Source organism: Oncorhynchus kisutch, unplaced genomic scaffold (assembly GCF_002021735.2).
Source record: "Oncorhynchus kisutch isolate 150728-3 unplaced genomic scaffold, Okis_V2 scaffold3219, whole genome shotgun sequence".
Classification (NCBI taxonomy): Eukaryota; Metazoa; Chordata; class Actinopteri; order Salmoniformes; family Salmonidae; genus Oncorhynchus; species Oncorhynchus kisutch.
Window position 1 is genome coordinate 224,801 of NW_022265164.1, and position 241,764 is coordinate 466,564.

Consider the following 241,764-nt stretch of genomic DNA (forward strand, 5'->3'; position numbering starts at 1 on the left):
TTTACTCAAGTAGTTTTTCCACTGGCTGATTTTTACTTGAGTATCTTTCTATTAAAGGCATCTATATACTTTTATTCAAGTATGACAATTCTACCTCAACAACAAATGTGTGAATACCAATGAATTTAAAACCCACTATAGCAGGTAGGACTAAGTAATGTTACATAACCTTGTCTACTCGCTATACTAATGCTCTGCTGTCCAGAAGGTAACAGGAAACAGATCAATGACCCAAGACAGGATGCTAATCAGTTTAACCTCCGAAACCTCTCAAAAAGCCAGACCAGAATAATACAGCTAGCGAGGGTAGCTACCAGAAGGAAGTAGGCTACCTATCCTGCACCCACAAACACAAACATTACCCAGAACTCCTAGCATTCACCATCTACAGTGCCTTCGGAATGAATTCAGACCCCTTCACCTTTCAACCACATTTTGTTACGTTACAGCCGTGTTTTACTAGTCTATACTAGTCTACACACAATACCTCCTAATGACAAAACAGGTTTTTACACTTTTTGCAAATTTATTACAAATACAAAACGGAAAAACCTTCTTTACATTAGTATTCAGACCCTTTTGCTATGAGACTCCAAACTGAGCGCCGGTGCATCCTGTTTCCATTGATCATCGTTGAGATGTTTCTACAACTTGATTGGACTCCACCTGTGGTAAATTCAACTGAATGGACATGATTTGGAAAGAGACACACACCTGTTTATATAGAACCTTCCAGAAGGACAACCTATAAAAAGGTTTACAGTGCACGTAAGAGCAGAAACCAAGCCATGAGGTCGAAAGAATTGTCCGAAGAGCTCCGAGACAGGATTGTGTCGAAGGCACAGATCTGACGATGGGTACCAAAAAATGTCTGCAGCATTGAAGGTTCCCAAGAACCCAGTGGCCTCAAGTGTCAGCTTCCTGGCAATGCCAGGTTTTTGGCTAAAATAAAATGTTGTGGTACTGGGTACAGTTCTGGGTACAGTTCTTTGGCACTTGGATTAGAATCGGTGGCATGGTCAGATGACACGGCCACACTCATGAAAGGTTAAAGTCATAAGAGGTTAAGGAGCATTGGTAAGGCTTTTCTCCTGTGTGTTTCTTCTTATGCTCTTTCAGGTTCTGGGAGCAGTGGACGGTCTTATCCTCACCTGAGTGTGTGTATTCTCTCATGCTTTTTCAGGTTCCCTAATCGGGTAAATGTCTTTTGACACTGAGAGCAGTGGTAGGTCTTTTTTTCTGTGTGTGTCCCCTCGTGATATTTCAGGCCCCCTAACTGGGTAAAAGTCTTTTCACACATGGAGCATTGGTAAGGCTTTTCTCCTGTGTGTTTCTTCTTATGCTCTTTTAGGTTCCCTAACTTGGTAAAATCCTTACCGCACAAGGAGCAATGGTAAGGTTTCTCCCCTGTGTGCGTCCTCTCGTGCTCTTTCAGGTCCCCTAACCACCGAAAACTCTTTCCACAGTGGGAACAGGGGTAAGGCTTTTCTTCAGAGTGTATTTTCTCATGTTTTTTCAAATACCCTAACTGGGTAAAACGCTTTCCACAATGAGAGCAGTGGTAGAGTTTTTCTCCTGTGTGTATTCCTTCATGCCTTTTCAGATTTCCTAAATGTGTAAATCTCTTTCCACACTGGGAACATTGTAAAGGTTTTTCTCCTGTGTGTTTCTTCTTATGCTCTTTTACGTTCCCTAATGTGGTAAAATCCTTTCCACACTGAGCGCAATGGTAAGGCTTCTCCCCTGTATGTGTCCTTTCATGCTGCTTCAGGTTCTCTAACCACCTAAAATTCTTTCCACACTGGGAACAGAGGTAAGCCTTCACTCCAGAGTGAATTCTCTCATGTATTTTTAGGTGTGCTAATCGAGTATAACGCTTTCCACACTGGGAGCAATGGAAAGGCTTCTCTCCTGTGTGTATCCTCTCATGCTCTTTCAGGTGCCTTAACCATGTAAAACCCTTTCCACACTGGGGACATTGGAAAGGCTTTTCTCCTGTGTGTATTTTATCATGCTCTTTCAGAAGTGATGACTGGTTAAATCTCTTTTCACAATGGGAACATTGGAAGAGCTTTTTTCCTGCGTGTGTTCTCTCATGCTCTTTGAGCTTAGATAACCACTTAAAACTCTTTCCACACTGGGAGCAGTTGTGTCGTCTCGCTGGTTTGGGAATCTCTGGGTCTGGATTCTCTGAAGGACTCTTCCCACTGTCAGAGTGAGAGTCTGGTTTCTCTCCTGCCAAAGATAAAACAGATTATTTTGTTAAACAGAGACCTGAATGAATGATTAAACTGTTTTCCTATGAGGTTTAATCCAGACTAGATCCTTCAAAATAAAATCATTATAAAATGCTGATTGGTTGATTATTATTATTATTAATGCTGATTGGTTGATTATTATTATTAATGCTGATTGGTTGATTATTATTATTATTAATGCTGATTGGTTGATTATTATTATTATTAATGCTGATTGGTTGATATTCACGATAATCTCAGGTAATGCCTTTTAAAAGTTCCATCCATCCTATTTTTTTAGGGGAAGATTTAGGCTTTCTGATAATGTATAAACAATAATAAAACAAACCAATGTAAACCCACCCACACTGTGCCATGAGGTCACTGTTCAATCTGCTTTCTGCTGTTAAGGGAGTGGCAAGATCTAAAGAAAAATGTTTTTTAAAAAGCCCACTTTAAATCTGAGATTTTTTAAACTATCTCATCCGTATGTTAAAAAAAAAAAACATGAAGCCCAGATATTTATAGGAACCCGATCGATGGGAAAAGCATCCAGTGAATAAATATATAGTCCATCTGAAACATCCTGGAGAGAACTACAGAACAACATGTATTTAGTCTTGTCCACATTAGAGCAAAAGTTTTAAACCAACCAGGGCGTTCTGTTAGGTAACACGGTCAGATTGAAGGTCTAACATAGGCTGGCCAACAGTTGGGTCAATGGAGAGACCTCCAGTGCCTTCGGAAAATATTCAGACCCCTTGACTTTGTCCACATTTTGTTACGTTACAGACTTATTCTAAACATGGATTAAATGTTTATCCTCATCGATCTACACACAATAACCCATAATGACATCACAATACCCCATAATGACATTACAATACCCCATAATGAAAACACAATACCCCATAGTGACATCACAATACCCCATAGTGACAAAGTGAAAACAGTTTTTTTTTTAAACCCAGAAATACGTTATTTACATAAGTATTCAAACCCTTTGCTATAAGACTCGAAATTGAGTTCCGTTGCATCCCGTTTCCATTGATCATCCTAGAGATGTTTCTACAAGTTGATTGGACTCCACCTGCAGTAAATTCAATTGACTGGACATAATTTGGAAAGGCACACACCTGTCTATATAGAGCCTTCCCGAAGGACAACTATCTCCGCAGCACTCTACCAATCAGGCCTTTATGGTAGAGTGGCCAGACAGAAGCCACTCCTCGGTAAAAGGCACATGACAGCCCGCTTGGACTTTGCCAAAGGGCACCTAAAGGACTGTCCGACCATGAGAAACAAGATTATCTGGTCTGATGAAACCAAAACTTAACTCTTTGGCCTGAATGTTAAATCTGGAGTAAATCTAGCACTAGCCCTACGGTGAAGCATGGTGGTGACAGAATCATAAAATCTGGAGTAAATCTAGCACTAGCCCTACGGTGAAGCATGGTGGTGACAGAATCATTAAATCTGGAGTAAATCTAGCACTAGCCCTACGGTGAAGCATGGTGGTGACAGAATCATTAAATCTGGAGTAAATCTAGCACTAGCCCTACGGTGAAGCATGGTGGTGACAGAATCATTAAATCTGGAGTAAATCTAGCACTAACCCTACGGTGAAGCATGGTGGTGACAGAATCATACCGTGGGAATGTCGTTCAGCGGCAGGGCCAGGGAGACTAGTCTGGATCGAGGGAAAGATGAATGGAGCAAAGTTCAGAGAGATCCTTGATGAAAACCTGATCCAGAGTGCACAGGACCTCAGACTGGGGTCCTCATCTTTCCAACAAGACAACGGCCCTAAGCACACAGCCAAGACAACGCAGGAGTGGCTTCGGAACAAATCTCGGAATGTCCTTGAGTGGTCCAGCCAGAGCCCGGACTGGAACCTGATCGAACACCTCTGGAGAGACCTGAAAATAGCTGTACAGCGACACTCCCCATCCAACCTGACAGAACTTGAGAGGATCTGCAGAGAAGAATGGGAGAAACTCCCCAAATACATGTGTGCCAAGCTTGTAGCGTCATACCCAAGAAAACTTGAGGCTGTAATCGCTGCCAAAAGGTGCTTCAACAAAGTACTGAATACTTATGTAAATGTCATATTTCAGTTTTTATTTTTGTTATAATTAACAAAAAATTATAAACAACCTGTTTTTGATGTGTTATTATGGGACATTGTGTAGATTGATGGGGGGGGGGGAAACTATTTAATCACTTTTAGAATAAGGCTGTAATGTAACAAAATGTGGAAATGCACACAGCAGAGAACATGGAGGAGAGACACACAACAGAGAACCTGGAGGGGAGACACAACAGAGAACATGGAGGAGAGACACAACAGAGAACATGGAGGAGATACACAACAGAGAACATGGAGGAGAGACACACAACAGAGAACATGGAGGAGAGACACACAACAGAGAACATGGAGGAGAGACACAACAGAGAACATGGAGGAGAGACACAACAGAGACCATGGAGGAGAGACACAACAGAGAACATGGAGGAGAGACACAACAGAGAACATGGAGGAGAGACACACAACAGAGACCATGGAGGAGAGACACACAACAGAGAACATGGAGGAGAGACACAACAGAGAACATGGAGGAGAGACACACAACAGAGAACATGGAGGAGAGACACACAACAGAGAACATGGAGGAGAGACACACAACAGAGAACATGGAGGAGAGACACACAACAGAGAACATGGAGGAGAGACACAACAGAGAACATGGAGGAGAGACACAACAGAGACCATGGAGGAGAGACACAACATAGAACATGGAGGAGAGACACACAACAGAGAACATGGAGGAGAGACACAGCAGAGAACATGGAGGAGAGACACAGCAGAGACCATGGAGGAGAGACACACAACAGAGAACATGGAGGAGAGACACAACAGAGAACATGGAGGAGAGACACACAACAGAGAACATGGAGGAGAGACACACAACAGAGAACATGGAGGAGAGACACAACAGAGAACATGGAGGAGAGACACAACAGAGACCATGGAGGAGAGACACAACATAGAACATGGAGGAGAGACACACAACAGAGAACATGGAGGAGAGACACAGCAGAGAACATGGAGGAGAGACACAGCAGAGACCATGGAGGAGAGACACACAACAGAGAACATGGAGGAGAGACAACAGAGAACATGGAGGAGAGACACACAACAGAGAACATGGAGGAGAGACACAACAGAGACCATGGAGGAGAGACACAACAGAGAACATGGAGGAGAGACACACAACAGAGAACATGGAGTAGAGACACAACAGAGAACATGGAGGAGAGACACACAACAGAGAACATGGAGGAGATACACAACAGAGAACATGGAGGAGAGACACACAACAGAGAACATGGAGGAGAGACACAACAGAGAACATGGCATGGAGGAGAGACACAACAGAGGACATGGAGGAGAGACACACAACAGAGAACATGGAGTAGACACAACAGAGAACATGGAGGAGAGACAACAGAGAACATGGAGGAGAGACACAACAGAGAACATGGAGGAGACACACAACAGAGAACATGGAGGAGAGACACACAACAGAGAACATGGAGGAGAGACACACAACAGAGAACATGGAGGAGAGACAACAGAGAACATGGAGGAGATACACAACAGAGAACATGGAGGAGAGACACACAACAGAGAACATGGAGGAGAGACACAACAGAGAACATGGCATGGAGGAGAGACACAACAGAGGACATGGAGGAGAGACACACAACAGAGAACATGGAGTAGACACAACAGAGAACATGGAGGAGAGACAACAGAGAACATGGCGGAGAGACACAACAGAGAACATGGAGGAGAGACACAACAGAGAACATGGAGGAGAGACACACAACAGAGAACATGGAGGAGAGACACACAACAGAGAACATGGAGGAGAGACACAACAGAGACCATGGAGGAGAGACACACAACAGAGAACATGGAGGAGAGACACAACAAGCTTATCTTTTAGGTTCTGAGCTCAGCGGACATTTATTTATAAGTTATATTCTCCCAGAATCAATGGCGAGGCCCAGAGCCAGATATTAAAGTGATACATTAATTCAACAAGGGCAGTTTGTGGCCCTGCTTTTAATAAGGTACTCACTGGTGTTAATCAGATCTTCAGTCTCATCTTCCTCTCCTTCCACCTCCTCTTCATCTCCCAATACGTCTTCCTCCACCTCTTTATGTAAGATAGCCTCCTCTTCCTCTCCAAAAGGTTCTTTCACTATAATATCCTCCTTTTCTTCTTTAAATGTTATGGCCTCCTCTTCCTCATTTTTCATTCTGAAAGCTTCTACCTCCTCTTCTTTCACTGTGACAGCCTCTATCCCCTCTTCATCTTTCACTCTAAAAGGTTCATCCTCTTCTTTCACTATAACATCCTCCTCTTCCTCCTTTTTCATTCCGAAAACGTCTATCTCCTCTTCTTCCACTGTGACAGCCTCTATCCCCTCTTCCTCTTTCCATCTAAAAGATTCCTCTTCCTCCTCTTTCATTCTGAAAGCTTCTTCCTCTCCTTTTACTGTAACATCCTCCTCTTCTTTTACGACAATGTTCAGCCCCAGAGCTTCTTTCTCCGTCCAGCAGACCTCCTCTTCGTTAGCAAGAGAGTAGCTTAGTGAGCTCATGGTTGGTGATGCTAGTTAGCATTAACGAGTAGCCTGGTGCTAAGCTAACTTAGCTAGCTACCTGTCTAACAACGTAAATATGAACTTAAATGGGGCAACTAGCTACACGAAAGAAGTTTAAAACACAGAGGCAAATATACACCGAAAGCGTCTAAAGAGCTCCAATGTTTCGACTATGTTGGATAGCAAGCCACAGAGGTGACTGACTAGACTGTCGTGAAACAGGTAAAAATGAACTAAGTACTTCCGGGTCGCGGATTTTTAGAATCTTTCAGAATAAGAGTCCTGCCCTGTATACTTTCTAAATGAATAATTAGTGAGAAAATGATGCAAAATAATGTGATTTATTTGTTATTGTTATGTATATATATTTTTTATCTAAATGGTCAACATCTATTTTGTGTGTACTCCTATCATGTATTGGGGCGGCAGGTAGCCTGGTGGTTAGAGCGTTGGACTAGTAACCAAAAGATTGGATCAAATCCCAGAGCTGACAAGGTACAAATCTGTCGTTCTGCCCCTGAACAGGCAGTTAACCCACTGTTCCTAGGCCGTCATTGTAAATAAGAATTTGTTCTTAACTGACTTGCCTAGTTAAATAAAGGTAAAAACATATATTGAAAAATTGGAGCGTACATAATCACCTGTAAATTGTGTCAGTAAAAGGGGTCCATTCTCTTTTTCTTTTTTTTCATATCGGCCGTAAAAGTCGCAAAGTCAGAAGGCCCGACTACACGTGTGACGACACTAATACCGCTTACTGCTCTCGGGAAATGACCAATCAGATGAGGGTGTGTGATGACGCGTATGCCGACAGGCTTGCAGGGGCAGACAAAGAGACAAGCATTTATTTTATCTAGCGTTTCATCAATGATGTGGTTATTTATCAGCTATAATAAAACCAACGGTTATAAATGATCCATCAATGATATGGTTATTTATTATCTATAATAACACCAACCGTTATAAATGATCCATCAATGATGTGGTTATTTATTTTCTATAATAACACCAACCGTTATAAATGATCCATCAATGATATGGTTATTTATCAGCTATAATAACACCAACCGTTATAAATGATCCATCAATGATGTGGTTATTTATTATCTATAATAAAACCAACCGTTATAAATACAAAATGGTATTTGGACGTCTTATTCAAACTCAGCTTGCAAACTCATCATGATGTTGGCTACTTACTTATCCTAACCCAAATGATGTTGGCTACTTACTTGTCCTAACCCAAATGATGTTGGCTACTTACTTGTCCTAACCCAAATGATGTTGGCTACTTACTTGTCCTAACCCAAATGATGTTGGCTACTTACTTGTCCTAACCCAAATGATGTTGGCTACTTACTTGTCCTAACCCAAATGATGTTGGCTACTTACTTGTCCTAACCCAAATGATGTTGGCTACTTACTTGTCCTAACCCAAATGATGTTGGCTCTTACTTGTCCTAACTTACAGGTTAACAAGCTTATCATGATGTTGGCTACTTACTTGTCCTAACCCAAATGATGTTGGCTACTTACTTGTCCTAACCCAAATGATGTTGGCTACTTACTTGTCCTAACCCAAATGATGTTGGCTACTTACTTGTCCTAACCCAAATGATGTTGGCTACTTACTTGTCCTAACCCAAATGATGTTGGCTACTTACTTGTCCTAACCCAAATGATGTTGGCTACTTACTTGTCCTAACCCAAATGATGTTGGCTCTTACTTGTCCTAACTTACAGGTTAACAAGCTTATCATGATGTTGTTGGCCCTTAATCAGTTACTTGCCCTAACCCAAAATAGGTTTACTCTAATATCCGCATGTTTTTTTTAAAATATATTTTTATTTAAAATGTGCACAGTTTCACGTTTCACAGCATTGTGCACAACAATTAAAACGTTTGAAATTAGACAGATTTTTTTTGTCTGATATTAAGATGAAATCCTTTTAACTTTATTTGCCACTCTGGCACCTTCTTATAGTCATTTATTTATTTAACATCTGGAGATTTTGACTTAGTAAACAGTAAGTTGATATACTTCCTCATATTTATCTGCAATCCAGGAAAGCAGATAACGTGGGCGCTGTTTAATATTGCCTTGCAGTTCACCTTTTAAGTATTATGTATCTGTCTCTGTACAAAGGAATGATCTTCAAGCTGTGGAAGATGGCAAAACATTTAATAATAATAATAATTGATTGGAATTACATCGCACTTTTCTAGACGCCCAAAGGCTCTTTACAGTGTACAGGGGAACTCAGCTCCCTAACCACACTTACATATTTTTGAAATAAGTGCCATGGGACCACAGCCACAAAGTCAGAAGGCCCGCCTCCACGACCAATCAGATGAGAGAGTGTGTGTGCTGACCGGCTTCATCAGTGCCATGGGATCTTTAGCAACCACAAAGTCAGAAGGCCCGCCTCCTCGACCAATCAGATGACCAGCTTCATCAGTGCCATGGGATCTTTAGTGACCACAGAGTTGGGACACCCTGTTTTAAAGTCCCATCTTCTTCCATTTTTTTGTTGAGGAATATTCCATTGTTAGTTTAGTAATTCGACATGATTCTAATAAAGTGTATGTTGTACACGTTCTAAGGTTCTAAACTACAGTGATTCTAATAAAGTGTATGTTGTACACGTTCTAAGGTTCTAAACTACAGTGATTCTAATAAAGTGTATGTTGTACACGTTCTAAGGTTCTAAACTACAGTGATTCTAATAAAGTGTATGTTGTACACGTTCTAAGGTTCTAAACTACAGTGATTCTAATAAAGTGTATGTTGTACACGTTCTAAGGTTCTAAACTACAGTGATTCTAATAAAGTGTATGTTGTACACGTTCTAAGGTTCTAAACTACAGTGATTCTGTCTTTGAACTTACTGCTTTCTTGTTACATTTCAGCAGCATGTTTCTCTTTGGCTTTTTGATTGTCTGTCTTTCCTCTCGCGGAGTAAAATTCTCTGTTGTTCCTTTTCAAGACGTGGACACTAACAGGTATGAAGGGGAAATGTATGTAATGGACACTAACAGGTATGAATGCCACCAGGGGAACTGTATGTAAGACGTGGACACTAACACATATGAATGCCACCAGGGGAAATGTATGTAAGACGTGGACACTAACACATATGAATGCCACCAGGGGAAATGTATGTAAGTTATGGACACTAACACATGTGAATATAGTGACCGTATGTACATACGTATATATTGGAGACTGTTGGACAACATAAATCTTGGTCGAACAACAGCCTATCGACCAGAACAATCAACTAAATGGGCTCAGCCATAATAGCGATTGATTCTTGAAGAATATAACTTAAAATAGCCTCAAATGTTTAACTGTATTTCCCCATCAGAAACCAAAACATAATCTGGCATGACGCCACTGTTGGTAAACTAACACTGTATAGCCTCGAAATCTAGTTAAGCTATCATTTTGACCTTATGGATGGTCATATCATTATGACATCATGGATGAATTCTAGAATATACTATATATCCTAGAAACCTGGTTAAACTATCATTATGACATCATGGATGAATTCTAGAATATACTATATATCCTAGAAACCTGGTTAAACTATCATTATGACATCATAGATTAATTCTAGAATATACTATACAGCCTAGAAACCTGGTTAAACAATCATTATGACATCATGGATGTATTTGTATTCATAGTGTAGTGAATTCAGGGGGAGGCCCTGAGCTGAACTCAAACCTGGGTCCAGCGACTGTCAACACCTTAACTGTTACACCAAAATGTCTGAAATTCTTGACGAGGTCGCTAGGTTTTGGGTTACGGTTGATATAATAGCTTTCTCTATGAATTTCAGAGTGGTTACATTTCTCCAGCCCCCATCCCCCAGCTGTTTACCAAACCATGTCTCTGGGCAGCCATTTTGTTTCTATTTAAAACCTGTTGTCCCTTTAAAACCTCTTCTGGATGGGACTCTTCATCTCATCTTAATTTCCACCTAAAATGACCGAAATCTAACTGGCTGAAGATCAGAACCTGAAGCAAGGATATTCATATTCCTGATACTATTTGAACATCAGTTTGTGAAAATTAGAAATTAATGTAGAATATAACAATACTTTATTTAACCTTTATTTAACTAGGCAAGTCAGTTAAGAATAAATTCTTACATTGAGACAGGAAGGTGATAGGATCATTTAGCTGTTGGCCACAACATGGCAGCAGTGTGTGTGCACAGTGTCCGACTGATACATTGAAGAATGAGAGCGCTACATCATATTTTAGTATGAAGTTTTCCCAGGTGTCCTTCATGAGTTTGCCCAAAAGTTAATGACTATAGAGAACATACTAAAATGCTATGGCAATAAAATATAAAAATTACGTTAACACACACCCAGGAATGTCATACATGATGGATCATTAGCTTCCCTACGTAAAAGGTACTAACTTGAGACGAGAACGCTGATCCAACGCCTCCCAACACAGAAGTGTGAACTATTTAAGATAAGGGCCAAGTTAGCAGCCAACACTGACCCAATGTCATAAACGCACCACAAAGTGAAAAAAAAAAAAAAGAAAGAAGTTTTTAAAATATTTTTAAACCCACAGTCCTCTACACAAGATTGTGCTGCTGATGCCAAGTCCCATAGCAGTCTCTTTCTGCTGTGAAGCAGAGGGTAACAGCACAAATAGTGCAGGTGACGGGAGATTTCTTGTGGCACAGAACACAACGGCGCCTGCCCGCTTTGCTCTTTTGGCCCTGAGGCACATTCAGGTCTGCAGTGATGTATGTTGGCAGGTGAACACCACTGGTGACAGGAGTAGAGCGGACAGAAGGTGCTGCAGTGGCCTTCGTGCCGCAGTCAGCAAGCTCCCGGATGAGCAGCTCTCTGAAGGCTTGCGGTGTCATGGGGGTCTGTCCACAGCTCTTAGCCATTTCCTCATGAAGGATGAATGCATTCACCACAGCAATGTCGATGAAATGATAGAACAATGTCCTGTACCATTTCATTGTCTTGTGGAGAACATTGTTGTAGCCTAGCAGAGCGTCTGATAGGTACACACCTCCCATGCTCTTGTTGTAATCCTTCACAGCAGCAGGAATGGGGACATCTTTAGTGGTCCATGCATCATTAGCGTCCTTCACACGCCTGTTGACGTGATCGCCACTGAAGGATTTGTGGATACTGGAGCACATGACCACCTCTCTGGCATCCATCCACTTAACAAAGAGCAGGTCATGTTTACGAATCCATCGCATGGTCCCCCGATCAGCCCTCTTAGGCATGTCGTTCACCTTGGTTTTGGGAAAACCTACACTGTTGGGACAAATGGTGCCACAAGCCCACACATCCAGCTTCCTCAGGTCTGTGAACAGGGTAGGGCTTGTGTAAAAGTTGTCCACAAACAGTTTGAAGCCCGTCCCAAGCAGTGGAAAATCCAATAATTCCACAACGGAATCACAACTAACTCCCTTACCGGTGGCTGAGATGGATTTCCCCTCGTAAACAAAAAAATTCCAAGTGTAGGCACACACAGAATCGGCCAAAACAAACAGTTTGTAAGCCCATTTTGTTTGCTTGTTAGGCATATGTTGTTTGAGGCCATTTCTAGCCTTTGAGGCTACCATCCTCTCATCTATGGACAGGTTCTGGCTGGGCTGAAAATGGGTCTTGCAGGCCTCAACGATGCTGGAGTAGAGAGGTTTGATTTTGCAGAGCCTATCAAAGCTTGCTGTGCCTCTCTTCTTGTCATTGACCTCATCAACTTGTGGGTCACTGATATGAAGCGCCCGCGAGATAGTCAGAAACCTGTTAGAAGACATGACAGTGGTGGGGAAAGGCAGTTGGTAGAGTGTTGACGTTCTCCAGTAGTTCTTCAGGGTTTTCAACTTCACCAACCCCATGTAAATAACCAGTGAGATGTAACAGTACAGGTCTTGGATGGAAATGGGCTTCCAGGCCTCTTTCTTGCCTGCTTGTTTCTTAGCCCCATACTTGTTGGTGTTAGAAACCAGCGAATCAAGAACTGACAAGGAGAAAAACATCTGGAAAAGATGAAGGGGGCTGTACTCTGCAGTCATGTCCAGCTGAGGTCCTGGCTGCCTGTTCGGTCTAAATGTTGGTGGAAGTGGCTCCACATCATCTTCTAGCACAGTGTGCCAACGGTCCTCTGCCTCGGTGGTTGTTGCTGCTAGTTCGCTGACCCTCCTCCGCTTCTGGGCTGACTTCTTCACACCTCTAGATGGCCGGGCCAGGGTGGGTGTGGAGCCAGAGACAGCAGGGGTCATACTGGAGGAACCAGTTCCTATGTTTGAATGAGTAGGGGATGGAGCACTGTGGTCTCTTTGGAGTGGCACCCAGAGGTCATCAGAGTCAGAGTCTTTACCACTATTGAGGATAAAAAAAACATTCAGTTAGATCAAGTTGACTGTTATTTTATTTAACCTTTAGTTAAGTAGAGGTGAGCCCCGCATCAATACATTACAGGTGAGAGCCCTGCATCAATACATTACAGGTGAGAGCCCTGCATCAATACATTACAGGTGAGAGCCCTGCATCAATACATTACAGGTGAGAGCCCTGCATCAATACATTACAGGTGAGAGCCCTGCATCAATACATTACAGGTGAGAGCTCTGCATCAATACATTACTGGTGAGAGCCCTGCATCAATACATTACAGGTGAGAGCTCTGCATCAATACATTACTGGTGAGAGCCCTGCATCAATACATTACAGGTGAGCTCTGCATCAATACATTACAGGTGAGCTCTGCATCAATACATTACAGGTGAGAGCCCTGCATCAATACATTACTGGTGAGAGCTCTGCATCAATACATTACAGGTGAGAGCCCTGCATCAATACATTACTGGTGAGAGCCCTGAATCAATACATTACTGGTGAGAGCTCTGCATCAATACATTACAGGTGAGAGCCCTGCATCAATACATTACAGGTGAGAGCCCTGCATCAATACATTACAGGTGAGCCCTGCATCAATACATTACAGGTGAGAGCCCTGCATCAATACATTACAGGTGAGAGCCCTGCATCAATACATTACAGGTGAGAGCCCTGCATCAATACATTACAGGTGAGAGCCCTGCATCAATACATTACAGGTGAGAGCCCTGCATCAATACATTACAGGTGAGAGCCCTGCATCAATACATTACTGGTGAGAGCCCTGCATCAATACATCACAGGTGAGAGCCCTGCATCAATACATTACAGGTGAGAGCCCTGCATCAATACATTACAGGTGAGAGCCCTGCATCAATACATTACAGGTGAGAGCCCTGCATCAATACATCACATACACATATCTGTAAACATATATATTATATAGAGTATAAGGAACACAATCATTATAATGAAATATGTGGATCAATAAGACAGTCAAAATTCCACAGCATGTCATAGCCAACATAACATAGGCTATGCTAATACATTGTATGTTTATACCTCAACAAGGTACACCTGTTAACTGAAATGCATTCCAGATGACCACCCCGTGAAGCTGGTTGAGAGAATGCCAAGAGTGTGCAAAGCTCTCATCAAGGCAAAGGGTGGCTCCTTTGAAGAATCTCAAATATAAAATATATTTTGATTTGTTTAACACTTTTTTTTGGTTACTACATGATTCCATATGTGTTATTTCATAGTTTTGATGTCTTCACTAATATTATACACACACACACATATATATATATATATAAAAATGTCTCAAATGAATAAGCAACCATTTAAACAACTGCATAAGCACCTATTTTACTTACTGATCTAAAAGTGGATCTTTTCCTCCCAAAAACATTTCTTCCGCGCTGGAATCATAACTGTGGTCACTCACAGAGTCCTCATCCATTCCTTCTGTGTCACTCTCAATTTCTGCAATAATATCATCAACATGTTTATACTTGGACTTTGACTTAGCCTTTCCACTCTTAGTAGCCATGTTTAACTTTTTCAGATTTGAGAAGTTTGTAGAAGAGAACGAACCAATGTAAACTACCGTGTGTCCTGTTTCCGTTCACACACTGCTGGAAAGCCCAGCTCATTGGCTATCTAGCTAGCTATGTTTCAAAATGATAGGTGGTCATTGGACCAAGACACTGTCAATCAAGTGAACACAGCTCTTCTCATTGGTGAGTAATGATGGCTGACCTTCATGGTATAATTGATGTGTTGCATAGCCAATATGTAATGTAGAATGATGAAACAAGTTTGGTTGTCTTCTAGAGTGTCTGTGGGATTGCACAGGAACCAAACTTGACCGGGTTAAACAACGTTTTGCCGATTAGATTTCATAAATTGTTTTTTTTGCAAGTTGAAAGAGTCGGAATTCATGCAAAACACTGTATACAACATGGATCGGGAAAACTAAACTACTGGGACCCTCGGGATGACAAATCAGAGCAAGATTACTGAATGGAAGTACATTTATTTACCATCAGAGCAGCAACTGTCCATATTTAGAGATCCTGTAGAAGTAAAAAAAATCATTAAAAAAGCCACAACCAATCTGCAGTTCAACCAATAACAAAGCTGTAATTCCACCACTATTTTGGTAATAAGATGGATGGGGCTGGAGAAATGTAACTACTCTCAAATTCATAGACATACCTATGGATGCAAGGACTGACCATCTATGACAAACATTACAGTTTTAATCATATTGAGGCTATACAGTGTTGGTTTACATTGTTTCTAAACATTGGAGTAAAAAAAAGCTTATTTTGGAGTCTGACAGTTTAACTAAGTTAATGTTATAGGCATGTGTTATATTTAAGCAATAAGGCACGAGGGGGTGTGGTATATGGCCAATATACCACGGCTAAGGGCTGTTCTTAAGCACGACGCACCGCGGACACAGCCCTTAGCCGTGGTATATTGGCCATTTACTACAAACCCTCGAGGTGCCTTATTGCTTTTATAAACTGGTCTCCAGTGTAGTTAGAGCAGTAAATTATGTTTTATCATACCCGTGGCCTCCGCATCTACTTGTTTTTGTATAGTGACATGCTCCTCTTCCTTCTCCTCTTTTACGACAACATTCAGCCACAGACCTTCTTTCTCCGTCCAGCAGACCTCCTCTTCTTTAGCAGGAGGAGAGTAGCTTAGTGAACACATGGTCGGAGATGTTAGCTAGCTAGGCTAATGCTAACTTAACCAGCCAGCTAGATGACCAATAATAACAACACCGTAAATATTAAATTAAATCTGATAGCTAACTAGACGACAGAAGTGTGTTGTGTTTAAAACACAGTGGCTAATATACACTAAAGCGTCTAAAGAGCTTTATTGTTTCGTCTCTGTTGTCTAGCAAGCTACCGAGGTGTCTGACGAACTGTTGCTGCCGTTGAAAGAAGCGTTCCGTCCACTACATTATACGTCACATCAGCAGCATCGGCTTAAAGTCTCAGACCGCCATCTGCTGACTGGAGTGCGTAACGCAGTTGAGTAAAATGTATATTTTAATTATCAGACAAGTTGTCGTTAAGGAAGCATGACATTTTACCCACCAATGTAACAACAGTGTGGTTAAAGACTTAGTAAAGTAGTTTCAGTCACGATCTGGTTACCTATATGTACAAAAGTACTAAATGTTTTTGCGTTATTACATATTTATTAACCTATTTCCGTCTATCTTCTAAATTACCCACAATGCAATATTTTTGCAACGCTATATTGATCTACTCTGTACTACCGAGTTGGTTTGGTCATGTTGGTTCGCAGTTATAATATTGAGAAAGTTCCAGTGAAACTCTGCTTTTCATCGACAGCTTTTCTTTTGCATAATTTTACTCCACACATATATTATATATAAAATAATCGGCACATATTGTATAAAAATACTTAATTTGTTTTGAGAATATTGTTTCCTAATTAATATGCTATTGGTGAGACAACTGGTAAATGCAGAGGGTCTTTTACTTAGTTATAAGGAATGCTGATCACTTCACAAGGTCCTGTAACACCTAAACATGTTGCCATTGTTTTAGATGTCATTCCCTCAGGCGTTGCTTTTTTGTTCAGGAATGTGTCAAGACCGTCAGAACATACCTACAATTAAACCTGTTGACTCATCAGTAGGAAATATGTGTTTTTTTTTATTTTAGTCCATTCAACAACAATAGAGCTATATGTTTCAAAATGATTTTGTATCTATATCTTATGCCTTCAGCCTCGAAACACAAATTTACAGTAGCGTTTCAGCAGGATGTTGTATCTATATCTTATGCCATGCCTTATTGGAATGGTTTTATTGATAATATCTGTTGGGGAAAAAGTTTGAATGTTGCCACACACTTTTTTATTTCTTTAATTTGACCTTTATTTACACAAACCAATTTATTAACAAAATTAAGGAAGTTTATTTTAAAATTATTCATAAATATTATCCTGCCAACCACTATATGAAGTAAAGAGAAAAACATAAATTCAAATTGTACATTTTGTAATGACCACCCAGAAACAGTGTTGTATCTTTTGGGGCATTGTATTCATGTAGGGAATCTGTGGCAAGACACCAGTAGATTCATAATTGACAGTGGTGGGAAAAGTACTCAATTTTCATACGTGAGTAAAAGTAAAGATACCTTAATAGAAAAAGTAAGTGAGGGTTAAAAGTATTTGGTTTAAAATATACTTAAGTATCTAAAGTAAAAGTATAAACCATTTCAAATGTCTTATATTAAGCAAAGCAGACGGCACCATTATTTTAAATGTTTTTCTTTATGGATAGACAAGGGCACACTCAGAAATAACTTTCAAATGAAGCATTTGTGTTTAGTGAGCCCGCCGAGAGATGTACTGCTTGGATTCTTCACTTACGATAGAAATAAGATGATTACAATTTGATGTAATTAATTAAATTATTTTGGCCAAATTTCAAATTCACAAATGTAAATGTCCAAACAAAACACCACATTTTATTACAAAAAATAAATGGAACTACATTTTAAGACAAAGAAATACTTTCCCAACAAAAATACAATTATAACTGTGTGTATGTCCCTTTTAAGGTCCTTGTGTAATGTGATATCGCCCCGCCCGCCCCTATCCCCCCCAGCCTAAATGTCCTTTATATATACTTATATATATATCATATTCATTTGTTGTTAATAAAAAATTTAAATAAAGTTTGTATGCTAGCTCGGTAGCTAGCTCAAGTTGGCTAATGTCAGCCACACCTCATGCCCTTCACAGACTGCGTGGCCAAATATTTGTATAATTGACCCAAGATGGACCAGAGCCTGTCGTTTCCAATGGGAGCAAATGAATCATAGTGGACAGAGCAAGCAAGCAGGTGGGCAGAGCCCAGCACGAGCTAGCGAGATCCTATTGGCGCGTTCTGGTATTATTTGCATATTTCCGTTAGGGAACGCCTACTGTGTGAAGTGCGCGTGTGCAACAACTCAATACGTCCTCGCACTCCTTCTAAACAACGCAATTTCTTTGAAACTTTGGCAAAAGGGTAAAGTCTACAACGTAGTACACTCTTGTTTGTTGCAGATTCTAGTTATGGAAACAGAAAACTGTATTGAGATCAAACGTTTCATCGATGATTTTGGCCGACATTCTGCTAATTTCTCAATCTCGCCATCTTGTAAACCTGGGCTTCCTCTCATCAACATATTTGGTAGTGGGGCTGTAATAAAGGCCATCCTTCTCCTCTACCTAACAGTCCCTTCAATCTCGTTAGTTTGGCTGCTCAGCCTATCTAAATTATCCCTCACCCATCATAGCCCTGCCATTCCCAACCAATCAGAGCGCTTCGAAATGTGCTTCTGGACACTGCCCCTGAACTGTCTAGTGAACTGTCTTGTTCAGGGGCAGAACAACAGACTTTTACCTTGCGAGCTCGGGATTCGATCCAGCAACCCCTTATCCACATCGACGGGATAGTAGTGGAGAAGGTGGAAAGATTTAAGTTCCTCGGCGTACACATCACGGACAAACTGAAATGGTCCACCCACACAGACAGCGTGGTGAAGGAGGCGCAATAGCGCAGAAATTTGACTTGTCACCAAAAACACTCACACATTTTTACAGATGCACAATCGAGAGCATCCTGTCGGGCTGTATCACCGCCTGGTACGGCAACTGCTCCGCCCACAACTGTAAGGCTCTCCAGAGGGTAGTGAGGTCTGCAGGACACCTACACCACCCGATGTCACAGGAAGGCCAAATAGATCATCAAGAACAACAACCACCCAAGCCACTGCCTGTTCACCCCACTGTCATCCAGAAGGCGAGGTCAGTAAATGTGCATCAAAGCTGGGACCGAGAGACTGAAAAACAGCTTCTATCTCAAGGCCATCAGACTGTTAAACAGCCAGTGGCTGCTGCCAACATACTGACTAAAATCTCTAGCCACTTTAATAATTACAAATTGGATGTAATAAATATATCACTAGTCACTTTAAACAATGCCACTTTATATAATGTTTACATACCCTACATTACTCATCTCATATGTATATACTGTACTCTATACCATCTACTGCAAGTTCCTCATCTACTGAGGAACTTAAAACTTACTACCCTCTCCACTACTATCCCTTCGATGTGGATGTGGAGGTGCTCCCTCTGCTGTTTCCTGAAGTCCACGATCATCTCCTTTGTTTTGTTGACGTTGAGTGTGAGGTTATTTTCCTGACACCACACTCCGAGGGCCCTCACCTCCTCCCTGTAGGCCGTCTCGTCGTTGTTGATAACCAAGCCTACCACTGTAGTGTCATCTGCAAACTTGATGATTGAGTTGGAGGCGTGCATGGCCACGCAGTCGTAGGTGAACAGGGAGTACAGGAGAGAGCTCAGAACGCACCCTTGTGGGGCCCCAGTGTTGAGGATCAGCGGGGTGGAGATGTTGTTACCTACCCTCACCACCTGGGGGCTGCCCGTCAGGCCGCCCCCAGGGTCTCAAGCTTGATGACGAGTTTGGAGGGTACTCTGGTGTTAAATGCTGAGCTGTAGTCGATGAACAGCATTCTCACATAGGTATTTCTCTTGTCCAGATGGGTTAGGGCAGTGTGCAGTGTGGTTGCAATTGCGTCGTCTGTGGACCTATTGGGGCGGTAAGCAAATTGGAGTGGGTCTAGGTAGGGTGGAGGTGATATGGTCCTTGACTAGTCTCTCAAAGCACTTCATGATGACAGAAGTGAGTGCTATGGGGCAGTAGTCATTTAGCTCAGTTACCTTATCTTTCTTGGGAACAGGAACAATGGTGGCCCTCTTGAAGCATGTGGGGAAAGCAGACTGGGTTAAGGTTTGATTGAATATGTCCGTAAACACACCAGTCAGCTGGTCTGCGCATGCTGTGAGGACATGGCTGGGGATGCCGTCTGGGACTGCAGCTTTGCGAGGGTTAACACGTTTAAATGTTTTACTCACATCGGCTGCAGTGAAGGAGAGTCAGCAGGTTTTGGTTGTGGGCCGTGTCAGTGGCACTTTATTGTCCTCAAAGCGAGCAAAGAAGTTTTTAGTCTGTCTGGGAGCAAGACATCCTGGTCCGCGACGGGGCTGGTTTTCTTTTTGTAATCCGTGATTGACTGTAGACCCTGCCACATACCTTGTGTCTGAGCCGTTGAATTGAGACTCTACTTTGTCTCTATACTGATGCTTAGCTTTTTTGATTGCCTTGCGGAGGGAATAGCTACACTGTTTGTATTCGGTCATGTTTCCTGTCACCTTGCCCTGATTAAAAGCAGTGGTTGCGCTTTCAGTTTCACACGAATGCTGCCATCAATCCACGGTTTCTGGTTTGGGAATGTTTTAATGGTTTGGGGTTTTTAATAGTTACTGTGGGTACGACATCGCCGATGCACTTTCTAATCAACTCGCTCACCGAATCAGCGTATTCGTCAATGTTGTTGGATGCAATGCGGAACATATCCCAATCCACGTGATCGAAGCAGTCTTGAAGCGTGGAATCAGATTGGTCGGACCAACGTCGAACAGACCTGTGCGCGGGAGCTTCCTGTTTTAGTTTCTGTCTATAGGCTGGAAGCAACTAAATGGAGTCGTGTTAGAGCCGGGGGTGGTGTTTCATTTTTTCAACATAAATGCACTGGATTCTTTAAGGTCGGTCGTTGGGTTAATTTGTTTTACAATATGTTCAAATCAAATCAAGATTTATTTATACAGCACATTTCAGACATGGATGAATAAAAACAATGAAAATAAAAACTGAAATATTTACTACACAACAAAACATAAGACGATGAAAAAAATTAAATAGTGCAACACAACTTTCTTTTTTGTTAATCAAATAAATACTACTCTTTCATTTCAGAGCCTGTATTTTCCCCCTGATGAGGCTAATATCCATATCATGCTGAAATCAATAGATCAGGGGACAAACGTTTAGGCTTCTACATTGTGACATCATTAGAATACTTCTACTACAATGTTAAAGCATTCTACATTGTGACATCATTAGAATACTCATACTACAATGTTAAAACATTCTACATTGTGACATCATTAGAATACTTCTACTACAATGTTAAAGCATTCTACATTGTGACATCATTAAAATACTCTGACTACAATGTTAAAAGCATTCAACTCCTTCATGTATGATGTTTAATCAGATATTTTATCAGAGTATCTTTTGTCATATTGTTTTCGGCTATGAGACTTCTCTCCTGTGTGTCTCGTCTGGTGTGATTATAAAAGTCCTGACAAAACAAAACTCTTTCGACGGTCACAACAATGGTGATACTTCCTCCCCTGTGTGTTTTCTCTGGTGCTTAGTCAGCTGAGTAGATTCAGTAAAACTCTTCCCACATTGATCACAGCTATAAGGTTTCTCTCCTGTGTGTGTTCTCTGGTGTACAATCAGGCTGCTTGAGTGACTAAAACTCTTGTCACATTGATCACAGCTATACGGTTTCTCTCCTGTGTGTATTCTCTGGTGTGATTTTAAATATCCTGATATAACAAAACTCTTTCCACAGTCAGAGCAGTTGTAAGGTTTCTCTCCTGTGTGATTGCTCTGGTGTATAGTCAGCTGGCTCAATGTAGTAAAACTCTTCCCACAATGATCACAGCTATAAGGTTTCTCTCCAGTGTGAATTCTCTGGTGTGCTTTCAGTGAATCTGATCTTGAGTAACTCTTCCCACAGTCTGAGCAGTGAAAAGATTTCTCTCCTGTGTGTTTTCTCTGGTGTATAGTCAGCTTGCTTGATGTAGCAAAACTCTTCCCACATTGATCACAGGTATAAGATTTGTCTCCAGTGTGAATTCTCTGGTGTGCTTTCAGTGAATCTGATCTTGAGTAACTCTTCCCACAGACAGAGCAGTGGTTGGATTTATCCCCTGTGGGTGTCTGCTGGTGTTTATTGAGATGTTCTGATGTGGAGAGTCTCTTCTCTGCTTCATGAGGTTGTTGAGTCTCCCCAGAGGATCCACGATAGTCACGTCTCTCTCCTGTGTGAACAACAAAGTCAGACTGACGGTTAAAAGGCCACAACAGCAGAAATCCACTGGTTATTTCAGCTAAAAGCCCACGGTGATGTGCAATAATTTGTCCTGAATGTTTAAATGCTTTTACAAACGTATTTGACAACAGTCATGTGAGCAACAACAGTCCTATTCTGTCTTATTTCTTTCCTATTAGTAGTAAAGTGGATGATTGTAGGCTAGAAATAAGTTATTACAGTTGCTGAAACTCTAAGCAGACCGTGTCACCAATACAGGCCCCTCCAATACAGGCCCCTCCAATACAGGCCCCTCCAATACAGGCCCCTTCAATACCGGCCCCTTCAATACAGGCCCCTTCAATACCAGCCCCTCCAATATAGGCCCCTCCAATACAGGCCCCTCCAATATAGGCCCCTCCAATACAGGCCCCTCCAATATAGGCCCCTCCAATACAGGCCCCTCCAATACAGGCCCCTCCAATACCGGCCCCTCCAATACAGGCCCCTTCAATACAGGCCCCTCCAATACCGGCCCCTCCAATACAGGCCCCTTCAATACCGGCCCCTCCAATACCGGCCCCTTCAATACAGGCCCCTCCAATACAGGCCCCTCCAATATAGGCCCCTCCAATACCGGCCCCTCCAATATAGGCCCCTCCAATACAGGCCCCTCCAATACCGGCCCCTCCAATACCAGCCCCTTCAATACCGGCCCCTTCAATACAGGCCCCTTCAATACCAGCCCCTCCAATACAGGCCCCTCCAATATAGGCCCCTCCAATACCGGCCCCTTCAATACCGGCCCCTCCAATACCGGCCCCTCCAATACCGGCCCCTCCAATACCAGCCCCTCCAATACAGGCCCCTCGAATACCAGCCCCTCCAATACAGGCCCCTTCAATACCAGCCCCTCCAATACAGGCCCCTTCAATACCAGCCCCTCCAATACCGGCCCCTCCAATACCGGCCCCTCCAATACAGGCCCCTCCAATATTGGCCCCTCCAATACAGGCCCCTTCAATACCGGCCCCTTCAATACCGGCCCCTCCAATACCGGCCCCTCCAATACCGGCCCCTCCAATACAGGCCCCTCCAATACAGGCCCCTCCAATATCTCTGTCTGTGATTGCAAAACATTGCAGCATTAAGATCTGTGTTGCTATTCTTGAACTCACCACCGTGGGAGAAAACTCAGGGGAGTTCTATAATAGCCTCCATTTACAGGTTGGTTATGAGTGTATTTCACACTACTTTTTGAATTGCAAATGTAAGGCTCATTTGAATGTCCCGCTTAATATGTTTGTGTCATCGTCTCAAAACAACTGCTTTAATACTTAAAAAAAATTAAAATAAATGGCTTCAACCAATAAAATGCTCTTTGGCTAGCTTTGCTACCAGCCTTTGTCAATGGGCGTTAGCATTCAAGCTAACAACCGCTGCATCCAAAATACATATTGTGCAACTTACACAACTTCAAAAAAGGCACATCTGAGCTGATCTTTTTGTTGCAGGTCAATGGAATAACATGAGGAAAAAAAGAAGAAGAAACTCCCACACTGCTTTTAGGCCTCAAGGCCTTCGTCAGAGCTTCTACATGGTATCATACACTGTGATTGGAGGAGAACATGAGGAAGTAATGACTCAGAGCTTCTACATGGTATCATACACTGTGATTGGAGGAGAACATGAGGAAGTAATGACTCAGAGCTTCTACATGGTATCATACACTGTGATTGGAGGAGAACATGAGGAAGTAATGACTCAGAGCTTCTACATGGTATCATACACTGTGATTGGAGGAGAACATGAGGAGGTAATGACTCAGAGCTTCTACATGGTATCATACACTGTGATTGGAGGAGAACATGAGGAAGTAATGACTCAGAGCTTCTACATGGTATCATACACTGTGATTGGAGGAGAACATGAGGAGGTAATGACTCAGAGCTTCTACATGGTATCATACACTGTGATTGGAGGAGAACATGAGGAGGTAATGACTCAGAGCTTCTACATGGTATCATACACTGTGATTGGAGGAGAACATGAGGAAGTAATGACTCAGAGCTTCTACATGGTATCATACACTGTGATTGGAGGAGAACATGAGGAAGTAATGACTCAGAGCTTCTACATGGTATCATACACTGTGATTGGAGGAGAACATGAGGAAGTAATGACTCAGAGCTTCTACATGGTATCATACACTGTGATTGGAGGAGAACATGAGGAAGTAATGACTCAGAGCTTCTACATGGTATCATACACTGTGATTGGAGGAGAACATGAGGAAGTAATGACTCAGAGCTTCTACATGGTATCATACACTGTGATTGGAGGAGAACATGAGGAGGTAATGACTCAGAGCTTCTACATGGTATCATACACTGTGATTGGAGGAGAACATGAGGAAGTAATGACTCAGAGCTTCTACATGGTATCATACACTGTGATTGGAGGAGAACATGAGGAGGTAATGACTCAGAGCTTCTACATGGTATCATACACTGTGATTGGAGGAGAACATGAGGAGGTAATGACTCAGAGCTTCTACATGGTATCATACACTGTGATTGGAGGAGAACATGAGGAAGTAATGACTCAGAGCTTCTACATGGTATCATACACTGTGATTGGAGGAGAACATGAGGAAGTAATGACTCAGAGCTTCTACATGGTATCATACACTGTGATTGGAGGAGAACATGAGGAAGTAATGACTCAGAGCTTCTACATGGTATCATACACTGTGATTGGAGGAGAACATGAGGAGGTAATGACTCAGAGCTTCTACATGGTATCATACACTGTGATTGGAGGAAACATGAGGAAGTAATGACTCAGAGCTTCTACATGGTATCATACACTGTGATTGGAGGAGAACATGAGGAAGTAATGACTCAGAGCTTCTACATGGTATCATACACTGTGATTGGAGGAAACATGAGGAAGTAATGACTCAGAGCTTCTACATGGTATCATACACTGTGATTGGAGGAGAACATGAGGAGGTAATGACTCAGAGCTTCTACATGGTATCATACACTGTGATTGGAGGAGAACATGAGGAAGTAATGACTCAGAGCTTCTACATGGTATCATACACTGTGATTGGAGGAGAACATGAGGAAGTAATGACTCAGAGCTTCTACATGGTATCATACACTGTGATTGGAGGAGAACATGAGGAAGTAATGACTCAGAGCTTCTACATGGTATCATACACTGTGATTGGAGGAGAACATGAGGAAGTAATGACTCAGAGCTTCTACATTTTTTATTTTTTTATTTTTTATTACACCTTTATTTAACCAGGTAGGCTAGTTGAGAACACCTTTATTTAACCAGGTAGGCTAGTTGAGAACACCTTTATTTAACCAGGTAGGCTAGTTGAGAACACCTTTATTTAACCAGGTAGGCTAGTTGAGAACACCTTTATTTAACCAGGTAGGCTAGTTGAGAACACCTTTATTTAACCAGGTAGGCTAGTTGAGAACACCTTTATTTAACCAGGTAGGCTAGTTGAGAACACCTTTATTTAACCAGGTAGGCTAGTTGAGAACACCTTTATTTAACCAGGTAGGCTAGTTGAGAACACCTTTATTTAACCAGGTAGGCTAGTTGAGAACACCTTTATTTAACCAGGTAGGCTAGTTGAGAACACCTTTATTTAACCAGGTAGGCTAGTTGAGAACACCTTTATTTAACCAGGTAGGCTAGTTGAGAACACCTTTATTTAACCAGGTAGGCTAGTTGAGAACACCTTTATTTAACCAGGTAGGCTAGTTGAGAACACCTTTATTTAACCAGGTAGGCTAGTTGAGAACACCTTTATTTAACCAGGTAGGCTAGTTGAGAACACCTTTATTTAACCAGGTAGGCTAGTTGAGAACACCTTTATTTAACCAGGTAGGCTAGTTGAGAACACCTTTATTTAACCAGGTAGGCTAGTTGAGAACACCTTTATTTAACCAGGTAGGCTAGTTGAGAACACCTTTATTTAACCAGGTAGGCTAGTTGAGAACACCTTTATTTAACCAGGTAGGCTAGTTGAGAACACCTTTATTTAACCAGGTAGGCTAGTTGAGAACACCTTTATTTAACCAGGTAGGCTAGTTGAGAACACCTTTATTTAACCAGGTAGGCTAGTTGAGAACACCTTTATTTAACCAGGTAGGCTAGTTGAGAACACCTTTATTTAACCAGGTAGGCTAGTTGAGAACACCTTTATTTAACCAGGTAGGCTAGTTGAGAACACCTTTATTTAACCAGGTAGGCTAGTTGAGAACACCTTTATTTAACCAGGTAGGCTAGTTGAGAACACCTTTATTTAACCAGGTAGGCTAGTTGAGAACACCTTTATTTAACCAGGTAGGCTAGTTGAGAACACCTTTATTTAACCAGGTAGGCTAGTTGAGAACACCTTTATTTAGGCTACCAGGTAGGCTAGTTGAGAACACCTTTATTTAACCAGGTAGGCTAGTTGAGAACACCTTTATTTAACCAGGTAGGCTAGTTGAGAACACCTTTATTTAACCAGGTAGGCCAGTTGAGAACACCTTTATTTAACCAGGTAGGCTAGTTGAGAACACCTTTATTTAACCAGGTAGGCTAGTTGAGAACACCTTTATTTAACCAGGTAGGCTAGTTGAGAACACCTTTATTTAACCAGGTAGGCTAGTTGAGAACACCTTTATTTAACCAGGTAGGCTAGTTGAGAACACCTTTATTTAACCAGGTAGGCTAGTTGAGAACACCTTTATTTAACCAGGTAGGCTAGTTGAGAACACCTTTATTTAACCAGGTAGGCTAGTTGAGAACACCTTTATTTAACCAGGTAGGCTAGTTGAGAACACCTTTATTTAACCAGGTAGGCTAGTTGAGAACACCTTTATTTAACCAGGTAGGCTAGTTGAGAACAAGTTCTCATTTGCAACTGCGACCTGGCCAAGATAAAGCATAGCAGTGTGAGCAGACAACAAAGAGTTACACATGGAGTAAACAATTAACAAGTCAATAACACAGTAGAAACCAAAGGGGGAGTCTATATACAATGTGTGCAAAAGGCATGAGGAGGTAGGCAAATAATTACAATTTTGCAGATTAACACTGGAGTGATGAATGATCAGATGGTCATGTACAGGTAGAGATATTGGTGTGCAAAAGAGCAGAAAAGTAAATAAATAAAAACAGTATGGGGATGAGGTAGGTGAAAAAGGGTGGGCTATTTACCAATAGACTATGTACAGCTGCAGCGATCGGTTAGCTGCTCAGATAGCTGATGTTTGAAGTTGGTGAGGGAGATAAAAGTCTCCAACTTCAGCGATTTTTGCAATTCGTTCCAGTCACAGGCAGCAGAGTACTGGAACGAAAGGCGGCCAAATGAGGTGTTGGCTTTAGGGATGATCAGTGAGATACACCTGCTGGAGCGCGTGCTACGGATGGGTGTTGCCATCGTGACCAGTGAGCTGACATAAGGCGGAGCTTTACCTAGCATGGACTTGTAGATGACCTGGAGCCAGTGGGCTTGGCGACGAATATGTAGCGAGGGCCAGCCGACTAGAGCATACAAGTCGCAGTGGTGGGTGGTATAAGGTGCTTTAGTGATGAAACGGATGGCACTGTGATAGACTGCATCCAGTTTGCTGAGTAGAGTGTTGGAAGCCATTTTGTAGATGACATCGCCGAAGTCGAGGATCGGTAGGATAGTCAGTTTTACTAGGGTAAGCTTGGCGGCATGAGTGAAGGAGGCTTTGTTGCGGAATAGAAAGCCGACTCTTGATTTGATTTTCGATTGGAGATGTTTGATATGAGTCTGGAAGGAGAGTTTGCAGTCTAGCCAGACACCTAGGTACTTATAGACGTCCACATATTCTAGGTCGGAACCATCCAGGGTGGTGATGCTAGTCGGGCATGCGGGTGCAGGCAGCGACCGGTTGAAAAGCATGCATTTGGTTTTACTAGCGTTTAAGAGCAGTTGGAGGCCACGGAAGGAGTGTTGTATGGCATTGAAGCTTGTTTGGAGGTTAGATAGCACAGTGTCCAAAGACGGGCCGAAGGTATATAGAATGGTGTCGTCTGCGTAGAGGTGGATCAGGGAATCGCCCGCAGCAAGAGCAACATCATTGATATACACAGAGAAAAGAGTCGGCCCGAGAATTGAACCCTGTGGCACCCCCATAGAGACTGCCAGAGGACCAGACAGCATGCCCTCCGATTTGACGCACTGAACTCTGTCTGCAAAGTAATTGGTGAACCAGGCAAGGCAGTCATCCGAAAAACCGAGGCTCCTGAGTCTGCCGATAAGAATATGGTGATTGACAGAGTCGAAAGCCTTGGCAAGGTCGATGAAGACGGCTGCACAGTACTGTCTTTTATTGATGCCGGTTATGATATCGTTGAGTACCTTGAGTGTGGCTGAGGTGCACTCATGACCGGCTCGGAAACCAGATTGCACAGCGGAGAAGGTGCGGTGGGATTCGAGATGGTCAGTGACCTGTTTGTTGACTTGGCTTTCGAAGACCTTAGATAGGCAGGGCAGGATGGATATAGGTCTGTAACAGTTTGGGTCCAGGGTGTCTCCCCCTTTGAAGAGGGGGATGACTGCGGCAGCTTTCCAATCCTTGGGGATCTCAGACGATATGAAAGAGAGGTTGAACAGGCTGGTAATAGGGGTTGCGACAATGGTGGCAGATAGTTTCAGAAATAGAGGGTCCAGATTGTCAAGCCCAGCTAATTTGTACGGGTCCAGGTTTTGCAGCTCTTTCAGAACATCTGCTATCTGGATTTGGTTAAAGGAGAACCTGGAGAGGCTTGGGCGAGGAGCTGCGGGGGGGGGGGTGGAGCTGTTGGCCGAGGTTGAAGTAGCCAGGCGGAAGGCATGGCCAGCCGTTGAGAAATGCTTATTGAAGTTTTCGATAATCATGGATTTATCAGTGGTGACCGTGTTACCTAGCCTCAGTGCAGTGGGCAGCTGGGAGGAGGTGCTCTTGTTCTCCATGGACTTCACGGTGTCCCAGAACTTTTTGGAGTTGGAGCTACAGGATGCAAACTTCTGCCTGAAGAAGCTGGCCTTAGCTTTCCTGACTGACTGCGTGTATTGGTTCCGGACTTCCCTGAACAGTTGCATATCACGGGGACTATTCGATGCTATTGCAGTCCGCCACAGGATGTTTTTGTGCTGGTCGAGGGCAGTCAGGTCTGGGGTGAACCAAGGGCTGTATCTGTTCTTAGTTCTGCATTTTTTGAACGGAGCATGCTTATCTAAAATGGTGAGGAAGTTACTTTTAAAGAATGACCAGGCATCCTCAACTGACGGGATGAGGTCAATGTCCTTCCAGGATACCCGGGCCAGGTCAATTAGAAAGGCCTGCTCACAGAAGTGTTTTAGGGAGCGTTTGACAGTGATGAGGGGTGGTCGTTTGACTGCGGCTCCGTAGCGGATACAGGCAATGAGGCAGTGATCGCTGAGATCCTGGTTGAAGACAGCGGAGGTGTATTTGGAGGGCCAGTTGGTCAGGATGACGTCTATGAGGGTGCCCTTGTTTACAGAGTTAGGGTTGTACCTGGTGGGTTCCTTGATGATTTGTGTGAGATTGAGGGCATCTAGCTTAGATTGTAGGACTGGCGAGGTGTTAAGCATATCCCAGTTTAGGTCACCTAACAGAACAAAATGGTATCATACACTGTGATTGGAGGAGAACATGAGGAAGTAATGACTCAGAGCTTCTACATGGTATCATACACTGTGATTGGAGGAGAACATGAGGAAGTAATGACTCAGAGCTTCTACATGGTATCATACACTGTGATTGGAGGACACATGAGGAAGTAATGACTCAGAGCTTCTACATGGTATCAGACACTGTGATTGGAGGAAACATGAGGAAGTAATGCAGCTTTATTTATTAAATTTTTTTTGACCCCCTTTTTCTCCCCAATTTCGATCTTGTCTCATCGCTGCAACTCCTCGGGAAGTCGAAGGTCGAGTCATGCGTCCTCGAAAACATGACCCGACAAACTGCGCTTCTTAACACCCGCACGCTTAACCAGCCGCACCAACGTGTCGGAGGAAACACTGTTCCCTTTACGACTGAGCTCGGCCTGCAGGCGCCCGGCCCGCCACAAGGAGTCACTAGAGAGCGACAAGCCAAGTAAAGCCCCCCCCCCGGCCAAATCCTCCCCTAACCCGGATGACGCTGGACCAATTGTGCGCCGCCCTATGGGACTTCCAATCACGGACGGTTGTGATACAGCCCGGAATCGAACCCGGGTCTGTAGTGAAGCCTCTAGCAGTACCATAGAGGGCACAGCGGCCTAACGCAGCTTTAAAAAGGTGAAACACCTAGAATCCCATTCAGGACAAAAAGGGGATCAACATTAATCCTTGGGAAACATATTTAGAAAACAAATATTTTCACCAAATTGCATGAGAGCATATTTCTGTCCTGCCCTTTGAACCAGGACATGTTTTTTATTAATAAATCAAAAAAAGTCATTCAAAGCTGTATATCATCAATAACATGAATTGACCCACAAGTCCAAGCAACAAGCTCAGAGTACAAAGATAAAATACCTGAAGTATTACTTGTTCCCCCTCGACCATCTCCTTGTCCTGGTAGACAAATGACAGAAAAATAGGATAAAACATGAATTAATTCATGTCCCATAGCTTGTTATTGTCTGTTGACTGCGGTACTAAAATGCCCTGTTCACACTTAACCTGCGTCCAGCCCAACAATGGAAATGCAGACAAGAAAACTAGCTAGATTTAGCCAACATTTAGCTTAGTAATTACCAACTGGATAGATGTAAAATATATTAATCTAGCTAGCCAGCTAGTTGAACATGCAAATAAACTACCTCAATCTATAACCTAGCATTTAATAATGTCTTAGCTAGCTAGCCAGCCATCTTAGCATGTGTCCCAATCAAAACCAAACATTAACAGCAGAACACAACTGGGCAGCTCAGCTAGCTGTCTTAACGTTGCTTCATCCCGCAAAGAGACATATATATCTATAGCTAATATGAAAATTACTTTTTGATACCGTTGAGACAATAACGTACAGTGGGGCAAAAAACTATTTAGTCAGCCACCAATTGTGCAAGTTCTCCCACTTAAAAAGAGAGAGGCCTGTAATTTTCATCATAGGTACACTTCAACTATGACAGACAAAATGAGAAAAATCACATTGTAGGATTTTTTTATGAATTTATTTGCAAATTATGGTGGAAAATAAGTATTTGGTCAATAACAAAAGTTTATCTCTATACTTTTTTATATACCCTTTGTTGGCAATGACAGAGGTCAAACATTGACTGACATCTCCAGCATAGGTTGGATTCTATCAACCAATCAAATCAATATTCTATCTGTTCAGCCTCAGAGTCCAAAATAAATCCTATTGAACACGTTAAACTGAATCCGATTGGACCGGGCATCTCTCATTGGACCGGGCATCTCTCATTGGACCGGGCATCTCTCATTGGGACGAGCATCTCTCATTGGACCGGGCATCTCTCATTGGACCGGGCATCTCTCATTGGACCGGGCATCTCTCATTGGACCGGGCATCTCTCATTGGACCGGGCATCTCTCATTGGACCGGGCATCTCTCATTGGACCGGGCATCTCTCATTGGACCGGGCATCTCTCATTGGACCGGCATTTGGACCGGCATCTGCTGTACTATTTTGTTCCATTACTCCTCTCCACTACTCCATTACTCCTCTCCACTACTCCTCTCTCCATTACTCCATTACTCCTCTCCACTACTCCATTACTCCTCTCCACTACTCCTCTCTCCATTACTCCATTACTCCTCCCTCCTCCATTACTCCTCTCTCCATTACTCCATTACTCCTCTCCATTACTCCATTAATCCTCTCCATTACTCCTCTCTCCATTACTCCATTAATCCTCTCCATTACTCCATTACTCCTCTCTCCATTACTCCATTAATCCTCTCCATTACTCCATTACTCCATTAATCCTCTCCATTACTCCATTACTCCTCTCTCCATTACTCCATTAATCCTCTCCATTACTCCATTAATCCTCTCCATTACTCCATTAATCCTCTCCATTACTCCATTAATCCTCTACATTACTCCATTAATCCTCTCCATTACTCCTCTCTCCATTACTCCATTAATCCTCTCCATTACTCCATTAATCCTCTCCATTACTCCATTAATCCTCTCCATTACTCCATTAATCCTCTCCATTACTCCATTAATCCTCTCCATTACTCCATTAATCCTCTCCATTACTCCTCTCTCCATTACTCCATTAATCCTCTCCATTACTCCTCTCCACTATTCCTCTCCATTACTCCTCTCCACTATTCCTCTCCATTACTCCTCTCCATTACTCCGTTACTCCTCTCCATTACTCCTCTCCACTACTCCTCTCCATTACTCCTCTCCATTACTCCTCTCCATTACTCCTCTCCATTACTCCTCTCCACTATTCCTCTCCATTACTCCTCTCCATTACTCCTCTCCACTATTCCTCTCCATTACTCCGTTACTCCTCTCCAAAATGTTACCTCCAGGTCTTTTCCCCATAACGGCCTTCAGGCCCTTACAAGCTCCATTAAATCCACCTATAAGATGACTATATAGACTTACAGTATATCAGAATGTACAGGGAATTAGTTGTTTTTCTGTCCCACTTTAAACAAACTAATCTGGAGATCCACGTCGGAAAGTATTCAGACCCCTTGACTTTGTCCACATTTTGTTACGTTACAGCCTCATTCTAAACATGGATTAAATGTTTATCCTCATCGATCTACACACAATACCCCATAATGACATCACAATACCCCATAATGCCCTCCAGTGCCTTCGTAAAGTATTCAGACCCTTGACTTTGTCCACAGTTTGTTACGTTACAGCCTTATTCTAAACATGGATTAAATAAAATCCTAATAAATCTACACACAATACCCCATAATGACAAAACGAAAACAAGTTTATATTTTTGCAAATGTATTCAAAATAAAAAACAGAAATACCTTATTTCCCTAAGTATTCAGACCCTTTTTCTATGAGATTCGGAATTGAGATCAGGTGCATCCTGTTTCCATTGATCATCCTTGAGATGTTTCTACAAGTTGATTGGAGACCACCTGTGGTAAATTCAATTGATTGGACACGATTTCGAACGGCACACACCTGTCTATATAAGGTCCCACAGTTGACAGTGCATGTCAGAGCAAAAAAACGAGCCATGAGGCCGAAGGAATTGTCCGTAGAGCTCCGAGACAGGATTGTGTCAACATACAGATCTGGGGGAAGGATACGAACAAATTTCTGCAGCTTTGAAGTTCCCCAAGAACACAGTGGCCATCATTCTTAAATGGAAGAAGTTTGGAACCACCAAGACTCTTCCTAGAGCTCGCCGCCCGGCCAAACTGACCAATCAGGGGAGAAGAGCCTTGGGCACCTAAAGACTCTCAGACCATGAGAAACAAGATTCTCTGGACTAATGAAACCAAGATTGAACTCATAGGCTTGAACGCCAAGCATCACATCTGGAGGAAACTTGGCACCATCCCTACGGTGAAGCATGGTGGTGGCAGCATCACGTCTGGAGGAAACCTGGAACCATCCCTACGGTGAAGCATGGTGGTGGCAGCATCACGTCAGGAGGAAACTTGGCACCATCCCTGCAGTGAAGCATGGTGGTGGCAGCATCACGTCTGGAGGAAACCTGGAACCATCCCTACGGTGAAGCATGGTGGTGGCAGCATCACGTCAGGAGGAAACTTGGCACCATCCCTGCAGTGAAGCATGGTGGTGGCAGCATCACGTCTGGAGGAAACCTGTACCATCCCTACGGTGAAGCATGGTGGTGGCAGCATCACATCTGGAGGAAACCTGGCACCATCCCTGCAGTGAAGCATGGTGGTGGCAGTATCATGCTGTGGGAATGTTTTTCAGCAGCAGGGATTGGGAATAGCTGCGCAGCAACACTCCCCATCCAACCTGACAGAGCTTGAGAGGATCTGCTGAGAAGAATATGAGGAACTACCCAAATACACGTTGGCCAAGTTGTAGCGTCATACCCAAGAATACTCGATGCTGTAATCGCTGCCAAAGGTGCTTCAACAAAGTGCTGATGAAAGGGTCTGAATACTTATGATAATGTGATATTTCAGTTTTTATTTGATTTTATTATATTATATTTATTATACAAACATTTCTTTAAGAAACTGTTTTTGCTTTGTCATTGTGGGGTATTGTGTGTAGAGGAGGGGGGGAAACATTGAATGCATTTTTAGAATAAGGCTGTGAAAGTGGAAAAAGAAAAAAAGTCCAAGGATATACAGTCATTTAAAATGGTAAAAATCAATAACTAATAAATTAATTATCACAGAAACATCAAACTAGATATGATTGATCCTATAAATGGCTAGCATACTTTTACAGCCTCTTTTGTTTCCTCTGGGGGACAGTTAGCTAGTTGGTGGGGGCATTTAAGGTGGGTCACCCCCGTGCAAAACTAAATATGTACAAGTCCTCAAAAGCTTGGTTCTGGTGAGGTTTTTTTTTTAAGAAAAGAAAACTCAAACAAACCATCTAAAATATAATTTCCACCCCCAGAAATGAGCTCAATAACGTATTGGGGAAATGATTATAGTATACAGGATGCAATTTAAGGTTGAGAACTGCAGCTTTCCAAAGCAACACAACAGAATCCTTCTTTCTGAGGTAAAGTTGGTTTTATATTCACACATTCAGACATTCAACAGACATTGGCCAAAAACCATTTAAAATGGTAAAAAAATCAATAACTAATTAATTAATTATCACAGAAACATCAAACTAGGTATGATTTATTCTATAAATGTCTAGCATACTTTTACAGCCTTTGTTTTGAATCAAAATTCCAGTTTGGGATTTTATTGAAATACATCTATAAAATGCTTCATTTCAATTCAAAGATTCATGCTACTGAAAAAGAAAATAAGTGATTAATAACTAGTTTGTTTTAGTTTATCCTCTCCATCTGGCCTCTCCCTCTCCTCCTGGCCTCTCCCTCTCCTCCTGGCCTCTCCCTCTCCACCTGGCCTCCACCTCTCCTCCTCCTCCCTCTCCACCTGGCCTCTGCCTCTCCTCCTCCTCCCTCTCCACCTGGCCTCCACCTCTCCTCCTCCTCCCTCTCCACCTGGCCTCTGCCTCTCCTCCTCCTCCCTCTCCACCTGGCCTCTGCCTCTCCTCCCTCTCCACCTGGCCTCTCCCTCTCCTCCTCCTCCCTCTCCACCTGGCCTCTCCCTCTCCTCCTCCTCCTCCCTCTCCACCTGGCCTCTCCCTCTCCTCCTCCCTCCCCACCTGGCCTCTCCCTCTCCTCCTCCCTCTCCACCTGGCCTCCTCCCTCTCCACCTGGCCTCTGCCTCTCCTCCTCCTCCTCCCTCTCCCCTCCTCCTCCTCCCTCTCCACCTGGCCTCCTCCCTCTCCACCTGGCCTCTCCCTCTCCTCCTCCTCCCTCTCCACCTGGCCTCTGCCTCTCCTCCTCCTCCCTCTCCACCTGGCCTCTCCCTCTCCTCCTCCTCCCTCTCCACCTGGCCTCTCCCTCTCCTCCTCCTCCCTCTCCACCTGGCCTCTCCCTCTCCTTCTCCTCCCTCTCCACCTGGCCTCTCCCTCTCCTCCTCCCTCTCCACCTGGCCTCTCCCTCTCCTCCTCCCTCTCCACCTGGCCTCTCCCTCTCCACCTCCCTCTCCACCTGGCCTCTCCCTCTCCTCCCTCTCCACCTCCTTGATGTTGAATGGTCCCAGATCCATTGTGTCATCGAGGTCCTGGTAGAGTTGGCTCAGAAATAAACACATAACGCTGTCGACTAGTTCAGACTAAATACAGTGCCTTGCGAAAGTATTCGGCCCCCTTGAACTTTGCAAACTTTTGCCACATTTCAGGCTTCAAACAAAGATATAAAACTGTATTTTTTTTGTGAAGAATCAACAACCAGTGGGACACAATCATGAAGTGGAACGACATTTATTGGATATTTCAAACTTTTTTAACAAATCAAAAACTGAAAAATTGGGCGTGCAAAATTATTCTGCCCCCTTAAGTTAATACTTTGTAGCGCCACCTTTTGCTGCGATTACAGCTGTAAGTCGCTTGGGGTATGTCTCTATTAATTTTGCACATCGAGAGACTGAAATTTTTTCCCATTCCTCCTTGCAAAACAGCTCGAGCTCAGTGAGGTTGGATGGAGAGCATTTGTGAACAGCAGTTCAGTTCTTTCCACAGATTCTCGATTGGATTCAGGTCTGGACTTTGACTTGGCCATTCTAACACCTGGATGTGTTTATTTTTGAACCATTCCATTGTAGATTTTGCTTTATGTTTTGGATCATTGTCTTGTTGGAAGACAAATCTCCGTCCCAGTCTCAGGTCTTCTTCCAGAATGGTCCTGTATTTGGCTCCATCCATCTTCCCCATCTTCCCTGTCCCTGCTGAAGAAAAGCAGGCCCAAACCATGATGCTGCCACCACCATGTTTGACAGTGGGGATGTGTGTTCAGGGTGATGAGCTGTGTTGCTTTTACGCCAAACATAATGTTTTGCATTGTTGCCAAAAAGTTCAATTTTGTTTTCATCTGAGCAGAGCACCTTCTTCCACATGTTTGGTGTGTCTCCCAGGTGGCTTGTGGCAAACTTTAAACGACACTTTTTATGGATATCTTTAAGAAATGGCTTTCTTCTTGCCACTCTTCCATAAAGGCCAGATTTGTGCAATATACGACTGATTGCTGTCCTATGGACAGAGTCTCCCACCTCAGCTGTAGATCTCTGCAGTTCATCCAGAGTGATCATGGGCCTCTTGGCTGCATCTCTGATCAGTCTTCTCCTTGTATGAGCTGAAAGTTTAGAGGGACGGCCAGGTCTTGGTAGATTTGCAGTGGTCTGATACTCCTTCCATTTCAATATTATCGCTTGCACAGTGCTCCTTGGGATGTTTAAAGCTTGGGAAATCTTTTTGTATCCAAATCCGGCTTTAAACTTCTTCACAACAGTATCTCGGACCTGCCTGGTGTGTTCCTTGTTCTTCATGATGCTCTCTGCGCTTTTAACGGACCTCTGAGACTATCACAGTGGAGGTACATTTATACGGAGACTTGATTACACACAGGTGGATTGTATTTATCATCATTAGTCATTTAGGTCAACATTGGATCATTCAGAGATCCTCACTGAACTTCTGGAGAGAGTTTGCTGCACTGAAGTGAAGGGGCTGAATAATTTTGCACGCCCAATTTTTCAGTTTTTGATTTGTTAAAAAGGTTTGAAATATCCAATAAATGTCGTTCCACTTCATGATTGTGTCCCACTTGTTGTTGATTCTTCACAAAATAAATACAGTTTTATATCTTTATGTTTGAAGCCTGAAATGTGGCAAAAGGTCGCAAAGTTCAAGGGGGCTGAATACTTTCGCAAGGCACTGTATGCACCAACATGTTTAACCCTTCGCCTAATTAAAGGAGAGGTGACTCACCATGTGGTGTATTATAAAGCCAAGGCTTCAGTCGGATCAATTTTAAGCCACTTTGGGTTGGCGGTGGTGCTCACTTGGCCTTCCTCCTCTCCTTTTACCTACTCCTCTGTTCCTCTCTCCTCTGTTCCTCTCTCCTCTGTTCCTCTCTCCTCTGTTCCTCTCTCCTCTGTTCCACTCTCCCACTCTCCTCTGTTCCTCCCTCCTCTGTTCCTCTCTCCTCTGTTCCTCTCTCCTCTGTTCCACTCTCCTCTGTTCCACTCTCCTCCACTCTCCTCTGTTCCACTCTCCCACTCTCCTCTGTTCCACTCTCCTCTGTTCCACTCTCCTCTGTTCCACTCTCCTCTGTTCCACTCTCCTCTGTTCCACTCTCCTCTGTTCCACTCTCCTCTGTTCCTCTCTCCCCTGTTCCTCTCTCCTCTGTTCCACTCTCCCCTGTTCCTCTCTCCTCTGTTCCTCTCTCCTCTGTTCCACTCTCCTCTGTTCCACTCTCCTATTCCACTCTCCTCTGTTCCACTCTCCCACTCTCCTCTGTTCCTCTCTCCTCTGTTCCACTCTCCTCTGTTCCATGGAAAAATGCAATAAACTCATCTGACAAAATAAATAATAAATAAATAAATAAATGGAAGACAGATAAATGTAGCTATCTTGCTAGCACTTGATACAGTTCCAAACCAACTAGCTAGCTAACTTGCTAGACTAGTAACGTTAGTTAACCTTGTGTCTATCATCGACATACTGGTGGATATTAGCTAGTTAAAAGTGACAATTTTCATAGATCTGAATTATGTTTGTAGGTTATAGCTAGCTGATGTAGCTAACTAGTTGGCTAGCTAACGTACCTTTATTGGAGCTCTGAGGTTGATTCAAGTGAATTGTGTTTCGCGCCGCAGAGCTTCTGTACTACGAACTGGTCACTGGTGAGTTTCTTGACTCTTGAGGCAGCAGCTCACAGAGCTAAATAACCTTCAGAACTGTGATGAACCCAACAAAGATGATCTATTTACCAAGAAAAAGCGAACGTGAATTTACAGAACTTAATTGAAACTATGTTTGTTAGAAATCGGATGTTTATTTTGGTGTGGCGGCAATGATTCTGACGTGGCGCAGAGACACACTTAAATGAACGCAGAGTAAACACTGACTGTATATTTGCGACTGTTCGACTAACAGCCTGTCGACCAAACAATCGACTTAATGGGGTCAGCCCTTATAGCATCACACATCATTATGACATCATAATAGCCATTGGTTCTTGAAGAATAGAACTTATAAATGCCTCAAATGTTTCAACTTTATTTCCCCCATCAGAAACCAAAACATAAGCTCGTATAACTCCACTGTTCGTAAACTAACACTGTATAGCCTCAATCTGGTTAAAACTATCATTTTGACATCATGGACGGCCAGTCCTTGTATTCATAGTGTAGTGAATTCAAGGGGGAGGCCCTGAGCTGAACTCAAACCTGGGTCCAGAGACTATCAAGCCAACACCTTATAACTGTTATGCCAAGATGTCTGAACTTCTTGACAAGGTGGCTACAATAACTTTCTCTATGAATTTGAGAGAGGGGTCCATTTCCCCATCAGCCCCCATCCGTTTACCAAACCAAGTCTCAGGGCTGACATTTAGTTGCTGTTTAAATCCTAGATTGCCCCATTAAAAAAGCCACAATCAAATCAACCAATCTGCAGTTGAAACAATAAAGCGTCATTCCGCCACTTCATAAACGTTTATGATGTAACAATGATGTGATGATGTAATTCCACATTCCACCACTGTTTAGGTAATACGATGATGGATGGGGCTGGAGAAATGTAACTACTCTCAAATTCATAGACAGACCTATGGATGAAAGGACTGACCATCCATGATATCAACATTATAGGTTCAACCATGTTGAGGCTATTCAGTGTTGATTTACATTTACATTGTTTCTAAACATTGGAGTAAAACAAGCTTATTTGGGGTTCTGATGGGGTACAACAGTTGAACTAAGCTCATGAGGCATGTGTTATAATCTTCAAGAATCAATGGATATAAATTAATAATTTAAAAGTCAAAATATGGATGTAGCAATTGCAGATTTCCCCTTTAACACCAAACATCAGTTCAACAACTGCAGAGTTTGTGCCTCTGTATATAAGACAGTACTTACTAGTGTTAATCAGGGAACCGTTTCTCAAAAGCATCTTAAATTCATCATTAGAATCATTGGATGCCTTAAGTTGCATTTGGGAAACCGGGCCCAGATATCCAGTTTCCTCCTCCTTTTTGGATGTGACAGTCATCTCCCCCTCCTCCCCTGCAGCCTCCTCTTTCTCTTCCTCCTCTTCTTTTACTGTAACATCCTCCTCCTCTTTCACTGAAACGTCTTTCTCTTCTTTCACTGAAACGTCTTTCTCTTCTTCTTTCACGGTAACAGCCTCACCCTCGACTTGTTTTTGTATTGTAACAGCCTCCTCTTCCTCCTCCTCTTTCACGAGATCTTCTTTCTCCGTCCAGCAGACCTCCTCTTCTTTATCAGGAGGAGAGTAGCTCAGTGAACTCATGGTCGGAGATGTTAGCTAGCTAGGCTAATGCTAACTGAACCAGCCCGCTAGTTGACTAATAACAACAACACCGTAAATATGAAATTTAATCGGATAACTAACTAGACGATAGAAGTGCGTTTAAAACACAGTGGCTATGCGAACCCGTCTAAAGAGCTTTATTGGTTCGTCTATTTTGTCTATCAAGCTACCGAGGTGTCTGACGAACTGTTGCTGCTGTTGAAAGAAGCGTTCCGTCCACTACATTATACGTCACACCAGCAGCATCGGCTTAAAGTCTCAGACCGTCATCTGCTGACTGGAGTGGGAAAAATAGTAACTTAGTTCTAGTCACGATCTGGTTACCTACTTACTATTAAGTACAAACAGTTGTGTTTTTGCGTTATTATATATTTATTATCTTCTAAACTACCCACAATGTACGATGTTGCAATGTCAAATTGATATACTCTGTGCTATGCAGGTCTTATACTAGCTGGGTGGTTAACGTCAGTTAGCAACACATCATGCTCTTCACGGACTGTGTGGCCAAAGATTTTTATAACTAACCCAGATAGACCAGAACCTGTCGTTTCCAATGGGAGCAAATGAATCATAGTGGACAGAACAAGACAGGTGGGTAGAGCCAAGCAGGACCTAGCGAGATCCTATTGGCGCGTCTGAGCATATTTCATTAGGGAACGCCTACTCTGTGAAGTTTACCAGTGTGAAATAACTCAATACGTCCTCGCACTCCTTCTAAACAACGCCATTAAAAAAAACTTTTGCAAAAGGGTAAAGTCTACAAAACGTAGTCCACTCTGTTTGTTACAGATTCTAGTTATGGAATCAGAAAACTGTATTGAGCTCAAACATTTGATCAATGAGAAAATCAGCAGAACCCATCCGGCTACTTCTTCTCCCATTGGGCTTCCTCTCATCACCATATGTGGTAGTGAGTGAAAAAGCCAACCGGATGTTTCACATTTATTCCTCAGGTGAAACATCTGCCTCATTGTTCTATCTGTAGTGGTTGTGTTATTAGGTGGTGGGCCGAAGCCGAAAAGAGTGAACTTAATGGGTCCCAGTCGAGGGAGGACCTGATTTTTTGTATATGACAGTAAAACATTGTTATGATGACTATAACATTTGTTGTCACCTTCAATTCTTGCACATTTTCTCATAAAAAGTACATTTCAACACTCTGTCTTCTCAAGCAAATTTGACCAACTCCCAACTCCTAAACTTGGAACCAATCAGAGGTCCCGTACATACCCCCGGTGATATAGGCAGCCACTATGGTATTTATCACTATCTATGTGTATATATTTCTATGATCTATGTATGTGCTGTTTACCGTTACCTAGTTTCTATAGTTGCTCTCCTGTCTGTGTGTGTGTGTGTGTGTCTTTAATGCTCACAATCTATGTGTATGTCGTGTTTGATGTGTATTTCTCCCTTCTGGAAACTTTATCTATAGAGTTGACTGTCGATCGGACATTAGGTCTCACCCGTACAACTATAAGCTATTACCCAGGGGTCGTAAATCCCTAGTTAACCTCCTATCTCATGTTGTGTCCTAGGACTTCTAAAGTACACCAATATCTTGTATCTCAGTCCGCTATATTAGGCTTCCCTCTCCTCCTTTTTGGACTTTATTTCAGTACTGTCTGTTGAATCGGATCGATGGTTAATTCACCCTGAGTTTAATTGACCGTTCAAGTTATCTTGTACGCATAGAATTACCTTCCTATCTCACCAAGCCTCGTTTATATCCTCACTCTCTCTTCTCACACTCTATTTAGGAATTTATTTAGGTATGTCTGGATCTATGGCTGATCTACCCTGTGTTTAATTAGTCCTATGAGTTATCCTATTTATACAAGATCACCGTCCTATCTCCCAGCACCTATTTAATATCCCCTCTTAATATCCCCTCTGGCCACCAAGGCACCCAGATCTATTAAGACTTAATATCCCCTCTGGCCAACCAGATCTATTAAGACTTAATATCCTCTCTGGCCACCCAGATCTATTAAGACTTAATATCCCCCCTGGCCACCAAGGCACCCAGATCTATTAACACTTAATATCCCCTCTGGCCACCAAGGCACCCAGATCTATTAAGACTTAATATCCCCTCTTAATATCCCCTCTGGCCACCAAGATCTATTAAGACTTAATATCCCCCCTGGCCACCAAGATCTATTAAGACTTAATATCCCCCCTGGCCACCAATATCTATTAAGACTTAATATCCCCCCTGGCCACCAATATCTATTAAGCCTTAATATCCCCTCTTAATATCCCCTCTGGCCACCAAGGCACCCAGATCTATTAAGACTTAATATCCTCTTTGGCCACCAAGGCACCTGGATCTATTAAGACTTAATATCCCCCCTGGCCACCAAGGCACCCAGATCTTTTAAGACTTAATATCCCCTCTGGCCACCCAGATCTATTAAGACTTAATATCCCCTCTGGCCACCAAGATCTATTAAGACTTAATATCCCCTCTGGCCACCAAGGCACCCGGATCTATTAAGCTAATTTTATTTATGGTAGTGCACCTTACCTCAGGTCATTTCGGACCTGCCCAGTTATCGATATATGTATATTGGTCAAAACCCAGAGAATCTGTTTGGAATAGAGCATCTCCTATTATGGATCAATTCTAAACATTTTAGAACGTCAAATCAAAGATATCTTAATTAATTCCCCCCAAATTCGAGAATAAAGACTACTGAGCTGGTCTCGCAGACTGGGAAAAGCAATGCCGGTTGGATCTAGTCACCGTTCCTGTCAACCTGGGGTGTATACCGGCCTGTTATAGAGCCCGAATTTCAGGGGACTTTGTTTTACCCGTGCACGGTTCTCGGCTTGTTACCTTCAGATGACAGGAACAGATATTTAGATCCGTCTTCGAAGGACCAAATGTTAAATGAATTTAGTTATTATGTGTTCCTTAACCAATTCAATTAAAACACTCTGTCCGTTTCTAAGAATTTGTAAGGTTCTTATTTGCATGAAATGGACAGAGACCAGCCACCGAAATTAATCAATACCATTTCAAAATGTTCAACAAAAATGTACTGGATTGGTTGTTCTGCCTGCGGCTATGGAACCTTGACCTGTTCACCGGACGTGCTACCTGTCCCAGACCTGCTGTTTTCAACTCTCTAGAGACAGCAGGAGCGGTAGAGATACTCTGAATGTGGTGCTACAGGTCCCAGACCTGCTGTTTTCAACTCTCTAGAGACAGCAGGAGTGGTAGAGATACTCTTAATGATCGGCTATAGAAAAGCCAACTGACATTTACTCCTAAGGTGCTGACTTGTTGCACCCTCGACAACTACTGTGATTATTATTATTTGACCATGCTGGTCATTTATGAACATTTTAACATCTTGGCCATGTTCTGTTATAATCTCCACCCGGCAGAGCCAGAAGAGGACTGGTCACCCCTCATAGCCTAGTTCCTCTCTAGGTTTCTTCCTAGGTTTTGGCCTTTCTAGGGAGTTTTTCCTAGCCACCGTGCTTCTACACCTGCATTGCTTGCCTGTTTCTGGTTTTTGGCTGGGTTTCTGCACTTTGAGATATCAGCTAATGTAAGAAGGGCTATATAAATACATTTGATTTGAAAAGTGATAAAATGTACATAGTATGCAGTATTTAGACATAGTGGAAGATATACTGAATATATACAGATTTTCATTTATTTATTTATTTTACATTTCATTTTTTTCAATTGAACCTTTATTTAATTGGGCAAGTCAGTTAAAAACACCTTCTTATTTACAATGAAGGTGGGAAACAGTGGGTTAACTGTCTACCGGGGAACAGTGGGTTAACTGCCTACCGGGGAACAGTGGGTTAACTGCCTACTGGGGAACAGTGGGTTAACTGCCTTGTTCAGAACGACAGATTTTTAACTTGTCAGCTCAGAGATTTGATCCAGAAACCTTTTGGTTACTGGCCCAACGCTCTAACCACTAGGCTACCTGCCACCTTATACTGAAGTTATAGTTTATCATACTAAGATCAACCAAGATGTGTGTTGCTTTTGCACATATTTGTTCATTGGTTTAGCAAGAGTATGTTGATTGGTCGGTCACTGGGTTAATTTGTTTTGATTGGTCGGTCACTGGGTTAATTTGTTTTGATTGGTCGGTCACTGGGTTAATTTGTTTTGATTGGTCAGTCACTGGGTTAATTTGTGTTGATTGGTCAGTCACTGGGTTAATTTGTTTTGATTGGTCGGTCATTGGGTTAATTTGTTTTGATTGGTCGGTCATTGGGTTAATTTGTTTTGATTGGTCAGTCATTGCGTTAATTTGTTTTGATTGGTCGGTCATTGCGTTAATTTGTTTTGATTGGTCGGTCATTGCGTTAATTTGTTTTGATTGGTCGGTCATTGGGTTAATTTGTTTTGATTGGTCGGTCATTGCGTTAATTTGTTTTGATTGGTCGGTCATTGGGTTAATTTGTTTTGATTGGTCAGTCATTGCGTTAATTTGTTTTGATTGGTCGGTCATTGGGTTAATTTGTTTTGATTGGTCGGTCATTGCGTTAATTTGTTTTGATTGGTCAGTCATTGCGTTAATTTGTTTTGATTGGTCGGTCATTGCGTTAATTTGTTTTGATTGGTCGGTCATTGCGTTAATTTGTTTTGATTGGTCGGTCATTGCGTTAATTTGTTTTGATTGGTCGGTCATTGCGTTAATTTGTTTTGATTGGTCGGTCATTGCGTTAATTTGTTTTGATTGGTCGGTCATTGCGTTAATTTGTTTTGATTGGTCGGTCATTGCGTTAATTTGTTTTGATTGGTCAGTCACTGGGTTAATTTGTGTTGATTGGTCGGTCACTGGGTTAATTTGTTTTGATTGGTCAGTCACTGGGTTAATTTGTTTTGATTGGTCAGTCACTGGGTTAATTTGTGTTGATTGGTCAGTCACTGGGTTAATTTGTGTTGATTGGTCAGTCACTGGGTTAATTTGTGTTGATTGGTCGGTCACTGGGTTAATTTGTTTTGATTGGTCAGTCACTGGGTTAATTTGTTTTGATTGGTCAGTCACTGGGTTAATTTGTGTTGATTGGTCAGTCACTGGGTTAATTTGTGTTGATTGGTCAGTCACTGGGTTAATTTGTTTTGATTGGTCAGTCACTGGGTTCATTTGTTTTGATTGGTCAGCCACTGGGTTAATTTGTGTTGATTGGTCAGTCACTGGGTTCATTTGTTTTGATTGGTCAGTCACTGGGTTCATTTGTTTTGATTGGTCAGCCACTGGGTTAATTTGTGTTGATTGGTCAGTCACTGGGTTAATTTGTTTTGATTGGTCAGTCACTGGGTTCATTTGTTGAAATCAAATCAAGCTTTATTTATACAGCACATTTCAGACACAATGCAACACAATGGATTCACAGGAATTTAATATATATATTTTTTAAATAAAAAAATAACTGATATATTTAGTACACAACAATCATAAAGATAACAAACTAAAGAATAACAATAAAAAACTGAAAGACTAATGATCATTCTAAGGAAATTACATTAAAATAGTAAGAATTGGATGTAATATCCAACACAAATATAAACTTGTTTTACTACATTGTTTTATAAACATTTATACAAACTGTAAGTTGGTTGCAAATGTTACATGAATTGAAAATGTTATGAAATATTCTATATCAAAACCAAATGTACACCCCTTTGTTAATGGGTATTAGCAACAATTCACTTCATGGTGAGGCATGGAATAATAAAACATGTATCTGTTGTCAGGCTGAATGTTTGAAATAGGAGGTGATTTGAGTCGTGCTTCTTCAGTAGTGGAATAACGACAACTAGCAGAAGACAGTCATCTACATTTTTGGAGTGATGCATTTAAATGTAGGGGTCCCCAAAACGAAGAGAAATGCAACACCTATTTGTCATCACTCATATCGATATCACTTGGAAATAAAGGTTGCACGTCTTGTTAAAACTAACAGCTCAAAAACCACACAGAATCTGTGAATAATGTGTACATCCCTGGTTAGAGGATAACTTGAAGAAAACAAACAGCTAGCTACATTTTGAAGTGTTACATTTTGATTCAAGTGGGCCACCAACGAGGTAAATGTAACGCAACACTTTGTATGTTTAACTCTTTCAATTCAGAACCTGGATTTTTCGACTACAATGTTAAGACATTCTACATTGTGACATCATTAGAACACTCCTACTACAATGTTAAGACATTCTACATTGTGACATCATTAGAACACTCCTACTACAATGTTAAGACATTCTACATTGTGACATCATTAGAACACTCCTACTACAATGTTAAAACAATTCTACATTGTGACATCATTTCATTGATATCATGGAACAACTCCTTCATGTATTTTCTGATGTTTAATCAGAGATCTTTTATCAGAGTATCTCTTGTCACATTGTTCACAGCTATGAGATTTCTCGCTAAGAGAGTTCTCACATGTGTGTGTTCGCTGGTGTCTTCTTAGTGAATCTGATCTGTGGAAACTCTTCCCGCAGTCAGAGCAATGGTAAGGCTTCTCTCCTGTATGCGTTCTCTGGTGTGATATCAGGTTCTTTGACTGAGTAAACCTCTTCCCACATTGATCACAGCTATAAGGTTTCTCTCCTGTGTGGATTCTCTGATGTATTTTGAGGTCTGATAAAGTGGTGCATCTCTTCCCACAGTCAGAGCAGCGGTGATATTTCTCTCCAGTGTGTATTCTCTGGTGTGATATCAGGTTGCACGACTGAGTAAAACTCTTCCCACATTGATCACAGCTATAAGGTTTCTCTCCTGTATGTATTCTCTGGTGCGCTTTTAAATGTCCTGACAAAAGAAACCTCTTCCCACAGTCAGAGCAGCTATAAGGTTTCTCTCCTGTATGGCTTCTCTGGTGTACTTTTAGGTTCTCTGCTCTTGAGAACCTCTTTCCGCAGTCAGAGCAGTGGTAAGGCTTCTCTCCGGTGTGTGTTCTCTGGTGTGATATCAGGTTGCTTGGCTTAGTAAAACTCTTCCCACATTCATCACAGCTAAAAGGTTTCTCTCCTGTGTGTGTTCTCTGGTGTAATTGTGATTTTTTCTCTGCCACATCAGCTTCATGATGTTGTTGAGGCTCCCCAGAGGATCCACAATAGTCACATCCTTCTCCTGTGTGAACAACAAAGTCAGACAGATGGTTTAAAGGCCCACAACAGCAGAAATCCACTGTTTATTTTAGCTAAAAGGTGATGCCCAGGATGTTATACAACAATTTACATCCTTAATGAATGTTTAAATGCTTTTACAAACGTATTTGACAATTATCTTAAAAAGACAGTCAAGTGAGCAACAACAGACTTATTTTGTATTATTGTTTCCACAGTAGTATAGTGGATGATTCCAGGCTATAAATACATTATTACAGTTGCTGAAACCAGAAGCAGTGTATCAGATATCTTTTATTCCGGCTCCCAGATTGCAATTCCTATGGCTTCCACTAGATGTCAACGGTCTTTGTTCATTGTTTCAGGCTTGTTTCTTCAAAAACGAGCAAGAATTTTTTCGAGTCCCGGTACAATATCAGTCTGTCGTCGCGCGATGAAGAGGACGCGTTTCACTGCTTTCTGTATGAAACATTATAGTTTATTTACATTTTAGGGTACCCGAGGATTAAATAGAAATGTAGTTGCGAAATATTATATTATTATAATATAAATAACAATGTTTAGCGGTAGCTTTTTGGATTCCTTTGTTTGCATGTTGAACGAGTGGATTACTGAAATCGATGGTGCCAACTAAACTGACTCCTTGGGATATAAAGAAGGATTTTATCGAACAAAACAAACATTCATGTTGTAGCTGGGACCCTTGGGATTGCAAACAGGGGAGGATTTTCAAAAGTGATTTATTTAAATCGCTATTTGTGATTTTGCGACTGGCACCGTCCTCAGACAATCGCATGGTATGCTTCCGCTGTAAAGCCTATTGTAAATTGGACAACGCAGTTAGATTAACAAGAATTGAGGCTTTTAAATGATATAAGATACTTGTATGTTCATGAATGTTTAATATTACAATTATTTATTTGAATTGCGCTCCCTCCAATTTCACTGGATGTTGTCGACTGGTGTCCCACTAGCGCCTAGCCTTATCATTATGACATCATAATAGCCATTGATTCTTGAAGAATAGAACTTATAAATGCCTCAAATGATTCAACAGTATTTCCCCATCAGAAACCAAAACATAAGCTTGTTAAACGCCATTGTTCATAAACAAACACTGTATAGCCTCAAAATCTGGTTAAAACGATAAGAAGTTGTTTGAGGATGTTATTAGGAAATGCATTGGAAAGCGGCCATCTTATGGGATCCTAACCAACTGTTCCCTTTGGCTTGTTTTCTTCTTCTTCCCTGATCATAACTTTGTAGATAAATATGTTCACGTCACCAAATAATGTATTAAAAGACTGTGTTTCAATGAAGGTCTACAGTAGCCACAACAGCACTCTGTTGGGTTGCACCAGTAGCCACAACAGCACTCTGTTGGGTTGCACCAGTGGCCACAACAGCACTCTGTTGGGTTGCACCAGTAGCCACAACAGCACTCTGTTGGGTTGCACCAGTAGCCACAACAGCACTCTGTTGGGTTGCACCAGTAGCCACAACAGCACTCTGTTGGGTTGCACCAGTAGCCACAACAGCACTCTGTTGGGTTGCACCAGTAGCCACAACAGCACTCTGTTGGGTTGCACCAGTGGCCACAACAGCACTCTGTTGGGTTGCACCAGTGGCCACAACAGCACTCTGTTGGGTTGCACCAGTGGCCACAACAGCACTCTGTTGGGTTGCACCAGTGGCCACAACAGCACTCTGTTGGGTTGCACCAGTAGCCACAACAGAACTCTGTTGGGTTGCACCAGTAGCCACAACAGCACTCTGTTGGGTTGCACCAGTAGCCACAACAGCACTCTGTTGGGTTGCACCAGTGGCCACAACAGCACTCTGTTGGGTTGCACCAGTGGCCACAACAGCACTCTGTTGGGTTGCACCAGTGGCCACAACAGCACTCTGTTGGGTTGCACCAGTGGCCACAACAGCACTCTGTTTAGATGGGTACAGTGAAAATGTGAGTATCATCTACTGGGTGAATGAAATATGACAAGTCATCCAATATGCTCTTGGTTTCACGCGCCAGTGAGATCCACATAGACAGTAATCTGGTCTATTTTCTGATGTCTCCAAATGAATCAGAGGACGACTTATATATTTTTGCAGAGTGGTTATCTAAAAGGGAACCACCTAAATCTGCCACGTTGAGGAACGATTGTCATTCTCAATGTAAAAACAGACTTTGTTTACTTGCTGTTTGAGGTGAAGAAAATATATACTTTTTGATTGACAGGAGCACTACAAACAAAAGACAATTAAAATAAATTGACAAAACTAATAAATGGAATGAAATAAACCAACATGTTTCTCACCAGTGTAGCATAGGTTATAAGCTCTGTAAACATACTGGTTATAAGCTCTGTAAACATAGGTTATAAGCTCTGTAAACATACTGGTTATAAGCTCTGTAAACATACTGGTTATAAGCTCTGTAAACATACTGGTTATAAGCTCTGTAAACATACTGGTTATAAGCTCTGTAAACATACTGGTTATAAGCTCTGTAAACATACTGGTTATAAGCTCTGTAAACATACTGGTTATAAGCTCTGTAAACATACTGGTTATAAGCTCTGTAAACATAGGTTATAAGCTCTGTAAACATAGGTTATAAGCTCTGTAAACATACTGGTTATAAGCTCTGTAAACATACTGGTTATAAGCTCTGTAAACATACAGGTTATAAGCTCTGTAAACATACTGGTTATAAGCTCTGTAAACATACTGGTTATAAGCTCTGTAAACATACTGGTTATAAGCTCTGTAAACATAGGTTATAAGCTCTGTAAACATACTGGTTATAAGCTCTGTAAACATACTGGTTATAAGCTCTGTAAACATACTGGTTATAAGCTCTGTAAACATACTGGTTATAAGCTCTGTAAACATACTGGTTATAAGCTCTGTAAACATACTGGTTATAAGCTCTGTAAACAACGTGTCCACTCTCACCATGGTAAGACTGTAATAATATTACATGAGGTGCATTAACAGAAGTTACCGTCACCAAACACACACTGTAGTTGACAAATGATGGTAATTAATGGTACATCTCTCCTGCTGGAGTACAACTACTAGTAGTATTAGTAGTATTAGTAGTAGTACTTGTAGTAGTAGTATTAGTACTCATCTCTCCTACTGGAGTAGTAGTATTAGTAGTATAAGTATTAGTAGTAGTATTAGTAGTAGTAGTAGTACTAGTAGTACTTGTAGTAGTAGTATTCGTAGAACTAGTAGTATTAGTAGAACTAGTAGTATTAGTAGTAGTACTAGTAGTAGTCATCTCTCCTACTGGAGTAGTAGTTTTAGTAGTATAAGTATTAGTAGTAGTAGTAGTAGTATTAGTACTAGTTGTAGTAGTATCAGTAGTAGTAGTATTAGTAATAGTACTAGTACTAGTAGTAGTCTATACAATGTTATCATCTCCATGGCTTCTTCTCTTGTGAGCTCTCATTGGCTCTTTCTGATCACCGTTCTCAAAACGTGTCGTTCCACATCTCACCACTACAAAAGCATTGTAGATTAGGGCCGGAAAAATCAAACATGTTTTGCAATGATTGGGACATGTGGGACTGTTCAAAGACATGATTGTCTCTCTGACCAGCTGGCATTAAATGAGTGTTGGTGACGGCCGCACACCCCGAGCAGGCAACGACATGGGGACTTTGTCCTGATCACAAAAACTTGTCTAACGCAGCTAAATCAGGGACAGAAATCGTGTCGTCTGCACCTGACATGTAGTATACACACCACTTCTTGTATTGTGCCACCCCCCACAGCCTCCACAATGGATTAGTCCACGGAGACAAGAGCGAATCAGACAAATGGATTAGTCCACTGAGACAGGAGCGAATCAGACAAGTGGATTAGTCCATGGAGACAGGAGCGAATCAGACAAATGGATTAGTCCACTGAGACAGGAGCGAATCAGACAAATGGATTAGTCCATGGAGACAGGAGCGAATCAGACAAGTGGATTAGTCCACGGAGACAGGAGCAAATCAGACAAATGGATTAGTCCACGGAGACAGGAGCGAATCAGACAAGAGTCTCTTGTGCCATAAAAGAGATCTATATTTGCGACTGCTCAACAAAAACATATTGGTCGACCAACAGCCTATCGATCAAACAATGGACCAGTCGACTAAATGGGGTCAGACATTATATCATTATGACATCATAATAGCCATTGATTCTTGAAGAATATAACTTATAAATGCCTCAAATGATTCAACTGTATTTTCCCTCAAAAACCAAAACATGAGCTTGTTAAACGCCATTGTTCATAAACAAACACTGTATAGCCTCAATCTGGTTAAAACTATCATTTTGACCTTCTGGATGTCCAGTCCTTGTATACGTAGTGAGTTCAGTGAATGTCAAGCCTTATAATCGTTATGCCAAGATGTCTGAACTTCTTCACGAGGTCGCTAGGTTTTGGGTTAAGGTTGCTACAATAACTTTCTCTATGAATGTGAGAGTGGTTACATTTCTCCAGCCCCCATCCCTCAGCTGTTTACCAAACCAAGTCTCAGGGCAGCCATTTTGTTACTGTTTAAATCCTAGGTTGCCCCTTCAAAAAACACATCAATCAACCAATATGCAGTTTAAACAATAACAAATCTGTCATTCCACCACTGTTTAGGTAATAAGATGATGGATGGGGCTGGAAAAATGTAACTACTCTCAAATTCATAGACAGATCTATGGATGCAAGGACTGACCATCCATGATATCAACATTATAGTTTTAACCATGTTGAGGCGATACAGTGTTGATTTACATTGTTTCTAAACATTGGAGTAAAAAAAGCTTATTTGGGGTTCTGATGGGGTACAACAGTTGAACTAAGCTCATGAGGCATGTGTTATATTCTTCAAGAATCAATGACTATAAATTAATAATTTAAAAGTCCTAAAAATGGATGTAGCAATTGCCGATTTCCCCTTTAACACCACACATCAGTTCAACAACTGCAGAGTTTGTGCCTCTGTATTTAAAACAGTACTTACTAGTGTTAATCAGGGAACGGTTTCTCAAAACCATCTTACAGCTAAGTTCATCATTAGATGCCTTAAGGTGCTTTGGGGAAACCGAGCCCAGATATCCAGTTTCTTCCTCTTCTTCCTCCTCCCTTTTCACTCCAAAAACTGCATCCTCTTCCTCTCTGAACGCGTCTTCCTCTTCTTTCACTGAAACGTCTTTCTCTTCTTTCACGGTAACAGCCTCATCCTCTACTTGTTTTTGTATTGTAACAGCCTCCTCTTCCACCTCCTCTTTGACGATAACTTCTTTCTCCGTCCAGCAGACTTCCTCTTCTTTAGCAGGAGGAGAGTAGCTTGGTAAACTCATGGTCGGGGATGTTAGCTAGCTAGGCTAATGCTAACTTAACCAAAACCGCTAGCTGACTAATAACTACAACAACGTAAATAAGAAATTAAGTCGGATAACTAACTAGACGACAGGAGTGGGATAAACCACATTGGCTAATATACACTAAAAAGCTTTATTGGTTCGGCTATTTTGTCTAGCAAGCTACCGAGGTGTCTCACTAACTGTTGCTGCTGTTGAAAGAAGCGTTCCGTCCACTAGATTATACGTCACACCAGCAGCATCGCCTTAAATTCCCAGACCTTAAATTCCCAGACCGCCATCTACTGACTGGAGTGGGTACAACTGAATGCTTTTATTTACTTTTATTTACAACTGAATGCTTTTATGCTTTTTTAAAAACAAATGCCTGCTTTTATCTACGATGTAACTACAGCCTCTTGTGAAAACGTGAGCTGCTGTCTGATGAAGAGAAACAGACGTATCTAGCTCCCAAAGGCTGAAATGATATAATAATGTGTTTTAGAGTGCACTTAAAAATATTCAGCTGCAATAAGAATTATCTTGATAGTATGAAGAGGTAACTCCATGGACCATTTATCCAATGTATTGTAAAGCTAGCCAATGTTACAGTTTGAATAGCCTAGCCAGCTACTGTAAATGTCCATTGGTGTTTCATTAGCTACCTATCCATGTCAGTTAATAGTATTTTTGAATCATGTCATGATTATATGTCTCATTTCAAGTAACTAGCTGCTGGCAAAACAAAACATTCCAATCATACACAGTACCAGTCAAACGTTTGGACACACAAGGGTTTTTCTTTATTTTTTACTATTTTCTACATTGTAGAATAGTAGTGAAACAATACAAAATATGTTTTATATTTCAGATTCTTCGAAGTAGCCAAACTTGACTGAAAAATACATCCCTACAGTATGATGCTGCCACCACCATGCTTCACCGTAGGGATGGTGCCAGATTTCCTCCAGACGTGACGCAATCGGGGGAGAAGGGCCTTGGTCAGGGAGGTGACCAAGAACCCGAGGGTCACTCTGACAGAGCTCCAGAGTTCCTGTGTGGAGATAGGATAAACTTCCAGAAGGACAACCATCTCTGCAGCACTCCACCAATCAGGCCTGTATGGTAGAGTGGCCAGACAGAAGCCACTCCTCAGTAAATGGCACATGACAGCTCTCTTGGAGTTTCCCAAAAGGCATCTAAAGGACTGTCATGGAAATTCAACAAAGGGACACTCAAAGTCAATAGTTAATTCATCTTTATTGTCAGCTTGCTGGAGAGGTTCCAACCAACTCAATGCACCATAGTACACATCTGTCAGGAGCTGTACCGGGGCAGTCCCGTTAGTTCTCTTATGTACTGCAGACAAGCTCTCTTGGAGTTTCCCAAAAGGCATCTAAAGGACTGTCATGGAAATTCAACATAGGGACACTCAAAGTCAATAGTTAATTCATCTTTATTGTCAGCTTGCTGGAGAGGTTCCAACCAACTCAATGCACCATAGTACACATCTGTCAGGAGCTGTACCGGGGCAGTCCCGTTAGTTCTCTTATGTACTGCAGACAAGTTATATTTGCACTCAAAGTCAATAGTTAATTCATCTTTATTGTCAGCTTGCTGGAGATGTTCCAACCAACTCAATGCACCATAGTACACATCTGTCAGGAGCTGTACAGGGGCAGTCCCGTTAGTTCTCTTATGTACTGCAGACAAGTTATATTTGCACTCAAAGTCAATAGTTAATTCATCTTTATTGTCAGCTTGCTGGAGAGGTTCCAACCAACTCAATGCACCATAGTACACATCTGTCAGGAGCTGTACAGGGGCAGTCCCGTTAGTTCTCTTATGTACTGCAGACAAGTTATATTTGCACTCAAAGTCAATAGTTAATTCATCTTTATTGTCAGCTTGCTGGAGAGGTTCCAACCAACTCAATGCACCATAGTACACATCTGTCAGGAGCTGTACAGGGGCAGTCCCGTTAGTTCTCTTATGTACTGCAGACAAGTTATATTTGCACTCAAAGTCAATAGTTAATTCATCTTTATTGTCAGCTTGCTGGAGAGGTTCCAACCAACTCAATGCACCATAGTACACATCTGTCAGGAGCTGTACCGGGGCAGTCCCGTTAGTTCTCTTATGTACTGCAGACAAGTTATATTTGCACTCAAAGTCAATAGTTAATTCATCTTTATTGTCAGCTTGCTGGAGATGTTCCAACCAACTCAATGCACCATAGTACACATCTGTCAGGAGCTGTACAGGGGCAGTCCCGTTAGTTCTCTTATGTACTGCAGACAAGTTATATCTGTCAGGAGCTGTACCGGGGCAGTCCCGTTAGTTCTCTTATGTACTGCAGACAAGTTATATCTGTCAGGAGCTGTACAGGGGCAGTCCCGTTAGTTCTCTTATGTACTGCAGACAAGTTATATCTGTCAGGAGCTGTACAGGGGCAGTCCCGTTAGTTCTCTTATGTACTGCAGACAAGTTATATCTGTCAGGAGCTGTACAGGGGCAGTCCCGTTAGTTCTCTTATGTACTGCAGACAAGTTATATCTGTCAGGAGCTGTACAGGGGCAGTCCCGGTAGTTCTCTTATGTACTGCAGACAAGTTATATCTGTCAGGAGCTGTACCGGGGCAGTCCCGTTAGTTCTCTTATGTACTGCAGACAAGTTATATCTGTCAGGAGCTGTACAGGGGCAGTCCCGTTAGTTCTCTTATGTACTGCAGACAAGTTATATCTGTCAGGAGCTGTACCGGGGCAGTCCCGTTAGTTCTCTTATGTACTGCAGACAAGTTATATCTGTCAGGAGCTGTACAGGGGCAGTCCCATTAGTTCTCTTATGTACTGCAGACAAGTTATATCTGTCAGGAGCTGTACAGGGGCAGTCCCGGTAGTTCTCTTATGTACTGCAGACAAGTTATATCTGTCAGGAGCTGTACCGGGGCAGTCCCGTTAGTTCTCTCATGTACTGCAGACAAGTTGTATTTGTATGATTTAGCTTATTAATTATTCATAATTAATTAACATTTGCATAATTCATGTGACCGACCAATAGTGGTTCATAACATGTGACAGACCAATAGTGGTTCATAACATGTGACAGACCAATAGTGGTTCATAACATGTGACAGACTAATATCTCACAAGGCTTCTTCTCTCTAATCTGAGACCTTGAAACTGAGATATCTTTCGTTCTCAAAACAAGGGTCTGGACGTACTGCCAAATTGCATATCCTGACAGTGAGGATTTGTTCAATCAGTCACTTGCATGAACACAGAAATTTGTTTAATTGGTCACCAGAAATTGGTTAATTGGTCACCTCTGGTGTGCCACAATATCTGTTTCTCCTTCACATGTCCACCCGAAAAGTTGTTTTCAGTGACACTCTGGACACTGGGTATGCAGACGACGTCAGGCTGTTCCGAGCCGTACCATTAACCAGCATCAAAGAGGACATTTCCATGGGCTGGGAGGTAAAGCAGCTGGAAGAGTGGGCCACATCCAACGACATGCTCCTGAATGGGAAAAAGTCTGTGGAAATTCAGATGTGTTTTTTTTTTAGAGACCATCCAAAACCTGCACCACTAATTCTAGGAGGACAGGAAGTACCAGTGGTAACAACAACCTGCACCACTAATCCTAGGAGGACAGGAAGTACCAGGGGTAACAACAACCTTCACCACTAATCCTAGGAGGACAGGAAGTACCAGGGGTAACAACAACGAAGTATCTTGGTTTTCATCTAGACTCTAACCTCATCATTCACACATCAACCTGCACCACTAATCCTAGGAGGACAGGAAGTACCAGTGGTAACAACAACCTGCACCACTTATCCTAGGAGGACAGGAAGTATCAGTGGTAACAACTACCTGCACCACTAATCCTAGGAGGACAGGAAGTTCCAGTGGTAACAACAACTAAGTATCTTGGTTTTCATCTAGACTCTAACCTCAGTGGTGACACACATGTGGACCAGTCAGTCAGAAAGGCCTCAAAACACAGGCACTTTTTCACTATTCTTGCCAGAAAATGACCTGAAGATCTGGTCCCAGTCTATACTACACTGGTCAGGCCTTGTCTGGAATACGGTGGAATTCTGTTAGTTGGATGCAGTGAAAAGCAGTAGGCCCAACTAGACAGGCTGCAGAGGACGGCCTTGAGGATCTCATCTCCAGGGGTGGAGCAGTCCAACCACAGCTCCCGACACTGCAGAGCAGGTTTGAGCCGGCTGCAGTGCACCTGGTGAAGGACACTCTTGACCATCCATTGAATGACCTGCTCCCTCAAAAAAGAGGTAACTGCACCACCAGGCTCCTGAGAAACAGCCACCAGCTGTCCTGTATAACTGCCCATACTAACCACCTGTAAAACTCCACTCTACCCACTGCTATCAGACTGTATAGTAACGAGCTCTTAAATGGTTCTCCCCAAAATTATATTATTTTTAAATCCCATTTTAATATTTAAATTTCCAGCATGAAAAATGTCCTGTAATGTTTACAATTGTTCAATACTATATTTATGTCATGTATTATGTGTTATGTATTTTAAATGAGTGTTTTCTACATTGTGACATCATTAAAATACTCCTACTACAATGTTAAAACAATCTACATTGTGACATCATTAAAATACTCCTACTACAATGTTAAAACATTCTACATTGTGACATCATTAAAATACTCCTACTACAATGTTAAAACATTCTACATTGTGACATCATTAAAATACTTCTACTACAATGTTAAAACATTCTACACTGTGACATCATTAAAACACTCCTACTACAATGTTAAAACATTCTACACTGTGACATCATTAAAATACTTCTACTACAATGTTAAAACATTCTACACTGTGACATCATTAAAATTCTCTTGCTGTGTTATATGTTTTTTCAATTATTAGCATATTCTGCATTTCTTCAGATTCATCTGTGAGCAAGAATAAATAAACTCAAACTTTACAGAAAAGCATATAAATATAATTTAAATAGCACACAGGTTAATAGAAAAACACAAATATAATTTAAATAGCACACAGGTTAATAGAAAAACACAAACATAATTTCCATCACATGAAACAAAACTCTCTCTGGTCTGATGAAACCAAGATTGAACTCTTTTGGCCTGAATGACAAGGCTGCAAGAAAAACACATATTTTCAACTTTGAATTTCAACCAAAACAAACGCAGATTGTACGTCGGGCATAGTCTGATTTTTAACATCTTTTCAACAACATTTTGCTTGGTGGGAGGAGCCCAATGTCAAAACACAGTTTTAACGTGTCCAAATCAATAACCAATATGCAGAAAACTTCAACATAAAATGTACTAAAATGACAAATTGAAATGACAAAACGACAAAACATGCCACAACAGTAATCATATAATTTTTTTGTATTTGCAGAAGACTGTAGGCTACATTGGGTCCCCAAAACTAAGAGAAACGCAACACTTTTTTGTCATCACTCGTTGAAATTAATTTGCTCGAGATAAGGTTGCACGTCCTGTCAAAACTAACAGCTAAAAAAAACACACAGAATCTGGGTATATCACTGGTTAGAAGACGATTTGTAGAAAACAGCTAGCTGTATTTAGAAGTGTTCCATTTTGATTCAAGTGGGTCACCGACAAGGTAAGTCTAACATAACACTTTGTTAATCACTTTTTTGTTTATCAAATAAATAGTACTCTTCCATTTCAAAACCTGGATTTTCCCCCTGAGGCTAATATTCATATAATGTTGAAATCAATAGAACAGGGGACAAACGTTTAGGGTTCTACATTGTGACATCATTAAAATACTTCTACTACAATGCTAAAACATTCTACATTGTGACATCATTAAAATACTTCTACTACAATGTTAAAACATTCTACATTATGACATCATTAAAATACTTCTACTACAATGTTAAAATATTCTACATTGTGACATCATTTCATTGATATCATGGAACAACTCCTTCATGTACTTTCTGATGTTTAATCAAGAGATCTTTTATCAGAGTATCTCTTGTCACGTTGATCACAGCTATGAGATTTCTCACCTGTGTGTGTTCTCTGGTGTAATTTTAAATGTCCTGATGAAACAAAACTCTTTCCCACATTGAGAACAGCTAAAAGGTTTCTCTCCGGTGTGAATTCTCTGGTGTACTTTTAGTGAATCTGATCTTGAGTAACTCTTCCCACAGTCAGAGCAGTGGTGAGTTCTCTTTCCCTGTGGGTCTCTGCTGGTGTTTATTAAGGTGTTCTGATTTGGAAAAACTCTCCTCTGCCTCTTCAGCTTCATGATGTTGTTGAGGCTGCCCAGAGGATCCACGATAGTCACGTCTCTCTCCTGTGTGAACAACAAAGTCAGACAGATGGTTAAAGGCCCACAATAGAAATACACTGAATATTTTAGCTGAAAGGTGATGCCCAGGATGTTATACAACAATTGACGTCTGTTGTATGTTGAATGTTTAAATGCTTTTACAAACTTAATGGACAATTATCTTAAAAAGACAGTCAAGTGAGCAACAATAGACATGTTTTCTATTATTGTTTCCACAGCTGAAACCCTAAGCAGTGTGTCAGATTACTTTTGGTCACCAATATAGGCCCCTTTCTGTGATTGCACACAAATTGCAGCATCAAGATCTGTGTTGCTATTCACAAACTCACCAGTGGGAAACGAACTGTTGCTGCTGTTGAAAGAAGCGTTCCGTCCACTAGATTATACGTCACACCAGCAGCATAACCTTAAAGTCTCAGACCGCCATCTGCTGACTGGAGGGGGAAACGCAGTTGAGTAAAATGTATCTATTTACAAGTTGAAGGGTAGGAAGCATGATGTTTTTTTACACACAAATGAAACAACCCAGTGTGGTTAAAGACTTAGTAAGCTAGTTGTAATCACTTTATGGTTACCTATAAGAACAAACAGTTATGTTTTTGAGTTATTACATATTGATTAACTTATTTCCGGATATCTTCTAAACTACCCACAATGCACAATTCTGCAATGTCAAATTGATATACTCTGTGCTACCGAGTTCATATGGCCAGAATCCATCTCATATCTTCTCCCACTGCGTAAAGTGTGGTCGTGCAATAACTCAATTCGCCCTTGCACTACTTTTAACGCCATTTTAACACAAAACGTAGTACACTCGGTTTGTTACAGATTCTAGTTATGGAAACAGAAAACTGTATTGAGATCAAACGTTTCATCGATGAGAAAATGTGCAGAATGTCGGACAAAATCCATTTCACTCTATCATCTCCCACTCATCTTTCACTGGGCTTCCTCTCATCGCCATATTTGGTAGTGAGTAAAAAGTACATCCTGCTCCTCTCCTCTCTACCTAACATCCCCTCACAGTCCCTTCAATTTCCCCTAACGTCCCCTCACAGTCCCTTCAGTTTCCCCTAAATTCCGTTAGATTGGCTGCTCAGCCTACCTAAATTATCCCTCACCCATCTTAGCCCTGCAAATTCCCAACCAATCAGAGCGCTTCGAAATGCGCATCTGGACACTACACCCGCCCACTCAGGTCAGAGTGTTGTCGTTGTCCGAAGGGAGAAGACGCCTGTTTCTGAGGACTTTTTATTGTCGACAGTAACACAAATGTCTGAATGTTGTGAGTGCATCGAAATATAAACATTTCACTGTTGTATTCGGCGCATGTGACAAATAAACGTAATAAAATGAGATTTGATAGTTCAGACATACAGTACCAGTCAAACGTTGGACACACTCACTACTCATTCAAGGGCTTCTCTTAATTTTAACTATTTTCTACATTGTAGAATAATAATTAAGACATCACAACTATGAAATAACACATATGGAATGTAGTAACCCAAAAAAGTAGTAACCAACAAAATGAGAAACAGCCAACAAAGTGTGAAACAAATCTTTTTTTTTATTTTAAACGAGCTCCTTATAAGCACCAAAAACGTTGTTTTGACAACTGGCAATAAATCTATCGGGGGAGAAATCAGGTTGAAACTGCTGTCGAAACTAACAACTAAAATACCACATGGAAATGGGAGATATCTTTTGGAATTTTTAAAATCTTTTATCTCACTGGTTAGATAATCTGCAGAAGACAGTCAGCTACATTTCGGAGTGATGCATTTAAATGTAGAGGTCCCCAGAACGAAGAGAAATGCAACACTTATTTGTCATCACTCATATCGAAATCACTTTGAAATCAATTGCGCGAGAGGGAGGAGATGAGGTTGCACATCCTGATTAAACGAACAGCTCTAAAACCACATGGAATCTGGGTTTAATGTGTACATCACTGGTTAGAGGACAACTTGTGGTAAACAGCTCGCTACATTTTGAAGTGTTGCATTTTGATTCAAGTGGATCACCGATGAGATAAGTGTAACGCAACACTTTTTGTTAATCACATAAATAGTACTCTTTCATTTCAGAACCTGGATTTTTCCCCTGATGAGGCTAATATCCATATCATGATGAAATCAATAGATCAGGGGGCAAACGTTTAGGGTTCTACATTGTGACATTTTATTGATATCATGGAACAACTCCTTCGTGTATTTTCTGATGTCTAATCAGAGATCTTTTACCAGAGTATCTCTTCCCACATTGATCACAGCTATACAATTTCTCTCCTGTGTGTGTTTTCTGGTGTGCAGTCAGCTTGCTAGATGAAACAAAACTCTTCCCACATTGATCACAGCTATAACATTTCTCTCCTGTGTGTGGTCTCTGGTGTACAGTCAGCTGGCTAGATGAAACAAAACTCTTCCCACATTGATCACAGCTATAAGGTTTCTCTCCAGTGTGAATTCTTTGATGTGTTTTCAGGCTGCTTGGTACATTAAAACTCTTCCCACAGTCAGTGCAGCTATAAGGTTTCTCTCCCGTGTGAATTCTTTGGTGTGTTTTCAGGCTGCTTGGAACATTAAAACTCTTCCCACAGTCAGTGCAGCTATAAGGTTTCTCTCCCGTGTGAATTCTCTGGTGTCTTTTCAGGCTGCTTAGATCAGTAAATCTCTTCCCACAGTCAGTGCAGCTATAAGGTTTCTCTCCTGTATGGATTCTCTGATGTCTTTTGAGGTCTGCTGAAGAGGTGAATCTCTTCCCACAGTCAGAGCAGCGGTGAGGTTTCTTCCCTGTGCGTTTCCGCTTCTGTTTCTTGAGGTGTTCTGATGTGAAGAGACTCTCCTCTGCCTCTTCCGCTTCATGATGTTGTTGAGGCTCCCCAGAGGATCCACGATCGTCATGTCGCTCTCCTGTGTGAACAACAAAAACAAAGTCAGACAGAAGGTTAAAAGGCCCACAACAGAAATTCACCGTTTATTTTAGCTGAAAGGACAGGCCTCATGCCCATGATGTTGTGTACAAACTTGTTTGACAATTGTCTTAAAAAGACCAGTCAAGCAACAATAGCCATATTTAGTCTTATTTTTTCCACCTTAGTAGTAAAGTGGATGATTGTAGGCTAGAAATACGTTTTTAAAGTTGCTGAAATCCTAAGCAGTGTGCCAGACGACTTTTGATCACCAATATAGGCCCCTTCCTGTGTTTGCTAAAATTGCGCCACGAGGGCGATGCACACACAATTTGGTTGCAGAAACTCCTCCCTGCTAATGAGGAAACCACTAGTGATGGACGTAGTATATCTGGTAACGAGGAAACCAAAATGGTGAGCGAAGATTTTGTTTTTTCATAATGTATTTTGAATATTACCACACATTATCATCGCAGATCAGGACGCTACTGAAGGAAACTCACATTAAGCTCTGTGCTCTCTCTCACTAATTCACCACCGTGGGGGAAAACCCAGGGGAGTTCTCATAGGCTGACAGCATAGCCTCCATTTACAGGTTGAATATGAGTGCATTTCACATTACTTTTGGATTATAATTGTAATATAATGTGTTATTGTCACAAATCAACTGCTTTATACTTTAAAAAAAAAAAACAACAACCAGTAAAATGCTCATTGGCTAGCTTTGCTACCAGTCTGTCAATGAGCGTTAGCATTCAAGCTAACAACTTCTGCATCCAAAATAGGTATTTTGCAACTTTCACAACCAAATATGTGACCCGCCGTCTCTATTCAGTCTTATGTAGCAACCTTTTAAATGGTGTTTATTTTTTTACATTGGATAAAAGTAGACTGAGCTTCCACATGGTGTCATACACTGTGATTGGAGGAGAACACGAGGAAGTAATGACTCAGAGCTTCTACATGGTATCATACACTGTGATTGGAGGAGAACATGAGGAAGTAATGCAGCTTTATTTAATTACATTTTTTTACCCTCTTTTTCTCCATGACTAAGCCAGTAATTGCAGCTTATCCGCCAGAACAGCTAAAAGTAACTATATCCCCTCTTCCTTCCTCCTTTTCTTTCTCTCTTATCCTCCTCTCCTCACTTCCCCTCCTTCTCTCCTCTGCTTTACTTCCTTCCCTCTTCTCTTCCTGCTCTCCATCTTTCCTCTGTTCTGCTCTCTTTGCCTTCTTCTCTGCACCTCCCTTGTCCTTCTTCTCTTCCATGGTATGAGAGGTTAGAACTGTTTATTATGTTTGTTAAGTCACCGTTATGACAGGGATATGTAGACCATAACATAGTTGAGATGAGCTACAAAACAACCCAGTTTAACTGATAAATGTGTATGCAGACATCCCAGTTTAACTGATAAATGTGTATGCAGACATCCCAGTTTAACTGATAAATGTGTATGCAGACATCCCTGTTTAACTGATAAATGTGTATGCAGACATCCCTGTTTAACTGATAAATGTGTATGCAGACATCCCAGTTTAACCGATAAATGTGTATGTAGACATCCCAGTTTAACTGATAAATGTGTATGTAGACATCCCAGTTTAACTGATAAATGTGTATGCAGACATCCCAGTTTAACTGATAAATGTGTATGCAGACATCCCTGTTTAACTGATAAATGTGTATGCAGACATCCCAGTTTAACTGATAAATGTGTATGCAGACATCCCAGTTTAACTGATAAATGTGTATGTAGACATCCCAGTTTAACTGATAAATGTGTATGTAGACATCCCAGTTTAACTGATAAATGTGTATGCAGACATCCCAGTTTAACTGATAAATGTGTATGTAGACATCCCAGTTTAACTGATAAATGTGTATGTAGACATCCCAGTTTAACTGATAAATGTGTATGTAGACATCCCAGTTTAACTGATAAGTGTGTATGTAGACATCCCAGTTTAACTGATAAATGTGTATGCAGACATCCCTGTTTAACTGATAAATGTGTATGTAGACATCCCAGTTTAACTGATAAATGTGTATGCAGACATCCCAGTTTAACTGATAAATGTGTATGTAGACATCCCAGTTTAACTGATAAATGTGTATGTAGACATCCCAGTTTAACTGATAAATGTGTATGTAGACATCCCAGTTTAACTGATAAGTGTGTATGTAGACATCCCAGTTTAACTGATAAATGTGTATGCAGACATCCCTGTTTAACTGATAAATGTGTATGTAGACATCCCAGTTTAACTGATAAATGTGTATGTAGACATCCCTGTTTAACTGAAGGAAGTAATGTAGATTTTTTTAAAATTACATTTAGAATCCCATTCAGGACAAAAAGGCATTCAAACATTTTGCTGTGGTTTTCACACTTGTGCTACATTAAATCATTGGGAAACATATTATTTAGAAAAGGTATACTTTCACCAAATTGACAGTATTTATCTCACCAGGTTCCCCCAAACCATTAACATTATTTATCTCACCAGGTTCCCCCATTAGGCAAACCATTAACAGTATTTATCTCACCAGGTTCCCCCATTAGGCAAACCATTAACAGTATATATCTCACCAGGTTCCCACCATTAGGCAAACCATTAACAGTATTTATCTCACCTGGTTCCCCATTAGGCAAACCATTAACAGTATTTATCTCACTAGGTTCCCCCAAACCATTAACATTATTTATCTCACCAGGTTCCCCCATTAGGCAAACCATTAACAGTATTTATCTCACCAGGTTCACCCCATTAGGCAAACCATTAACAGTATTTATCTCACTAGGTTCCCCCAAACCATTAACAGTATTTATCTCACCAGGTTCCCCCATTAGGCAAACCATTAACAGTATTTATCTCACCAGGTTCCCCCATTAGGCAAACCATTAACAGTATTTATCTCACCAAGTTCCCCCAAACCATTAACAGTATTTATCTCACCAGGTTCCCCCATTAGGCAAACCATTAACAGTATTTATCTCACCAGGTTCCCCCAAACCATTAACAGTATGTATCTCACCAGGTTCCCCCATTAGGCAAACCATTAACAGTATTTATCTCACCAGGTTCCCCCAAACCATTAACAGTATTTATATCACCAAGTTCCCCCATTAGGCAAACCATTAACAGTATTTATCTCACCAGGTTCCCCCATTAGGCAAACCATTAACAGTATTTATCTCACCAGGTTCCCCCATTAGGCAAACCATTAACAGTATTTATCTCACCTGGTTCCCCATTAGGCAAACCATTAACAGTATTTATCTCACTAGGTTCCCCCAAACCATTAACAGTATTTATATCACCAAGTTCCCCCATTAGGCAAACCATTAACAGTATTTATCTCACCAGGTTCCCCCATTAGGCAAACCATTAACAGTATTTATCTCACCAAGTTCCCCCATTAGGCAAACCATTAACAGTATTTATCTCACCCAGTTCCCCCATTAGGCAAACCATTAACAGTATATCACCACGGTTACGTTTCACTATATTGAATCGAAGGTTCCTACATATGTAACCACGGTTACGTTTCACTATATTGAACCGAAGGTTACTACATATGTAACCACGGTTACGTTTCACTATATTGGATTGAAGGTTACTACGTATGTAACCACGGTTACGTTTCACTATATTGAATCGAAGGTTACTATGTATGTAACCACGGTTACGTTTCACTATATTGGATTGAAGGTTACTACGTATGTAACCACGGTTACGTTTCACTATATTGGATTGAAGGTTACTACGTATGTCACCACGGTTATGTGAGCAATATTGGTATCACTCCTAGGTGGAGGGATAATTACGAGGTGAGTATTTACAGATTCACTCCGGTGTACAACTGTGTCACGGCTGGGGTCCGACCCTATATATAAACCACATGGCCGCGACACACATTCTCTTTCAAGCTTGCTTGGTAAGTCACTGGTAAGCGTAATATCTTACGTGGAAGTCACTCACTGGCTGTTTGCAGCCTGGAGAAGCTGGCCACAACATGGCACTCTTGAGTGCTCCACTCACTGCGTGCGGTTGATCTGTATCTTCCGACCCGTGTGGTTTGTCGTATTGGTGTTTTGTTAGCGTTACACTACGACTCCGTGTGGCTTGTCGTACTGGTGTTTTGTTAGCGTTACACTACGACTCTGTGTGGCTTGTCGTACTGGTGTTTTGTTAGCGTTACACTACGACTCCGTGTGGCTTGTCGTACTGGTGTTTTGTTAGCGGTACACTACGACTCCGTGTGGTTTGTCGTACTGGTGTTTTGTTAGCGTTACACTACGACTCCGTGTGGCTTGTCGTACTGGTGTTTTGTTAGCGTTACACTACGCCTCCGTGTGGCTTGTCGTACTGGTGTTTTGTTAGCGTTAAACTACGACTCCGTGTGGCTTGTCGTACTGGTGTTTTGTTAGCGTTACACTACGACTCCGTGTGTATCCATTAGTATGGTGGCTCTTGCTGCCACAAACTGTATTTCACCTTATACACAACTTGACGACTGGCTTGTTCTATGTGTGTATGTAACCACGGTTACGTTGTGTGTGTTGTGAATTGCTTTATCATGTTTCCCCCGGGTTCTGCTCCGCCGTAGCGTGGGTTCTCTTGTCCATAATTTTCTGGATTTTTTTTCTCATTTTGTCTGTCATAGTTGACGTGTACCTATGATGAAAATTACAGGCCTCTCATCTTTTTAAGTGGGAGAACTTGCACAATTGGTGACTTTTTTGCCCCACTGTAACTTATAAACGCCTCAAATGTTTCAACTCTATTTCCCCATCAGAAACCAAAACATGAGCTCCTATAACGCCACTGTTGGTAAATTAACACTGTATAGCCTCGGAATCTTGTTAAACTATCATTATGACATCATGGATGAATTCTAGAATATACTATATAGCCTAGAAATCTGGTTAAAACTATCATTATGACCTCATCCTAAATAATTTATAGGTCCAAATATGGATGAAGCAACTGCCGATTTCCCCTTTAACACCACACATCAGTTCAACAACTGCAGAGTTTGTGCCTCTGTTTTTAAGACAGTACTTACTAGTGTTAATCAGGGAATGGTTTCTCAAAACCATCTTACGGCTAAGTTCATCATTTGAACCATTGGATGCCTTAAGATGGCTTTGGGAAACCGGGCCCAGATATCCAGTGTCCTCTTCTTCCTCCTCCTTTTTCGATGTGACAGTCATCTCCCCCTCCTCCTCTTTCACTCCAAAAACTGCACCCTCCTCTTTCTCCTCTTCTTTTACTGTAACATCCTCCTCCTCTTTCACTCTGAACACATCTTCCTCTTCTTTCACTGAAACGCCTTTCTCTTCTTCTTTCACTGTAACAGCCTCGCCCTCTACTTGTTTTTGTATTGTAACAGCCTCCTCTTCCTTCTCCTCTTTGACGACAATGTTCAGCCCCAGATCCTCTTTCTCCGTCCAGCAGACCTCTTCTTTAGAAGGAGAGTAGTTTAGTGAACTCATTGTCGGGATGTTAGCTAGCTAGGCTAATGCTAACTTAACCAGCCCGCTAGCTGACTAACAACAACACCGTAAATATTAAATTAAACGGGATAACAAACTAGACGACAGAAGTAGTTTTAAAACACAGTATAGTAATATACACTAAAGCGTCTAAAGAGCTTTAATGGTTCGTCTATTTTGTCTATCAAGCTACGGAGGTGTCTGACTAACTGTTGCTGCTGTTGAAAGAAGAGTTCCGTCCACTACATTATTCGTCACACCAGCAGCATCGCCTTAAATTCCACATCACCGTATGCTGACTGGAGTGGGAAAAATATCACAGTAAAATATTGTTATGACTATAACATTTGTTGTCACCTTCAATTATTTCACATTTTCTTATAAAAATTATATTTTAACACTGTCTGATCAGGCAAATTTGCCAAACTCCTAAACTTGGAACATGGAAACAATCAGTCCACATGGTGATGTAGGCAGCCAATGGCCTGCTTTTATCTACGATGTAACTACAGCCTTTTGTGAAGAACGTGAGCTGCTGTCTAATGATAAATATAAGTTTCAGAGTGCATTTGAAATATTCAGCATGCAATAAGAACTATCTTGATTGTAAGATATAAAAAAACATGAACTTTCCTACTAAAAGAAGAAGGGAATTAAAGACCTTGTTATTTCGAGCAGCTTGAAGGCTGGAGGGAGAGAGAGGAGCGAGGGACACGGACAGGGACAGAGGGTATAAGGCTGGAGGGAGAGAGAGGAGCGAGGGACAGAGGGTATAAGGCTGGAGGGAGAGAGAGGAGCGAGGGACACGGACAGGGACAGAGGCTATAAGGCTGGAGGGAGAGAGAGGAGCGAGGGACACGGACAGGGACAGGGACAGAGGGTATAAGGCTGGAGGGAGAGAGAGGAGCGAGGGACAGAGGGTATAAGGCTGGAGGGAGAGAGAGGAGCGAGGGACACGGACAGGGGGTATAAGGCTGGTGGGAGAGAGAGGAGCGAGGGACAGAGGGTATAAGGCTGGAGGGAGAGAGAGGAGCGAGGGACAGAGGGTATAAGGCTGGAGGGAGAGAGAGGAGCGAGGGACATGGACAGGGACAGAGGGTATAAGGCTGGAGGGAGAGAGAGGAGCGAGGGACAGGGGGAATAAGGCTGGTGGGAGAGAGAGAAGCGAGGGACACGGACAGGGACAGAGGCTATAAGGCTGGAGGGAGAGAGAGGAGCGAGGGACAGAGGGTATAAGGCTGGAGGGAGAGAGAGGAGCGAGGGACACGGACAGGGACAGAGGCTATAAGGCTGGAGGGAGAGAGAGGAGCGAGGGACAGGGGGTATAAGGCTGGTGGGAGAGAGAGGAGCGAGGGACACGGACAGGGACAGAGGGTATAAGGCTGGAGGGAGAGAGAGGAGCGAGGGACATGGACAGAGGGTATAAGGCTGGTGGGAGAGAGAGGAGCGAGGGACAGGGACAGAGGGTATAAGGCTGGAGGGAGAGAGAGGAGTGAGGGACATGGACAGAGGGTATAAGGCTGGTGGGAGAGAGAGGAGCGAGGGACATGGACAGAGGGTATAAGGCTGGTGGGAGAGAGAGGAGCGAGGGACAGGGACAGAGGGTATAAGGCTGGAGGGAGAGAGAGGAGTGAGGGACATGGACAGAGGGTATAAGGCTGGTGGGAGAGAGAGGAGCGAGGGACAGGGACAGAGGGCATAAGGCTGGTGGGAGAGAGAGGAGCGAGGGACAGGGACAGAGGGTATAAGGCTGGTGGGAGAGAGAGGAGCGAGGGACAGGGACAGAGGGTATAAGGCTGGAGGGAGAGAGAGGAGCGAGGGACAGAGGCTATAAGGCTGGTGGGAGAGAGAGGAGCGAGGGATAGGGACAGAGGGTATAAGGCTGGAGGGAGAGAGAGGAGCGAGGGACAGGGACAGGGAAAGAGGGTATAAGGCTGGAGGGAGAGAGAGGAGCGAGGGACAGGGACAGAGGGTATAAGGCTGGTGGGAGAGAGAGGAGCGAGGGACAGAGGGTATAAGGCTGGTGGGAGAGAGGAGCGAGGGACAGAGGGTATAAGGCTGGTGGGAGAGAGTGGAGCGAGGGACACGGACAGGGACAGAGGGTATAAGGCTGGAGGGAGAGAGAGGAGCGAGGGACAGGGACAGAGGGTATAAGGCTGGTGGGAGAGAGAGGAGCGAGGGACAGAGGGTATAAGGCTGGTGGGAGAGAGGAGCGAGGGACAGAGGGTATAAGGCTGGTGGGAGAGAGAGGAGCGAGGGACAGGGACAGAGGGTATAAGGCTGGAGGGAGAGAGAGGAGCGAGGGACAGAGGGTATAAGGCTGGTGGGAGAGAGAGGAGCGAGGGACAGGGACAGAGGGTATAAGGCTGGTGGGAGAGAGAGGAGCGAGGGACAGGGACAGAGGCTATAAGACTGGTGGGAGACAAAGGAGCGAGGGACAGGGACAGAGGGTATAAGGCTGGTGGGAGAGAGAGGAGCGAGGGACAGGGACAGAGGCTATAAGACTGGTGGGAGAGAGAGGAGCGAGGGACAGGGACAGAGGCTATAAGGCTGGTGGGAGAGAGAGGATCGAGGGACAGGGACAGAGGGTATAAGGCTGGTGGGAGAGAGAGGAGCGAGGGACAGGGACAGAGGCTATAAGACTGGTGGGAGACAAAGGAGCGAGGGACAGGGACAGAGGGTATAAGGCTGGTGGGAGAGAGAGGAGCGAGGGACAGAGGCTATAAGACTGGTGGGAGAGAGAGGAGCGAGGGACAGAGGCTATAAGGCTGGTGGGAGAGAGAGGAGCGAGGGACAGGGACAGAGGCTATAAGGCTGGTGGGAGAGAGAGGAGCGAGGGACACGGACAGAGGGTATAAGGCTGGTGGGAGAGAGAGGATCGAGGGACAGAGGGTATAAGGCTGGAGGGAGAGAGAGGAGCGAGGGACAGAGGCTATAAGGCTGGTGGGAGAGAGAGGAGCGAGGGACAGGGGCAGAGGCTATAATGCTGGTGGGAGAGAGAGGAGCGAGGGACAGGGACAGAGGCTATAAGGCTGGTGGGAGAGAAAGGAGCGAGGGACAGGGACAGAGGGTATAAGGCTGGTGGGAGAGAGAGGAGCGAGGGACAGAGGGTATAAGGCTGGTGGGAGAGAGAGGAGCGAGGGACAGGGACAGAGGGTATAAGGCTGGTGGGAGAGAGAGGAGCGAGGGACAGAGGGTATAAGGCTGGTGGGAGAGAGAGGAGCGAGGGACAGGGACAGAGGCTATAAGGCTGGTGGGAGAGAGAGGAGCGAGGGACAGGGAGAGAGGCTATAAGGCTGGTGGGAGAGAGAGGAGCGAGGGACAGGGACAGAGGCTATAAGGCTGGTGGGAGAGAGAGGAGCGAGGGACAGGGACAGAGGCTATAAGGCTGGTGGGAGAGAGAGGAGCGAGGGACAGGGACAGAGGGTATAAGGCTGGTGGGAGAGGGAGGAGCGAGGGACAGAGGCTATAAGGCTGGTGGGAGAGAGAGGAGCGAGGGACAGAGGGTATAAGGCTGGAGGGAGAGAGAGGAGCGAGGGACAGAGGCTATAAGGCTGGTGGGAGAGAGAGGAGCGAGGGACAGGGACAGAGGGTATAAGACTGGTGGGAGAGAGAGGAGCGAGGGACAGGGACAGAGGGTATAAGGCTGGTGGGAGAGAGAGGAGCGAGGGACAGAGGCTATAAGACTGGTGGGAGACAAAGGAGCGAGGGACAGGGACAGAGGGTATAAGGCTGGTTTGAGAGAGAGGAGCGAGGGACAGGGACAGAGGCTGGAGGGAGAGAGAGGAGCGAGGGACACGGACAGAGGCTATAAGGCTGGAGGGAGAGAGAGGAGCGAGGGACAGAGGGTATAAGGCTGGAGGGAGAGAGAGGAGCGAGGGACAGGGACAGAGGCTATAAGGCTGGAGGGAGAGAGAGGAGCGAGGGACAGAGGGTATAAGGCTGGTGGGAGAGAGAGGAGCGAGGGACAGGGACAGAGGGTATAAGGCTGGTGGGAGAGAGAGGAGCGAGGTACAGAGGGTATAAGGCTGGTGGGAGAGAGAGGAGCGAGGGACAGGGACAGAGGCTATAAGGCTGGTGGGAGAGAGAGGAGCGAGGGACAGGGGGTATAAGGCTGGTGGGAGAGAGAGGAGCGAGGGACAGGGACAGAGGGTATAAGGCTGGAGGGAGAGAGAGGAGCGAGGGACAGAGGGTATAAGGCTGGAGGGAGAGAGAGGAGCGAGGGACAGGGACAGAGGGTATAAGGCTGGAGGGAGAGAGAGGAGCGAGGGACAGAGGGTATAAGGCTGGTGGGAGAGAGAGGAGCGAGGGATAGGGACAGAGGGTATAAGGCTGGAGGGAGAGAGAGGAGCGAGGGACAGGGACAGAGGGTATAAGGCTGGTGGGAGAGAGAGGAGCGAGGGACAGGGACAGAGGGTATAAGGCTGGTGGGAGAGAGAGGAGCGAGGGACAGGGACAGAGGGTATAAGGCTGGTGGGAGAGAGAGGAGCGAGGGACAGGGACAGAGGGTATAAGGCTGGTGGGAGAGAGAGGAGCGAGGGACAGAGGGTATAAGGCTGGAGGGAGAGAGAGGAGCGAGGGACAGGGGGTATAAGGCTGGTGGGAGAGAGAGGAGCGAGGGACAGAGGGTATAAGGCTGGTGGGAGAGAGAGGAGCGAGGGACAGGGACAGAGGGTATAAGGCTGGTGGGAGAGAGAGGAGTGAGGGACAGAGGGTATAAGGCTGGTGGGAGAGAGAGGAGCGAGGGACAGAGGGTATAAGGCTGGTGGGAGAGAGAGGAGCGAGGGACAGAGGGTATAAGGCTGGTGGGAGAGAGAGGAGCGAGGGACAGAGGGTATAAGACTGGTGGGAGAGAGAGGAGCGAGGGACAGAGGGTATAAGGCTGGTGGGAGAGAGAGGAGCGAGGGACAGAGGGTATAAGACTGGTGGGAGAGAGAGGAGCGAGGGACAGAGGGTATAAGACTGGTGGGAGAGAGAGGAGCGAGGGACAGAGGCTATAAGGCTGGTGGGAGAGAGAGGAGCGAGGGACAGAGGGTATAAGGCTGGTGGGAGAGAGAGGAGCGAGGGACAGAGGGTATAAGGCTGGTGGGAGAGAGAGGAGCGAGGGACAGAGGCTGGAGGGAGAGAGAGGAGCGAGGGACAGAGGCTGGTGGGAGAGAGAGGAGCGAGGGACAGAGGGTATAAGGCTGGTGGGAGAGAGAGGAGCGAGGGACAGAGGGTATAAGGCTGGAGGGAGAGATAGGAGCGAGGGACAGAGGGTATAAGGCTGGTGGGAGAGAGAGGAGCGAGGGACAGAGGCTGGTGGGAGACAGAGGAGCGAGGGACAGAGGGTGGTGGGAGAGAGAGGAGCGAGGGACAGAGGGTGGAGGGAGAGAGAGGAGCGAGGGACAGAGGCTATAATGGTGCTTCTAGAAATAGAACTTGAGGTCTGCTCACAGCGTTTGTTGACCCACCAGGTTCATGGTTTCTCTGTGACTCACTCTGTCTCATTCCCAACCTATGCGACTGCAGACGGGAAGAGGCTGCCTCTAACTGTCAGATGGAAGCCACTCCTCACTAAAAGGCACATGAAAGCCTCACTTGGAGTTTGCCAAACGCCACCGAAAAGACTCTCAGACCATGATAAAAAAAGATTCTCTGGTCTGATGAAACCAAGATTGAACTCTTTGCCCTGAATGCCAAGCGTCACATCTGGAGGAAACCTGGCACCATCCCTACGGTGAAGCATGGTGGTGGCAGCATTATGCTGTGGGGATGTTTTTCAGCGGCAGGGACTGGGAGACTAGTCAGGATCGAGGGTAAGATGAACGGAGAAAAGTCCAGAGAGATCCTTGATGAAATCCTTCTCCAGAGCGCTCGGGGCATCAGACTTGGGCAAATGTTCACTTTTCATCAGAACAACGGCCCTAAGGACACAGCCAAGACAACGCAGGAGTGGCATCGGGACAAGTCTCTGAATGTCCTTGAGTAGCCCAGCCAGAGCCCGGACTTGAACAGAAAATAGCTGTGCAGTGACACTCCCCATCCAACCTGACAGAAGTTGAGAGGATCTGCAGAGTAGAATGGGAGAAACTCCCCAAATACAGATGTGCCAAACTTGTAGTGTCATACCAAAGAAGACTCAAGGCTATAATCTCTGCCAAAGGTGCTTCAACAAAGTACTGAGTAAAGGGTCTGAATAATTATGTAAATGTCATATTTCATTTACATTTATTTTTATTTTTATAAATGAACAAAAAAATATACAAAAAAATCAGTGTTTGCTTTGTCATTATGGGGTATTGTGATGTCATTATGGTGTATTGTGATGTCATTATGGTGTATTGTGATGTCATTATGGTGTACTGTGATGTCATTATGGTGTATTTTGTGTAGATTGATGAGGATTATATATTTTTTATCCATTTTAGAATAATTAGTTGATTAATAAGAATAATAACATAATAATTATAGAATAATATTTTATTTTTATTTCACCTTTATTTAACCAGGTAGGCTAGTTAAGAACAAGTTCTCATTTACAACTGTGACCTGGCCAAGATAAAGCATAGCAGTGTGAACAGACAATAACACAGAGTTACACATGGAGTAAACAATAAACAAGTCAATAACACAGTAGAAAAAAAGAAAAGAAAAGAAGAAAAAATAAATAATAATATCATTATGGTGTATTGTGATGTCATTATGGTGTATTGTGATGTCATTATGGTGTATTGTGATGTCATTACGGGGTATTTTGTGTAGATTGATGAGGATTATTAATATTTTTTAATCCATTTTAGAATAATTAGTTGATTAATAAGACCCATTTAGAATAATAACATAATAATATGTGGGGAAATTATATTTATGTATATATATATTTATGATATTTCAAGAGGTCTGAATACTTTCCAAACGCACTGGACATAGCACAAATGCTCAGTCTCTAACTGTGCATCTCTGAGCTAAGGTTAACCCAATCATTTAATGCTAAGACATCAATATTAGCTCCTTGTTCCTCAGCCTTAATAATAGTTGCATAATGGTAACCCTAGACACTTGCATCTTATAGTATTCTGAGTGGTGACGATAGGCTCACAACCTTGGCTATACCCACTGGATTCTATTACGGGCCCTAAACCTGGACACTGGCATCTTATAGTATTCTGAGTGGTGACGATAGGCTCACAACCTTGGCTATACCCACTGGTTTCTATTACGGGCCCTATAGCGTTCACATGGTAATGGAGTCAGATTGAGGATTGTAGTTTATTATTATTCAACATCATTATTACACTGCAAAATGGAGACCCCTCATCCTCAGTCGATGATTTCCACCAACCTACATAATGGTTGGATCATTTCCACCAACCTACATAATGGTTGGATCATTTCCACCAACCTACATAATGGTTGGATCATTTCCACCAACCTACATAATGGTTGGATCATTTCCACCAACCTACATAATGATTGGATCATTTCCACCAACCTACATAATGGTTGGATAATTTCCACCAACCTACATAATGGTTGGATCACTTCCACCAACCTACATAATGGTTGGATCATTTCCACCAACCTACATAATGGTTGGATCATTTCTACCAACCTACATAACGGTTGGATCATTTCCACCAATCTACATAATGGTTGGATCATTCCCACCAACCTACATAATGGTTGGATCATTTCCTCCAGCCTACACAATGGATCAATGGATCATTTCCAAACTAAACTCTCCAGTCGATGGGGATTTCGATATTACACAACAATTTCAACAAAAAAATGTACTGGATTGGTTGAAAAGTGATAAACATACCATGTACGATTAATACACAATAATTGAACCTTTATTTAACGAGGCATTTCAGTTGAGAAGAAATTCTTATTTACAACGACGGAACCTGGGAACAGATTTTTATCTTGTCAGCTCTGGGATTCGATCCAACCGTTCGGTTACTGGCCCAACGCTCTAACCACTAGGCTACCTGCTCGATCCAACCGTTCGGTTACTGGCCCAACGCTCTAACTACTAGGCTACCTGCTCGATTCAACCGTTCGGTTACTGGCCCAACGCTCTAACTACTAGGCTACCTGCTCGATCCAACCGTTCGGTTACTGGCCCAACGCTCTAACTACTAGGCTACCTGCTCGATCCAACCGTTCGGTTACTGGCCCAACGCTCTAACCACTAGGCTACCTGCTCGATCCAACCGTTCGGTTACTGGCCCAACGCTCTAACCACTAGGCTACCTGCTCGATCCAACCGTTCGGTTACTGGCCCAACGCTCTAACCACTAGGCTACCTGCTCGATCCAACCGTTCGGTTACTGGCCCAACGCTCTAACTACTAGGCTACCTGCCAACTTATACTGAATTGATAGTTTTTCATTCTAAGATCGACCAAGATATGTGTCTCTCTTACACATATTTGTTCATTTGTTTTGATTGGTTGGTCATTGAGTTAATTTGTTTTGATTGGTCAGTCATTGAGTTAATTTGTTTTGATTGGTCAGTCATTGCGTTAATTTGTGTTGATTGGTCAGCCATTGGGTTAATTTGTGTTGATTGGTCAGTCATTGCGTTAATTTGTGTTGATTGGTCAGTCATTGCGTTAATTTGTTTTGATTGGTCAGTCATTGCGTTAATTGGTTTTGATTGGTCAGTCATTGCGTTAATTTGTTTTGATTGGTCAGTCATTGGGTTAATTTGTGTTGATTGGTCAGCCATTGGGTTAATTTGTTTTGATTGGTCAGTCATTGCGTTAATTTGTTTTGCAATATGTTCAAATCAAGTCAAGCTTTATTTATACAGAACATTTCAACAGCTTCACAGGAAATAACTAATGGAAAACAATGGAAATAAAAACTAATATGAGGATAAAAAACTAAAGTATAACAATAAAACCTGAAAAGACTAAAGACTAAAGAATATAATATATGTAATACCCAACCAGAAATATAATCTAGTTTTATTACATTGTTCCATAAACATTTATACAAATTGTAAGTTGGTTGCAAATGTTACATGAATTGAAAATGTTATGAAAATATTCAATATCAAAACCAAATGTACACCCCTTTGTTAATGGGTATTAGCAACAATTCACTTCATGGTGAGGCATGGAATAATAAAACATGTATCTGTTGTCAGGCTGAATGTTTGAAATATGAGGTGATTTGAGTCATGCTTCTTCAGTAGTGGAATAACGACAACTAGCAGAAGACAGTCATCTACATTTTTGGAGTGATGCATTTAAATGTAGGGGTCCCCAAAACGAAGAGAAATGCAACACTTATTTGTCATCACTCATATCGATATCACCTGGAAATAAATTGCGCGAGAGGGGGGGGGGGGTGACGTCATATCCTGTTCAAACTAGCAGATCAAAAACCACATGGAATCTGGGAATAATATGTACATCACCAGTTACACAACAATTAGTAGCAAACAGCTACATTTTGATGTGTTGCATTTTAATTCAAGTAGGTCACCGATGCGGTAAGTGTAAACGCAACACTTTTTTAGTTAAATAGTAATCTTTCAATTCAGAACCTGGATTTTTCCCCTGATGAGGCTATCAGGCTATATAATATCCATGTTACACTGAAATCAATAGAACATCATTAAAATACTCATTATTATTTCATTGATATCATATATGTCATATCTAAAACATTCTACATTGTGACATCATTAGAACACTCCTACTACAATGTTAAAACATTCTATATTGTGACATTTCATTGATATCATGAAACAACTCTTTCATGTATGTATTTTCTGATGTTTAATCAGAGATCTTTTATCAGAGTATCTCTTGTCACATTGTTCACAGCTATGAGATTTCTCACCTGTGTGTGTTCTCTGGTGTCTTTTTAGAGAATCTGATCTGGAAAAACTCTTCCCGCAGTCAGAACAGTGGTAAGGCTTCTCCCCTGTATGTGTTCTCTGGTGTGATATCAGGTTGTTTGACTGAGTAAAACTCTTCCCACATTGATCACAGCTATAACATTTCGCTCCTGTATGGATTCTCTCATGTATTTTAAGGGTTACTAAAGAGGTACATCTCTTCCCACAATCAGAGCAGCTGTGATATTTCTCTCTTGTGTGTGTTCTCCGGTGTGCTATCAGGTTGCTTGACTGAGTAAAAGTCTTCCCACATTGATCACAGCTATAAGGCTTCTCTCCAGTGTGTCTTCTCTGGTGTGATTTTAAATGTCCTGACCAAAAAAATCTCCTCCCACAGTCAGAGCAGCTATAACGTTTCTCTCCTGTATGGATTCTCTGGTGTACTTTAAGTGTATCTGTTCTGGAGAAACTCTTCCCGCAGTCAGAGCAGTGGTAAGGCTTCTCGCCTGTGTGTGTTCTCTGGTGTGATATCAGGTTGTTTGACTGAGTAAAAGTCTTCCCACATTGGTCACAGCTATAAGGTTTCTCTCCCGTGTGTATTCTCTGGTGTGATTTTAAATGTCCTGACCAAAAAAAACTCTTCCCACAGTCAGAGCAGCTATACGGTTTCTCTCCTGTATGGATTCTCTGGTGTATTTTAAGGGATGCTGAAGAGGTGCATCTCTTCCCACAATCAGAGCAGCTGTGACATTTCTCCCCAGTGTGTATTCTCTGGTGTAATATCAGTGTTTTTAAGTGAGCAAACCTCTTTCCACATTGATTACAGCGATATGTTCTCTCTCCTGTGTGAATTCTCTGGTGTACTTTTTGTGAATATGATCTTGAGTAACTCTTTCTAAAGTCAGAGCAGTGGTGAGGTTTCTTCCCTGTGGGTCTCTGCTGGTGTTTCTTGGTTTGTTCTGATGTGGAGAGACTTTTCTCTGCCTCGTCAGCTTCATGATGTTGTTGAGGCTCCCCAGAGGATCCACAAGAGTCACGTCTCTCTCCTGTGTGAACAACAAAGTCAGACAGATGGTTAAAGGCCCACAACAGCAGAAGTCTTTTAGTCGTCGTACTTTACATCCTTAATGAATGTTTAAATGCTTTTAGAAACTTATTTGACAATTATCTTAAAAAGACAATATACATGTTTTGTATTATTGTTTCCACAGTAGTATAGTGGATGATTCTAGGCTATAAATACATTATTGAAGTTATTTATTTACCAAGAGAATTTATCTGTATTTGTAATTGTCCCAAAAGTGTTTTTATTTACAAGTATTAACCTGGTAAGTTTATTTAGTAATAAGTTATAAATTAATAAAAGTTAAGTTAAGTTAATAAATTAGTAAATCTAGGTTGCTGAATGGTCCCAGATGGTGAACAGTTTATTTAGTAATAACCTGGTAAATCTAGGTTGCTGAATGGTCCCAGATGGTGAACAGTTTATTTAGTAATAACCTGGTAAATCTAGGTTGCTGAATGGTCCCAGATGGTGAACAGTTTATTTAGTAATAACCTGGTAAATCTAGACTGTTGAATGGTCCCAGATGGTGAACAGTTTATTTACTAATAACCTGGTAAATCTAGACTGTTGAATGGTCCCAGATGGTGAACAGTTTATTTAGTAATAACCTGGTAAATCTAGACTGTTGAATGGTCCCAGATGGTGAACAGTTTATTTAGTAATAACCTGGTAAATCTAGACTGTTGAATGGTCCCAGATGGTGAACAGATTATTTAGTAATAACCTGGTAAATCTAGACTGTTGAATGGTCCCAGATGGTGAACAGATTATTTAGTAATAACCTGGTAAATCTAGACTGTTGAATGGTCCCAGATGGTGAACAGTTTATTTAGTAATAACCTGGTAAATCTAGACTGTTGAATGGTCCCAGATGGTGAACAGTTTATTTAGTAATAACCTGGTAAATCTAGACTGTTGAATGGTCCCAGATGGTGAACAGTTTATTTAGTAATAACCTGGTAAATCTAGACTGTTGAATGGTCCCAGATGGTGAACAGTTTATTTAGTAATAACCTGGTAAATCTAGACTGCTGAATGGTCCCAGATGGTGAACAGTTTATTTAGTAATAACCTGGTAAATCTAGACTGCTGAATGGTTCCAGATGGTGAACAGTTTATTTAGTAATAACCTGGTAAATCTAGACTGTTGAATGGTCCCAGATGGTGAACAGTTTATTTAGTAATAACCTGGTAAATCTAGACTGCTGAATGGTTCCAGATGGTGAACAGTTTATTTAGTAATAACCTGGTAAATCTAGACTGTTGAATGGTCCCAGATGGTGAACAGTTTATTTAGTAATAACCTGGTAAATCTAGACTGCTGAATGGTCCCAGATGGTGAACAGTTTTTAGTAATAACCTGGTAAATCTAGACTGCTGAATGGTTCCAGATGGTGAACAGTTTATTTAGTAATAACCTGGTAAATCTAGACTGTTGAATGGTCCCAGATGGTGAACAGTTTATTTAGTAATAACCTGGTAAATCTAGACTGTTGAATGGTCCCAGATGGTGAACAGTTTATTTAGTAATAACCTGGTAAATCTAGACTGTTGAATGGTCCCAGATGGTGAACAGTTTATTTAGTAATAACCTGGTAAATCTAGACTGTTGAATGGTCCCAGATGGTGAACAGTTTATTTAGTAATAACCTGGTAAATCTAGACTGTTGAATGGTCCCAGATGGTGAACAGTTTATTTAGTAATAACCTGGTAAATCTAGACTGTTGAATGGTCCCAGATGGTGAACAGTTTATTTAGTATTAACCTGGTAAATCTAGACTGTTGAATGGTCCCAGATGGTGAACAGTTTATTTAGAAGTAATAACCTGGTAAATCTAGACTGTTGAATGGTCCCAGATGGTGAACAGTTTATTTAGAAGTAATAACCTGGTAAATCTAGACTGTTGAATGGTCCCAGATGGTGAACAGTTTATTTAGTAATAACCTGGTAAATCTAGACTGTTGAATGGTCCCAGATGGTGAAACAGTTTATTTAGTAATAACCTGGTAAATCTAGACTGTTGAATGGTCCCAGATGGTGAACAGTTTATTTAGTAATAACCTGGTAAATCTAGACTGTTGAATGGTCCCAGATGGTGAACAGTTTATTTAGTAATAACCTGGTAAATCTAGACTGTTGAATGGTCCCAGATGGTGAACAGTTTATTTAGTAATAACCTGGTAAATCTAGACTGCTGAATGGTCCCAGATGGTGAACAGTTTATTTAGTAATAACCTGGTAAATCTAGACTGTTGAATGGTCCCAGATGGTGAACAGATTATTTAGTAATAACCTGGTAAATCTAGACTGTTGAATGGTCCCAGATGGTGAACAGTTTATTTAGTAATAACCTGGTAAATCTAGACTGTTGAATGGTCCCAGATGGTGAACAGTTCATTTAGTAATAACCTGGTAAATCTAGACTGTTGAATGGTCCCTGATGGTGAACAGTTTATTTAGTAATAACCTGGTAAATCTAGACTGTTGAATGGTCCCAGATGGTGAACAGTTTATTTAGTAATAACCTGGTAAATCTAGACTGTTGAATGGTCCCAGATGGTGAACAGTTTATTTAGTAATAACCTGGTAAATCTAGACTGTTGAATGGTCCCAGATGGTGAACAGATTATTTAGTAATAACCTGGTAAATCTAGACTGCTGAATGGTCCCAGATGGTGAACAGATTATTTAGTAATAACCTGGTAAATCTAGACTGTTGAATGGTCCCAGATGGTGAACAGTTTATTTAGTAATAACCTGGTAAATCTAGACTGTTGAATGGTCCCAGATGGTGAACAGTTTATTTAGTAATAACCTGGTAAATCTAGACTGTTGAATGGTCCCAGATGGTGAACAGTTTATTTAGTAATAACCTGGTAAATCTAGACTGTTGAATGGTCCCAGATGGTGAACAGTTTATTTAGTAATAACCTGGTAAATCTAGACTGTTGAATGGTCCCTGATGGTGAACAGTTTATTTAGTAATAACCTGGTAAATCTAGACTGCTGAATGGTCCCAGATGGTGAACAGTTTATTTAGTAATAACCTGGTAAATCTAGACTGCTGAATGGTCCCAGATGGTGAACAGTTTATTTAGTAATAACCTGGTAAATCTAGACTGTTGAATGGTCCCAGATGGTGAACAGTTTATTTAGTAATAACCTGGTAAATCTAGACTGTTGAATGGTCCCAGATGGTGAACAGTTTATTTAGTAATAACCTGGTAAATCTAGACTGTTGAATGGTCCCAGATGGTGAACAGTTTATTTAGTAATAACCTGGTAAATCTAGACTGTTGAATGGTCCCAGATGGTGAACAGTTTATTTAGTAATAACCTGGTAAATCTAGACTGTTGAATGGTCCCAGATGGTGAACAGTTTATTTAGTAATAACCTGGTAAATCTAGACTGTTGAATGGTCCCAGATGGTGAACAGTTTATTTAGTAATAACCTGGTAAATCTAGACTGTTGAATGGTCCCTGATGGTGAACAGTTTATTTAGTAATAACCTGGTAAATCTAGACTGTTGAATGGTCCCAGATGGTGAACAGTTTATTTAGTAATAACCTGGTAAATCTAGACTGTTGAATGGTCCCAGATGGTGAACAGTTTATTTAGTAATAACCTGGTAAATCTAGACTGTTGAATGGTCCCAGATGGTGAACAGTTTATTTAGTAATAACCTGGTAAATCTAGACTGTTGAATGGTCCCAGATGGTGAACAGTTTATTTAGTAATAACCTGGTAAATCTAGACTGCTGAATGGTCCCAGATGGCGACAGTTTATTTAGTAATAACCTGGTAAATCTAGACTGTTGAATGGTCCCAGATGGTGAACAGTTTATTTAGTAATAACCTGGTAAATCTAGACTGCTGAATGGTCCCAGATGGTGAACAGTTTATTTAGTAATAACCTGGTAAATCTAGACTGTTGAATGGTCCCAGATGGTGAACAGTTTATTTAGTAATAACCTGGTAAATCTAGACTGTTGAATGGTTCCAGATGGTGAACAGTTTATTTAGTAATAACCTGGTAAATCTAGACTGCTGAATGGTCCCAGATGGTGAACAGTTTATTTAGTAATAACCTGGTAAATCTAGACTGTTGAATGGTCCCAGATGGTGAACAGTTTATTTAGTAATAACCTGGTAAATCTAGACTGTTGAATGGTCCCAGATGGTGAACAGTTTATTTAGTAATAACCTGGTAAATCTAGACTGTTGAATGGTCCCTGATGGTGAACAGTTTATTTAGTAATAACCTGGTAAATCTAGACTGTTGAATGGTCCCTGATGGTGAACAGTTTATTTAGTAATAACCTGGTAAATCTAGACTGTTGAATGGTCCCAGATGGTGAACAGTTTATTTAGTAATAACCTGGTAAATCTAGACTGTTGAATGGTCCCAGATGGTGAATATCAGTTATTTTCTCCCACGGTGGTCATTCTACTTGTTTATGACGTGACTCTGGGTCATCAGGTTGCCGTGGGCTACATTGGGTGTTTTGGTTTCACTCTGGCTTGAGTAAACAAACAGAGAGGGGGACAAAGCCTCTCCTATTTCAGTGGCTGATAATACAGGGGGCGATCCAGGATTGGTCCATTTTAGTTTTAAACTAATAGTATACTGTATATGAGTTTCTATTAATAAAGAGGACAATGTGGGACTTTGGGATCACATTCCTTAATGACTGGAAACTAAAACACATTTAATGCAGATCCACATGTGAACTTACAGGGGCAGAAGACTTTATACACTGAGTGAACAAAACATTAAGAACACCTGCTCTCACCATGACAGACTGACCAGGTGAATCCAGGTTAAAGACATGATCCTTATAGATGTTACTTGTTAAATCCACTCCAATCAGTGTAGATGAGGGGGAGACAGGTTAACCCCCTAGAGTTGATGTCTGCACCCCCCCTGAAAACGAATTAGCATAATACAACCCCCCCCATAAAAATGTGTCTGTTTAAGCTGGGGTGAAAGAGCTACAGAAATGTTTGTCAAACAGTGAGACATCTAACAATCGAAAGGCAAACAATTCACACATTGAAACGAGGAAACAATGAATGCGCACTAATTGGGGGAGAGAGAGAGCGATTGTGTCTCTGACCAGCTCACATTTAACGACCATCAGTGATGGCCTTCTGGATAGAGACATGCCTTGAACATCTTATACCGGATGGACACTACAAAACATCTCCGAGCCTCACATTAAACAACCATCTTCCCTCTAGTTAAGTGAGCACACTGACCATCTGTCACATACTATTCACTTGGGTCAAGAAGAAAATGGCAGCCGTTTTACAGGGGTGCCTAACCAATTGTGCTATTATGTGGGTTTTTCACATTATTTGTAACTTATTTTGTACATAATGTTCCGTACGGCAGAAAAAAAGCTTCTGGATATCAGGATCAGCGATCGCTCACCTCGGATTAGACAAAGAGCTTCTGGATATCAGGATCAGCGATCGCTCACCTCGGACTAGACAAAGAGCTTCTGGATATCAGGATCAGCGATCGCTCACCTCGGATTAGACAAAGAGCTTCTGGATATCAGGATCAGCGATCGCTCACCTCGGACTAGACAAAGAGCTTCTGGATATCAGGATCAGCGATCGCTCACCATGGATTAGACAAAGAGCTTCTGGATATCAGGATCAGCGATCGCTCACCTCGGATTAGACAAAGAGCTTCTGGATATCAGGATCAGCGATCGCTCACCTCGGATTAGACAAAGAGCTTCTGGATATCAGGATCAGCGATCGCTCACCTCGGATTAGACAAAGAGCTTCTGGATATCAGGATCAGCGATCGCTCACCTCGGATTAGACAAAGAGCTTCTGGATATCAGGATCAGCGATCGCTCACCTCGGATTAGACAAAGAGCTTCTGGATATCAGGATCAGCGATCGCTCACCTCGGATTAGACAAAGAGCTTCTGGATATCAGGATCAGCGATCGCTCACCTCGGATTAGACAAAGAGCTTCTGGATATCAGGATCAGCGATCGCTCACCTCGGATTAGACAAAGAGCTTCTGGATATCAGGATCAGCGATCGCTCACCTCGGATTAGACAAAGAGCTTCTGGATATCAGGATCAGCGATCGCTCACCTCGGATTAGACAAAGAGCTTCTGGATATCAGGATCAGCGATCGCTCACCTCGGACTAGACAAAGAGCTTCTGGATATCAGGATCAGCGATCGCTCACCATGGATTAGACAAAGAGCTTCTGGATATCAGGATCAGCGATCGCTCACCTCGGATTAGACAAAGAGCTTCTGGATATCAGGATCAGCGATCGCTCACCTCGGATTAGACAAAGAGCTTCTGGATATCAGGATCAGCGATCGCTCACCTCGGATTAGACAAAGAGCTTCTGGATATCAGGATCAGCGATCGCTCACCTCGGATTAGACAAAGAGCTTCTGGATATCAGGATCAGCGATCGCTCACCTCGGATTAGACAAAGAGCTTCTGGATATCAGGATCAGCGATCGCTCACCTCGGATTAGACAAAGAGCTTCTGGATATCAGGATCAGCGATCGCTCACCTCGGATTAGACAAAGAGCTTCTGGATATCAGGATCAGCGATCGCTCACCTCGGATTAGACAAAGAGCTTCTGGATATCAGGATCAGCGATCGCTCACCTCGGATTAGACAAAGAGCTTCTGGATATCAGGATCAGCGATCGCTCACCTCGGATTAGACAAAGAGCTTCTGGATATCAGGATCAGCGATCGCTCACCTCGGATTAGACAAAGAGCTTCTGGATATCAGGATCAGCGATCGCTCACCTCGGATTAGACAAAGAGCTTCTGGATATCAGGATCAGCGATCGCTCACCTCGGATTAGACAAAGAGCTTCTGGATATCAGGATCAGCGATCGCTCACCTCGGATTAGACAAAGAGCTTCTGGATATCAGGATCAGCGATCGCTCACCTCGGATTAGACAAAGAGCTTCTGGATATCAGGATCAGCGATCGCTCACCTCGGATTAGACAAAGAGCTTCTGGATATCAGGATCAGCGATCGCTCACCTCGGATTAGACAAAGAGCTTCTGGATATCAGGATCAGCGATCGCTCACCTCGGATTAGACAAAGAGCTTCTGGATATCAGGATCAGCGATCGCTCACCTCGGATTAGACAAAGAGCTTCTGGATATCAGGATCAGCGATCGCTCACCTCGTATTAGACAAAGAGCTTCTGGATATCAGGATCAGCGATCGCTCACCTCGGATTAGACAAAGAGCTTCTGGATATCAGGATCAGCGATCGCTCACCTCAGATTAGACAAAGAGCTTCTGGATATCAGGATCAGCGATCGCTCACCTCGGATTAGACAAAGAGCTTCTGGATATCAGGATCAGCGATCGCTCACCTCGGATTAGACAAAGAGCTTCTGGATATCAGGATCAGCGATCGCTCACCTCGGATTAGACAAAGAGCTTCTGGATATCAGGATCAGCGATCGCTCACCTCCGATTAGACAAAGAGCTTCTGGATATCAGGATCAGCGATCGCTCACCTCGGATTAGACAAAGAGCTTCTGGATATCAGGATCAGCGATCGCTCACCTCGGATTAGACAAAGAGCTTCTGGATATCAGGATCAGCGATCGCTCACCTCGGATTAGACAAAGAGCATCTGGATATCAGGATCAGCGATCGCTCACCTCGGATTAGACAAAGAGCTTCTGGATATCAGGATCAGCGATCGCTCACCTCGGATTAGACAAAGAGCTTCTGGATATCAGGATCAGCGATCGCTCACCTCGGATTAGACAAAGAGCTTCTGGATATCAGGATCAGCGATCGCTCACCTCGGATTAGACAAAGAGCTTCTGGATATCAGGATCAGCGATCGCTCACCTCGGATTAGACAAAGAGCTTCTGGATATCAGGATCAGCGATCGCTCACCTCGGATTAGACAAAGAGCTTCTGGATATCAGGATCAGCGATCGCTCACCTCGGATTAGACAAAGAGCTTCTGGATATCAGGATCAGCGATCGCTCACCTCGGATTAGACAAAGAGCTTCTGGATATCAGGATCAGCGATCGCTCACCTCGGATTAGACAAAGAGCTTCTGGATATCAGGATCAGCGATCGCTCACCTCGGATTAGTCAAAGAGCTTCTGCATATCAGGATCAGCGATCACTCACCTCTGATTTTTTTTCTCCAATGAGCAGGAAGCACAGGATGTACTTCAGACATCGGACAAGGCCAACATCCCCGGCAAGCGAAAGAGACGCAGGTGTAGAGGAGGGATCCACCGACGGCGGGAAATCTGCCCTTACCATCAACATCACTTGCCAACATCGAACAATAAATTAGACTACGATCACGAATATCCTCCCAACGGGACATCAAAAACTGTAATATCTTCTGTTTCACCGAATCGTGGCTGATTGACGACATGGAAAACATTCTGCTGGTGGGAAATATGCTGCACCGGCTAGACAGAACAGGGGAGTGGTCTGTGAGTATTTGTAAACAACTGCTGGTGCACGAAATATAAGGTAGTCTCAAGATATTTCTCGCCTGAAGTAGAGTATCTCATGATAAGCTGTAGACCACACGATTTCCCAAGAGAGTTTTCATAAACATTGTCTCTTTATTTACCACCACAGACAGAGGCTGGCAGTAAGACCGCACTCAGTCAGCTGTATAAGGAAATAAGCAAACAGGAAACTGCTCACCGAGAGGCGGCGCTCCTAGTGGCCGGAGACTTTAATGCAGGGAAACTGAAATCAGCTTTACCTCATTTCTATCAGCATGTTCAATGCGCAACCAGAGGGGGAAAATAAATTCTAGATCACCTTTACTCCACACACAGAGACGCGTACAAAGCTCTCCCTCGACCAACATTTGGCAAATCTGACCATAATTCTATCCTGCTCACAAGCAAATATTAAAGCAGGAAGCACCAGTGACTCGGTCTATAAGTGGTCGAATGAAGCAGATGCTAAGTACAGGACTGTTTTGCTAGCACATACTGGAATATGTTCCGGGATTCTTCCGATGGCATTGAGGAGTACACCACATCAGTTACTGGCTTTATCAATAAGTGCATCGAGGACGTCGTCCCCACAGTGACTGTACGTACATTCCCCAACCAGAAGCCATGGATTACAGGCAACATCTGCACTGAGTTAAAGGGTAGAGCTGCCGCTTTCAAGGTGTGGGACTCTAACCCGGAAGCTTATAAGAAAACCTGCTATGCCCTCAGACGAACCATCAAAACAGGCAATGTGCCAATACAGTACTAAGATTGAATCGTACTGCACCGTGGCAGGGCCTGCAAACTATTACAGACTACAAAGGGAAGCACAGCTGCAAGCTGCCCAGTGACATGAGCCTACCAGATGAGCTAAATCACTTTTATGCTCGCTTCGAGGCAAGCAACTCTGAGACATACATGAGAGCATCAGCTGTTCCGGACGACTGTGTCTTCACGCTCTCTGCAGCCAATGTGAGTAAGACCTTTAAACAGGTCGACATTCACAAGAACGTTGGGCCAGACGGATTACCAGGATGTGTGCTCTGGGCATGTGCTGATCAACTGGCAAGTGTCTTCACTGACATTTTCAACATGTCCCTGATTGACTCTGTAATACCAACATGCTTCAAGCAGACCACCATAGTCCCTGTGCCCAAGAGCACTAAGGTAACCTGCCTAAATGACTACAGACCCGTAGCACTCATGTCCGTAGCCATGAAGTGCTTTGAAAGGCTGGTAATGGCTCACATTAACACCATTATCCCAAAAACCCTAGACCAACACCAATTTGCATACCGCCCAAACAGATCCACAGATGATGCAATCTCTATTGCACTCCACACTGCCCTTTCCCACCTGGACAAAAGGAACACCTATGTGAGAATGCTATTCAGCTCAGCGTTCAACACCATTGTGCCCTCAAAGCTCATCACTAAGCTTAGGATCCTGGGACTAAACACCTCCCTCTGCAACTGGATCCTGGACTTCCTGACGGGCCACTCCCATGTGGTGAGGGTAGGTAGCAACACATCTGCCACATTGATCCTCAACACTGGAGTCCCTCAGGGGTGCGTACTCAGTCCTCTCCTGTACTCCCTATTCACCCACGACTGCATGGCCAGGCACGACTCGAACACAATCATTAAGTTTGTGCCAGAATAACAACCTATCCTGCAGCGTAATCAAGACAAAGGAGATTGTGGACTACATGAAAAGGAGTACAGAGGACGCCCCCATTCTCATCGACAGGGCTGTCGTGGAGCAGGTTGAGAGCTTCAAGTTCCTTGGTGTCCACATCATCAACAAACTAGAATGGTCAAAACACATCAAGACAGTCGTGAGGAGGGCACAACAAAACCTATTCCCCCTCAGGAGACTGATAATATTTGGCATGGGTCCTCAGATCCTCAAAAGGTTCTACAGCTGCACCAGAGAGCATGGCTGGTTGCATCACTGCCTGGTACGGCAACTGCTCGGCCTCCGACTGCAAGGCACTGCAGAGGGTAGTGCGTACGGCCCAGTACATCACTGGGGCTAAGCTGCCTGCCATCCACGACCTCTACACCAGGCAGTGTCAGAGGAAGACCCTAAAAATGGTCGAAGACCCCAGCCACTCCAGTCATAGACTGTTCTCTCTACCAAGGCATGGCAAGCGGTACCAGAGCGCCAAGTCTAGGCTTCTCAACAGATTTTACCCCCATGCCATAAGACCCCTGAACAGGTAATCAAATGGCTACCCGGACTATTTGCATTGTGCCCGCCACCCCCTCCCCCAACCCCTCTTTTACGGCGCTGCTACTCTCTGTTTATCATCTATGCATAGTCACTTTAACTATACATTCATGTACATATTACCTCAATTAGCACGACTAGCCGGTGCCCCCGCACATCGACTCTGTACCAGTACCACCCTCGCAACTGTTATTTTCACTATCATTTAACTGTTTTTTAAATTTATTTCTTTACTTGTCTATTTTTTTTAACTTAAGAATTGGTAAATATTTCTTCTTGACCTGCACTGTTGGTTAGGGCCTGTATGTAAGCATTTCACTGTAAGGTGAACTTGACAAATAAACTTTGATTTGATTTACAACCTCTCTAAAACAATGATGTGATGATGTAATACACAATGACGTGATGATGTAATACACAATGACGTGATGATGTAATACACAATGATGTGATGATGTAATACACAATGATGTGATGATGTAATACACAATGACGTGATGACAATGATGTGATGATGTAATACACAATGACGGGATGATATAATTACACAATGACGGGATGATGTAATTAGATTGTTAACGTAGCTAGAACAAGCTGTGTCTGAAAGCAGAAGCAGAAACCTTTTCAGTCAGATATTCACCCTCACACTACAGAGTTGAAATATCCACCAAACACTTTGAATTGAATAACATTGTAGATTATGTTGCTCGTGAACATCAAAGCTGTAACGATTTCACACAGGCTTTGGTTAAAAGGTAAATACAAACACATACTAGTAGTCATCTCTCCTACTAGTCTACACAATGTTATCATCTCCACGGCTTCTTCTCTGGTGAGCTCTCATTGGCTATTTCTGATCACCGTTCTCAAAACATGTCATTGCACATCTCACCACTAAAAATACGTTGTAGATTATGTTCCGTTAAAATCAAACATGTTTTAAAATATTGGGACGTCTGGGACTGCTCAAAGACGTGATCAGTAGCCCTCAGATTGTGTCTCTGACCAACTCACATTAAACGAGTGTTGGTGACTGCCGCACACCCTGAGTAGGCAACGACACAGTGACTTTGTCCTGATCACAAAAACTTGTCAAAGACAGCTAAATCGGGGCCAAAATCATGTAGGGTACACGCCCCTTCTTGGACTGTGCCATCCCCACAGCCTCCGCAATGGATTAGTCCGCTTAAAATATATATATTCAAATGTATATAATTTGCAACTGCTCGACTAAAAAGATGTTGGTCGACTAAATGGGGTCAGACATTATATCATTATGACATCATAATAGCCATTGGTTCATCTGTATTTCCCCCATCAGAAACCAAAACATAAGCTTGTTAAACGCCATTGTTCATAAACAAACACTGTATAGCCTCAAAATCTGGTTAAAACGATAATTTTGACCTTATGGATGGCCAGTCCTTGTATTCATAGTGTAGTGAATTCAGGGGGAGGCCCTGAGCTGAACTCAAACCTGGGTCCAGTGACTGTCTAATCAACACCTTATAACTGTTACGCCAAGATGTCTGAACTTCTTGATGAGGTGTTGGGTGTTAGGTTAAGGTTCCTACAATAGCTTTTTCTATGAATGTGAGAGTGGTTACATTTCTCCATCCCCCATCTGTTTACAAAACCAAGTCTCTGGGCAGGCATTTAGTTGCTGTTTAAATCCTAGTTTGCCCCATTTAAAAAAGCCACACATCAATCAACCAATATGCAGTTTAAACAATAACAAAGCTGTCATTCCACCACTGTTTAGGTAATAAGATGATGATGGGGCTGGAGAAATGTAACTACTCTCAAATTCATAGACAGACCTATGGATGCAAGGACTGACCATCCATGATATCAACATTATAATTTTAACCATGTTGAGGCGATACAGTGCTGATTTACATTGTTTCTAAACATTGGAGTAAAAAAATAAGCTTATCAGTCCAACAACTGCAGAGTTTGTGCCTCTGTTTTTAAGACGGTACTTACTAGTGTTAATCGGGGAATGGTTTTTCAAACACATCTTACGGTTGAGTTCATCGTTAGAACCATTGGATGCCTTAAGATGACTTTGGGAAACCGGGCCCAGATATCCAGTTTCCTCCTCCTTTTTCGATGTGACAGTCATCTCCTCCTCCTCCTCTTTCACCCCAAAAACTGCATCCTCCTCTCTCTCTTCCTCCTCTTCTTTTACTGTAACATCCTCCTCCTCTTTCACTCTGAACGCGTCTTCCTCTTCTTTCACTGAAACGTCTTTCTCTTCTTCTTTCACTGTAACAGCCTCACCCTCTACTTGTTTTTGAATTGTAACATCTTTCTCTTCCTCCTCCTCTTTCACGACAATGTTCAGCCCCAGAGTTTCTTTCTCCGTCCAGCAGACCTCCTCTTCTTCAGCAGGAGGAGAGTAGCTTAGTGAACTCATGGTCGCGGATGTTAGCTAGCTAGGCTAATGATAACTTAACCAGCCAGCTAGCTGACTAATAACAACACCGTAAATATGAAATAAAATCGGATAACTAACTAGACGACAGTAAAGGGTTTAAAATACACTGGCTCTATGAACCCGTCTAAAGATCTTTATTGGTTCGTTTATGTTGTCTAGCAAGCTACCGAGGTGTCTGACTAAATGTTGCTGCTGTTGAAAGAAGAGTTCCGTCCACTACATTATACGTCACACCAACAGCATCGCCTTAAAGTCGCAGACCGCCATATGCTGACTGGGGTGGGCAAGATATCACAGTACAAAATTGTTATGACTATAACTTTTGTTGTCACCTTCAATTCTTGCACATTTTCTCATGAAAAGTATATTTTAACACTCTGTCTGTCTGCTCAGGCAAATTTGCCAAACTCCTAAACTTGGAACCAATCAGAAGTCCAGTACAGACCCCTTGTGATCGAGGCAACCAATGACCCTCTTTTATCTACGATGTAACTACAGCCTCGAAACACAAATTGACATTTACAGTAGCGTTTCAGCAGGATGTTGTATCTATACCTTATGTCATGCCTTATTGGAATGGATTTATTGATAATATCTGTTGGAAAAAAGTTTGGATGTTGCCACACACATACCTACTTCTTAACAAAATTAAGGAAGTTTCCTTTAAAATTATTCATAAATATTATCCTGCCATCCACTATATGAAGAAGTTTAAGGAAAACATCAACTCAAATTGCTCCTTTTGTAATGACCACCTAGAAACAGTTTTGCATCTTTTTTGACATTGTATGCATGTAAGAAAACTGTGGCAAGACATCAGTAGGTTTATAATTGAACACATTTATGAAGATTTTACACTATTGTGGAGATATGTACTGTTTGGATTCTTTTACATACAATAGAAATAAACGGAATCCTTTTTATGTAATTAATTTCATTATTCTTTTGGCCAAATTTCATATACACAAATGTAAATTTACAAACAGAAAACCACATTTTCGTACCCTACAAAAAGAAATTGAACTGTATTTGAAGACGGTTAAATGCTCTACTAACAAAAAAGCTGTTAGAATTGTCAGTATATGCATGTCCCTTAAGGTCCTTGGGTAATTGCAATGTGATATTGTAGCCCCTAGCCCCGCCTCTAGCCCCGCCCCGAGCCCCGCCCCTAGCCCCCAGCCCCGCCCCTAGCTCGATTGTCTATTGTTTGTAATCTATGTATGCTTGTGTTCCCTCATGTGCTTTATTTTTGTTTTGTAAAAAAAACATAAATAAAAAAATTAATACAAAAGACATTTACAGTAGCTGGCTAGGCTATTCAAACAGTAACATTGGCTAGCTTTACAATACATTGGATAAATGGTCCATGGAGTTACCTCTTCATACTATCAAGATAATTCTTATTGCAGCTGGATATTTCAAATGCACTCTAAAAAATATATGTATCTTATTTCAGTATTTGGAGGCTAGATATATATGTTTCTCTTCATCAGACAGCAGCTCACATTTTCACAAGAGGCTGAAGTTATGTACATTTTACTCAACTGCGTTACCCACTCCAGTCAGCAGGTGGGGATGTGCGACTTTAAGGCGATGCTGCTGGTGTGACGTATAATCTAGTGGACGGCAGCAACAGTAAGTCAGACACCTCGGTAGCTTGCTAGGCAAAATATACGAACCAATAAAGCTCTTTAGACGGGTTAGTGTATATTAGCCACTGTGTTTTAAACCCCCTTCTGTCGTCTAGTTTGTTATCCGATTTAATTTCATATTTATGCTGTTGTTATTAGTCAGCTATAGTAGCGGGCTGGTTAAGTTAACATTAGCCTAGCTAGCTAACATCTCCGACCATGAGTTCACTAAACTACTCACCTCCTGATAAAGAAGAGGAGGTCTGCTGGACGGAGGAAGAGGGTCTCGTGAAAGAGGAAGAGGAGGCTGTTACAATACAAAAACGAGTAGATGGTGAGGCTGTTTCAGTGAAAGAAGAGGAAGACACGTTCAGAGTGAAAGAGGAGGATGTTACAGTAAAAGAAGAGGAGGAAGAGAAAGAGGAGGATACAGTTTTTGGAGTGAAAGAGGAGGAGGGGGAGATGACTGTTACATCGAAAAAGGAGGAGGAAGAAGAGGAGGACACTGGATATCTGGGCCCAGTTCCCCAAAGCCATCTTAAGGCATCCAGTATTGATGATGAAGTTAGCCGTGAAATGGTTTTGAAAATCCGTTCCCTGATTAACACTAGTAAGTACTGTCTTAAAAACAGAGCCACAAACTCTGCAGTTGTTGAACTGATGTGTGGTGTTAAAGGGGAAATTTGCATTTGCTACATCCATATTTTGACTTTTCAATTATTTATTTATAGCCATTGATTCTTGAAGATTATAACATGTCTCATGAGCTTAGTTCAACTGTTGTACCCCATCAGAACCCCAAATAAGCTTGTTTTACTCTAATGTTTAGAAACAATGTAAACCAACACTGTATAGCCTCCACATGGTTAAAACTATAATGTTGATCTCATGGATGGTCAGTCCTTGCATCCATAGGTCTGTCAATGAATTTGAGAGTAGTTACATTTCTCCATCCATCATTTCTCCATCCATCATCTTATTACCTAAACAGTGGTGTAATGTGGAATTACATCATCACATCATTGTTACATCATAAACGTTTATAAGTGGCAGAGTGACGCTTTATTGTTTCAACTGCAGATTGGTTGATTTGATTGTGGCTTTTTTAATGGGGCAATCTAGGATTTAAACAGCAACAAAATGGCTGCCCAGGGACTTGGTTTTTTGTTAACAGCTGAGGGATGGGGGGCTGGAGAAATGTTACCACTCTTAAATTCATAGAGAAAGCTATTGTTAGCAACCTTAACCCAACACCTAGCAACCTCATCAAGAAGTTCAGACATCTTGGCATAACAGGTATAAGGTGTTGGCTTGACAGTCGCTGGACCCAGGTTTGAGTCCCGCTCAGGGCCTCGCTCTGAATTCACTACACTATGAATACAACGACTGGCCGTCCATGAGGTCAAAATTATAGTTTTAATCAGATTGAGGCTATACAGTGTTAATTTACCAACAGTGGTGTTATATGAGCTCATGTTTTGGTTTCTGATGGGAAATACAGTTGAAACATTTGAGGCATTTATAAGTTCTATTCTTCAAGAACCAATGGCTATTATGATGTCATAATGATATAATGTCTGACCCCATTTAGTCGACCAACATCTTTTTAGTCGAGCAGTTGCAAATTATATACATTTGAATATATATATTTTAAGCGGACTAATCCATTGCTGAGGCTGTGGGGATGGCACAGTACAGGAAGGGGCCTGTACACTACATGATTTTGGCCCTGATTTAGCTGTCTTTGACACATTTTTGTGATCGGGATAAAGTCACTGTGTCGCTGCCTACTCGGGGTGTGCGGCCGTCACCGACACTCATTTAATGTGAGCTGGTCAGAGACACAATCTGAGGGCTACTGATCACGTCTTTGAGCAGTCCCAGACGTCCTGATATTTTCAAACAGGTTTGAGAGCTGTCATCCTCCATGAAGCTGTCATCCTCCATGAAGCTGTCATCCTTCATGTAGCTGTAATCCTGCATGTAGCTGTCATCCTCCATGTAGCTGGCATCCTCCATGTAGCTGTCATCCTTTATGTAGTTGTCATCCTGTATGTAGCTGTCATCCTCCATGTAGCTGTCATCCTCCATGTAGCTGTCATCCTCCATGTAGCTGTCATCCTCCATGTAGCTGGCATCCTCCATGTAGCTGTCATCCTCCATGTAGCTGTCATCCATGTATGTAGCTGTCATCCTTTATATAGCTGTCATCCTGTATGTAGCTGTCATCCTGTATGTAGCTGTCATCCTCCATGTAGCTGTCATCCTCCATGTAGCTGTCATCCTCCATGTAGCTGTCATCCTGCATGTAGCTGTCATCCTGCATGTAGCTGTCATCCAGCATGTAGCTGTCATCCAGCATGTAGCTGTCATCCTGTATGTAGCTGTCATCCTCCATGTAGCTGTCATCCTGCATGTAGCTGTCATCCTCCATGTAGCTGTCATCCTGTATGAAGCTGTCATCCTGCATGGAGCTGTCATCCTGCATGTAGCTGTCATCCTCCATGTAGCTGTCATCCTGTATGTAGCTGTCATCCTGTATGTAGCTGTCATCCTCTATGAAGCTGTTATCCTGCATGTAGCTGTCATCCTGCATGTAGCTGTCATCCTGCATGTAGCTGTCATCCTGTATGTAGCTGTCATCCTGTATGTAGCTGTCATCCTCCATGTAGCTGTCATCCTGTATGTAGCTGTCATCCTGCATGTAGCTGTCATCCTCCATGCAGCTGTCATCCATGTATGTAGCTGTGATCCTCCATGTAGCTGTCATCCTCCATGTAGCTGTCATCTTCTATGTAGCTGTTATCCTGTATGTAGCTATCATCCTCCATGTAGCTGTCATCCTGTATGTAGCTGTCATCCTGTATGTAGCTGTCATCCTGTATGTAGCTGTCATCCTCCATGTAGCTGTCATCCTGTATGAAGCTGTTATCCTGCATGTAGCTGTCATCCTGCATGTAGCTGTCATCCTGCATGTAGCTGTCATCCTGCATGTAGCTGTCATCCTGTATGTAGCTGTCATCCTGTATGTAGCTGTCATCCTCCATGTAGCTGTCATCCTGTATGTAGCTGTCATCCTGCATGTAGCTGTCATCCTCCATGCAGCTGTCATCCATGTATGTAGCTGTGATCCTCCATGTAGCTGTGATCCTCCATGTAGCTGTGATCCTCCATGTAGCTGTGATCCTCCATGTAGCTGTCATCCTGCATGTAGCTGTGATCCTCCATGTAGCTGTGATCCTCCATGTAGCTGTCATCCTACATGTAGCTGTCATCCTCCATGTAGCTGTCATCCATGTATGTAGCTGTCATCCTTTATATAGCTGTCATCCTCCATGTAGCTGTCATCCTGCATGTAGCTGTCATCCTGCATGTAGCTGCCATCCTCCATGTAGCTGTCATCCTGCATGTAGCTGTCATCCTGCATGTAGCTGCCATCCTCCATGTAGCTTTCATCCTCCATGTAGCTTTGATCCTCCATGTAGCTTTGATCCTCCATGTAGCTGTGATCCTCCATGTAGCTGTGATCCTCCATGTAGCTGTGATCCTCCATGTAGCTGTCATCCTCCATGTAGCTGTCATCTTCTATGTAGCTGTCATCCTGCATGTAGCTATCATCCTCCATGTAGCTGTCATCCTGCATGTAGCTGTCATCCATGTGTGTAGCTGTCATCCTCCATGTAGCTGTCATCCATGCATGTAGCTGTCATCCTGCATGTAGCTGTCATCCTGCATGTAGCTGTCATCCTTTATGTAGCTGTCATCCTTTATGTAGCTGTCATCCTCCATGTAGCTGTCACCCTCCGTGGCTGTCATCCTGCATGTAGCTGTCATCCTGCATGTAGCTGTCATCCTGCATGTAGCTTTCATCCTTTATGTAGCTGTCATCCTCCATATAGCTTTCATCCTGCATGTAGCTATCATCCTCCATGTAGCTGTCATCATCCATGTAGCTGTCATCCATAAATGTTGCTGTCATCCTTTATATAGCTGTCATCCTTTATATAGCTGTCATCCTCCATGTAGCTGTCATCCTGTATGAAGCTGTCATCCTGCATGTAGCTGCCATCCTCCATGTAGCTGTCATCCTGTATGTAGCTGTCATCCTCCATGCAGCTGTCATCCATGTATGTAGCTGTCATCCTGTATGAAGCTGTCATCCTGCATGTAGCTGCCATCCTCCATGTAGCTGTCATCCTGTATGTAGCTGTCATCCTCCATGTAGCTGTCATCCTCCATGTAGCTGTCATCCTGTATGTAGCTGTCATCCTGTATGTAGCTGTCATCCTGTATGTAGCTGTCATCCTGTATGTAGCTGTCATCCTGTATGTAGCTGTCATCCTGTATTCAGCTGTCATCCTCCATATAGCTGTCATCCATGTATGTAGCTGTCATCCTGTATGTAGCTGTCATCCTGTATTCAGCTGTCATCCTCCATATAGCTGTCATCCATGTATGTAGCTGTCATCCATGTATGTAGCTGTCATCCATGTATGTACCTGTCATCCTCCATGTAGCTGTCATTCTGTATGTAGCTGTCATCCTGTATGTAGCTGTCATCCATGTATGTAGCGTAATCATGAGTTTCTCTTTTCCATTTTAATCACTCACTTAATTTGTTTTACTCTAAAACCTGACCAACACTCATTTCATTATTTTGTCACATCGTATCAATGATTGATATTGATGTGGGCATGTTGGATTGTGCAATTAATTTAATCAATGTAATCTAAATTTGTGATATGTCTTCATTCATGCATGCATTTATTTATTTTATTTATTCATTCAACTTATTTCTGTGCCTCTGCAAAAGCCGTAGCCCTGCAGCTCCCCCCATCGCTCCCTCGGTCTCCAACTGACCAAGTCCCGACCCTGGTTCCTGCCCTGGTTTCTGCCCCGGTTCCTGCCCCACAGGGGTGGAGCGAAGAGGAGGATTTGCCCCGGCAGTCCTTCCTGCCTCCAAGGCCCGCCTCCGAAAGTGCTGAGGTAAATTCATCGACTGTACTGACACCACACAGTTAAGATAGTAAACAGTATGCCATAGTATGCCATTCTGCACAGTTGTCTTGTCTCCTGCGTCCTCTCTCCCTGTCCGTTTCTCTGAAACATCACCATCCCTTCTCCCCCGTCACTCTCTCCTCTCACTCAGCTGCTGCTTCCAGAGAGTTGGCGTTCATCTCTCACCAAGGAGCAGCAGCGGTGGATCGGCCGCACACTGTTGACCAGGAACAGCTTTAGGAGGTCGACACTCGCCACTGACCTGGTCACGTGGTGGACGCCTCCCCAACCGCGGCCGATCTACAATCATCCGCCCGCATCCCCCGACCCCTTCTTCGCATGTCAGCTGTCATAACCCTCCCCAACCACAGCCGATCTACAATCATCCGCCCGCATCCCCCGAGCCCTTCTTCACATGTCAGCTGTCATAACCCTCCCCAACCACAGCCGATCTACAATCATCCGCCCGCATCCCCCGAGCCCTTCTTCACGTCAGCTGTCATAACCCTCCCCAACCACAGCCGATCTACAATCATCCGCCCGCATCCCCCGAGCCCTTCTTCACATGTCAGCTATCATAACACTCCCCAACCACAGCCGATCTACAATCAGCCACCCGCATCCCCCGAGCCCTTCTTCGCATGTCAGCTGTCATAACCCTCCCCAACCACAGCCGATCTACAATCATCCGCCTGCATCCCCCGAGCCCTTGTTCACATGTCAGCTGTCATAACCCTCCCCAACCACAGCCGATCTACAATCATCCGCCCGCATCCCCCGAGCCCTTCTTCATGTCAGCTATCATAACCCTCCCCAACCACAGCCGATCTACAATCAGCCACCCGCATCCCCCGACCCCTTCTTCGCATGTCAGCTGTCATAACCCTCCCCAACCATAGCCGATCTACAATCAGCCACCTGCATCCCCCGAGCCCTTCTTCGCATGTCAGCTGTCATAACCCTCCCCAACCACAGCCGATCTACAATCAGCCACCTGCATCCCCCGAGCCCTTCTGCACATGTCAGCTGTCATAACCCTCCCCAACCACAGCCGATCTACAATCAGCCACCTGCATCCCCCGAGCCCTTCTTCACATGTCAGCTGTTCCTTTGGATGCCTGTACGTATATGGGCATACAGGCTGGCATGCCCCCAGTCTGGGTGCAGAGGCACACTCTGTGAGGCTGGGCTCTACAAGACCATCCGGAGGGTCTTGGACATCGACCGCTGGTATCTCATGGCCACTGAGTACCTGGAATGCGGTCGGTGTAAGAAGAAGATCGCGAGGTGGTCACGGGACCTTGTCAGTCAGCTGGACGCTCGGCATCGCTGCCAGTTTCCAGCAATATTGACATACAAGTAAGTTCACAAGAATTTTGTGAGTTAGTAATGAAGTCAAATGAATTGCATGTCATTCATATGATTTATCTCTCTCTTTCTCTCTCCTCTTAGGCTGTCCTGTGACCTGCGGGTCGTGAGGATGCTGAGGACGCACCCTTTGGGGAACAGTGTGTCACAGACCTACAGAAAGCTGTGCGAAAGTCACAGCGAGTCCTGGATGCGGAGTTGTATACGGTACCTCGGGGAGTGCGAGCAGTTTCTGGCCTTGGGCACTGGGCGGCAGTTCACCGATCCGCCGGAGATGTGATGGTCGGATGTTTTTATTGTAAATAGTTCCCTGTTCCCCTCTACCTGGACCGAGACCTTGAACGCGCGGTGTAGAGGCTTGTGTGTGTTGAGGACCCTCAGAGCTATATTGTCTGTAGTTTATAAGACCTACTGGTAGGGTAACCCATGGTAGGCAGGTCTGAGGCGAGACACCAGACTAACGTCGGTCCGTTCCCAAGCAACATGCACATTTTATGAGTACTCTGTCATAACCGGCCACGACCTGGAGGTCCGTGGGGCGATGCACAATTGGCCTAGCGTCGTCCGGGTTAGGGAGGGTTTGGCCGGTAGGATTGTCTCATCGCTCACCAGCGACTCCTGTGGCGGGCCGGACACAGTGCGCGCTAACCAAGGTTGCCAGGTGCACGGTGTTTCCCCCGACACATTGGTGCGGCTGGCTTCCAGGTTGGATGCGCGCTGTGTTAAAGAAGCAGTGCGGCTTGGTTGGGTTGTGTATCGGAGGACGCATGACTTTCAACCTTCGTCTCTCCCGAGCCCTTACGGGAGTTGTAGCGATGAGACAAGATAGTAGCAACTAAACAATTGGATACAACGAAAAAGGAGTCAAATTTAAAAAATAAAATTTATAATAATAATAATAATAATAATAATAATACATAAATAACTGTTTTTATTTTTGTTATTTTATATATTTATATATATTTTTATATTTTTGAACAGGTCCACAGGTCAGTGGCCCAGATGCACTTTCTTCAAACTGCTCTTGATGGTGTAACGTAAATCAATCAATGCTCCAGGCGCCCTATCACCGCACATGTTATACATCCACCTGACGGTTAGAAAAAATAGAGCCTGTGTGCATGCTAATGTCCCGTGTACTAAGGTCGTACACACACATACACAATACATTAGAGCAACGATGGTGTGTTATTTTGTGTATAGAGATGGCTGACATTATAATTACATTTTTATTGGATTTACATTGCTATAATTACCTTCCATTTTCATCCTGTTTCCCTATGTATACTCTGGTTCATCATTAAAACTCCTAGACTGGGCTTCTGTTGTCTGTCATCACTGTTTTTGACCTGATGCTCAAAGAGATCCTTTCACGCATTCCTCTCTATTCCCGATTGTTCCAATTGTCCAAATTGTTCCATTACTCCTCTCCTCCAATCAGATGCTTAAGCTTGTTCCAATTCAGAGCAAGAGAGCAACAAAAAAAACGCCAATGAAGAGCCTAGCTCGTTCCAATTGGTTTTAAGCCAATCATGTACCTGCCGAAATTTTCGTAACGTCACTTCATCACAATTTTTTGGGGGGGGGGGCAGCCATTGATAATACCCGGTAAGTGTATGAGGGGAAATGTGCTTGCTTAATTTGCAAAGAATGTAACGTCGACGACTAAATGTGATGAAATATGACAATATTAAAACGACATTAAAAAAAGCCCTTGCACGAAAACCCCCACCGACCGAAACCGACACACTATAAACATGCTGCGCGGCTGCATTCACAACAACGTCATTAAGGCTTAGCAGGGAATGCTGGGTAGCCTACGTAATAAAAAATACTGTAACGTTGTGATTTAAAAGAAAATCTTGAATCCTATGGGAAAATGTATAATTTGTTTTAATGTTAGGGAACAGCTGTGAAAAGCTTTTTATTTGTGACATTTAAACTGTAGATGTAGAACTGACCTAGACAATATTCTACCCTATCACTGACCTGGACATATATCATATCCCATATCACCTCTGATTCAATATTCTACCCTATCACTGACCTACACAGGACATATATCATATCCCATATCACCTCTGATTCAATATTCTACCCTATCACTGACCTGGACAATATTCTACCCTATCACTGACCTGGACATATATCATATCCCATATCACCTCTGATTCAATATTCTACCCTATCACTGACCTGGACATATATCATATCCCATATCACCTCTGATTCAATATTCTACCCTATCACTGACCTGGACATATATCATATCCCATATCACCTCCCAATATTCTACCCTATCACTGACCTGGACAGGACATATATCATATCCCATATCACCTCTGATTCAATATTCTACCCTATCACCGACCTGGACAGGACATATATCATATCCCATATCACCTCTGATTCAATATTCTACCCTATCACCGACCTAGACAGGACATATATCATATCCCATATCACCTCTGATTCAATATTCTACCCTATCACCGACCTAGACAGGACATATATCATATCCCATATCACCTCTGATTCAATGTTCTACCCTATCACCGACCTAGACAGGACATATATCATATCCCATATCACCTCTGATTCAATATTCTACCCTATCACTGACATAGACAGGACATATATCATATCCCATATCACCTCTGATTCAATATTCTACCCTATCACTGACCTGGACAGGACATATATCATATTCCATATCACCTCTGATTCAATATTCTACCCTATCACTGACCTGGACAGGACATATATCATATCACCTCTGATTCAATATTCTACCCTATCACCGACCTGGACAGGACATATATCATATCCCATATCACCTCTGATTCAATATTCTACCCTATCACCGACCTAGACAGGACATATATCATATCCCATATCACCTCTGATTCAATATTCTACCCTATCACCGACCTAGACAGGACATATATCATATCCCATATCACCTCTGATTCAATGTTCTACCCTATCACCGACCTAGACAGGACATATATCATATCCCATATCACCTCTGATTCAATATTCTACCCTATCACTGACCTAGACAGGACATATATCATATCACCTCTGATTCAATATTCTACCCTATCACCGACCTAGACAGGACATATATCATATCCCATATCACCTCTGATTCAATATTCTACCCTATCACTGACCTAGACAGGACATATATCATATCACCTCTGATTCAATATTCTACCCTATCACTGACCTGGACAGGACATATACCATATCCCATATCACCTCTGATTCAATATTCTACCCTATCACCGATCTAGACAGGACATATATCATATCCCATATCACCTCTGATTCAATATTCTACCCTATCACTGACCTAGACAGGACATATATCATATCCCATATTACCTCTGATTCAATATTCTACCCTATCACTGACCTAGACAGGACATATATCATATCACCTCTGATTCAATATTCTACCCTATCACCGACCTAGACAGGACATATATCATATCCCATATTACCCCTGATTCAGATGCTAGAACAGTAAGACAGAAAAGGTTCATTAAAAAAGGCAATATTCTCCCTACCAGCCTTCTGTGTGAATATTCTAGTGGTGGTTTCTGAAGGTCAGTTGGAACCCAACCATGATCCGAACCATCATTAGGGTTAGTAGTATGGTTAGGGTTATTTAAGCTTAGGGTTAGCAGTATGGTTAAGGTTAGGCATTAGGGTTAGCAGTATGGTTAGGGTTAGGCATTAGGGTTAGCAGTATGTTTAAGGTTAGGCATTAGGGTTAGGCATTAGGGTTAGCAGTATGGTTAAGGTTAGGGTTAGCAGTATGGTTAAGGTTAGGTTTAGGCATTAGGGTTAGCAGTATGGTTAAGGTTAGGGTTAACAGTATGGTTAAGGTTAGGGTTAACAGTATGGTTAATGGAAGGGTTAGGTATTAGCAGTATGGTTAAGGTTAGGGTTAGGCATTAGGGTTAGCAGTATGGTTAAGGTTAGGGTTAGGCATTAGGGTTAGCAGTGTGGTTAAGGTTAGAGTTAACAGTATGGTTAAAGTAAGGGTTAGGTATTAGCAGTGTGGTTAAGGTTAGGGTTAGGCATTAGGGTTAGCAGTGTGGTTAAGGTTAGGGTTAACAGTATGGTTAAAGTAAGGGTTAGGTATTAGCAGTGTGGTTAGCCATTAGGGTTAGCAGTATGGTTAAGGTTAAGGTTATTTAAGGTAAGGGTTAGTTAGCCATTAGGGTTAGCAGTGTGGTAAAGGTTATAGATTTTATGACTGTGGTACTAAGTTGAACCTCTTGAGGAGAAAGGAATCTAAAAGTAATCAGATTACATTAGTGAGTTTGGGGAATCCAGCAGTTACGTTACTGATGACACTTTTAGACAGGTAACTAGTAACTAACAGATTACTGATGACACTTTTAGACAGGTAACTAGTAACTAGCGGATTACATTTAGAAAGTAACCTACCCAACCCTGGATACAGTATAAAGGTCTCTCCATGGGTGGGAGATGGACGTTTATGATGATCAACACTCTCTTTATATTAAGGACTTGTTGACTGATTGATCCATTCATCCTTCCATCCCTCCTCAGCCTTCCTCTCCTCTGAAGACCCAGTGAGGGTGGAGCTCAGTCAGAGAGCTGTTGAGGGACTGGTTAGGAAGAACACTTCTACAGCCAGAGAGGTGAGAGGTCACACAATTCTCCTGTGTTATCTGGTGTCCTGTGTGAACTTAAGTATGCTCCCTCTAATTCTTCCATCTCTCTTTCGGAGGACCTGAGCCCTAGGACCATATGTTGGGACTATCTGGCCTGATGACTCCTGGCTGTCCCCAGTCCACCTTGATGTGCTGCTGATCCAGTTTCAACTGTTCTTCCTGCGGCTATGGAACCCTGACCTGTTCACAGGACATGCTACCCTGTCCAGGACCTGCTGTTTGATCCATTTGTTTGTTTCAGTTTTCAGCAGTAGAATCCTTTGACGTATTGTACAAAATGTACTGGTTGAAATGTGATAATAAACGTACATAACATGTACAATTTTGACATCGTGGTAGTTATACTGAGCTTATACTGTCTTTCATAGTAAGATACACCAAGATATGTGTTGCTTTCGCAAATATTTTGTTCATTGGTTTTGCAAAAGTCTGTTGATTGGTCAGTCACTGGGTTAATTTGTTTTGATTGGTCAGTCATTGGGTTCATTGTTTTACAATATGTTCAAATCAAACTGTATTTATATAGAACATTTCAGACATGGATTCAACACAATGCGCTTCACAGGAAACTGATAAAGCAATGAAAATAAAAGACGGAAATATTTACTACACAACAAACAAAGAATAACCAAACAATGAAAGACTAATGATCATTCTAAGGAAACTACATTGATTAAAATAGTAAGGACAGGATGTAATGACTCCTGGCACAAACTGTAAGCTTGATTTACGACATTGTTAGTAAACAATATAATTATACAAAAAATAAATTGTAAGTTCGTTGCATAAATAATTATGATTACTAAATGTTACATTATGTATTATTATCAAAACCGAATCCTTTTGGAAATATGTTTTGGTAATAATTAATAAAGACAATTAGCAATTGAATGTTGTAAAGAAATACTGTGTAAATACTAGGAGTGATGTAGGATTGTTCATAAACTTCAAGAACGTTAAAATTAGGTTCAGTGGAATTGTTGAAACCATTCGAAAAAAAACGTTTTTTTCAACGTTCAACCAAAACCGAACGTAGATTGGACGTCGGGCATAGTCTTCTTTTCAATGACACTAGGTGGGATAGCCCCAATGTCAAAACAGTTGTAACATTTTATCAACACAAATATATTACCTGTATTTTTTTTTTAAACACCTTATTAACTGCACAAACACCAAAAACACTTTTGTTTTGTCAATTAACAATAAATCACTTATATAGATTAGGGGGGAAATCAGATTGTTTCTTGCTGTTGAAACTAACGCAACTAAACATGGAAATGGGAGATATCTTTTACCTCACTGGTTAGATGATCTGCAGAAGACAGTCAGCTACATGTTGGAGTGACGCATTTAAATGTAGGCGTCCCCAAAACGAAGAGAAATGCAACACTTATTCTTCATCACTCATATCGATATCACTTGGAAATAAATTGCACGGGAGGGGGGAGAAGAGGTTGCACGTCCTGTTAAAACTAACAGCTCAAACACCACACGGAATCTGGGAATAATGTGTACATCAGGACAATTTGTAGAAAACAGCACGCTACATTTTGAAGTGTTGCATTTTGATTCAAGTGGGTCGCTAATGCAAAACTTTGTTTTGTTAAATCACATAAATAGGTCTCTTTCAAAACCTGTATTTTCCCCCTTATGAGGCTCATATCCATGCCATGCTGAAATCAATAGATCAGGGGACAAACGTTTAGGCTTCTACATTGTGACATCATTAGAATTCTCCTACTACAATGTTAAAACATTCTACATTATGACATCATTAGAATACTTCTACTACAATGTTAAAGCATTCTACATTGTGACATCACTAGAATTCTCCTACTACAATGTTAAAACATTCTACATTGTGACATCACTAGAATTCTCCTACTACAATGTTAAAACATTCTACATTGTGACATCATTTCATTGATATCATGGAACAACTCCTTCATGTATGTACTTTCTGATGTTTAATCAGAGCTCTTTTATCAGAGTATCTCTTCCCACATTGATCACAGCTATAAGGTTTCTCTCCTGTGTGTGTTCTCTGGTGTATAGTCAGATGGCTAGACGTAACAAAACTCTTTCCACATTGATCACAGCTGTAAGGTTTCTCTCCTGTGTGTATTCTCTGGTGTGATTGCAATGTATATAATTTTGAAAAGGTCTTCCCACAGTCAGAGCAGCTATAAGGTTTCTCTCCAGTGTGAATTCTCTGGTGTGATTGCAATGTAGATGATTTTGAAAAGCTCTTCCCACAGTCAGAGCAGCTATAAGGTTTATCTCCAGTGTGAATTCTCTGGTGTGTTTTCAGGCTGCTTGTATCAGTAAAACCCTTCCCACACTGATCACAGTTATAAGGTTTTTCTCCAGTGTGAATTCTCTGGTGTGTTTTCAGGCTGTTTGTGTTATTACAACTCTTCCCACATTGAAAACAGCTATAAGGTTTTTCCCCAGTGTGAATTCTCTGGTGCACTTTCAGTGAATCTGATCTTGAGTAACTCTTTCCACAGTCAAAGCAGTGATGAGGTTTCTCTCCTGTGTGTGTTCTCTGGTGTGTAGTCAGATGGCTAGACGAAGAAAAACTCTTCCCACATTGATCACAGCTATGGGGTTTCTCTGCGGTGTGTATTCTCTGGTGTGCTTTCAGATTACTTGATCTAGTAAAACTCTTCCCACATTGATCACAGCCATAAGGTTTCTCTCCTGTGTGGATTCTCAAATGTTTTTTAAGATCTGCTGAAGAGGTGAATCTCTTCCCACAGTCAGAGCAGCAGTGAGAATTCTCTCCAGTGTGAATTCTCAGGTGAAGTTGTAGTGAATCTGATCTTGAGTAACTCTTCCCACAATCAGAGCAGCGGTGAAGTTTCTTCCCTGTGGGTCTCTGCCGGTTTTTTATCAGACGTTCTGATGTGGAGAGACTCTTCTCTTCCTTGTCAGCATCATGATGTTGTTCTCCTGTGTGAACCACAAAGTCAGACAGATGGTTAAAGGCTCACAATAGTAGAAGTCAACTGTTTATTTTAGCAAAACAAATGTGATGCCCAGGATGTTGAACAACAATTAACGTTCTTAATGAATGTTTAAATGCTTTTACAAACTTATCTGACAATTGGCTTAATATGAGTCAGTGATCAACAACAGTCGTATTTAGTCTTATTTTTTCACTTTTGTATTAAAATTGATGATTCTAGACACTGTGTTTGCTAAAACTGCCCGCATGTGCTTGCAGAAAGTCGTCCCTGCCAATCCAGAAACCGTTAGTTAAGGATGAAGTAAATCTGCATGGAGCACAAATTTTTTGCCATCGTCTCAAATCAAAACATTTTTAAAAAACGCTTCAGCCTGTAAAATGCTCTTTGGCTCTTTGCTACTAGCTTGTCAAGGAGCGTTAGCATTCATAAGTTATTACAGTTGCTGAAACCCTAAGCAGACTTTTAGTCAGCAATATAGGCCGCTCCCTGCTAATGAGGAAACTGCAAGTTATGAATATAATAAGCACTGCGTGGAGCAAAAATGGTGAGTGAAGATTTTATACTGAACAGAAACTATAAACGCAACATGCAACAATTTCAAATATTTTTTCCTGAGTTAGAGTTCGTATAAGGAAATCATTAGGCCCTAATCTATGGATTTCACATGACTGGGAATACAGATATCCATCTGTTGGTCACAGATTCCCTAAAAAAAAGTTATGGGTGTGGATCAGAAAGCCAGTCCGTATCTGGTGTGACCACCATTTGTCTCATGCAGCAGGACACATCTCCTTCACATAGAGTTGATCAGGCTGTTGATTGCGGCTTGTGGAATGTTGTCCCACTCCTCTTCAATGGCTGTGCGAATTTGCTAGATATTGGTGCGAACTAGAACACGATGTCGTACACAATCCAGAGCATCCCAAACATGCTCAATGGGTGACATGTCTGGTGAGTATGCTAGGCCATGGAAGAACTGGGTCATTTTCAGCTTCCAGGAATAGTGGTGATGGCAAGGGATGAATGGCACGACTAAAGGACTCAGGATCTCGTCTCGGTATCTCTGTGCATTCAAACTGCCATCAATAAAATGCAATTGTGTTTAATTTCTGTAGCTTATGCCTGCCCATACTATAACCCCACAGCCACCATAGGGCACTCTGTTCACAACGTTGACATCAGCAAACCGCTTACTCACACGATACACGTGGTCTGCAGTGTGAGGCCGGTTGGACGTACTGACAAATTCTATACAAAAAATTGAAGGGGGCTTATGGTAGAGAAATTAACATTCAATTATCTGGCAACAGCACAGGTGGACATTCCTGTAGTCAGCATGCCAATTGCATGCTCCTTCAAAACTTCAGACATCTGTGGCATTGTGTTGTGTGACAAAATGGCACATTTTAGAGTGGCCATTTATTGTCCCCAGCACAAGGTGCACCTGTGTAAGGATCATGTTGTTTAATCAGCTTTTTGATAAGCCACACCTGGATGGATTATCTTTGCAAAGGAGAAATGCTCACTAACAGGGATGTAAACTAGGAAATTCAGTTAAGAACAACTTCAGAACAGTGGGTTAACCGTGTTCAGGGGCAGAACAACAGATTTTTACCTTGTTCGCTCAGGGATTCGATCTAGCAACCTTTCGGTTACTGGCCCAATGCTCTAACCACTAGGCTACCGGCCGCTTGTGAGTGCATTTAACACTACTTTCTGATTATAATTGTAAGGCTCGTTTAAATGTCCTGCTTAATCTAATGTTTGCGTCATCGTCGCAAATCAACTGCTTTATAATTTTAAAAAACAATTCAACCAGTAAAATTATCGTTGGCTAGCTTTTGCTACCAGCCTGTCAATGAGCGTTATCATTCAAGCTAACAAATGTTGCATCCAAAATAGGTATTTTGCAACTATCACAACCAAATATCTTAGCGACTGTTCAAGCAACAATCAAAACAATTGTAAAGCCTATGAAAACACCAACAAGTGTTTTGGTTTAGAAGTAATAACCTGGTAAATCTAGACTGCTGAATGGTCCCAGATGGTGAACAGTTTATTTAGTATTAACCTGGTAAATCTAGACTGCTGAATGGTCCCAGATGGTGAACAGTTTATTTAGTATTAACCTGGTAAATCTAGACTGTTGAATGGTCCCAGATGGTGAACAGTTTATTTAGTAATAACCTGGTAAATCTAGACTGCTGAATGGTCCCAGATGGTGAACAGTTTATTTAGTAATAACCTGGTAAATCTAGACTGTTGAATGGTCCCAGATGGTGAACAGTTTATTTAGTAATAACCTGGTAAATCTAGACTGTTGAATGGTCCCAGATGGTGAACAGTTTATTTAGTAATAACCTGGTAAATCTAGACTGCTGAATGGTTCCAGATGGTGAACAGTTTATTTAGTAATAACCTGGTAAATCTAGACTGTTGAATGGTCCCAGATGGTGAACAGTTTATTTAGTAATAACCTGGTAAATCTAGGCTGTTGAATGGTCCCAGATGGTGAACAGTTTATTTAGTAATAACCTGGTAAATCTAGACTGTTGAATGGTCCCAGATGGTGAACAGTTTATTTAGAAGTAATAACCTGGTAAATCTAGACTGTTGAATGGTCCCAGATGGTGAATATCAGTTGTTTTCCCCCACGGTGGTCATTCTACTTGTTTATGACGTGACTCTGAGTCATCAGGTTGCCATGGGCTACACGGGGTGTTTTGGTTTCACTCTGGGTTGAGTAGACAAACAGAAAGGGTACAAAGCCTCTCCTATTTCAGTGGCTGATAATACAAGGGGCGATCCAGGATTGGTCCATTTTAGTTTTAAACTAATAGTATACTGTATATGAGGTTATATTAATGAAGAGGACAATGTGGGACATTGGGATCACATTTCTTAATGATTGAAAAAACATTTCATGCAGTTCCACGTGTGAACGTACAGGGACAAATGTTATAATCTCCACCCGGCACAGCCAGAAGAGGACTGGCCACCCCTCATAGCCTGGTTCTTCTCTAGGTTTCTAATCTCCACCCGGCACAGCCAGAAGAGGACTGGCCATCCCTCATAGCCTGGTTCCTCTCTAGGTTTTGGCCTTTCTAGGGAGTTTTTCCTAGCCACTGTGCTTCTACACCTGCATTGCTTGCTGTTTGGGGTTTTAGGCTGGGTTTCTGTACAGCACTTTGAGATATCAGCTGATGTAAGGGCTTTATAAATACATTCGATTTGATATATACACTGAGTGTACAAAACATTATGAACAGCTGCTCTTTCCATGACAGACTGACCAGGTGAATCCAGGTTAAAGATCCTTATTGATGTTATTTGTTAAACCCAGTCCAATCAGTGTAGATGAAGGGGGAGGAGACAGGTTAAAGATATGATCCTTATTGATGTTATTTGTTAAACCCAGTCCAATCAGTGTAGATGAAGGGGGAGGAGACAGGTTAAAGATATGATCCTTATTGATGTTATTTGTTAAATCCAGTCCAATCAGATGAAAGGGAGGAGACAGGTTAACCACCTAGAGCTGAAAACGAATTAGCATAATACAAAACCCACCATTTAAAAGTAGGCCGTCATTGTAAATAAGAAAAGTTTTAAATAAACTTTTAAATAAATATATTTAAAAAATGTGTCTGTTTAAACTGCAGTGAAAAGTGATAGAGATACATCAGGGTTTGTCAGACCATGAGACATCCTGAAAATCAGTCTTCTCACAAAAAACATCGGAACAGTTTTTAGCTACACAATAATATGATCCCTCTGTAGAAAGGTAAGTCTCTCACCAACACTTACATGTGGACACACAGAAGCCTGACAAGACTGGTCTGAAGGTAAAAGGTGAAATAAAACATGTCAGCCGACCAAGTCTCAGGGCTGACACTTTGTTGCTGATTAAATCCCACATCAAATCTGCAGTTGTGACAATAACAAAGCTGTCATTCCACCACTATTTTGGTAATAAGATGGATGGGGCTGGAGAAATGTAACTACTCTCAAATTCATAGACAGACCTATGGATACAAGGACTGACCATCCATGATATCAACATTATAGTTTAACCATGTTGAGGTGATACAGTGGTGGTTTACATTGTTTCTAAACATTGGAGTAAAAAAAGCTTATTTGGGGTTCTGATGGGGTACAACAGTTGAACTAAGCTCATGAGGCATGTGTTATATTCTTCAAGAATCAGTGGCTATAAATAAATAATTTTAAAGTCACAATATGGATGTTGTAATTACAGATTTCCGCGTTAACACCAAACATCAGTTCAACAACTGCAGAGTTTTCGCCTCTGTTTTTAAGACAGTACTTACTAGTGTTAATCAGGGCCCAGTTTTCCAAAAGCATCTTATGACTAAGTTCATCATTAGAACTATTGGATGCCTTAAGATGGCTTTGGGAAACCGGGCCCAGATATCCAGTTTCCTCCTCTTCTTCCTCCTCCTTTTTCAGTGTGACAGCCATCTCCTCCTCCTCCTCTTTCACTCCAAAAACTGCATCCTCCTCTTCTTTTACTGTAACATCCTCCTCCTCTTTCACTCTGAACGAGTCTTCCTCTTCTTTAACTGAGACGTCTTTCTCTTCTTCTTTCACGGTGACAGTCTCACCATCTACTTGTTTTTGTATTGTAACAGCCTCCTCTTCCTCCTCCTCTTTCACGAGCGTATCTTTCTCCGTCCAGCAGACCTCCTCTTCTTTAGCAGGAGGAGAGTAGCTTAGTGAACTCATGGTCGGAGATGTTAGATAGCTAGGCTAATGCTAACTTAACCAGTCAGCTAGCTGACTAATAACAACGTAAATGTGACAGTAAATGGTATAACTAACGTTAGACGACAGAAATGTGTTTACAACACAGTGGCTAATATACCACAAAACGTCTGAAGAGTTTTATTGGTTCGTCTATGTTGTCTAGCAAGCTACCGAGGTGTCTCACTAACCGTTGCTGCTGTTGAAAGAACAGTTCCGTCCACTACATTATACGTCACACCAGCAGTATCGTCTTAAAGTCGCAGACCGCCATCTGCTGACTGGAGGGGGTAACGCAGATGAGTAAAACGTATATTTAATTTTCAGACAAGTTACAAGTACAACTGAATGCATTCAACTGAAATATGTTTTCCGCATTTAACCCTGAATCAGAGAGGTCGGGGGGTAGGAATCATGAGTTTTTACTCACCAATGTAACAACACAGTGTGGCTAAAGATGTAGTAAATTCATTGTTGTCACGATCTGGTTAACTATAAGTACAAACGGTTATTTTTGCGTTATTACATATTTATGAACTTATTTCCGGATATCGTCCCACAATGCATTATTTCTCAAGTTCACCTGGTTAAATAAAGGTGAAATACGTTTTAAAAAATAAACTAAAATATGGATCTAGTCTGTGCTACCGAGTTCATACGCCAGAAGAGACGCTGTTTATAGCTGGAAGGGCCAAGATGGCTGCGTACCATAATTATATTTATTTATTATTGAAGTAGTTTCCAGTCATTCCTATCATTGGTTTTATTTGCTGAATATATGAAGAACTTCCCTGTGACTGGAATGATAAATGGATAATTTATTTCCGCGAAGTCGTGACAGAAAGAGAAAGGCCGTTCTATTGCTAAGCAACAAGAGAGGAACGTGCTTATTAAAGACAACTGCTGTGCTCGCCCCATATGCATCAAATCTCACACTTTCGACAACTGTTGAAGATTATGAATTCCCCTGAATTACAATTACTGCTAGGGTCCTCAGCCTCGGTGGTCGGGCCTGTAGGCTGGTCGGTGAGCTTGGTATCGCTCTCGACATGGTGTTCCTCCGTTTTTGCCCAGCCATTTCTCCGTTATCCATGCTGACCAAAGCTTAGCCAACTAGCTATAATTATTCAGCGCGCCGCTTCCAAAAACATATCGAAGCTAGTAGCTACTAGCTAGCCTACTGTTAGCTGTAGCTGTCTGAAAAAGTGATCAACCTTTTCCCCTTTCTATGAGAAAAAAAAACCCTCCCCGGGATCCAATGAGCTTCCTAAACAAGATAATGAATGCGGTACCTTATGACATTGCATGGCTAGGTGCCCAATCAAAATGCATTTTGGGATTTTAAGTACTGAATATTACATTATTACATCCCCCTACTTCACCGCTCCTTAGATTATGAGTTCTCACCTGGCATATAACATCTCTGTCCTGGTCTGCTCTACTGACGGGACCGCCAGCGCTACATTGGCAGAACCAGACAGGGTTATTCACATTCCATCTGTTATGTTTATGGGAAACAAAACTGGGGGAGGAGGGGGAGCACAAATATACAAATTCTATCTGGGGAATCCATGCCACCCCCTAGAGCCGGCCCCAGACTCAGACTAATGAAGCAAAAGAACACAGGTTGAAAAGGAGTTTGATTGATACTGTCTGGTGTGTAAAGGTGGGGAAAAAACATTTGATTTAATGTAGTTTTAATGAAATCACATCTAAATAACATTTATTCAACCACTGTGTGCCCAGTGGGAAGAGTGACCTCTCTATTTTTGAGGTTCGCTGCATGACTGTCTGTTTATGTCACAAGAGAGCTCTTTTGGCACCTTTTGGGTGGAATACAGTCACGGTTACTGAGGTGAATGATTAAGTTGAAGCCTTAGTCGAAGGAAACTCCATCAGGGTTACTGAGGTGAAGGATTAAGTTGAAGCCTTAGTCGAAGGAAACTCCATCAGGGTTACTGAGGTGAAGGATTAAGTTGAAGCCTTAGTCGAAGGAAACTCCATCAGGGTTACTAAGGTGAAGGATTAAGTTGAAGCCTTAGTCAAAGGAAACTCCATCAGGGTTACTGAGGTGAGGGATTAAGTTGAAGGCTTAGTGGAAGGAAACTCCATCAGGGTTACTGAGGTGAAGGATTAAGTTGAAGCCTTAGTCGAAGGAAACTATCAGGGTTACTGATTCATTCCAACCAATAAGGGCTCTTGGACACACTCCGGGGCTCTGCACCTGCACACTTTAAGTTAGAGCGTGTTTTGCCATCTAGAGAAAATAAGTGTTTGATGCTGATGGACCATTCGCATGCTGTTTCCTTACTAAAGGGTTGTATAATATAAAACCAACACATGCAGACACAGCTGCTTCAGCAGTTCTTACTGTTCATTTCTTAACAGGAGCAACAATTGATCAGAATCATTTTACAAATACATCCAGTGCCGCTTCTGGATTCACTTCCTGGTACACATCAGACCAACACACATGTTGAACTTCCACTTCCTGATACACATCAGACCAACATACATGTTTAACATCCACTTCCTGATACACATCAGACCAACATACATGTTTTACATCTTCAACAACAACAAAAAGTCCTGAGAAAACATTTTGTAAGATCTCTTATAAATGATTTTATTACCACAATGTTATGGTCACTACAGCCAATGGGAACTTATATTGCTGTGGAGCAAAGCTAAAATAGCTAGCTGGTAAATGAGTCTTTTCCCCCAAAGCCCATTGGCAAGACCGCTAATACATCCTCCCCTCACACGAAGACCGCTAATACATCCTCCCCTCACACGAAGACCGCTAATACATCCTCCCCTCACACGAAGACCGCTAATACATCCTCCCCTCACACGAAGACCGCTATAATACATCCTCCCCTCACACGAAGGCTCAAAATGCTTAGAGTTGCTCCTATTTGAATCCCTGGTCATTACGATGTGTCAGTTTCGTTTCTCCTTTTCAGAAAGCTCCATCACAGACCTTTTCTTGACGAGGAAGTGTGTGGGCGTTACACATGCAAATAGCGCGCATATTAGAACGAATCAAAAAGGAGCTCAAAGTCAATAAGAATTGTGTGTGTGTGTGTGTGTGTGTGTGTGTGGTGGGGCTGAAGCTATTGACCAGGAAGTTGATGGGAATTTTTTTAAATTTCTAGACAAAATTTAAAAAATGTTTAAATGTTTATTTAACTAAATAGCTAACAATATTGTATTGAGACGTACAAAGGGAAGCAAGTGTTAATTGATTAGTGAAGATTTTTAATGAGTGAGAAAAAAATAAAATGTAACATCTACTACAGATCTGTATTTAAATGTCTTATTCAGCCATTTAAACAAACAGATAGTATGCTCCTACATGTAACAGACTAGGTCTATACTGCTGCTACATGTAACAGACTAGGTCTATACTGCTCCTACATGTAACAGACTAGGTCTATACTGCTGCTACATGGTGTAACAATACATCATGTAGATGTATATAATGACCAGATTAGGTCTATACTGCTCCTACATGGTGTAACAATACATCATGTAGATGTATATAATGAACAGACGAGGTCTATACTGCTCCTACATGGTGTAACAATACATCATGTAGATGTATATAATGAACAGACTAGGTCTATACTGCTCCTACATGGTGTAACAATACATCATGTAGATGTATATAATGAACAGACTAGGTCTATACTGCTCCTACATGTAACAGTACATAGATGTATATAATGAATGTTCACTAATGGCGTTACACATTTTAATTATATCAAGAAAAAACATTTGCATTTATCAAAAGTGTTTTACAATCAGCACCTGTGTTCTCTCTAACATGGTGGAATAATACTGATGGGAACATTGATGAGGTCACCACATGGTCAAATGTATGTGGACACCACTTCAAATGATTGGATTTAGCTATTTCAGTAAGACCCTTTTGCTCACAGGTGTATAAAATAAGAGTAGACATTATTTGGGTATGATTTTAACAGAATAAGAACTTTGAAAAGTTGGATTTCCACAATTACTTTAAAATAACATTAACCGGTTCCCAAGCTTTTCAAAAATAATAGTAGAGATCACTTTCGTTATCGGTTCTGTTTCTGTTCCTCAAATGTTTTGCTCTTTTCCGGGTTTAGGTTCTGTTCCCTGAACCGGTTCCAAGTCCTGCTCCTCACTGGGCGCGTTGGAAAGAGCGCGTGTATTCTCTCATGCCTTTTCAGGTTCCCTAACCGTGTAAAATCCTTTCCACACAGAGAGCAATGGTAAGATGTCTCCCCTGTATGTGTCTTTTCATGCTCCTTCAGGTTCCCTAACTGTGTAAAGCTCTTTCCACACTGGGAGCATTGGTAAGGCTTTTCTCCTGTGTGTGTTTTTTCGTGCATATTCAGGTTCCCTAACAAGGTAAAACCCTTTCCACACTGGGAGCATTGGAAAGGTTTCTCTCCTGTGTGTATTCTTTTATGTTCCTTCAGATGCCCTAACCGTGTAAAACCTTTTCCACACTGAGAACACTGGAAAGGTTTCTCTCCCGTGTGTATTCTTTTATGTACTTTTAGGCTCCCTAACTTGGTAAAATCCTTTCCACACAGAGAGCAACGGTAAGAGTTCTCCCCTGTGTGTGTCCTTTCATGCTCCTTCAGGTTCCCTAACTTGGTAAAACGTTTTCCACACTGAGAGCATTGTAAGGGGTTCTCTCCTGTGTGTGTTCCCTCATGCTTTTTCAGGTTCCCTAATCGTGTAAAACCCTTTCCACACTGGGAGCATTGGTAAGGCTTCTCTCCTGTGTGTATTCTCTCATGCCTTTTCAGGGTCCCTAACTGGGTAAAACTCTTTCCACACTGGGAGCATTGGAAAGGTTTCTCCCCTGTGTGTATTTTCTCATGCTTTTTCAGCTTACATAACCACTTAAAACTCTTATTACACTGGGAGCAGTGGTGTGGTCTCGCTGGTTTGGGCGTCTCTGGGTCTCGTTCCCCTGAAGGACCCTTTCCACGGTCAGAGTGAGAGTCTGGTCTCTCGCCTGCCAAAGACAAACATAATATTTGGTTAAAAACAGAGAGACGTAAATTAAATCTCCACATGATAAAACAGTCTTCCTATGACGTAACTGCAAAATACACAGGCAATGAATATATTGATCGGGGAACTAGTTGCTGAGGAAAGTGGCTGTTGTAAAAACTACCAATGAATATATTAATCGGGGAACTAGTTGCTGAGGAAAGTGGCTGTTGTAAAAACTACCAATGAATATATTAATCGGGGAACTAGTTGCTGAGGAAAGTGGCTGTTGTAAAAACTACCAATGAATATATTGATCGGGGAACTAGTTGCTGAGGAAAGTGGCTGTTGTAAAAACTACCAATTAATATATTGATCGGGGAACTAGTTGCTGAGGAAAGTGGCTGTTGTAAAAACTACCAATGAATATATTGATCGGGGAACTAGTTGCTGAGGAAAGTGGCTGTTGTAAAAACTACCAATTAATATATTGATCGGGGAACTAGTTGCTGAGGAAAGTGGCTGTTGTAAAAACTACCAATGAATGTATTGAACGGGGAACTAGTTGCTGAGGAAAGTGGCTGTTGTAAAAACTACCAATGAATATATTGATCGGGGAACTAGTTGCTGAGGAAAGTGGCTGTTGTAAAAACTACCAATTAATATATTGATCGGGGAACTAGTTGCTGAGGAAAGTGGCTGTTGTAAAAACTACCAATGAATGTATTGAACGGGGAACTAGTTGCTGAGGAAAGTGGCTGTTGTAAAAACTACCAATGAATGTATTGATCGGGGAACTAGTTGCTGAGGAAAGTGGCTGTTGTAAAAACTACCAATGAATATATTGATCGGGGAACTAGTTGCTGAGGAAAGTGGCTGTTGTAAAAACTACCAATGGGCTTGTCGAGTAACCCCCCCCCCTCCTCTAATGGTGATGAATCACACAGGTTCAGGAGGGGATAAAAGATGGGCTTGTCCCCCCCCCCCCCCCCTCCTCCTCTCCCCTAACAGATTCAGCAGTGTGGACAAACAAACAAAAACTAGACGGATAAAGGAATAGAGCATCTAAACAGAGTCAAGCTACTGAGGGTGTAAAACATTAACTAATAACCAGGGGTCAGAGTTTATAGAACATTAACTAATAACCAGTGGTCAGAGTTTATAGAACATTAACTAATAACCAGTGGTCAGAGTTTATAGAACATTAACTAATAACCAGTGGTCAGAGTTTATAGAACATTAACTAATAACCAGTGGTCAGAGTTTATAGAACATTAACTAATAACCAGTGGTCAGAGTTTATAGAACATTAACTAATAACCAGTGGTCAGAGTTTATAGAACATTAACTAATAACCAGTGGTCAGAGTATATAGAACATTAACTAATAGAACTAATAACCAGTGGTCAGAGTTTATAGAAAATTAACTAATAGAGCTAATAACCAGTGGTCAGAGTTTATACATTAACTAATAACCAGTGGTCAGAGTATATAGAACATTAACTAATAACCAGTGGTCAGAGTTTATAGAACATTAACTAATAACCAGTGGTCAGAGTTTATAGAACATTAACTAATAACCAGTGGTCAGAGTTTATAGAACATTAACTAATAACCAGTGGTCAGAGTTTATAGAACATTAACTAATAACCAGTGGTCAGAGTTTATAGAACATTAACTAATAACCAGTGGTCAGAGTTTATAGAACATTAACTAATAACCAGTGGTCAGAGTTTATAGAACATTAACTAATAACTAGTGGTCAGAGTTTATAGAACATTAACTAATAACCAGTGGTCAGAGTTTATAGAACATTAACTAATAGAACTAATAACCAGTGGTCAGAGTTTATACATTAACTAATAGAGCTAATAACCAGTGGTCAGAGTTTATAGAACATTAACTAATAACCAGTGGTCAGAGTTTATAGAACATTAACTAATAACCAGTGGTCAGAGTTTATAGAACATTAACTAATAACCAGTGGTCAGAGTTTATAGAACATTAACTAATAACCAGTGGTCAGAGTTTATAGAACATTAACTAATAACCAGTGGTCAGAGTTTATAGAACATTAACTAATAACCAGTGGTCAGAGTTTATAGAACATTAACTAATAACCAGTGGTCAGAGTTTATAGAACATTAACTAATAACCAGTGGTCAGAGTTTATAGAACATTAACTAATAGAACTAATAACCAGTGGTCAGAGTTTATACATTAACTAATAGAGCTAATAACTAGTGGTCAGAGTTTATAGAACATTAACTAATAGAACTAATAACCAGTGGTCAGAGTTTATACATTAACTAATAGAGCTAATAACCAGTGGTCAGAGTTTATAGAACATTAACTAATAACCAGTGGTCAGAGTTTATAGAACATTAACTAATAACCAGTGGTCAGAGTTTATAGAACATTAACTAATAACCAGTGGTCAGAGTTTATAGAACATTAACTAATAACCAGTGGTCAGAGTTTATAGAACATTAACTAATAACCAGTGGTCAGAGTTTATACATTAACTAATAACCAGTGGTCAGAGTTTATAGAACATTAACTAATAACTAGTGGTCAGAGTTTATAGAACATTAACTAATAACCAGTGGTCAGAGATTATAGAACATTAACTAATAACCAGTGGTCAGAGTATATAGAACATTAACTAATAACCAGTGGTCAGAGTTTATAGAACATTAACTAATAACCAGTGGTCAGAGATTATAGAACATTAACTAATAACCAGTGGTCAGAGATTATAGAACATTAACTAATAACTAGTGGTCAGAGTTTATAGAACATTAACTAATAACCAGTGGTCAGAGTTTATAGAACATTAACTAATAACTAGTGGTCAGAGATTATAGAACATTAACTAATAACCAGTGGTCAGAGATTATAGAACATTAACTAATAACCAGTGGTCAGAGATTATAGAACATTAACTAATAACTAGTGGTCAGAGTTTATAGAACATTAACTAATACCGATGGCCACAGTTTACAGATGTTATATATTTTTTATTTATTTCACCTTTATTTAACCAGGTAGGCTAGTTGAGAACACCTTTATTTAACCAGGTAGGCCAGTTGAGAACAAGTTCTCATTTACAACTGCGACCTGGCCAAGATAAAGCAAAGCAGTGCGACAAAAAACAACACAGAGTTACACATAGGATAAACAAAAGTACAGTCGATAACACAATAGAAAAATCTATATACAGTATCATCTACACAAACATATCAGTCCGTCTCATCTAAAAACTATATAATATAGTATATATATGTATCATATACACAATCATATCAGTTCGTAACATAATATAATACATAATATAATACATAACATAATATACACTACCGGTCAAAAGTTGACACACCTTCTCATTCCAGGGTTTCTCTTTATTTGTCCTCTTTACTACATTGTAGAATAGTAGTGAAGACATCAGAGCTTTATTTGTACTCATATATATATATATATATAGTAGTGAAGACATCAACACCATGAAATAACACGTATGAAATCATGTAGTAACCAAAAAAAGTGTTAAACTAATCAAAATATATTTCATATTTGAGTTTCTTCAAATAGCCACCCTTTGCCTTGATGACAGCTTTGCACACTCTTGGCATTCTCTCAACCAGTTTCATGAGATAGTCACCTGGAATACATTTCAATTAAATGGTGTGCCGTCCATGTTTCCATATGTGTAATTTCATAGTTGATGTCTTCACTATTATTCTACAATGTAGAAAACAGTACAAATAAAGAAAAACCCTGGAATGAGTAGGTGTTCTAAAACCCTGGAATGAGTAGGTGTTCTAAAACTCTGGAATGAGTAGGTGTTCTAAAACTCTGGAATGAGTAGGTGTTCTAAAACCCTGGAATGAGTAGGTGTTCTAAAACTCTGGAATGAGTAGGTGTTCTAAAACTCTGGAATGAGTAGGTGTTCTAAAACCCTGGAATGAGTAGGTGTTCTAAAACCCTGGAATGAGTAGGTGTTCTAAAACCCTGGAATGAGTAGGTGTTCTAAAACCCTGGAATGAGTAGGTGTTCTAAAACCCTGGAATGAGTAGGTGTTCTAAAACCCTGGAATGAGTAGGTGTTCTAAAACCCTGGAATGAGTAGGTGTTCTAAAACCCTGGAATGAGTAGTTGTTCTAAAACCCTGGAATGAGTAGGTGTTCTAAAACCCTGGAATGAGTAGGTGTTCTAAAACCCTGGAATGAGTAGGTGTTCTAAAACCCTGGAATGAGTAGGTGTTCTAAAACCCTGGAATGAGTAGGTGTTCTAAAACTTTTGATCAGCAGTGTATATGCATCATATATACAATCATATCAGTCTGTCTTACCTTAAACCATATAACATAACACAACAATATACACTGCTCAAAAAAATAAAGGGAACACTTAAACAACACAATGTAACTCCCAAGTCAATCACACTTCTGTGAAATCAAACTGTCCACTTAGGAAGCAACACTGATTGACAATAAATGTCATATGCTGTTGTGCAAATGGAATAGACAACAGGTGGAAATTATAGGCAATTAGCAAGACAACCTCAATAAAGAAGTGGTTCTGCAGGTGGTGACCACAGACCACTTCTCAGTTCCTATGCTTCCTGGCTGATGTTTTGGTCACTTTTGAATGCTGGCGGTGCTTTCACTCTAGTGGTAGCAGGAGATGGAGTCTACAACCCACACAAGTGGCTCAGGTAGGATGGCTCATCCAGGATGGCACATCAATGCAAGCTGTGGCAAGAAGGTTTGCTGTGTCTGTCAGCGTAGTGTCCAGAGCATGGAGGCGCTACCAGGAGACAGGCCAGTACATCAGGAAACGTGGAGGAGGCCGTAGGAGGGCAACAACCCAGCAGCAGGACCGCTACCTCTGCCTTTGTGCAAGGAGGAGCAAGAGGAGCACTGCCAGAGCCCTGCAAAATGACCTCCAGCAGGCCACAAATGTGCATGTGTCTGCTCAAACGGTCAGAAACAGACTCCATGAGGGTGGTAGGAGGGCCCGACGTCCACAGGTGGGGGTTGTGCTTACAGCCCAACACCGTGCAGGACGTTTGGCATTTGCCAGAGAACACCAAGATTGGCAAATTCGCCACTGGCGCCCTGTGCTCTTCACAGATGAAAGCAGATTCACACGGAGCACATGTGACAGACGTGACAGAGTCTGGAGACGCAGTGGAGAATGTTCTGCTGCCTGCAACATCCTCCAGCATGACCGGTTTGGCAGTGGGTCAGTCATGGTGTGGGGTGGCATTTCTTTGGGGGGCCGCACAGCCCTCCATGTGCTCGCCAGAGGTAGCCTGAATGCCATTAGGTACCGAGATGAGATGCTCAGACCCCTTGTGAGACCATATGCTGGTGCGGTTGGCCCTGGGTTCCTCCTAATGACAATGCTAGACCTCATGTGGCTGGAGTGTGTCAGCAGTTCCTGCAAGAGGAAGGCATTGATGCTATGGACTGGCCCGCCCATTCCCCAGACCTGAATCCAATTGAGCACATCTGGGACATCATGTCTCGCTCCATCCACCACCAGACTGTCCAGGAGTTGGCGGATGCTTTAGTCCAGGTCTGGGAGGAAATCCCTCAGGAGACCCTCCGCCACCTCACCAGGAGCATGCCCAGGCGTTGTAGGGAGGTGATACAGGCACATGAAGGCCACACACACTACTGAGCCTCATTTTGACTTGTTTTAAGGACATTACATCAAAGTTGGATCAGCCTGTAGTGTGGTTTTCCACTTTAATTTTGGGTGTGACTCCAAATCCAGACCTCCATGGGTTGATAAATTTGATTTCCATTGATAATTTTTGTGTGATTTTGTTGTCAGCACATTCAACTATGTAAAGAAAAAAGTATTTAATAATAATATTTCATTCATTCAGATCTAGGATGTTATTTTAGTGTTCCCTTTATTCTTTTGAGCAGTGTTATTTCATTCATTCAGATCTAGTGTTATTTTAGTGTTCCCTTTATTCTTTTGAGCAGTGTTTCTGTATTATAAATACCATCATGGACTCTTACTGACAGTTGTGACTGCTTCGCCTGACATATTGTTGTCTCTACCTTCTTGCCCTTTGTGCTGTTGTCTGTGTCCAATAATGTTTGTACCATGTTTTGTGCTGCTACCATGTTGTTGTCATGTGGTGTTGCTGCCATGCTGTGTTGTCATCTTAGGTCTCTCTTTATGTAGTGTTGTCTCTCTTGTCGTGATGTGTGTTTACTCCTATATTTTTATTTAATTTATTTTTAATCCCAGGCCCCCTGTCCCCGCAGGAGACCTTTTGCCTTTTGGTAGGCCTTTAAGAATTTGTTCTTAACTGACTTGCCTAGTTACATACAGATTGAAATATATTCATATATTTTGTATTTAATCATGTCAGTCTGTCTTACCTTAACTAAAAACCATATAACAACTATACATGTAAAGCTTCTAATCATGTTTTGTTTTTTTATATTACTTTTCATGGGATGTTGAAGTGTAGAGATCAAAGCACTACAGAAAAATATATATATATTTGGTCATATTTAAGGGAGATTATGTTACGTCTAGTCTGTGAGACCAGGCTGTAAACCAAGGTAGTTGATTTATTTTTTACTATGTTACGTCTAGTCTGTGAGACCAGGCTGTAAACCGAGGTAGTTGATTTATTTTTTACTATGTTACGTCTAGTCTGTGAGACCAGGCTGTAAACCAAGGTAGTTGATTTATTTTTTACTATGTTACGTCTAGTCTGTGAGACCAGGCTGTAAACCGAGGTAGTTGATTTATTTTTTACTATGTTACGTCTAGTCTGTGAGACCAGGCTGTAAACAGAGGTATTTGTGATCAATATGATGAACCCATTTTCACAACATTTAAGAACCTGGTGATAGAAAACAGTGTGAATGTAATAATGACAATGGACTTAGGAGTAATTTAGTGAACTGGTAGTGTTTTCATTTGACTTAGAAAGAGTAGGACCAATAAGGACAATGGACTGACTCAGGAGTAATTTAGCGAACTGGTAGCGTTTTCATTTGATTTAGAAAGAGTTGGACCACATCAATTTCAATTGATTGTAGCAATATACCTGAGAACACAGTGTTTAAGTCAGTCAGTACAGAGACATTCACTTGACGTCCGGGCAATCCATTCTTCTTTCCATCAATAAATGCAAAAGGACAGCTGAAAGATGCCCTTTTCCCTAAACTTGATTTATTGTTTGGAGAGACGGGGTTCCATCCTCCCAGGTAGTGGGATGGTGTAGGATCCTTTAGGGTTAAAGTAGTGGGATGGTGTAGGATCCTTTAGGGTTAAAGTAGTGGGATGGTGTAGGATCCTTTAGGGTTAAAGTAGTGGGCTGGTGTAGGATCCTTTAGGGTTAAAGTAGTGGGCTGGTGTAGGATCCTTTAGGGTTAAAGTAGTGGGCTGGTGTAGGATCCTATAGGGTTAAAGTAGTGGGCTGGTGTAGGATCCTATAGGGTTAAAGTAGTGGGATGGTGTAGGATCCTTTAGGGTTAAAGTAGTGGGCTGGTGTAGGATCCTATAGGGTTAAAGTAGTGGGATGGTGTAGGATCCTTTAGGGTTAAAGTAGTGGGATGGTATAGGATCCTTTAGGGTTAAAGTAGTGGGATGGTGTAGGATCCTTTAGGGTTAAGTAGTGGGATGGTGTAGGATCCTTTAGGGTTAAAGTAGTGGGATGGTGTAGGATCCTATAGGGTTAAAGTAGTGGGCTGGTGTAGGATCCTATAGGGTTAAAGTAGTGGGATGGAGTAGGATCCTTTAGGGTTCAAGTAGTGGGATGGGATGGTGTTGGATCCTTTAGGGTTAAAGTAGTGGGATGGGATAGGATCCTTTAGGGTTAAAGTAGTGGGATGGTGTAGGATCCTTTAGGGTTAAAGTAGTGGGATGGGATGGTGTAGGATCCTTTAGGGTTAAAGTAGTGGGATGGGATAGGATCCTTTAGGGTTAAAGTAGTGGGCTGGTGTAGGATCCTTTAGGGTTAAAGTAGTGGGATGGGATGGTGTTGGATCCTTTAGGGTTAAAGTAGTGGGATGGTGTAGGATCCTTTAGGGTTAAAGTAGTGGGATGGTGTAGGATCCTTTAGGGTTAAAGTAGGGGGATGGGATGGTGTAAGATCCTTTAGGGTTAAAGTAGTGGGATGGGATGGTGTAAGATCCTTTAGGGTTAAAGTAGTGGGATGGTGTAGGATCCTTTAGGATTAAAGTAGTGAGCTGGGATGGTGTAGGATCCTTTAGGGTTAAAGTAGTGGGCTGGGATGGTGTAGGATCCTTTAGGGTTAAAGTAGTGGGCTGGGATGGTGTAGGATCCTATAGGGTTAAAGTAGTGGGATGGTGTAGGATCCTTTAGGGTTAAAGTAGTGGGCTGGTGTAGGATCCTTTAGGGTTAAAGTAGTGGGATGGGATGGTGTAGGATCCTATAGGGTTAAAGTAGTGGGATGGTGTAGGATCCTATAGGGTTAAAGTAGTGGGCTGGTGTAGGATCCTTTAGGGTTAAAGTAGTGGGATGGTGTAGGATCCTTTAGGGTTAAAGTAGTGGGATGGTGTAGGATCCTTTAGGGTTAAAGTAGTGGGCTGGTGTAGGATCCTATAGGGTTAAAGTAGTGGGATGGTGTAGGATCCTTTAGGGTTAAAGTAGTGGGCTGGTGTAGGAACCTATAGGGTTAAAGTAGTGGGATGGTGTAGGATCCTTTAGGGTTAAAGTAGTGGGATGGTGTAGGATCCTATAGGGTTAAAGTAGTGGGGTGGGATGGGATGGTGTAGGATCCTTTAGGGTTAAAGTAGTGGGATGGGATGGTGTAGGATCCTTTAGGGTTAAAGTAGTGGGATGGGATAGGATCCTATAGGGTTAAAGTAGTGGGATGGGATGGTGTAGGATCCTTTAGGGTTAAAGTAGTGGGATGGTGTAGGATCCTTTAGGGTTAAAGTAGTGGGATGGGATGGTGTTGGATCCTTTAGGGTTAAAGTAGTGGGATGGTGTAGGATCCTTTAGGGTTAAAGTAATGAGCTGGGATGGTGTAGGATCCTTTAGGGTTAAAGTAGTGGGATGGGATGGTGTGGGATCCTTTAGGGTTAAAGTAGTGGGCTGGGATGGTGTAGGATCCTTTAGGGTTAAAGTAGTGGGCTGGGATGGTGTAGGATCCTATAGGGTTAAAGTAGTGGGATGGTGTAGGATCCTTTAGGGTTAAAGTAGTGGGCTGGTATAGGATCCTTTAGGGTTAAAGTAGTGGGATGGGATGGTGTAGGATCCTATAGGGTTAAAGTAGTGGGATGGGATGGTGTAGGATCCTTTAGGGTTAAAGTAGTGGAATGGTGTAGGATCCTATAGGGTTGAAGTAGTGGGATGGTGTAGGATCCTTTAGGGTTGAAGTAGTGGGATGGTGTAGGATCCTTTAGGGCCAAAGTAGTGGCCTGGTGTAGGATCCTATAGGGCCAAAGTAGTGGGATGGCCTGGTGTAGGATCCTATAGGGCCAAAGTAGTGGGATGGCCTGGTGTAGGATCCTATAGGGCCAAAGTAGTGGTATGGGTTGGTGTAGGATCCTATATGGCCAAAGTAGTGGGATGGGCTGGTGTAGGATCCTATAGGGCCAAAGTAGTGGGATGGGATGGTGTAGGATCCTATAGGGCCAAAGTAGTGGGATGGGCTGGTGTAGGATCCTTCAGGGCCAAAGTAGTGGGATGGGCTGGTGTAGGATCCTATAGGGCCAAAGTTGTGGGATGGGCTGGTGTAGGATCCTATATGGCCAAAGTAGTGGGATGGGCTGGTGTAGGATCCTATAGGGTTAAAGTAGTGGGATGGTGTAGGATCCTTTAGGGTTAAAGTAGTGGGATGGTGTAGGATCCTTTAGGGTTAAAGTAGTGGGATGGTGTAGGATCCTATAGGGCCAAAGTTGTGGGATGGGATGGTGTAGGATCCTATAGGGTTAAAGTAGTGGGATGGTGTAGGATCCTATAGGGTTAAAGTAGTGGGCTGGTGTAGGATCCTTTAGGGTTAAAGTAGTGGGATGGTGTAGGATCCTTTAGGGTTAAAGTAGTGGGCTGGTGTAGGATCCTATAGGGTTAAAGTAGTGGGATGGTGTAGGATCCTTTAGGGTTAAAGTAGTGGGCTGGTGTAGGATCCTATAGGGTTAAAGTAGTGGGATGGTGTAGGATCCTTTAGGGTTAAAGTAGTGGGCTGGTGTAGGATCCTTTAGGGTTAAAGTAGTGGGCTGGTGTAGGATCCTTTAGGGTTAAAGTAGTGGGATGGTGTAGGATCCTTTAGGGTTAAAGTAGTGGGCTGGTGTAGGATCCTATAGGGTTAAAGTAGTGGGCTGGTGTAGGATCCTATAGGGGGGAGTGACCAAAATGTGCAAAATCACACCCTGACCTGCGAAAGGCAGCGATACAGCTTCTTGTGAAAAGTCACATGAAGAAGAAGGGTTGACAAGAGCAAGACTTGGCTCTGATTATAAAAAGAAGATATGGGTGTTTTTATAATCCCAAAGTCTAGGACCAAGAAACATGGAGAGGCAGCCTTGAGTTACTATGCCCCCAGACTCTGGACTAGCCTGCTAGAGAACCTGAGGGGGACCAAGAGGCATGGAGAGGCAGCCTTGAGTTACTATATAGGGCAGCAGGGTAGCCTAGTGGTTAGAGCGGTGGACTAGTAACCGGAAGGTAACCGGAAGGTTGCAAGGTACAAATCTGTCGTTCTGCCCCTGAACAGGCAGTTAACCCACTGTTCCTAAGCCATCATTGAAAATAAGAATTTGTTCTTAACTGACTTGCCTAGTTAAATAAAGGTAAAATAAAAATTTCAAAAACTATACCCCCAGACTCTGAACTAGCCTGCATGAGGGGGGCCGAAACTGTGGATAGATTTTAATAACACACCTTTTCAGCTTTGCTTTTCCTTCAAAGTAGTTACGTTTTTATTGTCACTCGTTGGCTTTCTGATCCTCTGTTTGTTGTGCAGTAAATATTTTTATTTTTTTTAAATTCGTTTTAATTTCCTGTAATGCTCATTCTGTTGCATTCCATGTCTGAAATGTGCTGCATAATAAATATTGATTTGATAGTGGGAGTGTGACTCTGTTACCGCGCGACTTTTCCCTTTAGTTCAACAACTGCAGTGGCTGTTTCTGTTGTAAAGACAGTAAGTAACTTACTGGGGTTAATCAGATGTCCAGTATCCCCCTCTTCTTCTTCCAATACGACAGTTATCTCTCCCTCCTCCTTCACTCCAAAAACGGGATCCTCCTCTTTCTCTTCCTTCACTGCAACATCCTCATCTTCTACTTTTGTTACTGTGACATCCTCCTCTTCCTTCTCCTCTTTTACGACAACGTTCAGCCACAGACCCTCTTTCTCCGTCCAGCAGACCTCCTCTTCTTTAGCTGGAGGAGAGTAGCTCAGTGAACTCATGGTCGGGGATGTTAGCTAACAGTTAGCTATCTAGGCTAGCGAACTAAACCAGCCAGCTAGCTGACTAATAACAACAATGTACATATGAAATTAAATGGGATAACTAGCTAGACGACAGAAGTGAATTTAAAACACAGTGGATAATATACATGAACGAGTCTAAAGAGCTGCAATGTTTCAGCTAGCAAGCTACCGAGGTGGCTGACCATTATCATTTAACTATAAAAGAACATGGCTGACTAGTTGGCTTATCAGTAGTTACTACAGCCACAAAGTCAACATTGGCTATCGTAAAAACAATATATGAAAACAAACATTACATTTTTTGTTGTCTTCATTTAAGGTTAGGCATTATGTTAGGTTTAAAAATCTGGTTTTAATAAGAGAAGTTGTAGAATTGGGCGAGGTTTAGCCATAATTATTACTTTGTGACTGGGGTAACTAGTGACCACCGACTGGCTGTTGTTGTTTAAAGAAGAGTCCAGTTCACCACCACGTCACATTCTGGCAGACTGGCCTGAAAGACTCACAGCGCCCTCTGCTGACTGGAGGGGGAAACGCAGTTGAGGGAATGTTTTTTTTTCTGACTACAAGTGAAAACAATTTCAACGGTTGGTTTTATTTTATTTCCAATAATAATGTTGTATCACATTATATGAAAGGAACCTCAAAGTTCGTATGAATCATTTAGGCTGTATCTGCTAAATATCATCCTATATTCCTCTCTGACCCTCTCTCTCCGTCTCCCTCTCTCTGCCCCTTGGCATATTGTCGGCCACAATCCATCTCTTCCCACTGCCATCCACTGGGCTTTCAATTCAAATCAAGGGGCTTTATTGGCATGGGAAACATATTGTAATGAAACGGCAGGGAGCAGGTCTCGAACCCTCGACCTTTTAGCCCGAAGTCCAGGGCTCCAGCGGCAGAGTCGATATCCCCGCTTATAAACCCAGGGTCGTTTCAATATGTTAACATTGCCAATGCAAGTGAAGTAGATTATATACATAGATTATATACACAAGTGAAATAAACAATAAAAATGAACAGTAAACATTACACGCACAGAATTTCTAAAATAATAAAAAACATTACACTATTTTGTGGTGAGTGGAAACGCCAAGCGGATGCTTCATATTTATACATCCGGTGAATGATCTGTCTCATTGTTCTGTGGTGATAGTGGAAGGACCGCTTCTTACCACAGTCATAAAGTCTTAACTATGGCAAAACCCCATCCATTTATACAACTTCTCTTCTTAAAATCTGATTTTTAAACCTAACCTTAACCACACTGCTAAGATTATGCCTAACCCTAATCTCAAATGAAGAACAAAAAGTAGATTTCTGTTTTAATAAATGTTTTGCCAATGTTGACATTGTGGCTGTGATAACTAGTGATAAGCCAACTAGTCAGCCATGTTCTTTTATAGTTAAATGATAATGGTCAGCCACCTCGGTAGCTTGCTAGCTGAAACATTGAAGCTCTTTAGACTCGTTCATGTATATTATCCACTGTGTTTTAAACTCACTTCTGTCGTCTAGCTAGTTATCCCATTTAATTTCATATGTACTTTGTTGTTATTAGTCAGCTAACGTAGCTGGCTGGTTAAGTTAGCATTAGCCTAGCTAGCTAACATCTCCGACCATGAGTTCACTGAGCTACTCTCCTCCTGATAAACAAGAGGAGGTCTGCTGGACGGAGAAAGAGGGTCTGTGGCTGAACGTTGTCGTAAAAGAGGAGAAGGAAGAGGAGGATGTCACAGTAACAAAAGTAGAGGATGAGGATGTTGCAGTGAAAGAAGAAGAGAAAGAGGAGGATCCCGTTTTTGGAGTGAAGGAGGAGGGAGAGATTACTGTCATATTGGAAGAGGAAGATACTGGACATCTGATTAACCCCAGTAAGTAACTTACTGTCTTTACAACAGAAACACCCACTGCAGTTGTTGAACTAAAGGGCAAAGTCGCGCCGTAACAGAGTCACACTCCCACTATCAAAACGGCCATATCTTTGAACTCTTATTCAAGTTCATGTGACTTTTCGTCAGACTAGATGTTGTTTTGCTGTCTGACGCAGGTCAGAGGGCAGTTTTGTGTATTTTGGTCACCAAAAATAAAAGGGGAATGACAATTTAAATTTGCACCACTATCTAACCCTGTACCTATACACTATCTAACCCTGTACCTAAACACCATCTAACCCTGTACCTATACACTATCTAACCCTGTACCTATACACTATCTAACCCTGTACCTATACACTATCTAACCCTGTACCTATACACTATCTAACCCTGTACCTAAACACCATCTAACCCTGTACCTAAACACCATCTAACCCTGTACCTATACACTATCTAACCCTGTACCTATACACTATCTAACCCTGTACCTATACACTATCTAACCCTGTACCTATACACTATCTAACCCTGTACCTATACACTATCTAACCCTGTACCTATACACTATCTAACCCTGTACCTATACACTATCTAACCCTGTACCTATACACTATCTAACCCTGTACCTATACACTATCTAACCCTGTACCTATACACTATCTAACCCTGTACCTATACACTATCTAACCCTGTACCTATACACTATCTAACCCTGCACCTATACACTATCTAACCCTGTACCTATACACTATCTACCATCTAACCCTGTACCTATACACTCTACCATCTAACCCTGTACCTACACACTATCCCCCAAAACCCACCAGTCCATCCCACTACTCTGGCCCTATAAGGAACCTACACCAGGCCGTTGACCTGGGAGATGTAACGTAGTAAATGTAAATCCGGAACACTCTAAAATATATATAAACGCAACATTCTACAATGACCTTTGATATATATTCAATGAGCTGGTACTTGGGATCAGAGAGCTCCCATGGTGTTCTTACTACTTTTCATAACATTACATAGAGATGCCGCAAGTTGTTGGTAATGGAAATGACGTTAAAAGTCATGGAGATGTCATGAAATTCCACCTGCCAAAATGTGTATGAAACCTGACAATTTGACTACAGGTATTTCCTATAAAAAAAAGTTGCAAAAAAGATTCACATTTATTAAAAATACTGAAAATACATAGTTTAAACGGTATTGGGGAGGCAGGTAGCCTAGTGGTTAGAGCTGGCTCGTAACCGAAAGGTTGCTGGATCGAATCCCCCGAGCTCACAAGGTAAAAATCTGTCGTTCTGCCCCTGAACAAGGAAGTTAACCCACTGTTCCCTGGTAGGCCGACATTGTAAATAAGAATTTGTTCTTAACTGACTTGCCTGTCGAGATTTGTATGAAACCTGACAATTTGACTACAGGTATTTACTAAAAAAGTAGCTAAAAATATTCACATTTATTAAAATACTTCAAATAAATAGTTTAAATGGGTATTGGGGTGGCAGGTAGCCTAGTTTAAATCCTTCTCCCAAAATGTTTTACATTTATTCAAAAGCTCTTCTTCTATAAAAAATGTTGCTTCTTTCTTTTGTTTCTGTCCCCCTGCGTGTAGTAACCCCATCTGAATGGCATTAGATCCTGTTCCCCTGCGTGTAGTAACCCCATCTGAATGGCATTAGATCCTGTCCCCCCTGCGTGTAGTAACCCCATCTTAATGGCATTAGATCCTGTTCCCCTGCGTGTAGTAACCCCATCTTAATGGCATTAGATCCTGTTCCCCTGCGTGTAGTAACCCCATCTTAATGGCATTAGATCCTGTTCCCCTGCGTGTAGTAACCCCATCTTAATGGCATTAGATCCTGTTCCCCTGCGTGTAGTAACCCCATCTTAATGGCATTAGATCCTGTTCCCCTGCGTGTAGTAACCCCATCTGAATGGCATTAGATCCTGTTCCCCTGCGTGTAGTAACCCCATCTTAATGGCATTAGATCCTGTCCCCCTGCGTGTAGTAACCCCATCTGAATGGCATTAGATCCTGTTCCCCTGCGTGTAGTAACCCCATCTTAATGGCATTAGATCCTGTTCCCCTGCGTGTAGTAACCCCATCTGAATGGCATTAGATCCTGTTCCCCTGCCTGTAGTAACCCCATCTTAATGTCATTAGATCCTGTCCCCCTGCGTGTAGTAACCCCATCTGAATGGCATTAGATCCTGTCCCCCTGCGTGTAGTAACCCCATCTTAATGGCATTAGATCCTGTCCCCCTGCGTGTAGTAACCCCATCTTAATGGCATTAGATCCTGTCCACCCTGCCTGTAGTAACCCCATCTGAATGGCATTAGATCCTGTCCCCCCTGCGTGTAGTAACCCCATCTGAATGGCATTAGATCCTGTCCCCCCTGCGTGTAGTAACCCCGTCTTAATGGCATTAGATCTTTTACATCCTGTCCCCCTGCGTGTAGTAACCCCATCTTAATGGCATTAGTTCTTTTACATCCTGTCCCCCTGCGTGTAGTAACCCCATCTTAATGGCATTAGATCTTTTACATCCTGTCCCCCTGCGTGTAGTAACCCCATCTTAATGCATTAGATCTTCTACATCCTGTCCCCCCTGCGTGTAGTAACACAATCTTAATGGCATTAGATCTTTTACATCCTGTCCCCCTGCGTGTAGTAACCCCATCTTAATGCATTAGATCTTCTACATCCTGTCCCCCTGCGTGTAGTAACCCCATCTTAATGGCATTAGATCCTGTCCCCCTGCGTGTAGTAACCCCATCTTAATGGCATTAGATCCTGTCCCCCTGCGTGTAGTAACCCCATCTTAATGGCATTAGATCCTGTTCCCCTGCGTGTAGTAACCCCATCTGAATGGCATTAGATCCTGTCCCCCTGCGTGTAGTAACCCCATCTTAATGGCATTAGATCCTGTTCCCCTGCGTGTAGTAACCCCATCTTAATGGCATTAGATCTTCTACATCCTGTCCCCCCTGCGTGTAGTAACCCCATCTTAATGCATTAGATCTTTTACATCCTGTCCCCCCTGCGTGTAGTAACCCCATCTTAATGGCATTAGATATTTTACATCCTGTCCCCCTGCGTGTAGTAACCCCATCTTAATGCATTAGATCTTCTACATCCTGTCCCCCCTGCGTGTAGTAACCCCATCTTAATGGCATTAGATCTTCTACATCCTGTCCCCCTGCGTGTAGTAACCCCATCTTAATGGCATTAGATCCTGTCCCCCCTGCGTGTAGTAACCCCATCTTAATGGCATTAGATCTTTTACATCCTGTCCCCCTGCGTGTAGTAACCCCATCTTAATGCATTAGATCTTTTACATCCTGTCCCCCCTGCATGTAGTAACCCCATCTTAATGGCATTAGATCCTGTCCCCCTGCGTGTAGTAACCCCATCTTAATGGCATTAGATCCTGTCCCCCTGCGTGTAGTAACCCCATCTGAATGGCATTAGATCCTGTCCCCCCTGCGTGTAGTAACCCCATCTGAATGGCATTAGATCTTTTACATCCTGTCCCCCCTGCGTGTAGTAACCCCATCTTAATGGGATTAGATCTTTTACTTCCTGTCCCCCTGCGTGTAGTAACCCCATCTTAATGGCATTAGATCTTTTACATCCTGTCCCCCTGCGTGTAGTAACCCCATCTTAATGGCATTAGATCTTCTACATCCTGTCCCCCTGCGTGTAGTAACCCCATCTGAATGGCATTAGATCCTGTCCCCCCTGCGTGTAGTAACCCCATCTTAATGGCATTAGATCTTTTACATCCTATCCCCCCTGCGTGTAGTAACCCCATCTTAATGTCATTAGATCCTGTCCCCCTGTGTGTAGTAACCCCATCTTAATGGCATTAAATCTTCTACATCCTGTCCCCCCTGCCTGTAGTAACCCCATCTTAATGGCATTAGATCTTCTACATCCTGTCCCCCCTGCCTGTAGTAACCCCATCTTAATGTCATTAGATCCTGTCCCCCTGCGTGTAGTAACCCCATCTTAATGGCATTAGATCTTTTACATCCTGTCCCCCTGCGTGTAGTAACCCCATCTTAATGGCATTAGATCCTGTCCCCCTGCGTGTAGTAACCCCATCTGAATGGCATTAGATCCTGTCCCCCTGCGTGTAGTAACCCCATCTTAATGGCATTAGATCCTGTCCCCCTGCGTGTAGTAACCCCATCTGAATGGCATTAGATCTTTTACATCCTGTCCCCCCTGCGTGTAGTAACCCCATCTTAATGGCATTAGATCCTGTCCCCCTGCGTGTAGTAACCCCATCTGAATGGCTATAGATCCTGTCCCCCCTGCGTGTAGTAACCCCATCTTAATGGCATTAGATCTTTTACATCCTGTCCCCCTGCGTGTAGTAACCCCATCTTAATGGCATTAGATCTTCTACATCCTGTCCCCCCTGCGTGTAGTAACCCCATCTTAATGGCATTAGATCTTTTACATTCTGTAAAAGGGGGAGACATGAGAAACACATCATTTCTGGATCTGACAATAAAAAGGCCACTCTCAAATTTGCACAATGCCACAGATGTATCTAGTTTTGAGGGAGCGTGCAATTGGCACGCTGACTGCAGGAATTTCCACCACAGCTGTTGCCCGAGAATTGAATGTTAATTTCTCTACAATAAGCCGCCTCCAACATCAGTTTAGAGAATTTGGTGTTGAATATTTATGACTGTCATTAAGCCCTTTTCTCTGGGAAAAACTCAATGGGATTGGCTGGGCATGGCTCCCCCAGTGGGTTGACCTTTGCCCTCCCAGGCCCACCCATTTTTGCGGCCCTGCCCAGTCATATAATATCCATAGATTAGGGCCTAATTTATTTATTTCAATTGACTGATTTCCTTATTGCACGTTGCGTTTTATATTTTGTTCAGTAAATGTAGTAGCTATCTAGCTAAGTGGTTAGCTTCTTCCAAGATCAAGCGTTGCTTGGTAACAGCATAGAAACATCTGCTGGATCAACAGCCCTGCTGTCTAATATTTGTTTTGTGCAGCAAACTGTGAGTAGCATTTTTTTAGTTGCTTATATAACTCTATGAGCTGGGATATCTGGCCTCCAAATAGTTTAGTTGCTTATATAACTCTATGAGCTGGGATATCTGGCCTCCAAATAGTTTAGTTGCTTATATAACTCTATGAGCTGGGATATCTGGCCTCCAAATAGTTTCACTGTTCACCATCTGGGACCATTCAACAGTCTAGATTTACCAGGTTATTACTCCTAAATAAACTGTTCACCATCTGGGACCATTCAACAGTCTAGATTTACCAGGTTATTACTAAATAAACTGTTCACCATCTGGGACCATTCAACAGTCTAGATTTGCCAGGTTATTACTTCTAAATAAACTGTTCACCATCTGGGACCATTCAACAGTCTAGATTTGCCAGGTTATTACTTCTAAATAAACTGTTCACCATCTGGGACCATTCAACAGTCTAGATTTACCAGGTTATTACTAAATAAACTGTTCACCATCTGGGACCATTCAACAGTCTAGATTTACCAGGTTATTACTAAATAAACTGTTCACCATCAATGACCATTCAACAGTCTAGATTTACCAGGTTATTACTAAATAAACTGTTCACCATCTGGGACCATTCAACAGTCTAGATTTGCCAGGTTATTACTTCTAAATAAACTGTTCACCATCTGGGACCATTCAACAGTCTAGATTTACCAGGTTATTACTAAATAAACTGTTCACCATCTGGGACCATTCAACAGTCTAGATTTACCAGGTTATTTCTAAATAAACTGTTCACCATCTGGGACCATTCAACAGTCTAGATTTGCCAGGTTATTACTTCTAAATAAACTGTTCACCATCTGGGACCATTCAACAGTCTAGATTTACCAGGTTATTACTAAATAAACTGTTCACCATCTGGGACCATTCAACAGTCTAGATTTACCAGGTTATTACTAAATAAACTGTTCACCATCTGGGACCATTCAACAGTCTAGATTTACCAGGTTATTACTAAATAAACTGTTCACCATCTGGGACCATTCAACAGTCTAGATTTACCAGGTTATTACTAAATAAACTGTTCACCATCTGGGACCATTCAACAGTCTAGATTTACCAGGTTATTACTAAATAAACTGTTCACCATCTGGGACCATTCAACAGTCTAGATTTGCCAGGTTATTACTTCTAAATAAACTGTTCACCATCTGGGACCATTCAACAGTCTAGATTTACCAGGTTATTACTTGTTGTGGTTTTCATAGGCTTACAAATGTTGTTTTGAATATTGCTTGAACAGCCGCTAAGATAATATTTTGTTTCGGATAGTTGCAAAATACCTATTTTGAATGCAGCCATTGTAAGCTTGAATGCTAAACACGACAGGCTTGTAGCAAAGCCACATAGCATTTTACTGGTTGACGTTGTTAGTGTTTTATTTATACACTGGGTCATACAGCTACAAAGACCATATGTTTACAGAAGCTCTCTATATTATTATTATTATTTATTTATATTTATTCCCTCCAACTACGGACTCCTTGCTAGTCAGGACAGCCAATACATCTCTGTTGCTATGCAGGAACTTCATTGCCTCCTCTCACCGGTGTAGTCATGGCCACACCTCCTGCTAGAACCTTTGTGTGCATGTAAGTATATATGTGTTGTGACAGGACTGTTCCTTCTCACGTCACCTGACCTGACCTCGGGCTGAATCCCTACTCCGCGGCTGTCAGTGACTGAAACCAGGACTGTTCCTTCTCACGTCACCTGACCTCCACGGCTGTCAGTGACTGAAACCAGGACTGTTCCTTCTCACGCCACCTGACCTGACCTCGGGCTGAATCCCTACTCCACGGCTGTCAGTGACTGAAACCAGGACTGTTCCTTCTCACGTCACCTGACCTGACCTCGGGCTGAATCCCTACTCCACGGCTGTCAGTGACTGAAACCAGGACTGTTCCTTCTCACGCCACCTGACCTGACCTCGGGCTGAATCCCTACTCCACGGCTGTCAGTGACTGAAACCAGGACTGTTCCTTCTCACGTCACCTGACCTGACCTCGGGCTGAATCCCTACTCCACGGCTGTCAGTGACTGAAACCAGGACTGTTCCTTCTCACGCCACCTGACCTGACCTCGGGCTGAATCCCTACTCCACGGCTGTCAGTGACTGAAACCAGGACTGTTCCTTCTCACGTCACCTGACCTGACCTCGGGCTGAATCCCTACTCCACGGCTGTCAGTGACTGAAACCAGGACTGTTCCTTCTCACGCCACCTGACCTGACCTCGGGCTGAATCCCTACTCCACGGCTGTCAGTGACTGAAACCAGGACTGTTCCTTCTCACGTCACCTGACCTGACCTCGGGCTGAATCCCTACTCCACGGCTGTCAGTGACTGAAACCAGGACTGTTCCTTCTCACGTCACCTGACCTGACCTCGGGCTGAATCCCTACTCCACGGCTGTCAGTGACTGAAACCATGACTGTTCCTTCTCACGTCACCTGACCTGACCTCGGGCTGAATCCCTACTCCACGGCTGTCAGTGACTGAAACCAGGACTGTTCCTTCTCACGTCACCTGACCTGACCTCGGGCTGAATCCCTACTCCACGGCTGTCAGTGACTGAAACCAGGACTGTTCCTTCTCACGTCACCTGACCTGACCTCGGGCTGAATCCCTACTCCACGGCTGTCAGTGACTGAAACCAGGACTGTTACCCTACTTTGGAGCAATGAGATTTAACAATAGCGTGTTTTGATTTTTTTGCACTCCCCCCTTATCTCACTCAGTAACTTTCCATCTGCCTCGTTCTCATCCTCCATTGACCAACACATACATTCATTATACATGTAAAGTAATCAATAAGTTCTGGTAACACGAATAGTTACATTCACGCTAGAATCCAACAGTATAAAGCAATTGATTTGAGACGGCTTTACAATTGGTTGTTTTTATTATTGCTTGAACAGTCGCTAAGATAATATTTTGTTTCTGAAAGATAAATAAAATATCTATTTTTGGATGCAGCAGTTGTTAGCTTGAATGGTAAGCTAGGCTGGCTAGGCTAATGTTCATTGACAGGCGGGTAGCAAAGCCTCAGAGCATTTTACTGGTGTTTTTAAGTATGAAGCAGTTGAATTGTGAGGATGACACAAACATTTATATTAAGCAGAACATTCAAATGATCCTTACAATTATAATCCAAAAATAGTGTGAAATTACACTCATATTCAACCTGTAAATGGAGGCTATTTTTGCTGTCAGCCTATGAGAACTCCCCTGAGTTTTCCCCCCACGGTGGTGAATTAGTGAATAGACACAGAGCTTAATGTGAGTTTCCTTCAGTAGCATCCTGATCTTGCACTGTAATATTCAGAATACATTTTGAAACTAAAAAACTACAAATTTCCCCCACAATTTATGCTCCAGGCAGATATACTACACCCATAACTAGTGGTTTCCTCATTAGCAGATATACTACATCCATAACTAGTGGTTTCCTAATTAGCAGGGAGGAGTTTCTGCAACCAAATTGCATGTGCATCGCCCTCGTGCAGTAATTTTAGCTAACACAGAATGGGGCCTACAGTGGAGAGAACAAGTATTTGATACACTGCTGATTTTGCAGGTTTTCCTACTTACAAAGCATGTAGAGGTCTGTAATTTTTTATCATAGGTACACTTCAACTGTGAGAGACAGATTGAACTATTTGGGTTCAGGTCTGGAGACTGGCTAGGCCACTCCAGGACCTTGAGATGCTTCTTACGGAGCCACTACTTAGTTGCCCTGGCTGTGTGTTTCGGGTCATTGTCATGCTGGAAGACCCAGCCACGACACATCTTCAATGCTCTTACTGAGGGAAGGAGGTTGTTGGCCAAGATCTCGCGATACATGGCCCCATCCATCCTCCCCTCAATACGGTGCAGTCGTCCTGTGCCCTTTGCAGAAAAGCATCCCCAAGGAATGATGTTTCCACCTCCATGCTTCACGGTTGGGATGGTGTTCTTGGGGTTGTACTCATTCTTCTTCTTCCTCCATACACAGCGAGTATTTTTGTCTCATCAGATCACATGACCTTCTCCCATTCCTCCTCTGGATCATCCAGATGGTCATTGGCAAACTTCAGATGGGCCTGGACATGCGCTGGCTTGAGCATGGGGACCTTGTGTGCGCTGCAGGATTTGAATCCATGACGGTGTGTTACTAATGGTTTTCTTTGAGACCGTGGTCCCAGCTCTCTTAATTTCATTGACCAGGTCCTGCCGTGTAGTTCTGGGCTGATCCCTCACCTTCCTCATGATCATTGATGCCCCACGAGGTGAGATCTTGCATGGAGCCCCAGACCAAGGGTGATTGACCGTCATCTTGAACTTCTTCCATTTTCTAATAATTGCGCCAACAGTTGTTGCCTTCTCACCAAGCTGCTTGCCTATTGTCCTGTAGCCCATCCCAGCCTTGTGTAGGTCTACAATTTTATCCCTGATGTCCTTACACAGCTCTCTGGTCTTGGCCATTGTGGAGAGGTTGGAGTCTGTTTGATTGAGTGTGTGGACAGGTGTCTTTTATACAGGTAACGAGTTCAAACAGGTGCCGTTAATACAGGTAATGAGTGGAGAACAGGAGGGCTTCTTAAAGAAAAACCAACAGGTCTGTGAGAGCCGGAATTCTTACTGGTTGGTAGGTGATCAAATACTTATATCATGCAATAAAATGCAAATTAATTACTTAATGTGATTTTCTGGATTGTTGTTTTAGATTCCGTCTCTCACAGTTGGAGTGTACCTATGATAAAAAATTACAGGCCTCTACATGCTTTATAAGTAGGAAAACCTGCAAAATCGGTCTCTAAAAGTAGTCAAGCCTAAGGTTTCTGCAACTGTAATAGTATATTTCTAGCCTAGAATCATCCAATATACTTCCGTGGAAAAAACAAGACTAAATATGGCTATTGTTGCTTAAGACAAATTAATTTGTTAAATTAATTTATTTGTACACAACATCCTGGGCATCACCTGTCAGCTAAAAATAAACAGTGGATTTCTGCTGTTTGTGGGCCTTTAACCATCTGTCTGACTTTGTTGTTCACACAGGAGAGAGACGTAACTATTGTGGATCCTCTGGGGAGCCTCAACAACATCATGAAGCAGAGAAGAGACTCTCTACATCAGAACACCTCAAGAATCCCCAACGGAAACCCACAGGGAAGAAACTTCATCGCTGCTCTGACTGTGGGAAGAGTTACTCAAGATCAGATTCACTTAAAGTACACCAGAAAATTCACACTGGCGATAAATCTCACCGCTGCTCTGACTGTGGGAAGAGTTACTCCAGATCAGATTCACTCAAAGTACACCAGAGAATACACACTGCAGAGAAAACGTATAGCTGTGATCAATGTGGGAAGAGTTTTACTTCACCTAGCCAGCTGACTATACACCAGAGAACACACACAGGAGAGAAACCTTTCCGCTGCTCTGACTGTGGAAAGAGTTTTGTTATAGCAGGAAATTTAAAATCACACCAGAGAACACACACAGGAGAGAAACCTTATAGCTGTAATCAATGTGGGAAGAATTTTGCTTACTCGAGCAGCCTGATAGCACATTTAAAAACACACACATGAGAGAATCTACTGCGTTGACTGTGGGGAGACCTTTTCAAAATCATCTACATTACAATCACACCAGAGAATTCACACAGGACAGAAATCTTATATTATTTTAATGATGTCACAATGTAGAATCCTAAATGTTTGCCCCCTGTTCTATTGATATTAGGGGAAAAAATCCAGGCTCTGAATTGAAAGAGTATTATTTATGTGATTTAACAAAAAGTGACTAACAAAAGAAAGTGTTGTGTTACACTTACCACGTCAGTGACCCACTTGAATCAAAATGCAACACTTTAAAATGTAGCGAGCTGTTTTCTACAAATTGTCTTCTAACTAATGATGTACACATTATTCCCAGATTCTGTGTGATATCGATTTGAGTGATGTAAGTGTTGCATTTCTCTTCGTTCTGGGGACTCCTAAATTTAAATGCATCACTCCAAAATGTAGCTGACTGTCTTCTGCAGGTTGCCCTCTAACCAGTGAGGTGAAATATATCTCCCATTTCCATGTGTTTTTTTTTTAGTTGTGTTAGTTTCAACAGCACCTACAACCTGATTTTTATCCGATCGATGTCTGTAATTTATTGCCACTTTGTTAAAACAACAGTGTTTTTGGTGCTCGTTTAAAAAATAATTCCAGGAATATGATTATTATTGTGTTTGTGTACAGTGCCTTGCGAAGGTATTCGGCCCCCTTGAACTTTGCGACCTTTTGCCACATTTCAGGCTTCAAACATAAAGATATAAAACTGTATTTTGTTGTGAAGAATCAACAACAAGTGGGACACAATCATGAAGTGGAACGACATTTATTGGATATTTCAAACTTTTTTAACAAATCAAAAACTGAAAAATTGGGCATGCAAAATTATTCAGCCCCCTTAAGTTAATACTTTGTAGCGCCACCTTTTGCCGCGATTACAGCTGTAAGTCGCTTGGGGTATGTCTCTATCAGTTTTGCACATTGAGAGACTGAATTTTTTTTCCCATTCCTCCTTGCAAAACAGCTCAAGCTCAGTGAGGTTGGATGGAGAGCATTTGTGAACAGCAGTTTTCAGTTCTTTCCACAGATTCTCGATTGGATTCAGGTCTGGACTTTGACTTGGCCATTCTAACACCTGGATATGTTTATTTTTGAACCATTCCATTGTAGATTTAGCTTTATGTTTTGGATCATTGTCTTGTTGGAAGACAAATCTCCGTCCCAGTCTCAGGTCTTTTGCAGACTCCAACAGGTTTTCTTCCAGAATGGTCCTGTATTTGGCTCCATCCATCTTCCCATCAATTTTAACCATCTACTCTGTCCATGCTGAAGAAAAGCAGGCCCAAACCATGATGCTGCCACCACCATGTTTGACAGTGGGGATGGTGTGTTCTAGGTGATGAGCTGTGTTGCTTTTACGCCAAACATAACAATTTGCATTGTTGCCAAAAAGTTCAATTTTGGTTTCATCTGACCAGAGCACCTTCTTCCACATGTTTGGTGTCTCCCAGGTGGCTTGTGGCAAACTTTAAACAACACTTTTTATGGATATCTTTAAGAAATGGCTTTCTTCTTGCCACTCTTCCATAAAGGCCAGATTTGTGCAATATACGACTGATTGTTTTCCTATGGACAGAGTCTCCCACCTCAGCTGTAGATCTCTGCAGTTCATCCAGAGTGATCATGGGCCTCTTGGCTGCATCTCTGATCAGTCTTCTCCTTGTATGAGCTGAAAGTTTAGAGGGACGGCCAGGTCTTGGTAGATTTGCAGTGGTCTGATACTCCTTCCATTTGAATATTATCGCTTGCACAGTGCTCCTTGGGATGTTTAAAGCTTGGGAAATCTTTTTGTATCCAAATCTGGCTTTAAACTTCTTCACAACAGTATCTCGGACCTGCCTGGTGTGTTCCTTGTTCTTCATGATGCTCTCTGCGCTTTTAACGGACCTCTGAGACTATCACAGTGCAGGTGCATTTATACGGAGACTTGATTACACACAGGTGGATTGTATTTATCATCATTAGTCATTTAGGTCAACATTGGATCATTCAGAGATCCTCACTGAACTTCTGGAGAGAGTTTGCTGCACTGAAAGTAAAGGGGCTGAATAATTTTGCACGCCCAATTTTTCAGTTTTTGATTTGTGGGAGGAGGGGGCCGAATACATATAGAGCACATTTTATTTTATGTTTAGGTTTTGAATATATCACAAACTGTTTCTGCATATTGGTGATTGATTTTCACTTTGGGGATGTTTTCCCCCCTAGCGAGCGACGTAGAACGAAAGACCGAAGTTCAATCTACGTTTTTGTTTAAAAAAAAATGTTTTAAGTTTTAAAGCCTTTTTTTTTTTTCAATGTTTTTAACTTTAAGTTAATTATTATTTCATCCTATTTACATTTCATGTAACATTTTAGTAATCATAATTATTTACGCAACCAACTGACAATTTGTTTTACTATCGTATTGTTTACTAAAATAAAACTAGATTTATATTTCTGGTTGGATATTTGGTTTTGATATTTCACATTACATTTATGTAATATAACATTTAGTAATCATAATTATTTATGCAACTAACTTACAATTTATTTTTGTATAATTATATTGTTTACTAACAATGTCATAAATCAAGCTTATAGTTTGTACCAGGAGTCATGACATCCTATTCTAACTATTTTAATCAATGTAGTTTCCTTAGAATGATCATTAGTCTTTCAGTTTTTATTGTTATACTTTATTTATCCTCATGATTGTTGTAAATATTTCAGTTTTTATTTTAATTTTTTATATTTTTTTTATTTTGAAGCGCATTGATTTGCTTCCATGTCTAAAATGTGCATAAATATGTGTAAATAAAGCTTTATTTGATTTGAATCAACAGACTTTTTGCCAAAACCAATGAACAAATATGTGTAAAAGCAACACATCTTGGTCCATCTTAGTATGTAAACAGCATCTAATTCTGTTTTTATGTGAAAATTTATGCATGGTATGTAAGTTTATCACTTTCAATCAATCCAGTGCATTTTTGTTTGGATTCAACTACTGAAACAAACAAATGGATCAAACAGATCAATTCCACTTTTCCAGCCTGCTGAAGGCGTGGTGGAGAGGTAAACACCACCCCCGACTCTACCAGGGGCTTCAGGTGGTCTCCCACAGCTCTGCTTATGTCATGTTCTGTGAACTTGCCGTTCCATTTCTTGACTGCCCCTGCAACACAGAAAGAAACACATTTAGTCATATTATATAAAACATTAAAAGTAATGGATATGGAGCATCTATGGCCTCAGTTACACCTGGCACCTAAATGTGACTTCTGTCATCTGATCACTCCAAACTGCATTAGGTTCAGCACAGAAAGAAACACATTTAGTCATATTGTACTGAACAAATATAAACGCAACATGTAAAGTGTTGGTCCCATGTTTCATGAGCTGAAATAAAAAGATCCCAGAAACTTTCCATACGAACAAAAAAGCTTCTCACAAATGTGTTTACATTCCTGTTGGTGAGCATTTCCTCCTTTACAAAGACCATCCATCCACCTGACGGGTGTGGCATATCAAGAAGCTGATTAAACAGCATGATTGTTACAAAGGTGCACCTTGTGCTGGGGAAAAAATAAAAGGACACTATGCCACAGATGTCTCAAGTTTTGAGGGGTTGTACAATTGGCATGCTGACTGTAGGAATGTCCACCAGAGCTGTTGTCAGAGAATTTAATGTTCATGTCTCTACCATAAGCCTCCTCCAACTTCGTTTTAGAGAATTTGGCAGTACGTCCAACTGGCCTCACAACCACAGACCATCCTAGGATATATGGTATATTCTAGAATTCATCCATGATGTCATAATGACAGTTTAACCAGGTTTCTAGGATATATGGTATATTCTAGAATTCATCCATGATGTCATAATGACAGTTTAACCAGGTTTATAGGATATATGGTATATTCTAGAATTCATCCATGACGTCATAATGACAGTGCGTCGTGTGGGCAAGCGGTTGTGAACAGAGTGCCCCATGGTGGCGGTGGGGTTATGGTATGTGCAGGCCTAAGCTAAGGACAACGAACACAATTGCATTTTATCGATGGCAATTTGAATGCACAGAGATACCGTGACTAGATCCTGAGGCCCATTGTCATGCCATTCATCTGCCGCCATCACCTCATGTTTCAGCATGATAATGCACGGCCCCATGTTGCAAGGATCTGTACACAATTCCTGGAAGCTGAAGAGGTCCCAATTCTTCCAAGGCCTGCATAATCACCCGACATGTCACCCATTGAGCATGTTTGGGATGCTCTGGATGGACGTGTGCAACAGTGTGTTCCAGTTCCCACCAATATTCAGCAACTTCGCACAGCTATTGAAGAGGAGTGGGACAACATTCCAAAGGCCACAATCAACAACCTGATCAACCCAGTCATGTGATATCCATAGATTAGGGCCTAATGTGAATGAATGAATTTATTTCAATGGACTGATTTCCTTCAATGAACTGTAACTCAGTAAAATCTTTGAAATTGTTGCATGTTGTATTTTCTAGTTTTGTTCAGATGTTATCTTTTGTTTGTTTGACCTGTTTTTGTATTGATATTTATTTGTACATCTATTGCAGGATAATTAAATCCATGTGTACAGTGCTTATGTTATTCTGTGTGTGTACAGTGCTTATGTTATTCTGTGTGTGTACAGTGCTTATGTTATTCTGTGTGTGTACAGTGCTTATGTTATTCTGTGTGTGTACACTGCTTATGTTATTCTGTGTGTGTACAGTGCTTATGTTATTCTGTGTGTGTACAGTGCTTATGTTATTCTGTGCGTGTACAGTGCTTATGTTATTCTGTGCGTGTACAGTGCTTATGTTATTCTGTGCGTGTACAGTGCCTATGTTATTCTGTGCGTGTACAGTGCTATGTTATTCTGTGCGTGTACAGTGCTTATGTTATTCTGTGCGTGTACAGTGCTTATGTTATTCTGTGCGTGTACAGTGCTTATGTTATTCTGTGCGTGTACAGTGCTTATGTTATTCTGTGCGTGTACAGTGCTTATGTTATTCTGTGTGTGTACAGTGCTTATGTTATTCTGTGTGTGTACAGTGCTTATGTTATTCTGTGTGTGTACAGTGCTTATGTTATTCTGTGTGTGTACAGTGCTTATGTTATTCTGTGTGTGTACAGTGCTTATGTTATTCTGTGTGTGTACAGTGCTTATGTTATTCTGTGTGTGTACAGTGCTTATGTTATTCTGTGTGTGTACAGTGCTTATGTTATTCTGTGTGTGTACAGTGCTTATGTTATTCTGTGTGTGTACAGTGCTTATGTTATTCTGTGTGTGTACAGTGCTTATGTTATTCTTGGGCTTTGTTTCTGTGTGCTCTGTGTACAGTGCTTATGTTATTCTGTGTGTGTACAGTGCTTATGTTATTCTGTGTGTGTACAGTGCTTATGTTATTCTGTGTGTGTACAGTGCTTATGTTATTCTGTGTGTGTACAGTGCTTATGTTATTCTGTGTGTGTACAGTGCTTATGTTATTCTGTGTGTGTACAGTGCTTATGTTATTCTGTGTGTGTACAGTGCTTATGTTATTCTGTGTGTGTACAGTGCTTATGTTATTCTGTGTGTGTACAGTGCTTATGTTATTCTGTGTGTGTACAGTGCTTATGTTATTCTGTGTGTGTACAGTGCTTATGTTATTCTGTGTGTGTACAGTGCTTATGTTATTCTGTGTGTGTACAGTGCTTATGTTATTCTGTGCGTGTACAGTGCTTATGTTATTCTGTGCGTGTACAGTGCTTATGTTATTCTGTGCGTGTACAGTGCTTATGTTATTCTGTGCGTGTACAGTGCTTATGTTATTCTGTGCGTGTACAGTGCTTATGTTATTCTGTGCGTGTACAGTGCTTATGTTATTCTGTGCGTGTACAGTGCTTATGTTATTCTGTGCGTGTACAGTGCTTATGTTATTCTGTGCGTGTACAGTGCTTATGTTATTCTGTGCGTGTACAGTGCTTATGTTATTCTGTGCGTGTACAGTGCTTATGTTATTCTGTGCGTGTACAGTGCTTATGTTATTCTGTGCGTGTACAGTGCTTATGTTATTCTGTGCGTGTACAGTGCTTATGTTATTCTGTGCGTGTACAGTGTTATGTTATTCTGTGCGTGTACAGTGCTTATGTTATTCTGTGTGTGTACAGTGCTTATGTTATTCTGTGTGTGTACAGTGCTTATGTTATTCTGTGTGTGTACAGTGCTTATGTTATTCTGTGTGTGTACAGTGCTTATGTTATTCTGTGTGTGTACAGTGCTTATGTTATTCTGTGTGTGTACAGTGCTTATGTTATTCTGTGTGTGTACAGTGCTTATGTTATGTTATTCTGTGTGTGTACAGTGCTTATGTTATTCTGTGTGTGTACAGTGCTTATGTTATTCTGTGTGTGTACAGTGCTTATGTTATTCTGTGTGTGTACAGTGCTTATGTTATTCTGTGTGTGTACAGTGCTTATGTTATTCTGTGTGTGTACAGTGCTTATGTTATTCTGTGTGTGTACAGTGCTTATGTTATTCTGTGTGTGTACAGTGCTTATGTTATTCTGTGTGTGTACAGTGCTTATGTTATTCTGTGTGTGTACAGTGCTTATGTTATTCTGTGTGTGTACAGTGCTTATGTTATTCTGTGTGTGTACAGTGCTTATGTTATTCTGTGTGTGTACAGTGCTTATGTTATTCTGTGCGTGTACAGTGCTTATGTTATTCTGTGCGTGTACAGTGCTTATGTTATTCTGTGCGTGTACAGTGCTTATGTTATTCTGTGCGTGTACAGTGCTTATGTTATTCTGTGCGTGTACAGTGCTTATGTTATTCTGTGCGTGTACAGTGCTTATGTTATTCTGTGCGTGTACAGTGCTTATGTTATTCTGTGCGTGTACAGTGCTTATGTTATTCTGTGTGTGTACAGTGCTTATGTTATTCTGTGTGTGTACAGTGCTTATGTTATTCTGTGTGTGTACAGTGCTTATGTTATTCTGTGTGTGTATGCATGTGTCTTGTGATTGTGTTGCTTCACAGCCCCTGCTGTTCCATAATATGTATTTGTATCTGCTTTTTAAATCTGATTCTACTGATTGCGTCAGTTAGATGTGGAATAGAGTTCCATGTAGTCATGGCTCTATGTAGTACTGTGGAATAGAGTTCCATGTAGTCATGGCTCTATGTAGTACTGTGGAATAGAGTTCCATGTAGTCATGGCTCTATGTAGTACTGTGGAATAGAGTTCCATGTAGTCATGGCTCTATGTAGTACTGTGGAATAGAGTTCCATGTAGTCATGGCTCTATGTAGTACTGTGGAATAGAGTTCCATCTAGTCATGGCTCTATGTAGTACTGTGGAATAGAGTTCCATCTAGTCATGGCTCTATGTAGTACTGTGGAATAGAGTTCCATCTAGTCATGGCTCTATGTAGTACTGTGGAATAGAGTTCCATGTAGTCATGGCTCTATGTAGTACTGTGCGCCTCCCATTGTTCTGTTCTGGACTTGGGGACTGTGAAGAGACCTCTGGTGGGCATGTCTTGTGGGGTATGCATGGATGTCTAAGCTGTGTGCCAGTAGTTCAAACAGACATCATGGTGCTTTAAATGTCAATAGCAAATACACAAATACAAGTAGTGATTAAAGTTGTCACTTTAATTAACTCTACCGACATGTACATACTACCTAAATTAACCGGTGCCCCCACACATTGACTCTGTACCGGTACCCCCTGTATATAGCCTCCACATTGACTCTGTCCCGGTACCCCCTGTATATAGCCTCCACATGGACTCTGTCCCGGTACCCCCTGTATATAGCCTCCACATGGACTCTGTCCCGGTACCCCCTGTATATAGTCTCCACATTGACTCTGTACCGGTACCCCCTGTATATAGTCTCCACATTGACTCTGTACCGGTACCCCATGTATATAGCCTCCACATTGACTCTGTACCGGAACTCCCTGTATATAGCATCCACATTGACTCTGTACTGGTACCTCCTGTATATATATATATTGGTTAGGTCAGGGTGTCACTAGGGTGGGTATGCTCGTTTTTGTATTGTCTAGGGCTTTTGTATGTCTAGGGGTTTTGTAGATCGAGGTCATACTTCTACTTCCACAAACTTCTACAGATGCACAATCGAGAGCATCCTGGCGGGCTGTATCACCGCCTGGTATGGCAACTGCACCGCCCTCAACCGTAAGGCTCTCCAGAGGGTAGTGAGGTCTGCACAACGCATCACCGGGGGCAAACGACCTGCCCTCCAGGACACCTACACCACCCGATGCTACAGGAAGGCCATAAAGATCATCAAGGACATCAACCACCCGAGCCACTGCCTGTTCACCCCGCTGTCATCCAGAAGGCGAGGTCAGTACAGGTGCATCAAAGCTGGGACCGAGAGACTGAAAAACAGCTTCTATCTCAAGGCCATCAGACTGTTAAACAGCCACCACTAACATTGAGTGGCTACTGCCAACACACTGTCAATGACACTGACTCTACTCCAGCCACTTTAATCATGGGAATTGATGGGAAATGATGTAAATATATCACTAGCCACTTTAAACAATGCTACCTTATATAATGTTACTTACCCTACATTATTCATCTCATATGCATACGTAGATACTGTACTCTATATCATCGACTGCATCCTTATGTAATACATGTATCACTAGCCACTTTAACTACGCCACTTGGTTTACATACTCATCTCATATGTATATACTGTACTCGATATCATCTACTGTATCTTGCCTATGCTGCTCTGTACCATCACTCATTCATATATCCTTATGTACATATTCTTTATCCCCTTACACTGTGTATAAGACAGTAGTTTTTTGGGGGAATTGTTAGTTAGATTACTTGTTCGTTATTACTGCATTGTCGGAACTAGAAGCACAAGCATTTCGCTACACTCGCATTAACATCTGCTAACCATGTGTATGTGACAAATAAAATTTGATTTGATTTATAGTCTCCACATTGACTCTGTACCGGTACCCCCTGTATATAGCCTCCACATTGACTCTGTCCCGGTACCACCTGTATATAGCCTCCACATTGACTCTGTACTGGTACCTCCTGTATATAGCCTCCACATTGACTCTGTACTGGTACCCCCTGTATATAGTCTCCACATTGACTCTGTACCGGAACCCCCTGTATATAGCCTCCACATTGACTCTGTACTGGTACCTCCTGTATATAGCCTCCACATTGACTCTGTACTGGTACCTCCTGTATATAGCCTCCACATTGACTCTGTACTGGTACCCCCTGTATATAGCCTCCACATTGACTCTGTACCAGTACCCCCTGTATATAGCCTCCACATTGACTCTGTACCAGTACCCCCTGTATATAGCCTCCACATTGACTCTGTACCAGTACCCCCTGTATATAGCCTCCACATTGACTCTGTACTGGAACCCCCTGTATATAGCCTCCACATTGACTCTGTACCGTAATACCCTGTATATAGCCTCCACATTGACTCTGTACTGGTACCCCCTGTATATAGCCTCCACATTGACTCTGTACCGTAATACCCTGTATATAGCCTCCACATTGACTCTGTACTGGAACCCCTTGTATATAGCCTCCACATTGACTCTGTACTGGTACTCCCTGTATATAGCCTCCACATTGACTCTGTACCGGTACCCCCTGTATATATATTTTTTATTTTTTTTTATTTTACCTTTATTTAACCAGGTAGGCAAGTTGAGAACAAGTTCTCATTTACAATTGCGACCTGGCCAAGATAAAGCAAAGCAGTTCGACAGATAAAACGACACAGAGTTACACATGGAGTAAAAACAAACATACAGTCAATAATGCAGTATAAACAAGTCTATATACAATGTGAGCAAATGAGGTGAGAAGGGAGGTAAAGGCAAAAAAAGGCCATGATGGCAAAGTAAATACAATATAGCAAGTAAAATACTGGAATGGTAGTTTTGCAATGGAAGAATGTGCAAAGTAGAAATAAAAAAATAATGGGGTGCAAAGGAGCAAAATAAATAAATAAATAAAAATTAAATACAGTTGGGAAAGAGGTAGTTGTTTGGGCTAAATTATAGGTGGGCTATGTACAGGTGCAGTAATCTGTGAGCTGCTCTGACAGTTGGTGCTTAAAGCTAGTGAGGGAGATAAGTGTTTCCAGTTTCAGAGATTTTTGTAGTTCGTTCCAGTCATTGGCAGCAGAGAACTGGAAGGAGAGGCGGCCAAAGAAAGAATTGGTCTTGGGGGTGACTAGAGAGATATACCTGCTGGAGCGTGTGCTACAGGTGGGAGATGCTATGGTGACCAGCGAGCTGAGATAAGGGGGGACTTTACCTAGCAGGGTCTTGTAGATGACATGGAGCCAGTGGGTTTGGCGACGAGTATGAAGCGAGGGCCAGCCAACGAGAGCGTACAGGTCGCAATGGTGGGTAGTATATGGGGCTTTGGTGATAAAACGGATTGCACTGTGATAGACGTATAGCCTCCACATTGACTCTGTACTGGTACCCCCTGTATATAGCCTCCACATTGACTCTGTACTGGTACCTCCTGTATATAGCCTCCACATTGACTCTGTACTGGTACCCCCTGTATATAGCCTCCACATTGACTCTGTACTGGAACCCCCTGTATATAGCCTCCACATTGACTCTGTACTGGTACCTCCTGTATATAGCCTCCACATTGACTCTGTACTGGTACCCCCTGTATATAGCCTCCACATTGACTCTGTACCGTAATACCCTGTATATAGCCTCCACATCGACTCTGTACCGTAATACCCTGTATATAGCCTCCACATTGACTCTGTACCGGTACCCCCTGTATATAGCCTCCACATTGACTCTGTACCGTAATACCCTGTATATAGCCTCCACATTGACTCTGTACTGGTACCCCCTGTATATAGCCTCCACATTGACTCTGTACTGGAACCCCTTGTATATAGCCTCCACATTGACTCTGTCCCGGTACCACCTGTATATAGCCTCCACATTGACTCTGTACTGGTACCTCCTGTATATAGCCTCCACATTGACTCTGTACTGGTACCCCCTGTATATAGTCTCCACATTGACTCTGTACCGGAACCCCCTGTATATAGCCTCCACATTGACTCTGTACTGGTACCTCCTGTATATAGCCTCCACATTGACTCTGTACTGGTACCTCCTGTATATAGCCTCCACATTGACTCTGTACTGGTACCCCCTGTATATAGCCTCCACATTGACTCTGTACCAGTACCCCCTGTATATAGCCTCCACATTGACTCTGTACCAGTACCCCCTGTATATAGCCTCCACATTGACTCTGTACCAGTACCCCCTGTATATAGCCTCCACATTGACTCTGTACTGGAACCCCCTGTATATAGCCTCCACATTGACTCTGTACCGTAATACCCTGTATATAGCCTCCACATTGACTCTGTACTGGTACCCCCTGTATATAGCCTCCACATTGACTCTGTACCGTAATACCCTGTATATAGCCTCCACATTGACTCTGTACTGGAACCCCTTGTATATAGCCTCCACATTGACTCTGTACTGGTACTCCCTGTATATAGCCTCCACATTGACTCTGTACCGGTACCCCCTGTATATAGCCTCCACATTGACTCTGTACCGGTACCTCCTGTATATAGCCTCCACATTGACTCTGTACTGGTACCTCCTGTATATAGCCTCCACATTGACTCTGTACTGGTACCCCCTGTATATAGCCTCCACATTGACTCTGTACCAGTACCCCCTGTATATAGCCTCCACATTGACTCTGTACCAGTACCCCCTGTATATAGCCTCCACATTGACTCTGTACTGGAACCCCCTGTATATAGCCTCCACATTGACTCTGTACTGGAACCCCCTGTATATAGCCTCCACATTGACTCTGTACCGTAATACCCCGTATATAGCCTCCACATTGACTCTGTACTGGTACCTCCTGTATACAGCCTCCACATTGACTCTGTATATAGCCTCCACATTGACTCTGTACCATAATACCCTGTATATAGCCTCCACATTGACTCTGTACTGGAACCCCCTGTATATAGCCTCCACATTGACTCTGTACTGGAACCCCCTGTATATAGCCTCCACATTGACTCTGTACTGGTACCCCCTGTATATAGCCTCCACATTGACTCTGTACCGGTACCCCCTGTATATAGCCTCCACATTGACTCTGTACTGGAACCCCCTGTATACAGCCTCCACATTGACTCTGTACCGGTACCCCCTGTATATAGCCTCCACATTGACTCTGTACCAGTACCCCCTGTATATAGCCTCCACATTGACTCTGTACTGGTACCCCCTGTATATAGCCTCCACATTGACTCTGTACTGGTACCTCCTGTATATAGCCTCCACATTGATTCTGTACTGGTACCCCCTGTATATAGCCTCCACATTGACTCTGTACTGGAACCCCCTGTATATAGCCTCCACATTGACTCTGTACTGGTACCTCCTGTATATAGCCTCCACATTGACTCTGTACTGGTACCCCCTGTATATAGCCTCCACATTGACTCTGTACCGTAATACCCTGTATATAGCCTCCACATCGACTCTGTACCGTAATACCCTGTATATAGCCTCCACATTGACTCTGTACCGTAATACCCTGTATATAGCCTCCACATTGACTCTGTACCGTAATACCCTGTATATAGCCTCCACATTGACTCTGTACTGGTACCTCCTGTATATAGCCTCCACATTGACTCTGTACTGGTACAGTGACTCTGTACTGGTACCTCCTGTATATAGCCTCCACATTGACTCTGTACTGGTACCCCCTGTATATAGCCTCCACATTGGCTCTGTACCGGTACCCCCTGTATATAGCCTCCACATTGACTCTGTACCGGTACCCCCTGTATATAGCCTCCACATTGACTCTGTACCGGTACCTCCTGTATATAGCCTCCACATTGACTCTGTACTGGTACCCCCTGTATATAGCCTCCACATTGACTCTGTACCGGTACCCCCTGTATATAGCCTCCACATTGACTCTGTACCGGTACCCCCTGTATATAGCCTCCACATTGACTCTGTACCGGAACCCCCTGTATATAGCCTCCACATTGACTCTGTACCGGTACACCCTGTATATAGCCTCCACATTGACTCTGTACCGGAACCCCCTGTATATAGCCTCCACATTGACTCTGTACCAGTACCCCCTGTATATAGCCTCCACATTGACTCTGTACCGTAATACCCTGTATATAGCCTCCACATCGACTCTGTACCGTAATACCCTGTATATAGCCTCCACATTGACTCTGTACCAGTACCCCCTGTATATAGCCTCCACATTGACTCTGTACTGGTACCCCCTGTATATAGCCTCCACATTGACTCTGTACCGTAATACCCTGTATATAGCCTCCACATTGACTCTGTACCGTAATACCCTGTATATAGCCTCCACATTGACTCTGTACCGGTACCCCCTGTATATAGCCTCCACATTGACTCTGTACTGGAACCCCCTGTATATAGCCTCCACATTGACTCTGTACTGGTACCCCCTGTATATAGCCTCCACATTGACTCTGTACTGGTACCTCCTGTATATAGCCTCCACATTGACTCTGTACTGGTACCCCCTGTATATAGCCTCCACATTGACTCTGTACTGGAACCCCCTGTATATAGCCTCCACATTGACTCTGTACTGGTACCTCCTGTATATAGCCTCCACATTGACTCTGTACTGGTACCCCCTGTATATAGCCTCCACATTGACTCTGTACCGTAATACCCTGTATATAGCCTCCACATCGACTCTGTACCGTAATACCCTGTATATAGCCTCCACATTGACTCTGTACCGGTACCCCCTGTATATAGCCTCCACATTGACTCTGTACTGGAACCCCCTGTATATAGCCTCCACATTGACTCTGTACTGGTACCCCCTGTATATAGCCTCCACATTGACTCTGTACCGTAATACCCTGTATATAGCCTCCACATTGACTCTGTACCGTAATACCCTGTATATAGCCTCCACATTGACTCTGTACTGGTACCACACTCAGTTCACAAGACGGTGTTTTCCCTTTGTATCCCCTACTGAGGATCACCCCGCCCAGGCTGATGTCCCTTTGGTTAGGTCAGGGTGTGACTAGGGTGGGTATGCTCGTTTTTGTATTGTCTAGGGTTTTTGTATGTCTAGGGGTTTTGTAGATCGAGGTCATATGTATTTCTATGGTGGCCTGATATGGTTCCCAATCAGAGGCACCTGTTTGTCATTGTCTCTGATTGTGGATCATATTTAGGTAGCCATTTTCCCTTTTGTGTTTGTGGGTTCTTGTCTATGTGTAGTTGCCTGTCAGCACTAATTTGTATAGCGTAACGGTTTGTTATTTTGTTTCAGTGTTCATTCGTTAAATAAATAAGAATGTACGCTTACCACGCTGCGCCTTGGTCCAATCATTATGACAAACTTTTGTAATTACAGGTGTTCGTATGGGACTCCCAATCACAGCCGGTTGTGATGCAGCCTGTACTCTTAAGTGCCAGCTGTGCTGCCCTGTTCTGAGCCTGTACTTAGCCAAGTCCCTCTTCATGGCACCTGACCACAAGACTGAACAGTAGTCTAGGTGGGACAAACCTAGGGCCCTGTAGGACCTGCCTTGTTGATAGTGCTGTTAAGAAGGTAGAAACTAGGACCTGTTCATTACAAGATTTACCTGAGGTTTAGGGTTTAGTGAATGATATGTCCCAAATACAATGCTTTTAGTTTTTGAAACATTTAGGAGTATAAATTGGCCAAATGATTTTAGCTAAGTTTTTACCTAAGTCAAATGGTTTTACCTAAGGTTTTACCTAAGGTTTTTCCTAAGTCAAATGGTTTTACCTAAGGTTTTACCTAAGGTTTTTCCTAAGTCAAATGGTTTTACCTAAGGTTTTACCTAAGTCAAATGGTTTTACCTAAGGTTTTACCTAAGTCAAATGGTTTTATCTAAGGTTTTACCTAAGTCAAATGGTTTAACCTAAGTCAAATGGTTTTACCTAAGTCAAATGGTTTTACCTAAGGTTTTACCTAAGTCAAATGGTTTTACCTAAGGTTTTACCTAAGTCAAATGGTTTTACCTAAGGTTTTACCTAAGTCAAAAATGAAGGCTGTTTTAGCACGTCATGTAAATACATGTTACCGTGGAAACGATATCAACTCCTGCAGGTTGAATGCTCTGTCTTCAGACAGCTCAGCTGTCCTACAACACAATATTCTATAACGGGCTAGTTTTGTCTTTTCGCTTCACCAGAGAGATGGAAGAGGAAGTGAGACATCCCACTCCCTCATTTCTTCTCTGTTTCAATGAAAAGTCAATGAACTATGTAGACCATACCCAGCTGCTATCGCATTGGTGTCTATGGGAGAGCCGCTCCCTTAAGTAGACAATGGTAAACGGCCTGAGTGAGCTGTCTTCATTTATCCACTAGTTTTATGTTGAAATATGTGGATCAATAGGCTGTAAGGCACATAGACTATACTTATATGCCACAGGACTATATAGTATATATAGTATATATATATATATATATATATATATATACACAGTACAAGTCAAAAGTTACTCATTCAAGGGTTTTTCTTTATTTTTACTATGTTCTACATTGTAGAATACATCATAACTATGAAATAACACATATGGAATAATGTAGGAAACAAAAAAAAGTGTTAAAAAGTAGCCACCCTTTGCCTTGAGGACAGCTTTGAACACCGATTGTGTATATAAAAATGTTTGTTTTTTATCGAACAAAACTATGCTACATTTTATCTCTGGGACCCTCTGGGTGACAAATCGGAGCAATATTACTGAATGTAAGTACATTATTTACTGTCAGAGGTGAATGTATCAAACCAGTCGCCATGATAAGTGTTTTGTTGTTGTGCCTCAAACAATAGCATGGTATTTCCCCCCCGCTGTAATAGCTACTATACATCGGACACTGCAGTTAGATCAACTAGAATTTAAGCTTTCTGACCATATAAGACATGTCTATGTCCCGGAAAGTTGTTTTTTGTTTACAACGCCATTCTAGACAAATATCACATATTGAGAAGCATCTGTCCCGATTTCGGGACACTGGTCCAGAGACAATGCATGAAGGGCCTTGTATGCCATCAAAAGGAATATAAAATTGGACATACCAATTAGGATCTGACTAAAAACACTTGAATCAGTTATAGAACCCATTGCCCTTTATGGTTGTGAAGTCTGGGGTCCGCTCACCAACCAAGATTTCACAAAATGGGACAAACACCAAATTGAGACTCTGCATTCAGAATTCTGCAAAAATATCCTCCGTGTACAACGTAAAACACCAAATAATGAATGCAGAGCAGAATTAGGCCGATATCCGCAAATTATCAAAATCTAGAAAAGAGATGTTAAATTCTACAACCACCTAAAAGGAAGCGATTCCCAAACCTTCCATAACAAAGCCATCACCTACAGAGAGATGAACCTAGAGAAGATCCCCCTAAGCAAGCTGGTCCTGGGGCTCTGTTCACAAACACAAACAGACCCCACAGAGCACCAGGACAGCAACACAATTAGACCCAACCAAACCATGAGAAAACAAAAAGATAATTACTTGACATATTGGAAAGAATTAACAAAAAACTGAGAAAACTAGAATGCTATTTGGTCCTAAACAGAGAGTACACATTGACAAAATACGTGACCACTGTGACTGACACAAAATTAAGGAAAGCTTTGACTATGTACAGACTCTGAGCATAGCCTTGCTATTCAGAAAGGCCGCCAAAGGCAGACCTGGCTCTCAAGAGAAGACAAGCTATGTGCACACTGCCCAAAAATGAGGTGGAAACTGAGCTGCACTTCCTAACCTCCTGCCAAATGTATGACCATATTAGAGACACATATTTCCCTCAGATTACACAGACCCACAAAGAATTTGAAAACAAATCCAATTTTGAAAAACTCACATATCTACTGGGTGAAATTCCACAGTGTGCCATCACAGCAGCAAGATTTGGGACCTGTTGCCACAAGAAAAGGGCAACCAGTGAAGAACAAACACCGTTGTAAATACAACCTGTTTATGTTAATTTATCTTCCCTTTTGCACTTTAACTATCATTACAACACTGAATATAGACATAATATGACATTTGAAATGTCTTTATTCTTTTGGAACTTTTATGAGTGTAATGTTTACTGTTCATTTGTAATTGTTTATTTCACTTTTGTATATTATCTACTTCACTTGCTTTGGCAATCAGGCTTATAAAGCCCCTTAAATTTAAATTGAGATGGTCAAAGAGAGAGGGTCAAATAGAGAGGGAGAGAGAGGGTTAAATAGAGAGGGAGAGAGAGAGATTAAATAGAGAGGGAGAGAGAGGGTCAAATAGAGAGGGAGAGAGAGGGTTAAATAGAGAGGGAGAGAGAGGGTCAAATAGAGAGGGAGAGAGAGGGTCAAATAGAGAGGGAGAGAGAGGGTTAAATAGAGAGGGCGAGAGAGGGTCAAATAGAGAGGGAGAGAGAGGGTTAAATAGAGAGGGAGAGAGAGGGTTAAATAGAGAGGGAGAGAGAGGGTCAAATAGAGAGGGAGAGAGAGGGTTAAATAGAGAGGGAGAGAGAGGGTTAAATAGAGAGGGAGAGAGAGGGTCAAATAGAGAGGGAGAGAGAGGGTCAAATAGAGAGGGAGAGAGAGGGTTAAATAGAGAGGGAGAGAGAGGGTCAAATAGAGAGGGAGAGAGAGGGTTAAATAGAGAGGGAGAGAGAGGGTCAAATAGAGAGGGAGAGAGAGGGTTAAATAGAGAGGGGAGAGAGAGGTTAAATAGAGAGGGAGAGAGAGGGTCAAATAGAGAGGGAGAGAGAGGGTCAAATAGAGAGGGAGAGAGAGGGTTAAATAGAGAGTGAGAGAGAGGGTCAAATAGAGAGGGAGAGAGAGGGTTAAATAGAGAGGGGAGAGAGAGGGTCAAATAGAGAGGGAGAGAGAGGGTAAATAGAGAGGGAGAGAGAGGGTTAAATAGAGAGGGAGAGAGAGGTTAATAGAGAGAGAGAGGGTCAAATAGAGAGGGAGAGAGAGGGTTAAATAGAGAGGGAGAGAGAGGGTTAAATAGAGAGGGAGAGAGAGGGTCAAATAGAGAGGGAGAGAGAGGGTTAAATAGAGAGGGAGAGAGAGGGTCAAATAGAGAGGGAGAGAGAGGGTTAAATAGAGAGGGAGAGAGAGGGTCAAATAGAGAGGGAGAGAGAGGGTTTAAATAGAGAGGGAGAGAAAAGGTCAAAGAGAGAAGGAGAGAGAAATTAAAATTAAATAAAACCAATCGTTGAAATTGTTTTAACTTGTAGTCAGAAAATAAAAAAAAACATTCCCTCAACTGCGTTTCCCCCTCCAGTCAGCAGAGGGCGCTGTGAGTCTTTCAGGCCAGACTGCCAGAATGTGACGTGGTGGTGAACTGGACTCTTCTTTAAACAACAACAGCTAGTCGGTCGTCACTAGTTACCCCAGTCACAAAGTCATAATTATGGCTAAACCTCGCCCAATTCTCAATTCTACAACTTCTCTTATTAAAACCAGATTTTTAAACCTAACATAATGCCTAACCTTAAATGAAGACAACAAAAAATGTAATGTTTGTTTTCATATATTGTTTTTACGATAGCCAATGTTGACTTTGTGGCTGTAGTAACTACTGATAAGCCAACTAGTCAGCCATGTTCTTTATAGTTAAATGATAATGGTCAGCCACCTCGGTAGCTTGCTAGCTGAAACATTGAAGCTCTTTAGACTCGTTCATGTATATTATCCACTGTGTTTTTAAACTCACTTTTGTCGTCTAGCTAGTTATCCCATTTAATTTCATATTTACATTGTTGTTATTCATCACCGAAGGTAGCTGTCTGGTTTAGTTCACTAGCCTAGATAGCTAACTGTTAGCTAACATCTCCGACCATGAGTTCACTGAGCTACTCTCCTCCAGCTAAAGAAGAGGTCTGCTGGACGGAGAAAGAGGGTCTGTGGCTGAACGTTGTCGTGAAAGAAGAAGAGGAAGAGGAGGATGTCACAGTAACAAAAGTAGAGGATGAGGATGTTGCAGTGAAAGAAGAAGAGGACGAGAAAGAGGATGATTCAGATTTTGGAGAGGAGGGAGAGATGACTGGTATATTGGAAGAAGAAGAAGAAGAGGACGAGGATCTGATTAACCCCAGTAAGTAATTTACTGTCTTAAAACAGAAGCACAGTGCAATTGTTGAACTAAAGGGCAAAGTCACACGGTAAAGGAGTCACACTCCCACTATCAAATCGGCCATTTTTTGTTGTTGTTACAATCAGGGCCAAGTCTTGGTCTTTGGTGTCAGAAGTGATCGGACCTCGCATCCACGACAGTGCGTGTGCTTGGCCAGTGAGCGCGTTCCTGTAAGACGTAGAGCCGCAAGGAGGACGCGCTCTTTGAAAGGAGGGAGTTGTGTAACGTCACATCGACGTTGTATTGCTGCCTTCGGGGGAAGGGACAATTTGCACAATTTGACAACTGAAAAGGGGGGAAGGGAGAAAATGTTAAATTGCACCGCCATCTAACCCTACACCATCCCCCAAAACCCATCTAACCCTACACCATCCCCCAAAACCCATCTAACCCTACACCATCCCCATCACCCATCTAACCCTACACCATCCCCAAAACCCATCTAACCCTACACCATCCCCATCACCCATCTAACCCTACACCATCCCCCACCACCCCATCTAACCCTACACCATCCCCATCCCCATCACCCATCTAACCCTACACCATCCCCAAAACCCATCTAACCCTACACCATCCCATCACCCATCTAACCCTACACCATCCCCCACCACCCCATCTAACCCTACACCATCCCCATCACCCATCTAACCCTACACCATCCCCATCACCCATCTAACCCTACACCATCCCCACCACCCATCTAACCCTACACCATCCCCATCACCCATCTAACCCTACACCATCCCCCACCACCCATCTAAACCTACACCATCCCCCACCACCCATCTAACCCTACACCATCCCCCACCACCCATCTAACCCTACACCATCACCCACCACCCATCTAACCCTACACCATCCCCCAAAACCCATCTAACCCTACACCATCCCCCAAAACCATCTAACCCTACACCATCACCCATCTAACCCTACACCATCCCCCACCACCCATCTAACCCTACACCATCCCCCAAAACCCATCTAACCCTACACCATCACCCATCTAACCCTACACCATCCCCACCACCCATCTAACCCTACACCATCCCCCACCACCCATCTAAACCTACACCATCCCCACCACCCATTTAACCCTACAACCATCACCCACCACCCATCTAACCCTACACCATCCCCACCACCCATCTAACCCTACACCATCACCCATCTAACCCTACACCATCCCACCACCCATCTAACCCTACACCATCCCCCACCACCCATCTAAACCTACACCATCCCCCACCACCCATCTAACCCTACACCATCACCCACCACCCATCTAACCCTACACCATCCCCCAAAACCCATCTAACCCTACACCATCACCCCATCTAACCCTACACCATCCCCCACCACCCATCTAACCCTACACCATCCCCACCACCCATCTAACCCTACACCATCCCCACCACCCATCTAACCCTACACCATCCCCACCACCCATCTAAACCTACACCATCCCCCACCACCCATCTAAACCTACACCATCCCCACCACCCATCTAAACCTACACCATCCCCCACCACCCATCTAAACCTACACCATCCCCCACCACCCATCTAACCCTACACCATCCCCACCACCCATCTAACCCTACACCATCACCCACCACCCATCTAACCCTACACCATCCCCCACCACCCATCTAACCCTACACCATCCCCCACCACCCATCTAACCCTACACCATCCCCCACCACCCATCTAACCCTACACCATCCCCACCACCCATCTAACCCTACACCATCCCCCACCACCCATCTAACCCTACACCATCCCCATCACCCATCTAACCCTACACCACCCACCAACCCATCTAACCCTACACCATCCCCATCACCCATCTAACCCTACACCCTCCCCATCACCCATCTAACCCTACACCATCCCCATCACCCATCTAACCCTACACCCATCCCCACCACCCATCTAACCCTACACCATCCCCACCACCCATCTAACCCTACACCATCCCCACCACCCATCTAACCCTACACCATCCCCCACCACCCATCTACACCTACAACCATCCCCCACCACCCATCTAACCCTACACCATCCCCCACCACCCATCTAACCCTACACCATCACCCACCACCCATCTAACCCTACACCATCCCCCAAAACCCATCTAACCCTACAACCATCACCCATCTAACCCTACACCATCCCCCACCACCCATCTAACCCTACACCATCCCCCAAAACCCATCTAACCCTACACCATCACCCATCTAACCCTACAACCATCCCCCACCACCCATCTAACCCTACACCATCCCCCACCACCCATCTAAACCTACACCATCCCCCACCACCCATCTAAACCTACACCATCCCCCACCACCCATCTAACCCTACACCATCACCCACCACCCATCTAACCCTACACCATCCCCCAAAACCCATCTAACCCTACACCATCACCCATCTAACCCTACACCATCCCCACCACCCATCTAACCCTACACCATCCCCCACCACCCATCTAACCTACACCATCCCCCACCACCCATCTAACCCTACACCATCACCCACCACCCATCTAACCCTACACCATCCCCCAAAACCCATCTAACCCTACACCATCACCCATCTAACCCTACAACCATCCCCCACCACCCATCTAACCCTACACCATCCCCCACCACCCATCTAACCCTACACCATCACCCACCACCCATCTAACCCTACACCATCCCCCACCACCCATCTAACCCTACACCCTCCCCCACCACCCATCTAACCCTACACCATCCTCCACCACCCATCTAACCCTACACCGTCACCCATCTAAACCTACACCATCCCCCACCACCCATCTAACCCTACACCATCCCCACCACCCATCTAACCCTACACCATCCCCACCACCCATCTAAACCTACACCATCCCCACCACCCATCTAAACCTACACCATCCCCCACCACCCATCTAAACCTACACCATCCCCCACCACCCATCTAAACCTACACCATCCCCCCACCCACCCATCTAAACCTACACCATCCCCCACCACCCATCTAACCCTACACCATCCCCCACCACCCATCTAAACCTACACCATCCCCCACCACCCATCTAAACCTACACCATCCCCCCACCACCCATCTAAACCTACACCATCCCCACCAGCCCATCTAACCCGTACACCATCCCCCACACCCATCTAAACCCTACACCATCCCCCACCACCCATCTAACCCTACACCATCCCCCACCACCCAATCTAACCCTACACCATCACCCACCACCCATCTAACCTACACCATCCCCCAAAACCCATCTAACCCTACACCATCACCCATCTAACCCTACACCATCCCCACCACCCATCTAACCCACACATCCCCCAAAACCCATCTAACCCTACACCATCACCCATCTAACCCTACACCATCCCCCACCACCCATCTAACCCTACACATCCCCACCCACCCATCTAAACCTACACCATCCCCCACCACCCATCTAAACCTACACCATCCCCACCACCCATCTAACCCTACACCATCACCCAGCCACCCATCTAAACCTACAACCATCCCCCAAAACCCATCTAACCCTACACCATCACCCATCTAACCCTACACCATCCCCACCACCCATCTAACCCTACACCATCCCCCACCACCCATCTAAACCTACCCAATTCCCCCACCACCCATCTAACCCTACACCATCACCCACCACCCATCTAACCCCTACACCATCCCCCAAAACCCATCTAACCCTACACCATCACCCATCTAACCCTACACCATCCCCACCACCCATCTAACCCGACACCATCCCCCCACCACCCATCTAACCCTACACCATCACCCACCACCCATCTAACCCTACACCATCCCCCACCACCCATCTAACCCTACACCCTCCCCCACCACCCATCTAACCCTACACCATCCTCCACCACCCATCTAACCCTACAACCACTACCCAGTCAAACTACCACCATCCCCACCACCCATCTAACCCTACACCATCCCCACCACCCATCTGAACCCTAACACCATCCCCCACCACCCTCTAAACCTGACACCATCCCTCACCACCCATCTAAACCTACACCATCCCCCACCACCCATCTAAACCTACACCATCCCCACCACCCATCTAAACCTACACCATCCCCCACCACCCATCTAAACCTACACCATCCCCCACCACCCATCTAACCCTACACCATCCCCCACCACCCATCTAACCCTACACCATCCCCCACCACCCATCTAACCTACACCATCCCCCACCACCCATCTAAACCTACACCATCCCCCACCACCCATCTAACCCTACACCATCCCCCACCACCCATCTAAACCTACACCATCCCCCACCACCCATCTAACCCTACACCATCCCCCACCACCCATCTAAACCTACACCATCCCCCACCACCCATCTAACCCTACACCATCACCCACCACCCATCTAACCCTACACCATCCCCCAAAACCCATCTAACCCTACACCATCACCCATCTAACCCTACACCATCCCCCACCACCCATCTAACCCTACACCATCCCCCACCACCCATCTAACCCTACACCATCACCCCCCACCCATCTAACCCTACACCATCCCCCACCACCCATCTAACCCTACACCCTCCCCCACCACCCATCTAACCCTACACCATCCCCCACCACCCATCTAACCCTACACCATCACCCATCACCCATCTAAACCTACACCATCCCCATCACCCATCTAACCCTACACCATCCCCCACCACCCATCTAACCCTACACCATCCCCACCACCCATCTAACCCTACACCATCCCCCACCCATCTAACCCTACACCATCCCCACCACCCATCTAAACCTACACCATCCCCACCACCCATCTAAACCTACACCATCCCCCACCACCCATCTAAACCTACACCATCCCCCACCACCCATCTAACCCTACACCATCACCCACCACCCATCTAACCCTACACCATCCCCCACCACCCATCTAACCCTACACCATCCCCACCACCCATCTAACCCTACACCATCACCCACCACCCATCTAACCCTACACCATCCCCCACCACCCATCTACCCTACCCATCCCCACCACCCATCTAACCCTACACCATCCCCACCACCCATCTACCCTACCCACCATCCCCCACCACCCATCTAACCCTACAGACACCATCCCCACCACCCATCTAACCCTACAACCATCCCCCACCAACCCATCTAACACTACACCCTCCCCCACCACCCATCTAACCCTCACCATCACCCACCACCATATAACCCTACACCATCCCCCACCACCCATCTAACCCTACACCATCCCCCACCACCCATCTAACCCTACACCATCCCCCACCACCCATCTACCCTACACCATCCCCCCACCACCACCATCCCCCACCACCCATCTAACCCTACACCATCCCCCACCACCCATCTAACCCTACACCATCACCCACCACCCATCTAACCCTACACCATCACCCACCACCATCTAACCTGCACCATCCCCCACCACCCATCTAACCCTACACCATCCTCCCCACCCCCATCTAACCCTACACCATCCCCAAAACCATCTAACCCTACACCATCCCCCACCACCCATCTCAACCTGCAACCATTCCCCCCACCCACCCATCTAACCCTACACCATCCCCCACCACCCACTAACCCTACCACCATCCCCACACCCTCTAACCCTACACCCTCCCCATCACCCATCTAACCCAACACCATCCCCCACCACCCATCTAACCCTAACACCATCCCCCACCACCCATCTAACCCTACACATCCCCAAAACCATCCTAACCCTTACACCATCCCCACCACCCATCTAAAGCTGCACCATCCCCCACCACCCATCTAACCCTACACCATCCCCCACCACCCATCTAACCCTACACCATCCCCCACCACCCATCTAACCCTACCACCCTCCCCCCACCCATCTAACCCACACACCCTCCCCACCACCCATCTAACCCTACACCATCCCCCACCACCATCTAACCTACACCATCCCCACCACCCATCTAACCCTACACCATCCCCCACCACCCAATCTAACCATACACCATCCCCCACCACCCATCTAACCCTACACCATCCCCCACCACCCATCTAACCCTACACCATCCCCCACCACCCATCTAACCCTACACCATCACCCACCACCCATCTAACCCTACACCCATCACACACCCATCCTAACCCTACACTCCCCACCACCATCTAACCCTACACCCATCACCCCACCACCCATCTAACCCTACACCATCCCCCCAAAACCCCATCTAACCCTACCACCATCACCCATCTAACCCTACACCATCCCCCACCACCCATCTAACCCTACACCATCCCCCAAAACCCATCTAACCCTACACCATCACCCATCTAACCCTACACCATCCCCACCACCCATCTAACCCTACACCATCCCCCACCACCCATCTAAACCTTACACCATCCCCCACACCCCATCTAACCCTACACCATCACCCACCACCCATCTAACCCTACACAATCCCCCAAAACCCATCTAACCCTACACCATCACCCATCTAACCCTACACCATCCCCCACCACCCATCTAAACCTACACCATCCCCCACCACCCATCTAACCCTACACCATCACCCACCACCCATCTAACCCTACACCATCCCCCAAAACCCATCTAACCCTACACCCATCACCCATCTAACCCTACACCATCCCCCAAAACCCATCTAACCCTACACCATCACCCATCTAACCCTACACATCCCCCACCACCCATCTAACCCTACACATCCCCCACCACCCATCTAAACCCTACACCATCAACCCCACCACCCATCTAACCCTACACCATCCCCAAAACCCATCTAAACCCTACACCATCCCCCACCACCCATCTAACCCTACACCATCCCCCACCACCCATCTAACCCTACAACCATCCCCCACCACCCATCTAACCCTACAACCCTCCCCATCACCCATCTAACCCAACACCATCCCCACCACCCCTCTAACCCTACACCATCCCCCACCACCCATCTAACCCTACACCATCCCCCACCACCCATCTAACCCTACACCCCTCCCCATCACCCATCTAACCCAACACCATCCCCCATCCCCCCACCACCCATCTAACCCTACACACCATCCCCCACCACCCATCTAACCCTACACCATCCCCCACCACCCATCTAACCCTACACCATCCCCCACCCACCACCCATCTAACCCTACACCATCCCCACCACCCATCTAACCCTACACCATCCCCACCACCCATCTAACCCTACACCATCCCCCACCACCCATCTAACCCTACACCATCCCCCACCACCCATCTAACCCTACACCATCCCCACCACCCATCTAACCCTACACCATCCCCACCACCCATCTAACCTACACCATCCCCACCACCCATCTAACCCTACACCATCCCCCACCACCCATCTAACCCTACACCATCCCCACCACCCATCTAACCCTACAACCATCCCCCACCACCCATCTAACCCTACACCATCCCCACCACCCAATCTAACCCTACACCATCCCCCACCACCCATCTAACCCTACACCATCACCCACCACCATCTAACCCTACACCATCCCCCACCACCATCTAACCCTACACCATCCCCCACCCATCTAACCCGACACCCTCCCCATCACCATCTAACCCTACACCATCCCCCACCACCCATCTAACCCTACACCCCTCCCCATCACCCATCTAACCCTACACCCTCCCCATCACCCATCTAACCCTACACCATCCCCCACCACCCATCTAACCCTACACCATCCCCACCACCCATCTAACCCTACACCAGCCCCATCACCCATCTAACCCTACACCCTCCCCATCACCCATCTAACCCTACACCATCCCACACCACCCATCTAACCCTACACCATCCCACACCACCCATCTAACCCTACACCATCCCACACCACCCATCTAACCCTACACCATCCCCACCACCCATCTAACCCTACACCATCCCCATCACCCATCTAAACCCTACACCCTCCCCATCACCATCTAACCCTACACCATCCCCCACCACCCATCTAACCCTACACCCATCCCCCACCACCCATCTAACCCTACACCATCCCCACCACCCATCTAACCCTACACCATCCCCACCACCCATCTAACCCTACACCATCCCCCACCACCCATCTAACCCTACACCATCCCCCACCACCCATCTAACCCTACACCATCCCCCACCACCCATCTAACCCTACACCATCCCCCACCACCCATCTAACCCTACACCATCACCCACCACCCATCTAACCCTACACCATCCCCACCACCCATCTAAACCTGCCAATTGTGCGCCGCCCTATGGTACTCTCGATCACGGCTGGTTGTGATACAGCCTGGAATCGACCCAGGGTCTGTAGGGGACACCTCTAGCACTGAGATGCAGTGTCTTAGACCGCTGCAACCACTTGGGAGCCAACCCATACCACTACTTTGGCCATATAGGATCCTACACCAACCCATACCACTACTTTGGCCCTATAGGATCCTACACCAACCCATACCACTACTTGGCCCTATAGGATCCTACACCAACCCATACCACTACTTGGGCCATATAGGATCCTACACCAGGCCATCCCACTACTTTGGCCCTATAGGATCCTACACCAACCCATACCACTACTTTGGCCCTATAGGATCCTACACCATCCCACTACTTTAACCCTAAAGGATCCTACACCATCCCATCCCACTACTTTAACCCTAAAGGATCCTACACCATCCCATCCCACTACGTTAACCCTAAAGGATCCTACACCATCCCACTACTTTAACCCTAAAGGATCCTACACCATCCCACTACTTTAACCCTAAAGGATCCTACACCATCCCACTACTTTAACCCTAAAGGATCCTACACCATCCCATCCCACTACTTTAACCCTAAAGGATCCTACACCATCCCACTACTTTAACCCTAAAGGATCCTACACCATCCCACTACTTTAACCCTAAAGGATCCTACACCATCCCAGCCCACTACTTTAACCCTATAGGATCCAACACCATCCCATCCCACTACTTTAACCCTATAGGATCCTACACCAATCCACTACTTTAACCCTAAAGGATCCTACACCATCCCACTACTTTAACCCTATAGGATCCTACACCATCCCACTACTTTAACCCTAAAGGATCCTACACCATCCCACTACTTTAACCCTAAAGGATCCTACAACCATCCCATCCCACTACTTTAACCCTAAAGGATCCTACACCATCCCACTACTTTAACCCTAAAGGATCCAACACCATCCCACTACTTTAACCCTAAAGGATCCTACACCATCCCACTACTTTAACCCTATAGGATCCTACACCATCCCACTACTTTAACCCTAAAGGATCCTACACCATCCCATCCCACTACTTTAACCCTAAAGGATCCTACACCATCCCACTACTTTAACCCTATAGGATCCTACACCATCCCACTACTTTAACCCTAAAGGATCCTACACCATCCCACTACTTTAACCCTAAAGGATCCTATACCATCCCACTACTTTAACCCTAAAGGATCCAACACCATCCCACTACTTTAACCCTAAAGGTTCCTACACCATCCCACTACTTTAACCCTATAGGATCCTACACCATCCCACTACTTTAACCCTAAAGGATCCAACACCATCCCATCCCACTACTTTAACCCTATAGGATCCAACACCATCCCATCCCACTACTTTAACCCTATAGGATCCTACACCAATCCACTACTTTAACCCTAAAGGATCCTACACCATCCCACTACTTTAACCCTATAGGATCCTACACCATCCCACTACTTTAACCCTAAAGGATCCTACACCATCCCACTACTTTAACCCTAAAGGATCCTACACCATCCCATCCCACTACTTTAACCCTAAAGGATCCTACACCATCCCACTACTTTAACCCTAAAGGATCCAACACCATCCCACTACTTTAACCCTAAAGGATCCTACACCATCCCACTACTTTAACCCTATAGGATCCTACACCATCCCACTACTTTAACCCTAAAGGATCCTACACCATCCTACTACTTTAACCCTAAAGGATCCTACACCATCCCACTACTTTAACCCTAAAGGATCCTACACCATCCCATCCCACTACTTTAACCCTATAGGATCCTACACCATTCCACTACTTTAACCCTATAGGATCCTACACCATCCCACTACTTTAACCCTAAAGGATCCTACACCATCCCACTACTTTAACCCTAAATGATCCTACACCATACCACTACTTTAACCCTAAAGGATCCTACACCATCCCACTACTTTAACCCTATAGGATCCTACACCATCCCACTACTTTAACCCTATAGGATCCTACACCATCCTACTACTTTAACCCTAAAGGATCCTACACCATCCCACTACTTTAACCCTAAAGTATCCTACACCATCCCACTACTTTAACCCTAAAGGATCCTACACCATCCCACTACTTTAACCCTATAGGATCCTACACCATCCCATCCCACTACTTTAACCCTATAGGTTCCTACACCATCCCACTACTTTAACCCTATAGGATCCTACACCATCCCACTACTTTAACCCTAAAGGATCCTACACCATCCCACTACTTTAACCCTAAAGGATCCTACACCATCCCACTACTTTAACCCTATAGGATCCTACACCATCCCATCCCACTACTTTAACCCTATAGGATCCTACACCATCCCATCCCACTACTTTAACCCTATAGGATCCTACACCATCCCATCCCACTACTTTAACCCTAAAGGATCCTACACCATCCCACTACTTTAACCCTATAGGATCCTACACCATCCCATCCCACTACTTTAACCCTATAGGTTCCTACACCATCCCACTACTTTAACCCTATAGGATCCTACACCATCCCACTACTTTAACCCTAAAGGATCCTACACCATCCCACTACTTTGGCCCTATAGGATCCTACACCAACCCATACCACTACTTTGGCCCTATAGGATCCTACACCATCCCACTACTTTAACCCTAAAGGATCCTACACCATCCCATCCCACTACTTTAACCCTAAAGGATCCTACACCATCCCATCCCACTACGTTAACCCTAAAGGATCCTACACCATCCCACTACTTTAACCCTAAAGGATCCTACACCATCCCACTACTTTAACCCTAAAGGATCCTACACCATCCCACTACTTTAACCCTAAAGGATCCTACACCATCCCATCCCACTACTTTAACCCTAAAGGATCCTACACCATCCCACTACTTTAACCCTAAAGGATCCTACACCATCCCACTACTTTAACCCTAAAGGATCCTACACCATCCCAGCCCACTACTTTAACCCTATAGGATCCAACACCATCCCATCCCACTACTTTAACCCTATAGGATCCTACACCAATCCACTACTTTAACCCTAAAGGATCCTACACCATCCCACTACTTTAACCCTATAGGATCCTACACCATCCCACTACTTTAACCCTAAAGGATCCTACACCATCCCACTACTTTAACCCTAAAGGATCCTACACCATCCCATCCCACTACTTTAACCCTAAAGGATCCTACACCATCCCACTACTTTAACCCTAAAGGATCCAACACCATCCCACTACTTTAACCCTAAAGGATCCTACACCATCCCACTACTTTAACCCTATAGGATCCTACACCATCCCACTACTTTAACCCTAAAGGATCCTACACCATCCCATCCCACTACTTTAACCCTAAAGGATCCTACACCATCCCACTACTTTAACCCTATAGGATCCTACACCATCCCACTACTTTAACCCTAAAGGATCCTACACCATCCCACTACTTTAACCCTAAAGGATCCTATACCATCCCACTACTTTAACCCTAAAGGATCCAACACCATCCCACTACTTTAACCCTAAAGGTTCCTACACCATCCCACTACTTTAACCCTATAGGATCCTACACCATCCCACTACTTTAACCCTAAAGGATCCAACACCATCCCATCCCACTACTTTAACCCTATAGGATCCAACACCATCCCATCCCACTACTTTAACCCTATAGGATCCTACACCAATCCACTACTTTAACCCTAAAGGATCCTACACCATCCCACTACTTTAACCCTATAGGATCCTACACCATCCCACTACTTTAACCCTAAAGGATCCTACACCATCCCACTACTTTAACCCTAAAGGATCCTACACCATCCCATCCCACTACTTTAACCCTAAAGGATCCTACACCATCCCACTACTTTAACCCTAAAGGATCCAACACCATCCCACTACTTTAACCCTAAAGGATCCTACACCATCCCACTACTTTAACCCTATAGGATCCTACACCATCCCACTACTTTAACCCTAAAGGATCCTACACCATCCTACTACTTTAACCCTAAAGGATCCTACACCATCCCACTACTTTAACCCTAAAGGATCCTACACCATCCCATCCCACTACTTTAACCCTATAGGATCCTACACCATTCCACTACTTTAACCCTATAGGATCCTACACCATCCCACTACTTTAACCCTAAAGGATCCTACACCATCCCACTACTTTAACCCTAAATGATCCTACACCATACCACTACTTTAACCCTAAAGGATCCTACACCATCCCACTACTTTAACCCTATAGGATCCTACACCATCCCACTACTTTAACCCTATAGGATCCTACACCATCCTACTACTTTAACCCTAAAGGATCCTACACCATCCCACTACTTTAACCCTAAAGTATCCTACACCATCCCACTACTTTAACCCTAAAGGATCCTACACCATCCCACTACTTTAACCCTATAGGATCCTACACCATCCCATCCCACTACTTTAACCCTATAGGTTCCTACACCATCCCACTACTTTAACCCTATAGGATCCTACACCATCCCACTACTTTAACCCTAAAGGATCCTACACCATCCCACTACTTTAACCCTAAAGGATCCTACACCATCCCACTACTTTAACCCTATAGGATCCTACACCATCCCATCCCACTACTTTAACCCTATAGGATCCTACACCATCCCATCCCACTACTTTAACCCTATAGGATCCTACACCATCCCATCCCACTACTTTAACCCTAAAGGATCCTACACCATCCCACTACTTTAACCCTATAGGATCCTACACCATCCCATCCCACTACTTTAACCCTATAGGTTCCTACACCATCCCACTACTTTAACCCTATAGGATCCTACACCATCCCACTACTTTAACCCTAAAGGATCCTACACCATCCCACTACTTTAACCCTATAGGATCCTACACCATCCCATCCCACTACTTTAACCCTATAGGATCCTACACCATCCCATCCCACTACTTTAACCCTATAGGATCCTACACCATCCCATCCCACTACTTTAACCCTATAGGATCCTACACCATCCCACTACTTTAACCCTAAAGGATCCTACACCATCCCACTACTTTAACCCTAAAGGATCCTACACCATCCCATCCCACTACTTTAACCCTATAGGATCCTACACCATCCCACTACTTTAACCCTAAAGGATCCTATACCATCCCACTACTTTAACCCTAAAGGATCCTACACCATCCCACTACTTTAACCCTAAAGGATCCTACACCATCCCACTACTTTAACCCTAAAGGATCCTACACCAGGCCACTACTTTAACCCTATAGGATCCTACACCATCCCACTACTTTAACCCTAAAGGATCCAACACCATCCCACTACTTTAACCCTAAAGCATCCTACACCATCCCACTACTTTAACCCTAAAGGATCCTACACCATCCCACTACTTTAACCCTAAAGGATCCTACACCATCCCACTACTTTAACCCTAAAGTATCCTACACCTTCCCACTACTTTAACCCTAAAGGATCTTACACCTTCCCACTACTTTAACCCTAAAGGATCCTACACCATCCCACTACTTTAACCCTAAAGGATCCTACACCATCCCACTACTTTAACCCTAAAGGATCCTACACCATCCCACTACTTTAAGCCTAAAGGATCCTACACCATCCCATCCCACTACTTTAACCCTAAAGGATCCTACACCATCCCACTACTTTAACCCTAAAGGATCCTACACCATCCCACTACTTTAACCCTAAAGGATCCTACACCATCCCACTACTTTAACCCTAAAGGATCCTACACCATCCCACTACTTTAACCCTAAAGGATCCTACACCATCCCACTACTTTAACCCTAAAGGATCCTACACCAGCCCACTACTTTAACCCTAAATGATCCTACACCAGGCCACTACTTTAACCCTAAATTATCCTACACCAGCCCGTCTACCTGGGAGGATGGAACCCCGTCCCTCCAAACAATAAATCAAGTTTAGGGAAAAGGGCATCTTTCAGCTGTCCTTTTGCATTTATTGATGGAATGAAGAATGGATTGCCCGGACGTCAAGTGAATGTCTCTGTACTGACTGACTTAAACGCTGTGTTCTCAGGTATATTGCTACAATCAATTGACATTGATGTGGTCCTATTCTTTCTAAGTCAAATGAAAACGCTACCAGTTCGCTAAATTACTCCTAAGTCCATTGTCATTTTTACATTCACACTGGTTCATCATATTGATCACAACTACCTCGGTTTACAGCCTGGTCTCACAGACTAGACGTAACATAGTAAAAAATAATCAACTACCTCGGTTTACAGCCTGGTCTCACAGACTAGACGTAACAAAGTAAAAAATAATCAACTACCTCGGGTTACAGCCTGGTCTCACAGACTAGACGTAACATAGTAACTTGCAAGAATTTCACCAATTTTACTGAGCTACAGTTCATATAAACAAATCAGTCAATTGAAATAAATTCATTAGGCCCTAATCTAGGGATTTCACTTGACTGGGAAGGCGTGCAGCCAATCAGAATACGTTTTCCCCCTACAAAATGTCTTTATTACAGACAGAAAAAGTTCAGTTTCATCAGTTGTCTGGGTGGCTGGTCTCAAACGAATGTGGAGGTCCTGGGTCTGTGGTTGTGAAACCTGTTGGAAATTCTACCAAATTCGCTAAAACGACGTTGGAAGCGGCTTATGGTAGAGAAATTAACATTAGATTCTCTGGCAACAGCTCTGGTGGGCATACAGTATATATTTAACCAGTTATTCATATCAATGTATTTTGGTTTTATTCTTTTTTTGTTATTTAGCAGACGCTCTTATGCATTTACAGGAGCACCATCTGGGACCATTCAACAGTCTAGATTTACCAGGTTATTACTAAATAAACTGTTCACCATCTGGGACCATTCAACAGTCTAGATTTACCAGGTTATTACTAAATAAACTGTTCACCATCTGGGACCATTCAACAGTCTAGATTTACCAGGTTATTACTTCTAAATAAACTGTTCACCATCTGGGACCATTCAACAGTCTAGATTTACCAGGTTATTACTAAATAAACTGTTCACCATCTGGGACCATTCAACAGTCTAGATTTACCAGGTTATTACTTCTAAATAAACTGTTCAGCATCTGGGACCATTCAACAGTCTAGATTTTCCAGGTTATTACTAAATAAACTGTTCACCATCTGGGACCATTCAACAGTCTAGATTTACCAGGTTATTACTAAATAAACTGTTCACCATCTGGGACCATTCAGCAATCTAGATTTACCAGGTTATTACTAAATAAACTGTTCACCATCTGGGACCATTCAACAGTCTAGATTTACCAGGTTATTACTAAATAAACTGTTCACCATCTGGGACCATTCAACAGTCTAGATTTACCAGGTTATTACTAAATAAACTGTTCACCATCTGGGACCCTTCAACAGTCTAGATTTACCAGGTTATTACTAAATAAACTGTTCACCATCTGGGACCCTTCAACAGTCTAGATTTACCAGGTTATTACTTCTAAATAAACTGTTCAGCATCTGGGACCATTCAACAGCCTAGATTTACCAGGTTATTACTAAATAAACTGTTCAGCATCTGGGACCATTCAACAGTCTAGATTTACCAGGTTATTACTAAATAAACTGTTCAGCATCTGGGACCATTCAACAGTCTAGATTTACCAGGTTATTACTAAATAAACTGTTCAGCATCTGGGACCATTCAACAGTCTAGATTTACCAGGTTATTACTAAATAAACTGTTCAGCATCTGGGACCATTCAACAGTCTAGATTTACCAGGTTATTACTAAATAAACTGTTCAGCATCTGGGACCATTCAACAGCCTAGATTTACCAGGTTTGTACTTCTAACCAAAAACACTATTTGGGGTTCTCATGGGCTTACAATTGTTGTTTTGATTATTGCTTGAACAGTCTATAAGATAATTGCTAGCAAAATACCTGTTTTAGATGCAGCACTTGTTAGCTTGAATGCTAAATGCTCACTGTCAGGCTGATGGAAAAGCCACAGAGCATTTTACTGGTTGTAGTTAGTATTTTTTAAAGTCTAAAGCGGTTTATTTGAGACGATGGCACAAACGTTATATTAAGCAGGTGATTCAAACAAGCTTTACAATTATAATCCAAAAGTAGTGTGAACTGTACTCATAAGCAACCTGTAAATGGAGGCTGTTTTTTCTGTCAACCTATGAGAACTTCCCTGAGTTTTCCCCCACGGTGGTGAATTAGTGAATAGCGACACAGACCTTAACAGTAGCTGGAAATGGTTAACCTCTCTGGGATATTCGGGACGGTAGCGTCCCACCCTGCCAATGGCCAGTGAAAGTACAGGGCGCCAAATTCAAAACAACAAGAATCTCATAATTAAAGGTCCTCAAGCACACAAGTATGTTACACCATTTTAAAGATAAAATTATCGTTAATCCAGCCACAGTGTGGGATTTCAAAAAGGCTTTACAGCGAAAGCACCACAAACGATTATGTTAGGTCACCACAAAGTCACAGAAAAACACAGCCAAAGCAGAAATATAGATAAAATGAATCACTAACCTTTGATGATCTTCATCAGATGACACTCATAGGACTTCATGTTACACGATACGTGTATGTTTTGTGCATATGTATATCCAAAAATCGTATTTTACATTGGCGTGTTATATTCAGTATTTCCAAAACATGCGACGATTTTGCAGAGCCACATCAATTTGCAGAAATACTCATTGCCAAGTCAAAAAATAATAATTCTAGCCAAAGATAGGAGTCACAAAAATGTTACACGATACATGTATGTTTTGTTCGATAATGTGCATACTTATATCCAAAAATCTCAGTTTACAGTGGCGCGTACAGTGCAGTAATGTTTTGATTCCAAAACATCCGGTGATTTTGCAGAAATACTCATATAAACATTGATAAAAGATACAACTGTTATACTTGGAACTTTAGTTAAACTTCTCCTTAATGGAACCACTGTGTCAGATTTTTTAAAAACTTTACGGAAAAAGCAATACCATGCAATGATCTGAGTACGGCGCTCAGAGACCAAAACAGCCAAGCAGATATCTGCCATGTTGTGCAGTCAACATTAGTCAGAAATAGCATTATAAATATTCACTTACCTTTGATGATCTTCATCAGAATGCACTCCCAGGAATCCCAGTTCCACAATAAATGTTTGATTTGTTTGATAAATTATGAACTTTATGTCCAAATACCCCCTTTTGTTAGGGCGTTTGGTAAACAAATCCAAACGCGCGTGCAAGTCCCCCCGAAAGGTCGGACAAAAAGTTCCATTACAGTCCGTAGAAACATGTCAAACGATGTATAGAATCAATCTTTAGGATGTTTTTAACATCCATCTTCAATAATGTTCCAACCGGAGAATTATTTTGTCTGTAGAAAAGCAATGGAACGCGAGGTAACTCTTACATGACCGCGCGTCATGAGCCCAAGGTACTCTGCCAGACACCTGACTCCTTCCCCTCTCATTCAGCCTCCCTTCACAGTAGAAGCCTCAAAGAAGGTTCTAAAGACTGTTGGCATCTAGTGGAAGCCTTAGGACGTGCAAGTTGACCAATATCCCACTGTATCTTCAATAGGGGCTGAGTTGGAAAACCTACAGGCCTCAGATTTCCCACTTCCTGGTTGAAATTTTCTTAGGTTTTCGCCTGCCATATGAGGTCTGTTATACTCACAGACATCTTTCAAACGGTTTTAGTTACTTCAGAGTGTTTTCTATCCAAATATACTAATTATATGCATATTCTAGCTTTTATGCCTGAGTAGCAGGCAGTTTACTCTGGGCACCTTATTCTTCCAAGCTACTCAATACTGCCCCCCATGTCACCAAGAAGTTAAAGTGAGTTTCCTTGAGTAGCACACCCGATCTTGCTCTAAAAGTTTGTTGTAATAATCAGAATACATTGTGAAAAAACTACAATCTCGCCAATTTCTTTGCTATACGCAGATATACTACATCCATAACTAAAGGTTTCTGCATTCTCAGGGAGGTGTTTCTGCAACCAAATTGCTTGCGCATCGCCCTCGTGCTGAAAGTTTAGCAAACACAGAAAGGGGCCAATATTGATGAAGTGGTCTGCTACACTGCTTTGAGTTTCTGCAATAATAATAATAATATTTTTTAGCCTAGAATCATAAATGTTACTTCTGAAGTGAGAGGAAAAATAAGACAGTATTACTGTTGTTGAAACCGACTGTCATATTATTTTCATTACAGATGTAAATTGTTGTACTACAACAAGGGGGCATCACCTTTCAGCTAAAATAAGCAGTGGCCCTTGAATCATCTGTCTGACTTTGTTGTTCACACAGGAGAGAGACGTGACTATCGTGGATCCTCTGGGGAGCCTCAACAACATCATGATGCTGATGAGGCAGAGAAGAGTCTCTTCACATCAGAACACCTCAAGAAACACCAGCGGAAACCCACAGGGAAGAAACTTCACCACTGCTCTGACTGTGGGAAGAGTTACTCAAGATCAGATTCACTAAAAGTACACCAGAGAATTCACACTGGAGAGACATCTCACTGCTGCTCTGACTGTGGGAAGAGGTTTACCTCTTCAGCAGACCTCAAAAGACATCAGAGAATCCATACAGGAGAGAAACCTTATAGCTGTGATCAATGTGGAAAGAGTTTTAATGTTCCAAGCAGCCTGAAAACACACCAGAGAACACACACAGGGGAGAAACCTTATAGCTGCGCTGACTGTGGGAAGAGTTTCTCAAAATTATATACATTACAATCACACCAGAGAATTCACACTGGAGAGAAACTTTATAGCTGCTCTGACTGTGGGAAGAGTTTTTCAAAATTATATACATTACAATTACACCAGAGAATTCACACTGGAGAGAAACTTTTTAGCTGTGATCAATGTGGGAAAAGGTTTACTCACTCAAGCTGCCTGAAGGTACATCAGAGAACACACACAGGAGAGAAACCTTATAGCTGTGATCAGTGTGAGAAGAAATTTGTTACATCTAGCAGTCTGACTATACACCGGAGATCTCACACAGGAGAGAAACCTTATAGCTGTGATCAATGTGTGAAAAGTTTTACTTCATCTAGCCATCTGACTATTCACCAGCGGACACACAAGAGAGAAACCTCATAGCTGTAATCAATGTGGGAAGAGCTTTATCCAAACATCCTGATATCACACCAGAGAACACACACAGGAGAGAACTCATAGCTGTGATCAATGTGATAAGAGATGCTGGTAAAATTTAGAAAATACATACATGAAGTTGTTTCATGATGTCAATAAAATGTCACAATGTAGAATGTTATTAACATTGTAGTAGGATTATTTTAATGATGTCACAATGTAGAATGTTATTAACATTGTAGTAGGATTATTTTAATGATGTCACAATGTAGAATGTTATTAACATTGTAGTAGGATTATTTTAATGATGTCACAATGTAGAATGTTATTAACATTGTAGTAGGATTATTTTAATGCTGTCACAATGTAGAATCGTAAACATTTGACCCCCTGTTCTATTCATTTCAGCGTGATATAGATATTAGCCTCGGGATGAATCCAGGCCTCATCAGGGGAAGTAATGAGTACTATTTATTTGATTAACAAAAAAGTGATTAACAAGAAAAAGAGTTGTTACACTTGGCGCCCCATTTGAATGAGAATAGAGCACTTCAAAATGTAGCTAGCTGTTTTCTGCAGGTTGTCCTCTAACCAGTGAGGTAAAATATATCTCACATTTCTGTGTGTTTTTTTTAGTTGTGTTAGATTCAACAGCACATACAACCTGATTTCCCCCCCCTAATAGATTGCCAGTTGTCAAAACAACAGCGTAAGTAATATACTTAGTTACTGACTGACTTTATTGTCCCCATGGGGAAATGTACACATTTAAAGTGGTGTTTAAATACAAAACAAGATTGACAACTTTCATAACAGTTACATAGCTATAAAAATAATAATAGTAAGAAATAAGAAGTACAACTTTTTTTTTAAAGAAGAAAAGACTAGCCTGCTGGACTTACAGGGTCAATGGGAACATTCACCCGAGCTATTTAGGAGGGATATCACACCTGGCATAAATGATTGTCTCGTTCTGTTTTTCCTGCTGAGGCCCTATACCTGCGCCCAGAGGGGAGTAATTCAAAGTCTTGAGGGTGGCTTGGGTCTAAAATGATGATATGATATGATTACTACTGTGGAACATGTTTGTGTAGATAGTACATTTTATGTTTAACTTTTCAATATCACAAACTGTTTCTATTGATTTGAACAAATTATAATCTTCAAATTATAAAAATAAAACAAAATAGCAAAATTAAATAAATAAAGATTTATTCATTTTTAAATTAGGACTATGCCCGATGTCTAATTATTTGTATAATTTTTTTTTTAAGTGAAAATTTAAAATACTAGTGCATTATTGTCAATACATATTAAACGGTGTTCGGTTTGGTTTGATATTTCAAAATATTTACATTTCATGTAACATTTTATTCATCAGAATTATTTGATACTTTTTCGGTACAATTATATTATTGGGCCCAGCGTCGTCCAGGTTTGGCTGTTGTTGGCAGTCTTTGTAAATAATCATTTGTTCTTAACTGACTTGCCTAGTTCAATAAAGGTTCAATTGAAAAAATTAAATGTTTTTTTTTAAATGAAAAATAGTATCAATTCATTATATCTTACACTATGTCAAAATAGTGCATACTGTGTACATTTTATAACTTTTCAACCAATCCAGTACATTTTTGTTGAAAATTTAGAAATTGTAGTGTAATATACACTGCTCAAAAAAATAAAGGGAACACTTAAACAACACAATGTAACTCCAAGTCAATCACACTTCTGTGAAATCCAACTGTCCACTTAGGAAGCAACACTGATTGACAATACATTTCACATGCTGTTGTGCAAATGGAATAGATAACAGGTGGAAATTATAGGCAATTAGCAAGACACCCCCAATAAAGGAGTGGTTCTGCAGGTGGTGACCACAGACCACTTCTCCGTTCCTATGCTTCCTGGCTGATGTTTTGGTCACTTTTGAATGCTGGCGGTGCTTTCACTCTAGTGGTAGCATGAGACGGAGTCTACAACCCACACAAATGGCTCAGGTAGTGCAGCTCATCCAGGATGGCACATCAATGCGAGCTGTGGCAAGAAGGTTTGCTGTGTCTGTCAGCGTAGTGTCCAGAGCATGGAGGCGCTACCAGGAGACAGGCCAGTACATCAGGAGACGTGGAGGAGGCCGTAGGAGGGCAACAACCCAGCAGCAGGACTGCTACCTCCGCCTTTGTGCAAGGAGGAGCAAGAGGAGCATTGCCAGAGCCCTGCAAAATGACCTCCAGCAGGCCACAAATGTGCATGTGTCTGCTCAAACGGTCAGAAACAGACTCTATGAGGGTGGTATGAGGGCCCGACGTCCACAGGTGGGGGTTGTGCTTACCGCCCAACACCGTGCAGGACGTTTGGCATTTGCCAGAGAACACCAAAACAAATTCGCCACTGGTGCCATGTGCTGGGTTCCTCCTAATGCAAGACAATGCTAGACCTCATGTGGCTGGAGTGTGTCAGCAGTTCATGCAAGAGGAAGGCATTGATGCTATGGACTGGCCCGCCCGTTCCCCAGACCTGAATCCAATTGAGCACATCTGGAACATCATGTCTCGCTCCATCCACCAACGCCACGTTGCACCACAGACTGTCCAGGAGTTGGAGTTGGCGAATGCTTTAGTCCAGGTCTGGGAGGAGATCCCTCAGGAGACCATCCACCACCTCATCAGGAGCATGCCCAGGCGTTGTAGGGAGGTCATACAGGCACGTGGAGGCCACACACACTACTGAGCCTCATTTGGACTTGTTTTAAGGACATTACATCAAAGTTGGATCCGCCTGTAGTGTGGTTTTCCACTTTCATTTTTAATGTGACTCCAAATCCAGACCTCCATGGGTTGATAAATTTGATTTCCATTGATAATGTGTGATTTTGTTGTCAGCACATTCAACTATATAAAGAAAAAAGTATTTAATAAGAATATTTCATTCATTCAGATCTAGGATGTGTTATTTTAGTGTTCCCTTTATTTTTTTGAGCAGTGTACAAATCCCCATCGACTGGATGAGTCACCATTTAGTTTGGAAATGATCCAACCATTATGTAGGTTGGTGGAAATGATCCAACCATTATGTAGGTTGGTGGAAATAATCCTACCATTATGTAGGTTGGTAGAAATTATCCAATCATTATGTAGGTTGGTGGAAATGATCCAACCATTATGGAGGTTGGTGGAAATGATCCAACCATTATGTAGGTTGGAGGAAATGATCCAACCATTATGTAGGTTGGTAGAAATGATCCAACCATTATGTAGGTTGGTGGAAATGATCTAACCATTATGTAGGTTGGAGGAAATGATCCAACCAATATGTAGGTTGGTAGAAATGATCCAACCATTATGTAGGTTGGTGGAAATGATCCAACCATTATGTAGGTTGGTGGAAATGATCCAACCATTATGTAGGTTGGAGGAAATGATCCAACCATTATGTAGGTTGGTAGAAATGATCCAACCATTGTGTAGATTGGTGGAAATGATCCAACCATTATGTAGGTTGGTGGAAATCCCCATCGACTGAGGATGAGGGGTCTCCATTTTGCAGTGTAATAATGATGTTGAATAATAATAAACTACAATCCTCAATCTGACTCCATTACCATGTGAACGCTATAGGGCCCGTAATAGAATCCAGTGGGTATAGCCAAGGTTGTGAGCCTATCGTCACCACTCAGAATACTATAAGATGCCAGTGTCTAGGTTTACCATTATGCAACTATTATTAAGGCTGAGGAACAAGGAGCTAATATTGATGTCTTAGCATTAAATGATTGAGTTAACCTTAGCTCAGAGATGCACCGTTGGAGACTGAGAATACGTTCTAATATGTGCTACTTTTCTTTGGACAGTGCCTTCTGAAAGTATTCAGACCCCTTGACTTGTTCCACTTTTTGTTTTGTTACAGACTTATATTAAACAAACAAAATTAAATCCTCATCAATCTACACACAATACCACATGACAATGACAAAGAAAAAACTGATTTGTAGATTGTTTTGCAAATTTATATTAAAAAAAACATGTTTTAAACTTTATCACCTTTACATTCAGTACCAGTCAAAGGTTTGGACACCACTCATTCCAGGGTTTTCTTTATTTAGACAATTTTCTACATTGTAGAATAATAGTGAAGACATCAAAACTATGAAATAACACATGGAATCATGTAGTAACCAAAAGGTGTTAAACAAATCTAAATATCGAATCTAAACAGAACAATGAGCCAGATGTTGCACCTGACGTATAAATGTGAGGCATCCGGTTGACGGTTTTCACTCACAACCAAATGTGGTGATGAGAGGAAGCCCAGTGGTAGAAGATAGAGCAAGATGGATTCTGGCCGACATTCTGCTGATTTTCCCATCAATGAATCGTTTGATCTCAATACAGTTTTTTTGTTTCCATAACTAGAATCTGTAACAAAATAGAGTGGACTACGTTTTGAAGACATGACGTTTTGCCAAATTTTCAACTTGTTATCTGAAAATAATATAGATCGATTTTACTCATCTGCGTTACCCACTCCAGTCAGCAGATGGCGGTCTGGGAATTTAAGGTTATGCTGCTGTGTGACGTATAATCTAGTGGACGGAACGCTTCTTTCAAAAGCAGCAACAGTTCGTCAGACACCTCCGTAGCTTGATAGACAAAATAGACGAACCAATAAAGCTCTTTAGTCGCTTTAGTGTATATTTAACACTGTGTTTTAAACACACTTCTGTCGTCTACTAAGTTATCCGATTTAATTTCATATTTACGGTGTTGTTATTGGTCATCTAGTTAAGTTAAGTTTTATTAAGTTAGCATTAGCCTAGCTAGCTAATATCCCCGACCATGAGTTCACTAAGCTACTCTCCTCCTGTAAAAGAAGAGGAGGTCTGCTGGACGGAGGAAGAAGCTCTGGTGAAAGAGGAAGAGAAAGATGTTACAATAGAAAAACAAGTAGAGGGCGAGGCTGCTACAGTGAAAGAAGAAGAGAAAGACGTTTCAGTGAAAGAAGAGGAAGACTCGTTCAGAGTGAAAGAGGAGGAGGATGTTACAGTAAAAGAAGAGGAGGATGCAGTTTTTGGAGTGAAAGAGGAGGAGAGGGAGATGACTGTTACATCGAAAAAAGAGGAGGAGGAGGAAGAGGAGGAAACTGGATATCTGGGCCCGGTTTCCCAAAGTCATCTTAAGGCATCCAATGGTTCTAACGATGAACTTAACCGTGAAATGGTTTTGAGAAACCGTTCCCTGATTAACACTAGTAAGTACTGTCTTAAATACAGAGGCACAAACTCTGCAGTTGTTGAACTGATGTGTGGTGTTAATGTTTGGTTTTGATTGGGACACATGCTAAGATGGCTGGCTGGCTAGACATTATTAAATGATAGTTAGATAGCTAGACATTATTAAATGATAGTTAGATAGCTAGACATTATTAAATGATAGCTAGATAGCTCGCTACTGGGTTATAGATTGAGGTAGTTTATTTGCATGTTCAACTAGCTGGCTAGCTAGATTCATATATTTTACATCTATCTACAGTTTGAATGGTCTGGAGCCTGGTGTTGTTTTGAACCAGGTTACAGTTTGAATGGTCTGGAGCCTGGTGTTGTTTTGAACCAGGTTACAGTTTGAATGGTCTGGAGCCTGGTGTTGTTTTGAACCAGGTTACAGTTTGAATGGTCTAGAGCCTGGTGTTGTTGTGACCAAGGAGCTTTCACTCAGATGGAACCAGGTTTCAGCTGCTGTTCGATGTTGACGTCCTTCGTCCCAGAGAGGTGAAAACATCCCCCCGGGACTGGACACGACCCGGCAAATATATTTTTTGGGGAGAAGATCATGACTTTTGCAATGAAAAACATGTCCTGGTCCAAAGGGCAGGACAGAAATATGCTCTCAGACTAGATGAATTTGTTCATTTAATAACCTGAACCAGAGTTACTCAAAGGATCTGATGATAAAGGCCTCAGTCTAGATATTGGTTTGACCTTCGTTTTTTAGATTTTTCATAATTGTAATCTACTACCTTTCGTACTTGAAGTTAATGAAGTATTTTATTGTTGACATCTTTGTTTTTTTATGCCTCACTGCTTTATCACATGGCCACATTCTCATGTTCCAATGTGAATTCTTTAAGAGATGGGCGGGTCTAAGGCTCTAGAGGGTGTGAAGGATGATAAATGGGCGTGAACAAAGAGCAGCACTGAAGATATACAGCAATAGACAATGTAGTAATGATAATGGTTTGCCTAATGGGGGAACCTGGTGAGATATATACTGTTAATGGTTTGCCTAATGGGGGGGAACCTGGTGAGATAAATACTGTTAATGGTTTTCCTAATGGGGGAACTTGGTGAGATAAATACTGTTAATGGTTTGGGGGAACTTGGTGATATAAATACTGTTAATGGTTTGCCTAATGGGGGAACTTGGTGAGATATATACTGTTAATGGTTTGCCTAATGGGGGAACCTGGTGAGATAAATACCGTTAATAGTTTGCCTAATGGGGGAACCTGGTGAGATAAATACCGTTAATAGTTTGCCTAATGGGGGAACTTGGTGAGATATATACTGTTAATGGTTTGCCTAATGGGGGAACCTGGTGATATAATGTTCAGAGAATCCATTTAGACAATTTGGTGAAAGTATTCCTTTTCTAAATAATAAAAGACGAAAAGATATCTGACACACTGCTTCTGGTTTCAGCAACTGTAATAATGTATTTATAGCCTGGAATCATCCACTATACTACTGTGGAAACAATAATACAAAATAAGTCTGTTGTTGCTCACTTGACTGTCTTTTTAAGATAATTGTCAAATACGTTTGTAAAAGCATTTAAACATTCATTAAGGATGTAAATTGTTGTACGACATCATGGGGATCACCTTTTTAGCTAAAATAAACAGTGGATTTCTGTTGTTGTGGCCATTAACCATCTGTCTGACTTTGTTGTTCACACAGGAGAGAGACGTGACTCTTGTGGATTCTCTGGGGAGCCTCACAAACATCATGAAGCTGACGAGGCAGAGAAGAGTCTCTCCACATCAGAACACCTCAAGAAACACCAGCGGAAACCCACAGGGAAGAAATCTCACCGCTGCTCTGTCTGTGGGAAGAGTTACTCAAGATCAGATTCACTGAAGGCACACCAGAGAATTCACACAGGGAAGAAGTCTCACCACTGCTCTGACTGTGGGAAGACTTACTCAAGATCAGATTCACTAAAAGTACACCAGAAAAAAACACATTGGAGAGAAACCTCACTGCTGCTCTAATTGTGGGAAGAGTTGCACCTCTTTAGCAACCCTAAAAATACATCAGAGAATCCATAGAAGAGAAAAACCTTATAGCTGCTCTGATTGTGGGAAGTGTTTTGTTTTGTCAGGACATTTAAAATCACACCAGAGAACCCACACAGGACAGAAACCTTATAGCTGTCATCTATGTGGGAGGAGTTTTAGGCACTTAAGCAGCCTGATAGTACACCAGAGAATACACACAGGAGAGAAACCTTACCAATGCTCTGACTGCGGAAAGAGTTTTGTTTCGTCAGGACTTTTAAAATCACACCAGAGAACACACACAGGAGAGAAACCTCATAGCTGTGATCAATGTGACAAGAGATACTCTGATAAAAGATCTCTGATTAAACATCAGAAAATACATACATGAAGGAGTTGTTCAATGTGAGAAGAGTTTTACTGAATCTAGAGAGTTGACTTTGCACCAGAGAATACGTCATATCAATGAAAAAAATGTCACAATGCAATAGGAGTAGGGTAATGATGTCATAATGAAGAAACCCTAAATGTTTGTTTGATTTCAGCTGTGGATTGAAATGAAAGATGAACTATTTATGTGATTAGCCAAAAAGTGTTTGCGTTATGAAAAGAAAACTACATTGTAGTTAAAAATATTTAGTTTTTTTTTTCAATTATGATAAATAACTGAGTTTTTATTGGTACAATTATATTGTTTACTAACAATGTAGTAAAACTAGTTTATATTTCTGGTTGGATATTACATCCTATTCTTACTATTTTAATCAATGTCTTTTCCTTAGAATGTTCATTAGTCTTTCAGTTTTTATTCTCATTTTTTTTCTGTTTGTTGTGTTGGAAATATTTATCTTTATCTTTTATTGTCATTGTTTTTATTCATTGTTTTTTTCCTGTGAATCCATTGTGTTGCATTGTGTCTGAAATGTGCTGTATAAATAAAGCTTGATTTGATTTGAATATATTACAAAACAAATCCCACTTTTCCAGCCTGCTGAAGGCGTGGTGGAGAGGTAAACACCACCCCCGACTCTACCAGGGGCTTGAGGTGGTCTCCCACAGCTCTGCTTATGTCATGTTCTGTGGCCTTGCCGTTCCATTTCTTGACTGCCCCTGCAACACAGAAAGAAATATATTTAGTAATATTATATAAAACTCTCAAAGTAATGGATATGGAGCATCTACGGCCTCAGTTACACCTGGCACCTAAATGTGACTTCTGTCATCTGATCATTCCAAGCTGCATTAGGTCTGGATGCACAAAAATCACGATGTGCTGCATTAGGTTTAGATCTGCCAGAATGGGCATTGTGTTCGGAATTGCCAGAGTATCTGTGACCAACAGATGCATATCTGTATTCCCAAGGGGACATAAATATTTACCATCTAAACCGTGTATGACCTCTCACCTCTCTGGCTGTGGATGTGTTCTTCCTAACCAGTCCCTCAACAGCTCTCTGACTGAGCTCCATCCTCACTGGGTCTTCAGAGGAGAGGAAGGCTGAGGAGGGATGGAAGGATGAATGGATCAATCAGTCAACAAGTCAGTAATATAAAGAGGGTGTTGATCATCTTAAATGTCTGTCTCCCACCCATGGAGAGACCTTTATACTGTATCCAGGGTTGGGTAGGTTACTTTCTAAATGTAATCTGTTAGTTACTAGTTACCTGTCTAAAAGTGTCATCAGTAACATAACTGTTGGATTCCCCAAACTAACTAATGTAATCTGATTACTTTTAGATGACTTTCTCCTCGAGAGGTTCAACTTAGTACCACAGTCATCAAATCTATAACCTTAACCACACTGCTAACCCTAATGGCTAACTGCTAACCCTAATGCCTACCTTGTCTCAGACCTTACCTTATATTCATCATTGTGCTTTTGTAATTACAGGTGTTGCTGTAATGTACAGATATGATCAAATTCCTTTCAGGATGGAAGGTGAATGGATCAATCAGTCAGTTATATAAAGAGAGCGTTGATCAGTTTAAATGTCCATCTCCCATTAATGGAGAGACCTGCAGTGCATTCGGAAAGTATTCAGACCCCTTCACTTTTTCCATATTTTGTTACGTTACAGCCTTATTCTAAATTTGATTTAATAAAACGTTTTCCTCATCAATCTACACACAATACCCCATAATAACATCACAATATCCCATAATGACATCACAATACCCCATAATGACATCACAATACCCCATAATGACAAAGTGAAAACATGTTCTAGAAATGTGTGCAAATGTATTAAAAATAAAAAACAGAAAAAACGTATTTACATAAGTATTCAGACCCTTTTCTAAGAGACCTGAAATTGAGCTCAGGTGCATCTTGTTTCTATTGATCATCCTTGAGATGTTTCTACAACTTAATTGGAATCCACCTGTGGTAAAGTCAATTGATTGGAAATGATTTGGAAAGGCACAACACCTGTCTATATAAGATGCCACAGTTGAGAGTGCATGTCAGAGCAAAAAACCAAGCCATGAGGTAGAAGGAATCGTCTGTAGAGCTCTGAGACAGGATTGTGTCGAGGCACAGATCTGAAGAGGGTACCAACATGCTCCCAGTGGATCAGAAGTTTACATACACTCAATTAGTATTTGGTAGCATTGCCTTTAAATTGTTTAACTTGGGTCAAACGTTTCAGATAGCCTTCACAAGCTTCCCACAATAAGTTGGGTGAATTTTGGCCTATTCCTCCTGACAGAGCTGGTGTAACTGAGTCAGGTTTGTAGGCCTCCATGCTCACACATGCTTTTTCGGTTCTGTTGAGAAAATTGAGGTAAGGGCTTTGTGATGGCCACTCCAACACCTTCACTTTGTTGTCTTAAGCCATTTTACCACAACTTTGGAAGTATGCTTGGGGTCACCGTCCATTTGGAAGACCCTTTTGCGATCAAGGTTTAACTTCCTGACTGATGTCTTGAGATGTTGCTTCAATATATCCACATAATTTTCCTTCCTCGCGATGCCATCTATTTTGTGAAGTGCACCAGTCCTCCTGCAGCAAAGCACCCCCACAACATGATGCTTCCACCCCCGTGCTTCAAGGTTGGGATGGTGTTCTTCAGCTTGCAAGCCTCCCCCTTTTTCCTCCAAACATAACGATGGTCATTATGACCAAACAGTTCTATATTTGTTTCATCAGACCAGAGGACATTTCTCCAAAAAGTACAATCTGTGTCCCCATGTGCAGTTGCAAACCATAGTCTGGCTTTTTTATGGCGGTTTTGGAGCAGTGGCTTCTTCCTTGTCGAGCGGCCTTTCAGGTTATGTCCTGTTTGGCCCTGTCCGGGGGTGTCCTCGGATGGGGCCACAGTGTCTCCTGACCCCTCCTGTCTCAGCCTCCAGTATTTATGCTGCAGTAGTTTATGTGTCGGGGGGCTGGGGTCAGTTTGTTATATCTGGAGTACTTCTCCTGTCCTATTCGGTGTCCTGTGTGAATCTAAGTGTGCGTTCTCTAATTCTCTCCTTCTCTCTTTCTTTCTCTCTCTCGGAGGACCTGAGCCCTAGGACCATGCCCCAGGACTACCTGACATGATGACTCCTTGCTGTCCCCAGTCCACCTGGCCATGCTGCTGTTCCAGTTTCAACTGACCTGAGCCCTAGGACCATGCCCCAGGACTACCTGACATGATGACTCCTTGCTGTCCCCAGTCCACCTGGCCATGCTGCTGCTCCAGTTTCAACTTCCACCTGACTGTGCTGCTGCTCCAGTTTCAACTGTTCTGCCTTATTATTATTCGACCATGCTGGTCATTTATGAACATTTGAACATCTTGGCCATGTTCTGTTATAATCTCCACCCGGCACAGCCAGAAGAGGACTGGCCACCCCACATAGCCTGGTTCCTCTCTAGGTTTCTTCCTAGGTATTGGCCTTTCTAGGGAGTTTTTCCTAGCCACCGTGCTTCTACACCTGCATTGCTTGCTGTTTGGGGTTTTAGGCTGGGTTTCTGTACAGCACTTTGAGATATCAGCTGATGTACAAAGGGCTATATAAATAAATTTGATTTGATATAGAACTTGTTTTACTGTGGATATAGATTATTTTATACCTGTTTCCTCCAGCATCTTCACTAGGTCTTTTGATGTTGTTCTGGGAATGATTTGCACTTTTCACACCAAAGTACGTTCATCTCTAGGAGACAGAACGCGTTCTCCTTCCTGAGCGGTATGACAGCTGCATGGTTCCATGGTGTTTATACTTGTGGACTATTGTTTGTACAGATGAACGTGGTACCTTCAGGCGTTTGGAAATTGTTCCCAAGGATGAACCAGACTTGTGGAGGTCTACAATCTTTTTTCTGAGGTCTTGGCTGATTTCTTTTGATTTTCCCATGATGTCAAGCAAAGAAGCACTGAGTTTGAAGGTAGGCCTTGAAATACATCCACAGGTACACCTCCTGACTCCTGACTCCTGACTCACATTATGTCAATTAGCCTATCAGAGGCTTCTAAAATATGACATAATTTTCTGGAATTTTCCAAGCTGTTTAAAGGCACAGTCAATTTAGTGTATGTAAACTTCTGACCCACTGGAATTGTGATACAGGGAATTACAAGTGAAATAATCTGTCTGTAAAGAATTGTTGGAACAATTACGTGTCATGCACAAAGTAGATGTCCTAACTGACTTGCCAAAAACTATAGTTTGTGAGCAAGACATTTGTGGAGTGGTTGAAAAATTTGTTTTAATGACTCCAACCTAAGTGCATGTAAACTTCTGACTTCAACTGCAATTTATTTTTTATTATTTACTTATAAATGCCTCAAATGTTTAAACTGCATTACCCCATCACAAAAAAAACATTCTGCTAAGGCACTTGTCACTCTCTACATCGGTCAGCTACATTGGTGAGCATAGTTAGTAGAATAATGAATGGTTTGGTAAGATTTTGGCGGTCAACTTTTAGAAGGTTAGTAAGTTAATTATGTAAACCACCTAACATTCACTGAACATTTAGTATTTGACGCAGAAGAAGAAGCCTGAAGTAGGATTACTAGATACAAACTCGGTTTACCGTTTTATCTGTGCATTTATTGTCAGAGTAGAGGACATTGTGAATTTCAGGTAAAATAACAACTCCATGTTTATATCCCAGGACAATTGAGCTAGCAACAGCAAGCTATCTAAATTGCCATGAATGTTTAATGTTTTTCGACCAGTCCCACAATTTAATATAGTTGGTTCATTTTGATATTTCAAACTGCTGATCGAGTCTGGATGGACAAAATGAACATGCTCGTGACAAACGAGTCAGCATGTAAAACGTTAGCATACAAACTTGGTAGCACAGAGTAAATCAAATTTACTGTTTATATATAGTAGATCAATATGACGTTGTGTCTTGTATGTAGTTTAGAAGATATCGGAAGTTAATAAATATGTAGTGTAATGAAACAACAGGACGCAGGTCTCAAACCCTCGACCTTCTAGCCCGAGCGCGCTATCGACTGTGCCGCAAACCGCTCTCGAGAAAACAACAGTTTGCACATATAGGTAACCAGATTGTGACTGCTTCTACGTTACTAAGTCTTTAACCACACTGTGTTGTTACATTGGTGGGTAAAAACTCATGCTTCCTATCGATTAACTTTTTGTCTGAATATAAACTCGACATTTTACTCAACTGCGTTACCACTCCAGTCAGCAGATGGCTGTCTGGGAATTTAAGGCGATGCTGTTGGTGTGACGTATAATCTAGTGGACGGAACGCTTCTTTCAAAAGCAGCAACAGTTGGTCAGATACCTCGGTAGCTTGATAGACAAAATAAACGAACCAATAAAGCTCTTTAGACGCTTTAGTGTATGTTAGCCACTGTGTTTTAAACACACTTCTGTCGTCTAGTTAGTTATCCGATTTAATGTAATATTTACGATGTTATTGGTCTGCTCATGGCAATTTAGATTGCTGCTCATTCATTAGCCTAGCTAGCTAACATCCATGACCATGAGTTCACTAAGCTACTCTCCTCCTGATAAAGAAGAGGAGGTCTGCTGGACGGAGAAAGAGGATATGTGGCTGAACGTTGTCGTAAAAGAGGAGAAAGAAGAGGAGGCTGTTACCGTGAAAGAAGAAGAGAAAGACGTTTCAGTGGAAGAAGAGAAAGACGTTTCAGTGAAAGAAGAGGAAGACGCGTTCAGAGTGAAAGAGGAGGAAGATGTTACAGTAAAAGAAGAGGAGGGGAAAGAGGAGGATGCAGTTTTTGGAGTGAAAGAGGAGGAGGGGGAGATGACTGTCACTTCCAGAAAGGTGGAGGAAGAAGATGAAGGAACTGGATATCTTGGCCCGGTTTCCCAAACGCATCTTAAGGCATCCAATGGTAACGATGAACTTAGCCATAAAATGGTTTTGGGAAACCGGTCCCTGATTAACACTAGTAAGTACTGTCTTAAATACAGAGGCACAAACTCTGCAGTTGTTGAACTGATGTGTGGCTATGAATGAGTAAATCTACAATTGCCTCATCCGTATTTGGACGTTAAAATGATTCAGACCCATTGGCTTTTCCCTCGTTATGTTATGTTACAGCCTTATTTTAAAACGGTTTAAATATATATATATATACACAATGACAAAAGAAAAACAGATTTTTAGAAAATTTGGGAAAAAAACAACAACTGAAATCACATTTAAGTATTCAGACCCTTTCCTCAGTACTTTTATGGCAGCAATTACAGCCTTCAGGCTTCTTGGGTATGACACTACAAGCTTGGCACACTTTGGGGACTGTCTCCCATTGTTCTCTGCATAGAAAAAAGTATTCAGAGTCGTTGTCCTGAAGCCACTCCTGCGTTGTCTTGGCTGTGTGCTTAGAGTCGTTGTCCTGTTGGAAGGTGAACCTTCACCCCAGTCTGAGGTTCTGAGCGCTCTGGAGCAGATTTTCATCAAGGATCTCTCTGTACTTGCTCTGTTCATCTTACCCTCAATGCTGACTAGTTCCCTCAAGCCTGACTAGTCCTCCAGTCCCTGCCACCATAGGGATGGTGCCAGACGTGATGCTCGTCATTCAGGCCAAAGAGTTTAATCTATGTTTCAACAGACCAGAGAATCTTGTTTCTCATGGTCTGAGAGTCAGGAAACAGGATGCACCTGATCTCAATTTAGGGTCTAAATACTTATGTAAATAAGGTATTCATGTTTTTTATTTTAATAAATGTGCAAACATTTTTTTTTTAATGTTATCATTATAGTGTATTGTGTGTAGATTAATGAGGAAAACATTTAATTTAATCCATTTTAGAATAAGGATGTAATGTAACAAAATGTGGAGAAAGTGAAGGGGTCTGAATACTTTCCAAGTGCACTGTATGTAATCTGTAATTACAACATCCATATTTTGACTTTTAAAATCTTTATTTATAACCATTGATTCTTGAAGAATATAACACATGCCTCATGAGCTTAGTTCAACTGTTGTACCCCATCAGAACCCAAAATAAACTTCTTTTTTTTATCCAATGATTAAAAACAATTTAAATCAACACTGTATAGCCTCAACATGGTTAAAACTATAATGTTCATATCATGGATGGTCAGTCCTTGCATCCATAGGTCTGTCTGAATTTGAGAGTAGTTACATTTCTCCAGCCCCATCCATCTTATTACCAAAATAATGGTGTAATTACAGCTTTGTTATTGGTTGAACTGCAGATTGGGTGATTTTTATTTTTAAAGGGACAACCTAGTTTTTCTGGGCCAAACCAAGTTAATACATAGTTGATACAATGTTTCCAGTTCCTAGCAGACAGGCCATGTGTAGCCAATGTTTCCAGTTCCTAGCAGACAGGCCATGTGTAGCCAATGTTTCCAGTTCCTAGCAGACAGGCCATGTGTAGCCAATGTTTCCAGTTCCTAGCAGACAGGCCATGTGTAGCCAATGTTTCCAGTTCCTAGCAGACAGGCCATGTGTAGCCAATGTTTCCAGTTCCTAGCAGACAGGCCATGTGTAGCCAATGTTTCCAGTTCCTAGCAGACAGGCCATGTGTAGCCAATGTTTCCAGTTCCTAGCAGACAGGCCATGTGTAGCCAATGTTTCCAGTTCCTAGCAGACAGGCCATGTGTAGCCAATGTTTCCAGTTCCTAGCAGACAGGCCATGTGTAGCCAATGTTTCCAGTTCCTAGCAGACAGGCCATGTGTAGCCAATGTTTCCAGTTCCTAGCAGACAGGCCATGTGTAGCCAATGTTTCCAGTTCCTAGCAGACAGGCCATGTGTAGCCAATGTTTCCAGTTCCTAGCAGACAGGCCATGTGTAGCCAATGTTTCCAGTTCCTAGCAGACAGGCCATGTGTAGCCAATGTTTCCAGTTCCTAGCAGACAGGCCATGTGTAGCCAATGTTTCCAGTTCCTAGCAGACAGGCCATGTGTAGCCAATGTTTCCAGTTCCTAGCAGACAGGCCATGTGTAGCCAATGTTTCCAGTTCCTAGCAGACAGGCCATGTGTAGCCAATGTTTCCAGTTCCTAGCAGACAGGCCATGTGTAGCCAATGTTTCCAGTTCCTAGCAGACAGGCCATGTGTAGCCAATGTTTCCAGTTCCTAGCAGACAGGCCATGTGTAGCCAATGTTTCCAGTTCCTAGCAGACAGGCCATGTGTAGCCAATGTTTCCAGTTCCTAGCAGACAGGCCATGTGTAGCCAATGTTTCCAGTTCCTAGCAGACAGGCCATGTGTAGCCAATGTTTCCAGTTCCTAGCAGACAGGCCATGTGTAGCCAATGTTTCCAGTTCCTAGCAGACAGGCCATGTGTAGCCATGTTTCCAGTTCCTAGCAGACAGGCCATGTGTAGCCAATGTTTCCAGTTCCTAGCAGACAGGCCATGTGTAGCCAATGTTTCCAGTTCCTAGCAGACAGGCCATGTGTAGCCAATGTTTCCAGTTCCTAGCAGACAGGCCATGTGTAGCCAATGTTTCCAGTTCCTAGCAGACAGGCCATGTGTAGCCAATGTTTCCAGTTCCTAGCAGACAGGCCATGTGTAGCCAATGTTTCCAGTTCCTAGCAGACAGGCCATGTGTAGCCAATGTTTCCAGTTCCTAGCAGACAGGCCATGTGTAGCCAATGTTTCCAGTTCCTAGCAGACAGGCCATGTGTAGCCAATGTTTCCAGTTCCTAGCAGACAGGCCATGTGTAGCCAATGTTTCCAGTTCCTAGCAGACAGGCCATGTGTAGCCAATGTTTCCAGTTCCTAGCAGACAGGCCATGTGTAGCCAATGTTTCCAGTTCCTAGCAGACAGGCCATGTGTAGCCAATGTTTCCAGTTCCTAGCAGACAGGCCATGTGTAGCCAATGTTTCCAGTTCCTAGCAGACAGGCCATGTGTAGCCAATGTTTCCAGTTCCTAGCAGACAGGCCATGTGTAGCCAATGTTTCCAGTTCCTAGCAGACAGGCCATGTGTAGCCAATGTTTCCAGTTCCTAGCAGACAGGCCATGTGTAGCCAATGTTTCCAGTTCCTAGCAGACAGGCCATGTGTAGCCAATGTTTCCAGTTCCTAGCAGACAGGCCATGTGTAGCCAATGTTTCCAGTTCCTAGCAGACAGGCCATGTGTAGCCAATGTTTCCAGTTCCTAGCAGACAGGCCATGTGTAGCCAATGTTTCCAGTTCCTAGCAGACAGGCCATGTGTAGCCAATGTTTCCAGTTCCTAGCAGACAGGCCATGTGTAGCCAATGTTTCCAGTTCCTAGCAGACAGGCCATGTGTAGCCAATGTTTCCAGTTCCTAGCAGACAGGCCATGTGTAGCCAATGTTTCCAGTTCCTAGCAGACAGGCCATGTGTAGCCAATGTTTCCAGTTCCTAGCAGACAGGCCATGTGTAGCCAATGTTTCCAGTTCCTAGCAGACAGGCCATGTGTAGCCAATGTTTCCAGTTCCTAGCAGACAGGCCATGTGTAGCCAATGTTTCCAGTTCCTAGCAGACAGGCCATGTGTAGCCAATGTTTCCAGTTCCTAGCAGACAGGCCATGTGTAGCCAATGTTTCCAGTTCCTAGCAGACAGGCCATGTGTAGCCAATGTTTCCAGTTCCTAGCAGACAGGCCATGTGTAGCCAATGTTTCCAGTTCCTAGCAGACAGGCCATGTGTAGCCAATGTTTCCAGTTCCTAGCAGACAGGCCATGTGTAGCCAATGTTTCCAGTTCCTAGCAGACAGGCCATGTGTAGCCAATGTTTCCAGTTCCTAGCAGACAGGCCATGTGTAGCCAATGTTTCCAGTTCCTAGCAGACAGGCCATGTGTAGCCAATGTTTCCAGTTCCTAGCAGACAGGCCATGTGTAGCCAATGTTTCCAGTTCCTAGCAGACAGGCCATGTGTAGCCAATGTTTCCAGTTCCTAGCAGACAGGCCATGTGTAGCCAATGTTTCCAGTTCCTAGCAGACAGGCCATGTGTAGCCAATGTTTCCAGTTCCTAGCAGACAGGCCATGTGTAGCCAATGTTTCCAGTTCCTAGCAGACAGGCCATGTGTAGCCAATGTTTCCAGTTCCTAGCAGACAGGCCATGTGTAGCCAATGTTTCCAGTTCCTAGCAGACAGGCCATGTGTAGCCAATGTTTCCAGTTCCTAGCAGACAGGCCATGTGTAGCCAATGTTTCCAGTTCCTAGCAGACAGGCCATGTGTAGCCAATGTTTCCAGTACTCCCCCCCCCGCCCATACCCTAGCAGACAGGCCATGTGTAGCCAATGTTTCCAGTTCCTAGCAGACAGGCCATGTGTAGCCAATGTTTCCAGTTCCTAGCAGACAGGCCATGTGTAGCCAATGTTTCCAGTTCCTAGCAGACAGGCCATGTGTAGCCAATGTTTCCAGTTCCTAGCAGACAGGCCATGTGTAGCCAATGTTTCCAGTTCCTAGCAGACAGGCCATGTGTAGCCAATGTTTCCAGTTCCTAGCAGACAGGCCATGTGTAGCCAATGTTTCCAGTTCCTAGCAGACAGGCCATGTGTAGCCAATGTTTCCAGTTCCTAGCAGACAGGCCATGTGTAGCCAATGTTTCCAGTTCCTAGCAGACAGGCCATGTGTAGCCAATGTTTCCAGTTCCTAGCAGACAGGCCATGTGTAGCCAATGTTTCCAGTTCCTAGCAGACAGGCCATGTGTAGCCAATGTTTCCAGTTCCTAGCAGACAGGCCATGTGTAGCCAATGTTTCCAGTTCCTAGCAGACAGGCCATGTGTAGCCAATGTTTCCAGTTCCTAGCAGACAGGCCATGTGTAGCCAATGTTTCCAGTTCCTAGCAGACAGGCCATGTGTAGCCAATGTTTCCAGTTCCTAGCAGACAGGCCATGTGTAGCCAATGTTTCCAGTTCCTAGCAGACAGGCCATGTGTAGCCAATGTTTCCAGTTCCTAGCAGACAGGCCATGTGTAGCCAATGTTTCCAGTTCCTAGCAGACAGGCCATGTGTAGCCAATGTTTCCAGTTCCTAGCAGACAGGCCATGTGTAGCCAATGTTTCCAGTTCCTAGCAGACAGGCCATGTGTAGCCAATGTTTCCAGTTCCTAGCAGACAGGCCATGTGTAGCCAATGTTTCCAGTTCCTAGCAGACAGGCCATGTGTAGCCAATGTTTCCAGTTCCTAGCAGACAGGCCATGTGTAGCCAATGTTTCCAGTTCCTAGCAGACAGGCCATGTGTAGCCAATGTTTCCAGTTCCTAGCAGACAGGCCATGTGTAGCCAATGTTTCCAGTTCCTAGCAGACAGGCCATGTGTAGCCAATGTTTCCAGTTCCTAGCAGACAGGCCATGTGTAAGCCAATGTTTCCAGTTCCTAGCAGACAGGCCATGTGTAGCCAATGTTTCCAGTTCCTAGCAGACAGGCCATGTGTAGCCAATGTTTCCAGTTCCTAGCAGACAGGCCATGTGTAGCCAATGTTTCCTGTTCCTAGCAGACAGGCCATGTGTAGCCAATGTTTCCAGTTCCTAGCAGACAGGCCATGTGTAGCCAATGTTTCCAGTTCCTAGCAGACAGGCCATGTGTAGCCAATGTTTCCAGTTCCTAGCAGACAGGCCATGTGTAGCCAATGTTTCCAGTTCCTAGCAGACAGGCCATGTGTAGCCAATGTTTCCAGTTCCTAGCAGACAGGCCATGTGTAGCCAATGTTTCCAGTTCCTAGCAGACAGGCCATGTGTAGCCAATGTTTCCAGTTCCTAGCAGACAGGCCATGTGTAGCCAATGTTTCCAGTTCCTAGCAGACAGGCCATGTGTAACCAATGTGATTTATAGGATATTTTCTAACTGCAGGCTGCAATGTTTTTATGTGTTGGCTTTATGTAGGTTATTTTTACATAGTTGGCAATGGCAATAAAAGTTACTTTAAAATTGGTAGAATTTTCATTTAGATATAGAATATAGATTAACCACAGACAATGATGTTAAGATACAAGGACTAAACTCAGCAAAAAAAGAAACGTCCTCTCACTGTCAACTGCGTGTATTTTCATCAAACTTAACATGCGTAAATATTTGTATGAACATAACAAGATTCAACAACTGAGAGATAAACTGAACAAGTTCCACAGACATGTGACTAACAGAAATGCAATAATGTGTCCCTGAACAAAGGGGGGGGTCAAAATCAAAAGTGACATTCGGTATCTGGTGTGGCCACCAGCTGCATTAAGGGCTGCAGTGCATCTCCTCCTCATGGACTGCACCAGATTTGCCAGTTCTGTCCTGCAGGTGTGATGTTCGGATGTACTGATCCTGTGCAGGTGTTGTCACATGTGGTCTGCCACTGCGAGGACGATCAGCTGTCTGTCCTGTCTCCTTGTAGCGCTGTCTTAGTCGTCTCACAGTACGGACATTGCGATTTATTGCCCTGGCCACACCTGCCTGGTGTGTTCCTTGTTCTTCATGATGCTCTCTGCGCTTTTAACAGACCTCTGAGACTATCACAGTGCAGGTGCATTTATACGGAGACTTGATTACACACAGGTGGATTGTATTTATCATCATTAGTCATTTAGGTCAACATTGGATCATTCAGAGATCCTCACTGAACTTCTGGAGAGAGTTTGCTGCACTGAAAGTAAAGGGGCTGAATAATTTTGCACGCCCAATTTTTCAGTTTTTGATTTGTTAAAAAAGTTTGAAATATCCAATAAATGTCGTTCCACTTCATGATTGTGTCCCACTTGTTGTTGATTCTTCACAAAAAATACAGTTTTATATCTTTATGTTTGAAGCCTGAAATGTGGCAAAAGGTCGCAAAGTTCAAGGGGGCCTAATACTTTCGCAAGGCACTGTACTACATCCATAACTAGTGGTTTCCTCATTACCAGGGAAGAGTTTCTGCAACCAAATTGTGTGTGCATCGGCCCTCGTGGCGAAATTTTAGCAAACACAGAGTGGGGCCTATATTGGTGATCAAAGTCGTCTGGCACACCGCTTAGGATTTCAGCAACTTTAAAAACGTATTTCTAGCCTACAATCATCCACTTTACTACTAAGGTGTAAAAAAAAAATTCTGTCTGACTTTGTTTTTGTTGTTCACACAGGAGAGAGACATGACGATCGTGGATCCTCTGGGGAGCCTCAACAACATCATGAAGCTGAAGAGGCAGAGGAGAGTTTTTCTGCATCAGAACATCTCAAGAAACAGAAGCGGAAACGCACAGGGAAGAAATCTCACCGCTGCTCTGACTGTGGGAAGAGATTCACCTCTTCAGCAGACCTCAAAAGACATCAGAGAATCCATACAGGAGAGAAACCTTATAGCTGTGATCAATGTGGGAAGAGATTTACTGATCTAAGCAGCCTGAAAAGACACCAGAGAATTCACACTGGAGAGAAACCTTATAGCTGCACTGACTGTGGGAAGCGTTTTAATGTTCCAAGCAGCCTGAAAACACACCAAAGGATTCACACAGGAGAGAAACCTTATAGCTGTGATCAATGTGGGAAGAGTTTTGTTTCATCTAGCCAGCTGACTGTACACCAGAGAACACACACAGGAGAGAAATGTTATAGCTGTGATCAATGTGGGAAGAGTTTTGTTTCATCTAGCCAGCTGACTGCACACCAGAGAACACACACAGGAGATAAATCTCATAGCTGTGATCAATGTGGGAAGAGATACTCTGGTAAAAGATCTCTGATTAGACATCAGAAAATACACGAAGGAGTTGTTCCATGATATCAATAAAATGTCACAATGTAGAACCCTAAACGTTTGCCCCCTGATCTATTGATTTCATCATGATATGGATATTAGCCTCATCAGGCGAAAAATCCAGGTTCTGAAATGAAAGAGTACTATTTATGTGATTAACAAAAAGTGTTGCGTTACACTTATCTCGTCGGTGATCCACTTGAATCAAAATGCAACACTTCAAAATGTAGCGAGCTTACCACAAGCTGTCCTCTAACCAGTGATGTACACATTAAACCCAGATTCCATGTGGTTTTAGAGCTGTTCGTTTAATCAGGATGTGTAACCTCATCTCCTCCCTCCTTATAAGGAGCTCGTTTAAAAAAAATATATATTTGTTTCACACTTTGTAGGCTACTACTTTTTTCGGTTACTACATTCCATATGCGTTATTTCATAGTTGTGATGTCTTAATTATTATTCTACAATGTAGAAAATAGTTCAAATTAAGAAAAGCCCTTGAATGAGTAGTGAGTGTGTCCAACGTTTGACTGGTACTGTATGTCTGAACTATCAAATCTAATTTTATTACGTTTATTTGTCACATGCGCGGAATACAACAGTGAAATGCTTATATTTCGATGCACTCACAACATTCAGACATTTGTGTTACTGTCGACAATAGAAAGTCCTCACAAACAGGCGTCTTCTCCCTTCGGACAACGACAACACTCTGACCTGAGTGGGCGGGTGTAGTGTCCAGATGCGCATTTCGAAGCGCTCTGATTGGTTGGGAATTGCAGGGCTATGATGGGTGAGGGATAATTTAGGTAGGCTGAGCAGCCAATCTAACGGGACTGTGAGGGGACGTTAGGGGAAATTGAAGGGACTGTGAGGGGACGTTAGGTGGAGAGGAGCAGGATGTACTTTTTACTCACTACCAAATATTGCGATGAGAGGAAGCCCAGTGAAAGATGAGTGGGAGATGATAGAGTGAAATGGATTTTGTCCAACATTCTGCACATTTTCTCATCGATGAAACGTTTGATCTCAATACAGTTTTCTGTTTCCATAACTAGAATCTGCAAAAAACAGAGTGTACTACGTTTTGCGTTAAAATGGCGTTAAAAGTAGTGCAAGGGCGAATTGAGTTATTGCACGACCACACTTTACGCAGTGGGAGAAGATATGAGATGGATTCTGGCCATATGAACTCGGTAGCACAGAGTATATCAATTTGACATTGCAGAATAGTGCATTGTGGGAAGTTTAGAAGATATCCGGAAATAAATGAATAAATATGTAATAACGCAAAAACATAACTGTTTGTCCTTATAGGTAACCATAAAGTGACGACAACTAGCTTACTAAGTATTTAACCACACTGTGTTGTTTCATTTGTGTGTAAAAAAACATCATGCTTCCTACCCTTCAACTTGTCTGAAAATAAAATAGATCCATTTTCTCTCAACTGCGTTACCCACTCCAGTCAGCATATGGCGGTCTGAGACTTTAAGGCGATGCTGCTGGTGTGACGTATAATGTGGTGGACGGAACGCTTCTTTCAACAGCAGCAACAGTTAGTCAGACACCTCGGTAGCTTGATAGACAAAATAGACGAACCAATAAAGCTCTTTAGACGGGTTCGCATAGCCACTGTGTTTTAAACACAATTCTGTCGTCTAGTTAGTTATCCCATTTAATTTCATATTTACGGTGTTGTTATTAGTCAGCTAGCGCCTGGTTAAGTTAGCATTAGCCTAGCTAGCTAACATCCCCGACCATGAGTTCACCAAGCTACTCTCCTCCTGCTGAAGAAGAGGAGGTCTGCTGTATGGAGAAAGAAGCTCTCGTGAAAGAGGAGGAGGAAGAGGAGGTTGTTACAATACAAAAACAAGTAGAGGGTGAGACTGTTACAGTGAAAGAAGAAGAGAAAGACGTTTCCGTTAAAGAAGAGGAAGACTCGTTCAGAGTGAAAGAGGAGGAGGATGTTACAGTAAAAGAAGAGGATGTTGCTGTTTTTGGAGTAAAGGAAGGAGAGATGATTGTCACACTGAAAAAGGAGGAAGAAGAGGAGGAAACTGGATATCTGGGACCGGTTTCCCAAACGCATCTTATTAAGGTGTCCGATGGTTCTAGCCGTAAAATGGTTTTGAGAAACCGTTCCTCGATTTACACTAGTAAGTACTGTCTTAAAAACAGAGGCACAAACTCTGCAGTTGTTGAACTGATGAGTGGTGTTAAAGGGGAAATATGCAATTGCTACATCCATATTTTCACTTTTAAATGATTGATGTATAGCCAGTGGTCAGTCCTTGCATCCATAGGTTCAAACATCTTGGCGTAACAGTTATAAGGTGTTGGCTTGACCCAGGTTTGAGTTCAGCTCAGTCCCTCCCCCTGAATTCACTACACTAGGAATACAAGGACTGGCCATCCATGATGTCATAATGATAGTTTAACCAGGTTTCTAGGCTATATAGTATATTCTAGAATTAATCTATGATGTCATAATGAGGCTATACAGTGTTAGTTTACAAACAATGGAGTTATACAAGCTTATGTTTTGGTTTCTGATGGGAAATACAGTTGAAACATTTGAGGCATTTATAAGTTCTATTCTTCAGTAGTCAATGGCTATTATGATGTCATAATGATATCATGTCTGACCCCATTTAGTCATCTGGTCGATTGTTTGGTCGACAGGCTGTTGGTCGACCAAGATTGTTTTTGTCCCAACAGTCTCAAATATATAGGTATGTACGTACGGTCACTATGGCGACGAGGTCTTCCCATGCACTTATTAATGAAGCCGTTGACTGATGTGGTAAACTCCTAAAGGCCACCGGATTAATCCCTGAACATATTCCGTTCTGTTCTAGTTGAACCAGTCATGTCGCTTAGCAACCGCTTCATCGGACCACTTCCTTATTGAACCCGTACTTCCTGTTTCAGTTTCGACTTATAATCAGGAGGATAGAGTTATGTTGATATTTACCAGATGGAGGCTGAGGGAGGGGCTTTGTATGTGTCTCTGTGTGTGGAGTAAAGGTCGATCTAGAGGTCCCCCCCCCCCCTCTAGTTGCACAGGTAGAAATAACATGAAATCACCTGAGTGGCCTCTGGATGAGTGTTTTCTAGAGGTCCCCCCCCCCCTCTAGTTGCACAGGTAGAAATAACATGAAATCACCTGAGTGGCCCCTGGATGAGTGATGAGTGTTTTCTAGAGGTCCCCCCACCACCTCTAGTTGCACAGGTAGAAATAACATGAAATCACCTGAGTGGCCCCTGGATTAGTGTTTTCTAGAGGTCCCCCCCCTCTAGTTGCACAGGTAGAAATAACATGAAATCACCTGAGTGGCCCCTGGATGAGTGTTTTCTAGAGGTCCCCCCCCCCCCACCTCTAGTTGCACAGGTAGAAATAACATCAAATCACCTGAGTGGCCTCTGGATGAGTGTTTTTTAGAGGCCCCCCCCTCTAGTTGCACAGGTAGAAATAACATGAAATCACCTGAGTGGCCCCTGGATGAGTGATGAGTGTTTTTTAGAGGTCTACCCCCCCCCCCCCCCCCTCTAGTTGCACAGGTAGAAATAACATGAAATCACCTGAGTGGCCCCTGGATGAGTGTTTTCTTGTTTGCTTATGGCCCTATACAACGCGTTGAGTGTGGTGTTAGTGCCGGCATTATTTTGTGGTGGTAAATAGACAGCTAAGAAAAATACAGATGTAAACTCTCTTGGTAAATAGTCTGGTCTACACATACCATGAGGTATTCAACATACAACACTTTAAAAAATATATACTTTATTTAACTAGGCAAGATGTTTACCTTGTCAGCTCGGGGATTCGATGTAGCAACCTTTCGGTTACTGGCCCAACGCTCTAACCACTAGGCTACCTACCGCCCCATCAGATCCTTTGAGTAACTTTGGTTATGATATGAACAAATTCATCTAACCCGAAAGCATATTTTTTCTGCCCTTTGGACCAGGACATGTAATGTCCATGGTCTCTTCATTGCAAAAGTTCTGATCTTAAAAACTGGGGCGGCAGAGTAGCCTAGTGGTTAGAGCGTTGGACTAGTAACCAGAAGGTTGCAAATTCAAATCCCCCATCCTGACAAGGTTGGGGCGGCAGGGTAGCCTAGTGGTTAGAGCGTTGGACTAGTAACCGGAAGGTTGCAAGTTCGAATCCCCGAGCTGACAAGGTACAAATCTGTCGTTCTGCCCCTGAACAGGCAGTTAACCCACTGTTCCTAGGCCGTCATTGAAAATAAGAATTTGTAACTGACTTGCCTAGTGAAATAAATAATATATACGCCTAGGTCTAGATATTGTTTTGACATTCTTGTGTTCTAGGTTTTTCCTAATTGTAATCTACTACCTTTCGTACTTGAAGTGAATGAAGTATTTTATTGTTGACATCTTTGTTTTTTAGTCCTCACTGCTTTATCACATGGCCACATTCTCATGTTCCAATGTGAATTCTTTAAGAGATGGGCGGGTCTAAGGCTCTAGAGGGAGTGAAAGATGATAAATGGGCGTGAACAAAGAGCAGCACTGAAGATATACAGCAATAGACAATGTAGTAATGATAATGGTTTGCCTAATGGGGGAACCTGGTGAGATAAATACTGTTAATGGTTTGCCTAATGGGGGAACCTGGTGAGATACATACTGTTAATGGTTTGCCTAATGGGGGAACCTGGTGATAAATACTGTTAATGGTTTGCCTAATGGGGGAACCTGGTGAGATAAATACTGTTAATGGTTTGCTCAATGGGGGAACCTGGTGAGATACATTACTTCCTCACGTTAGAATGCCCTTTTTGTCCTGAATAGGATTCTGAATGTAATTTTTTAAAATCTACATTACTTCCTCATGTTAGAATGCCCTTTTTGTCCTGAATGGGATTAGAAGCTCTGAGTCATTACCTCCTCATGTTCTCCTCCAATCACAGTGTATGATACCATGTAGAAGCTCTGAGTCATTACTTCCTCATGTTCTCCTCCAATCACAGTGTATGATACCATGTAGAAGCTCTGAGTCATTACTTCCTCATGTTCTCCTCCAATCACAGTGTATGATACCATGTAGAAGCTCTGAGCCATTACTTCCTCATGTTTCCTCCAATCACAGTGTATGATACCATGTAGAAGCTCTGAGTCATTACTTCCTCATGTTCTCCTCCAATCACAGTGTATGATACCATGTAGAAGCTCTGAGTCATTACTTCCTCATGTTCTCCTCCAATCACAGTGTATGATACCATGTAGAAGCTCTGAGTCCTTACTTCCTCATGTTTCCTCCAATCACAGTGTATGATACCATGTAGAAGCTCTGAGTCATTACTTCCTCATGTTCTCCTCCAATCACAGTGTATGATACCATGTAGAAGCTCTGAGTCATTACTTCCTCATGTTTCCTCCAATCACAGTGTATGATACCATGTAGAAGCTCTGAGTCCTTACTTCCTCATGTTCTCCTCCAATCACAGTGTATGATACCATGTAGAAGCTCTGAGTCATTACTTCCTCGTGTTCTCCTCCAATCACAGTGTATGATACCATGTAGAAGCTCTGAGTCATTACTTCCTCGTGTTCTCCTCCAATCACAGTGTATGATACCATGTAGAAGCTCTGAGTCATTACTTCCTCGTGTTCTCCTCCAATCACAGTGTATGATACCATGTAGAAGCTCTGAGCCATTACTTCCTCATGTTCTCCTCCAATCACAGTGTATGATACCATGTAGAAGCTCTGAGTCATTACTTCCTCATGTTCTCCTCCAATCACAGTGTATGATACCATGTAGAAGCTCTGAGTCATTACTTCCTCATGTTTCCTCCAATCACAGTGTATGATACCATGTAGAAGCTCTGAGTCATTACTTCCTCGTGTTCTCCTCCAATCACAGTGTATGATACCATGTAGAAGCTCTGAGCCATTACTTCCTCATGTTCTCCTCCAATCACAGTGTATGATACCATGTAGAAGCTCTGAGTCATTACTTCCTCATGTTCTCCTCCAATCACAGTGTATGATACCATGTAGAAGCTCTGAGTCATTACTTCCTCATGTTCTCCTCCAATCACAGTGTATGATACCATGTAGAAGCTCTGAGTCATTACTTCCTCATGTTCTCCTCCAATCACAGTGTATGATACCATGTAGAAGCTCTGAGTCATTACTTCCTCATGTTCTCCTCCAATCACAGTGTATGATACCATGTAGAAGCTCTGAGTCATTACTTCCTCATGTTCTCCTCCAATCACAGTGTATGATACCATGTAGAAGCTCTGAGTCATTACTTCCTCATGTTCTCCTCCAATCACAGTGTATGATACCATGTAGAAGCTCTGAGTCATTACTTCCTCATGTTCTCCTCCAATCACAGTGTATGATACCATGTAGAAGCTCTGAGTCATTACTTCCTCATGTTCTCCTCCAATCACAGTGTATGATACCATGTAGAAGCTCTGAGTCATTACTTCCTCATGTTCTCCTCCAATCACAGTGTATGATACCATGTAGAAGCTCTGAGTCATTACTTCCTCATGTTCTCCTCCAATCACAGTGTATGATACCATGTAGAAGCTCTGAGTCATTACTTCCTCATGTTCTCCTCCAATCACAGTGTATGACACCATGTAGAAGCTCTGAGTCATTACTTCCTCATGTTCTCCTCCAATCACAGTGTATGATACCATGTAGAAGCTCTGAGTCATTACTTCCTCATGTTCTCCTCCAATCACAGTGTATGATACCATGTAGAAGCTCTGAGTCATTACTTCCTCATGTTCTCCTCCAATCACAGTGTATGATACCATGTAGAAGCTCTGAGTCATTACTTCCTCATGTTCTCCTCCAATCACAGTGTATGATACCATGTAGAAGCTCTGAGTCATTACTTCCTCATGTTCTCCTCCAATCACAGTGTATGATACCATGTAGAAGCTCTGAGTCATTACTTCCTCATGTTTCCTCCAATCACAGTGTATGATACCATGTAGAAGCTCTGAGTCATTACTTCCTCATGTTCTCCTCCAATCACAGTGTATGATACCATGTAGAAGCTCTGAGTCATTACTTCCTCATGTTCTCCTCCAATCACAGTGTATGATACCATGTAGAAGCTCTGAGTCATTACTTCCTCATGTTCTCCTCCAATCACAGTGTATGATACCATGTAGAAGCTCTGAGTCATTACTTCCTCATGTTCTCCTCCAATCACAGTGTATGATACCATGTAGAAGCTCTGAGTCCTTACTTCCTCATGTTTCCTCCAATCACAGTGTATGATACCATGTAGAAGCTCTGAGTCATTACTTCCTCATGTTCTCCTCCAATCACAGTGTATGATACCATGTAGAAGCTCTGAGTCATTACTTCCTCATGTTCTCCTCCAATCACAGTGTATGATACCATGTAGAAGCTCTGAGTCATTACTTCCTCATGTTCTCCTCCAATCACAGTGTATGATACCATGTGGAAGCTCTGAGTCATTACTTCCTCATGTTCTCCTCCAATCACAGTGTATGACACCATGTAGAAGCTCTGAGTCATTACTTCCTCGTGTTCTCCTCCAATCACAGTGTATGATACCATGTAGAAGCTCTGAGTCATTACTTCCTCATGTTCTCCTCCAATCACAGTGTATGACACCATGTAGAAGCTCTGAGTCATTACTTCCTCATGTTCTCCTCCAATCACAGTGTATGATACCATGTAGAAGCTGAGTCATTACTTCCTCATGTTCTCCTCCAATCACAGTGTATGATACCATGTAGAAGCTCTGAGTCATTACTTCCTCATGTTCTCCTCCAATCACAGTGTATGATACCATGTAGAAGCTCTGAGTCATTACTTCCTCATGTTCTCCTCCAATCACAGTGTATGATACCATGTAGAAGCTCTGAGTCATTACTTCCTCATGTTCTCCTCCAATCACAGTGTATGATACCATGTAGAAGCTCTGAGTCATTACTTCCTCATGTTCTCCTCCAATCACAGTGTATGATACCATGTAGAAGTTCTGAGTCATTACTTCCTCATGTTCTCCTCCAATCACAGTGTATGATACCATGTAGAAGCTCTGAGTCATTACTTCCTCATGTTCTCCTCCAATCACAGTGTATGATACCATGTAGAAGCTCTGAGTCATTACTTCCTCATGTTCTCCTCCAATCACAGTGTATGATACCATGTAGAAGCTCTGAGTCATTACTTCCTCATGTTCTCCTCCAATCACAGTGTATGACACCATGTAGAAGCTCTGAGCCATTACTTCCTCATGTTCTCCTCCAATCACAGTGTATGACACCATGTAGAAGCTCAGTCTGTACTTTTATCCAATGTAAAAAATAAACACCATTTAAAATGTTGCTACATAAGACTGAATAGAGACGGCGGGTCACATATTTGGTTGTGAAAATTGCAAAATACCTATTTTGGATGCAGAAGTTGTTAGCTTGAATGCTAATGCTCATTGACAGACTGGTAGCAAAGCTAGCCAATGAGCATTTTACTGGTTGAAGTTGAAGTGTTTTTTTAAAAGTATAAAGCAGTTGATTTGCAACAATGACACAAACATTGTTATTATATATATATATATTATATACCTTAACATTACCTTAGCTCAAATAAACAGTGGATTTCTGCTGTTGTGGGCCTTTAATCATCTGTCTGATTTTGTTGCTCACACAGGAGAGAGACAGAACTACCATGGATCCTCTGGGGAGCCCCAACTACATCACAAAGCTGACGAGGCAGAGAAGAGTCTCTCCACTTCAGAACATCTCAAATTCCAGCAGAGACCCACAGGAATGAAACCTTACCACTGCTCTGTCTGTGGGAAGAGTTACTCAAGATCAGATTCACTAAAAGCACACCAGAGAATTCACACTGGAGAGAAACCTTATAGCTGTTCTCAATGTGGGAAGAGTTTTACTACATCTAGCCGTCTGACTATACACCAGAGAATACACACAGGAGATAAATCTTTCCACTGCTCAGACTGTGGGAAGAGTTACTCAAGATCAGAGTCACTAAACACACACCAGAGAATTCACACTGGAGAGAAACCTTATAGCTGTGGTCATTGTGGGAAGGGTTTTACTACATCTAGCAAGCTGACTATACACCAGAGAATACACACAGGAGATAAATCTTTCCACTGCGCAGACTGTGGGAAGAGTTTTCTGATATCAGGACATTTAAAATCACACCAGAGAATACACACAGGAGAGAAACCGTATAGCTGTGATCAATGTGGGAAGAGGTTTAGTCACTTAAGCAGCCTGATAGTTCACCGGAGAACACACACAGGAGAGAAACCTTATAGCTGTGATCAATGTGGGAAGAGTTTTACTCAGTCTAGTCAGCTGACTAGGCACCAGAGAACACACACAGGAGAGAAATATTTTAGCTGTGATCAATGTGGGAAGACTTTTACTGAGCCTGGTAACTTGACTAAGCATCAGAGAACACACACAGGAGAGAAACCATATAGCTGTGATCAATGTGGGAAGAGTTTTACTGAGTCTGGTAACTTGACTAAGCACCAGAGAAGACACTCAGGAGAGAAGTCACATAGTTGTGATCAATGTGACAAGAGATACTATGATAATCGATCTCTGATTAAACATCAGAAAATACATGAAGGAGTTGTTTCATGATATCAATGAAATGATGTCACAATGTAGAATGTTTTAACATGGTTGGATTATCTTAATGATGTCACAATGTAGAACCCTAAACGTTTATCTCCTGTTCTATTGATTTCAGCATGATATGAATATTAGCCTCATAAGGGGGAAAATCCAGCCTCTGAAATGAAAGAGTACTATTTATTTGATTAACAAAAAAAGGAGTTGTTACCACATTGGCATCGCACTATTTGAGTTTTTTTTTTTATCCTCTTATGTTTTGTTGTCTAGTAAATATTTTGTTCGTCCATGTCTGAAATGTGCTATATAAATAAATCTTGATATACATTTTCAAATTGCAAAACAAATTAACCCAATGACCGACTTCAACGAATCCAGTGGATTTTTGTTGAAAAGGAAAAATGTTGAAATCAACAATATGTCAAAGGCTTCAACTCCTGAAAACTGAAACAAACAGATCAATCCCACTTTTCCAGCCTGCTGAAGGCGTGGTGGAGTGGTAAACACCACCCCCGGCTCTACCAGGGGCTTGAGGTGGTCTCCCACAGCTCTGCTTATGTCACGTTCTGTGGTCTTGCAGTTCCATTTCTTGACTGCCCCTGCAACACAGAAAGAAACACATTTAATAATATTATATAAGACACTCAAAGTAATGGATATGGAGCATCTACGGCCTCAGTTACACCTGGCACCTAAATGTGACCGCTAAGGGGACATAAATATTTACCATCTAAACCATGTGTGACCTCTCACCTCTCTGGCTGTAGAAGTGTTCTTCCTAACCAGTCCCTCAACAGCTCTCTGACTGAGCTCCACCCTCACTGGGTCTTCAGAGGAGAGGAAGGCTGAGGAGGGATGGAAGGATGAATGGATCAGTCAGTCAATAAAGTGTAGAGCTGCTGTCTGACAAAATCACTATTTTAGTAGTTCATTAAAGGAAATAAGGCTTTATGACTGCTGAATACCAACTATTAATCACTTAGATCATGTATTTTCAGGTAGAGATAGATCCTTGGGACGTCACGAGCCCGTTGAAGTTGACATTTACAATGGTTAAGGTAGGGTTTAGGGTAGGGATGTCCCAAGGATCCCAGATAGCATTGACTATTGTGCAGTCAACAAGTCAGTAATATAAAGAGAGTGTTGATCATCTTAAATGTCTGTCTCCCACCCATGGAGAGACCTTTATACTGTATCCAGGGTTGGGTAGGTTACTTTCTAAATGTAATCTGTTAGTTACTAGTTACCTGTCTAAAAGTGTCATCAGTAATCTGTTAGTTACTAGTTACCTGTCTAAAAGTGTCATCAGTAACGTAACTGCTGGATTCCCCAAACTCACAAATGTAATCTGATTACTTTTAGATTACTTTCTCCTTAAGAGGTTTGTACCACCAACAAATCTGATTTGCTAACCCTAATGCCTAACCCTAACCTTAACCATACTGCTAACCCTAATGCCTAACCCTAACCTTAACCATACTGCTAACCCTAAAAAAACAGTTCAAATTCAGAAAAACCCTTGAATGAGTAGGTGTGTCCAAACTTTTGACTGGTACTGTATTAGTAATCTATATACAGGGGGTACCAGTATAGAGTCAGTGTGGAGGCTAAATACAGGGGGTACTGGTACAGAGTCAATGTGGAGACTATATACAGGGGGTTCCAGTACAGAGTCAATGTGGAGGCTATATACAGGGGGTACCAGTACAGAGTCAATGTGGAGACTATATACAGGGGGTACTGGTACAGAGTCAATGTGGAGACTATATACAGGGGGGTACTGGTACAGAGTCAATGTGGAGACTAGATACAGGTGGGTACTGGTACAGAGTCAATGTGGAGACTATATACAGGGGGGTACTGGTACAGAGTCAATGTGGAGGCTATATACAGGGGGGTACTGGTACAGAGTCAATGTGGAGACTATATACAGGGGGGTACTGGTACAGAGTCAATGTGGAGACTATATACAGGGGGGTACTGGTACAGAGTCAATGTGGAGACTATATACAGGGGGGTACTGGTACAGAGTCAATGTGGAGACTATATACAGGGGGGTACTGGTACAGAGTCAATGTGGAGACTATATACAGGGGGGTACTGGTACAGAGTCAATGTGGAGGCTATATACAGGGGGTACTGGTACAGAGTCAATGTGGAGACTATATACAGGGGGGTACTGGTACAGAGTCAATGTGGAGACTATATACAGGGGGGTACTGGTACAGAGTCAATGTGGAGGCTATATACAGGAGGTACCGGTACAGAGTCAATGTGGAGGCTATATACAGGAGGTACCGGTACAGAGTCAATGTGGAGGCTATATACAGGAGGTACCGGTACAGAGTCAATGTGGAGGCTATATACAGGGGGTACCAGTACAGAGTCAATGTGGAGACTATATACAGGGGGTACCAGTACAGAGTAAATGTGGAGGCTATATACAGGGGTACCAGTACAGAGTTAAAGTGCAAGGGCACTGGTTAGTTGAGGTAATATGTACATGTAGGTAGAGTTATTAAAAAGTGACTATGCATAGATGACAACAACAGAGAGTAGCAGGGGTGTAAAAGAGGGGGGGGGGTCAATGCAAATAGTCTGGGTAGCCATTTGATTAGGTGTTCATGAGTCTTATGGCTTGGGGGTAGAAGCTGTTTAGAAGCCTCATGGACCAAGACTTGGTGCTCCGATACCACTTGCTACGTTACCTTAGTGTTCTTGGGCACAGGCACTATGGTGGTCAGCTGAATTCTAGTGTAGTAACCCTTATGGACCTCACTATCTGTCACATTGAATTCTAGTGAAGTAACCCTTATGGACCTCACATTGAATTCTAGTGTAGTAACCCTTATGGACCTCACTATCTGCTACATTGAATTCTAGTGTAGTAACCCTTATGGACCTCACAATCTGTCACATTGAATTCTAGTGAAGTAACCCTTATGGACCTCACATTGAATTCTAGTGTAGTAACCCTTATGGACCTCACTATCTGGCACATTGAATTCTAGTGAAGTAACCCTTATGGACCTCACTATCTGGCACATTGAATTCTAGTGTAGTAACCCTTATGGACCTCACTATCTGCCACATTGAATTCTAGTGTCGTAACCCTTATGGACCTCACTATCTGGCACATTGAATTCTAGTGTAGTAACCCTTATGGACCTCACTATCTGGCACATTGAATTCTAGTGTAGTAACCCTTATGGACCTCACTATCTGTCACATTGAATTCTAGTGTAGTAACCCTTATGGACCTCACTATCTGGCACATTGAATTCTAGTGTAGTAACCCTTATGGACCTCACTATCTGGCACATTGAATTCTAGTGTAGTAACCCTTATGGACCTCACTATCTGGCACATTGAATTCTAGTGTAGTAACCCTTATGGACCTCACTATCTGCCTCATTGAAGAACTCCGGGTTCACTAACGAAAATATACAAAATGACTGCTGGAACGCACCAATAGGATCTCTCTTGCTCGTGCTGGGCTCCGCCCACCTCCTGTCTTGTTCTGTCCACTATGATTCATTTGCTCCCATTGGAAACGACAGGCTCTGGTCCATCTTGGGTCAATTATACAAATATTTGCCACACAGTCGTGAAGAGCATGAGGTGTAGCCAGTGGTGGAAAAAGTACCCAATTGCCTTGAGTTACTTGAGTAAAAGTTTAAAAAACTTATTAGAAAATGTAAAGTGAAATTCACCCAGTAAAATACTACTTGAGTCTAAAAGTACTTGGTGTTAAATATACTTAAGCATCAAAAGTAAAAGTCAAAATAATTTCAAATTCCTTAAACCAGACGGCACGGTTTTCTTGTTTTTATTTATTTACGGATAGCCAGGGGCACACTCCAATACTCAGACATCATTTACATACGAATCATTTGTGTTTAGTGAGTTTGCCAGATAAGAGGCAGTAGGGGTGACCAGGTATGTTCTCTGTTTAGTGAGTCTGCCAGATAAGAGGCAGTAGGGATGACCAGGTATGTTCTCTGTTTAGTGAGTCTGCCAGATAAGAGGCAGTAGGGATGACCAGGTATGTTCTCTGTTTAGTGAGTCTGCCAGATAAGAGGCAGTAGGGATGACCAGGTATGTTCTCTGTTTAGTGAGTCTGCCAGATAAGAGGCAGTAGGGATGACCAGGTATGTTCTCTGTTTAGTGAGTCTGCCAGATAAGAGGCAGTAGGGATGACCAGGGATGTTCTCTGTTTAGTGAGTCTACCAGATAAGAGGCAGTAGGGATGACCAGGGATGTTCTCTTGACGTGGACCATTTTTCTATCCTGTTAAGCAATCAAAATGTAGCGAGTCTGGGTGTCATTTATCGAGTAAAAAGTACATAATTTTCCTTAGAAATGTAGTGCCTTAAAAGTAAAAGTTGTCAAAAATATAAATTGTAAAGTCAAGTAAAACGACTTAAGTAGTACTTCAAAGTATTTTTACTTAAGTACTTTACACCTCTGGGTGCGGCTGACGCTGCCATACGACCTCGGTAGCACAGAGTAAATCAATGTGACGTTGAGAAATAGTGCATTGTGGGCGGTTTAGAAGATATCCGGAAATAAGTTAATAAATATGTAATAACGCAAAAACATAACTGTTTGTTCTTATAGGTAACCATAAAGTGATTACAACTAGCTTACTAAGTCTTTAGCCACACTCTATTGTTACACTGGTGAGTAAAAACTCCTGCTTCCTACACTTTAACTTGTTGTCTGAAGATATAATCTACATTTTACTCAACTGCGTTACCCACTCCAGTCAGCAGATGGCGGTCTGCGACTTTTAAGGCGATGGTGCTGGTGTGACGTATAATGTAGTGGACGGAACGCTTCTTTCAACAGCAACAACAGTTCGTCAGCCACCTCGGTAGCTTGATAGACAAAATAGACGAACCAATAAAGCTTTAGATGCTTCCGTAGAGCCACTGTGTTTTAAACGCACTTCTGTCGTCTAGTTAGTTATCCGATTTAATGTCATATTTATGTTCTTGTTATTAGTCAGCTAGCTGGCTTGTTAAGTTAGCATTAGCATAGCTATCTAACATCCCCGACCATGAGTTCACTAAGCTACTCTCCTGATAAAGAAGAGGTGGTCTGCTGGACGGAGAAAGAAGCTCTCGTGAAAGAGGAGGAGGAAGAGGAGGCTGTTACCGTGAAAGAAGAAGAGAACTACGTTTCAGTGAAAGAAGAGGAAGACGCGTTCAGAGTGGAAGAGGAGGAGGATGTTACAGTAAAAGAAGAGGAGGAAGAGAAAGAGGAGGATGCAGTTTTTGGAGTGAAAGAGGAGGAGGGGAAGATGACTGTCACATCGAAAAAGGAGGAGGAACCTGGATATCTGGGCCCGGTTTCCCTAATGCATCTTAAGGCATCCAATGGTTCTAACGATGAACTTAGCAATAAGATGGTTTTGAGAAACCGTTCCCTGATTAACACTAGTAAGTACTGTCTTAAAAACAGAGGCACAAACTCTGCAGTTGTTGAACTGATGTGGTGTTTGGTGTTAAAGGGACAATCTGCAGTTACATGGACTTTTAAATTATTTATTTATAGGCATTGATTCTTGAAGAACATAACACATGCTTCATGAGCTGAGTTCAACTGTTGTACCCCATCAGATTCCCAAATAAGTTATTTTACTCCAATGTTTAGAAACAATGTAAACCAACACTGTATAGCCTCAACATGGTTAAAACTATAATGTTGATATCATGGATGGTCAGTCCTTGCATCCATAGGTCTGTCTATGAATTTGAGAGTAGTTACATTTCTCCAGCCCCATCCATCTTATTACCAAAATAGTGGTGGAATTACAGCTTTGTTATTGGTTGAACTGCAGATTGGTTGATTGATTGTGGCCTTTTTTAAAGGAACAACCTAGGTTTTAAATAGCAACAAAATGGCTGCCCTGAGACTTGGTTTGGTAAACAGCTAAGGGATGGGGTCTGGAGAAATGTAACCACTCTCAAATTCATAGAGAAAGTTATTGTAGCAACCTCGTCAAGAAGTTCAGACATCTTGGCATAACAGGTATAAGGTGTTGGCTTGACAGTCACTGGACCCATGTTTGACTCTCGCTCAGGGCTCCCCCTGAATTCACTACATTATGAATACAAGGACTGGCCATCCATACGGTCAAAATGATCGTTTTAACCAGTTTCTAGGCTATATAGTATATTCTAGAATTCATCCATGATGTCATAATGATAGTTTAACCAGGTTTCTAGGATATATAGTATATTCTAGAATTCATCCATGGTGTCATAATGATAGTTTTAACCAGATTCCGAGGCTATATAGTGTTAATTTACCAACAGTGGTGTTATACGAGTTTATGTTTTGGTTTCTGATGGGAAAATACGGTTGAAACATTTGAGGCATTTATAAGTTCTATTCTTCAGGATGGCTATAAGGGCTGAGCCCGAGTGGTAGGTCGATAGGCTGTTGTAGAAGTCTTCATCCAAATCAAGGTTAGTGAAAACTGTTCTGATGTCTATAAGCTCTCTTTGGTGAGATGGTTGAAACATTATGTACCAAAAAAAATTTATGATCAGTGTAATATATATATATATTTTTTGAAACACAAAATACCACAATTGGTCAGGAGTCCTTAAAACGTCTGCTTTCCAATGCAGCACCATTCTAGATAACATTCTAAATAACATTCTAAATAACATTCTAGATAACATTCTAAATAACATTCTAGATAACATTCTAAATAACATTCTAGATAACATTCTAAATAACATTCTAGATAACATTCTAAATAACATTCTAGATAACATTCTAAATAACATTCTAAATAACATTCTAAATACCATTCTAGATAACATTCTAAATAACACTCTAAATACCATTCTAAATAACATTCTAAATAACATTCTAAATAACATTCTAGATAACATTCTAGATAACATTCTAAATAACATTCTAGATAACATTCTAAATAACATTCTAGATAACATTCTAAATAACATTCTAGATAACATTCTAAATAACATTCTAGATAACATTCTAAATAACATTCTAAATAACATTCTAAATACCATTCTAGATAACATTCTAAATAACACTCTAAATACCATTCTAAATAACATTCTAAATAACATTCTAAATAACATTCTAGATAACATTCTAAATAACACTCTAAATACCATTCTAGATACAATTCTAAATAACATTCTAAACATTCTGGATAACATTCTAAATAACATTCTAGATAACATTCTAAATAACATTAGCATGAATTAGCCTACGTGAACAAGAAGCACAACATATTTTCAGAGATGTGTGATAATGAACTCCTCTGTAATATAGTAACGCTTTGATTATGTACTTTCGAGGAAAATAGGCAGATTTTTCTTGACTGGTTTTTAGAAGGGATTTCGTGACTATTAGCTTAGCAACCACATGACGCAGCATGACATGGTGAACGCGATTGGTCAACAGTCTGTAAGACGGGTGTTAGTCGTTTGGAAACTTCCTGGAAAAGTTTTTCCTTTTAACAATGTTTTGTTTACTAGCCTGTTTAATTTGGATCCCGTGATGCAGTTAGCCTCAGTCCTGTACTTGTGGATATTTAAATCCCTTCTGTTTGTTGCGGTTTCCATCGGCTTTACGAGCTGTGCCTGCTGGAATAGTGTGGTGTACCAGCGTTAGTCTACGTTGCATCCATCATGCCTCCCAAAGTTAAAGAAAGGTTGGAGGAATGGAGAGGACGGTGTTTAACTATGACAGGTACGTGATATTTTACATCAAGACGGTGTTTAACTACATCAACAAAAATATGTCGACAAGCATTTGTTACAGCAACAGGAAAATAGCTTCAAGAGCCTTTGTCCAAATACTGGTGGATTCAACTAACAAAAGAAGGGCTGATCTGACCAGAGAGGTTCAAGACCTTAAGAACAGTTTGCAGTTCTCCCAGGGAGAGGTGGAAGTCCTGAAAGAGACTTGCAGCAAGATGGCAACAAACTGTAAATCACAGTGAGATGACATCATCACTGTCTGGGAATTATTATTATTATAGATGACATCATCACTGTCTGAATTATTATTATTACAGATGACATCCTCACTGCCTGAATTATTATTACAGATGACATCATCACTGCCTGAATTATTATTATAGATGACATCATCACTGCCTGTGAATTATTATTATAGATGACATCATCACTGCCTGTGAATTATTATTATAGATGACATCATCACTGTCTGTGAATTATTATTATAGATGACTGGGGTAACAGACTATCTAGAGCGCGTGACAAACACAAGGCCTGCAGGCCCAATCCGACCCGTGACACATTTCTATCCGACCCGCGCAATTATTTGGGTTGTCAATTCAGTTTGGCCTGCTTCCATACCGCCCGCAATGCGCTGCACTACAAGTCCCAGCAAGCACTGCCAACGTGCTACATGCCAAACATCAGTGGATTGCCACAGACACACCCCTCTTCCCAGATCCACACACGAACCAGCCAGTGTGCTGTATCATATATACAGTTGAAGTCGGAAGTTTACACACACTTAGGTTGGAATCATTAAAACTCGTTTTTCAACCACTCCACAAATTTCTTGTTAACAAACTATAGTTTTTGCAAGTCTACTTCGTGCATGACACAATTAATTTTCCCAACAATTGTTTACAGACAGATTATTTAACTTATAATTCACTGTATCACAATTCCAGTGGGCCAGAAGTTTACATACACTAAGTTGACTGTGCCTTTAAACAGCTTGGAAAATTCCAGAAAATAATGTCATGGCTTTAGAAGCTTCTGATATGCTAATTGACATCATTTGAGTCAATTGGAGGTGTACCTGTGGGTGTATTTCAAGGCCTACATTCAAAGTCCGTGCCTCTCTGCTTGACATCATGGGGAAATCAAAAGAAATCAGCCAAGACCTCAGAAAACATATTGTAGACCTCCACAAGTCTGGTTCATCCTTGGGAGCAATTTTCAAATGCCTGAAGGTACCACATTCATCTGTCCAAACAATAGTATGCAAGTATAAACACCATGGGACCACGCAGCCGTCATACTGCTACGGAAAGAGACGCGTTCTGTCTCGTAGAGGTTAACGTACATTGGTGCGAAAAGTGCAAATCAATCCCAGAACAACAGCAATAGACCTTGTGAAGATGCTGGAGGAAACAGGTACAAAAGTATCTATATCCACAGTAAAACGAGTCCTATATCGACATAACCTGAAGGCCACTCAGCAAGGAAGAAGCCACTGCTCCAAAACCGCCATAAAAAAGCCAGACTACAGTTTGCAACTGCACATGGGGACAAAGATTGTACTTTTTGGAGAAATGTCCTCTGGTCTGATGAAAACCAAATAGAACGGACCATCGTTATGTTTGGAGGAGAAAGGGGCTTGCAAGCCGAAGAACACCATCCCAACCGTGAAGCATGGGGGTGGCAGCATCATGTTGTGGGGGTGCTTTGCTGCAGGAGGGACTGGTGCACTTCACAAAATAGATGGCATCATGAGGTAGGAAAATGATGTGGATATATTGAAGCAGCATCTCAAGACATCAGTCAGGAAGTTAAAGCTTGATTGCAAATGGGTCTTCCAAATGGACAATGACCCCAAGCATACTTCCAAAGTTGTGGCAAAATGGCTTAAGGACAACAATGTCAAGGTATTGGAGTGGCCATCGCAAAGCCCTGACCTCAATTCCATAGAAAATTTGTGGGCAGAACTGACAAAGCGTGAGCGAGCAAGGAGGCCTTCAAACCTGACTCAGTTACACCAGCTCTGTCAGGAGGAATGGGCCAAAATTCACCCAACCTATTGTGGAAGGCTACACGAAATGTTTGACCCAAGTTAAACAATTTAAAGGCACTGCTACCAAATACTAATTGAGTGCATGTAAACTTCTGACCCACTGGGAATGCTGTGCTTCTACACCTGCATTGCTTGCTGTTTGGGGTTTTAGGCTGGGTTTCTGTACAGCACTTTGAGATATCAGCTGATGTACGAAGGGCTATATAAATAAATTTGATTTGATTTGAATGTGATGAAAGAAATAAAAGACGAAAGAAATATTTCTCTTTACTATTATTCTGACATTTCACATTCTTAAAATAAAGTGGTTATTCCTAACTGACCCAAAACACGGAAATAAATGTCAGGAATTGTGAAAAACTGAGTTTAAATGTAGTTGGCTAAGGTGTATGTTAACTTCCGACTTCAACTGAATATATATATATATATACCATAAGACTAATGTCTACCAGACCGAAAGTTTAAACATGTTGTAGGCTTAACAATGAATAACCAACAAACTGAAAACTAAACTATTTTATTTTACATATTAAACCTGTTTTTTAGACAAACAACTTCTATATACTGTAGACTTCCATTCATTAATAACTTCTATATACTGTAGACTTCCATTCATTAACAACTTCTATATACTGTAGACTTCCATTCATTAACAACTTCTAAATACTGTAGACTTCCATTCATTAACAACTTCTATATACTGTAGACTTCCATTCATTAACAACTTCTATATACTGTAGACTTCCATTCATTAACAACTTCTATATACTGTAGACTTCCATTCATTAACAACTTCTATATACTGTAGACGTCCATTCATTAACAACTTCTATATACTGTAGACTTCCATTCATTAACAACTTCTATATACTGTAGACTTCCATTCATTAACAACTTCTATATACTGTAGACTTCCATTCATTAACAACTTCTATATACTGTAGACTTCCATTCATTAACAACTTCTATATACTGTAGACTTCCATTCATTAACAACTTCTATATACTGTAGACTTCCATTCATTAACAACTTCTATATACTGTAGACTTCCATTCATTAACAACTTCGATATACTGTAGACTTCCATTCATTAACAACTTCTATATACTGTAGACTTCCATTCATTAACAACTTCTATATACTGTAGACTTCCATTCATTAACAACTTCTATATACTGTAGACTTCCATTCATTAACAACTTCTATATACTGTAGACTTCCATTCATTAACAACTTCTATATACTGTAGACTTCCATTCATTAACAACTTCTATATACTGTAGACTTCCATTCATTAACAACTTCTAAATACTGTAGACTTCCATTCATTAACAACTTCTATATACTGTAGACTTCCATTCATTAACAACTTCTATATACTGTAGACTTCCATTCATTAACAACTTCTAAATACTGTAGACTTCCATTCATTAACAACTTCTAAATACTGTAGACTTCCATTCATTAACAACTTCTATATACTGTAGACTTCCATTCATTAACAACTTCTATATACTGTAGACTTCCATTCATTAACAACTTCTATATACTGTAGACTTCCATTAATTGATTAGACTGGTCCGAACTACCTTCAGACCAGTCTTGTCTGGTCTTCTGGGTGTCCAGAGCAATCAACATATACAGTACCAGTCAAAAGTTTGGACACACCTACTCAGTTCAGGGTTTTTCTTTATTTTTTACAACTATTTTCTCCCATGTAGAGTAATAGTGAAGACATCAAAACTATGAAATAACACAAATGGAATCATGTAGTAACCCCCCAAAAAAAGTGTTAAATAAATCTAAATATATCTGAGATTCTTCAAAGTTGCCACCCTTTGCCTTGATGACAGCTTTGCGCACTCTTGGCATTCTCTCAACCAGCTTCATGAGGTAGTCACCTGGAATGCATGTCAATTGTTAAAAGCTAATTTGTGGAATTTATTTCCTTCTTAATGTGTTTGAGCCAATCAGTTGTGTTGTGACAAGGTAGGGGTGGTATACAGAAGATAGCCCTATTTCGTGAAAGACCAAGTCAATATGGCAAGAACAGCTCAAATAAGCAAAGAGAAACAACATTCCATCATGATCTATGATGAAACTGGCTCTCATGAGGACCGCCACAGGAAAGGAAGACCCAGAGTTACCTCTGCTGCAGAGGATAAGTTCATTAGAGTTACCAGTCTCAAAAATTGCAGCACAAATGAATGCTTAAGAGTTCAAATAACAGACACATCTCAACATCAACTGTTCAGAGGAGACTATGTGAATCAGGCCTTCATGGAAGAATTTATGAAAAGAAACCACTTCTAGTGGACACCAATAATAAGAGACCTGCTGGGTCTAAGAGACACGAGCAATGGACATTAGACCGGTGAAAATCTATCTTTTGGTCTGATGAGTCCAAATTTGCGATTTTTGGTTCCAACCGCTGTGTCTTTGTGAGACACAGAGTAGGTTGAATGGATGGTCTTATCATGTGTAGTTACCACCGTGAAGCATGGAGGAGGAGGTGTGATGGTGTGGGGTTGCTTTGCTGGTGACACTATCTGTGATTTATTTAGAATTCAAGGCACACTTTACCAGCATGGTTACCACAGCATTCTGAAGGGATATGCCATCCCATCTGGTTTGCGCAACAGAACAATGACCCAACACACCTCTTGGCTGTGTAAGGGCTATTTGACCAAGAAGGAGAGTGATGGTGTGCTGCATCAGATGACCTGGCCTCCACAATCACCCGACCTCAACCCAATTGAGATGGTTTGGGATGAGCTGGACTGCAGAGTGAAGGAAAAGCAGCCAACAAGTGCTCAGCATATGTGGGAACTCTTTCAAGATCGTTGGAAGAGCATTCCAGGTGAAGCTGGTTGAGAGAATACCAAGAGTGTGCAAAGCTGTCATGAAAGGCAAAGGGTGGCTACTTTGAATAATCTAAAATCTAAAATCTATTTTGATTTAACACTTTTATTTACTACATGTTTCCACATATGTTATTTCATAGTTTTGATGTCTTCTACAATGTAGAAAATAGTAAAATATATATTTTTTAAAAGCCCTTAAATGAGTAGGTGTGTCCAAACGTTTTACTGGTACTATATATATATATTATTATATACATGGCTTAATGCATCATTACATTAGCCATTTAGCCCCAGTATGAAACTCAACTAGTCTCTCACTGTTTAACTAGAATAACATCAGTTGTGTCCTTCAAACTGTTAGACTGTTCGTCCATAATCAACTGATAAGTGGTACTTTTTTGGTGCTGTACGTGTTGGTGAGAGGGATGATATTAGAGGGTTCAGGTATGGAAATTGGGCCATGAGAGGGTCTTGAGCTGGTGGTCCTCCATCCACACCTTGAATGACCTGGCTGTGTGACATGGAGCATCCACACCTTGAATGACCTGGCTGTGTGACATGGAGCATCCACACCTTGAATGACCTGGCTGTGTGACATGGAGCATCCACACCTTGAATGACCTGGCTGTGTGACATGGAGCATCCACACCTTGAATGACCTGGCTGTGTGACATGGAGCATCCACACCTTGAATGACCTGGCTGTGTGACATGGAGCCTTATTGTCCTGCTGGAAAAAACAATCCTCAAGAGTTTTGGTGAACATTGTCAGATCAGAAGGAAGCAAGTTTTCTTCCAGGACGACCTTGTACATGGCTTGATTCATGCGTCCTTCACAAAGACAAATCTGCCCTGATTCCAGCCTTGCTGAAGCACCCCCAGATCATCACCGATCCTCCACCAAATTCACAGTGGGTGCAAGACCCGGAGAGGCCTACAAGCCACAGTGTCTCGCACCCACTGAAATTTTGTGGAAGATTGGTGATGATCTGGGGGTGCTTCAGAAAGGCTTGAATCGGGGCAGATTTGTCTTAAGACAATTGTCAAATAAGTTTATCACAGCCTTTAAATGTCATTACAGACTTAAATTGTTGCACAACATCATGGGCATCACCTTTTAGCTCAAATAAACAGTGGATTTCTGCTGTTGTGGGCCTTTAACCATCTGCCTGACTTTGTCGTTCACACAGGAGAGAGATGTGACTATCGTGGATCCTCTGGGGAGCCTCAACAACATCATGAAGCTGATGAGGCAAAGAAGAGTCTCTCCACATCAGAAACCCTCTCAAAACACCAGCAGAGATCCACAGAGAAGAAATCTCAACGCTGCTCTGACTGTGGGAAGACCTTTTCAAGATTATATACATTACAATCACACCAGAGAATTCACACTGGAGAGAAACCTTTCAGCTGCGATCAATGTGGGAAGAGTTTTGTTACATCTGGCTGTCTGACTATACACCAGAGAACACACACAGGAGAGAAACCTTATAGCTGCGATCAATGTGAGAAGAGTTTTGTTACTTCGAGCTCTCTGACTATACACCAGAGAACACACACAGGAGAGAAACCTTATTGCTGTAATCAATGTGGGAAAAGTTTTGTTTCATCTAGCCGTCTGACAATACACCAGAGAACACACACAGGAGAGAAATCTTATAGATGTGATCAATGTGGGAAGAGTTTTGTTTCATCTAGCCATCTGACTATACACCAGAGAATACACACAGGAGAGAAAGCTTACCACTGCTCTGACTGTGGAAAGAGTTTTTCTATCTCAGGAAATTTTAAATCACACCAGAGAACACACACAGGAGAGAAACCTTATAGCTGTAATCAATGTGGGAAGAGTTTTGCTCAATCAAGCAACCTGATAGCACACCTGAGAATACACACCGGAGAGAAACCTCACTGCTGCTCTGAGTGTGGGAAGACCTTCTCAAAATTATATACATTACAATCACACCAGAGAATTCACACTGGAGAGAAACCTTATAGCTGCTCTGAATGTGGAAAGATCTTTTCAAAATTATATACATTACTATCACACCAGAGAACACACACTGGAGAGAGGCCTCATAGCTGTAAGCAATGTGGGAAGAGTTTTATTCGCTCAAGCTGCCTGATGGTACATCTGAAAAAACACACAGGAGAAAAATCCTTTAGCTGTGATCAATGTGGGAAGAGATACTCTGATAAAAGATCTCTGATTAAACATCAGAAAATACATACATGAAGGAGTTGTTTCATGATTTCAATGAAATAATGTCACAATGTAGAATGTTTTTAACATTGTAGTAGGAGTGTTCTAATGATGTCACAATGTAGAATGTTTTAACATTGTAGTAGGAGTGTTCTAATGATGTCACAATGTAGAATGTTTTAACATTGTAGTAGGAGTATTTTAATTAATAATGTGACAATGTAGAACCCTAATATTTTGCCCCCTGTTCTATTGATTTCAGTGTGATGTAGATATGAGCCTCATCAGGGGAAAAATACAGGTTCTGAAATGAAAGTACTATTTGTGATTAACAAGAATTTGTTGCGTTACACTTACTGCATTGGCGACCCACTTGAATCAAATTGCAACACTTCAAATTGTAGCTAGCTGTCTTCTACAAATTGACCTCTAACCAGGGATGTACACATTATTCCCAGATTCCGTGTGTTTTTTGAGCTGTTAGTTTTATCAGGTCGTGCAACCTCATCTCCCCCTCTTGTGCAATTGATTTCAACGTGATATTGATTCAACAGCACCTACAACCTGATTTCCCCACTAATAGATATCAGTGATTTATTGCCAGTTGTCAAAACAAGTGTTTTAGATGCTTGTTTTTTTAATTTAATTTATTTATTTAACCTTTATTTAACTAGGCAGGTCAGTTAAGAACAAATGTTTATTTTCAATGACGGCCTAGGAACAGTGGGTTAACTGATTTGTACTTTGTCCGCTGTATTTCTGTTTGTAAATATGCTAATTGTCTTAATTCTGAATTCTAATTCCACTACTGAAGAAGCATGTCTCAAATCACCTCCTATTTCAAACATTCAGCCTGACAACAGATACATGTTTTATTATTCCTCACCAGTCAGTTCATTATTGTAAAGCGAAGGGGTGTTTTATTATTCCTCACCAGTCAGTTCATTATTGTAAAGCGAAGGGGTGTTTTATTATTCCTCACCAGTCAGTTCATTATTGTAAAGCGAAGGGGTGTTTTATTATTCCTCACCAGTCAGTTCATTATTGTAAAGCGAAGGGGTGTTTTATTATTCCTCACCAGTCAGTTCATTATTGTAAAGCGAAGGGGTGTTTTATTATTCCTCACCAGTCAGTTCATTATTGTAAAGCGAAGGGGTGTTTTATTATTCCTCACCAGTCAGTTCATTATTGTAAAGCGAAGGGGTGTTTTATTATTCCTCACCAGTCAGTTCATTATTGTAAAGCGAAGGGGTGTTTTATTATTCCTCACCAGTCAGTTCATTATTGTAAAACGAAGGGGTGTTTTATTATTCCTCACCAGTCAGTTCATTATTGTAAAGCGAAGGGGTGTTTTATTATTCCTCACCAGTCAGTTCATTATTGTAAAGCGAAGGGGTGTTTTATTATTCCTCACCAGTCAGTTCATTATTGTAAAGCGAAGGGGTGTTTTATTATTCCTCACCAGTCAGTTCATTATTGTAAAGTGAAGGGGTGTTTTATTATTCCTCACCAGTCAGTTCATTATTGTGAAGCGAAGGAGTGTACAATCTGTTTTGATATTTCAGCATATTTACAATTCATGTAAAATGTTGTAATCATAAATATTTATGCTTCCAACTGAAAAAACGTTGGTACAATTATGTTGTTTACGAACGATGTTGTAAAACAAGCTTATATTTTTCTATTGGATATTACACCCAGTCCTTACTATTTTAATCAATGTCACTTCCTTAGAATGATCATTAGTCTTTCAGTTTTTGATTTTCTTTAGTTATTTTCATTCTCTTATGTTTGTTGTGGTGTAAATATTTCCGTTTTTATTTTCATAGAGTTTATTAGTTTTCCCTGTGAAGCGTTGCATCCGTGTCTGAAATGTGCTTCATAAATAATCTTATGTTTGTTGTGGTGTAAATATTTCTGTTTTTTATGCTTGTATATATATTATTATTAACCATTAAGTTCAATACATATTGGAGATAATTTGGTTTGACATTTGTACATTTGGTTTTGATAATAATGTCAATGTAATGTAACATGTAACATAGTAATCACAATTATTTAGGCAACCAACTGACTATTTCTTGGTACAATATATTTTGGACTGGATATCTATCGTACCCTATTCTTACTCAAATTAAATCAAATGTATTTATAAAGCCCTTCTTACATCAGCTGATATCTAAAAGTGCTGTACAGAAACCCAGCCTAAAACCCCAAACAGCAAGCAATGCAGGTGTAGAAGCACGGTGGCTAGGAGAAACTCCCTAGAAAGGACAGAACCTAGGAAGAAACCTAGAGAGGAACCAGGCTATGAGGGGTGGCCAGTCCTCTTCTGGCTGTGCCGGGTGGATTTTTATAACAGAACATGGCTAAGATGTTCAAATGTTCATAAATTTCAACCTGACAGGTCTTACTATTTTATTCAATGCCATTTTCTTAGAATGCTCATTAGTCTTTCAGGTTTTATTATGTTTGCGTTTTTTCAGCAAACTTAACATGTGTAAATGTTTGTATGAGTCAGTATACGGTGTGGCCACCAGCTGCATTAAGTACTGCAGTGCATCTCCTCTTCATGGAGTGCACCATATTTGCCTGTTCTTGCTGTGAGATGTTACCCCACTCGTCCACCAAGGCACCTGCAAGTTCCCTGACATTTCTGGGGGGGGATGGCCCTAGCCCTCACCCTCCAACAGGTCCCAGACGTGCTCAATGGGATTGAGATCCGGGCTCTTCGCTGGCCATGGCAGAACACTGACATTCCCGTCTTGCAGGAAATCACACACAGAACGAGCAGTATGGCTGGAGGCATTGTCATGCTGGAGGGTCATGTCAGGATGAGCCTGCAGGAAGGGTACCACATGAGGGAGGAGGATGTCAGTCCTGTCTGGTCCAGCGACGGTGGGTTTGTGCCCATAGGCGACGTAGTTGCGGGTGATGTATGGTGAGGACCTGCCTTACAACAGGCCTGCAGGCCCTCTGTCTAGCCTCTCTCAGCCTGTTGCGGACATTCTGAGCACTGTTAGAGGGATGGTGCGTTCCTGGTGTAACTCGGGCAGTTGTTGTTGCCATCCTGTACTTGGAATGTATCCTGCCGAGAGGAAGGACACCATATTGGAGTGATCCAATAGCTCACATAACCATGGTTACATAAGTAACCATCGTTGCTAGTTTACAGAAATGGCAGAAGACATAGCAAACCACCCAGCAGCAGTAATGGAGTAATGGAGTCCGGGCCAAGAGGAGAACCTCAGATTTTCCTACATCACAGTAGAGAGAACAAAGGCAGTTAAAGTGATTCAAATGACCTGACCCAGCAGCAGTAATAGACTCTGGGCCAAGAGGAGAGAGTGAACCTCTGATCTCTCTACTGTTTGTAGGGAAATCTAAGGGAGTTAACAGTGATTCAAAACCGACCCATAATTAGCCTTTATTCTGCTGAGACGGTAAGACATAACTTTTGTCATGATGCTGGCCTGGGGGTAGGTTTATGACAGTCATAAATACCTCTCCCCCCTTTTTCATCTCTCTACCCAACTGATGTGACATTTGAAAATCCCTTGGTTAACATAGAGATTCTGGGAACATCAGAAGGTGGGGGGAAATGAACCATATTTTCGTAATCCGACCAGTTGAACATATGCGTTGGTACTTAATGAATATTAAGTCATCTGAGACATTCTCATCAATGATAAGGTGACATAACTTGTACAGTGGAAAGTCTACACATTATAGTATCAGATTCATATGGAATTGTTGTGCAATTTAAATGTTTGAATATGAAATTATTTGTGAGGGGATGAAATTTGATTTTAGCTTCTAAAATGCGAGAATTGGGTTTTCATGAGTGAATTAGGCCCGACTCAGTGTCCCGCCCACGTGAAGAGACATTGGTTATAAACTATGAGACACGCCCTCCTCTCCCTTCCTATATAAAGCCTTGACGACAATATAACCTCCTGTTCCGGGTACATTACGATGACGATCCGATGTCCAGAAGGGTTCAGATAATAACTACAGAACGAAGCCAACCTTAGCGTGAGCTTTGGTTGCGAATGGTATGAACTTTGAACTCTTATTCGCTACAGAGGTGATACCTCCTAGCCGTTGAGTTGGTAACAGCAGCTGCAAACGTGGGCTAGGAAAGAACAGACAGAGTAACCTGTCTACCACACAACGACGTTACTACAACGTATCCAATTTACCACCAGAGACATTCTTCTGAGGACAGGAAGATCTCTGTTGGCCAACACGAACAGCATCTACGACCAATCTACCGAAGCGCAGCTCAGAGAAAATGTTTATTGCATTTTCCTTTTCCAAATGGGCGGTAATTTAGAATTCATAAGATTCTGTATTTATGATAGAGTAGTTGCCTATGGCCCGATAGAGACATCGCTTCTCCCTTTGTTCTTCAGTCTTCCCGCTCTTTCACTCAAACCCAGCCCACTTTTCTTTGTGTAACCAGCTGTCATATCTGTTCCGTCCGCTAGGGACGTTTTCCTTTATGACATAGTTTGTAATCAAGGTATGATTCATTCTGTGTATATGTAATTCTGTGTGATTAGTTAGGTATTTGGTAAATAAATAATTAAACCCAAATTTGTATTGCTGATTCAACTTGTTAGCCAGGGTTCGTGAAGATCAGTGAACCAAGAATTTACAACTTTCAGATGAGACTGAAATAAGGTGACGATTAATATTGACTGCTATTGATGTAAAATATTAGTAGGTCTTTAAGAGTTCATTCGGAAGACAACAGCTCTATAAATATTATTTCGTGGTGCCCCGACTCTCTAGTTAATTACATTTACATGATTAGCTCAATCAGGTGATATTAATTACAGAGAAAGGATTTTATAGAATAGCGTGTCATATCACTTAAGCTTGTTAACTAACTGCAACATTGGACTGTTTTATGTGAATGTACATTGTCGCTTCACTAGCTAATCGTAACTATCTAATTGATGTGTATATAATTACTTGACCTTGTGTTATATTTCTGTTTGTGCTCTGAAAACCACGCTGATTTTGACTAACTACTTCAGTTCCAGTGTACTGCCACAGAATAGGCGAAAAGCTCAGTTCAGATGTAATTTTTCACCCCACCCATTGTATAAGACTGGTTGTGTTGTTGATACGGTATATTATTTAATGGTCGAGAAACATTTTTTTATGTTTTACTCAACTGCTTTACCCACTCCAGACAGCAGATGGCGATATGTGTCTTTCAGGCCATGCTGCTACTGTGACGTATAATCTAGTGGACGGAACGCTTCTTCAACAACTGCAGCCACCTCGGTAGCTCGCCAGACAACAAAGTCGGAACATTCAAGTTCTTTGGGACAATTTCGTTGTTTATATGCCGCTATGTTTTAAAAACACTTCTACGCGTAAAAAGAACACACTCAGTTACCCCATTTAATGTCATATTGACGTTGTTATTCAGCTAGCTGGCTGGTTATGTTAGCACTAGTCTAGTCGCTAATGCTAACTAGCTAGCTAACGTCCCCGACCATTAGTTCACGAAGCTACTCCCCCTGCTAAAGAGGAGGTCTGTTGGATGGAGAAAGGAACTCTCTTAAAAGAGGAGGCAGAGGAGGCTGTACCAGTGAAAGAAAAAGAGGAAGAAGCTTACAGAGGGAAAGAAGAAGAGGATGATGTTACTGTGAAAGAAGAGGAGGATGGAGTTTTGGGGGTTGAAGAGGGGGAGATGACTGTCGCAGTGAAAGAAGAGGAAGACTGTTTTGGCGTGACGGAGATGACTGTCGCAGTGAAAGAAGAGGAAGACTGTTTTGGCGTGACGGAGACGACTGTCGCAGTGAAAGAAGAGGAAGTCTGTTTTGGCGTGACGGAGATGACGGTCACATTGGAAGAAGAGGAAGATAAGGCTGGAGATCTGATGAACACCGGAACATACAGTAAGTACCATGTTAAACAGCGGTGTTTTTTGTTGTTGTAGCGCTCCTGTCAATATTTAGTAAGGACGCGCAACCATAGAATTACAATGCTGAACCAACCAACCAAAACTATGAATCAATTTTAGCAGCACCCAATCACATCAGACCTTAAACCTTCCATTCCGTCCAGCCCTGGACTAAACTAGCTAATCATTCCACATGACGTAAAGCTTCCACTCAACATTCCATAGCAGTCTGAGATGTAGCTACACATTTTTTGTGTGTGTAATAAGTCAAGGGTTGTGAATACTTTCTGAAGGCATTGTATGTAGTTTGTAGTTTCAGCGGGTCATTATTAACTGGGCAGACAACGGTTGTAAATTATTTAGCATAGGCCCTTAGTGGAGCAGCGGTCTAAGGCATTGCAGTGCTTGAGGCATCACTAGAGCCCCGGTTTCGATCCCAGGCTGTGTCACCGGGAGACCCATGACGACGGCGCACAATTGGCCCAGCGTCGTCCTGGTTAGGGGAGAGTTTGGCCAGCCAGGATTTTCTTGTCCCATGGTGCTCTAGCGACTCCTTGTGGTGGACCCGGGTGCCTGCATGCTGACTCTGGTCGCCAGTTGAACAGTGTTTTTCCTCCGACACATTGGTGCAGCTGCATTCCGGGTTAAGCGGCTTTGGCAGGGTCGTGTTTCGGAGGACGCATGGCTCTCGTACTTTCGCTTCTCCCGAGTCCGTACGGGAGTTGCAGTGGTGGGACAAGACTGTAACTACCAATTGGAAATCACAAAATTGGGGAGAAAAATGTGTAAAAAGTACAACAAACAAACAATAATAATAATATTCCTCATCCCCAAATTTATTATAATTATTTTATAAATCCTGAACCAACACATTTGCACTTGACCCCCCCCCCTTCCCTGACTTTGCTGATAGCTACTTTATTGAGGAGAAGTGTACTTCGAATACTTGTGATATGTGGTGGTCCCACCTAGCTATGAATGCACTAACTGTAAGTGGCTCTGGATCAGAGAGTCTGCTAAATGACTCACTACTGTAGTGGCTCTGGATAAGAGTGTCTGCTAAATGACTCACTACTAGTGACTCTGGATAAGAGTGTCTGCTAAATGACTCACTACTGTAGTGTCTCTGGATAAGAGTGTCTGCTAAATGACTCACTACTGTAGTTTCTCTGTATAAGAGAGTCTGCTAAATGACTCACTACTGTAGTGTCTCTGGATCAGAGAGTCTGCTAAATGACTCACTACTGTAGTGTCTCTGGATAAGAGTGTCTGCTAAATGACTCACTACCGTAGTGTCTCTGGATCAGAGAGTCTGCTAAATGACTCACTACCGTAGTGTCTCTGGATCAGAGAGTCTGCTAAATGACTCACTACTGTAGTGTCTCTGGATAAGAGCATCTGCTAAATCACTCAAATGTAAATGTCAAATTGGCTGGATGTCCTTTGGGTGGTGGACCATTCTTGATACACAGGGGAAATTGTTGAGCATGAAAAACCCAGCACCGTTGCAGTTCTGGCCTCGGGTTATTGAGGGGCCCAGTCTAAATTAGACAGTTTTATGATGTGTCGATTTCATTAAGGTCTTTGTTTAGTATTTAACTAAATGCTCTGTCTTTGGCAGGAGAGAGACCAGACTCTTACTCTGACAGCAGGAAGAGTCCTTCAGGGGAACCAGAGCCAGAGACGTCCAAACCAGCAAGAAAACACCACTGTTCCCTCTGTGGAAAGAGTTTTTCTAAGTCACAGACCCTAAAAGAGCATGAGAGGATACACACAGGAGAAAATGCTTTTCAATGCTCCCAGTGTGAAAAGAGTTTTAAAGAGTTAGAGAACCTGAAAATACACAAGAGAACGCACTCTGAAGAGAAGCCTTACCACTGCTCCCAATGTGGAATGACATTTAGGTGGTTACAAGGCCTGAAAAGGCATGAGAGAATACACACAGGAGAAAAGCCCTACCGCTGTTCCCACTGTGAAAATAGTTTTAGGTGGTTAGAAGGCCTGAAAAGGCATGAGAGAATACACACAGGAGAAAATCCCTACCAATGCTCCCACTGTGGAAGGAGTTTTACTCAGTTAGCGAGCCTGAAATCACATCAGAGGATACATACACAGGAGGAGAAGACATACCACTGCTCTAATTGTGGAAAGACATTTTCCCGGGCAGAGGACCTGAAATCACATGAGAGAATAGAGAGGCTGTGTTCTGACTTATGTTTTTGACCTGAGAATTTGTGTTTTATGTTCATGCCAAATGAAATCATATTGTTTAAATGAAATCATTCTAAAAAAAATAGGCCTGTTTTTTCATCTCGAGACATGATCATGTCTAAAATCAGATTAAATATTTGTAGATGTGTATTTTGTTTTCTTTGAGCTTTGATTAATTTGATACAGTATAAACCCTCTGTTGTTCATTATATTATTTGGATATTGCTAAAGGTAAATTATATAAGTACATAGCCTTGCACATGGCATATCTTGTCCAAAATGGCTCATAGTAGCAGGAGCCTATTTCCTGTTTCTGTAGTCATCAAATCAAATTTATTTATAAAGCCCTTCGTACATCAGCTGATATCTCAAAGTGCTGTACAGAAACCCAGCCTAAAACCCCAAACAGCAAGCAATGCAGGTGTAGAAGCACGGTGGCTAGGAAAAACTCCCTAGAAAGGCCAAAACCTAGGAAGAAACCTAGAGAGGAACCAGGCTATGTGGGGTGGCCAGTCCTCTTCTGGCTGTGCCGGGTGGAGATTATAACAGAACATGGCCAAGATGTTCAAATGTTCATAAATGACCAGCATGGTCAAATAATAATAAGGCAGAACAGTTGAAACTGGAGCAGCAGCACGGCCAGGTGGACTGGGGACAGCAAGGAGTCATCATGTCAGGTAGTCCTGAAGCATGGTCCTAGGGCTCAGGTCCTCCGAGAGAAAGAAAGAGAGAATTAGAGAGAGGACACTTAAATTCACACAGGACACCGAATAGGACAGGAGAAGTACAACCCAAGGGGGGGGCGCCAACCCAGACAGGAAGATCACATCAGTGATTCAACCCACTCAAGTGACGTAGTGTGAGGAAGCTTGATGTACAAGTACCTGGACAGGACTCTAGTCTATACAGTACCAGAGTATAGTAACAGGACTCTAGTCGATACAGTACCACAGTATAGTAACAGGACTCTAGTCTATACAGTACCACAGTATAGTAACAGGACTCTAGTCTATACAGTACCACAGTATAGTAACAGGACTCTAGTCTATACAGTACCACAGTATAGTAACAGGACTCTAGTCTATAGTATAGTAACAGGACTCTAGTCTATAGTATAGTAACAGGACTCTAGTCTATACAGTACCACAGTATAGTAATAGGACTCTAGTCTATACAGTACCACAGTATAGTAACAGGACTCTAGTCTATACAGTACCACAGTATAGTAACAGGACTCTAGTCTATACAGTACCACAGTATAGTAACAGGACCCTAGTCGACACAGTACCACAGTATAGTAACAGGACTCTAGTCTATACAGTACCACAGTATAGTAACAGGACTCTAGTCTATACAGTACCAGAGTATAGTAACAGGACTCTAGTCTATACAGTACCAGAGTATAGTAACAGGACTCTAGTCTATACAGTACCACAGTATAGTAACAGAACTCTAGTCTATACAGTACCAGAGTATAGTAACAGGACTCTAGTCTATACAGTACCACAGTATAGTAACAGGACTCTAGTCGATACAGTACCACAGTATAGTAACAGGACTCTAGTCGATACAGTACCACAGTATAGTAACAGGACTCTAGTCTATACAGTACCACAGTATAGTAACAGGACTCTAGTCTATACAGTACCACAGTATAGTAACAGGAGTCTATCTCCTGTTTCTGTTGTGTGAGGCAGCATAATGTACAGTACCAGTCAAAAGTTTTAGAACACCTACTCATTCAAGGGTTTTTCTTTATTTTTTACTATTTTCTACATTCTAGAATATTAGTGAAGACATCAAAACTATGAAATAACACATATGGAATCATGTAGTAAGCAAAAAAGTGCTGAACAAATCAAAAAACGTTATATTTTGGATTCTTCAAAGTAGACGCCCATTGCATTGCCCTCATGCGGCAATGTTTGCAAACACAGCAAGGTGTTTAAACATCTACATAAAGAGGCCTTTGCGTTTGCGTCACAAATCACCTAGCAACCGCACCAGGCGCCATGTTGTAACAGTCTGTTAGAAGTCCTCCAATCATGACTGGCTGCGTTTCGCTATCGCCGGAAAACTTCGGAAAGACTGCCCATTATTTCATTTTTTTTCCTAAGGACCCCAGAGAACGTAGGCGTTTGCGTCACAAATCACCTAGCAACCGCACCAGGCGCCATGCCATGCCATGCCATGTCATGACTGGCTGCGTTTCGACTATCGGAAAGACTGCCCATTATTTCATTTTTTTTTCTAAGGACCCCAGAGAACGTAGGCAGTGGGAGAACCTAGTCAAGTAAGTAAATATATCATGGAAAATGTTAGCCTGCATACAACATTCCTATAGCTAACTGAAATGAGCTGCTAATGTAGTGTTCCCTAGTGTTCTAGTGTTCTGACAAACGGAGGGAAAAAACAAACAAACGGACAACTAGTCAAAAAGCTCAAACCAAGTTTATTTACCCACTGGGTCAAACAGCTGTTTACACAGAGGAACATAGAATTATACTCTTCTTCCAGCTGGATCTTTGGCCTCCAGTCACCTCTGGACAGCCAATTACATCTCTGTTGCTAGGCAGGAACTTAAGTGGTGACTGTTCCTTCTCACTTCATCTGACCTCGGCCCACATTCCTCACCCTAATCCACGGCTATACAACCGTATCAGTGACTGAAACAATGACCGTTACCCTTCTCTTCTCCATAGGATACATGAGATTTGATATTGTAATGAATAATGTACAACAGTAGCTGTGGAAGTCTGTCCATAATAAAGCAATGCTCTGCCTTCTTAACAACACTATCAACAAGGCAAGTCCTACAGGCTCTAGTTTTATCGCACCTTGACTCCTGTTCAGTCTTGTGGTCCGGTGCCACAAAAAATGACTTTTGAAAATTGCAATTGGCTCAGAACTGGGCGGCACGGCTGGCCCTTAAATGTACACAGAGAGCTAACATTAATAATATGCATGTCAATCTCTCCTGGCTCAAAGTGGAGGAGAGATCGACTTCATCACTACTTGTATTTATGAGAGGTATTGACATGTTTAAAGCACCGAGCTGTCTGTTTGAACTACTGGCACACAGCTCAGACACCCACCCATACCCCACAAGACATGCCACAAGAGGTCTCTTCACAGTTCCCAAGTCCCGAACAGACTATGGGAGGCGCACAGTACTACATACAGCCATGACTACATGGAACTACAGTATATTTCACATCAGGTAAGTCATGTAAGCAGTAAAATAATATTTTTTTTAAACCGATGAAAATATACCTTATGGAACAGTGGGGACTGTGAAAAGAGACACATGCATACACAATAACGTACACACTATATACACAAACACATGGATTTTGTGTTGTAGTGTAGTAGCCAGAGGGCACACACTTAGTGTGTTGTGAAATCTGTAATGAATGTATTGTTAAAAAAAAAAAATGGTATAACTGTCTTAATTTTTGCTGGACCCCAAGATAAGAGTCGTTTCTACCTTGGCAGAACTAATGGGGATCCTTAATAAATACACATGGACGTGGCGGTGGAGTGGTCGCCTGAGGAAACAACACAATGTGTTGCGTAAAGGTGTTATGAAATAGAACTGTCTTATGTTGCTGGAACCCAGGAACTGTTGCCTTGGTAACAGCTAATAGGGTTCCGTAATAAATACAAGATGCTGATATAAGAAGGATTTTATCAAATTAATTTTGACATTGACTGTGGGTGTGTGTATATGCTAATTTATTTTAGCTTAAGGACAATACCAGGGACCCTTCCATCCCAGACAGACAGCGGCAGGTGCAAACTGCCAGCCGTCATATACAGCATGGTGTTCATGTCGTGGGCGTAGGAGTGAACCTATAAAGTAAGTAAATACCTTTGGGAAATGTTAAACGCTGTATTGTGAGCTAGCTATCTGCAGCAGGCCACTGTGTAGGCTAACGAGCTGCTTGTTAGCTAGCTATCTGCAGCAGGCCACAGTGTAGGCTAATGAGCTGCTTGTTAGCTAGCTATCTGCAGCAGGCCACAGTGTAGACTAATGAGCTGCTTGTTAGCTAGCTATCTAGTCAACTATACATACTATAGCTAAGTGAAATATCATCAACTAGTTAACTTCATATTAGCTTCTTATCTTGATGTAGGCCTATTTATCATTGTAAATTAAAAACTCATTCTCCAAATAACAGCAATGGAAGCAGGGTGAAAGGATGTTCTGCTCCAGCTGTCAGCAAAAGGAGTATTGGTACTAGTTAGACAGGGTAAAGGGAGTATTGGTACTAGTTAGACAGGGTAACGGGAGTATTGGTACTAGTTAGACAGGGTAAAGGGAGTATTGGTACTAGTTAGACAGGGTAAAGAGAGTATTGGTACTAGTTAGACAGGGTAAAGGGAGTATTGGTACTAGTTAGACAGGGCAGATTGTGGGAGGACATCATGAAAGGGAGTATTGGTACTAGTTAGACAGGGTAAACGGAGTATTGGTACTAGTTAGACAGGGCAGATTGTGGGAGGACATCATGAAAGGGAGTATTGGTAATAGTTAGACAGGGTAAAGGGAGTATTGGTACTAGTTAGACAGGGCAAAAGGAGTATTGGTACTAGTTAGACAGGGCAAAAGGAGTATTGGTACTAGTTAGACAGGGTAAAGGGAGTAGTGGTACTAGTTAGACAGGGTAAAGGGAGTATTGGTACTAGTTAGACAGGGTAAAGGGAGTATTGGTACTAGTTAGACAGGGTAAAGGGAGTATTGGTACTAGTTAGACAGGGTAAAGGGAGTATTGGTACTAGTTAGACAGGGTAAAGGGAGTATTGGTACTAGTTAGACAGGGTAAAGGGAGTATTGGTACTAGTTAGACAGGGTAAAGGGAGTATTGGTACTAGTTAGACAGGGTAAAGGGAGTATTGGTACTAGTTAGACAGGGTAAAGGGAGTATTGGTACTAGTTAGACAGGGCAACGGAGTATTGGTACTAGTTAGACAGGGTAAAGGGAGTATTGGTACTAGTTAGACAGGGTAACGGGAGTATTGGTACTAGTTAGACAGGGTAAAGGGAGTATTGGTACTAGTTAGACAGGGTAAAGGGAGTATTGGTACTAGTTAGACAGGGTAAAGGGAGTATTGGTACTAGTTAGACAGGGTAAAGGGAGTATTGGTACTAGTTAGACAGGGTAAAGGGAGTATTGGTACTAGTTAGACAGGGTAAAGGGAGTATTGGTACTAGTTAGACAGGGTAAAGGGAGTATTGGTACTAGTTAGACAGGGTAAAGGGAGTATTGGTACTAGTTAGACAGGGTAAAGGGAGTATTGGTACTAGTTAGACAGGGCAACGGAGTATTGGTACTAGTTAGACAGGGTAAAGGGAGTATTGGTACTAGTTAGACAGGGTAACGGGAGTATTGGTACTAGTTAGACAGGGTAAAGGGAGTATTGGTACTAGTTAGACAGGGTAAAGGGAGTATTGGTACTAGTTAGACAGGGTAAAGGGAGTATTGGTACTAGTTAGACAGGGTAAAGGGAGTATTGGTACTAGTTAGACAGGGTAAAGGGAGTATTGGTACTAGTTAGACAGGGTAAAGGGAGTATTGGTACTAGTTAGACAGGGTAAAGGGAGTATTGGTACTAGTTAGACAGGGTAAAGGGAGTATTGGTACTAGTTAGACAGGGTAAAGGGTAAAGGAGTATTGGTACTAGTTAGACAGGGTAACGGGAGTATTGGTACTAGTTAGACAGGGTAACGGGAGTATTGGTACTAGTTAGACAGGGTAACGGGAGTATTGGTACTAGTTAGACAGGGTAACGGGAGTATTGGTACTAGTTAGACAGGGTAACGGGAGTATTGGTACTAGTTAGACAGGGTAACGGGAGTATTGGTACTAGTTAGACAGGGTAAAGAGAGTATTGGTACTAGTTAGACAGGGTAAAGGGAGTATTGGTACTAGTTAGACAGGGTAACGGGAGTATTGGTACTAGTTAGACAGGGTAAAGGGAGTATTGGTACTAGTTAGACAGGGTAAAGGGAGTATTGGTACTAGTTAGACAGGGCAGATTGTGGGAGGACATCATGAAAGGGAGTATTGGTACTAGTTAGACAGGGTAAACGGAGTATTGGTACTAGTTAGACAGGGCAGATTGTGGGAGGACATCATGAAAGGGAGTATTGGTAATAGTTAGACAGGGTAAAGGGAGTATTGGTACTAGTTAGACAGGGCAAAAGGAGTATTGGTACTAGTTAGACAGGGTAAAGGGAGTAGTGGTACTAGTTAGACAGGGTAAAGGGAGTATTGGTACTAGTTAGACAGGGTAAAGGGAGTATTGGTACTAGTTAGACAGGGTAAAGGGAGTATTGGTACTAGTTAGACAGGGTAAGGGAGTATTGGTACTAGTTAGACAGGGTAAAGGGAGTATTGGTACTAGTTAGACAGGGTAAAGGGAGTATTGGTACTAGTTAGACAGGGTAAAGGGAGTATTGGTACTAGTTAGACAGGGTAACGGGAGTATTGGTACTAGTTAGACAGGTAAAGGGAGTATTGGTACTAGTTAGACAGGGTAAAGGGAGTATTGGTACTAGTTAGACAGGGTAAAGGGAGTATTGGTACTAGTTAGACAGGGTAAAGGGAGTATGGTACTAGTTAGACAGGGTAAAGGGAGTATTGGTACTAGTTAGACAGGGTAGGGTAAAGGGGAGTATTGGTACTAGTTAGACAGGGTAAAGGGAGTATTGGTACTAGTTAGACAGGGTAAAGGGAGTATTGGTACTAGTTAGACAGGGTAAAGGGAGTATTGGTACTAGTTAGACAGGGTAAAAAGGGAGTAATTGGTACTAGTTAGACAGGGTAACGGGAGTATTGGTACTAGTTAGACAGGGTAAAGGGAGTATTGGTACTAGTTAGACAGGGTAAAGGGAGTATTGGTACTAGTTAGACAGGGTAAAGGGAGTATTGGTACTAGTTAGACAGGGGTAAAGGGAGTATTGGTACTAGTTAGACAGGGTAAAGGGAGTATTGGTACTAGTTAGACAGGGTAAAGGGAGTATTGGTACTAGTTAGACAGGGTAAAGGGGAGTATTGGTACTAGTTAGACAGGGTAAAGGGAGTATTGGTACTAGTTAGACAGGGGTAAAGGAGTATTGGTACTAGTTAGACAGGGTAAAGGGAGTATTGGTACTAGTTAGACAGGGTAAAGGGAGTATTGGTACTAGTTAGACAGGGTAAGGGAGTATTGGTACTAGTTAGACAGGGCAACGGAGTATTGGTACTAGTTAGACAGGGTAAAGGGAGTATTGGTACTAGTTAGTCAGGGTAACGGGAGTATTGGTACTAGTTAGACAGGGTAAAGGGAGTATTGGTACTAGTTAGACAGGGTAAAGGGAGTATTGGTACTAGTTAGACAGGGTAAAGGGAGTATTGGTACTAGTTAGACAGGGTAAAGGGAGTATTGGTACTAGTTAGACAGGGTAAAGGGAGTATTGGTACTAGTTAGACAGGGTAAAGGGAGTATTGGTACTAGTTAGACAGGGTAAAGGGAGTATTGGTACTAGTTAGACAGGGTAAAGGGAGTATTGGTACTAGTTAGACAGGGTAAAGGGAGTATTGGTACTAGTTAGACAGGGTAACGGGAGTATTGGTACTAGTTAGACAGGGTAACGGGAGTATTGGTACTAGTTAGACAGGGTAACGGGAGTATTGGTACTAGTTAG

The 241,764-nt window shown here is 42.5% G+C and overlaps 16 protein-coding genes across 16 annotated transcripts; 8 read left to right on the top strand and 8 right to left on the bottom strand.

Moving 5' to 3' along the window:
• Positions 1-506: 506 nt before the first annotated feature.
• Positions 507-7,164, bottom strand: LOC109884955 (zinc finger protein OZF-like). The gene is made up of 2 exons (XM_020476841.2): positions 6,386-7,164; positions 507-2,235 (listed from the first exon to the last, which is right to left on the bottom strand). The coding sequence occupies exons 1-2, from the start codon at positions 6,909-6,911 to the stop codon at positions 1,148-1,150; spliced, it is 1,614 nt and encodes a 537-aa protein (XP_020332430.2). The 5' UTR covers positions 6,912-7,164; the 3' UTR covers positions 507-1,147.
• Positions 7,165-11,024: 3,860 nt separating this feature from the next.
• LOC116371419 (piggyBac transposable element-derived protein 4) lies at positions 11,025-16,290 on the bottom strand. Its single transcript, XM_031820281.1, has 4 exons — positions 15,894-16,290; positions 15,360-15,392; positions 14,691-14,799; positions 11,025-13,296 (listed from the first exon to the last, which is right to left on the bottom strand). Exons 1-4 carry the CDS (start codon positions 16,039-16,041, stop codon positions 11,520-11,522), a joined length of 2,067 nt encoding a protein of 688 aa, XP_031676141.1. The 5' UTR covers positions 16,042-16,290; the 3' UTR covers positions 11,025-11,519.
• A 4,742-nt stretch (positions 16,291-21,032) lies between these two features.
• LOC109884958 (zinc finger protein 239-like) lies at positions 21,033-40,647 on the bottom strand. Its single transcript, XM_031820289.1, has 2 exons — positions 40,007-40,647; positions 21,033-22,347 (listed from the first exon to the last, which is right to left on the bottom strand). The coding sequence occupies exons 1-2, from the start codon at positions 40,398-40,400 to the stop codon at positions 21,623-21,625; spliced, it is 1,119 nt and encodes a 372-aa protein (XP_031676149.1). The 5' UTR covers positions 40,401-40,647; the 3' UTR covers positions 21,033-21,622.
• Positions 40,648-46,142: 5,495 nt separating this feature from the next.
• Positions 46,143-53,163, bottom strand: LOC109876902 (zinc finger protein 239-like). Its single transcript, XM_020469248.2, has 2 exons — positions 52,566-53,163; positions 46,143-47,551 (listed from the first exon to the last, which is right to left on the bottom strand). The coding sequence occupies exons 1-2, from the start codon at positions 52,903-52,905 to the stop codon at positions 46,749-46,751; spliced, it is 1,143 nt and encodes a 380-aa protein (XP_020324837.2). The 5' UTR covers positions 52,906-53,163; the 3' UTR covers positions 46,143-46,748.
• Positions 53,164-61,179: 8,016 nt separating this feature from the next.
• LOC116371424 (zinc finger protein 239-like) lies at positions 61,180-67,932 on the bottom strand. The gene is made up of 2 exons (XM_031820288.1): positions 67,245-67,932; positions 61,180-62,171 (listed from the first exon to the last, which is right to left on the bottom strand). Exons 1-2 carry the CDS (start codon positions 67,672-67,674, stop codon positions 61,450-61,452), a joined length of 1,152 nt encoding a protein of 383 aa, XP_031676148.1. The 5' UTR covers positions 67,675-67,932; the 3' UTR covers positions 61,180-61,449.
• An 8,387-nt stretch (positions 67,933-76,319) lies between these two features.
• Positions 76,320-92,001, bottom strand: LOC116371420 (zinc finger protein 501-like). The gene is made up of 2 exons (XM_031820282.1): positions 91,316-92,001; positions 76,320-78,557 (listed from the first exon to the last, which is right to left on the bottom strand). Exons 1-2 carry the CDS (start codon positions 91,746-91,748, stop codon positions 77,428-77,430), a joined length of 1,563 nt encoding a protein of 520 aa, XP_031676142.1. The 5' UTR covers positions 91,749-92,001; the 3' UTR covers positions 76,320-77,427.
• A 1,401-nt stretch (positions 92,002-93,402) lies between these two features.
• On the top strand, positions 93,403-100,388 carry LOC116371428 (histone H3.v1-like). Its single transcript, XM_031820294.1, has 4 exons — positions 93,403-94,010; positions 98,214-98,386; positions 98,550-99,757; positions 99,851-100,388. The coding sequence occupies exons 1-3, from the start codon at positions 93,620-93,622 to the stop codon at positions 98,751-98,753; spliced, it is 768 nt and encodes a 255-aa protein (XP_031676154.1). The 5' UTR covers positions 93,403-93,619; the 3' UTR covers positions 98,754-99,757; positions 99,851-100,388.
• Positions 100,389-104,684: 4,296 nt separating this feature from the next.
• On the bottom strand, positions 104,685-111,954 carry LOC116371423 (zinc finger protein 239-like). The gene is made up of 2 exons (XM_031820287.1): positions 111,782-111,954; positions 104,685-107,436 (listed from the first exon to the last, which is right to left on the bottom strand). The coding sequence occupies exons 1-2, from the start codon at positions 111,930-111,932 to the stop codon at positions 106,427-106,429; spliced, it is 1,161 nt and encodes a 386-aa protein (XP_031676147.1). The 5' UTR covers positions 111,933-111,954; the 3' UTR covers positions 104,685-106,426.
• Positions 111,955-115,454: 3,500 nt separating this feature from the next.
• Positions 115,455-128,870, bottom strand: LOC116371422 (zinc finger protein 70-like). The gene is made up of 2 exons (XM_031820285.1): positions 128,376-128,870; positions 115,455-117,234 (listed from the first exon to the last, which is right to left on the bottom strand). Exons 1-2 carry the CDS (start codon positions 128,629-128,631, stop codon positions 116,300-116,302), a joined length of 1,191 nt encoding a protein of 396 aa, XP_031676145.1. The 5' UTR covers positions 128,632-128,870; the 3' UTR covers positions 115,455-116,299.
• A 1,155-nt stretch (positions 128,871-130,025) lies between these two features.
• On the top strand, positions 130,026-141,923 carry LOC109876321 (gastrula zinc finger protein XlCGF17.1-like). Its single transcript, XM_020468753.2, has 2 exons — positions 130,026-130,529; positions 140,645-141,923. Exons 1-2 carry the CDS (start codon positions 130,277-130,279, stop codon positions 141,175-141,177), a joined length of 786 nt encoding a protein of 261 aa, XP_020324342.2. The 5' UTR covers positions 130,026-130,276; the 3' UTR covers positions 141,178-141,923.
• A 17,808-nt stretch (positions 141,924-159,731) lies between these two features.
• On the top strand, positions 159,732-181,761 carry LOC116371425 (gastrula zinc finger protein XlCGF17.1-like). Its single transcript, XM_031820290.1, has 2 exons — positions 159,732-160,433; positions 179,252-181,761. Exons 1-2 carry the CDS (start codon positions 160,178-160,180, stop codon positions 180,055-180,057), a joined length of 1,062 nt encoding a protein of 353 aa, XP_031676150.1. The 5' UTR covers positions 159,732-160,177; the 3' UTR covers positions 180,058-181,761.
• Positions 181,762-184,641: 2,880 nt separating this feature from the next.
• On the top strand, positions 184,642-188,277 carry LOC116371429 (zinc finger protein 391-like). The gene is made up of 2 exons (XM_031820295.1): positions 184,642-185,295; positions 187,001-188,277. Exons 1-2 carry the CDS (start codon positions 184,884-184,886, stop codon positions 187,312-187,314), a joined length of 726 nt encoding a protein of 241 aa, XP_031676155.1. The 5' UTR covers positions 184,642-184,883; the 3' UTR covers positions 187,315-188,277.
• Positions 188,278-192,129: 3,852 nt separating this feature from the next.
• On the top strand, positions 192,130-201,660 carry LOC116371426 (oocyte zinc finger protein XlCOF19-like). The gene is made up of 3 exons (XM_031820291.1): positions 192,130-192,178; positions 193,310-193,705; positions 200,806-201,660. Exons 2-3 carry the CDS (start codon positions 193,342-193,344, stop codon positions 201,441-201,443), a joined length of 1,002 nt encoding a protein of 333 aa, XP_031676151.1. The 5' UTR covers positions 192,130-192,178; positions 193,310-193,341; the 3' UTR covers positions 201,444-201,660.
• A 1,283-nt stretch (positions 201,661-202,943) lies between these two features.
• Positions 202,944-211,598, top strand: LOC116352785 (zinc finger protein 664-like). The gene is made up of 2 exons (XM_031820283.1): positions 202,944-203,578; positions 210,105-211,598. Exons 1-2 carry the CDS (start codon positions 203,182-203,184, stop codon positions 211,073-211,075), a joined length of 1,368 nt encoding a protein of 455 aa, XP_031676143.1. The 5' UTR covers positions 202,944-203,181; the 3' UTR covers positions 211,076-211,598.
• A 13,229-nt stretch (positions 211,599-224,827) lies between these two features.
• On the top strand, positions 224,828-226,212 carry LOC109881041 (zinc finger protein 239-like; the record flags this gene model as incomplete). Its single annotated transcript, XM_020473213.2, has 2 exons — positions 224,828-225,969; positions 226,203-226,212. Coding segments are annotated over 2 exons (1,152 nt in total), but the record flags the coding sequence as incomplete, so codon positions are not given.
• Positions 226,213-231,185: 4,973 nt separating this feature from the next.
• Positions 231,186-234,218, top strand: LOC116371427 (zinc finger protein 3-like). The gene is made up of 2 exons (XM_031820292.1): positions 231,186-231,858; positions 233,485-234,218. The coding sequence occupies exons 1-2, from the start codon at positions 231,501-231,503 to the stop codon at positions 234,084-234,086; spliced, it is 960 nt and encodes a 319-aa protein (XP_031676152.1). The 5' UTR covers positions 231,186-231,500; the 3' UTR covers positions 234,087-234,218.
• The last annotated feature ends 7,546 nt before the right edge of the window (positions 234,219-241,764 follow it).

What these genes read in the sequence shown, in the direction of transcription:
- LOC116371427 (XM_031820292.1), top strand. Translation starts at nt 231,501, where the DNA reads ATGGAGAAAGGAACTCTCTTAAAAGAGGAGGCAGAGGAGGCTGTACCA. An exon ending in GATGAACACCGGAACATACA is followed by an intron (nt 231,859 to 233,484) that starts GTAAGTACCATG and finishes TGTCTTTGGCAG; the next exon opens with GAGAGAGACCAGACTCTTAC.
- LOC109884958 (XM_031820289.1), bottom strand. Translation starts at nt 40,400, where the DNA reads ATGAGTTCACTGAGCTACTCTCCTCCTGATAAAGAAGAGGAGGTCTGC. An exon ending in CGGTTCCCTGATTAACACTA is followed by an intron (nt 22,348 to 40,006) that starts GTAAGTACTGTC and finishes TTGTTCACACAG; the next exon opens with GAGAGAGACGTGACTATCGT.
- LOC116352785 (XM_031820283.1), top strand. Translation starts at nt 203,182, where the DNA reads ATGAGTTCACCAAGCTACTCTCCTCCTGCTGAAGAAGAGGAGGTCTGC. An exon ending in CCGTTCCTCGATTTACACTA is followed by an intron (nt 203,579 to 210,104) that starts GTAAGTACTGTC and finishes TTGCTCACACAG; the next exon opens with GAGAGAGACAGAACTACCAT.
- LOC116371425 (XM_031820290.1), top strand. Translation starts at nt 160,178, where the DNA reads ATGAGTTCACTGAGCTACTCTCCTCCAGCTAAAGAAGAGGTCTGCTGG. An exon ending in CGAGGATCTGATTAACCCCA is followed by an intron (nt 160,434 to 179,251) that starts GTAAGTAATTTA and finishes TTGTTCACACAG; the next exon opens with GAGAGAGACGTGACTATCGT.
- LOC116371419 (XM_031820281.1), bottom strand. Translation starts at nt 16,041, where the DNA reads ATGTGTTCACTAAGCTACTCTCCTCCTGCTAAAGAAGAGGAGGTCTGC. An exon ending in GGACAGTTGCTGCTCTGATG is followed by an intron (nt 14,800 to 15,359) that starts GTAAATAAATGT and finishes ATATTATTGCAG; the next exon opens with AAATTGAGAGTGACACAGAA. An exon ending in AAAGATCCACTTTTAGATCA is followed by an intron (nt 13,297 to 14,690) that starts GTAAGTAAAATA and finishes TATCCTCAATAG; the next exon opens with TGGTAAAGACTCTGACTCTG.
- LOC116371420 (XM_031820282.1), bottom strand. Translation starts at nt 91,748, where the DNA reads ATGAGTTCACTAAGCTACTCTCCTCCTGCTGAAGAAGAGGAGGTCTGC. An exon ending in CCATTCCCCGATTAACACTA is followed by an intron (nt 78,558 to 91,315) that starts GTAAGTACCGTC and finishes TTGTTCACACAG; the next exon opens with GAGAGAGACGTGACTCTTGT.
- LOC116371422 (XM_031820285.1), bottom strand. Translation starts at nt 128,631, where the DNA reads ATGAGTTCACTGAGCTACTCTCCTCCAGCTAAAGAAGAGGAGGTCTGC. An exon ending in TGGACATCTGATTAACCCCA is followed by an intron (nt 117,235 to 128,375) that starts GTAAGTTACTTA and finishes TGTCTTTGGCAG; the next exon opens with GCGAGAGACCAGACTCTCAC.
- LOC109884955 (XM_020476841.2), bottom strand. Translation starts at nt 6,911, where the DNA reads ATGAGCTCACTAAGCTACTCTCTTGCTAACGAAGAGGAGGTCTGCTGG. An exon ending in TGAAGATCTGATTAACACCA is followed by an intron (nt 2,236 to 6,385) that starts GTGAGTACCTTA and finishes TATCTTTGGCAG; the next exon opens with GAGAGAAACCAGACTCTCAC.
- LOC116371429 (XM_031820295.1), top strand. Translation starts at nt 184,884, where the DNA reads ATGAGTTCACTAAGCTACTCTCCTCCTGTAAAAGAAGAGGAGGTCTGC. An exon ending in CCGTTCCCTGATTAACACTA is followed by an intron (nt 185,296 to 187,000) that starts GTAAGTACTGTC and finishes TTGTTCACACAG; the next exon opens with GAGAGAGACGTGACTCTTGT.
- LOC116371423 (XM_031820287.1), bottom strand. Translation starts at nt 111,932, where the DNA reads ATGGCTGTCACACTGAAAAAGGAGGAGGAAGAAGAGGAGGAAACTGGA. An exon ending in CTGGGCCCTGATTAACACTA is followed by an intron (nt 107,437 to 111,781) that starts GTAAGTACTGTC and finishes TGGTTCACACAG; the next exon opens with GAGAACAACATCATGATGCT.
- LOC109876902 (XM_020469248.2), bottom strand. Translation starts at nt 52,905, where the DNA reads ATGAGTTTACCAAGCTACTCTCCTCCTGCTAAAGAAGAGGAAGTCTGC. An exon ending in CCGTTCCCTGATTAACACTA is followed by an intron (nt 47,552 to 52,565) that starts GTAAGTACTGTT and finishes TTGTTCACACAG; the next exon opens with GAGAAGGATGTGACTATTGT.
- LOC116371424 (XM_031820288.1), bottom strand. Translation starts at nt 67,674, where the DNA reads ATGAGTTCACTAAACTACTCTCCTTCTAAAGAAGAGGTCTGCTGGACG. An exon ending in CCATTCCCTGATTAACACTA is followed by an intron (nt 62,172 to 67,244) that starts GTAAGTACTGTC and finishes TTGTTCACACAG; the next exon opens with GAGAGCGACATGACGATCGT.
- LOC116371428 (XM_031820294.1), top strand. Translation starts at nt 93,620, where the DNA reads ATGAGTTCACTAAACTACTCACCTCCTGATAAAGAAGAGGAGGTCTGC. An exon ending in CCGTTCCCTGATTAACACTA is followed by an intron (nt 94,011 to 98,213) that starts GTAAGTACTGTC and finishes CCTCTGCAAAAG; the next exon opens with CCGTAGCCCTGCAGCTCCCC. An exon ending in CCGCCTCCGAAAGTGCTGAG is followed by an intron (nt 98,387 to 98,549) that starts GTAAATTCATCG and finishes CCTCTCACTCAG; the next exon opens with CTGCTGCTTCCAGAGAGTTG.
- LOC109876321 (XM_020468753.2), top strand. Translation starts at nt 130,277, where the DNA reads ATGAGTTCACTGAGCTACTCTCCTCCTGATAAACAAGAGGAGGTCTGC. An exon ending in TGGACATCTGATTAACCCCA is followed by an intron (nt 130,530 to 140,644) that starts GTAAGTAACTTA and finishes TTGTTCACACAG; the next exon opens with GAGAGAGACGTAACTATTGT.
- LOC116371426 (XM_031820291.1), top strand. Translation starts at nt 193,342, where the DNA reads ATGTGGCTGAACGTTGTCGTAAAAGAGGAGAAAGAAGAGGAGGCTGTT. An exon ending in CCGGTCCCTGATTAACACTA is followed by an intron (nt 193,706 to 200,805) that starts GTAAGTACTGTC and finishes TTGTTCACACAG; the next exon opens with GAGAGAGACATGACGATCGT.